The sequence below is a fragment of the Moschus berezovskii genome, chromosome 15, assembly GCF_049115385.1.
Source record: "Moschus berezovskii isolate FMDL1 chromosome 15, NW_MosBer_1.0, whole genome shotgun sequence".
Taxonomy (NCBI): Eukaryota; Metazoa; Chordata; class Mammalia; order Artiodactyla; family Moschidae; genus Moschus; species Moschus berezovskii.
Genome location: NC_142474.1, coordinates 20,472,152 through 20,732,266, shown reverse-complemented (window position 1 = coordinate 20,732,266; position 260,115 = coordinate 20,472,152). Strand labels below are relative to the sequence as shown.

At 43.6% G+C, this 260,115-nt stretch overlaps 6 protein-coding genes and 2 pseudogenes across 12 annotated transcripts; 4 read left to right on the top strand and 4 right to left on the bottom strand.

Moving 5' to 3' along the window:
- Positions 1-35,129: 35,129 nt before the first annotated feature.
- CBFA2T2 (CBFA2/RUNX1 partner transcriptional co-repressor 2) lies at positions 35,130-188,500 on the top strand. Of its 5 annotated transcripts, none has more exons than XM_055435610.2 (11): positions 35,130-35,310; positions 141,604-141,747; positions 145,625-145,839; positions 160,020-160,109; positions 165,277-165,458; positions 166,348-166,601; positions 169,300-169,385; positions 170,355-170,550; positions 174,125-174,193; positions 178,014-178,204; positions 181,659-188,500. In XM_055435610.2, the coding sequence occupies exons 1-11, from the start codon at positions 35,277-35,279 to the stop codon at positions 181,956-181,958; spliced, it is 1,761 nt and encodes a 586-aa protein (XP_055291585.2). In that variant the 5' UTR covers positions 35,130-35,276; the 3' UTR covers positions 181,959-188,500. The 5 variants fall into 5 exon arrangements, with proteins under 5 accessions (XP_055291585.2, XP_055291568.2, XP_055291558.2 ...); XM_055435593.2 differs by having other exon boundaries at positions 145,625-145,866; positions 178,017-178,204; XM_055435583.2 differs by having other exon boundaries at positions 145,625-145,866.
- Positions 52,248-53,089, bottom strand: LOC129562487 (small ribosomal subunit protein uS5 pseudogene; annotated as a pseudogene).
- LOC148775360 (ATP synthase peripheral stalk subunit OSCP, mitochondrial pseudogene) lies at positions 184,757-189,087 on the top strand (annotated as a pseudogene).
- Positions 189,088-194,366: 5,279 nt separating this feature from the next.
- On the bottom strand, positions 194,367-213,075 carry NECAB3 (N-terminal EF-hand calcium binding protein 3). Of its 2 annotated transcripts, XM_088843845.1 has the most exons (14): positions 212,853-213,075; positions 210,811-210,835; positions 209,197-209,305; positions 208,851-208,946; positions 208,219-208,244; positions 207,950-208,047; positions 197,416-197,552; positions 197,012-197,130; positions 196,811-196,890; positions 196,654-196,707; positions 196,029-196,141; positions 195,778-195,855; positions 195,217-195,308; positions 194,367-195,138 (listed from the first exon to the last, which is right to left on the bottom strand). In XM_088843845.1, the coding sequence occupies exons 1-14, from the start codon at positions 212,967-212,969 to the stop codon at positions 195,110-195,112; spliced, it is 1,173 nt and encodes a 390-aa protein (XP_088699971.1). In that variant the 5' UTR covers positions 212,970-213,075; the 3' UTR covers positions 194,367-195,109. The 2 variants fall into 2 exon arrangements, with proteins under 2 accessions (XP_088699971.1, XP_055291621.2); XM_055435646.2 differs by lacking the exon at positions 208,851-208,946.
- On the top strand, positions 201,027-202,448 carry C15H20orf144 (chromosome 15 C20orf144 homolog). The gene is made up of 2 exons (XM_088844366.1): positions 201,027-201,155; positions 202,041-202,448. Exons 1-2 carry the CDS (start codon positions 201,027-201,029, stop codon positions 202,446-202,448), a joined length of 537 nt encoding a protein of 178 aa, XP_088700492.1.
- On the top strand, positions 205,558-206,857 carry ACTL10 (actin like 10). Its single transcript, XM_055435656.2, has one exon. The coding sequence runs from the start codon at positions 205,602-205,604 to the stop codon at positions 206,739-206,741; it is 1,140 nt and encodes a 379-aa protein (XP_055291631.1). The 5' UTR covers positions 205,558-205,601; the 3' UTR covers positions 206,742-206,857.
- An 89-nt stretch (positions 213,076-213,164) lies between the features above and the next one.
- On the bottom strand, positions 213,165-223,872 carry E2F1 (E2F transcription factor 1). Its single transcript, XM_088843844.1, has 8 exons — positions 223,461-223,872; positions 218,727-218,817; positions 218,124-218,343; positions 217,171-217,323; positions 216,151-216,265; positions 215,830-216,055; positions 215,525-215,710; positions 213,165-215,057 (listed from the first exon to the last, which is right to left on the bottom strand). Exons 1-8 carry the CDS (start codon positions 223,719-223,721, stop codon positions 214,939-214,941), a joined length of 1,371 nt encoding a protein of 456 aa, XP_088699970.1. The 5' UTR covers positions 223,722-223,872; the 3' UTR covers positions 213,165-214,938.
- A 4,928-nt stretch (positions 223,873-228,800) lies between these two features.
- PXMP4 (peroxisomal membrane protein 4) lies at positions 228,801-251,893 on the bottom strand. Of its 2 annotated transcripts, none has more exons than XM_055435689.2 (4): positions 251,542-251,893; positions 246,271-246,333; positions 242,912-243,110; positions 228,801-238,916 (listed from the first exon to the last, which is right to left on the bottom strand). In XM_055435689.2, exons 1-4 carry the CDS (start codon positions 251,652-251,654, stop codon positions 238,653-238,655), a joined length of 639 nt encoding a protein of 212 aa, XP_055291664.2. In that variant the 5' UTR covers positions 251,655-251,893; the 3' UTR covers positions 228,801-238,652. The 2 variants fall into 2 exon arrangements, with proteins under 2 accessions (XP_055291664.2, XP_055291654.2); XM_055435679.2 differs by lacking the exon at positions 251,542-251,893 and adding an exon at positions 251,333-251,528.
- Positions 251,894-260,115: the final 8,222 nt, after the last annotated feature.

The following is a 260,115-nucleotide window of genomic DNA, read 5'->3' as shown; positions in this document are numbered from 1 at the left end:
GCAATGAAAGCACCAAGTCCTAACCACTGAATCACCAGGGAATTCCCTATTTTTTAAACATCTTACAAATGGACATTTCTCCTTCTATTATTTAGAAGTTATATCCTCTAACTGTATTCACTCCATCTCTGATCTTCAGTTACTCTCTTTCAAATTATTTGCTGTGTTTTTCTAGTGTTTTAATGCTCATTCTTTCTTAATCCCACAGATTACATATCATGGTCACTTTATACAGTCAGTGTCTAATCAGCAGTACCTACATGTTCACCATTTTCTTTGCTCTTCACTCTTTCTTGCATCAAAATTTTCTTTTGAGACTATTTTCCTTTTTTCCCAATTCCAAAGAAAATCTTTGAGAATTTCCCTTAGTGAGAGAGAGAGAGTATGCTAATGGTAAACTCCCTGTTTTCCTTTACCTGAAAATATTTTTATTTTATGTTTTTATTGAAAGAGAGCCTCACTGAGTAGAAATTCTAGGTTGGCAGGTTTTCCCCCAGCATTAAGGATACTCTGTCCCTGTCTTCTGGCTTCCACTGAAGCTATTGAGAAGTCAGCTATCAATCAAATACTTCTTTCTGTAGATAATCTGTCTTTGGGGCTTCCTTTCAAAAACCAGCAACCCAAATATAATCATGAGGAAAACATCAGACAAATCCCTACGGAGAGACATTCAACAAAATAGCTGACCAGTTCTCAAAACTGTCAAGGTCATCAAAAATAAGGAGAGTCTGAGAAACTGTCAAGAGGCAGGGGTCAAGACGATCCCCAAAGAAAAGAAATGCAAAAAGGCAAGATGGTTGTCTGAGGAAACCTTACAAATAGCTGTGAATAGAAGAGAAGTGAAAGGCAAAGGAAAAAAGGAAAGATATCCTGGATGTTCATTGGAAGGACTGATGCTAAAGCTGAAACTGCAATACTTCGGCCACCTCATGCAACGAGTTGACTCACTGGAAAAGACTCTGATGCTGGGAAAGGTTGGGGGCGGGAGAAGGGGACGACCGAGAATGAGATGGCTGGATGGCATCACCGACTCTGTGGACATGAGTTTGAGTGTACTCCGGGAGTTGGTGATGGACAGGGAGGCCTGGTGTGCTGTGATTCATGGGGTCGCGGAGAGTCGGACACGACTGAGCGACTGAACTGAACTGAACTGAACTGATACCCATTTGAATGCAGAGTTTCAAAGAATAGCAAGGAGAGATAAGAAAGCCTTCCTCAACGATCAATGCAAAGAAATAGAGGGAAATGATAGAATGGGAAAGTCTAGAGATATCTTCAAGAAAATTAGAGATACCAAGGGAACATTTCATGCAAAGATGGGCTCAATAAAGGACAGAAATGGTATGGACCTAATAGAAGTAGAAGATATTAAGAAGAGGTGGCAAGAATACACAGAAGAACTGTACAAAAAAGATCTTCACGACCCAGATAATCACGATGGTGTGATCACCAGCCTAGAGCCAGACATCCTGGAGTGTGAAGTCAAGTGGGCCTTAGGAAGCATCACTACGAGTTATTTCAAATCCTAAAAGATGATGCTGTGAAAGTGCTGCACTCAATATGCCAGCAAATTTAGAAAACTCAGCAGTGGCCACAGGACTGGAAAAGGTCAGTTTTCACTCCAATCCCAAAGAAAGGCAATGCCGAAGAATGCTCAAACTCCCGCACAATTGCATTCATCTCACACACTAGTAAAGTAATGCTCAAAATTATCCAAGCCAGGCTTCAACAGTATGTAAACTATGAACTTTCAGATGTTCAAGCTGGATTTTGAAAAGGCAGAGGAACCAGACAGAGATCAAATTGCCAACATCCGTTGGAGTATAGAAAAAGCAAGAGAGTTTCAGAAAAACATCTACTTCTACTTTACTGACTATGCCAAAGCCTTTGACTGTGTGGACCACAACAAACCATGGAAAATTCTTCAAGAGATGGGAATACCAGACCACCTGACCTGCCTCTTGAGAAATCTGTACACAGGTCACGAAGCAACAGAAACGGACATGGAACAACAGGTTGGAGTTGTTCCAGAGTACATCAAGGTCGTATATTGTCACCCTGCTTATTTAACTTATATGCAGAGTACATCACGAGAAACGCTGGGCTGGATGAAGCACAAACTGGACTCAAGATTGCCAGGAGAAATATCAATAACCTCAGATATGCAGATGATACCACCCTTACAACAGAAAGCCAAGAGGAACTAAAGAGCCTCTTGATGAAAGTGAAAGAGGAGAGTGAAAAAGTTGACTTAAAACTCAATATTCAGAAACTAAGATCATGGCACCTGATCCCATTTCTTCATAGCAAATAAATGGGGAAACAGTGACAGACTTTATTTTTTTGGGCTCCAAAATCACTGCAGATGGTGACAGCAGCCTTGAAATTAAAAGACGCTTACTCCTTGGAAGGAAAGTTATGACCAACCTAGATAGTATATTAAAAATCAGAGACATTACTTTGCCAACAAAGGTCCATCTAGTCAAAGCTACGGTTTTTCCAGTAGTCATGTATGGATGTGAGAGTTGGACTATAAAGAAAACTGAATCCCGAAGAATTGATGCTTTTGAACTATGGTGTTGGAGAAGACTCTTGAGAGTCCCTTGGACTGCAAAGAGATCCAAGCAGTCCATCCTAAAGGAAATCAGTCTTGAATATTCAATGGAAGGACTGATGCTAAAGCTGAAACTCCAATACTTTGGCCACCTGATGTGAAGAACTGACTCATTTGAAAAGACCCTGATACTGGGAAAGATTGAAAGCAGGAGGAGAAGGGGATGACAGAGGATGAGATGGCTGGACGGCATCACTGACTCAATGGACATGCGTTTGGGTAAATTCTGGGAGTTGGAGATGGACAGGGAAGCCTGGCGTGCTACAGTCCATGGGGTCACAGAGTCAGACACAACTGAGCAACTGATCTGAACTGAACTGAGAAATTGTCAGAGCTGAGAGGAGCCTAAGAAGACCGGACATCTAAAGGAAATGTGGCGTCCTGGATGGGATCCTGGAACAGAAAAAGGACATTAGGCAATAAAAACAAAAAAATTTTTTAATTAAAAAAAAACAAACAAACACGGACTTCCCTAGTTGTCCAGTGGTTAACACTAGGCTCCCAATGTAGGGGGCACAGGTTTAATCCCTGTTCAGGGAACTAAGATCATGCCATGAGGCAGGGTCAAAAAAGAAAACAAAAACCAAAAACAACTGGGCTTCCCTGGTGGCTCAGTGGTAAAGAATCCACCTCCCAATGCAGGAGACACGGGCTCAATCCCTGATCCAGATCCCACACACCTCAGAGCAACTAAGCCCATGTGCCACAACTATGGAGCCACTGCTGTCGAGCCCAGGAACCACAAGTACTGAGTCACCACACTGAAACTCCTAAAGCCCGTGGGCCCTAGAGACGGTACTCTGAAACAAGAGAAGCCACTGCGATGAAAAGCCCACACACTGCAACTAGAATAGCCCCTGCTTGCCTCAACTAGAGAAAGCCCAGGCACAGCAAAGATGACTCGGCACTGCCAAAAACAAGCAAATAAAATTATGAAAAAATAAAAATCAAGAAAACCTCTAGCCTATGTCAACATCAAACAAAACAGTCAATGTCTCCAATAAATATGTGTGAAGGTCTACTCTTAATTGGTCAAGGAACTGCACCCTCAGACCACAAGACAGAAAAAGGTAAAACCTATATTTAAAAAAAAATTAAGCGGTTGTTTAACAAAATAATTCCCGGGACTTCCCTGGTGGTCCAGTGGTTAAGAGCATGCCTGCTAACGCAGGGAATATGGGTTCGATCCCTCTAGGAAGATCCCACATGCCGAGGGTCAACTAAGCCCATGCACCACAGTTACTGAGCCCACATGCTACAACTACTGAAGCCCGTGCACCCTAGAGTCCATGCTCTGCAACAAGAAAAGCCACTGCGGTGAGAAGCCCAGGCAGCACAGCTAGAGTAGCCCTTGCTTCAAAGAGAGAAAGCCACTGGCAACAACGAAGACCAAGTGCAGCCCAAAGTAAATTAAATAAATAAATATAAAAAAATAATAGCAATTTCAGTTTTAGAGTTAGGCAGTTCCTTAAATGTTATAAAGCATAGTTATCATATGATCCAGCAATTCTATTCTTAGGTATATGCCTGAGAGACATGAAATCAACTGCTGAGTGGATAAACAATGTGATATATTTATGCAGTAGGTTACTATCAAGCAATAAAACAGGAAGAACGAGGTGCTGATACAGGCTACAACAAGAAAGAACCTCAAAAACATTGTACTAAGTGAAAGTCTTTCAGTCGTGTCCGACTCTTTGCGACCCCATGGACTATACAGTCCATGAAATCCTCCAGGCCAGAATACTGGAGTCGGTAGCCTTTCCCTTCTCCAGGGGATCTTCCCAACCCAGGGATCGAACCCAGGTTTCCCATATTTCAGGCGGTTTCTTTACAAGCTGAGTCATAAGGGAAGTCCAAGAATACTGGAGTGAGTAGCCTATCTCTTCTCCAGGGGATCTTCCCAACCCAGGGATCGAACCCAGGTTTCCCATATTTCAGGTGGTTTCTTTACAAGCTGAGTCATAAGGGAAGCCCAAGAATACTGGAGTGAGTAGCCTATCCCTTCTCCAGGGGATCTTCCTGACTCAGGAATCAAATCAAAGACCCTGCGTTGCAAGGTTTCCTGCAATGCAGGCAGATTCTTTACCAACTGAGCTACCAGGGAAACCCAAGTGAAAGAAGCCAGTCACAAAAGACCACATACTGAATGATTCTATTTATGTGGAAGGAATAGGCAAATCTATATCACTAGGGAAATTTTTAGAGACTGAAAATAGATGGGCAGCTGCCTAGGCTGGGATTGGAAGGATGAAGAGTCTATCCGGGGTGAAAGGTTTCTTTCTTTCTTTAATTGGGATATAGTTGCTTTACAAAGTTGTGTTAGATTCTGCTGTGCAATGAAGTGAATCGGCTGTATGTATACATATATCCCCTCCCTCTTGGACCCCTCCCCTCCCCACCCCCGCCCAATCCCACCCATCTAGGTCACCAGAGAGCACTGACCTGAGCTCCCTGTGCTATACAGCAGCTTCCCACTAGCCATTTTACACATGGCAGTGTGCACACATCAATTCAGATCTCCCAGTTCATCCCACCCACTCCCCATCCTTGTGTCCATGTCCGTCCTCTAGTCTGTCTCTATTCCTGCTCTGCAAATTGGGTCATCCGTACTGTATTAGTAGATTCCACGTATAACGTGTCAATATACGTTATCTGTTTTTCTCTTTCTGACTTACCTCACTTGGTATGACAGACTCTAGGTCCATCCATGTCTCTACACATGATCCAGCTTCATTCCTTTTTATAGCTAAGAAGCACAAGCTGGAATCAAGATTGCTGGGAGAAATATCAATAACCTCAGATATGCAGATGACACTACCCTTATGGCAGAAAGTGAAGAGGAACTCAAAAGCCTCTTGATGAAAGTGAAAGAGGAGAGTGAAAAGGTTGGCTTGAAGCTCAACATTCAGAAAACAAAGATCATGTCATCTGGCCCCATCACTTCATGGGAAATAGATGGAAAAACAGTGGAAACAGTGTCAGACTTTGTTTTTTTGGGCTCCAAAATCACTGCAGATGCTGATTGCAGCCATGAAATTAAAAGACGCTTGCTCCTTGGAAGGAAAGTTATGACCAACCTAGATAGTATATTAAAAAGCAGAGAAATTACTTTGCCAACCAAGGTCCGTCTAGTCAAGGCAATGGTTTTTCCCGTGGTCATGTATGGATGTGAGAGTTGGACTGTGAAGAAGGCTGATGGCCGAAGAGTCGATGCTTTTGAACTGTGGTGTTGGAGAAGACTCTTGAGAGTCCCTTATACTGCAAGGAGATCCAACCAGTCCATTTTAAAGGAGATCAATCCTGGATGTTCATTGGAGGGACTGATGCTAAAGCTGAAACTGCAATACTTTGGCCACCTCATGTGACGAGTTGACTCACTGGAAAAGACTCTGATGCTGGGAAAGGTTGGGGGCGGGAGGAGAAGGGGACGACGGAGAATGAGATGGCTAGATGGCATCACCGACTCTGTGGACATGAGTTTGAGTGAACTCCGGGAGTTGGTGATGGACAGGGAGGCCTGGCGTGCTGTGATTCATGGGGTCGCGGAGAGTCGGACACGACTGAGCGACTGAACTGAACTGAACTGAACACTTTAGGCGATAAAAATGTAATGAAAATCCATTTAGAGTATGGTGATTGTCACACAACTCTGTAAATATAATAAAAATGATTGAGTTACACATGAGTGAACTTTATGGTAGATGAATTGTATCTTGGGCTTTCCAGGTGGTGCTAATGGTAAAGAACCCACCTGTCAATGCAGGAGATGGATGAGACATAGATTCGATCCCTGGGTCGGGAAGATCCCCTGGAGAAGGGCATGGCAATCCATTCCTATATTCTTGCCTGGAGAATCTCATGGACAGAGGAGCCTGGCGGGCTACATCCATGGGGTCCCAAAGAGTTGGGCATGACTGAAGTGACTTAGCATGCATGCAGATTGTGTCTCAGTCAAACTGTATATCTATATTATTTCAGTTTAACTACAATTAAAAATTTACAATTTTCAGAACCAAAGATTCCACTGTCATACTTGACTCATGTTCTCCAATATGATAGAAAAGGTCTAAAATGGATGATACAATAACTCTTTCAAAAAATCTTTGAGATTTACATGTAACAATCCTTCATGAGTTGATTTATTTTCATAAGTTGTATGACTCAGATGTTGCAGAATACTTGTGTATGAAAATAGTTTTTGCTCTATCCCTTTCATTCTTAGCTGCTCATAGTGTATTTTTAGGTTTTATCCAGCACTTTTAGATTTTTTTGAGCAAAAGAGTTGTTCAGAAAAGAGTTGTTCAGAGTTATCTAACCCACTAAATTGCTGACTGATTTATGCTTTTAAAATAACTCTCTGGCCACCAAATAGAATATGGACAATATGGGAGGGGTGCATTTGAAGTAAGGAGAGTATTTCAGGAGGGAGGCCCTAGAGAGCCTCAGTAGCCCTGTTTCCAGAGCCCAGTATGGGTCACTCACAAAGAACACTGTCAATAAGCAGGAGACGAAAAAAAAAAAAAATAAGCAGGAGACGGGCTGATGTTGGGGGTCATACGGATTCCACAGCCTAGTGCCACATCTGTCAGGTGCCAGCAGAGGGCAGCAGAGAGCCAGGGCTGCAGAGTCCCGGGCAGGCTGGCCATCCAGCTCTGGCACAAGAAAGATGGAAATCTAGAAGAGGGTGGGAAACAGGCATCCTTGAGATTGCCACTTCTGAAGCATTTTCTTCTCTTCCACAGATCAGAATTACAAATTCACTTCACATATGGTGATAATTATTATTGTAACCATATTGTAACCAGTCACCATTTGTTGAATCCAACCCATCTGCACACTCTCAACCCCCAGTCACAGACCCCGCCCCCCCCAGTGGAAAGAGAACCCATTTGGGTGTCAGACTGACTTGGCCTCAACCCTGGCTCTTCCATTAACATCGAATGTGCATGTTAAGTCGCTTTGGTCATGTTCCACTCTTTGCAACCCTATGGACTGTGGGCTCCTCTGCCCATGGTATTCTCCAAGCAAGAATACTGGAGTGGGTGGCCATGCCCTCCTCCAGGGGATCTAACTGACCCAGGGATCGAACTTGCATCTCATAACGTCTCCTGCATTGGCAGTCGAGTTCTTTACCACTGGTGCCACCTGGGAAGGCCCCACTAACATCATATGACCTCTAATAGCTTTCTCTTTGAGTCTACTTTCCTTGTCTATAAAATGGAGATAATAAAACAAAAGGTTGGAGGGCTCTGAGAGAATTAAATGGGCCCTGTGTAAGGTGCCTAGCACATGGGAGGAACTCCATAAATTTCAGTCCCTTCTTCTGGCTTCTATAGATTGTTTTATTTAGATGAATGTTATTGATGTCACTCAATGGACATTCACTTGGTGCATACTCCATGCCTAGATCTATCCTAGGTGCTTGGGGACACATGGGTGGATCTCCCAGATTGGCAGAAGCCAGGAAAGCACCCACGAAGACTATCTGGATTAAAAGTCAGGGTTCCAAATACCTGTTGCCTTGCATTAAATTTATGTTGCACCCCTCAGTTTATGACCTTGGGCAGGCGATCCTGTCTCTCTGAGCCTCAGTTGTATCATCTATAAAATGCGGATAGTTGCAGTACCTAGAGAATCAAGGTGACAATTAAATGTACAATGTACAACAAATGCACAAAGTAAGTGCTCAGCAAATTTAAAAACAAAACAGTGTCAGGAATTCCCTGGTGATCCAGTGGTCAGGACCCAGTACTTTCACTTCTGGTGGCCTGGGTTTGATCTTTGCTTGGGGAACTAAGATCCCTCAAGCTGTGGGAAAAGAAGCAAAAACAAAAATTAAAAAACAGAGTTAGCCTCCCTTAAAGTTACCTCTCCTTTTACTGCTCACTTTGGCCACCAAACACCTCCTCAGATTTACCAAAGCAGGATGGCACAAGAGAGGGAACAAAAACCCAGCATCTGAAGGCTCATTCTATCACTTACCCACTGTGTGACCTTGCACATTCATTCGGCCTCTCTGTTCTTCAGTTTCCCATCCAAAAATTGGGGTTATAATAGTAGATACCCGTTAGGGTTTTTGTGAGGGTTCCTGCTGCTGCTGCTCATAAGTCACGTCAGTCGTGTCCGACTCTGTGTGACCCCATAGACGGCAGCCCACTAGGCTCTTCTGTCCCTGGGATTCTCCAGGCAAGAACACTGGAGTGGGTTGCCATTTCCTTCTCCAATGCATTAAAGTGAAAAGTGAAAGTGAAGGCGCTCAGTTGTGCCCAACTCTTAGCGACCCCATGGACTGCAGCCTACCAGGTTCCTCCATCCATGAGATTGTCCAGGCAAGAGTACTCGAGTGTGGTGCCATTGCCTTCTCCGTTGTGAGGGTTAAATGAAGATAATGCTTAGAAATTCTTAACACAGTGTCAGACAGAGTAAGTACACAATACATGTTCAGTTGCTAGTATTATTATTATCAATATTATTATTGTTACTATTACTATACTACCATGCATCTTCCACATCCACTCTGACATCAATTCCTATGGTTCAGCTTCCTCAAAGCCTCTCAAAGCAGTCTCCATCCTCAATTCCTAAGCCTAGCCCTGTCTATCATTTCAGGCCTCTATTAGGGGCTTGTTAAAACACCGATTGCCGAGCCCCATTCAGCCATTAATAAACCCAGAGTTTTGATTCAGTGGGTCTGCCATAGACTCATTTGCATTTTTAGCAAGTTCCCAGACGACAATGATGCTGTGGTCCAAGATTTATCCTTTGACGACCTTGACTTCTGAGCTTTTCTCAGCTTCTCTGACTCAGGAGTCTCCCACCTAACCCTTCTCTGGCTGGTGGTCCCAGAACTGGGGTGACTTGGGGGTGGAGATCTTTCAATGAGTCAGAGGTTACAGACTAGGGTATGAAAAGGGGATTGGCCTCTGGTTCCCCCGCTTGTTCTTCACCCAGCCCCCTCCCCAACACACACACACACATGCACACACACACACGCAGCTCTTCTCTCCCCCTCCTGAGGAATACGTACACATACAGCTCTTCCTCACCCACTCCAGGAAGAGTCCCAAGCTGTGGAGGGAGCGCCCCTGGGCTCGGAGCTCACCCGTCCTCATGCTGTGTCCAGAATAACCCTTCCTTCCTCTCTGCACAGATGTTTCTTTCACCCTCTTCTCTGATCTGAAATTCCCTCAAAAGCACTCACTAGTAATTTTTCCAAATCACAGTAATTACCTCATTACTTTGATATTAATAGACTTCACTTGGCATCAAGGAGCCAGTTGAAACATGCCCAGACCCTGTGTGGGAAGATGGATTCCTGGAGGGAGGACCGCAGGAGGGCCGGCCTGGACTGCAGCCCCATGGCTCAGCTTTGCTTACCTCCCTCCCCACTGCCTTCTCCCTTCATGCTCTTGCCCACATCAGAGATATTCTGGAACCACAGACTCCTGAGAAACAGCAGAGGCCAAACCATCCATTCCCCAGAGGCCTAGAGTTTCCCAGCAAAATAGTGGTGTATCCAGAGGAAATCCAGGGCTCTTGACCATCCAGGGCAGCTTTGTTCCCTTCCTTCCCTCAGCGACACCCAAGATCTGACCTGGAGACCCTCTGAAACCCAGCCTGGGTGAGGAGGCAGGGGTGACTCCTAACCTCCTAACAGTAATGAATACTTACTGAATATGGTTCATAAACCCTCCAGGTGATAGCTTATTTCATCCTCATAGCCTCCTAGGAGATAACAGTTCTCATTTAACCCATTTTACAGATAAAGAAACTGAGTTACAGCCAAGAAAAAGGTTGTACAATTGTAATTGGGGGCGTCCTTGGGGAGAACTCCAGTACTGAATCAATCACCTACAGATGCTCTGGGATCCTCCTCTCCCCACCCTGAAGCTTTCTTGTCTCTAGCAGCACCTTCAACCTCTTCCTCATCTCCAGGGACATAGTGAGATTTAGTTCATATGTACTGAGGGCTAACTCTGTACCAGGTGCTTTCCTTGCCTTGTCTTCCCTCTCCCTCAGGACTATTCTCTATGATAAAGATTTAATTAGCCCCATTTTGGATGAGGAATGAGAGTTTAGGTGATCTGCCCAAGGACTCACTCTCAATAATAGATCTGGATTAATTCAGGTGGGCCTGACTCCCAAGCTTATTCTTCTATCCATGAGACTCTCCTGCAACCACCCTCCTCTGTAGGCTTCAGCTTCCCCATCTGCAGTAATCAGAGGGACCATCAGTGAGGGCTCCCTGAGGGCCAGGCACTGGTTTGCCACAATCCCTACATGGCCCGTTGCACTTGATCTTCTTAGTGCATTTGATTTGGTGACCAGTTATAAAAACAGAGCCATACTCAGTCACATCTCCCCACCCTCAGATGGATGGTAAGTGGGTTTCCAAGTTCAAGTCTCTCCAGGAACACTGCTTGGAAAACTTCCTCCACAAATAGCACAGGGGGGAGGGACAGTTTCAGCAGAAAAGCTATGCAGGGCAAGGCAGGCCAAGGCTGAGAATGACTGGGCAGCCGGAGACTAGACTAGCCAAGCTGGTCAGGGCGGGGGGCGGCGGGGGGGCATTATAGAGGATCCTTTGTCAGACCAGAAGCTACAAGGCTGCCCCATCCCCACCATCTGGCTCCAGCTCCAACCCAGTGATGCATGATGAGGGAAATGGGGATGGGGTGCTGGGGGCTGCCCACCTGCTCTGCCTCCTGGGATAAACCCAACCCAAGACCTCCCAGGCCCATCTGGCCAACATATCCCCGAGCCCTGACTACCCCTGGGGACTCCTTTCGACAGGCTGGAATTGGCCGGGAGTGTGGCCAGCCTGTCAGGGTCACAGGTCACTGTTAATCTGCTAGAACAAGGGAGGGCAGGCAGGCAGGTGGGCAGGCAGCCAGTGTGGGCAAAGCCCTGGCAGTTCCTGCCTTCTGCTCTGGTGGTCTCTGAGGGAGATTTTCCTTTTCTGGAGTCAGGAAGGTGGGTTAGAAAGAACACAGACTCTAGGAAAGTTGCGAACGCTCATATCTGGCTACCTAGCAATTCCTCTTCTAGGTAAGGACTCCAGAGAAACTCTCACCTGTATGCTCAAGATATTGCAACACCACGTGCAATAGCTGAACACTGGCAATAACCCAAACACCCATCAATAGGTTCTGGTAAGTCCCCTACATATGAACCTTCAAGTTTCGAACTTTCAAAGATACAAATGTGCATCGCATCAACGTCAGGCGTCAGTCACTCTTCTTGCCTGCTCACTCGATGCTAGCCCCTATATGCCAGCTGTTGTTCTGTACTACTGTACTTTTCAAGGTACGGTACTGTAAGATTTTAAATGTTTGTTTTTTTGTGTGTGTTGGTTTGTTATGTATTATTTGCGTATTATAAACCTATTACAGAGTAGTGCTATGTAACCAATGGTGTTAGTTGGGTACCTAGGCTGACTTTGTTGGACTGACAAATTGGACTCATGAATGCGCTTTCTGAAAGGAATGTGTTCTTAGGTAGGAGACTTACTGTATAAGAACCTAGACCATTTCCTCGCTGTTACTCAGTTATTGGGTCTGAGAACTGAGGTCCCCCTATGTCAACAGGACTTTACCATTTGTTCCAGGAAATTCTTGCCCAGAAAGATAAGACTGTAAACCAGTAAATAACTTTGCTATTTGCCTCAGGAAATTCTTGCTAACCAGTTTGTTTGGGCAAACAGTTTGCTCACCTTGGCAAATACCTCTCTTATCAGACATCAGTTCATTTGTCAAAGTTTCAAGAACCTTTTCTCAGGTGTCCACCAATTCCAAACTGTTTTATCACAAACTTTGCACAATCGCAGTCAGTTTTCTGCTTTAAAAGACTTCTACTTGGGAATTCCCTGGTGGTCCAATGGTTAGGACTCCTTACTCTCACTGCTGAGGGCCGAGATTCAATCCCTGGTCAGGAAACTAAATCCCACAGGCTATAAATAACCCTATAAGTATTATTCCCTGATCGCCCTTTTTTGAGGCACTGCTAAGACTCCCTGGAGATACTGCTCCCCCTTATTGTTTAGTCACTAAGTCATGTTCGGCTCTTTTGCAACCCCATGGACTGTAGACCGCCAGGATCCTCTGTCCATGGGATTTTCCAGGCAAGAATACTGCGGTGGGTTACCATTTCCTTCTCCAGGAGATCTTCCAACCCAGGGACCAAACCTGAGTCTCCTGCATTGGCAGGCATATTCTTTACTGCTGAGCCACAAGGGAAACCCACTGTTTGCCCCTGCTGCAACAGATTTCATTAACTCAGCTTTACCTAAGAGCAATAGATTTTCCTGGTGGTCTTTCTGGAGAAGTTGGCAATAGACAAATAAAATATGGTCTGTTTATATGACAAAATTACAACAGGTAAAGAAAATGAACTAGAAATTGATGGATCTTGAAAAACGTAAGGTGAAAAATTCAAGTTGCAGCAAGATGTGGGGAACAATATGACAAATTATGTAACACTTTCAGAACACACAAATAATATTATGTATGATTTTAGGACAACTCATAAAAAGGAGTACAAGTATAAACTATGCATGGTGTTCATGGAAATCCAAACTCAAGGCATTTATGAAAACTAAACTCCCCTGTGGGGGGCAGGAAGAGCAGTGGTATAGAGGAGGAGAGGAATGCAATGGAATGGAAGCTCTACTGTTTTATCACTTCTGTAAAAACCGAAAATAAAAAATGATTTGAAAAAACTTGTTTAAAACGGTAGTATTTGATTATTGGGGGAAGTAGGTACCCATGTGATCTTTTTATTTCCAAAAATTGGTTTGTTTTTTTTTTAAACTGTCTACTGGTCAAAAGCTTACTCTTTAAAAAAAATTCTAGTAAAATATATAAAACATGAAATTTACCAATTTAATAATTTTCAAGTGTAGAGGTGTGTGGCTTTTTTTTTTTCTTTTTTGAGAACAATTGCTTTACAATGTCGTGTCATTTTCTGCTGTACAATGAAGTGAATCAGTTATGTGTATACACATATCCCCTCCCTCTTGGACCTTTCTCCCACTCCCCCCATCTCCCATCCCACCCATCTAAGTCATCACAGAGCACCAAGCTGAGCTTCCTGTGCTATACAGGGGGTTCCCACTAGTTATCTATTTTACCCATGGTAGTGTATATATGTCAATCCTAATCTCCCAATATGTCCCAACCTCCCCTTCCCCTGCTGTGTTCACATGTCTGTTCTGTAGCTCTGCTTCTCTATTCCAGTTCATTCACATTGTTTTGCAACCAGCACCACTATCCATCTCCAGAACTTTTTCATCTTTCCAAACTGCAACTCCATACCTATTAAACAATAACTTCCTGTTCTTCCCTCCCCCATCCCCTGGCAACCACCATTCTACTTTCCGTCTCTATGAATTTGATTACTCTAGGGACCTCATATAAGTGATATCATACCATATTCGTCCTTTTGTGACTGGCTTATTTCACGTTGCATAATGTCTTCAAGATTCATCCATGTTGTGGCATGTGCCAGAATTTCCTTCCTTTCCAAGGCTGAATAATCAGTTCAGTTCCATTGCTCAGTCACGTCTGACTATTTATGACCCCATGGACTACAGCATGCCAGGCTTCCCTGTCCATCACATACTCCCGGAGCTTGTTCAAACTCATGTCCATTGAGTTGGTGATGCACTCCATTGTATGTATAGCCCACATTGTGTTTACACATTCATCCATCAATGGACACTCAGCTTGCTTCCACTTTTTCGCTATACTGAATGATGCTGCTATGAACATGGGTGTACAAATACTGTTTGAGATCTTGTTTTCAGTACTTTTAGGTATATACCCAGAAGTGAAATTGCTGTATCATTGGTAATTCTATGTTTGATTTTTCAAGAAACTACCATGCCATTTTCCATGGCAGCTGCACCATTTTCCATTCCCACCAGCAGTAAGTGCACAAAGGTTTGAATTCCACATCCTCACCAGCTCTTGTTGTTTGCTGTTATTTAACAACACCCGTCTTAACGGGTGTCTGGGCTTCCCCAGTAGCTCAGTGGGTAAAGAATATGCCTGCAGTGCAGGAGATACAATAGACACAGATTCCATCCCTGGGTGGAGAAGAGTATTGCAACCCTCTCCAATATTCTTGCCTGGAGAATCCCGTGGACAGAGGAGCCTGGTGGGCTAAGTCTACAGGGTCGCAAAGAGTTGAACATGACTGAAGCGACTGAGCACAGCACAATGGGTGTCTGAAGTGGGCTTTTTTTTTAAAGTGCAAATAATCTTATATGCTTTTCTATATTGAAAAAACAAGGGTGGGGGGAAGGAAGGGAGTAAAAAGGAAAAAAGAAAAAAAGGAAAGAAAACATTTCCAAAGTTAAAGGAAGGAGGACAGGCTGGCTCAAATCCATAATCCAGTAGTTAGGTCTGTACAGCAATGAACAAACACCACTTCACCTCTCTGAGCCCCAATTCTGTTACCCAGGAAAATGGAGGACTAGTAATCCCACTTCTAGAATTAAGGAAGTAACAGTGGTGTGGATGTTCGTGCAAAGAAAGGAATCTGGCCAGAAAACCAGTACATCTCCCTGCAAAAGTCGGGAACCAGGATCTGCGTGAAGGAAATGGAGCCTCACTAGCCCTTTACTGAGGGCCAGGCACTTCCAAACTTTAAAGTTCTCCCCACTGTACAGAAAAGGAAGTGAAGGTGCAGAGTGTCCAGGGACCTGCCCACAGTCACACATGGCAGACCTGGGACCTGACCCCTGACTGAAACCCTCAGCCCCTGCTTTGCATGTGACCTGATCCTAATCCCAAGTGTTCACTGGAATAGGGCCCTGTAGATCAGAAAATTTGAGTACCTCCATAAAAGTAACTAATATTTAATGAGCACTAGTCCTGTGCCAGGGCTTCCCAGGTAGCTCAGCTGGTAAAGAATCCAGCCGCAATGCAGGAGAGCCCAGTTCAATTTCTGGGTCAGGAAGATCACCTAGAGAAGGAATAGACTACCCATTCCAGTATTCTTGGTCTTCTCTGGTGGCTCAGACGGTAAATAATCTGCCTGCAAAGCTGGAGACCTGGGTTCTATCCCCTGAGAGGGGCATGGCAATCCACTCTAGTATTCTTCCCTGGAGAATCCTCATGGACAGAGGAGCCTGGAGGGCTACGGTCCATGGGGTCAAAAAGAGTCAGACACGACTGAGCAATTAAACACAGCACAGCACAGTCCTATGCCAAGCATCACTCTAAGCTCTGAATCCTCACAATCACCTTGAGTAAGTATACTTCCTGCTCACTTATTTGGAAATGGAATCTCAGATAAGTCAGAAGATTTGCCCAAATTCACACAGCTAATAATAGTGTCTGGTCTATATGGCTATAAAGCCCCAACTGCCCCACTAAGTGGGATTCAAACTCAGAACACATCAGAACTCTAAGTCAGTGCACATTCTTGGTACCCTCTGTCTCCCAGGGAATGAAGTGGCCCCCCTTGCTCCCAATCCTGGGCAGAATGCGGGGAGAGGCTTCTCCTTCAACTTGGAGGCTGGACCTGCCATAGGTACTTGGGCGTAACTCTCAGAGCCATAATTTCTAGGCCGTCTCTGATCCTCAGTGGCACCTTTCCGGGTTGCAGATACTTCTGCAGCTGTGGGACTTTCATCCTGGTCTTCTTGCCTCCCAAAGCCTCTTCCCAGGCTCAGCTGGCCCTAAGCAAGTTAGGCTCCTGCTCAGCAACAGATGCCCATCTGGGGCCCAGAAAGAGCCAGGACTGCCCCCCCGCCCCCTCCCAGACACACACACAAGAAGTGGCCCTGGGTCATTGCCACCTCCAGATTCCCAGCTTCTACGCCTGTCCCTTGCCCCCTTATCAGCTCCTCCTTCAATAATCACTTTAGACTCCAAGGCCAGTTTATGTCTTAGACTTGGTGGCTCAGATGGTAAAGCAATGCAAGTAGAGCTGAGTTCGATCCCTGGGTCTGGAAGGTCTCCCAGAGAAAGGAATAGTCACCCACTCCCAAGTATTCTTGCCTGGAGAATCCCCTGGACAGAGGAGCCTGCCGGACGACAGTCCACGGTGTCACAAGGAGTTGGACACAACTGGGCAACTTTCACATTTTAGGCCACAAACCATTTTTTATTTTTTTGGCCACCCCATGTGGCTTGTGAGCTCTTACAGAGATCGAACCCACCTCCTCTGCAGTGGGAGTGCAGAGTCTTAACCATTGGATTGCCAGGGAAGTCCCAAGAAACCATTCTTTGAAAGCAGGGGAAAGAGTGCTAGGCTAGAATAATTATGAATACAGTCTACATAAGTAAATATTAAAATAAGGAGAAAACAACAATAATAGCTGACCTTGAGAAGTTATCTATGTACTAAGCACACTTAATCATTTAATTCTCTCAAGAATGCTATTGAGAAAAGAAAAAAAAAAAGAATGCTATGAGGTAAGGTTGATCTGTTTCCATTTTGAAGACGTAAAAACCAAGCTCAGAGCGGGTAGGTACCTTGTTTGAGATCACACAGATGTCAGGTGGTGAAGTCTAAAGAGGCCTGGTGACCTAAACCTTACCCTCCCTGATGCTTCCTGGGGGACACTGGGAAAGTTAAACCCACTCAGAGCCTCAGTTTGCCCAGATGCAGAGAGGGAGAAAAGACAGAGAGGACAGAACCAAAGAAGCATGGAGCTGCGCAGTTTGGTGGACTGGTACACAGGAAAGCAGTGTGCTGAAGACTGTAAGTGGAATCTAAGTAAGCCTAGAGGTGGGAACTTTTCTCAGTTGCATTTCACAGATGAGGACTCAGAGGCACGGAGAGGTTAAATAAATGCCCAATGCCACATAGCTACTGGACACAGATTTGTCAGACTCAAAAGGCCTCACTTTGGGACTGCTGGACCAGAAGTCTGTCAGCAGTTTCCTTATCCAAAACCAACGGCCTTCAATGCTGTCTGAGGTTTGGACTTTTTCTCTCAAGATCTGCACTATCCAGTACAGTAACCATTAGCCACATATGAAAGTGAAGGTGCTTGTCACTCAGTCGTGTCCGACACTGAAAAATGGGATTTTCCAGGCAAGAATACTGGATTGGGTTGCTATTTCCTTCTCCAGGGGCTTTTCCTGACCCAGGGATCGAACCCAGGTCTCCTGCATTGTGGGTAGGCTCTATACAGTCTGAGCCACCAGGGAAGCCTATATAAGCCACACGTCAGTTCAGTTCAGTTCAGTTCAGTCGCTCAGTCGTGTCCAACTCTTTGCGACCCCATGAATCACAGCAAGCCAGGCCTCCCTGTCCATCACCAACTCCCGAAGTTCACTCAAACTCATGTCCATCGAGTCGGTGATGCCATCCAGCCATCTCATTCTCTGTCGTCCCCTTCTCCTCCCAGCCCCAAACCTTCCCAGCATCAGAGACTTTTCCAGTGAGTCAACTCGTCACATGAGGTGGCCAAAGTATTGCAGTTTCAGGTTCAGCATCAGTCCTTCCAATGAACACCCAGGATTAATCGTACTTATCTGTAATTAAATAAAACTAACAATTCAGTTCCAGTGTTGCATTAGCCATGTTTCAGGTGCCCCATCTCCACATGTGGCTACTGACTATATAGACCATTCCCATTATCCCAGAAACCTCTGTTGCCAAGCGGTGATCTAGATGTTGGAGAGGGAAGGCATCAAACAGTAGCAGCAGCAGGAATGTCACCAGCGCAGGCCTTTGTGCTGCAACCATCACTAAGGAGTCAGGGAGGGAAACAGGTAGGTACCCAGGAGGTGACAGTGACCAGGTTATGGTGAAGAGCCTGAACCCAGATGGCAGCGGGGATAGAGAAGTGGAGTCCAGGAAGGAGCAGGGAAATATTCCCAAGAGTTCAGCTTTCCTGGAGTACCCTCCCTGCCCCTTGCTGTGTGGCTTTGGGCACTGTGTGCATGCCACTTCTCTGAGCCTCAGTTTCTTCAACTATAAAATGAAAATAATAAAAGTACAAACTGGGAATTCCCTGGCAATCCAGTGGTTGGGGCATCCCAGTTGGCTCAGTAGTAAAGAATCTGCCTGCCAATGCAAGAGGCACAGAACACATGGGTTCAGTCCCTGGGTTGGGAAGATCCCCTGAAGGAGGAAATGACAGCCCACTTGAGTATTCTTGCCTGGAGAATCCCATGGACAGAGGAGTCTGACGGGCTACAGTCCATGGGGTTGCAAAAGAGTCTGACATGGCTGAGTGACTGAGCACTCTCACACCAGTAGTTGGGACTCCACACATCCACTGCAGGGGGCAAAGTTTCGATCCCTGTTCAGGAAACTAAGATCCCTATGAGCCACATGGCACAGCAAAAAAAAAAAATGTACCAGCTGCACAAGGGTTGTTGTGAGTTTTGAATGCCTTGTGTGAATAAAACAGAGCTTTTCCTATCTGTGATAAGGGACCAGCTTACTGTTTCCAATCCACCCGTTGACTGACATTTTATAAAGTACAATGAAAATGAATTATTTGAAAAATAATCACATGCTCGAATGTCAGAGCAATGTCAAATTGCCATAAAACTTCTAGACATTCTTTTCTTACTCATTTTGCTGTAACAAACAGTTTAGGGACTTAAAGTAGCAGTGATTATAGATCACTTGGTTTCAGGACTGGCACGGTTAATGGCAGCCATTGCTATTATTAATAATAATACTGATGGAGCAATGAATAATAAATGTGGGGATGGGGAGAAGAAAGGGTCTTGGATGATACCCTATTGTGGATAATACTCACAAGGGGGAAGGGCAGGACTGAAGCCCAGATACAAGTCACTCCAGAGTTCTCTCATTCAATGCAGTAGGAAGAAGGCTACAGAGGCCACAGGACTGATTGCAGGTGTTGTTGTCTTGTCATTCAGTCGCTAAGTCATGTCTGACTCTTTGTGACCCCATGAACTACAGCATGCCAGGCTTCCCTGTCCTTCACTATCTCCTGGAGTTTGCTCAAACTCATGTCCATTGATTTGGTGATGCCATCCAACTGTCTCATTCTCTGTTGCCCCCTCCTCCTGCCCTCAATCTTTCTCAGTGTCAGGATCTTCTCCAATGGGTTGGCTCTTCATTTCAGATGGCCAGAGTATTAGAGCTTCAATTTCAGCATCAATCCTTAACAATGAATATTCAGGTTAGGTTTTGTTTAAGATTGACTTGTTGGATCTCCTTGCTGTCCAAGGAACTCTTTTTAAGAGTCTTCTCCAGCACCACAGTTCAAAAGCATCAATTCTTTGGTGTTCAGCCTTCTTTAAGGTCTGACTCTCACATCCATAGGTGACTACTGGAAAAACCACAGCTTTGACTATAGGACTTTTGTGAAGTGATGTCTCTGCTTTTTAATACATTGTCTAGGTTTGTCAGAGCTTTTCTTCCAAGGAGCAAGCATCTTTTAACTTTATGACTTCAGCCACCGTCTGCAGTGACTTTGGAGCCCAAGAAAATAAAATGTGGAATTGGGGCCTGGCTTATCCAGAGATGTACCTCTGGGCTTGTTATTTTTACCAGCCTTGCTGCAGATGAAACTCAGGTGTTATGACTCAAAGGTGGAGAAATGGATCCCTTTGCAATAGATTGTCTTTTCAATTGAATGCCTGGGTGAGGGGCAGGTTCCAGGTCCCAGCTTTTCCACCTTCCTTAGCACAGGACCTTGGTACATGCTGTGTGTCCCCTCCCCTGAGCATTCTTCCTCCCTTCACCTGGTTACTCACACTGATCACTAAGGTTTTGCCTAGCCCCCTCCATAGCTGCTTTTGCAGGGAGGTTTCCCAATTGATAAGAATTTCACAGATCAGAATTCTATGAGTTAGAATTTCACAACCAGAGAATTTTATTGACTGGAATTTTATGGCACCAGAAAAGTATTGATTGGCATTCCATGGTCCCAGAATTCTATTACTTGGAATTTCATGACTTGAGAATGCCATTGATTCAAATTTCATGCTTAGTGTTCCGGTAATGAATACTTCCCCCAGATACCAACACAGACTGCTCAGCCCTCTGCTCAAACTGTCACCTGTCGCCTTCTCAGGAGGGGCCTTCCTTCACCTCCTTATTTCAGATTGTCTGTCTGCCACTTGCTCTGTTTTATTTTTCTGTATGGTGGTTCAACAGACCAAATTCGTTACTTACTGCCATTCTGTAACAGAATGTGAGAAGATCCACTGGACAGGGATTTTGATCTGTCTGGTTCACTGCAGTATTCCCAGGGCTTAGAACAGTGCCTGATGCCCAGTAAATGCTCAATTAATATTTGTTGAATGTTTATAAATGGATCAACTGCAGAATTAATAAACTTTTAATTATTACACAGTTATCATAGAATGATTTTTAAAAGAGTGACTGCCCATTTATCCACCTTCCTCCTCCAGCATGCTGCCTTTCACTCATTGCCTCAACTTACAATGGAGGGAATGCCTCTCCTTTATGTGTCTCACTGCCTAAGACAGGATTCTCATTTGAGTCAAGATCTATAGGCTTCAAGGAGAGGGGAAGGAACTGAAATGAAGGACAGACAGAGATGAGTCAAAAAGGAGATATCCTAACATCAGGAACCACTAATTTTTAGGCCTCAAATGTCATCATCACCTCCTCCAGGAAGTTCTCCCTGATGGCCAGATTATCTTGGCTCACCTGTCAAATGCTCTTCAACTTTCACGCACCTTGTCCACAGCACTCTGTACTATTTATATTTAGAGATGTGCTGTGTGATTGATATCTGCAGATAAGGACCACGTCTGTTTTGTACCTCATGCGAGGACCAGTGCATAGCACACAGAAGGTGCTTCAGCCTACTTGTGAAATGAATGTATGAACACCACGTCACACTCCTGCTGGCAGCATGGAAAGTGACATGTTAGGGTCAATTGCTGTCAAGGGTCAGGGAATGTCAGAGGAAGAAAGACCCTCAGGAGACCAAACCTCCTTCTGGAGTTATCTCTAGGGTTAAGGGGAGGATAGAATATCCCAGGGATGGGGGAGCCTGGTGGGCTTCCGTCTATGGGGTCACACAGAGTCGGACACGACTGAAGTGACTTAGCAGCAGCAGCAGCAGCAGCAGGGTAAGCAAAATTTTCATATGTCAATGGACAGATAGTAAAACATAGCCTCCCTGCTGTTGTAGCAATCAGCCATAAACAATATGTAAACAATAAGCATGGATGTGTTTCCAAAAACTTTACTTAGGGATGCTATTATATAATATATAATAGAATTTATGAACTTCATATAAGTCTCAAGTGTTAAAGTAACATTCAGACTTTGGTCTGTTCAACAGTTAAAAGGTATAACCAGTACAATACATTAAGCAGCTATAACCTGCAAAACTCCAAAGAAGTTTTAAGTGGAAAGGGTGGGAGATGGAAGTGAAGAAGGGGCGTTTTTGTTTAAATTTGTAAGGCTGAGCAAGTCACTTAACCACTTGCAGCCTCCTTCTCCTCCTTTGGAAAGGGTGATAATGAAGTCCTTGGTTCCCAAAGCAGTCCTGAGGATTAACTGAGATAAGGCCTTCAACCCAGCCAAGCGGGCTCAGCATGAGTCACTGGGTTGCTATTGTTAATAATAATCATTATTATTATTACCAGGGGGACTTCGGGAGGAGCCAACGGAAGGACATATGCAAATCCCACAGCACAAAATCTGGCACCCAGGAGACCTGCATAGAAGATCCTAACCTCCCCTGGCCTCCACCCCGCCTCCACCCAGCCTAGGTCACTGGAGATAGACCTCCCCAGCATCCTCCACTAGCCTCCTAGGCTCTCCTGCTCCCCACAGGCAGCTTTGGAGACAGAGAAGGTGCCCATGGCAGCTGGCAGGGTGCAGGGAGGAGGGTTCTGACTAGGCCCCCCGCGTATTGTCTGAGCCCGCCAGCCAGCTGATGTCCTGAGTCCCGACACCAGCTGGCCCGCCCCACCCCCATCCAGCACGCCTTCCTCCCAGGTCCCTCCTTGTCACTCAGCCTCCATCTCCACCCACCCGCAGCCTAGAGTCAGGGTGTGACCAGAGGGTCTGGGCTTTTGTCCCCCAACCATAGGCTGATTTGCATTCCTGTAGCAATTTGCACACCCCATTCATTTGTAGAGGCTAGACAACTGCAAAGCCAGCAGGGTCCTTGGGTTTATTTTATTTGCAAGGGGTTTTGAGAGGTGACTTTGGGTGTTCCCTTTCAGCCTTTAGCACTTTCTCATTCTGGGACCTTGGCCACTCAGATCCTTAGTTTCCTCATCTATAAAATGGGTACAATAACGCCTTTCCTATTGAGTGGTTGTGGGGAGTAAATAGGGGCTTTCCAGGTGGCTCAGTGGTAAAGAATCCTCCTGCCACACAGAAGAGGCAGGTTCAATCCCTGGGTCTGGAAGAGAAGGAAATGGCAGCGCAGTCCAGTATCCCATGACAGAGGAACCTGGCAGGCTATCATCCACGGGGTTGCAAAAGAGTCAGGCACGACTGAGAAACTAAACAGAAGAGGCGTAAGTAAGGGAACGCATGCAGTATATCTGGCATAAAGTATGCGCTCAACAGATGACAGTTACTATTTTTTAAAATATTTATTTATTTGGCTGCATCGAGTTTTAGTTGCTGCCTGTGTTAGGATGCATGGACACTCTAGTTGTGGCACATGGGCTTCTGAGTGCACAGGCTCTGTGGCACATGGGATTTTAGTTCCCCAACCAGGGGTTGAACCTACATCTCCTGCACTATAGGGTGGATCCTTTCCCTGGTGGGATCACCCGGGAAGTCCCAACTGTTACTACTTAAACAGAGTAGCACCCTCATGTCTACCAGAGCCAACCGTTAAAACTGGTGCCGTTCCATAAGACAGTCACTAGGCATGTGTGGCTATTGAAAGTTAAAAGAGCGGTAAAGAATCTACCTGCATTGCAGGAGACATAAGAGATGCTGGTTCGATCCCTGGGTCAGGAAGATCCTCTGGAGAAGGGAATGGCAACCCACTCCAGTATTCTTGCCTGGAGAATGCCATGGATAGAGGAGCCTGACAGGCTACAGTCCATGTGGTCCCAAAGAGTCAGACACGCCTCAGCAACTAACACAATTAAATTACAATTACAAGTAAATTGAAGGCCAGAGGAAAAGGGGACAACAGAGGATGAGACGGTTGGATGGTATCTCCGATTCAATGGCCATGACTTTGAACAAACTTCGGGAGATTGTAAAGGACAGGGAAGCCTGACGTGCTGCAGTTCATGAGGTCGTAAAGAGTTGGACACGACTGAGCAACTGAACAACAATTAAATTAAATTAAATTGGAACTTTAGCTCCTCAGTCTCACTAGTCACGTGTTCTGGTGGCTGTTGTCTTGAGCAGCACAGATATTAAACATCCCCATTAGCAAAGAAAGTTAGATTAGACTGCGCTGATTCAGGCCCTCTAACTCCCCTGAGCTTTTCCCCAAGAGGGCTTTCTCTTCTGAAGTCTTTCTCCCTGCCCCCATCAAGGTAATGACCTTGGTGAGTGGGTGTTCTATTGTTCTCAGCACCTGGGCTAGAGGGTGGAGAACAGGTGTGGAGCTGTGCCCTGCAGCATCGAGGGGGTGGGCGCAAATTGTCCTTGTGGTAAAGCAAACAGCTGCACCCAGCTCTGAGCCGGCCATCAGCAGGAGCCTCCACGAGCCCGGATGTCGATGAGGGAGGGAAGGTTCCGGGTTTCCATCCTGACCATCTCCCAGAGGTGGTTTAAGGTCACACAACAGATCAGAGCTTCGGATGAGCAGTTTCCAGCACAGCTGACACCTGAGGAAGGTGTGCCAGATGGGAGGCCTGGAGTGCAGGGGGAGGGGAAGATTAGCAACCTCTCCATGTCACAGCTCAGCTGCACCAGAGACTGAAAGGCGTAAATAGGTCACATTCAGACTATTTCAAACTAGGCGCATCCGTTGTGGTCCCTGGTGGTTAACAACCATAGCAAGAAATATATTGGGTTGGCCCAAAAGTTCGTGCGGGTTGCCATCCCAGCTTACTGAAAAACCCAAACGAACTTCTGGGCCAGCCTGATAAATCTTGATGTGACTGTCAGTTGTCATCTCCAAATCAACATCCCTAAAACTGAACTTGCTTTTGTCTCCAGGATGTGTCTGTTCATTTTATAGCTGTCTCCAGCTTAGGCAACGGCTGCCCCATCCTTTCAGCTGTCTCAGCCCAAAACTTCAAATCAACTTTGATCCTTCTCTTTCTGCCACCCTACAAAGGAGACCTGGCTTCTCAGGTGGCGCAAGTGGTGAAGAATCTGCCTGCAATGCAGGAGACACCAGAGATGATCCCTGGGTTGGGAAAATCCCCTGAGAAGTGGCAACCCACTCCAGCATTCTTGCCTGAGAAATCCCATGAACAGAGGAAACTGGTGGGCTACAGTACATGGGATCGCAAAAGAGTCGAACACAACTGACTGACTAATCACATCCACAAAGAAGCCATCAGCAAATACTGTTGGCTGTACCTTCAAAATATACCTTGAATCTGACTCCTTCTCACCTTCTCTGTCTTCTTCACTGCAGTAACCCCAGTGCTCAGGACAATGCTTGGCACAAAGTCAATGTTCAGTGAACAAAAGAAGGAAACACAGGCTCTGGGCAAGAAACCATGCTAATGCAGTGTGCATTTCTGTAGGTATGATGCAGTTCATAATAAAATGTCTAAAAAGAGACAAAAATAAATAAAGAAGTGATGAAAGGACTTTCCTGGTGGTCCAGTGATTAAGAATCCACCCACCAGTGCAGGGAATGTGTGTTCAAGCCCTGGTCCAGGAAGATGCCGCGTGCAGCAGGACAATTAAGACACAACTACTGAGCCTGACTGAGCTCTGGAGCCCTTAAGCCACAAGAGAAGCATGGCAATGAGAAGTCCATACACAGCAATGAAAACCCAGCACAACCAAAAGTAAATAATAAAAACTTTAAAAAAAAAAGTTCTCCACTGTCCACCCTGGACAGTGGAAGCAAGTATCAAGAGGAAAGAATGGACTCAGGGGCATTTACTGGTAATGTCAATGGGATGGTGATTGGTTGTGGACGTTGACACAAGGAGCAAGCCTTTCTCTCACTGCCTGCAGGGCAGGAGGTGCACTGGTTTGGGGTAGCATCTACTTCTATTGGGCACTTCTGAGTCTTGGGGATTTACTCACTCTTGGGAATGGATATTGGCCTTTAGCAATCGATTGCAGTTTCATCTACAAATTTGGAAATGCTGTAAAATAACTATAATACCCATTATTAGATGAGCATGCTCAAACTCTACTGGTGGAAAAAATGATTTGGTAAAATCGAAAATCTTGTTCTTATTTGATCCAATAATTCCACTCTGAAAGACCTACTTTAAGAATCAAAAAAGAGGAAAACTTAATGCACAGTGGAGTTCAATAAGGCATAATTTGTCATTCAAAAAATTGGATTCTACCACAAGAAGAATATTATGAGACCATCAAAGAATGTTAATGAGTAGTTTCTAGTGACATGAAAAAATATAGATAGAAAAAAAAAGATAATAGTGAAAAAAGGCTGGATGCAGAACACATTAACAGCATGGTCTGAGAAGACTGTACAGTGAAATGGTGAGAACAATTTAATTCTCAGTGTTGAGAATTGAGTGGTTTTCCTTTTCTTCCTGACCGTGTTATGTAGTATTCAAATTCCTTACCTTGAGTTTGCTCACTTCCTCCTCAATCATAAGTAATAGTGAATTTTAATGATATAACTTGCCTCGTTCATCTCTTCCTCAGGGAACTTTTGGGCTCTTCAGCCTCCAATGGAGAAAAAACTTTGCTTATTAGAAAACTCCCAGGCGTGCCAGGTATTTCTCTGGTGTATAGATAGGCTTTCTAAAGCACCATGAGCATTTCAGACTCCTGTTTACCCAACAAGGATCATACACCTTTAAATTGCTTCCCCTCGTTGACTGTCATCTGGCCAGGCCTTGTGTTTATCCTATGTTAGTGGAAGGGCATGGTCAGGGCAGATGGCAGGCAGGGAATACTTCTCTCTGCCAACCATCTTCATCTTCCTTGTCACCAATTAAAGAAGAATAATTCATTTGGTTTGGACAAGAAACAGTCAGGGTCCCCAGCAATTCTTTAGGTCTATGATTCCTTTTGAAGGTTGTGAAAGTCAGAATTCAAACCTGTCACTTGAGACTTAGCTTCTGACTCAGGCAAATGTTATGGTAAGTCTCTTAACCTCTGTAAGTCTCAGTTCTCTTGGCTGGAAAATGGAGCTCTTGCAAACTGAGCTGAAATTCAGTTTCTAAAACTTCTTTCAGCCTCTTAAGACGTTAATGTTCTTGACCCTGTGTTAAATCACTTGAGTTGTGTCCAGCGCTTTGTGACCCTTTGAACTGTAACCCACCAGGCTCTCTGTCCATGGGATTCTCCAGGCAAGAATACTGGAGTGGGTTGCCATGCCCTCCTCCAGGGAATCTTCCCGACCCAAGGATTGAACCCCCATTTCTTATGTCTCTGTAGGCCTTAGGTAACAGAAGAATGCCAATGTTTCATGTCTCTGATCTGTTCAAAGAAGGCCTCTCTTCTCAACCTTCAACATACATACACACTAAACCCTGAACTAAGCAAGAATGATCTATAAAACCAAACAGAGCTTAAGGAATCTATATGTTCAAAGCCAGAGCTACCCAGGTCTTCAGTAAGTTTTATTTTCAAAAATGGTAGATTGTAGTGACACAACACAGATGAATCTCATAATTATAATGTTGTGTGAAAGAAGTCAGACAGGAGAGTACGTGCTCTGTACATGAGTTCATTCACATGCAATTCTAGAAAATGTAAACAATTGCATAGTGACAGAAAGCAGACAGATAGTTCCCTGGGCCCATGTGCAGATGGAAGGATCAATTGCAGAGGAAAACGAGGAACCGTAGAGGGGTGATAAAAGTGTTCTGTACCTTGATAGTACCAGTGATTTCACGGGTATGTACAACTGTCAAAATTCATCAAATTGGGCCCTTGAAATTGATGTGGTTCGTTGTACATAAACAAAAGGCAAAGGAGAAAAGGAAAGATATGCCTATCTGAATGCAGAGTTCCAAAGAACAGCAAGGAGAGATAAAAAACCCTTCCTAATAAGTGATCAATGCAAAGAAATAGAGGAAACAATAGAATGGGAAAGACTAGAGATATCTTCAAGAAAATTGGAGGTACCAAGGGAATATTTCATGCAAAGATGAGCACAATAAAGGATTTAAACGGTGTGGACCTAACAGAAGCAGAAGATACTAAGAAGAGGTGGCAAGAATACAAAGAAAAACTATACAAAAAAGATCTTCATGACCCCCCTAACCAGGATGGTGTGATTACTCACTTAGAGCCAGACATCCTGGAGTGCAAAGCTAAGTGAGCCTTAGGAAGTATCACTAGGAACAAAGCTAGTGGAGGTGATAGAATTCCAGTGGAGCTATTTCAAATCCTGAAAGATGATGCTGTGAAAGTGTTGCACTCAATATGCCAGCAAATTTGGAAAACTCAGCAGTGGCCCCAGGACCGGAAAAGGTCAGTTTTCATTCCAATCCCAAAGAAGGGCAATGTCAAAGAATGTTCAAACTACCACACAATTGCCCTCATCTCACACACTAGCAAAGTAATGCTCAAAATTCTCCAAGCCAGGCTTCAACAGTATGAGAACCATGAAATTCCAGATGTTCAAGCTGGATTTTGAAAAGGCAGAGGAACCAGAGATCAAACTGCCAAAATTTGTTGGATCATCGAAAAAGCAGAGTTCCAGAAAAGCACCTATTTCTGCTTTATTGACTATGCCAAAGCCTTTGACTGGATGGATCACAACAAACTCTGGAAAATTCTTCAAGAGATGGGAATACCAGACGACCTGACCTGCCTCCTGAGAAATCTGTATGTAGGTCAAGAAGCAACAGTTAGAACCAGACATGGAACAACAGACTGGTTCTAAATCGGGAAAGGAGTACATCAAGGCTATATGTTGTCACTCTGCTTATTTAACTTATATGCAGAGTACATCATGTGAAATGATGGGCTGGATGAAGCATAAGCTGGAATCAAGATTTCTGGAAGAAATATCAATAACCTCAGATATGCAGATGATACCACCCTTATGGCCAAAAGCCAAGAGGAACTAAAGAGCTTCTAGATGAAAGTGAAAGAGGAGAGTGAAAAAGCTGGCTTAAAACTCAACATTCAGAAAACTAAGATCGTGGCATCCAGTCCCATCACTTCACGGCAAATAGATGGGAAAAAATGGAAACAGTGACAGACTTTATTTTCTTGGGATCCAAAATCACTGCAGATGATGACTGCAGCCGTGAAATTAAAAGACGCTTGTTCCTTGGAAGAAAAGCTAAAGCTATGACCAAGCTAGATAGCATATTAAAAAGCAGAGACATTACTTTTCTGACAAAGGTCCATCAAGTCAAAGCTATGGTTTTCTGCAGTAGTCATGTATGGATGTGAGAGTTGGACTATAAAGAAATCTGAGCACTGAAGAATTGATGTTTTTGAACAATGGTGTTGGAGAAGACTCTTGAGAGTCACTTGGATTGCAAGGAGATTCAACCACGAAATTTTGTTCTCATGATCTTAGTTCCCTGGCCAGGGATTGGACTCCTGCACCCTGAAATGGAGGCAGAGTCTTAACCACTGAACAACCAGAGAAGTCCCAGAAAGTTGGTTTTTTTTTTTTAAATTCATTTTGCTGTGGCAGGTCTTAGTTACAGTATATGGGATCTTCATTGTCTTTCGTGGGATCTCTCCTTGCTGCTCATGGGTTCTCTAGTTGCAGCTTGCAGGCTTAGTTACTCAGCAGCATGTGGAATCTTAGTTCCTGATCAGTGATTGAACCTGTGTCCCCTTCATTGCAAGGCAGATTCTAGACACTGGACCACCAGGGAAGTCCCCCAGAAAGTTGATTTTTTAAAAGAGCAATCATAAGAGCTGGACAGTGCAGGATGGGAAGTGACTGCTATTAAGTATGGGGGCATAGCTCTTTGAGGTGATGAAAATGTTCAAAGTTAGGTTCTGGTGATGGTTGTACAACTCTGTAAATATACTGAAACCATTGAAATATGCCCTTTAAGTGGGTGAATGTATGGTATATGAATCATATCTCTTTAATAAAGCTGTTAAAAAACAATCATAGAGCTAAAGTGATAGAATAGTGATGACCTCTGGGTGGAGTATTAACTGAAAAAGGACATTACAGAGCCTTCTAGGGAGGTAGAAATGAACTTTATCTTGATATAAGTGATGGTTACAGGGTGTTGATGATAAACGTGTATGCTTGAGATTTGTGCATATTGCTGTGTATGTACTTTGCACTTCAATGGTTTCACTTTTATTTTTTAACATTTATTTATTTGGCTGTGCCAGGCCTTTGTTTCAGCACAGGGAATCTTAGATCTTCAATCTTTTTTGCAGCATACAGAATCTTAGTTCCCCAACCAGGGATGGAATTTGTGACCCCCTGAAGTGGAAACGTGGATCACTGGAACACCAGGGAAGTCCCTATACAATTATTTTATATTCTTTTCCATTATGGTTTATCACAGAATATTGAATATAGTTCCCTGTACTATATAGTAAGACTTTGTTTTTCCATTCTATATATAAAAGTTTGCATCTACTAACCCTGAACACTCAGTCCATCCCTCCACTACCTCCTCCCCGCATTCACACTGTTGTGCCTACCAGAAATGTGCTCCTTTTTAATACTGAATAATGTTAGCTTGAATGATGATTGTACCATAGTTTATCCATTCACTAGGTGAGGAACACTTAGATTTCCAGTTTTTAGTAATTTTGAATAAAGCTGCTATTGACAGCCATGCACAAGTTTTTGTGTAAACATAAGTTTTTAAATCAGCTTGGAATTTCCAGGATAATTCCAATTTGACAATGATATATTATCCTTTTAGCATATTGTAGAAAAATCCTTGTTGAGGATTTTTTGCATTGTAAATACTAATTTTCCTGTGACTTCTTTGACCCACTGGTTATTTAGAAGTACTATATATTTTAGTTTTCAAGTGGTTGGGAATTTTCCAGATGTCTTCTTTTTTATAAATATTTATTTAGTGAATGCATTGATTCTCTCCTTTCCTGACGATGCTTCTATGACTCCCAAGGGCATGAGTTGGGGAAGGGTGTCAAGGGGGTTGACTAGAAAGACTCTTTGTACTCTCACAGATGCCTGTGCCTACCTACACTTTAATATTTCCCTTATTTATTTAACAGGTATTTACAGTGGGCCATCTCTGTCCCAGACGCTGGAGACATAGTGGAAAACAACAAAAAGGAAATTTTTATGGAGCTTGAGGTCCATAGAGGAAGACAGATAGTAAACCAAGAATGGGAAAAATAAATGCAAACTGACAAATGGGTTCTGTGCTATGAAGAAGAGATGCATAGTACGACAGGAGTGGACACTAGGAGGTCTGACAGGTCTGGAGGGTTTCTCTGAGGAAGTACCAGATGAGCTGATACCTAACGGGTGTATAGGAGTAAAGTGGGGGTTGGTAGTGTGGAGGGAGGAAGGGGCCTCCCAGAGGTGAGGTGACGCTAGAGACCTGGTACAAAATGGGACTCACATTCTGTCTGACCAGCCTGAGAGCAATGGAGAAGCTGTAATAGAAGTAAGCCAGATTTGACTTGGCAATGACAGACAAGACTTTGGGAAGAGTTGAAAGTTGCTCAGTCGTGTCTGACTCTTTGTGACCCCATGGACTGTACAGTCCATGGAATTCTCCAGGCCAGAATACCGGAGTGGGTAGCCTTTCTCTTCTTCAGGGGATCTTCCCAACCCAGGGATGGAACCCAGGTCTCCCGCATTGCAGGTGGATTCTTTACCAGCTGAACCACAAGGGAAGCCCAAGAATACTGGAATGGGTAGACTTGGAAAGAAGCGGAAGCTTCTTTCGTTTCCTTCTACCTCTGAAGGGGAGCTCTTGTGGTGCCAGACCTGGGGGCCTTCCTGATCAGCAGGGCCTGTGAGTATGTGTTTCTAAATCAGTTTCTCATTTCCAAATGATTTTGACAGTAGCCCACTTTGAGTACCACTGAGTTACGGGCTAGTTTCTCACTACATGTTTAATAAATAAATTCATACTTATCAGGTTGAATGTGATATTGTGGCAGAAAATTCTGTTTAGTCTCTTTGACCAGGCAACCGCTTCATAGTATATGGTCTTTAGTTCAGTTCAGTTCTGTCGCTCAGTCGTGTCCGACTCTTTGCGATCCCATGAATCACAGCACGCCAGGCCTCCCTGTCCATCACCAACTCCCGGAGCTCACTCAAACTCATGTCTGTCGAGTTGGTGATGCCATCCAGCCATCTCATTCTCTGTCGTCCCCTTCTCCTCCCAGCCCCAATCCTTCCCAGCATCAGAGTCTTTTCCAGTGAGTCAACTCGTTGCATGAGGTGGCCAAAGTATTGCAGTTTCAGCTTTAGCATCAGTCCTTCCAATGAACACCCAGGATTGATCTCCTTTAGAATGGACTGGTTGGATCTCCTTGCAGTCCAAGGGACTCTCAAGAGTCTTCTCCAGCACCACAGTTCAAAAGCATCAATTCTTCGGCGATCAGCTTTCTTCACAGTCCAACTCTCACATCCATACATGACCACGGGAAAAACCATAGCCTTGACTAGACGGACCTTGGTTGGCAAAGTAATGTCTCTGCTTTTTAATATGCTATCTAGGTTGGTCATAACTTTCCTTCCAAGGAGTAAGCGTCTTTTAATTTCATGGCTGCAGTCAACATCTGCAGTGACTTTGGAGCCCCAAAATATAAAGTCTGACACTGTTTCCACTGTTTCCCCATCTATTTCCCATGAAGTGATGGGACCAGATGCCATGATCTTTGTTTTCTGAATGTTGAGCTTCAAGCCAACCTTTTCACTCTCCTCTTTCACTTTCATCAAGAGGATTTTGAGTTCCTCTTCACTTTCTGCCATAAGGGTAATGTCATCTGCATATCTGAGGTTGTTGATATTTCTCCCGGTAATCTTGATTCCAGCTTGTGCTTCTTCCAGCCCAGCGTTCCTCATGATGTACTCTGCATATAAGTCAAATAAGCAGGGTGACAATATACAGCCTTGACGTACTCCTTTCCCTATTTGGAACCAGTCTGTTATTCCATGTACAGTTCTAACTGTTTCTTCCTGACCTGCATACAGGTTTCTCAAGAGGCAGGTCAGGTGGTCTGGTAGTCCCATCTCTTTCAGAATTTTCTACAGTCTATTGTGATCCACATAGTCAAAGGCTTTGGCATAGTCAATGAAGCAGAAATAGATGTTTTTCTGGAACTCTCTTGCTTTCTCCATGATCCAGCGGATGTTGGCAATTTGATCTCTGGTTCCTCTGCCTTTTCTAAAACTTGCTTGAACATCTGGAAGTTCATGGTTCATATATTGCTGAAGCCTGGCTTGGAGAACTTTGAGCATGACTTTACTAGCATGTGAGATGAGTGCAATTGTGCGGTAGTTTGAGCATTCTTTGGCATTGCCTTTCTTTGGAATTGGAATGAAGACTGACCTTTTCCAGTCCTGTGGCCACTGCTGAGTTTTCCAAATTTGCTGGCATATTGAGTGCAGCACTTTCACAGCATCATCTTTCAGGATTTGAAATAGCTCAACTGGAATTCCATCACCTCCACTAGTCTTAGGCAGGTTAATTATTGTCCCTACTTCTTTCCTTCCTTCCTTTTGCTGAATTTTCCTTCAATTCAGCAAAAATTTCTTAAATATCTACATCACAAAAATACTTCAAATGTTGCTCAATTATTATATTCCAAATAGCTAAGTGCCAAGACAAGGCAAGGCAGTATATGGCAGGACTCAAATGGTAATAGAATGCATTAGCAAGACTTTTTTTGAGCACCTACTTTGTGTTAACAACTTCCAGGCAGGAAGGTTAGAGGCTCAGTACTGGGAGGGAAAAGAGATTAACAACAACAACAGCAAAAAGTACATATAATAATAAGTATAACATTTAAAAAATGTACCAGGCATTGCACTTTTCATGCAATCATCTTTCAAGCTAGGTACTATTGTGAACTACTTGCCTAGGCTTAGAAATGTAGGATGACTTGTCCAGGTCTGTATAGCTGGTAAATATGGAGCTATAATTTATATCCACTTTGTTTGGCTCTGGCATGTGGGCTTAGATTTAGCACAATTTTAGAGTGTACATAGCATGTAGGTATTAAGAAAAATTATCCAATTATCCAAAACTTGGAAGTAAAGCAAAAGAATAACTATATGGAACTTGAATTTGCTTTTTCAGTTAACAAGTATGTCTTGGCAACCCTTTATTACAAGTAGATCTACCTACTTTTTAAATGTTGCATATTATTCTCCATAGTTTGTTTTACAAGTTTTCCACATTGGCCATTCTAGTCAATTCCACTTTTTGTTGTCGTAAATAATTCTGACATAACCTTTCCTACACAACTTTTTGTGCACATGAGCTAGTATTTCTTTGGGATGGAGGTCCACAGTGCAATTTACAATCTAATGCATGAAATACGGCAACTCATTGTTTGGCGTTGTCCTGATTATTAGAAAGACTGAGCATCTTTTAAAAATGTTTATTACCTATTCAGGTTTTCTTTTCTGTGCATTGTTTATTTATTCTTTGTCCATTTATCTATTAAATTATCTTACTTTTCTTATTGGTTTTAAGGAGCTCTTTATTTTGAATATTGATTTTTTGTTGAGCATGTTGCAACAATTTTATCTCAGTCTTTTGCTTGCAAAAGACAAGTATAGTTAAGAGAACTTTGCTTTTGGTATCTTTGTACATAGAGGAGTTTGGAAATTTTATTCTCTTGTTTTAGTTTAGAGAATTTGGGAGGCAGAATACTTCAGAGTAGTTCAAAGTACTGGGTCTGAAGTCACAAGTTCCTAGCTTCCAATCCCATCTCTGCTATTTGTTAACTGTACCCAGTGAGCAAGCTGGTTGGTGGGAAAGCCCTATCCGTATGTACAGAAAAAGGGGAATAATAATACTTCTCTTGCTCATTGTAAAGATTAACGGGATGGTGTGTATAAAAATAGCTCGATAATAATAATGACAGCTAACAGTCATAATGACAGTTATTAACATTGTGATCATGACATTTTAGATACTTGGAACACTGTCGGGAGAAGTGAGTTGCCTAAAGACAGGCGCAAAAGCGAAAGGACCTTAACCTGGAGAACTCAGGTGGGGCATTGCGCCCTCCCCCTCTAAGCTCCGCCCCCTAGGGCTCCGCCTCTGGGTTCTGGCAGTTGCCTTGGCCACAGCTGGGATCCCTAAGCCTGAAGAGTGGACCTTGCACGTGATGGGCGCGCGTGACGCAAGGGGGACGGGACTGAGAAGCAGGGTGCGCCGGGATAGGGTAGTAGGTTCGCGCGGAAGGGGCGGAGCAGGTCAGGAGGCGGGGTTTAGTGGGAGTCGGTCTAGGGGCCAGGCTTCCGCGTGCGTTGGTCTGGCGGGCGAGAACGCGCGGCGGGGGCGTGCCCGGCCGGCGAGGCGGGGCCAATTGGGGGGCGGGGAGGTGCGCGGCCTAACGGCAGCGGCAGCGGCGGCGGCGGCAGCAGAGACTCTGGGGTCGGCGAGCTTGGCGGCTACAGGTCCCGCAGCAGTGTCTGCGGGGGATCCGGGCCGCGAGTGGAGGCGGAGGTGCGCGGCAGCGGCGCTGGGCGATGGTGGGCGTCCCTGGAGCGGCCGCCTTCCAGCGTAAGAGGGGCGGGAAAGCGGGAGGCTGAGGGGGGCGTGTGAAGGCCTGCGGCTCCACAGGCGCGAGCTCTCGGGAGGCCCCCGGCTCGAGGCCAGGCTGGTAAACTGAGGCCCCAAGAAGGGCGGCAGATCCAAGGTCACCCGGCGGGCCGGGCCTTCTCGGGCTCCCAGCGCCGCCCAGGCGCCTCCTGCACCGCTCGAGAGCTCGGAGCTCGTGGGGTGCGCGAGTCTCTGGGCACCGCGGCCTCGGAGCCCCGGCCGGGCCGCCGTCCATCTAACTTGCCGGCGGACAAGGATTGTTTTGTTCTCCTGGCGCCGGGGCCACTAAGTCCGGCCCTGGAGAAATATTACACACATCCAGTTTCGAGGGGTGTGTGGCGGATGGTGGAAGAGGCGAGGATGGCCCCTCCGAGGGGCCTGTTGAGTGTAGGCTCAGGGGTCTGACTCCCGGGGGGTTCACATTGCGGCTCCTCCGCTTTCAGGCGGTGACCTTGGGTCTCTCTGAGCCTCATTTCCCCCTTCTGCAAAATGAAGGCGAGAAGAACATCTCCAGCCCTTCCCCACCCGGGTTCAGGGTTTTGTGAGGCCAAATAGGAGGCTTGACACGGACTCTGGCACACACAGGCGTGAAAACTGTCATTATTGTAATCGCTGTTAAACCTCATCCAGGGTGAACCTCACTCGGGAAAGCTTGAAATTCGGCTCTGATTGTGTATTTATTTGAGATTTTAATTTTATTTTAGGTTAGTCCTGCTTTATGATTCACTTGTTTTTCTTACCTCCATTTCTTCTTTCAGCATTTATCAACTGTACCTCCTAGAAATGTGAGTTCTTTGGAAGAGGTGTGGGTCTCTTAACAATAAAATTTTCATTGTTTCTTGTTAGCAATAATAGCCATAATAGCCAACATTTTTTGAGCAGCAGGAATTTTGCATTCTATTCATTTAGTATTTATTAAATCATTTGTTAAATAAAAAGAACCATTTTGGCCCTGGGAATATAGCAGCAAACTAGATAAACCAGAATCAAGCTTTGAGTTTTAGTTGGGGGAAGGGAGAGAGACACGTTCAATGAGGAAACAGATAAATCCATTTTGCCTGTTTTCTCTCATTTAATCCTGGTTACATAGATAAGAGTTAAGTATTTGTGTATGCCCATTGTGCAGAGGATGAAGCTGAGGACAGGAGGAACCTTGTGGATTTAGCCTCAGAGCCCAGGTTCTTCCACCCATAAAAGGGGGGCTTTACACAGCCTCTCTTCTTTGTTTGATGCCCATTAAATGTTGGGTTGAAGAAATGCAGAGTAGGTAGGTGGACCCAGCTAATGCCTCTTCATAGTCAAGTCTGCAGTTGCTGCTTTGGAAAGTTTAATTTATTCTTCTTGGAGTTTAACTCAGCAGAGACTAACAGAGGTGACCTTTAGGTCTGACAAAGTTATACTATCTCTGTATATTGAAAGGGCCTTTAATATTAACTTAGATTTTTTTTTTTAATGCCCAGATGTCTTTTATGCAGTTTTCTGTTTAAGTTCTAAAGTACAATTTTTTGGTTCTACTTTGTAACTCAGGTTTGTTTTTTGTTTGTTTGTTTATAGTCGTCCTAAGAGAATTCTATATAACATTTCTAGGCAATGTGCTTAGTATGTTGTTTTTTTTTTTAATCTGGAAGTATTTATAAGTTGCATTAAAATAATGAGAGACTTTTTTTTCCTGAAGAGAATTTTTTTAAATGAGGTTCTCATGATACAGTTAGGTTCAACATTGACCATCTGCTAAGCACCCGTCCTTGTGCTGATGTTTAACTAAAGTACTAGGCAGAGAATGGAGGAACTGAGTCCCTGGGGGAAATAGTCTAGAATAGTGGCCTCAAATGGTTTTAATGGTCTTTGTATCAGTAAATATGGTTGAGTATGCACACACATTATGTGAGTGTTTAAGTTACAATGTTGACTGTACTATTATGTACATTTTATAACGTGCAAAAATAGACATTTTACAAAAGGATGAACTGAAACAAATATAAGTAGAAGTTCCAATATTTGGCTTTCCACACCCCAGTGTGTGAATAATAACTGTGCTGGAGACCACTGATCTTGTAGTCCGACCTTCCCCTCAACCCATGATGTCTATTGAAATTCAGTTCTGAAGTTGTGCCTAGATTGAAATCCTGGGGTCCAGTCCTTACTATCTTTGAGACTTTCAGCACTACTTAACCTTTCTGTGCACTTAATTTTCCTCACTTGTAAAATTGAGAAGAGAGTTCTTGTCATCTTCTTTTCAATTTTACTGTGATGACTTACTGTAATGTACATATTAGTAGAATGTATATGTTAATATATGTAGAATACTTACACTGGACCTGACATACTATTTTGAGTGCTGTTAGTGGCTAAGGCGGAGAAGGCAATGGCAAGCCACTCCAGTACTCTTGCCTAGAAAATCCCATGGATGGAGGAGCCTGGTAGGCTGCAGTCCGTGGGTTGCTAAGGGTCGGACACGACTGAGCAACTTCACTTTCACTTTTCACTTTCACACATTGGAGAAGGAAATGGCAACCCACTCCAGTGTTCTTGCCTGGAGAATCCCAGGGACGGGGGAGCCTGGTGGGCTTCCGTCTATGGGGTCACACAGAGTCGGACACGACTGAAGCGACTTAGCAGCAGCAGCAGCAGCAATGGCTAAGGATACAGATGACTTGGAATCTCACAACCTAGTAGAAGTGAAGTGAAGTGAAAGTCGCTCAGTCATGGCTGACTCTTTGCGACCCCATGGACTGTATCAGTTCAGTTCAGTTCAGTCGCTCAGTCGTGTCCGACTCTCCGCGACCCCATGAATCACAGCACGCCAGGCCTCCCTGTCCATCACCAACTCCCGGAGTACACTCAAACTCATGTCCACAGAGTCGGTGATGCCATCCAGCCATCTCATTCTCCGTCGTCCCCTTCTCCTCCCGCCCCCAACCTTTCCCAGCATCAGACTCTTTTCCAGTGAGTCAACTCGTCGCATGAGGTGGCCAAAGTATTGCAGTTTCAGCTTTAGCATCAGTCCCTCCAGTGTACAGTCCATGGAATTCTCCAGGCCAGAATACTGGAGTGGGTAGCCTTTCCCTTTTCCAGGGGATCTTCCCAACCCAGGGATTGAACCCAGGTCTCCCACAATGCAGGCGGATTCTTTACTGTCTGAGCCACCAGGGAAGCCCCAATCTAGTAGAGGTCCCGCACAAATACATGGATAATGATAAAGTGCTTTAAGTTCTCAAAGTAAAGGCTTTGGGAATGCAGAGTAGGCACACTGTAATTGTTCTTTGAGGGTCCAAGTAAGGTTCAGGTAAGGAGGTGACATTTGGAAGGAGAGGGACTTTTCCAGGAGGTTGAGGCATGAACCTTATTGGCTGAGGGTGTAGAGTGGAAACTGGGGGCTGTTGAGGGCTTGGTGAGTGGTTCTCCAGATCTGGACCTGTGGGAAACCTTGTTAATAGATAACAGTGAGTTCTGGCTGAAGTTATGCCTGCCGGGGACTAGATGGCAACGAAACCTGTCCTAGAACTTTTCACAGCACAACAGCTCTTTCCTCTCTGGTGGGACTCATTCTGTCTTCTTAAGATATCTTAAGATATGAGTGCAGACTCATATTAAGTTCCTTGAGGGTTGTGATAGTATTTGCATTATTGTGATTTAATTTGCCTAGTAGGTAAGTGCAAAATCCACAAATATGGAGAAAGATACGTAAATTCTTGAACCTAAAAGATTTCTGAACAGTTACAAGTGGGATGATAAATGACCATACTCAATTGGTGAAAAACTCACCCATAAATATTTTATGGTAGATAAGCATTACTCTTCAAAAGGGGTGAGAACTGTTACATTCAGTAACTCTTTCCTTATCTGGCACTTAGCCATTAAGATGAAAGAAGAGATGTGAAAGTGCACCAGGAAGATTTCTCTGAGGTAGAATTAGGTCCCTTCTTTTGGCTCCTCTAGGTCCACTCTCCATCCTTTCCCACCCTGGGAAGCTGACTTACTTAGACCCCATCAGCTGGCTTTCTTCCCATCTGAGGATATGGAATTTAATTATCCTGCTCCCTTCCTATGAGTGTTGTCTCTTAGCTGTGTCCCTTGTTATTCTTCTGAAGGTAATTCTCCCTACATGCATGACTCGCGCCTTCTGGTTTGGAAAGTTTGTATTTCCTTTGTTCTTCAGGCTTAGAGGTACTCTCACTAGTCCTAGGGTACTTATCCGAGCCCAGATCATAGCAGATTTAAAAGCAGCAAATGCACTTGGAGAGGAGAGAGGCTACTCCAGGTAAGGATACTGACAAGGAGAAACTGGGTCTTGTCTTTTCCCCTGGTCATCACCTGCTGTGGCACACTAGTGTGTTCAGTCAGTTTTCCTCCCTAACTATTAGGATATGAAAAAGAAAAAATGGAATAAGATTAAAAACACCCATAACCTGTGACCACACAATAGTTCTTCAGTTCAGTTCAGTCGCTCAGTCGTGTCCGACTCTCCGCGACCCCATGAATCACAGCACGCCAGGCCTCCCTGTCCATCACCAACTCCCGGAGTTCACTCAGACTCATGTCCACAGAGTCGGTGATGCCATCCAGCCATCTCATTCTCGGTCATCCCCTTCTCCTCCCGCCCCCAACCTTTCCCAGCATCAGAGTCTTTTCCAGTGAGTCAACTCGTCGCATGAGGTGGCCAAAGTATTGCAGTTTCAGCTTTAGCATCAGTCCTTCCAATGAACACCCAGGATCGATCTCCCGTAGAATGGACTGGTTGGATCTCCTTGCGGTACAAAGGACTCTCAAGAGTCTTCTCCAACACCACAGTTCAAAAGCATCAATTCTTCGGCGATCAGCTTTCTTCACAGTCCAACTCTCACATCCATACATGACCGCGGGAAAGACCATAGCCTTGACTAGACGGACCTTTGTTGGCAAAGTAATGTCTCTGCTTTTTAATATATTATCAAGGTTGGTCATAATTTTCCTTCCAAGGAGTAAGCGTCTTTTAATTTCATGGCTGCAATCAGCATCTGCAGTGATTTTGGAGCCCAAAAAAATAAAGTCTGACACTGTTTCCACTGTTTCCCCATCTATTTCCCATGAAGTGATGGGACCAGATGCCATGATCTTCATTTTCTGAATGTTGAGCTTCAAGCCAACCTTTTCACTCTCCTCTTTCACTTTCATCAAGAGGCTTTTGAGTTCCTCTTCACTTTCTGCCATAAGGGTAGTGTCATCTGCATATCTGAGGTTATTGATATTTCTCCCAGCAATCTTGATTCCAGCTTGTGCTTCTTCCAGCCCAGCGTTTCTCATGATGTACTCTGCATATAAGTTAAATAAGCAAGGTGACAATATACAGCCTTGACACACTCCTTTTCCTATTTGGAACCAGTCGGTTGTTCCATGTACAGTTCTGACTGTTGCTTCCTGACCTGCATACAGGTTTCTCAAGAGGCAGGTCAGGTGGTCTGGGATTCCCATCTCTTTCAGAATGTTCCACAGTTTATTGTGATCCACACAGTCAAAGGCTTTGGCATAATCAATGAAGCAGAAATAGATGTTTTTCTGGAACTCTCTTGCTTTCTCCATGATCCAGCGGATGTTGGCAATTTGATCTCTGGTTGCAGTTAGTAGCCTGTTTAAAACGACAGGGATGGACCTGAGATAGGGCTTCCCTGAGAGCTCACTTGGTGAAGAATTTCGCCTGCAATGCTGGAGACCCTGGTTTGATTCCTGGGTTGGGAAGATCTGCTGGAGAAGGGATAGACTACCCACTACATTATTCTGGGGCTTCCCTTGTAGCTCAGCTGGTAAAGAATCTGCTTGCAATGTGGGAGACCTGGGTTCAACCCCTGGGTTGGGAAGATGCCCTGGAGAAGGCTACCCACTCCAGAATTTGGGCCTGGAGAATTCCATGGACTGTATAGGCCATGGGGTCCCAAACAGTTGGACACACTGAGTGACTTTCACTTTCATACATGAGATAGGTTGTTTGGCGTAATGGAAAAAGCAGAATTTGGAGGCAGACTTAGGGTTTGAGGTTCCGTTCTACTGGGAAGTTATTCTACCTCTAAGACTCAGTTGTTTGTTTATTTGATCTATAAATGAGGTTAACTCTTGCCTAATAATAATGATGACTAATATGGAATGTTTATTTTGGGCCACGTTTTGCCTTTTAATCCTTTACTTTTAGTTATATATCCTCTTTTACAAACTAGGAAATTGACTCAGATCTCACCTGTGCATGCTAAGTTTATTCAGTCATGCCTGACTCTGTGCAGCCCCATGAACTAGCCTGCCAAACTCCTCTGTCCATGGGATTCTCTAGGCAAGAATATTGGAGTGGGTTGCTGTTTCCTCCTCCAGGGGATCATCCTTACCCAGAGATCGAACCCGCGTCCCTTGTATCTACCTGCATTGGCGGATGGGTTCTTTACCACTAGTGCCACCTGGAAATACATAGAGCTAATAAATGAACAGTTTAAAATCTAGATCTTTTGTGACTACAGAGCCTGACTTCTTAACGTTAAGGTAGCTGCTGAAAGCTTTTAAACCTGAAAGGTGGTTTAAATAAGAGTACAGTGGCTGCATGTAGCACTAGGATAAAGATGAGTTAATTCCCTGAGTTCGAGGAAAGATGGGGAAGTAAGATTTCTTACCTGCTGGTTTTAGCCTCAATTCTTTTTTTTTTTTTTTTTATTTTTATTTATTTTTTATTTCTAAAAAAGAATTTTATTAAAAAAGCACAAATGCAAAGAAATGAACAGAGGAAAATTTATGCGTCGAACCTGGACTGGTCACTTATGATAATATACATGCTACAATTCCATTCTCCCCAATCATTCCACCTTCACCCTCTCTCACAGAGTCCCAAAGACTGTTCTAAATGCCTATGTCTCTTTTGCAGTCTCTTATACAGGGTTCAATTCTTAATTTTAGAGTGTTGTTTTGAACTTCATAAAAAGTGATCAATTGTAAAGATTTATTTAAAATCCCTGAAAATTTAAAGGCTGAGGGAGAATCTCCCATAGTTATCATTTCTGCTTTAGTAAAATTACAAAGAGGAGGGGCCTTTCTGGTGCTGTATTGACTGGCCCCATGTGCAATATGAGCTAGTATATTTACATGTGACAGAGTCTGTCTCTGGGTTTTATTATGGCTGGTTAAGTAACTTTTGCCTCTGTCTCTGGTTTTTGTCTCAGGCCTCTCCCAGGACTTGAGGCCATCTGAAATTATAGCAGTTAGGGTATCATAAATTAAACTTGTAAAATGAGTCTATAGCAGATATGTCAACTGAATCTGACTTTAAGTCCAGTTGACTTCTTTAAAAAAAAAAAGTCTTTGCCAGATTTTCTGCTGGGCACTTTTCATGTATGTTGTACTCAGTTGTGTCCAACTCTTTTTGAACCCATGGACTGCAGCCCACCAGACTCCTCTGTCCGTGGAATATTCTATGGCACGAATACTAGAGCCGGTTGCCATTTCCTACTCCAGGTGATTTTCCCAACACAGGATCAAACCCAAGCCACCTATGTCACCTGCATTGTCAGGCCAATCTTTACCACTATGCCACCTGGGAAGCCCCTTTCATGTATGTTATCTCATGTAATTCTTAAAATATCCTTGAGAGGGAGTTAGTATCTCTGTTTTACAGATGGGAAAATAAGTCTCAGAGAAGTTAAATTCCTCTAGGTCACACAGTTAACAGTAGCAGACACACTATTCACACTTAGTTCAGCCCTGATACTGAATTCACTGAGATCTGAGTCCAAAACCCACATTTTTCACTCTCTACCATGTGGCTTCTTCTTTTCACTAGCTAAACTATAGGTTTTTAGACATATGTTCCCAAGGATTCCAGTGTTCCCTGGAGATACTTGATTTCCCATCATTTTTCTTCAACACCTTTCTTTCCCTAACATCTTTCCTTATTTAAAAATATCCTGGGAATGGATATGGTTTAAAGAGTGCTGTATTAGATCTTGGTCTTGTTTAGAGGTATTCTGAATTGGCCTTAGCCATGAATTGAAAACAGAAAACAAAAAGGCAGCAGAAATTCTCAGCAGCCTTTACCAATTCATCCCATATGTTTCCTGATTTTAGCAGTGAAGCACATGATGGCAGTGAACATCAAAAGCCCAAGAAATGTCCATGCTAATTTTGCATGGCCCTGTGAGAAGCTGTCAAATATGGATCATCAAATATAGTATATGGACTATGCAGTGAACCTTTACTTTGGAATGTGGCTCTTTAAAATATGGTTCTGCCCCTCTATTTTGTATTCCTGTAATGAAATGCAGAAATCAAAGTAAAACTCAGAGGTACTCGGAGCTAGGTATCCTTCTGTCTGAATTGATAGCTTTGGAGTTGGCTAGACCTTTCAATTAAATTAGCTGATGGCGACAAATATGTAATCTGACCTCTCGAGCAACTCAAGTGAAATGTTAATACCAGGCATAGCAGAGTTCCCTTGACACACTGCTTTGACCTTTTCCTCTCATACAGATGTTTCCCTTTTTCCTTTGTTAACTTAGCCATCTCAATGCAGAGGTCCTGCCTGCTTTTAATTTTTTGAAGCCACATGAGAACAGACATTCAAATAGCACAGATTTATTCATTGTTACCTTATATCCCTAGAGGTTCACTAATCAAAACCACCATTTCCTCTATTTCACATAGTTTTTAGCTGGTTTACTGTCTCCTTACCACTATCCTCTCCCTCTCCCATCCCCCATAGAAGTTAAAACACTAGTGATATTTTTTTCCACCAAAAATGTGGCAGTATTTCTTTGTCCTTAATATTGAGAAAGTGATTATGATTCATTTTGTTTCTCTTGAGAAGTCGCATCAACCTTACAGGGCAGAAGCTGGCAGAAAGCAAGTCTTAATGTCCTAAATTAAAAGTAGCAGTGGCTTAGAAGAGGCAGATTCTGAGAGGTGGGGAAGAGGAGATGATGGTCTTAGCTCTTCTGACATTCATTCACTAGGTGCCTGGAGCCACTAGGAGCTTAGGAGCTCAAGTTTTCATAAGCTCCTCCTTAAGGGCTTCTCTTTAGTTGTGGCCCGTGGTCTCAGCAGTTGCACCTTGGGGGCTTAGTGGCCCCAAAGAATGCAGGATCTTAGTTCTCTCACCAGGCATTGAACCAGCATCCCCTGCACTGAAAGCTGGATTCTTAACCACTGGACCACCAGGGAGGTCCTTGTATTCTTTTTATATATGCATATTAATTTTTAAAACTAGAGTAAGTTACAAATATGATACTTCTTTATGCTAAATACGATAATGTGTATTTTCAGTAAACTAAGACATTCTCTTAGGTAACCACAACAGTGTTCTTTCCAAAATCAGGAAATACAGATTGGTTATAATATTATTATCTAATATACTGACTTTATTCAGATTTTTCCATTTATCTCAATGTTTTTTATAGGGAAAATTTTTTATAATCTAGGATCCAATCCAGGATCTGCATAAAATATTTGTTTAATCTCCAGTCTCCTTCAGTTTGAAAGAACCCTTCAGCCTTATCTTTCATGATCTTGTCTTTTTTGAATGGTGTGGGCCATTTATTTCATAGAGTGTCTCTCAATTTGAATTTGCCTTCCTTATGAATAGATTCAGATTATGCATTTTGATGGGAATATTGCAGAGTAATGTTAGATCCTTCTCATTGCATCATATCAGGAAGCATTTGATATCCATTTGTTCAGTACTGATGATGTTAACTTTGATCACTTATTTAAGATGATGTCTGTCAGGTTTTTCCACTATAGAGTTTAATGTTTTCCTTTTTAATTAATAATGTTATGGGAGATACTGAGTCCATGTAAATACCTTGTTTTCATCAAACTTTTATCCAGTAATTGTAGCATCTATTGATGATGTTTGCCTGAGTCAGTTATTACTAAGATAGTTGTGCTTTCATATTAGAGAAATGTGCTATCAGTTTTTATTTTTTGCTTATCAATTTTATTCTTTTCAGCTTATCAGTTTTATTCTTTGCTTATTGGTTAATATTCTGCTGGAGAGCATTTTCTTACCTTTATTTGTATGTATTAATATGGATTCTTATTTTATGCAGTAGGTCATAATCTGTTACTGTCATTTTTTTTTGTGGTTTTCACATTGTCCCAGATTCAGCAGTGGGAACCCCTTCAAACTAGCTTTTGACAAGTTCCTAACATTCTTGAACCACTTCCTTTTTGGCACAAAAAAAATGTTCCACACTTATCTTCCTACCTGAACTTTGGAATCAGCTATTTCTCTAAGATGTTTCTCTCTTAATTTCTGTTAGTGGAGAAAATTATTTAGAAATCAAGATCTAGTTGCTATGTATGCTCATTGCTATGGGTTGTCATTGCTTTCAGATCCTTTCAATGGGCAGACCTAAGAAATCTATGTGTATATATACACACATATCTAAGTTTATTTCTATTTTTATCTAAATATAATAAAAATTGAAACTGATCAAAGGGCTCCTGTGCCCGCAGTACTGAAAGCCAAACTCTGACAACGGGAGTTTGCAGCAAAGTAAGGATTTCAAACCCACCTGGTCTTTGAGTTAGGGTTATGTTTTAGAGGAAGAACAAAGAGGCTGGGACTAATTGTCTTGTGACGTTACTGTGACATTTCTTATTTGTAGTTTTGGGAAGTCAGGATGTCTCTGGTTTATGATTCTCCAGCCAAAGTGGTCCATGGCTCTGGGACCACTCATCTTGTGGTGGAGAAGCAACCTGAGTTTGTTAATGATGATGTCCATAATAGCAATTTTAGTTGCTTAATGATGTTGTCAGCAATAACAGTTTTAGTCATCTGACTCTTGTTGATTAGTGTTCAGTTAGCACAGGCTTGAGGTCAGAGTGTACAAGAGAGGGAATAAAGTTTTGGATAGAGAGATTGATCATAAACTTGATAAGGGAACTTGGTTTCAGAATTGTGTGTTCAGACCAACACCTCCAATACCACAAAGTTTATTTAGCCTTTATCTTATTTTTCCTGTATCTTTAAGCCCCTTCTCTTACCTAGGGATTGGAAACCCGACTCACATAATCCATCATATATTTATTTGTCCAAATCTAGAATATACTGAAAATAGCTCCAAGATTGCTAACCCATGTTACTATGAAATTCAGTTTATAAACCTCTTTGTTTATAGTTTTTTTGTCTTTAGTCTGAGGGTATGTGGTCAATATATTGTACTCAGAAGTTACTTTGGGATAACTTCTCCATGATTTAAGAGCATTGAAACATGGATATTATCATATGTGAAACAGATTACCAGTCCAGGTTCGATGCATGAGACAGAGTGCTCAGGGCTGGTGCACTGGGATGACCCAGAGGGATGGGATGGGGAGGGAGGTGGGAGGAGGGTTCAAGATGGGGAACAGATGTACACCCGTGGCTGATTCATGTCAACGTATGGCAAAAACCACTACAATATTGTAAAGTAATTAGCCTCCAATTAAAATAAATTTTAAAAAAATAAAAATGAAATGTAACATACTAAAAAGATATAACTCAATTGACAGAAATTTGATGTATATGTGTGTATATATATATGACTGGTTGGTTTTGGCACATAGTGAAATTTTAAATATTTTTTTCTTGTGAAAAAGGCAGAGTGATTTGCTACTGAGTGGTTTGCCTTTGAAATTCCAACTAAGGAATTTAAGTGTGCTCATTTCTCAGATGTATTTGTAGGTGAGAACTGTCGGTTGCCTTTTTTGGAGTTTTGGAATGGGGAGAGCATTGGAAGGAAGTAGGTGGTAATGAATGAAAGTCAAGTAGTAGTGACTACTGGAGTGAGCACTGTCAAAATAATTAAACTAATGATTAAAGAGAGAGAATGGTTACTCTGAAAACAGGGTATCCTTGTAAAACCTCCTCAGAGAGGTTTAACCCAGCAGTTGTTAGGTGGTTTAGCTAAAATTTCTTAAGCAAATACTGAACCAAACTGAGCATAAATATTGTGATAATTAACTATTGCTTTTCCCCCCAGATGTGTAAGTGGAGTAGTTTAGTTTTTCTTTATCTTTTAGTCATGTTTTTGAGGTATAATTTACATATAGTAAACTTTATTCTTTTTTAAGGGTACAGTTCTGTCAGTTTTGTAGTCATCACACCACCCAAGATATAGATTATTTCCATCATCCCCAGTAGTTACCTCGTGGTCCTTTCCCTTCATTTAGCAGCCCCTGCTAACTACTATACTAGTTTTTGCCCCTCTAGTGGTTTCTGTCTCTCTAGTTTTTTGCCTTTTCCATGTCATATGAATGAAACTGTACGATATGTAGCCTTTGAAACTGTACAATATGTAGCCTTTGTAACTGTACAATATGTAGCCTTTGTATCTAGTATCTTTCACGTACTATAATTGTTTTGATAATCATCCATGTTGTATATATCTGTAGTTCCCTTTTATTGCTGAGTATCATTCCACTGTATGGATGTACTGTAATTTTTTAAATCAGTCTGTCTACTAGTTAATGGACATTTTGGTTGTTTCCTGTTTCGATGATATGAATGAAACTCTAAACATTTATGTCTTTTGCGCACATGTCTTCATTTCTCTTGGGTAAATACTTAGGAGTGGGTTCACTGGGTTCTAGGTAATTTCATGTTTAACTTCTTAAGAAACGCCCAAAGTATTTTTTGAAGTGGCTGCACTGTACCATTTTGCATTTTTACCAGTAATGTATGAGAGTTCCATTTGCTTGTTGTGTGTTTTACTTTGTTTTAGAATTAGTTGTTAAGGAAACAGTGTATTTGGGTAAAATCAATTTTGGTTTTCTTGTTTAAACTTATTCTTTTTTTTTTTTTTTCTTGTTTAAACTTAAAGGCATACTTACTCTTTTATAATATAGAGTCTGTCTTCTGTTGGAGTCAACACAGTCATTTCTTATTTACATATCATTAATAGAAATAATAGAAATTACCACTTAAATGTCAGAATAGTTTTCACACATCTGATTTTTACAGCAATTAGTAGTAGTATTCTCATCCTCTTATTTCATGTAAAGTTCAGGAGTCAGGTGATTTGGTCACACACAGGTAGAATGCAAGGGTGTAGGTTTTTGGGAGTTGAATCTGAGGGGACATTCTTTTCTTTTTGGTTAGATGTGTAATAAGTGAAAACATGGGTATCATCCTAGTGCTTCCTTTTACCATCAGCTCACAAGCAGTGCAACCTTGGACAATTCATATTTGGATTTTGAATGGCTTTTATCATCTGTGAAAAGGGGACAGCCATACCGTCCCTGTCTACCTGACAAGATGAGAATCAATTGAGGAATTGTAAAAGCGTGTTCTAGACACTCTTTGTTATTACATCAGTGATTTTGTAATGCGTGAATATATTTTAGATATTTAAACAATACAGATAAAGTAAAAATCCCCTTTATAGTATTAAGTGAAGCTGTTCATTTAACAACTATATTGTGGAGCCGTTAGTCGCAGGGATGGTTCTAGGTGCTGAGGGGCTTCCCAGGTGGATAAAATTCAGTCCCTGTCCTCAAAGATCTTCCAGTTTGTCTTGCCCTGTATGTTCTAACATAGATTTTTGTTGATTGCTCTTGTAGTGAAAGCTTTGACAACTGGGTTTTAATTAAGTTTGGACAGTGATTGTCCATCGTTTCCTCTTATAATTGATGCTGTTGGGGAGAGTTGTATTGAGAAATAGTGAAACAAAGATTCTGGTTCAGTTGATGGAGGTAGTGAACTTCCTGGGGAGGAGATGGGATGCCAGACATGCCTCCCAGACACTGAGCACATAACTGTAGTCGTGGATACCAGTGCTTGACTTGTTCTGAGCGTGCTGTAGGTCTCCAAATAGTCCATGCTAATTTTGTGGCTGTTGGACTCTAAGGAATGATTAGGTAAATAAGGAGAGTTTCCGTTAAAGCCATGGTTTTTAAATAGTAATTTGAAATCCTAGAATTAATTGTTGATTATCTTTTTCTTGAGTCTCTTGGTTCTCTTTATTCTGCTAATTAAGTTCAATAAATCATTTATTTGAAGGGCCTAATAACTGTATTCTACTGTGACCCAAGTTAATTATACTAGAAGGTGAACTTTTTTTAAAAAGATATTTTGTTTATTTAGTGGTGGCATGTGGAATCTAGTTCCCTGACCAGGGGAACATTTATTAAGCCCCTAGTACAGGATGCTGGCAGATATAAAGAGAATTCTAAGGTGCCAGAGACGTTTAAAAGTTGTTTAATGGTGGAGGGAGGAACAGATTGATGTTTCATTATCAATGGTAAGCAGTAATAATAGTATGATACGAACCACCACTGACAGGCATCTGACCTAACATATGTGCATGTAAGTATGGGTGTGTTTCAGAAAAGGCTTCTCCAACAACTGTTTAAAAAAAAAAAATCAGTTTTTGGACTGGTATTTACATTATTCAACAATTAAAAGGTGCAAAGGTTATTTAGTGAACTGTCTCCCTCACCTCTGTGCTCCAGCCAACACTTGCCTTCCTTGGAGGCAGCTAGCATTACCAGTTTCTACTGTATCCTTGCAGATATATTCCTGTAGGCTGTATAATAACATAGATAAAAGAACTTCCTCATTCTGCATTGTGTTTCATTGTATGGATGCATAATACTTTTTTTTCTACAGTCCACGACTGATGAACGTTTTACATGCCAATGTTTTGCTGTTACAAACAATGCTGCATAGCTTTGTAAAAAATGCCATTTCATAAATCTGCTGACTAGATTCCTAGAAGTAAAACTGCTTGGACAAAGGATACAATTTGTATAATTTTGATAGATGTTACCAAATTACTCTCCAGAGATGATGTATCAATTTTTTTTTTAAATTTCTAACAACAAAGTGTGTGACCCAAGTAAAGAAAGGGTTCAGTTCAGTTCAGTTGCTCAGTCGTGTCTGAGTCTCCGCGACCCCATGAATCACAGCACGCCAGGCCTCCCTGTCCATCACCAACTCCCGGAGTTCACTCAAACTCATGTCCACAGAGTCGTGATGCCATCAAAGAGATGGGAAAGCTGAGTCTGGACCAGGTTTGGGGGGAGGGATTGAAAGTAAATATGTTATTAAAAAGTATAAAGTGCTAGGTCAAGAAGGGTAGGAGATGAGACTAGAGAACCAGGCAGGGAACAGGTTTATGCTTGGATTTTATTCCATAGCTAATGGAGAGCAACAGAAAGGATGAGGGAATGACATCATTACGATTGTATTCTAAATAGAGCACCCTAGTGGCTCTGTGAAGATGCATTTGAACGGGCAAGATGGAAGCAGCAAAATTATTTTCCTTAATGCAATAGCTTTGTCAGACCATGTGTTTCAGTTTTGGGTTTGGAAACTAGAAGGGATACAGTGTGCTAAGGGAGATAGAGGATATGGATTTAAAAGAGGAAGAGTGAATCTCACTGAAAGCCAGAAAGGCTTCATTGAATATTACTTAGTTGCATTTTGATGGATGGTTCCATCTTGGATTGGTAAATACAGAGAGGGAGAAATGGAATAAAGAAAATCATGCCAGGGCCTGATACTGGAATAAGCCAGCAATAGGCAAACTTTTTCTGTAAAGAGCTTAATAGTAGATATTTTAGGCTTTATGGAACATATAATGGATTCTGTCACATATTCTCCTCTTTTTTTTTTTTAAACAACTCTTTAAAAATATAGAAATTGCTAGCCTATAGCCATTACTGAAATAGGCCATGGGCAAGGTTTGTACAGGAGTGGGATGGGAAGTGCCCTTAGTTACTAACTCTTGGTCTGGAAGGTACGGGATGTACTAGTAAAAACAAGAGTAAAGGCAGATTGAGGTGGAACTGTGGGACACTTTGAATATCAGGCTAAAGAATTTGTTCCTAGGTTAGACTCATTGAGGAGTTATCTATCATATTGACTCTAAGATGGTGACATTTTGCCTAGTACTGTAAACTTACTGTATTATCAGCTATAAAAAGCCTGGCTGGGAGAACTGTCTTGTGTAGACATTAGTATTGCATGCATATACTGCTGATAGATTGCCCGATATTAGCATGAAATACTGAGTGAGGTCTTACCCACTTACTGGTGGCTTAGTGGTAAAGAATCTCTCTGCTAATGCAGGAGACATGGGTTCAATTCCTGGGTCAGGAAGATCCCCCGGAGAAGGAAATGGTAACCCACTCCAGTCTTCTTGCCTGGGAAATCCCATGAACAGAGGAGCCTGGTGGGCTCCAGTCCATGGGGGGCGGTCACAAAGAGTTGGATATGACTCAGTGACTAAACAACAACATCTCATTTTATGAAACTGCTTTTATCAGCACAAAGACCAAGAATAGATACTCTGCTCTTGCTGCCTCTAAGTCCTTGAACTCATTTTGAGCACCTTATGTGTACACAGTGGGTGTGCAGGGTTTTGTTGAGGCAAAATAATGCTCTAAATATAGGAAAGTCAAAAGATAAAGGATCTCTGAGGTTCTTCTCATTCCATAGTCTGTGTGTCCATGAATTCTGTTCTGTTCTGTTCAGTCACTCAGTCATGTCCGACTCTTTGCGACCCCGTGGACTGTAGCCTACCAGACTTCTCCATCCATGGGATTCTCCAGGCAAGAATACTGGAGTGGGTTACCATTTCCTTCTCCAGGGGATCTTCCCGACCCAGGGATCAAACCCAGGTCTCCCGCATTGGAGGCAGACACGTTAACCTCTGAGCCACCAGGGAAGTCCATGAATTAAAAGGCAATAAATCCTGAGGAAACCCTCAAGATAAAATCCTCAGACCATCCACCAGACATGGTATCTGACAACCTTTAACAACTGCTTCTTTATTCCTTTTGGTGGCCAAAGTGAATAGGATAACTATGCAGACTATTAGGACATGCAGAGTTTGGAGACAACAATTTATCAGTCATCTTTTTTTTCCCCCCTCTAGCTTCATTCACTTTATTTTTCTCATATAAAATTATGTGGTAGCTACAGCTGGAGTCTGGGTCCTCTGCACAGAGACTCTGATGTGGGTCTTTATAAGATGGTCAGTGAATTCTGATACAGAGATTTAGTGAATACTGTCTCTTTCCAAAGGTCAGGGATGAGATAACTATGAGTCTTGGAAATGGTGTCAAAAATGGCCTTGGTGAAGTTGCCCAAGGTGGCAGTGCAGCCCCTGGCAGAGGTGAAGCAGTCGTCAATGCCAGCCATCATCAGGAGCTTCATGAGCACAGGGGCTGAGACGATACCAGTGCCCCTGGGGGCAGGGATGAGTCACACCAGCACGGAGCCACAGTGGCTAGTCACCCTGCAAGGGACCATGTGGGGCTCCAGTCTTGTTCCCCCAGTAGCTGTCTCATCACACAGGGATGATGGGGAGCTTGGCCAGGATGATGGCCCCACGGATGGCAGTGGCTGCTTCCATAGAGCACTTGATGCCCAAACTGACATGCCCCGTTGTAACTCCCGACGGTGACAGATGCCTTGAACCTGGTGTGCTGGTCAGCACAGGTCTGCTTAATTAAGGGATGCTCCCAGGAAAAAGTGAGTGATCTCAGATTCCTTGATAGCAGAGAAGAGATAGATCTCCTCCAGGGACTTGCTCTTCATGTCTTTGACCAGGCAGCCCAACTTGATAATGGGGAGCCACTTGTCCTCTTGGCCTTGTCTCTGTGAGGTCCATGACCTCTGCCTTGGCCTCAACCCTGGCCCCAGATGCCGCTGCCAAAGCCTCCACAGAAGGTACCATGGCCTCCCATTCCAGGGCCCCCGGGGGCCTCCTCCAGGCCCTCCCACAGCACCAGCGTCATCTGCCATTTGGTGTTTTTACAGAGAAGTGATATATTTTCTAATTAAGGCTGTTATTTCCATTTTGAAGCAATTGAAATTTCCCAGTTTTTTAAAGCACATGTTGGTTGTGGCAGTGAAAGCTGTAAATGCAGTAATCAAAGCTTTTTTGATTGTAGCACATTTTCAGAGAAGCAGATTTGGAACTAAGTCTAACAGGATTATCTGGATGGTTGATAAAGATTATAAACTTAGAGGGATCTATTAAGACTTCTTTCAGAAATAAGAAATTGGGATCCCATTAGGGCTTAATTGGTTTCACTTCAGTTTTTTAGCTTGGAGGCTGCTGAAGAGTTAATTTATTGTGTAAGGGTTTGGCCATGTGTGGAGCACAGATTTATTTTAAGGAAAGGATCTCTTTGTATGTTTATGCATTTGTGAGATCAGTCCTGTTTACATGTGAACCCGCTTCTCAATTATAGGGAAAACAGGCAGACAGTTGATGCCAATTAAATATTAGAACATGATGCTGATTTTGGTCCTACAGATTAAGGGGGAAAACAGGGCTAAAGATTTTATTAAACTTACCCTGAATGCTGACATTCGAAAATAGAAACCATTGGGGAAAGGTCTATCAGTAACAGATGAGTAAATTTTTCTCATTTGAATAGGTCCTTGTATCTAGTTAGATATTAACAGTATTGTGTAGTGAGAAAGGCTCTTTAGGTTGATTTTCTTAACACTTGGATTCCAGTTTGTAGTTCAATGAAAATGTGGCTTTAACTAATCACCTAGTCTTGAGTTACGTTTTAAATGAAAATAAATTTGCTTTCACTTTCACACATTGAAGAAGGAAATGGCAACCTACTCCAGTGTTCTTGCCTGGAGAATCCCAGGGACGGGGGAGCCTGGTGGGCTTCCGTCTGTGGGGTCACACAGAGTCGGACACGACTGAAGTGACTCAGCAGCAGCAGCAGCATTACCAAAAAGATGTTTAAAAGATAAGTGGAGGGAATTCCCTGGAGGACTCTGTGCTTCCACTGCAGCAGATATGGGTTTGATCCCCAACGGGGAACTGAGATTCCCATAAGCCTCATGCTGCAACCAAACAAAGGTGGGGAAAAAAAAATAAATGGAATCATTAACTGTTTGGAAGATAGCTTAATAGTGTTTCTTTTTTCTTGTAGCTTTCCCTTTTTTGGTAAACTATTTTATTAAAAAATTCACAAATCATAAATGTACAAATCAATAAATTTTCATAAAGTGATCATACTTGTGCTTTCCAGATCGAAAAATAGAATATTAAGAGCAACTACTTCAGAAACCTACCTCTCACCTGCCAGATAATATCCCTCCCTCCCTCCCAGGGTAACCAGTATCCTGACCTCTATTACCATTCATCAGTTTTGTCTTCTTTTTTTAATAAAAAAAAGGAACGTTATATAAATAAGAGTCATATATTGTGTATTCTGTCTGGCTTCTTTTGTTCAACAGTAATGACCCATGTTCTTGTGTCAGTAGTTTTTTCTTATTGCTGTATAGAATTCCACTATAAAAATACAGTGCAGTGTATCCACTCTGTTGTTGATGGACATTTGATTATTTCCAGTTTTTGGCTGTTAGGAATAATGCTCCAAAGAATATTCTTCTATGTCTTTGGGTATATGTGTGTATGGCTTTTTGTTGGGTACATACCTGGGAATGGAATTGGAAGCTCATTGAGTGTGTATACTGCCAAAAGGTTTTCCAGAGATGTGGCACCATTTATACTTGTGTCAGCAATCTATGTGAATTTCATTTTTTTTTACATCCTCACCAGTCTTTTAACATTTGCTGAGTCCTACTTTGTACAGGTGTCAGGGATACAGTAGTGAACAAAAGGAAGTCCTCTCAAAGAGTTTGATGAAAAATATATTTATATATGCATGTAAAATTTTACGTATTTAATTGGCCATGCTAGGTCTTTGTTGCTACATGGACTTCTCTCTGTTATGGAGTGTGGGCTTCTCATTTCAGTGGATTCTTCTGTTGCTAAGCACAGGCTCTTAGGGCGTGCAGGCTTCAGTAGTTGCTATTCCCGGGCTCTAGAGCACAAGCTCCGTAGTTGTGGCACTCAGGCTTAGGTGCTCTGAGGCATGTGGGATCTTCCCGGACCAGGGATCAAACCTGTGTCTCCTGCATTGGCAGGTGGGTTCTTACCACTTGAGCCACCAGGGAAGCCCCAACACAATGTTTAATATATTCAGTTCAGTTAAGTTCAGTCGCTAAGTCATGTCTGACTCTTTGTGACCCCATGGACTGCAGCACACCGGGCTTCCCTGTCCATTACCAACTCCTGGAGCTTACTCAAACTCGTGTCCATCGAGTTGGTAATGCCATCCAACCATCTCATCCTCTGTCGTCCCCTTCTCCTCCTCCCTTCAGTCTTTCCCAGCATTAGGGTCTTTTCAAATGAGTCAGTTCTTTGCATCAGGTGGCCAAAGTACTGGAGTTTCAGCTTCAGCATCAGTCCTTCCAGTGAATATTCAGGACTGATTTCCTTTAGGATTGACTGGTTGAATCTCTTTGCAGTCCAAGGGACTCTCAAGAGTCTTCTCCAACACCACAGTTCAAAAGCATCAATTCTTCAGCACTTGGCTTTCTTCATAGTCCAACTCTCACATCCATACATGACTACTGGAAAAACCATAGATTTGACTAGACAGATCTTTGTTGGCAAAGTAAGTCTCTGCTTTTTAATAGGCTGTCTAGTTTGATCATAGCTTTTCTTCCAAGGAGCAAGCATCTTTTAATTTCATGGCTGCAGCCATCATTTGCAATGATTTTTGGAGCCCCCCCAAGATAAAACCTGTCACTGTTTCCATTGTTTCCCCATCTATTTGCCACAAAGTGATGGGACTGGATACCATGATTTTAGTTTTCTGAATGTTGAGTTTTAAGCTAACTTTTTCACTCTGCTCTTTCACTTTCATCAAGAGGCTCTTTAGTTCTTCTTTGCTTTCTTCCATAAGTGTGGTGTTATATGCATATCTGAGGTTATTGGTATTTCTCCCAGCAATCTTGATTCCAACTTGTGCTTCAATCAGCCTGGCATTTCTCATGATCTATTCTGCATAGAAGGATAAGCAGGGTGACAATATACAGCCTTGATGTACTCCTTTCCCGATTTGGAACCAGTCTGTTGTTCCACGTCCAATTCTAACTGTTGCTTCTTGACCTGCATACAGATTTCTCAGGAGTCAGGTCAGGTAGTCTGGTATTCCCATCTCTTGAAGAATTTTCCACAGTTTGTTGTGATCCACCCAATCAAAGGCTTTGGTGTAGTCAATAAAACAGAAGTAGATGTTTTTTTGGAACTTTCTTGCTTTTTCTTTAATACAACAGATGTTGGCAATTCTATCTCTGGTCCTCTGCCTTTACAAAATCCAGCTTGAACATCTAGAAGTTCACGGTTCATGTTGAAGCCTGGCTTGGAGAATTTTGAGCATTACTTTGCTAGCGTGTGAGATGAGGGCAATTGTGTGGTAGTTTGAACATTCTTTAGCATTGCCTTTCTTTGGGATTGGAATGAAAACTGACCTTTTCCGGTCCTGTGGCCACTGCTGAGTTTTCTAAATTTGCTGGCATATTGAGTGCAGCACTTTCACAGCATCATCTTTTAGGATTTGAAATAGCTCCACTGGAACTCCATCACCCTCACTAGCTTTGTTCATAGTGATGCTTCCCAAGGCCCACTTGACTTCACGTTCCAGGAAGTCTGGTCCTAGGTAAATGATCACACCATCGTGGTTATCTGGGTCATGAAGATCTTTTTTATATAGTTCTTCTGTGTATTCTTGCCACCTCTTCTTAGTATCTTCTGCTTCTGTTAGATCCATACCATTTCTGCCCTTTATTGTGCCCATCTTTGCATGAAATGTTCCCTTGGTGTCTCTAATTTTCTTGAAGAGATCTGTAGTCTTTCCCATTCTATTGTTTTCCTCTATTTCTTTGTGTTGATCACTGATTAATTGATTAATATATTCAGGTGTGTTAGCTAGCGAGAGGAGGGTGGTGGGGAGTGCAGTTAGATGCAATGGTTAGGAAAGACTTCTGTGATCAAATGCTATTTGATCAAAGACCTGGAGAAAATAGGCTGGCCATGTGGATATCTGGAAGAGGAGCAGTCAGATAAAGGGAAGGAAGTGTCAAAGCTCTGAGGAGGGAGCATGCTTGATAAGTTCATGAAACAGCAAGTTTGCCCAGCAAACTGAAAACATTGTAAGGGCAGTAGTAGTAGAATATCAGAAGGTAAACAGGGACCAGAGTATGTGGGATCTTAAGAGTCAAGGGAAGGATTTTGGATTTTCTAAATGAGGTGGGATACTGTTGAAGGGTTTTGAGCAGGGGGAGACTTGATCTCCTTTATCTTTTAAAGAGGTCATTCTGCTCTTGGAGAAAATACTAATGGCAATGGTAGAAGCAGGAATGTAAATTCAGAAACTATTATAAATAAAAATAAGAACAAAAAAAGTTACTGCTGTGGGCCAAGAGAGGGAAGTTAATTTGGATCAGAATATTTATTAATGGGGGAGATAAGGAGAAATAGTTGAATTCAGGATATTTTGAAGGTGCAGCTGATAAAATTTACCCCAGTGGCTTGGCTTGAATTTGACTCAGTGAGTGGTTGTGTGTCAAGGATGACTCCAAGATTATTGACTTAAACTGCATCTTTACTGATTTGAGAAAGACTGGGGAGATGGTAGAAGCCCCCAGGTAGGTTTAAGCTGGGATGGGAAACCAAGAATTTGAAATGGGATATTTTGTATACGGAGAAGGCAATGGCAACCCACTCCAGTACTCTTGCCTGGAAAATCCCATGGATGGAGGAGCCTGGTAGGCTGCCGTCTATGGGGTCACACAGAGTCGGACACGACTGAACGACTTCACTTTCACTTTTCACTCTCATGCATTGGAGAAGGAAATGGCAACCCACTCCAGTATTCTTGCCTGGAGAATCCCAGGGACGGGGGAGCCTGGTGGGCTGCCGTCTATGGAGTCGCACAGAGTCGGACACTGAAGCGACTTAGCAGCAGCAGCAGCATTTAGTATATGAAGTATCTGTTAAATATCCAGCTGGAGATGTTGAGTTAGACAGCAGGATATGTGAATAAGATGGTGGGGAATTCCCTGGCAGTCTAGTGGCTAGGACTCTGTGCTTTTACTGCCCGGGCCAGGTTCATTCCCTGGTTGGAGAACTAAGATCCTGCAAGCCACACAGCTCAGCTTAAAAAAAAATGGTGAATGAAAATAGAGACTGGACCTAACAAGACCTTTGTAGTGAACAGATGAATTTTCTGTATCATATGAATGTTTGTAAAGCTCATTATTTGGAATTTAGATTATGCAGAATTTTCTGGTATTTTTGTGAGAGCTATTTGACAGTGAAGTAATATATTAGGAATTTATTGAGAAAGTTCTTGGGTTCTTCTTTGCAAAATCTGTGGCCAAAATTTATTAGACTTTGTATATATTTAATTGGCACTTCCCAAGTGGCGTCAGTGGGAAAGAATCCATCTGCCATTGCAGGAGACGCAAGAGATACGGAGTTGATCCCTAGGTCTGGAAAATCATCTGGAGGAGAAAATGACAACCCATTCCAGTGTTCTTGCCTGGAAAATTACATGGACAGAGGAGCCTGGCGGGCTACAGTTCATAAGATCACAAAGAGTTGGATACATCTGAGCACGGACTCATTGTAGATTTAATCTACTCTACCATAGTTTATATTGTCTGTTATTCTGTGTAAAATGATCATAGTGACCTTAGAAGATCTGTATGACTATTAAGTATATTGTGAATTATTTGAAGAAAGAAAGCTTTAACCACTATTTTATGTTTTATCTCATATTTGTAATTTGTACCTACATTGAAAAATAGTGGTTTACATGAGGATTTCATATAGATTATTTTATTCAGTGCTCACAACAGGCTGTGATTTGTACTATTGCCATATCCCACTTTACAGTTGAGAAAACAGAGGCTGCATGGATAATGAACTGACACTCAGGGCATGTCTCTCTGTTTAGGTAGAGACAGGACCTGAACTCCTCAGAATTATATAGACTAACTCTGTTAGCTACCATGTTCCATTTCTCTGCTATGCTGAATCTGTGATAATTTATTATAATAAGTTATATAATTTTTGAAAGTTTACAAAAGTAACTTGACATATTCTCATAAAAAATTTATAGCAAATTGCAATCAAAAGTAAAAATTCCCTTTCACCTCATCACTGAAAGTTTGTATTTCCAGACTTTTTGGAATACCTTTACAGACATCTGTAATACATACAAATGTATAATTTTTTTTATAAATGGAATCATAATATTTTGCGGAGTCTTTCTAATTTCCAGTCAGATGAGCAGTCCACAAAACCATTCTGTCAGACCTTTGCTTTAAACAAGAGCAAAGACATTTATCTCTCTGCTATCTTAAGTACTTGGAACATATTTTTATGAATGACTGCAGCTTTCAGTATTGATTTGTTTAGTGTTAGTAGTGAGATGCCTTTAAAGTGATCACACCTTTCATCTCAGAGAACTTTCCAAATGCTCTGTAGAAAGCAAATATATGATCAGTTGCTTGTTGAAGTTGCCAAGAACCATTCGAATCCTTTCCCCTTTCTCAGAAAGTGCAGGCTCGTCCATTTTGGCTCTTGCAGGTGCACCTGTTACCTGTAGTTGTAGGAGATGATGTCTCTGCATGTGTCTGGTAGTAGAAAAAGGAATTAATGAACCTGTAACTAAATAGAACAGTGCTGGAAGTGAAAATAGGTCCTTTCTGCTATTGATGACATAGAGAAGGAAAGCTTCAGGTGGATCAAACTCTCCAGGCCTGTCATAGGAATCTTGCCATTTTTAGCACATTAATGCCATAAAGGTATTTTGGTGATTATTTTCACCAGTGTAAACTAATACATATGACAGATTATGCATTTTGCTCTTTATTTACTTTTTTTTTTAAATTGAAATATAGTTGATTTACAATGTGTTAATTTCTTACGTAAAGTGATTCAGCTACACATATATTCTTTTTCATTATAATTTTTTACAAGATATTGAATATAGTTTCCTATGCTGACAGTACGACCTTGTTGTTTATCTATATAGTAGTTTGTATCTGCTGATCCAAACTCCTGATTTATCCTGCTGCCACCCCCAACCCCTTTAAGGCATTCCAGGTGGAGCTAATGGTAAAGAACCCAACTGCCAATGCAGGAGACATCAGAGACAGGGGTTTGATCCCTGGGTTGGGAAGATCCCCTGGATGGAGGGCATAGCAACCCACTCTGGTATTCTTGCCTGGAGAATCCCATGGGTAGAGGAGCCTGGTGGGCTACAGTCCATAGGGCTGCAAAGAGTTGGACACGATTGAAACTGTTGTAGGAAAGGGGACCCCTTCCAGGGCCCGAAACTGGGCTCTTGTCTAACACTTGGAAATGAATTGTCCGAGGAGACACATGTGCTGACAAAGCAAGAGATTTTATTGGGAAAGGGCGCCCGGGCAGAGAGCAGGAGGGTACGGGAAGCCAGGAGAACTGCTCTGTCACATGCCTTGCAGTCTCGGGTTTTATGGTGATGGGATTAGTAACCCTTAGCCAATCATTCTGACTGTCCTTCCTGGTGGTGCACGCATTGTTCAGCCAAGATGGATGCGAGAGAGAAGGATTCTGGGAAGTGGTCGGACAGATGGTGTCTCCTTTTGACCTTTCCTGAACTCTTATGGTTCAGTTCAATTCAGTTCAGTCGCTCAGTCGTGTCCGACTCTTTGCGACCCCATGAATCACAGCACGCCAGGCCTCCCTGTCCATCACCAACTCCCGGAGTTTACTCACACTCATGCCCATTGAGTCGGTGATGCCATCCAACCATCTCATCCTCTCTTGTCCCCTTCTCCTCCTGCCTTCTATCTTTCCTAGTATCAGGGTCTTTTCAGATGAGTCAGTTCTTCGCTTCAGGTGGTCAAAGTATTGGAGTTTCAGCTTCAGCATCAGCCCTTCCAATGAATCATGGTATCTGCCCCCAAATAAACATATCAGTTCAGTTCAGTTCAGTTCAGTCGCTCAGTCGTGTCCGACTCTCCGCGACCCCATGAATCACAGCACGCCAGGCCTCCCTGTCCATCACCAACTCCCGGAGTACACTCAAACTCATGTCCACAGAGTCGGTGATGCCATCCAGCCATCTCATTCTCCGTCGTCCCCTTCTCCTCCCGCCCCCAACATCAGAGTCTTTTCCAGTGAATCAACTCGTCGCATGAGGTGGCCAAAGTATTGCAGTTTCAGCTTTAGCATCAGTCCCTCCAATGAACACCCAGGATTGATCTCCTTTAGAATGGACTGGTTGGATCTCCTTGCAGTGCAAGGGACTCTCAAGAGTCTTCTCCAACACCACAGTTCAAAAGCATCGATTCTTCGGCGATCAGCTTTCTTCACAGTCCAACTCTCACATCCATACATGACCACTAGAAAAACCATTGCCTTGACTAGACGGACCTTGGTTGGCAAAGTAATGTCTCTGCTTTTTAATATACTTTCAAGGTTGGTCATAACTTTCCTTCCAAGGAGCAAGCATCTTTTAATTTCATGGCTGCAATCAGCGTCTGCAGTGATTTTGGAGCCCAAAAAAATAAAGTCTGACACTGTTTCCACTGTTTTTCCATCTATTTCCCATGAAGTGATGGGACCAGATGCCATGATCTCTGTTTTCTGAATGTTGAGCTTCAAGCCAACCTTTTCACTCTCCTCTTTCACTTTCATCAAGAGGCTTTTGAGTTCCTCTTCACTTTCTGCCATAAGGGTAGTGTCATCTGCATATCTGAGGTTATTGATATTTCTCCCAGCAATCTTGATTCCAGCTTGTGCTTCTTCCAGCCCAGCGTTCCTCATGATGTACTCTGCATATAAGTTAAATAAGCAAGGTGACAATATACAACCTTGACGTACACCATTTCCTATTTGGAACCAGTCTGTTGTTCCATGTCCAGTTCTAACTGTTGCTTCCTGACCTGCATACAGGTTTCTCAAGAGGCAGGTCAGGTGGTCTGGGATTCCCATCTCTTTCAGAATGTTCCACAGTTTATTGTGATCGACACAGTCAAAGGCTTTGGCATAGTCAATGAAGCAGAAATAGATGTTTTTCTGAAACTCTCTTGCTTTCTCCATGATCCAGCGGATGTTGGCAATTTGATCTCTGGTGCCTCTGCCTTTTCTAAAACCTGCTTGAACATCTGGGAGTTCACGGTTTACATACTGCTGAAGCCTGGCTTGGAGAATTTTGAGCATGACTTTACTAGCGTGTGAGATGAGTGCAATTGTGCGGTAGTTTGAGCATTCTTTGGCATTCCCTTTCTTTGGGATTGGAATGAAGACTGACCTCTTCCAGTCCTGTGGCCACTGCTGAGTTTTCCAAATCTGCTGGCATATTGAGTGCAGCACTTTCACAGCATCATCTTTCAAGACTTGAAATAGCTCAACTGGAATTCCATCACCTCCACTAGCTTTGTTCGTAGTGATGCTTTCTAAGGCCCACTTGACTTCACATTCCAAGATGTCTGGCTCTAGGTCAGTGATCACGTTATCGTGACTATCTTGGTCGTGAAGATCTTTTTTGTACAGTTCTTCTGTGTATTCCTGCCACCTCTTCTTAATATCTTCTGCTTCTGTTAGGTCCATACCATTTCTGTCCTTTATCAAGCCCATCTTTGCATGAAATGTTCCCTTGGAATCTCAATTTTCTTGAAGAGGTCTGTTGTTTTTCTCTATTTCTTTGCATTACCGAAGTTAACCGAAGTTAATCGGTTCTATGAAGACCTACAAGACCTTTTAGAACTAACACCCAAAAAAGATATCCTTTTCATTATAGGGGACTGGAATGCAAAAGTAGGAAGTCAAGAAACACCTGGAGTAACTGGCAAATTTGGCCTTGGAGCACGGAATGAAGCAGGGCAAAGGCTAATAGAGTTTTGTCAAGAGAAAGCACTGGTCATAGCAAACACCCTCTTCCAACAACACAAGAGAAGACTCTACACATGGACATCACCAGATGGTCAACACCGAAATCAGATTGATTATATTCTTTGCAACCAAAGATGGAGAAGCTGTATACAGTTAGTGAAAACAAGACCAGGAGCTGACTGTGGCTCAGATCATGAACTCCTTATTGCGAAATTCAGACTTGAAGAAAGTAGGGAAAACCACTAGACCATTCAGATATGACCTCAATCAAATCCCTTATGATTATACAGTGGAAGTGAGAAATAGATTTAAGGGACTAGATCTGATTGATAGAGTGCCTGATGTTCGTGATATTGTACAGGAGACAGGGACCAAGGCCATCCCCATGGAAAAGAAATGCAAAAGAGCGAAATGGCTGTCTGAGGAGGCCTTACAAATAGCTGTGAAAACAAGAGAGGCGAAAAGCAAAGGAGAAAAGGAAAGATATAAGCATCTGAATGCAGAGTTCCAAAGAATAGCAAGGAGAGATAAGAAAGACTTCCTCAGTGATCAATGCAAAGAAATAGAGAAAACATATCAAGTAACTAGTAAATATAGGCTTATTAAAATAATGATTAAGGAGCAAAAAAAACTACATGCCACGTATGCTTTGGTGTGCATCCCAGGCATCTGGGAAGCTTGTTAAATGCAGCTTCTGGGACTTCACCTCCCAGAAATTTAAGTTCCAGAATTTGGGATCAGGTCAAGAATCTGCGTTTTTTCATCAAGCTTTCTAAATAATTATCTTTTAGGTGGTCTAAAGTCTACTTTCAGAAATACTGATTTAAAGTATCTAAACCTGATAAAGACCGTCCAAATCTAAATGGAGAAAGCATCAGGGGGAGGAAAAATTATTTTGATATAGGACATTGTGGTAAAGTGAAAGTCTGCTCAGCTGTGTCTGACTCTTTGCAACCCATGAACTATACAGTCCGGTTACAGTCCGTGGAATCACAGAGTCGGAAATGACTGAGTGACTGAGCATATACACACCTAAGTTAATTTAAAGTCCCATGGGGAGAATAAAAAAATCCCAATTGTAAAGTTTCTTAAGTGTAAAACTGGGAAGAAATTCTCATTTTTCACATGTTTATTTGGCGTTATTTCTTAATTGAGTACATTTACTAGTATTGAAACTGCCATTCTTAATATAACACATTAACTGCTGGGAGATAATGATCTCATTTTACTGGGATTATCTTCCTTTAAATGCTCTGAATTAAGTAGTTTGGGAAGTGGTTAATGATAACCAAATTTGTAATCTAGGATTTCACACTTTATAACAGTTCTTTAGCATTATTGCTCTAACTTCTTTGACATTATTGTATTTGTGTTTTGGATATGAAAAATATATTTTAACATACTATAGTTAAGAATGACGTTGGTCTTTAATTTTGGCAAGAAGATGAAAATGCTGTTGTGGGCTTGCCTGATTGGTAACTAGGGTTGTTCTAGCAAGCTGCATGGAATGGGTGTACAGAACCAGGTGTTTCACTTTAACTGCAGCTGTGCCATCTGTGGGAGCAGGTGGACAGATTCTGTGTCATCAGGAAAACACAGCTGGTGAGACTTATGAGAAGAGGTAATTGACTGCTTTTCCTCAGCTATAGCTGTCTCCAGTCACGTACATTTAAGCACAGCTTTTACCTGTGCACAGGTGTTGCCTTTGGTCCGGAAGACAGCAACAACCCAAGTGAACAAAAAAGTGTACATTTGGCTGCTTTTTGGGATTGGTACTGAGAAGGATAATTTAAGGTTTTTTTAGTTTTTATTTTTGTTTTTACTTACTTGAGGATATTTCCAGTTCATCATATTAACTTCTCAGAGTTCCTTGTAAGGATAGTTAAATATAGTAATGTCTATATATAGTTTATGCAGGCCCCTTTCTCTGGAGAACTGGGAAGTAAGCAAAATAAAGCAAAATGTCACAGATCTCAAGCACTAAAGATTGGAAGGGAAATAAAAACTCTAGAGTCATAGATTCTTAGAATAGACTTACAAGGTATTATATCTATTTCACAGATAATAAAACTATGACTTAGAGAAAATAATTCCTCAGTACCAGAGCCTGATTCCTTGGAGAACTGGATTAAAATTCAAAGTAACATGTAATTCTGAAAAAGTGGATCAAATCCAGTGGTATTTTACAAAGAAATAGCACGCTGAATACAGGGAGCAACTAGTTATGTACATAATTTCAGTTCATCTGAGACTGCAGTCTAAAAATGAGCCTGTATTGGTGTTGTTTCAGAAAGAATCATGCCACTGGGTTGCATGAAGGGAGCCAGGAGTTTGCTCCTTCCTACCTAAGGAGAACGCAGTGGCAAGCCACTCCAGTACTCTTGCCTAGAAAATCCCATGGATGGAGGAGCCTGGTAGGCTGCAGTCCGTGGGGTCGCTAAGGGTCGGACACGACTGAGCGACTTCACTTTCACTTTTCACTTTCACACCTTGGAAAAGGAAATGGCAACCCACTCCAGTGTTCTTGCCTGGAGAATCCCAGGGACGGGGGAGCCTGGTGGGCTTCCGTCTGTGGGGTCACACGACGTCTGTGGAGTCGGACACGACTGAAGTGACTTAGCAGCAGCAGCACCTAAGGTTTAACTTAATATTTATGTACCTCAGTTTAAGAGATCTATATGAACAGCGTTTGAGAGATTCAAAGAGGATCCTTAAATGTGATTAAGAAAAAGAAACTCCAGTTGATGAAGAGCATGCATGGTGGATTGATAGGCCTTTTGCAGAAGCTGGCTGTTTGTATGCCTCTTTACTTTAGAAAAGAGTGGTCAGGCAACATCAACTTTACCTTAGCCTTGAGAAAAGTAAATACACATTGTCTGTGCTGAGGCTAGCAGCAGCATTGTCACCTGGGAGCTTTTTAAAAATGTAGACTCTCAGGCTGTGTCACAGATCTAGTGAATTTGCATTTTAATAAAATTTCCCCAAGTGATTCGTATGTACTTAAATATTTGAGATGTACTGGGTTAAACCAGTGTGGAATCGAGGTAGACAAAGTGACTTTCAGATGACTTTTTAAAAATGTTCCTTCTTTTGTTCTCCTTTTCATAATACTGTGACTTGCTGGAATTCAGAATCAAGGTTTGAACAGAGAAGTGAGTTACTCACTCTGTTGCTTATGTTAGGCACCTACATGGATTGGCTTTGGAATATCTAAGGGGTTTTCAGACTGAGTTCTTGAGCAATTGGTAACATTTCTCTCCCTTTGTTGTTTCTTCTGGAACTTGTTTTAGATGGATGTGCTACAAACATGCAAATGTTCTCATTTTCAAATAAAAAAACTTTTGTTGCAAACTCATTTTTAGGTTTTTTTTTCCTCATCCACAGGCAATGGCCAAAAAAAAAAAAGAGAACAAACAAAAATACCCCAAGGCTCTATCTTAATAGGAAAGAAGTGTGTGCTTAGAGAAGGACCAGTTTTAGGCTTGCTTTGCTAGAAGTGAACTGGTTAAGTTATACCCAAGTAATTGTATGATAAGGCACAATTTTTCTTTTGGTATTAATTTGAAAAGCAGGTCATAAGCATATTGCTATGCATAAGTCAAAATAATGTAGGAAATAGTGTTTTATCATTAACAGCTTTATAATAGATATAATTCACATACTATACTCTTTTAAGGTGTACAATTTAATGAATTTTAGTATATATACAAGGTTGTGCAACTATTGCCATTGTATAGCGGGACATTTTCATAATCCCCAGAAGAAACTCCATACCCATTAACAATCACTCTGCATTTTCCCCCTTTCTCATCCCTTAATCTATTTTCTGTCACTGGATTTGCCTATGTGAACATTGCATATATAAAGTGTTAGAAACATTCTTTGGCTTGCATTATAACTCTTTTCTGAATTACTTGTCAATATTTAAGGTTGGGAAAAATACAGTATTTTGTGACTCTGTCAGTTTTTTGCGACTGACTTCTTTCACTTAGCATGATGTTTTTGGTTTTTCCATGTTGTAGTGCATATTAGCACTTCATTCCTTTTTATGACTGAATAATATTCATTGTGTGATACACAGTTAGTCCTCATCGATCACAGATCCTATATGTGTGAAACTGTATACTTGATAAAATGTTTGTATCCAAAAATCAATATAAGGTGGTCATGTTTGGACATGAACAGTGAAAATTTTCAGTTGCCCAGCACTCACATTCCCAGTTGAAGTTGAACATGCATGATAACACTCTGCCTTCTTTCTTGCTTTAGTTCTCATACTGCCAACAAGTTGTTTTTTTTTTTCCAAACAAGTTCTTTTTGTGGTCTGTTTAGTGCCACATTTTTCACATTTTTCTGCTGTTGGTAATTTTTCTGTTTAAAATGGCCCCCGAGTGTAGCACTGAAGTGCTGTCTTGTGTTCCTAAGGAAAAGAAGACTGTGATATGCCTTAAGGGAAATATATGTATGTTAAATAAGTTTTGTTCAGGCATGAGCTACATTGCTGTTTGGAATGAGTTCAGTGTTAGTGAATCAACAATGTATTAAATCAGGTGGCTTTAAACAGAAACAAAGAAAACAAGGCTACATATTGATCCATTGATGGAAATGTTTTGACCAGAGACTTGAAGGAACCTAACCCTGTGTTTATTTCCCTTAGGAGCCGTGGTTTGGTATTTGCTAATTCAATGTTTGCAGTAGCTTTACAGAACACTACTACTGTGAATAATGAGTATATGCTGTGCCTCATTTTTACTTAAATGTTTATCAGTTGATGGAATTTGGCTTGTTTCAACTTTCTGGCTATTAAGATTGAGTTGCTTTAAACATTTGTATATGAGTTTTTATATGGACACACATTCTCTGTTCTTTTGGGTATATACCTAGGAGTGAAATTACTGGGTTATATGGTAATTCTGTGTTTAACTTTTTGAGGAACTGCCAGGTCCCTTTGGAAGAGTAGCCAACTATTTTACATTCCCTTTAGCAGTATATTTGGATTCCAGTTTCTCCACATCCTCCCCAATACTTGTTATTATCTGTCTTTTTTATTATTATAGCCATCTAGTTGGACACGACTGAAGCGACTTAGCAGCAGCAGCAGCAGTGGGTTGGAAGTGGTGTCACATTGTCATTTTCACTTGCATTTCTCTAATGGCTAACAATGTTGAGCATCCTTTCATGTGTTTTTATTGTCCATTCATATATCTTCTTCGAAGAAGTTTCTAGTCTTTGCCCCAAAGATAGCTTTTTTGGGGGAGGGGGAATACCCAGGATTCTTGCCTGGAGAATTCCGTGGACAGAGAAGCCTGGCGGGCTACAGCTCATGAGGTTGTAAAGAGTCGGACACGACTGAGCGACTAACACACACACAAAATATATATATATTATATATATATATATATAATATATATATATATATATTTGGTTGTGCCGACACAGCTTGCAGGATCTCAGTTCCCCAACCAGGGATCAAACCCAGGCCAATGCAGTGACAGTGCTGAATCCTAACCTCTAGGCCACCTGGGACTCCTAAAGATAGCTTTTTAATGAAATCAAAACATCTATTTGATGAATAAATTTATTTTATATCAAAACTGAAACTTTTAAATTGTCAACAACCCAGAGTTATAAATTAGCTTTTTGCAGGATATTGATAGATTATTGATTAAAAATTTCAAATTGATTGTAATATAGGAAGTATACCTCTTAAAGCCATATTTCCATGTGAAAGAGGACTGTGTTTTCAGTACGGTTTTGAGAGGAATTTAGCTCAGTCTGCTTCTTTGTGGTTGGAAGACTTAGAAAGTTCTCCATTTTGCTCATCTAGCTTGCACTGCAATATTTAGGGTTAGAGTTGGGCCACAGAGCCACATACTCAAGTGAGTATAGGTGTGTATTTGAGTGGTACACAACTCCACACTTGAAAAAGGCAGATTTCCACACTTGCCATTATCTGAGTGTGTGATCCTCCCAGCGTTTCCTAATTTTGTAGGATCAGTTGGTAGTAAGCTGCTTTCTTGTTCAAGTCTTCAGCTGTGTTATTATTACAAGACTTATGGGACCTTGTTGAGCCACTACCTCTTTGTATGTATATTTGGTAAAGTTTGCTAAATCCAGGAGCCTTTTGAAATTGTTCTCCTTTATCTCCTACCTACAGTTATTATAGATCATTTACTTTGTATATGTTTTATAATAAGTGTGTATTTACTGGTTATTTAAATTTTATTCCTGAGTTTGGAATATTTGTGATTTGTCCAGATTTTAAAAAGCAAACAAAATATATTTAGCATAGTTTTCATGAAAGGCAGAGAGCTAGGAGTTCTTCAGAAGACAAGTTTTTCAGGTCTTAAGAAACTTGATACCTTGTGAGAGGTGTATGGCCTGTGCACGTAAGTACATAAGTAAGACAGGTTCAGATAAGGACACATGAATGGAATAAAAGAGATAATCAGTAAAAGTTGCATGTGGAAGATGTCATCTGAATCAGGTCTTGAAGGATAGCTTTCAAAGGGAGATCATGAGTGGAATCCAGGCTTTTTGATTGGTTTGATTTGTTCAGTTGGCTGCTTTTCCTTTTGCTTTGAATCAAGAGGATTCCCCGATGAGGCCTTTATCAACCTTTGACGCAAGTGTAAGTTTTATTTTTGCCCCCAATACTTGTGTGTAGAATTAGGACTTTATGACTTACAAGTTGCTTCTTAAGTGGTTCTTATACCTTTTTGCCAGAATTTTGTATATAACTAAGTTCAGTCTTCCTTAACATGTCTACTCTTGAGGAATTTGCTCAAGAACCAAACTTAATTAGCCTGTTCCATCCAATACCAAGGTATTATCCATATCTAGGCTCATAGTGCCACCAGTCAACACCAATTGACTGGTGTGAGGAAGTGTTTTAATCTCCCCCGCTCCACCCCGCTGCCAACTTGCACTGCCCACGGCCTAGTTATTTTCACATTATAACATTTCTCTCACATTCATGTTCTTTTTAGTAATCTTCCATTCCTCTGGAAACTCTAGTTTTATTACTGTAGGACATCTTCCCATCTCCCCTGTTTACTTTGTTCTTGTTGTGAGTTAAGGAAAAGTAAAAGAAAAAAACTAGGCATAACATTACTCCCACTGTCTGTGTCAAGAAAGAAGAAAGCAGTTATATTAAGGGAGAATGTTAGCAAAGGCTCAGAGGTGGGAAAGCACAAAATATGCATACAGAATGACAAGCTCTAATTTAGGCCAACATGTATCTCATATACTACACATATTGTTACTGTATAGCCTCCTGATCTTGTGTCTGGGGATTTCGAAAATGCATTTTCGTTGGATTATTGCCCCACTAGGAAAAAATTTCAGTCTGTTGCAGTTCCACATTTGAACTGCTTCATTCTGGATTCCTCATCCTTGGACCTTTCTAATAATTTCTGTGGTCACACTGGATCTGATCTGTTCCTGTGCTAAGTGAAAGCACACAAACTGTGTAGGCATAAATGAGAGGCATATGGGAGTGGTGTAAAAGGAACTCTAGGAGTCTTCTTATGCCTGGGTGGGCAGGCTAAACTAATAGCTCCCAGCAGTTCTTCTGAATCAGACATTGTGGAGCCAAGAGTCTAGCATTTGGAATTCCACTGCTTGTGCAAAGGGTCTGTCTTTTATCCTCCAAACCAACATTTGTTAAATGGCTAATGACCCAGTGGACCTGTTGACAACAGAGGAAGGAGGCTGGCAAAGATCATATTTAAAGGAAAAAAGAAAGGAAAGTTCAAAGGTTCGAAAGTAAGAGCAAAAAGGATTTGATCCTATCTTCACCTACTCTTTATTATTATTTTTTAGCAATTTATTGTGCAGAATTTTGAACATCATAAAGTAGACAGAACATCCATGTACCTTTCCCCTCAGCCCCAGTAAGCTGCAATTACCACACTTAACGAAGGGAAACCAGAAAGAACTCTGCTGAGCCTTGGGTTTGGTTTTCAGGCCTCTTTAGGTCTTCTTGTCACCTTTAGCCTTAAGCCATCAAACTCCTCTTTTATCTGTTTTAGCACCTACTCTGTATAGAACACTGAGGAATAGGGCAGTTCTTAATCTTTAATAGCTCAAGGAACTAAGTACTGTTGTTTAAGTATAGTTATGAGGGCAGAAAAGTGTAATTAATTTTGTCAAGGGAGGACACTGTGGAGAGGGCTTCGAAAGGCTTTATTGAGAAGGTGGCATTTTGAATTTACTGTAGAAGGTTGGGGCATGGGAGTATGGACTGGATTCCTGATCCAGAGAGCAGTGTAAGCAGTGTATTAGTTCTTTTCACTGGACTGTTCAGAACATGACATTTTTGTTACATTTCTAACACAAGATATATTTTAGATGAGCTTTTCCTCCTGCTTTAAGCAATTTAGAAATAGAAGTCATTTTCAGATATTTTTTTGTTAAACTGTCTGTCTCCTTGAATTCATATTGGGATGAATTATTTAAGGTATGTTAGATTCTTTTGAGAAATACCATTCAAAGCAAGCTGAGCCAAGTTGATTGTCTGGACAGGGCTTGTGAGAGGATGTGGGCTTTGTCGGGATCTCTTGTTTCAGTTGTATTTATCAGTGAAATAAGCCAGGAGAGCAGTCTGACTTTTGCATTTTGAAAAGCTGACAGGCCAAGGGGAATGCACCGTAAATAGTGTGTTATAGATTAATGAGGTATTGAGCTAGCCCAGCACCTTCTGCTTTGTGCTCTGTGTTCTGTTGTTTCTCAAGGAATGATTCCTCTGTGTTTCATATCCATGTTTCTCTCTGCCTGCAGAAGATGTTTGGCTCTGTCTTCTCGTATCCAGCTGTTTCTAACTGCATGGAATCCTCAGGGATCTACTGCTCACTCCTCCTGAACAAACAGTGCTTCTTCCTGACTCTTTTTAAAACTTTTTATTGCTTTTTTCCTTCAGTTCAGTTCAGTCGCTCAGTCGTGTCCGACTCTTTGTGACCCCATGGACTTTTTTTCTTACATATACCTTGTTTTGGTCTTTTACTTTTTAGTGGAGGTATAATGGACATACAATCAACTATACATGGTTAAAGTGTACAGTTTGAATTTTCTTATGGTTATACCTGTGAAACCATCACCACAATCAAGATAGTGGACATATCAATCACTGTCAAAAGTTTTCTTGTTCCTCTTTGTTGAAGAGTACCTCCCCCTCCAGGCAAATCTGCTTATAGATTAGTTCTCATTTTCTAGAATTTTACATATATATTTATATTTTATATAAATGAAATAATACTGAGTATATTCTCTCCCTCCCTCCTTTTCCTTTCTTCCTTGTCTGGCTTCATTCATTCAGCATAACTATCTTAAGATATTGTTGTGTGTATCAGTAGTTTATTTCTTTTTATTGTTGTAGTATTCGCTTGTATGGATATATCATTTGTTTATTTATTCACCTCTTAATAGATGCTTGAATTGTTTCCAGTTTTTGGCTATTGTAAGTAAGTAAGGCTGCCTTGTGAATACATAGGAGTGGCATGGCTGGATCATATGATAGTTGTATAACTATTCAAGAAATTGCCAAACTGTTTTTTCAAAATATTTTCATGTACGTTTCCCATCCGTATTTTTTCCATGGTGAAACGTCTGTTTGAATCTTTTACCCATCTTAATGGATGGAGTTGCGTATTTCCTACTGCGTTTTGCAGGCTCTTATGTATGCTGAGTGTTGGGCCTTTACCAGGCGCGTGGTTGCAGGCGCTCTCCCGCCCTGTGGCTCCTCTGCGTGCTCTCTTGGTAGTGGTGTTCAGCTGCTAGGCAGTGTTCCCTCTTTACAGCCCCGTAGACTGTAGCCCTCCAGGCTGCTCTGTCCCCGGGATCTTCCAGCGAAGATGAGTGGAGCGGGTTGCTCTTCACTTCCCCACATTCCTGGAGATCTTCCTGACCCAGGGATTGAACCCAAGTCTGTGCCTTGGCATGCAGATTCTTCACCACTGAGCCATCAGGGAAGCCCTTTGCTGGCTTAGTAATTTTTTTTTTTTTTTGGAAGAGTAGAAGCTTAGAAATTTTTTTTTAAGCATACCTGATATTTAAGGATAATGCATGTATACATTTCATAAATACACTTATTGTGAGTGCTGCTGCTGCTGCTAAGTCGCTTCAATCGTGTTCAACTCTGTGCGACCCCATAGACGGCAGCCCACCAGGCTCCACCGTCCCTGGGATTCTCCAGGCAAGAACACTGGAGTGGGTTGCCATTTCCTTCTCCAATGCATGAAAGTGAAAAGTGAAAGTGAAGTTGCTCAGTCGTGTCCGACTCCTGCGATCCCATGGACTGCAGCCCACCAGGCTCCTCCATCCATGGGATTTTCCAGGTAAGAGTACTGGAGTGGGGTGCCATTGCCTTCTCTGTAAGCTTAGAAATTTTTTGAAGTGCTGTTTGTCAATTTTTTTCTTTTATGGACTGGGGAATGCTTTTGTTGTCATATTTAAGAAATATTTGCCTAACCCACGATTGCAAAGATTTTCTTTTATGCTTTCTCCTAGCAGTTGTGTAGTTTTGGTTTTACATTTGGGTTTGTTGGCTTCCCTGGTCGCTCAGAGGTTAAAGCATCTGCCTTCAATGCGGGAGACCTGGGTTCGATTCTTGGGTTGGGAAGATTCCTGGGGAAGGAAATGGCAACCCACTCCAGTACTCTTGTCTGGAGAATCCCATGGACGGAGGAGCCTGGTAGGCTACTGTCCACGGGGTCGCAAAGAGTCGGACACGACTGAGCGACTTCACTTCACTTTTGGGTCTGTTAATCCTTTTTTAGCTCATTTTTCAAATGGTGTGAGGTATACATCAAAGGTCAGTTTTTTGCAGCGAATGTGTAGTTTCAGTGGCAGTTTTGTGAAAAGGCTGAACTTGCTCTGCTGGATTGCCCTTAAACTTTCGTCAAAAATTAGTTGTCCAGGGACTTCCCTGGTGGTCCAGTGGTTAAGACTCCATGCTCCCAGTGATCAGTTGTCCGTGTATGTGTGGGTCTGTTTCTGGACTCTAGTCTATTTATTTATTTATGGCTGCCCTGAGTCTTTGTTGCTGTGCATGGGCTTCTTTTAGTTACAGAGTTCAGGGGCTTCTCATTGTGGTGGCTTCTCTTGTTGCAGAGCACAAGACTATAGGGCATGTGGACTTCAGTAGCTGCAGCTCTCATGCTCTAGAGTGCTGGTTCAGTAGTTATGGTCCAGGGGTTTAGTTGCTCTGCAGCATGTGGAATCTTCCCAGACTAGGGATAGAACCCATGTCCCCCTGCTGTGTAGGCAAATTCTTAACCACTGGATCCACCAAGGAAGTCCTCTGTTCTGTTCTGTTGATATGCTTGTCTTTATGCCTCTTCAACGGGATTTGATTTACCATAATTTAAAATCAGGTAGTGTTAGTTCTCCAACTGTATTTTTCTTTTTCAGAATTGTTTTGGCTGTTCTAGGTCCTTTGCATTTCCAAATAAATTTTAGGACCAATGTGTCAGTTTCTTAAAAAAAAGCATGCTGGGATTTTGCTTAGGACTACATTGAATTTTTGGGTGGGGAGGGAGGAGGATTGATGTCTTAACAATACTGAATCTTCTCATCTGTGAACATAGTATTTAGGTTCTTTTATTTAGGTCTTTGTTAATTTTTCTTAGCAATGTTTTGAAATTTCGAAGTATAGGTCTTCCACATCTTTGTCATTTATTGAGTATTTTACAATTTTTGAGACCATTTTTAAAATTTCCACTTTTGATTGCTCATTGCTGCTATGCAGAAATAATTGATTTTTGTATATTGATCTTACATCCTACAACTTTAATAAATAAATTCACTTACTATAATAGCTTTTTTTTGTAGATTTCATTGGCTTGTCTATACCATCTGCAGCTAAAGAGTTTTGTCTCTTAAGTATCATTTATTTTACGCATTACCAATATTTCTGTTGTCACTGTCTCAGAGTCTGTTGTAAGCTCTCGTTACCTTTTTCTTTCTAGCCATTATCATACATCTTTTTTTCTTTTTTAAATCACTTAGTAACAGATTGCTCTAATACCAGAAATTCATCTCTCAACATCTATCTTGCTTTTGGCTATGAAAACTTATTCTCAGGAAACAATGGTTTCATTCTGTTCAAGGCCATATGTATCACTTACATGAAGTCCTAAAACTTACTTATCCCTCCACATTGGAATCGTTCCCTTACTGATAATTATTGACATCTGTGTTCACCCGTCTGACTTACTCTAGTCCATTTCCCACCTAAAATAGTAGATGAAGGGAGTGAGCATCAGAGTTGAGGTTGAGAGCTTTGGTTTGAATCCTTGCATTGCCGCTTACTATCCATGTAATCTTGGGCATGTTTCCTTGTATACTGTGTGCTCATCTTGGAAGAGAATTAACAGAAGAAGGCCCTAACAGTGTGTTGTGAGGTCTGAAAGAGCAGAGTAATCCTAGCTGTGTGCCTGGAACACAGTGTGGGTAGTCCATAAATATTTCAGTTCAGTTCAGTTCAGTCGCTCAGTCGTGTCCGACCATAAATATTTAGGCTGGCACTAATGTGAGCACTGAGTGAATGATTGCTTGACTGCTTACTTGATTGTCCTGTTCTGTACTGTTGTTAATGCTGTTCTCCCATCTCAGGATACACCTATAGGTTTTCAGGTCCTCTGAATCCTTCCTCATTTTTCAGGGTCAATTAAGTTGGCTATGGCTTTTCCAGTGGTCATGTATGGATATGAGAGTTGGACTGTGAAGAAAGCTGATCGCCGAAGAATTGATGCTTTTGAACTGAGGTGCTGGGGAAGACTCTTGAGAGTCCCTTGGACTGCAAGGAGATCCAGCCAGTCCATTCTAAAGGAGATCAATCCTGGGTGTTCATTGGAAGGACTGATGCTAAAGCTGAAACTCCAATACTTTGGCCACCTCATGTGAAGAGTTGACTCACTGGAAAAGACTCTGATGCTGGGAGGGATTGGGGGCAGGAGGAGAAGGGGACCACCGAGAATGAGATGGCTGGATGGCATCACCAACTCGATGGACATGAGTTTGACTTGGTGATAGACAGGGAGGCCTGGCGTGCTGTGATTCATGGGGTCTCAAAGAGTCGGACACGACTGAGCAACTGAACTGAACTGAGTTACTCATTTCCCTCTGTTGTTTACATCCCTGTTGACTTCTTCCTGAACTTAAGGACTGGGACTCTTTTTGAGCATCTTTGTATTCCTCAAAATGCCTTGCTCAGATGGTAAAATAATTAGTTGATTATATGGTTAATTCAAGAGCAGTGCAACAAAATACTTTGTAAAGTTTGTTGATTTGGAAGGCAGGTATGAGGTTCAAGTTTCAGGGGGAAATAAATTGAATTTTATATGATATATTGGAAATGATAGAAATACTTTTATCTGATTAAAGGTAGCTTTCAAAGAATAGTAATTAACTTTTTTCTTTTCAATTTTAACTTTGTCCATCAAATAGGGTCATTCATGTAACAGTGGAAGTTTGGATAGCAAAACCATTTTTCTCTCTGTGCCACTTTATAAATATTTTTAAAAAACCGCATTGATGAGCTGAAGTAAACTGTTTAGTACTTCTTCAAGGGTAGTGTGTGTGTGTGTGTGTGTGTGTGTGTGTGTGTGTGTGTATACAGGATAAAAATGATAATTGATTAGTATGCATGGAGAAACTACCCTTATAACATACACTATTTGAAAAATAGCTTAATACTTGCAGATTTCATTAAGAAGTTCAGTGATAAAATTATGCTTATCAGAAAAAGATTTCTTGGGCTATTTAACATTTTAATTTTAAGATTAAAGGGCTTCAAAACCAGGAGATGTTATTTTTTCATGCTAAATATCCACAGTAGTCATTCTAAGCCATTAGACCTTTCCTTAGTGCTTTGTGTGTTAATAAGTCTTAGTGTGCAGAATACTTGTTGAAACCTGGAACTGGAATACGGCCAGCCAGTAACTCCTGGTCATTACTCATCTTGTATCCTGGAGTTGTGCTCTAGGGGGTGCTATTCACATGAAATATAATGTAAAAAGAAACCCCCTAGAGTTGTGCACATAGAAGGTATTATGTTAATGCCTTTGGCTCTATTAAGTGAAGAAAACGATTTAAACATTGCTATGAGGTAGAATTTAAGATGCACTGTGGGACACTAGAAAGAGTAATTTGCTGGCAGCCAGGAAATCTGGGCTCTGGACCTGGTCACCAACTGACACCTAGCCTTCCCTGTGGTACCACAAAGAACTTTGATTAGGTATCTTTAGTGGCAAATATTTTGGATTTTGGTGATAGGTTGAACTCGGGAATGAGATCCAGCACTGAGATTACTAAAGATAGCAGAGACATGTGATTGTTGAGAAGTGATTAGAAACAGTTCAGGGCAAAGTTAGGCTTATGATTTTGGTGTAGAATGTGAATGGAAATCCATACATCTGCTCCATGTTAATTGACTGGAGATAGGTCATCATCATTCTTAGATTGTACTACAGTTATATGAAAGAAAAAAAGAGAAGCAGGGCTCAGTTACCTTAGGTTTAGGCCTTCCTAAGGCTGATGATGGGTTTCTGCTCCTGCCCGTTGCTCAAATAGTGATTTGACTGGTAGACAGTATGGCCTGTACATTCTAGTGTAGGCTTATGCCCAATCATTTTGATATATTCACTGCATGAAACCTCCGGTTTTCCCCTTGCCTTAGTTTTTTCCACTCCCCTTGGTTATAGATGCATTTCTTCCTACTCATCTGGACTCAGGACCCATCTTTCGTCTCCATGAAGCATTTCTTGTTTTTTGCTTAGTTGGAAGAGACTTTTCTTGTCATTTTTGGTAATTTTTATTTTATATCTCAGATTATTATATCTGGTGCTATATGTATATTTATCCCCTGCTGTCTTACAGTCATATTGAAGGCAGGGACTTGGTGTTAACTATTTTTGCGTCTCTTAGTGCCATGATTTTCTCAAATTTTAATGTATAGAAAAATCATCTTGAGAACTTACTAAAGTTTGGATTCTTGACCTCCTATTCCCCATTCTGATTCATTGGATTTAATGTGGGCCTGGGAACATGCATATTAACAGGCTCCTTGAGAGAGTTTCGTTAGGCAGGTGGGCTAGGGTCCCATATGGTTTACAGCATCTATCTAGCTCAGTACCTTGTCTTGCTCTTCAGAGCATATAATATGATCTGTTGATTGAGTAACTAAATCAGTGGTCAGTCAAAACCAATAATGTACTCATTGGTATGTCTACTAGAAGTGATCTTAAAATCTGTCAAGATTTATTTTATTCCTGGCTACCTAATATTCTATAGATTTTTGTGAATTGTATGAACTCTTTGGACCCTCAGTTTAAAGTGCCCTTTGACTTATTTTTTAAAATTTATGAATTGTCACTCAATTGTCCTATGCAGAAAGCTGATTGTAGACATATATGCATTTGACTTTTGTTTTTGATCTATGTCTTCTAAAAATAAGCTGTCTATAGCATAGCTTTCTTACAGAAAGCAATACTTTCAGACTTTGTAGGAGCTAATAGAAGTCTTTCTAATTCTTAACTTGCCCAATTGAGTAATTTCTATGGATACAATGTGGTATTAGTTATTGGAAAACAAGTATAATTTAAGATTTTTCTGGTGCACTGTGGGTACTTAAGGTAAACACAGAAATTGGCAAAGGGAACACGTAAGGCAATATGTGATGTGGGACCAAATCAATTGTCCATGTATAATAGAGGTAAGTAATTGGCGTTCAGAGAAGAGAGAGAACCTGGAATGAGACTTGAGAACCTGAGAAGTCTCCAAGGGAGAAGGTAACAGGAGCTGAACCTGAATAATTTTGGAATTTGATCAGAGGAGGAGGGCATCCTAAGAGGAAAAAAACATACAAAGATTCATTTTTTAGATGAAAAATTGGAGGCCCAGAAAAGGAAGTGTCAGGTGAGGTACTGATCCCCCCACCCCACCCCCGCTCGTTCTCTTTGTTCAGCATTGGGATGTTTCCAGTGTTACCAAATAAAAGATAGTGTTACGGTAACCATGTGTCAAAGCACTGATAATTCCCAACTTTAATTGTGATAATCTGAAAGTTTTAAAACCAAATTTTTTTGTAAAAGGATTATTAATTTGACAGAGTTGATGTTCCATTAGTACATATTTAGTTAGATGCATTTTCAACAGTACATTTTCAGAAGTAAAAGAGAAGTTGAAATAATAATTAAATATAATAATTTTGTATTGTATATTCCTTGAAAACATATTTATTGTGATGAGTACATGTCTGAGGATATCTCGTAGTCAATTCTTAGTTCTTATCTTACTAGAAGAATTGACTCAATTCATCACACTATTTGTTTAGTTTCTAGAGTACCACCATACTGTTATTTTTCCTTCTATCTCACTGGGAGACTATTTCTTCTCAGTTTCCCTTGATGGTTCCTTTTCTTCCTGATCTTTTTATGGGCTCCTAGAACCAAGTGTTCAGTCCTTGAATTTCATGTCTTTATCTGTACTTATTCCCTTCGTGAACTCATGGCTTTAAATACTATGCTGACAATTCCAAGATTTATATCTTAAGCCCAGATCCCTTCCCAGACCTCTTGATTGGTTTGTCCACTTGTCTTCATGACATCTCTACTTGAATATCTTATAGCTATCTCAAACTAAAAAATGTCTAAATCTGAACTTCTGACCTTCCTCCTCAAATCACATCTTCCTTCCATTTTCCCTGGCCTTTAATCAGAAACCTTGGAGTTATCCCTGAGAGTCCCTTGTACAGCAGGGAGATCAAATCAGTCAATCTTAAAGAAAATCAGTCCCAAATGTTCATTGGAAGGACTGCTGCTGAAGCTGATGCTCCAATATTTTGGCCACTTGATGTGAAGAGCTCACTCATTGGAAAAGACCCTGATGCTGGGAAAGATTGAAGGCAAAAGGAGAAGGGGGCAGTAGAGGATGATATGGTTATATACCATCACCAACTCAATGGGCATGAATTTGAGTCAACTCTGGAAGATAATAGAGGACAGAGGAGCCTGGCATGCTGCAGTCTATGGGGTCGCAGACTTAGTGACTAAACAACAACAGCAATAATTGCTTTACAATGATGTATTAGTTTCTGCTGTTTAACAACATGAATCAGCTAAAAGTATACATATATCCCCTCCCTCCCCCTCATCCCACCATCTTAAGCATTTATAAGTTCGATGTATTAAATGCTTTCACATTGTTGGGGTGCAGTCATCACCATCCAGCCACATAACACTTTTCATCTTGTAAACTGAAACTCTATACCTTTTAGCAGTAACTTCCCATTCTCTCCATCCCCAAATTCCTGGCAACTACAATTATACATTTTGTCTCTAATTTTAACTACTGTTAAGTACCCCATATAAGTGAAATGCATAGTATTTGTCTTTTTGTGAGTTGCTTATTTCTCTTAGCACAAATTCCTTAAGGTTCTTCCATGTTGTAGCATATCACAGAATTTTCTTCCTTTTAAGGGCTGAATGATATTCCATTGCATGGGTATACCACATTTTGCTTATCCATTCGTCAGTGGACATGTGGATTGATTCTGTGTTTTTTAGCTATTGTGAATAATGCTATGATCACTGCAGATCCTGATTGCAGCCATGAAATTAAGAGATGCTTACTCCTTGGAAGGAAAGTTATGACCAACCTTGATAATAGATTAAAAAGCAGAGATATTACTTTGCCAACAAAGGTCCGTCTAGTCAAGGCTATGGTTTTTCCCGTGGTCATGTATGGATGTGAGAGTTGGACTGTGAAGAAAGCTGAGCGCCAAAGAATTGATGCTTTTGAACTGTGGTGTTGGAGAAGACTCTTGAGAGTCCCTTGGACTGCAAGGATATCCAACCAGTCCATTCTAAGGGAGCTCGATCCTGGATGTTCATTGGAGGGACTGATGCTGAAGCTGAAACTGCAATACTTTGGCCACCTCATGTGACGAGTTGACTCACTGGAAAAGACTCTGATGCTGGGAAAGGTTGGGGGCAGGAGGAGAAGGGGACGACCGAGAATGAGATGGCTGGATGGCATCACCAACTCTGTGGACATGAGTTTGAGTGAGCTTCGGGAGTTGGTGATGGACAGGGAGGCCTGGCGTGCTGTGATTCATGGGGTCGCGGAGAGTCGGACACGACTGAGCGACTGAACTGAACTGAACTGAACTGAAATATAGGATATACGGATCTTTTCAAGACTCTGCTTTCAATTCTTTTGGGTATATACTCCAAAATGGAATTAATTGTGGGCTCAAATGATAATTCTCTTTAATTTTTTAGGAACCTTTACTGTTCTCCACAGTACCATTTCACATTCCCGTCCACAGTATATCCTTTTTGGAGACATGTCAGTTCAGGTCCTTTGCCCATTTTTCAATTGGGTCATTTGTTTTGTTGTTGTTGAGTGTTAGGAGTCCTATATATTAATCTGGGTAGTAATCTCTTATCACATATATAATTTGCATTCTCCCATGCTGTGGGTTGCTTTTTTACTCTGTGGATAGTGTTCAGTTCAGTCGCTCAGTCGTGTCCGACTCTCTGCGACCCCATGAATCACAGCACGCCAGGCCTCCCTGTCCATCACCAACTCCCAGAGTTTACTCAAACTCATGTCCACAGAGTCGGTGATGCCATCTAGCCATCTCATTCTCTGTCGTCCCCTTCTCCTCCCACCCCCAACCTTTCCCAGCATCAGAGTCTTTTCCAGGGAGTCAACTCGTCGCATGAGGTGGCCAGAGTATTGCAGTTTCAGCTTCAGCATCAGTCCTTCCAATGAACACCCAGGATTGATCTCCTTTAGAATGAACTGGTTGGATCTCCTTGCAGTACAAGGGATAGTGTATTATGTACAAAATTTTTAATTTTTTATGAAGTCACTTTGTTTTTTATTTTGTTACCTAGCTTTTAAACAAAAACCATTCAATTTTCTGTAACTTTTATTTTCATTACACACACGGACTCAGGAGATCATGTTTGCTTCACCTTGAGAATATATGCAGAATCTAAATAACAACTTCAGTCCTCCCATTCTGGTCCAAACTACAAACACATCTGACTTGGCTTAGTAGAGTTGCATGCTAGTTGTTTTCCCTGCTTCCATTCTTGCCCCTCAGTATGTTTTGAACATGGTAGCCAGAGTGATTCAATTTAGTCAGGTCTTCTAAATTCTCTTAGACCCCTGTTAATGACTCCAATTTTACTCAAAATAAAATAAGAGTTTTAAAAAAGACTTTCAAGGGCTTCCCTGATGGTCCAGTGGTTACGACTCAGTGCATCTACTCCAGGGGACATGGGTTCAGTCTGTGCTTGGGAAACTAAGATCCCACATGCTGTATGGTGTGGCCAAAAATAGAGACTTTAAAGTTTTCTGTGTTCTACACCCATATGTTACTCCCCCTTGATCTCTGGACTCGTATCCTACTATTGATACTTTTCCAGCTGTAGCCACAGATCTTCTTGCAGTTCCTTTTGAATACTGTAGTCCTTGTCTTGTGTCAGGACCTTTACTTAGTTGCATTTTGTTCACCTGTCCTGTGGTTCATTTCTTCACTTCCATTCTCAATGAGGCCAACCAGACTACCCTATTTTAAATTGTATGTCCTTCCCCATTGCTAGCTTATCACCTTCTAACATAGTATGTATTTTACTTATTTTGTTTATTGTCTGTTTCCTCTTTCTAGAAAGTAAGTTCCAGAGAGGACAGGGATTTTTGTCTGTTTTATTTATTGATGTATTTCCATTGCCTAGAACATTGTCAGGCACATGGGAGATGTTCAGTAAATATTTGTTGAATGAATGAATGAAAGAGGAAGCAAAGTAGCCATGTGATCCTTGCTTTCATGCAGTTTTCAGTTTGTGGTTTGCTTTCTCTAAATGAAGTTGATTACATTTTCCTCATTTTTTTTTGTTTGGCTTCAGTTCAGTTCAGTTCAGTCCAGTCGCTCATTTGTGTCCGACTCTTTGCGACCCCATGAACCACAGCATGCCAGGCCTCCCTGTCCATCACCAACTCCCGGAGTTCACTCAAATTCATGTCCATCGAGTCGGTGATGCCATCCAGCCATCTCATTCTTTGTCGTCCCCGTCTCCTCCCACCCCTAATCCCTCCTAGCATCAGACTCTTTTCCAGTGAGTCAGCTCTTCACATGAGGTGACCAAAGTATTGGAGTTTCAGCTTTAGCATCAGTCCTTCCAATGAACACCCAGGATTGATCTCCTTTAGAATGGACTGGTTGGATCTCCTTGCAGTCCAAGGGACTCTCAAGAGTCTTCTCCAACACCACAGTTCAAAAGCATCAATTCTTCGGCGCTCAGCTTTCTTCACAGTCCAACTCGCACATCCATACATGACCATGGGAAAAACCATAACTTGACTAGACGGACCTTTGTTGGCAAAGTAATGTCTCTGCTTTTTAATATGCTATCTAGGCTGGTCATAACTTTCCTTCCAAGGAGTAAGCGTCTTTTAATTTCCTGGCTGCAATCATCATCTGCAGTGATTTTGGAGCCCAAAAAAATAAAGTCTGACACTGTTTCCACTGTTTCCCCATCTATTTCCCATGAAGTGATGGGACCAGATGCCATGATCTTTGTTTTCTGAATGTTGAGCTTCAAGCCAAACTTTTCACTCTCCTCTTTCACTTGTTTGGCTTAAGTATGTGTAATTCAGAATCTTTGTGAAATTATAGGCATTTAAGCTTTGGGAAGCAGTGTTTGTTAAAAATAATGCTATCTTGAGTTACGTTTTGAATGAAAGGAAAACTGTAAAATATTAAAATAAAGTCATGTGCATGCCTGTGCCAGGAAAGGTGATGATATGACCAGTTTTTGAAGAATACTGTTAGGTCACTTTGGGTCTTAAATCATTTTGCTGTGGAACTCTTTAATTACATAATGTTTCATTTCCTTGCAATAAAAAGCAAATTCTTTGACTTATAAAGTGGACTCACAAACCAGATTATTTTAGCTCTCATTAAGATTATCTTTTTGTAATCTACCATAAAAAATCTTAAATTTCATTGAAACCCAAAATTCTGTGGTAGAAATCACATATGAAACACTTTTGAACAAATATCCAGTGTTGAAGCAAACGTAAATAGTAGATATCATATTGATGCCAACTGAGGGAATATGATTAGACTTAGTCAATAAATAAATCTGTTAACATAATCTGCCATGTGCCAAATGAAATAATGGAAGTATTACTGTAGGAGGATGTTTTGTTAAATGTCCTACAAAGGCCTGTGTATTCTCTGCAAGCCTACCATGTGATAAACACTAAATAATAATTGGGAAATAATAATAAGACCAAATTCTCCATCACTTAAATTGCTTATCTTAGGGAGGGGGTATTTACTTGTACATCACACTTTAATAAGACGGCTGATATATTTTCTCTGTTAGTGACTGACACTTTTTCTTTTCTTTTTCCTGAATATTTGCACTGATTCCATAATAGAACATTTATATTTTGATGGTTTTTTTACTTAAAACTTTAGAAGAAATAGCCATACACTAAAGGAAAATGAATTTTCAGTTGATATGAATTTTGCATTTCTCTTGGTTTACTCTAGAAAACTAGCTCGTTGATATATTTTCTTTACAATTAAAAGTTTACCACTTGTAATAGCAGAGGAAAATAAGTTTACATTATCTCTCTTTAGTTTCATTTCAGAGCTAGAATTTGTTAAAGATATGAAATACTAGGCCTTATTAAGAGAGTTTTCAGGGAATGTGATAAAAGTAAAATTTTCCATGAAAATGAAAGAGAAAAATGGAATGAACTGAAGAATTTATAAGGTTTTTCAGCAGGATATATGAATTATATATTTATCTGTAGATTCTGTAGTTACTTTATAAAAGTAGAAAGCTATCATTAACCTTAGTATTTTGTGTCTCCAACTGAAATATTGATTGTGTGCTTGAAATACTGAATGATTTAAGTTTCATGCTTCCTAAGTTATCAAAAGTTAGAAAATAAAAACGACTACCTGGCAGAAATTCAACTTAGGTGTATATAAAAATCTGTTATGGTCACTCCCACACTTGGGTGAAAGAATTTGAACAGAACTAGTTGTAAAAAATTTCTCTGAAGTGAATATTTTCTGACTCACTTTTGGTATAAAACCAGAAACACTTTCCTGAAGGGTAAAAAGAGGTAATCCCAATGTATCAAATGGGAAATCATAAGGAAAGTAGCATCTTTGTATTATTCCAGTTGTTGTATAAATGCTAGACCAGTTGTGAGTTTTAATCTTTACCTTATATTCGCTTTTACCTTGAGAACTGGGAATTTAGATCTCTTTAACTGCTTCTGTGGGTTTTGGACATTAGTTTCCTCTCGGTAATAATAGCGGAGAAGGCAGTGGCACCCCACTCCAGTACTCTTGCCTGGAAAATCCCATGGACGGAGGTGCCTGGTAGGCTGCAGTCCATGGGGTCGCGAAGAGTCAGACACGACTGAGCACCTTCACTTTCACTTTTCACTTTAATGCATTGGAGAGGAAATGGCAACCCACTCCAGTGTTCTTGCCTGGAGAATCCCAGGGACGGGGGGAACCTGGTGGGTTTCTGTCTCTGGGGTCGCACAGAGTCAGACACGACTGAAGCGATTTAGCAGCAGCAGCAGGTAATAATAGGGGCTTCCCTGGTGATGGTAGTTGTAAAGAAGCCACCTGCCAATGTAGGAGACATAGAGATATGGGTTCAGTCCCTGGGTTGGAAGATCCCCTGGAGGCGGGCATGGCAGCCCACTCCAGTATTCTTTCCTGGAGAATCCCAGGGACAGAGGAGCGTGGCGGGCTATAGTCCATGGGGTTGCAAAGAGTCAGACATGACTAAAGCGGCTTAGTACATGTACAGGTAATAATAGGCTTCAGCAATAGGTACTTGTCTTAATACTAATAAAACTCATATTTTAGGCTTTTCAACCTCAAATCTGAGTACCTGAAGAATATATAGATGTATTTTTTAAAATCTTTCTAAGTGAAGTGAAAGTTGCTCAGTCGTGTCCACAATGGACTCTACAGTCACAAAGAGTGATTCCATGGAATTCTCCAGGCCAGAATATTGGGGTGGGTAGCTTTTCCCTTCTCCAGGGGATCTTACCAACCCAGGACTCAAACCATGTCTCCCACATTAAACATGACATCAAATCAGGCAAACTTCTTGTAAGAGCATAATCGTCTCAAAATAATCAAGATAAATTACCATTATATATTTAAAAAACTTGTTTAGGGTGAAACTTCCTGAATTGTGGAGTAAGGAAAATTCCTTACTTGGCAAATTCCTTCCTCTCAAATTTTTGCAGTTAAAACTGGGCAGAATTGTTAAAAGCAACCGTTCTAAAACTTGTCCTGCCTTGTTCCCAGCAGCAGTACTCAACAACCAAAAGCTGGAAATAGTCCAAATATCTGTCAGCTAGTAAATATAAAGAATGTGGTACATCCACCAATAGAATACTACTCTGCAGTAAAAAGGAATGAATATTGATACTTGGATGAACCTCAGAAGCATTGTACTTGAGTTAACGGTAGTCGGATACAAAAGGCAACATATTATGATTCCATTCATTTGAAATGTCCAGGAATGCTTCATTTATAGGAGCAGAGTAAGCAGATTAGTGGTTTCCTAGAACTGTGGGTATAAATGGGATTTCGTGTAAAGGACCATAAAGGATCTCTGGGGAACAGTTGAAATGTTCTAAAAGGAGATTGTGATGATGGTTATACAGCTCTATAAATTTACTAAAAATCATTGAATTATACATTTAAAAGAGGTAAATTTTATGGTATGTATTCTATGCCTTGGACTTCCCAGATGGTGCAGTGGTAAAGAATTCACCTGTCAGGCAGGAGACTCTGGTTTGATCCCTGGGTCGGGAAGATCCTCTGGAGAAAGAAATGGCAACCCACTCTAGTATTCTTGCCTGGGAAATCCCAGGGACAAAGGAGCCTGGTGGGCTGCCGTCCATGGGATGGCAGTGTCAAACTCAACTTAGCAACTCAGCAGCAGCAGCATGCAATGTATACCGCAGTAAAACTCTTACATTGGGTTCCCCCCACCTCCACCATTCTAAAGGAGTGGCCCAATATAGCACATTTCTGCAGATGGGTTTACTTAAATGGCTTTTTTCGGCCTATTTAATTCAGGTATTCTGAGAGCTTGAGGCCAGCAGGAGATAGAGCACTGGCTTTGTTTGATATTAGGCACATCAATGACACTAACCTTGTATGTTTTTAAATTTATAAAATAGGATTCAATAAATACCCAACTTTAAAAAGCCTGACAAGAATTTGGACATTGAGTTTTGTCATTCACGTAAGTCTTCTGAAAGATAGAGCTGTAGATCGTAGTAACTTGACAGCTCTTCTACCTTCTTGCAAATAGGTATGCACCCTGGGATGAATGATACCTTATCTGGGACAAGGCAGGGGTAGCAAAAATGGTCAAAATGTTTGGGGAGACCAATTCTAAGCTAGTAATTTTTCATAGTTATTAACAAAATAGTCTTGAAATTATTAAAAGTTCTTTGCCATTTCAAAACAGTAGCTTTCCCATAACAATTCTTGGAGAGAACATAACTTGATTTGACCACAGCATATTTAATAAAAATTTAATCCAACTTTTCAGAACTTATCCTGTCCTTGCTCTATTTTTTATAACTTTTTTTTTAAAATTAATTTTTGGCTTTGCTGGTCTTCATTGCTCCAGGAGCTTTCTCTAGTTGCAGCAAGTGAGGCTAACTCTTCGTTGCAGTGGACAGGTTTCTCATTGCAGTGGCTTCTCTTGTTAGGGAGCACAGGCTCTAGGCATGCGGGCTTCAGTAGTTGTGGCACACGGGCTCAGTAGTTTTGGCTCTTGGGAACCCATGTCCCCTCTGTTAACATGTGGTTTCTTATCCACTGCACCACCAGGGAGTCGCCCTTGCTCTATTTTAGTTAAATGAACGAGTTGGTTTTTTGTTTTGTTTTGCTATTTCTTCTTAGCCACATCATGCAGCTTGTGGGATCTTAGTTCCGGGGATTGAACCCAGGCCCACAGCAGTGAAAGCACCACGTCCTTACCACCAGACCACGCAGGGACTCCCAAAGTGGGAGTTGAATTAGATTCTTTCTAAAGTTTATATTCTGTGGTTCAATCCTGTTAAATTATTTTGAAGCAATTGGGAAATTTCAGTTTATCTAACAAACATTGAGTATGTTGATGAAAACATACCAGTTGTCCTCAGAGAATAGTAATAGAGACTCAGGTCAACAAAAAACTGAACATCTTAAGTGTCAAATGGGCCTTAGAAAGCATCACTATGAACAAAGCTAGTGGTGGTGATGGAATTCCAGTTGAGCTATTTCAGATTCTGAAAGATGATGCTGTGAAAGTGCTGCACTCAATATGCCAGCAAATTTGGAAAACTCAGCAGTGGCCACAGGACTGGAAAAGGTCAGTCTTCATTCCAATCCCAAAAAAAGGGAATGCCAAAGAATGCTCAAACTACCGCACAATTGCACTCATCTCACATGCTAGTAAAGTCATGCTCAAAATTCTTCAAGCCAGGCTTCAGCAATATGTGAACCGTGAACTCCCAGATGTTCATGAAAGTTTTAGAAAAGGCAGAGGCACCAGAGATCAAATTGCCAACATCCACTGGATCATGGAGAAAGCAAGAGAGTTCCAGAAGAGCATCTATTTCTTGCTTCATTGACTATGCCAAAGCCTTTGACTGTGTGGATCACAATAAACTGTGAAAAATTCTGAAAGAGATGGGAATACCAGACCACCTGACCTGCCTCTTGAGAAACCTGTATGCAGGTCAGGAAGCAACAGTCAGAACTATACATGGAACAACAGACTGGCTCCAAATAGGAAAAGGAGTGCGTCAAGGCTGTATATTGTCACCTTGCTTATTTAACTTATATGCAGAGTACATCATGAGGAACGCTGGGCTGGAAGAAGCACAAGCTGGAATCAAGATTACCGGGAGAAATATCAATAACCTCAGATATGCAGATGACACTACCCTTATGGCAGAAAGTGAAGAGGAACTCAAAATCCTCTTGACGAAATTGAAAGAGGAGAGTGAAAAGTTTGGCTTGAAGCTCAACATTCAGTAAACGAAGATCGTGGCATCTGGTCCCATCACTTCATGGGAAATAGATGGAAAAACAGTGGAAACAGTGTCAGACTTTATTTTTTTGGGCTCCAGAATCACTGCAGATGCTGATTGCAGCCATGAAATTAAAAGATGCTTACTCCTTGGAAGGAAAGTTATGACCAATCTTGGTAATATATTAAAAAGCAGAGACATTACTTTGCCAACAAAGGTCTGTCTAGTCAAGGCTATGGTTTTCCCGTGGTCATGTATGGATGTGAGAGTTGGACTGTGAAGAAAGCTGATTGCTGAAGAATTGATGCTTTTGAACTGTGGTGTTGGAGAAGACTCTTGAGAGTCCCTTGGACTGCAAGGAGATCCAACCAGTCCACTCTAAAGGAGATCAATCCTGGGTGTTCATTGGAAGGACTGATGCTAAAGCTGAAACTCCAGTACTTTGGCCACCTCGGGCGATGAGTTGACTCACTGGAAAAGACTCTGATGCTGGAAAGGTTGGGGGCGGGAGGAGAAGGGGATGACCGAGAATGAGATGGCTGGATGGCATCACCGACTCTGTGGACATGAGTTTGAGTGAACTCCGGGAGTTGGTGATGGACAGGGAGGCCTGGCGTGCTGTGATTCATGGGGTTGTGGAGAGCCGGACACGACTGAGCGACTGAACTGAACTGAACTGAACTGAGTGTGATATGTCAGGCTTCTTGGACAGCACTGTGAGGGGCCAATTGTCAACTCTGTTTGCTTTGAGAGTCATCTCTTCTTAAGGGAAGGCCTCTAAGATGTAAGTCTTTAAAAGATAAATCCTTTCACAGGTGTAGAGAAGAGCTGATTTGAAGTACTCATAGTGAAGGAAAATGGTTGATTCTCTATTTAAGTAGAATACCTGCGTATCATCCCTCATGCCTTAAAATACAGGGTAATGTGTTGGTTTATTCTAGCAAATGAAAATTCCTGCTTCATTTATTTTCTGTTCCTCTGATCCATCAACTTTAAAAAAATCTGCTATCACGATCAAATTGAATTCTTGATTTTAAATAATGATCCACAGCTGTTGCAGTCTGATTTGGTCCCATAAGGGTCGATGACTCAAACATCAAGAGAATTGTTTCAGCTTTGTTTTCAAGATCACTGGTGAATTGGATTGCTTCTCTGCTTTTTCTGTTAAAGTTGACACAAAATTCTTATCAGCTTTGTAATGGTAACTGTAAAGCAAATAATCAGGAAATTATGAAGTTTTTAATAATAGTAAAACAGGAACTTATACGTAGTCACATAAACTGGAAAGCTAGAATATCTTGTTTCTGGAGAGCCTCCAAACATCTCTTTCATTTTCAGGCTATTTTCAGGTTACTAGACTACATGACGGAGAAGGCAATGGCAAGCCACTCCAGTACTCTTGCCTAGAAAATCCCATGGATGGAGGAGCCTGGTAGGCTGCAGTCCGTGGGGTCGCTAAGGGTCGGACACGACTGAGCGACTTCACTTTCACTTTTCACTTTCCACTTTCACACATTGGAGAAGGAAATGGCAACCCACTCCAGTGTTCTTGCCTGGAGAATCCCAGGGACGGGGGAGCCTGGTGGGCTTCCGTCTATGGGGTCACACAGACTCGGACACGACTGAAGTGACTTAGCAGCAGCAGCAGCAGCAGCAGACTACATGAAAGATAAATTTAAATAAGACATAGAAACAAAGAAGTTTAAGCAAGAAGCAAAGCTAAAGAGACCTCCTAACACCTAGTTTGATATCTGATTTGACAGATGGAGAGGGTTAAAGATTTAGATAATATACTTAGTAGTTGAATTGGCACAGGTACTCCAGGCTATTTTTATAGAATTGTGAGAGAAAGTTCCGTTCCATTCTGTCGCTCAGTCGTGTCCGACTCTTTGCGACCCCGTAGACTGTAGCCTAACCAGGCTTCTTCATCCATGGGATTCTCCAGGCAAGAATACTGGAGTGGGTTACCATTTCCTTCTCCAGGGGATCTTCCCGACCCAGGGATCGAACCTGGGTCTCCTGCATTGGAGGCAGACGCATTAACCTCTGAGCCACCAGGGAAGCCCGAGAGAAAATTAGTATCTCTTAAAATGGTTGCTGTAAATAACCTAAAAGAGAGGACACTCCATAGTCAGATCAGCTGTATATTTCAAACTTTAAACATCTGTTGTCTTGCCCCATGGAACTGAAGATGAGTGAGATAGTTTTTGTCCATTGAGGTTTTTGCAGGATTGTCTGCCATGGAGAAGCTGAGACAAACTGGCCTATGTTATCTTCTTACTACTCCCAGTGAAGCTCTGTGTGGTCTAACCCCTTGCTTGCCACAAAACTTCAGCCTCCTCCTGCAGGTTTAATGCTGTTTAGTCATGCCAGCCTGCTTCCACTTCTTCAAACTAGCCATGCATTGAGTTCAGTTCAGTCGCTCAGTCGTGTCCAACTCTTTACGACCCCATGGACTGCAACACACCAGGCTTCCCTGTCCATCACCAACTCCTGGAGCTTACTCAAACTGATGTCCATCGAGTCGGTGATGCCATCCAACCATCTCATCCTCTGTAGTCCCCTTCTCCTCCTTCCTTGAATCTTGCCCAGCATCAGGGTCTTTTCAAATGAGTCAGTTCTTCACATCAGGTGGCCAAAGTATTGGAGTTTCAGCTTCAGCATCAGTTCCTTCCAGTGAATATTCAGGGTTGATTTCCTTTAGGATTGACTGGTTTTATCTCCTTGCAGTCCAAGGGACCCTCAAGAGTCTTCTCCAACACCACAGTTCATAAGCATCAATTCTTCAGTGCTCAGCTTTCTTTATAGTCCAACTCTCACATCCATCCATGACCACTGGAAAAACTATAGCTTTGACTAGACGGACCTTTGTTGGCAAACTAATATCTCTGTTTTTTAATGTGCTTTCTTCCAAAGAGCAAGCATCTTTTAATTTCATGGCTGTAGTCACCATCTGCAGTGATTTTGGAGCCCCCCAAAATTAAGTCTGTCATTGTTTCCATTGTTTCCCCCTCTATTTGCCATGAAGTGATGGGACCAGATGCCATGATCTTAGTTTTCTGAATGTTGAGTTTTAAGCCAGCTTTTTCACTCTCCTCTTTCACTTTCATCAAGAGGCTCTTTAGTTCATTGCATTCTACCATAAGTGTGGTGTCATCTACATATCTGAGGTTATTGATATTTCTCCCAGCAGTCTTGATTCCAGCTTGTGCTTCATCCAGCCTGGCATTTCACATGATGTACTCTGCATAGAAGTTAAATAAGCTGGCTGACAATATATAGACTTGATGTACTCCTTTCCCGATTTGGAACCAGTCTGTTGTTCCATGTCTGGTTCTAACTGTTGCTTCTTGACCTACATACAGATTTCTCAGGAGGCAGGTCAGGTAGTCTGGTATTCCCATTTCTTGAGGAATTTTCCAGAGTTTGTTGTGATCCACCCAGTCAAAGGCTTTGGCCTAGTCAATAAAGCAGAAGTAGGTGCTTTTCGGGAACTCTGCTTTTTCGATGATCCAACAAATTTTGGCAGTTTGATCTCTGGTTCCTCTCCCTTTTCAAAATCCAGCTTGAACATCTGGAAGTTCGTGGTTCTCGTACTGTTGAAGCCTGGCTTGGAGAATTTTGAGCATTACTTTGCTAGTGTGTGAGATGAGGGCAATTGTGTGGTAGTTTGAACATTCTTTGACATTGCTCTTCTTTGGGATTGGAATGAAAACTGACCTTTTCCGGTCCTGGGGCCATTGCTGAGTTTTCCAAATTTGCTGGCATATTGAGTGCAACACTTTCACAGCATCATCTTTCAGGATTTGAAATAGCTCCACTGGAATTCCATCATCCTCACTAGCTTTGTTCATTGTGATGCTTCCTAAGGCCCACTTGACTTCGCATTCCAGGATGTCTGGCTCTAGGTGAGTGATCATACCGTCGTGATTATCTGGGTCGTGAAGATCTTTTTTGTATAGTTCTTTTGTGTTCTTGCCACCTCTTCTTAATATCTTCTGCTTCTGTTAGGTCCCTACCATTTCTGTCCTTTGTTGAGCCCGTTTTCGCATGAAATGTTCCCTTGGTATCTCTAATTTTCTTGAAGCGATCTCTAGTCTTACCCATTCTTTTCTTTTCCTCTATTTCTTTGCATTGATTGCTGAGAAAGGCTTTCTTACCTCTCCTTGCTATTTGGAACTCTGCATTCAAATGGGTATATCTTTCCTTTTCTCCTTTGCCTTTTGCTTCTCTTCTTTTCTCAGCTATTTGTAAGGCCTCCTCAGACAGCCATTTTGCCTTTGTGCATTTCTTTTTCTTGGGGATGGTCTTGATCACTGCCTCCTATATGGTGTCATGAACCTCCCTCCGTAGTTCTTGAGGTACTCTATCATGGCATGCATGCTTCTTGGCATATATCCCATCCCCTCTGCCTGAAATACTTGAAATACTCTTCATCTCCTTTTGAAAAAGAAGCCTAGTTCACGTCTTATCTTTTAATTATTCACTTTATCAGAGAATTCTCACTTCCCTCACTAACTCTAACTTCACCCCCTGATGGGAGGTCCATAGTTCTAATCTTTTTCTAATTTTTTTTCCCTTTATGTTAATAACAGTGGTTTGCAACCTTTTTTTGCACCAGGGATAAGTTTTATGAGACAGTTTGTCCATGAGTTGGGAGATGCTTAGGATGATTTAGGTATATTACATTTGTTGATCAACACCACATCAGCTCTACCTCAGATCATCAGGCATTAGATTCTCGTAAGGACCATGCTATCTATATCCCAGTGCTGCTGCTGATCTGACAGGAGGTGGAGCTCAGGCAGTAATGAGAGCAATGGCTGTAAAGACAGAAGAAGCTTCTCTTGTTCACCGCTCATCTCCTGCTCAGTGGCCTGGTACCTATAGGCCATGGACTGGTCCTGACCCATGGCCCAGGGGTTGGGGCTCCTGCTTTATTTACTGTTTATTATATATTTATGTGTATGATATTTAGAATACTTTTCTCTCCAACAGACTGCAAGCTCTTTGTGGACAGAGACTATATTTTTGTTCACTGTTAATGCCTGGCCCAAGTAGGTGTCTGAGACTTTCTAAATCTGCTCTGTTGCAGTGAAACCATAGAAGCATAGTTTTATGTATAGAGCCAGATAGTAAACATTTTTGGCTTTATGGGCTAATATAATCTCTGCCTCAATTCTGTCGTTGTCATGGAAAGCCAGTTATAGATCGACAATATGTAGACAAATGGCTATATAAGTTTTAGTAAAACTTTATTTACCAAAAGAATAAAAAATTTACCAAAACTATAGCCTGCTGATCATTTCCTAAATCATTTTTGTGGACCTGAAAGTTCTCTCATTATGCAGTCTTTCAAACTTTCCCTAAAGGTTTTTTAGATGATTTCATTTTTGTATAGTAGATGTTAAAGCGGTGATTTTTTAAAAGACTGGTGTTAAAATATTTTTCCTTTCAAAATATAATCAAGATTTGTATTTTCTTATTATTTACTTGTATTATATTTTTTTGCTTTCCCCAATTTAGCAAGTATACTTGTACATTTAATTTTACACTTCAGTTTAAGTAAAACATTATTCTTTATATTAATTAAAAAATGAAAAGCTGGGGGGACTTCCTTGACAATTCAGTAGTTAGAACTCTGCTTGTGCTTTAGGGGCACAGGTTTGAACCCTGGTCAGGGAACTAAGATCTCACATGCTGTGCAGCAAAGTATAATAAAATATTTGGTTTTGGGGTAAAGCGCAGTTTGAAATTTTATAATGTGTTAAATTTAGAAAAATATAATCTGATGTTTGAGATGAAATATAATATTATTTTTAAATGACTAATTAAAGAAGATTCCAAATATGCAAGTAAATATGATCCACGGTGGGGAATTCCCTGACAGTCTAGTGGATAAGGACTCCATGCTTTCACTGCTAATCCCTGCTCAGGGAAATAAAATTCCACAAACTTCATGGTATGGCCAAAAAAAAAAAAAAAGAAGACCATCCACAATGAAAATGTAGTTGACTGTAAGCATCAGTATTTATTGCTATTTTTTGACACCATTGTTTTGAGGATCGAGAGCCATCTTTATGTGCTGGATGAGAGATAGTTTTAATCTGATGAATCCAACTCAAAGGTCTGGATTACAAGCATATTTGTAGTATCATTTTTAGGCTTCTCAATTTTATGTTATATATTTTTTAAAAATAATTTTTAAAATTTATTTATTTTTGTCTGTGCTGGCTCTTCATTGTTGTGCGGCTGTCTCTAGTTGTGGCAAGCAGGGCTACTCTAATTGCGGTATGTTGACTTCTCATTGCGGTGGCTTGTCTTGTTGCAGAGCTGGGGCTCTAGAGCACAGATTTCAGTAGTTGTCACAGGGACTTTGTTGCACCTCAGCAAGCGGGATCCTCCCAGACCAGGAATTGAACCCATGTCCCCTGCATTAGCAAGCAGACTCCTAACCACTGGACCATTTGGGAAATCCCTACTTTGTCTTTCAGCAGTGGCCCATTGTAGGTATGACATGAACATTATTACAGATACATCACTAAAAATAACAATTTAAAATAAGTTACTGTTCAGTACCGCCACCATGGCAGTAGTTGTGATCATCAGAGTTAAGAAACCAAAGGAGAGACTGTTATGAGCATCTTCAATAGAACCCCATGGACTGCTGCACATGTTCACTTAATACCCCAGAGTTTTCAAACTGTTTTGTTGTGAGTGGGGACTTTTTTCCTTTTTGATAAGTGCTTATTTGGTGTTATAGAACATTTATAGGAAGTTGCAAGAATCATAAAACAGACCCTTGTTCATCACTTGTTAACATTTTGTTCCATTTGCTTTATTACATTGTGTGTATATTAGGTATATATAATTTTTAAAACCACTCTGAGAATACATGAAACAATGTCCCTCTTGCCTCCAAATACTGAAATGAGACAATGTCTAGAAAATCCTGTTTTTCATCAAGTTTCTGTTCACTCATTTACCATGGTGATTTTCTGCTCCCATCATCCTTTCTGTTTTTATAGGTTGACATCTACTAGAAGGGATAGCTTTGTTTTCTTCCTTATATATTGATGGATTTTTAAAATTCAATTTAAAAAAAGTTCAATTTTTATTTCACGTGTTATGCTTTAATCTATTATTGCCATTTATTTTGATGCTCAGATTGTCTCACAGTTGACCACAGTAGTCTTTTCTAACTGGCATCAGTATCTTTTTGACATGCCCTCATCATTTCTGAGTAGTCTTTTATTTTCTAATATAAGATGTTGCCTGCTTATTTTGTATTTTCATGCCCTATCCTGGATCAGCCATTTCTCCAGGGAGCTCTGGTTTTACTAGAAAATGTGGTTTAGATATCAGGATCTGGATATAAGATGTGTTCATCACTACAAGGTGTCATTGCTTCTAGACTCTGAGTAAACAGGTAGGAAGTATATGTATGAATGTGTTTGTTTGTATATTCCTATGTCTATATGTTTTTATTATAAAAACTTATAATACAGTATCATATATAATATAATAGCCATGTGTTCATATTGATACCTCTAATTCAAATCTAGTATCCAGGGGCATATTCTAATTTTCCTATAGGAGGACATTAAAAAAAAATGTTCCTTCCCAAGTTTTTGACTGCCCTGCGTGACATTCAGGATCTTAGTTTCCACCACCCACCAGGGATTGAACCCATGTACCCTGTAGTGGAAGTACAGTGTGTTAACCATGGTAGTCTTGGGAGGACATTAAAAAAAAAAAAACAAAAACCCTTTATAAATTTCATTGTAAAGCAACCAACTAGCACCTGTGTTCTCTATTCTTGATAGATTGCACTATCATCCTTTATTTTTAAAAGTTGATGATATATCAACTCGATGTAGTCAGTAAAATAAATGAATATGTTAGAACCACGTTAAACCTCATGTCAGACTTCAATTCGTTTCATCTGAGTTGCTTTAAAAAACTGTCTCTTGACACAGATACCGAGGGGGAAAGTCGGGGGAAAGTAGGATAGGATGAATTGGGAGATGGGGATTGACATACATACACTGTTGATACTAAGTATAAAATAGATAACTAATGAGAACCTACTGTATAGTACAGGGAACTCTACTTACTGCTCTGTGGTGACCTAAATGGGAAGGAATTTTTTAAAAATAGGGATATCTGTATACATATAGCTGATTCACTTTGCCGTACAGTAGAAACTAACACAACATTGTGAAGCAAGTATACTCCAGGATAACGATTCAAATCAGCCTGCCAATTTCACCCATAGTTTGGTACACTGAAAAAAAAAAATGCTGTCTTTATTTTTTACTTTGTGTTATGGAAAGTATCAAACAGACCTAAAAATGGACCCTCATGTAAGTAAACACCATGCTGCAGTAGTCACCAACTCACCTTCTCTTGAAGGAAATCTTAGATAGCATATAAGTTTATCAATAACAATTTCTGTGTATCTCTTAAGAAATAAAGACTTTTCTTAAAAATATAAATATTAAAAATTTTAAAACAATTCCTTAGTATAATTAAATGTCAAGTGAGTCTTACAAATTTCCCAGTCATAGGTTATTTTTTGTGGTTCGTTCAAGTCAGAATCCACATAAAGTCCATATACTGCGTTTAAGTCTTTTATTTCTCTTTATTTATAGGTTCTTCTCCAGTTCCCTTCCTCTATCTCACCCTTTTTTCTATAAATCTAGGTTGTTTACACTATAGATTTCTTCACATTCTGGACTTTGCTAATTGTACTTCCATGCTGTCATTAATACGTTCCTATATTCTCTCAATGTCCAGTAAATCTGTTGTTAGATCCAAAGGCTTAATCAGATTCAGACTTACTTTTTTTCTCTTGGCTGCGCTGGGTCTTCATTGTTGCATGCAAGCTTTCTTTAGTTGTGGCAAGTGGGGGCTACTCTAGCTGTGGTGTGTTTTCTTCTCGTTCCAGTGGCTTTTCTTCTTGTGGAGCACAGGCTCTAGGCTGGGTGGGCTTCAGTAATTGTGGTGCACAGGCTTCTTTGCTCCATGGCATGTGGGATCTTCTTAGACCATCTATCAATCAGCCCATGTCCTTGGCATTGGCAGGTGGGTTCTTAACCACTGAACCACTAGGGAAGTCCCCATATTTACTTTTTTTTTTAAATCATGAATGCTTCACAGGTGATGGTATACTTCCTCTAGGAAGCTCATTAATGTCCATATATCTCTCATCTCATATAGTGGCAGTTGATTTATTACCTAGATTAATTTTTTTCATCAGGGATTTGCAAAATGATTGTATTGTAAGTGCATACGTACCTCAGAGATAATTTCGGGTTCGGTTCCAGACCACTGCCATGAAGTGAGTGTCACAATAAAGTGAGCCACATGAATTTTTTAGTTCCTCAGTGCATATTAATATTATGTTTACACTAAACTGTAGTCTATTTAAAGTGTGGAGTAGCAGGCCTAAAAAATATACATACCTTAATTAAAAAAAGAGTAGTATATGTAAAGTGCAATAAAATGAGTTATGCCTGTATATAATTTTTTCATTTTAGTTGGATTATTTCAGTAGGGATCAGTTTTCACCAAGTATTTGTTTTCCTAGAGGTACAGCTCGTATAGGAAAGCAGGTAAAATGCTTGATGTATCCTGGTCTCAGAAAAATGAATTGGTTCCCTAGTATCCTCGAAAAGGTGAAAATCAATTTTTTTCTAAGTTCCATTTTAAAGTCATGAATGTAAACATTTTGTTGTGTTTCAATCCATTGCAGTTATTATTACTATTTTACTGATGCCCAAATTATCACATTTTAGTTAGTGGGAGTCTCTTCAGGTTGACTTCTAAGTCCCTTGGACCTAACTCCAAAAGACTTGGATAGCTTAATTGATTTCTGATATGACAAATTTTGTACATTTCCTGCCCTATACCTGGAGTCAACAGTTTTTCTAAAGAGCTCTGCTTCCTTTTAGTGGGAAATGATATTTAGAAACTGTAGTCTGGGTGCTAGAAGTGAAAGAACCATCTTTTTTTCCTTTTTAAAATAATACTGGATTTATTTATTCTCTCCTGCACTTCCTATTTGCCTAGAAAATCCCATGGATGGAGGAGCCTGGTAGGCTGCAGTCTGTGGGGTCACTAAGGGTCGGACACGACTGAGCGACTTCACTTTCACTTTTCACTTTCACACATTGGAGAAGGAAATGGCAACCCACTCCAGTGTTCTTGCCTGGAGAATCCCAGGGACGGGGGAGCCTGGTGGGCTTCCGTCTATGGGGTCACACAGAGTCGGACACGACTGAAGTGACTTAGCAGCAGCAGCAGCAGCACTTCCTATAGGTCAAAATTCTAAGGTATTTTAATTGGGTGATTGTGGTTAGTTATGTGAACAAGTTAATGCTGGCACTGGCAAGAGATTTCAGTTCTTTACCATATAGACATCTTAGGGCTGCTGAAGTTTTTATGACATCGTGGCTGGCTTCTCCCAGAGCTAGTGATCCAAGACAGCCAGTGGCATCTTTTGATTCATTTTTCTACTAGGCAATAGGCTATAGTTTTCTGACTGTGAATCCAGACTACTTGGTGCTGACACTCGCTTTGTGGGTTAAATAACCAAGTTATGTAACTCTTTGTGCCTTATTTTCCTTAGCTATAACTTTGCAATAATGATAATTTTTAGAAACCTTATAATATAGGGTCTTTGTGAAGATTCAGACAATTAAAACTGTCTCTGGCATTTAATACGCATGGTAAGCACTCAGCCGGCTGCTGTTGCTTCTATTACCGCCCCCACTGGATGGAACTACAGACATGAAACCTAGTCAGTAAATTGCCCTTGACAGAAATAGTCTTTCTTCTTATTTGCCCAAAATTGCCATGACTGAAAAATTGTTTACAGATTCCAGATACTCCAAGTATGATAGAAAAGGGTTAGAGAATCATAGCCACACCTGTTTTATGTACATGGAGGATCTTTCATTCTTAATCTGTGTTCATGGAGACTTTAGTGCAGATATGTGTTGATGTAATGTGACCAGGAATCAGCCAGACACTCCCCCTGATAACTTTTTGTTTTAAAATACTGATTTTCAGGCAGTTTTTAAAAAATGAAAAGGCGGTCCAGTGGACCTTTCACCCAGTTTACCTCAATAGTAGTATTTTGTGTGTCAAATACAATGTCAGTTTTTGATGATCAATTTTCATTTAGCAGAAATTGACTAAGCAGCTGTTACATGCTAAGTATTTGGAAGTATAAGTGATTAAACTCTGACCTTGAGCAGCTCAGTCCTTCTCTTTAGGTTCTCATTGTTAATATTTCTAAATGTGTATTTTGTTTCTTCATTGTTGAAGCTTGCATTAGCAGCTTCTTAATGTTAAGCATTATGTTATTTCTCACATTCATATTTGCCTTGTTTTAAAACAATTTTTTGAATTGTGTCTCCATCTTTCATTTATAATCTTTACAGCATCAGAACCATGTTGCCTGCATTGTCTTATTTTAGTCACGTGCCAGTTTTGCAGTGCTACCAAGTCTGGATCTGAGAGGTGGCTTGTGTGATTCATTTACATGTATTTCTGTTAATATAGTTCCCCAAATTAATTTTCAACTTTGCATTTTACATCCAATTACATGTTTGTTTTTAATCATTCATTTTAAGAAGGAATTTTTCATATGTAGAATTTTAAAACTGGTTCAAAGAGCAGAAGCTATTAAACAATAGCAGAAACCAGACAATATGCAGGACTTTAAATAGTAATTGTTAAACATTTGAATGTTCCCAAAAATATGAGTCTCTGTGTCAGTGTGTGTTTCTTCATGTTATTCCACTAGGGACTTGCACAGATAGGTTTTGCATAATATCCTTGCTGTTATTGTCAGCCATAAACAAATTACACGTATTTAACAAGTTAATGTCAGATTGGCCAGGAGCCACTGGGAGGTGTGTACTTAGTGACATCAGCTGGCAAAGAGCCCTGGTAACAGGGAGGGTTGGAAGGGTAGTGGAGGGAGAGGAAGCAAGAGGGAGGGAGAAGAGGAGAGAGACAGAGAGACTGACTGTATCTGGGGATTCTGGCAAGGTGAAGAGCTGGTCTGTTTGGCAGGACCTTCCCATCTGGGATCCATCTGTGTTTCCCTGGAATGGGACAAGCAGCTCTAGTCAGTGAGAAATCGCAGATGTGAGAGAGCTGACACATGTCCAGCTAATGAAAGAAGGAAGAAGGCTGGTCTCACATTGGGCTTTGAAGATTAGGAGGAGAAAAAGAGGAGCTTTTCTTTATCTATCTCAAAGAAATTTGGTATATTTTAAGACTCTGGATTGTTATAACCTGGGCATTTGGGGTAAGTACACTTTAGTTTTGGGGGCTAACATGGGCAGTTATTTATTTCAGAGTACGATGATATGAATCTTTTGATGTTTGATGACAGTTTAGCCTTTAGCTACTCAGTGTTATTTTGATGCTTCATTTAGTTCTTATTTTTACTGTATCATTTTTCACTTCTACCTTTATATTTGAATGCCATGCTTTCTTGAATGGAAACTTTAATCAGATGTTACATATGCATTCTATGGCTAGGAAAGTAGTCCCACAAATATTTCTTTAAGGTATTCGACATTGAGTCTTTCTGTGATATTTTGAGGGAAATTTTTTTCTTCTTTAGTATGCATAATACGAATAGTGTTAAAAAAGATGACTTATAAGATACTCTTTCTTATTGTCACATTCTATTTCAACATATTTGAGTGAAATAAAACTAAATGATAATTTTAATGTATTTAGCTCTTTTTATTTCTCTCATAATTTCTTCCTATCTGTTTTCTTCTGCTTACTTCCTACATGCAAAATAAATAACATCGACAAACCTGATTTGAATTGTAAGTTTGGAGTAATTTGTGATGCAGTAAATTCATGTGTGATTAGCTACTGTGTTCTGTAGTCCTTTTTAGTTTGTGATCCATAATTTAATTTTTTTTTTTTTTTGGCTATTTCTGTACATTGTATTCATGTTTTTCCAGGCCCCCTAATTTGGACAACTATGAGAAGAGCATGGGTTTGGGAATTAGACATACTGTACAGCTCTTATTTGCTAGTTCTCTAATCTCAAGGAAGCTACTTACTCTATTTGAGTCTGTTTTCTGAAATTCCTGCCTTATGTCATTATTGGCGAAATTTGTCTGGCACATAGAAGGCATACAAGTTAGTTTCAGAACTTTCTAGATGTTCATTATTTTGCTGTGATTGTCTCCTAAATCTTCTGCATTTTTAACTTCAGGCTCTTAGACTAAGAATGGAACTTATCTGTGTAGTTTTCAGGGTACTTTCCTCTCACTGTACCTACCTCCCAGATCATTTGTTTCTGTTACAAATGTTGTATGCCATCTTTTTGTCTCACTGTGATTATAACTGATTTGGAAAGTATTCTAAATATTGTAATGCAAATGAACCTGTTTTATTATATCAGAACAGAACTTTAAGTTGTATTTCTTTCCTTTCAAAATGCAAATAGGAACTTTAAAAAGTACTTTATTCCTTAAAAATTCTTCAGTCTTCACTTACATCATTTGGGTAATTATTTTAAGAGCACAGAATTAGTGCAGTACTGTTCATTTTCTGCTTTCAGTTTTGCAGTCAGATTTCTTTAGCTGGGGGGAGACTTTGAACTTTTAAAATGCATATTCTCTTACACCCAGTTGATTAAATGATTTAGTAACAAATTTCGAGTTTCTTTTTTTGATAGGTTCCAGTGTTCAGAATCTTTGGAGACTTGTTTGAATATTTGAGAGGGTATAGGATTTATATTTAATTTAATTGATACTCTTTCAGTGAGCAAGCTCTTTTCATTGTACTCTAAATGACGTGCTTCTAGGTTGAGTGGAGAGAAAAAGACTTAATGCTGAAGTGTAGTACAGGTTAGGGTCTACTGTGAAGTCATTCTCATACTGTTCATGTCCTTACCAGGAATACTTTTGATGCTAGAGTTTCAAGAAGCATATGAAATGATAAATAATATGCATTTTAATATGTGGAGTTACCCTGACTGCAAATAAAGGTGGCTTATTAAATGTCCTGCTAGGGCCAACACAGTTCAGGAGGATAGCTGTTTATTACTAAGGCAATAACCAATATTTTTGACTTGAATATTAGAGAAAATTGTAGTATTGGGTTGGCCAAAAAGCTCATTTGGGTTTTTCAGTAACATCTTATGGAAGATGTTTGTGTTTCTGAAGACTGAAAGCTTTCGAGAAACTTTCCTACTGTAAAAAGAGGAAACCTCCTAAATTGGCTTCCAGGAATGACCCAACGAAGGCTTATTTCATAGCAAGGGGCCATGTTGGGTTGAAGGTATTTACTACAATAATGTCAGTAAATTAGAGAAGAAGATAATGACATTTGAATTGCATCTTTGGAACATAAAGGAAGAGTGCTTTTAAGTTTGAATGAACATACTTTATATGAAACTAGAAAAATAAAGTTGATCTGAAAGACTAGTAGGATCATGCATTGAAGGTTTTTTAAGGCCACTAACGTTCATAAGTCCCCAGTGATAGCCTATTGAAAATGTTAGGACTGAAAAGGATATTAAGGATAATCTAGTCAGTTGCATTATTTTATAGATAAAGAAAGTTGAGGAAGGGTGATAGAGTGGTAAAAAGTCAGCCTGGCCCAGCATTTATTACCCTAGTTGGTAACTGAGCTTGGACTGGAATCATATCCTGAGTTTCCAGGACATTGATTTTACAGCTTTTCATTGCCCATTGTGTGTGATAAGATGGTAAGGGATAAAAAATCTTTTAGAGGCAGTAAAATGAACTCAAATGCATAAGTCCTGGAAATTACTGCCGACTCAGGCAATCACAAGAATCTTCAAGAAGAGTTAGCATTTGATTAGAATTTAGAAGGAAAGGAAGAATTTGGGCTCTTTGTTTTTTTTTGGAAGAAGCACAGTGGATAGATGAAAAAGTTCACCTTTTATTAGCTCCAACTGCATTAATTCAGACTTTGTCAGATACATAACTACACAGTGTTAATTTCTACTATGTTTTCAATTTGCCTAGCTGTTGTTGCTGCCTTTCCAAATCCAAGAGTAATTGTTTGTTTCTGAGATAATTACCTATATACATGATACCCCCTACCCCCTTTTTAAAGTTAAGATTTATACCAGGAACTCTATAATTTAAAAGGTTTCTACTTAGATGGACTGTGTGAATTGTTTAATTTTCCCTCCAAGTTCAAGTCAATAAATACAGGAATTAGGAGTGGCTGTGTCTTGGAGAAAAACAATTCACTATAACTGGGTTTTTATATTCTCACTGGTTGATGGGCTTTCCAAACAGTGTTTAACTTTTAAGATCTATGTGGCGTCATATTTATGCTGGGAAACTTAAAATTCATATGGATTTACTTTTCTCAAGCATGCCAAAACTTGCAAAAGCCACTCTTTGTGCTTTGTTTAAAGCAACGGCTAGCAGAAATCCTGTTATCATTCAGTCTTGAGCAGCTTGTTAGAGATGCCTGGCAAGGTGGAGTGCAGTTCTGTATGGAATATATATGTGCATATGTCTGCAGTTGCTTCTCATGTCTGAAGTTCTGGAGTAATTAGGATATGTATTTTCATTTGGTTATGCTAGTTAGGACAGGTGGGGGAAAGTCAGTGAAAAGATTAAATGTAGGCTTTGGCATTAGACTGTGTAACCATGAGCAAATTTAACCATCACACTCTTACTCCTTGGAAGCAAAGTTATGACCAACCTAGATAGTATATTAAAAAGCAGAGACATTACTTTGCCAACAAAGGTCCATCTAGTCAAGGCTATGGTGTTTCCAGTGGTCATGTATGGATGCGAGAGTTGGACCGTGAAGAAAGCTGTTCGTCGAAGAATTGATGCTTTTGAACTGTGGTGCTGGAGAAGACTCTTGAGAGTCCCTTGCATTGCAAGGAGATCCAACCAGTCCATTCTAAAGGAGATCGATCCTAGGTGTTCATTGGAGGGACTGATGCTAAAGCTGAAACTCCAATACTTTGGCCACCTCATACGACGAGTTGACTCACTGGAAAAGACTCTGATGCTGGGAGGGATTGTGGGTGGGAGAAGAAGGGGACGACAGAGAATGAGATGGCTGGATAGCATCACTGACTTGATGGACATGAGTTTGAGTGAACTCTGGGAGTTGGTGATGGACAGGGAGGCCTGGCGTGCTGTGATTCATGGGGTCACAAAGAGTTGGACACGACTGAGTGACTGAACTGAACTGAACTAACCCCCAGTTTTTTCACCTGTAAAATGGGAATAAAGATAGCTATTATTGTGGGTTGTAAGAATTAAGTTAGAAAGTAGCAAGCATGATACTAGCAGCATAAATAATCAGATTTACCTTACCGTGTGATTTTTCTCAGTCCCCCTAACGTCAAAGTCGCAGTTAAAATGTGTTTCTTGCATTTTTAATAAGCCTTTCTTCAAGCTGACAGGGAGCCAACCCTGCTTCCTTAACTAATTCTTAGTCATGGGAGAAGGGTGTGGAGAGAGAATGCATCAGCCTTAACTCAAACCTGTTGCTGTGTGGCAAGCTGTTAGTGTTTAGGGACCTTGGTTACTTGCTCTGCTGGAAGAGCTGGGGGATGGGCCTCTTTGAGGGTGACAGATGTGCCCTCTGCTGCCGGCGGGCGCGTGCCGGCTCTGTCCCTCTGCTCCCAGCACCAGGTGCAGCCATTGTTCTGACTGGTCTCTCTTCATCCGGCCTCGTCTGTTACTCTGCTCTTTCTAGCTCATTGTTTCTGTAGGAAATTAGCATTAAAAACCCATCTGAAACCCCCATGTCCCTCAACTGCAGGTGACTGTTATTGGCCCCAGCTGCCACCCTTGCGCTTGATTACTTCCATATGGGTCTGTGCAAAGATGTAGTAGCCATTTATTGATTTCCACCACAACCCCCACCTCTATTACTCAAAGTGTAATACCCTGAAATCTATTAGACCCCCAATAGGCTGTATAGCTCAGTTGGCACTACAACTGTGATGAACGTTTTACAAGCAAAACTAATTATGCCCTCTTTATGCCCTTTACCACCTCCTACCTAAATTTTAAATGTAAAAAACCAGTGTCATAGTGGAATAGTAAATCTTTTAAATGTCTGGAGATGAATCTTTCTGAGTAGGAAAGCTTTTAGATTTTGGATGGGCTTTTATGGAAAATTTTAGTCATTGCTTTAAATATTTCATACCACACCCATAACATTCAAGCAAACCATGGCCCAGTAGGCCCCTAGGGTGGGGGTGGGGGGACACAAACATTTTGGTCATCTGTTCTTTGGTTTATTAAATTTAGTCAGGGCAGGCAGAATGTTAGTAAAGGGACCTAGTTTTGTGGAAAACTGTACACATTTAGAACTAGCTAAGTCCTCTGATTTTGTATTATTTTGTTGTTTGCCCCACTGTGTTTGCACAAATGGATATTCCAGTTTATTTACTCCAATAAATATCACAGAGGGGAGATTGGCTTCCTAGACTTTTTCTTCCTTCATTAATAAATTAAGTGTTCTATTTTGGTTATTGGACTAAATCAAGACCAGACTTAAAACCCTAAATCAAAATTGTTACGTAGACAAAGTCACTACCCTTATCAGTAAAGAGAGTCTGGTCCTGGTGGCCTTTACAATCAAACAACTCTGAAAAATCAAGGCAGGGATAATTGACTAAGGTATTTTGGTTGCTGATTATTTAGATGTGTCAACTCAGTCTTACAGTAAACTCTTGAGCTTATAATATTTCAAATTAAGTTATTTAATAATTCTGATATATAAAGTAACAATTTCAGTGCTTCAAATTTAGCTTTGTGGTGCTTATAACATAAATAATTACAGAACATAAGGCCATTTCTGTTGGAGAAGTGTCCTTTTGCATTTTTTCCTTTTTTTCTTTTCCTTTCTCTTCGGGAATTTAGAGTTTGAAAAGTTCCTGGAGACCCTGGCAGCCAACATTTTACCAGATAGCCCCTTTGGAGGCAAGGCTCCAAGTAAAGCTATATGATTATGTTTAGAATGGTTTACAATTTATCATTTTTGAAGAGTTTCTGGAGCACTTTTAGATTTGTCCCTCACTTAAGTAATGAAGAAATGGAAGATTAGAGAGCTCAAGAAAGGAGAGAATTGAGATTTGAAACTGAGTCGTCTGACTCCAAATTAGGTGTGGGGCTAGTAAAAGTTAGGGTTGATTGTAAGCATGGCAGATGTTACTGTCTTGAGGTGTGTGCGTGTATTCTTAGTTTTTCTTCCTTTTTTATTAGTTTTTCTTCTTGATGCTCTTGAAGAACAGAATTTTCCTTTAGTGGCCTTTCTGAAGACAGAAATATGATTCTTCTTTTACTCTGTCTTAGAGAAAGAGATTTGCAACCATATGTAAAATAGCCAACTGGAATTTGCTATATCGCTCAGGAAACTCAAACAGGAGCTCTGTGTCAACCTGGAGGGGTGGGATGGGGAGGGAGATGGGAGGGAGTTTCAAAAGGGAGGGGATATATGTATACCTATGGCTGATTCATGTTGAGGTTTACAGAAAACAACAAAATTCTGCAAAACAATTATCCTTCAATAAAAAAATAAAAAGAGATTTGCAATCTAGTATGAGATATATTTTCTCTTCATCCCTTTTGATGATGTAAATTGTCCAATACCATTCACGGGTCCAGTGCCATGATGAAGTTGGCACTGGCTTTGTTTTTGAATGAGAACTGTGATTTCAAAAGCAGTGTTCTTGGGTTGCCCCAGGTAGAAAAGCTTGGCAAATGACCATGTATGCTTTTATTGCTCAGATCACATTTATGATAGAGATTCTTCAACAGGACTGGGATTGGGGTAAGGCAACTGAGATGCCTTGGTGAAAAATGTGAGGCACTCTCTAAGGGAGGCACTCAGCTAAGGGAACAATCTCTTACACCTAATTTTTTTAAAATGCATCAGGGACTTCCTGGTGGTACAGTGGATAGGAATACACCTGCCAATGCAGGAGACATGGGTTCAATCCCTGGTGCAGGAATATTCCACATGCCACGGAACAACTCGACCCATGTGCCACAACTACTGAGCCCAAGTTCTGCAACTATTGAAGCCTGTGCTGCCTAGAGCCTGTGCTTGGCAACAAGAGAAGCCACTGCAATGAGAAGCCTGTGCATCAAAGTGAAGAGTAGCCTCTGCTTGCCACAGCTAGAGAAAGCCTGCCCACAGCAATGAAAATCAGTGCAACCAAAGTCTTTTTTTAAAAAAAAGGTGTATCTGGAAGAGGGGCAAGAGAACCTGTGATTGGCCTTGGGAACTTTACCCACTCCAGTATTCTTGCCTGGAGAATCCCATGGACGGAGGAGCCTGGTAGGCTACAGTCCACGGGGTCGCAAAGAGTCGGACACAACTGAGCGACTTCACTTTCACTTTAAACACTTTAGTACACGTTTTTGAAGGTCGTTCAGCTTTCTTGGTTTGTTACTTTTTAATGTACCAGTTAATTTTTTTTCTCATATTTTGCATTCACAAATCAATATATACACTTAATAGGATAACTGAAATTAGTGGGCAGTGTGAGGACAGATACTAGAGAATATTCCACACTGCATATTTCTGCCTTTTTGAGGGTGATTGTTTAATATCCTTTAACTGCATCCTTCTGTGTCATCTTCCTGTAGCTTTACTCATATCTATATGCTGATGATTCCTAAAGTTATACTTTAAGTCATATTTGTCTTTTGAACTCCAGAATCATCTTATCTCACTGCCTAATTAATGAATGTTTTCACATGTCAGACTTGTTGATTGTGTTGTTCAAGTATACTGCAGCTATAGTAATTTCCCAGTTTTATTAGTTTTTAGAAAAGATGTGTTAAAACTTTCCACTGTGTCTTCAGATTCTCTTTGCAATTCTATCAGATTTTGTCTTTGAACCTATGTTGTTGGGTCCATACTTTGTCCAGTATTATTTTCCTAAGGAATCATTTCTTTATCATTTAGATAATGATCCTTTTTGTCCCCAATAGTGCTTTGTTATTAAAACCTGTTTTCTCCAGTATTAATATTGCTAATCCATATGTCTTTTTTTAATGATTTTTTTCTTAACCTTTCAGTATTATTATAGTTTTAACATGACTCTTATGAATATCAAATATGCAGATTTTGTTTGAATTCAATCTACAAATATTCTTTTACTTAGTAACATTGTTGTTCAGTTGCTCAGTTGTGTCTGACTCTTTGGGACCCCATGGACTGCAATACACCAGGCTTCCTTGTCCTTCACTATCTCCTGAAGTTTGCTCAAACTGATGTCCATTGAATTGGTGATGCTCTCCAACCATCTCATCTTCTGTCATCCCCTTCTCCCCCTACCTTCAATCTTTCACCAGCATCAGGGTGTTTTCCAGTGAGTTAACTCTTAGTGAATGAGTTTGATACATTCAAAGAGTAGAAAAATGGCCAGTGTAGTTAAAATGGAGTAGATGATAAGAAGGGCTTCCCTAGATGACTCAGCAATAAAGAATCTGCCTGCATTGCAAGAGACACATGAGACATGGGTTCGGTTCCCAAGTTGGGAAGACCCGCTGGAGAAGGAAATGACAACCTACTTCGGCATTCTTGCCTGAAAAATCCCATGGACACAGGAGCCCAGCGGGCTGTAGTCCATAGGGTTGCAAAGAGTCGGACACAACTGAGCTACTTACTGAGGATGCACGCACAGATGAAGAGAAAAGGATAAAGAAGTTAGAGAAATAGGGAGACAGCTCCTGTAGAACCTTCTAAATCAGGGTGAGGAATTTGGATTTTGTTCTTAATAGTGAAAGGACTATCAATGGGGTTTGATTTATACTTTATGAGGATTACTTTTCCTGTGATAAGGAGAAGGAATTATATGGCGGGGGGGGAGATGACTGAAAGCAACAAGGCCGGAAATAAAAAATAAGTTTGGATTATGTTCATGACTTGGGAGATAGACAGGAGATGATTTATGATTTGGATGTAGATTTTCTGAATTTGTCAATGTATTGAATATTGAGAGCAGAAGAGTGCTTTCAAATAATTGTCATATTTGTTCTCATTGTTATTCATCCATTCATTTAAATATTAAGTACCCATCGTGTGCCCAGGGACTCTTCTAGGCATTAAAGTTATATCAGTGAATAAAGCAAAGAACCTGCCCTTGTGGAGATTAAATTCTACTGGGAGAGACAAATGGTAAAGTTGTTTAATAAGTAATATTTGTGACCTCAACTATATATGTTGTATATATTTAAAATGTCTGAAATATATGTTACAAAAATGGGAAGTGCTAAGGAATAAGGAAAAGAGTTAAGAAGATCTAGGCTAAGTTGAGGCAGGTGTGTGTGTGTGTGAAGGGTAGTTAAGGAGAGTGTGTGTGGGTGTGTGTGTAAAGGGTAGATAAGGAAGTTCCCTACTGAAAAGGTAATGGTTTTGAGAATGGAAAGGTAATAAATATAAAAGTTCAGCACTTTTTTGCAGCACATCGTGCCTCTCACTTTTTTGAGTACTTATTATTATGAAGATTGAAGATGATAGTTGTTTATGGGGTACAGCCTTAACTCTGAAGTTGTGTTCATCTTTTTGAGCATAGGCAAGGACTCACCAAATGAGAGCCTAAAGTATTTGGAGTGAGGCTTTAAGAAGTATAGGTCTTGGTGCATGTGAAACATTCATAAATAGTTGGGGAGTAATTTAATAACAAAAATATACTCTTCTTTAGAAACAACTTGCAAGGTCTTTTTGCTTTGACATTGATGTGTATCCAAATGGGGTTTGAGGTGGCATACAATAAAAGATTAAAAAGAAGGCAGATTAAGAGCCAAGGATTTTGGACAAGTATCCTAAGTGGAATTAAGTTCTTGCCACTCAGCCCTGCATTAAACTTTTAGCTAATACTTTAGCTAAAGGAAAACCCCTAGGTGTTTACCTTATTCTTATCATCTGGATAGAGGATACATACTTAGGAGAGCCTTTTATCTTAGCTTAGTGAATTCAGGAAGGTGTGTCATGAAAAGATGATACCCAGGTCAGTGCTTTTGGAAAAGGTGAAGAGTCCCAGTAAACTTTGAGGTCAGAAGTATAATAAGACTGATGTCTAGATTATACAACATGATCTGCAGAAAATAAGATTAAGATTCCTTTAAAAAGTTTTTAAAACAGGAAAGTATAACTTGTTTGTCATTTTTGATGATGGAGACTTCTGGGCAAAAGGTGAATTTCAAGAGGGTAGTCTTAGGGTTGAGAAGACCGTTTTGAGACGATGGGTGTAGTCTAGGCAAGAGATGATGAAGGTCTGTATTTTGTTTGTTGTAGATGGAGTAGAGAAGGCCAGAGGATTTGAACTTGGCAGGGAGTGGGTGGAGGATGCAAAGTAATGATTGGTTTTAAAATATAAATGAAAAGACTGAGCTGATCAGTTGTTTTAAATGCAGCCTATGAAGGGTTTTGTGAAAAAGGGAGGTTTAAAAGGGTGAGTAAAGTTTCGGTATTGTATATATTTTGTTAGATATTTGGGGGTGGCAAAATAATTTCTAAATATTTTTTTTTTTCCTGCAAGATGAAAAAGTAAATCCTAGGGTTCTTTTTGATTGAATTAGCAGACCATATGTTGTTTCCACAGATTGACTGCTACACGAGGTAGCTGTTATTTTTCTCTTTCAGGATATAATACTTTACCTGATGCCAATGTTCTGAAACATTTATTTTCTAGTGAACAGTATGTGAAGCAATTATTCTAGTCATTGTATTTTTTCTTGATGTCTCAGTTGATGTTTCTCTTTGTATAGTGTTTAACCCTACTTGTTTATTTAATCTTTTTAAGAATTAAATCTTTAATACAGGTCTGTATAGTGCTTTCTAACCTTTTCACATCATAGCACACAGAGAAACTGATAAATTCTGATTGGCCATCCCAGGCTGAAAACCATCTCTCAGTACACTCATAACCATTTGCACCTCTCCAGTGTGCCTTGCCACACAGCTGGGGAAACTGCCTTATAGAAAGATTCCTATACTGCTTTTCTTTCTTTTTGTTTTTTGGCTGCTCTGTGTGGCTTGCAGGATCTCAGTTCCCCAACCAGGAATTAAACCCAGGCTATCCCATGGCAGTGAAAACCCAGGATCCTAGACACTAGACCACCAGGGAACCCCTCTATGCTGCGTTTTAGTTAACTGAAATTAGGAAAGAGTTACGGTCTATAGCGTGTATCAGATACACTAGGTAGATGCTGTGGTTATCACAATGAAGAGAGAGCTCAAAGAAGTCACGTGGGCTAGTGGAGAGAGATGGGCACAGAAAAAAAAGCTAGGTGGTACAGTATGACAAATGACATCCTATCAGTGTTTATAAGGGGTCGTGAGAGTGCAGCTGTGGGAGAGTTTAATTCTCTTAAGTTGCAGTTGAGGAGTACCTGGGAGGACCAAGTTCCTGAGAACAGTGAAGGCAGGGCAGTTTAGGGAGAGGGGACAGCCTGTTTGCAGGCTTTATGCACCTTTAATTTCTGTCAGAGATCTTGCTCCTCTTACTGTATAAGAAAATATTGAAACTTAAGAAGTTTGCTCTAATGGCAAATACAGTTATCTGCCCTGCCAAAATGCCCATTTACTTTCCATTTATGTTGTTTGGATTCAGTCCCCACTCTAATCCAGACTTATATTTGTGTTGTGCTTTTAATTTTCAAAGCTTTTTATCCCCATAACAGCTCCCCAGGGGCAGGAAATAAAAAACAGGTGGTAGTCTTTTTATTTTTATGGAGGAGAAAACTGAGACATCATCATCATATCAGCATTTTTGTTTTCCAGGTCATTAAGAAGCAGGAATAGAATCTTGAAGAGAAATCCCTCTGTGATGACTGCCAGTTCCTAGATACAGTTTTTGTTCTTTGCTTAATTACAGAGGGCGCTGTCCAAGAGGAAGAACCTCTCGGCACAGCTGGAGTGCTGACTGCTAGGGCAGTGACCAGGAGGGAGTCAGCAAAGCAGACAGCCTGGTTGCTGATCTGAGAGCTAACAATCCAATATCTGCAAGCTGCAGCTCTAGTCATTGGTCACAGCGTATTTATATACCTGCTCACACTTGGTGAGGAATCACTGAGTCTGGAGGAGAAATGAGACTATATAAGAATATACAAGAATATGTCACTAGGACTTCTATTCTGTATTGGGTAGAGTTGTCCATGAGATTCCATAGTTGGTAGTTGTCCCAGTTCATTTATTGCTATGTTTATTCCATCTTCCTTGTACCAATTTTAGTTTAATGCCAGAATAAGATTAAGCTATCTTAACAGATGAATTGAGTAGGTGCTAATTTCATCACTGTGTTACTTGACAAAGAGATTTTGTTTTCTAGTTGGTTTTGATCTGTTCTATCCTTCAGGCTCTCTTGGAAAACAGAATACCTGATTGTATTTTAGGGTGTCATTGTTAAAAGAGTTAGAGTTTTGAAAGCCCAGAATCCTAACCACTAGGCCAGCAGGGAACTCCCAAGCTGTCACTTCCTAACTACTGTATATGGCATTGAGCATAGTGTAACTTCCCCAGAGCCTTAGTTTCTGTTGAGCAATGTGGTAATGATGATGGGTTTTCCTGTCATTTTGGTGGTGTTTCATAAAGAAAATATAGAGTGCTCAGTACCATTCTTTGCACATAATAAATATTATGTTATTATTTACAAATGAAAATAGAGGGTAATGGGAGATATTATTGTTGCCAAAAATTGCTTCCTGACTTCTCCTTTCAAGCAAGAAAGTCTTGCTGAACTCAATATATTGGGTAAATTGGAAACCTGATTCCTTATCAGTATGAATTAAATGGGCATCTGAAGAAAAGCTTTTAAATCAGTTTTCCTTTGTTATCATTTGCTTACATTTATAGTCATTGTTAAAGTGGATGGCTGCATGATACAAGTAACATCAAAATATCACAAGTTAATGTAAGAATAATGCAAACTGTTACAGAAAAAACAAGTACATGACCTCTCTCCTGCCCCACTCCTTTCCTTTATAGCTGACTACTTTGGTGTTTGTACACCTAATTCAGGTTTTTCCACACCTCTAAAACTGTAATGTTTTCAAAGCAGTTGATTGAATTTACATAAGAGTATTACTTTCCTTGGAAATATTAGTTTTTAAAAATAGATCCCAGAAAAGTAGTAAAGAATTGAGAAGTCACATCTAAGAATAGAGAACTGGGGCCTAAGTTGAATATGGACCATTGCCTTCTCCAATGAGATAAACAACAACTATTTATTTGTTAAAAGAACCATGGTCAGGGGAATTTTGTTAAATGAACTTCTGCGTGCACCCATTTGTTAGTTTCCCTTTGAGCTTTCAGCACTATCCATATTGCAAGGCTGTGGAGTTGCTATATTCTGCAGCATCACAAGGCTGGCATAGCAACTCTCTGCTTGCGTTGCCTACAGCTATCATCCAAAGGGGCCAAACACATGGCATTGTAGTGTTATTTCCAGATGTCATTTGCTCTATTTTGATGACTTGGAGTTTAAAGAAAGGTATTTGCTCTTGAATGGGAGAAAAAGTTGTTATACTTGGGCATAAGGTCTACCTTGGCACCTTTCCCACATCTGTTATTGATTAGGAGTGAATGCTGGTCAGTCAGAATGCTAGAGTGGCAGCGTATTATCAGGCTCACTCTTCAGGGTAACATATTTAAGGAAATCGCAAGGGTGGCATAAGCTGGCTGAGCAAAAGATGTGAAAGACCCTCTGATAGATATACAGAGACTTGATGTACAGAGACAGTCTGAATGGTTTCCACATGCCAAGAAGATATCATAACATCAGCTTGCAGAACCTGTCCTTAGAGGGGGCAGTGGAATTGTTTGTGGGATCCTTTCTTGCTGATTTTAAAATAGATTTAATTAACATAAAATGTGCAGATACTGTGTTCAGTCCATTGAGTTTTTATTTATTTTTTTTTATTTTTATTTTTTTAGTTTTCCTTCATTTTATTTTTTTTGTTTGTTTTAATTTTATTTATTTATTTATTTTTTTGCATTACAACAGTTTAATATGAACAATCAGAACTAATTAGCAGTATAACAATATTTTACAACTGAAATAATTAAACTATAAAATTACTACATAAAACAGGTCTGATCTAGCTTATTTACTTTCTATAATCTCTTCAGTGCTGCAAAACCATTTATTTCTTTTTTTTTTTTTCATGTTTTAATAAACACTTCGTCTTTTTGTATTGCTTTTTTTTTTCATCACAATAATAGAAATATAACATCATATATCACTGTAAAACACATTTCCACATAAATGCTGATAAGCACAAAATATTTTTCATCATTTACATTTTAACTGTAATAATATATGGCAGAATTAAAGCTGCATCCATCATGTGTCTAACTCACCTTGCTGTAATGAATTTTTAAATGTAATGGTTTCTGTCGCAAAGTAAAATTGTACATAATGTCTAGTGACACAGTACGCTGGTGGATGGGTGGATTTGGAAAATGGAAATGCAACTTCATTTTTAATTAGATTTATAAACTTCACCACCTCCACCTCCAGCCAGCTTCCCAACCCTCCCTCCCACCACCATTATTTATTTATTTATTTATTTTTTTAAAATGAGACTTTTAATTAATGTTTGACAGAGCTGATTCAGGTTGAATAGACTAAATTTCTTTAAACAAACTTACTTATACTCCAGAGTCCTTTAAAAACTTAATAGCATTTATACATTGAAGGTATTTGATTTTCTTGTAACTAGCACTTCAAATGCAACAAGCATTTGAAGCAACAAGCATTTGACCCAACAAGTAAAACTTTCTACAGTTCATAACTTTTATAAATAAAATAAATTAAATGTACAGTGAATAAGTTCTCTGAAATATTTCAATATTTCTGCAGGTTTAGTAACATCGTAAAATACATTTCAACTAAAATTCACAAATCTAAAAATCTGTTAGGCATTTTTAGGCGTTTTAAGTTGGAAATGAAGACCAATGTTACATCGTAACATTTAATAGTTGTCTACTCTTGTGTAACTATGCTGCTGCTGCTAAGTCACTTCAGTTGTGTCCAACTCTGTGCGACCCCATAGACAGCAGCCCATCAGGCTCCTCTGTCCCTGGGATTCTCCAGGCAAGAATACTGGAGTGGGTTGCCATTTCCTTCTCCTTTGTGGAACTATAGTCTTCAATTTTAGAACATTTTAATTTATCAGAAAATTTCTATGTATCTCCTATAACCAGTATCTCATTTTTTCTCTTGTATTTCCATTTCATGTAAATGGAGTTGTGCAGCGTGTATTCTTCTATGTCTGATTTTTCTGGTTTTGAGTTTCATACATGTAATTGCATAAATCAATGGATCCTTTGTTTTTAATGTTTAATGTAGTATTCTGTTGGGTATATTTCAATTAGTTACTTATTGATGGACATTTGAGTTGTCTCCAGTTTTGGCTGCTATAAATGTCTATATAATTTTGTAAATATACTCTTGGGCTGGAATTTTTCAGTGATTGAGTAGATGTATGTTTGTTTGTTGTTGTTTAGTCGCTAAGTCCTGTCTGACTCTTTTGTGACCTCGTGGACTGTAGCCCACAAGGCTCCTCTGTCCATGGGGTTTTCCAGGTGAGAATAGTGGAATGGGTTGCCATTTCCTCTTGCAGGGGATCTTCCCTACTCAGGGATCTAACCTGCATTGCAGGCAGATTCTTTACCACTGAGCCATCAGGGAAGTCCATTTAACATTATAGGAAACAGCTAAATAGTTCTCTAGTAGTCCTAAGTGGTTGTACCATTTACACTTCTACCAGCAATTTGTGAGAGATTCATATGCTTCATATCCTTAACATTTCATCTTTTTTATTTTAGCAATTTTAGTGAGTTTATTTTTGGTAGCTTCTTGTGCTTTTAATGTGCTTTTCCTTGATGATTAATGATTTTGGCCACATGTATATATTGGACATTGCTACGTCTCCTTTTGTGAAGATATATTAATCTATTCCGTTTGTACAATCTATGTTCAAATCTCATTGTCAAAATGTAGATTATTTGTGTCTTTATTGTTAATTTGTCAGATTTCTGTGTGCATTCTAGATATGAGTCCCTTGTTAGATATGTGAGCTTTAAATAATTTGTGTTATGCATGGCCCGTCTGTCCATTATCTTAATGATGTCTTTTTAAAAAATTCCCTGTTTTTGGTGGTGCTAGGCCTTTGTTGCTGCATGTTGACTTTCTCTAGTTGCGGTGCATGGGCTTCAGTAGTTGTCCGTCACTCAGCATGTGGCATCTTCCGGGATTGAATCGGTGTCCCCTGCATTGCAAGGCAAGTTCTTAACCACTGGACCACCAGCGAAACCCTTAATGATATCTTTTGATGAATAGAAAACTTTGATTTCATAAAGTCTAATTTATCAATTAAAGATTTTTTAATAGTTTTTTTTTTATAGTTAGTGCTTTTTTTCTTTTGTGACCGGCCCAAGGATTCTTTGCTTACCGTATGGTCATGGAGATATTCTTTTTTTTTTCTAGGAACTTTGTGATCCTGGGTGTTGGTCTGAGCTCCATGTTGCACTTGTGTTTGTGAATGGACTGACATAAAATTGAGATTTTTTTTTTTTCCTACTTTGGTGTCCCCCACTGAATTGATTTGGTACCTTTTCTAACAGCCACTTGCCTTTGAGTAGTTTGTCCACTAACCTTTTTTTTTTTTCTTGAGGTTGTTTTGACTGTTCTATGTGCTTAACATACCATGTAAATAAGTTCTTAGTGTCTCTCTCTCTTGTCTTTCTGTTTTTTAATGCAGAGATATTCTTGAATTTCTAAAACTTATAAAATTGAGAATATACTTTTTTGTGGTTGTAATGAAAAGTTGTAGAATAATGAATGCTGTTGCACAGTAAAATCTCTTTTGTGCTTAAAATATAAAGGCATAAGACAAATTATTTTAAAATAGAAGATTGTTTTGAGTTATCTCCCATTATAAGCAAAGCTAACATTTACCTTGTTTTTATTTGGATTTAAATCCAAGTTGAAAAGTTTGGGTTCTAATTTCCCATCCTGATTTTCTTTTAACCTAATTGTTCCATTATTAGGAAAATTCAATAATTCTGTGTAACCCACTACCAAATGCCTGAGAGTTGACTTAAACAAGTTTTTAAAAGTTAAATAAGCAAGTGTGTACTCGACTGGGAATATAGCAGTAATTGAGACAGTCATGGGCCCCAACTTTCAAGGGGCTTACTGTACAAGAGACAGAGGCTGGCCTCTTCTGGGGGGGAAAAAAAGACAAATTATGCATTTGGGGACCTTGTGACTGTGAACAGAAGTTTTTTGATGTTCTTTATTTCAAGCAGCTGATAGAAGCATCAAAACCATCACCTAAGGAGATGATTTTTTTTTTCCATCTGGGTAGAACAATATCCAGCATAGATAACATTGCAGTGTTTTTGTTTTGTTTTTTAATGAAAATAAGGCCTGAAGCCATGGTATACAGCATGAACATTGGAATGAGTGGGTATGTAAGTCTACAATTTTCTTTGTCTATTATGTAGTTACTTAGTGTTTATACTGTGATTGGTATTGTATCTCAGGTTCTTTGTTTTTGTTTTTTTTTTCATTTTGCTTTTGTTTTGTTTTAATCCAGAGGAACCAGAGGTGTTAGCCTATGTTTTAAAACTCACATTTGATAGTAGTGCAAACAGCTGTCACACTGAATAATTGTCAAGTCATTCTGAGGGTTTCTTTTGCTCACTAATCTGTAGGTATAAATCTGGGTTTTAACCACATGTGATTGGTAAAAATTAGTTCTTGGGAGAGTTTATGCTGTGTGAGCCATCTGTTCCCTGTTCTCAAACACTGAATGAAGTTAGCCTTAAAATTTTCAAACCATTGAAGTAAGATGTATATTAGGAAGGTAGGCTGAATGAAATCTCTAGAAGAGACACTTTTAATTTGGGATCTATATGGGGACACCACTGGATTTGGTTGTAGAAGCATTAATACATGTGAATATACTCTTCATTTGGTGGACAGAAGTCTTCATTTTTAGCTGTTTCTCAGTGGTGACCATGAGCCAAAACAGGATCTTAAGCTGATAGTACAATATGATTTGTTTTTATAAGATTCAGCTAAATCTTCCTTTTTGTGTACATCCCCACTCTCTCTTGGACTTCCCTGGTAGCTCAGTCGGTAAAGAATCTGCCTGCAGTGCAGGAGACCCAGGTTTGATCCCTGGGTCAGGAAGATCCCCTGGAGAAGGGAGTGGCAACTCATTCAGTATTCTTGCTTGGAAAATCCTTGGACAGAGGACCCTTTGGGCTGTAGTCCAAAGGGTCGCAAACAGTCCAACGTGCCTTAGTAACTAAACCACCACCCACTCTCTTTCTGCTTGAGGTTCCCTCCTTTGATTCTTGTCATCCATGTACACATGGACTCTTTCTGGGTTAGAACTGCGGCTTCATTTTTGTATTCTGAGCACTTAGTACAATACTTGGGTCATGCTAGCCTTTAGCAACGATGGATAAGATGAATCATCATGGTAACCTCTTGCTTTAAAAATGGCAGTATTACCTTACCTTTTTATTAAAAACAAGTTCTGTTTTTCCACATTTTCTTCCAGTTTTTGCCTACAATTGTATTTACATTTTATATGTTATTTCCATAAATACATTATATATTCTCTTTACCTTAAGGCCTTAATATAGTGTCACTATTTCAGTAGAAATGTATACTCAGAATGTGCATTGTTTTTATGACATATCATTCAGTTCAGTTCAGTTCAGTTCAGTCGCTTAGTCGTGTCTGACTCTCCGCGACCCCATGAATCACAGCACGCCAGGCCTCCCTGTCCAGCACCAACTCCCGGAGTTCACTCAAACTCATGTCCACAGAGTCGGTGATGCCATCCAGCCATCTCATTCTCGGTCGTCCCCTTCTCCTCCCGCCCCCAACCCCTCCCAGCATCAGAGTCTTTTCTAGTGAGTCAACTCGTCGCATGAGGTGGCCAAAGTATTGCAGTTTCAGCTGTAGCATCAGTCCTTCCAATAAACATCATTATTTCCATGAAATCTTGTTGCCATTTACTAGTCCTTTATACAAGAACACTATTGTATTAATTTGAGAACTCATTTGTTTCAGTTTAGTCATTACTATAAAGTTGTTCTAGGCACATGGTAATGGGCTTTTCCCAGGATCAGAGCCACAAGTTCCAAAATCTTGTCTGGGTCTCATTTTCTTTGTCTTCATATTTTATGTTTCGTAAAACATAGGAAATATTTTAAAATCACCTTGTTTCTAAAAAAAGGTAAAATTACATATAATTAAGAGTCAGACACAACTGAGCGACTGAACTGAACTGAAGAATGAATTATTTGTTGGATTTAAATAATGAATCATAGAGGGATGTTGATTGGATATATTTAAAGCCCTAAGTCACCTTCTTTGAATTTAGGTGGCAACCAAGTCTCCACCAGCAATGCCTTTTGAAACCATTTCATCAGGTATGTTCTTTCTGCAGGGAGTTCTGCTATAGTATGCATTTATTTCCACCTGCAGAGGACAACTGTGAAAAATGCTATAAGCACTTTCCTGTACTCCGCTCTTACACCAACCATACCATGCATTTAGTTATGAACTTTCTATTTCCCCTTCTTGATTGTGCACTCTGCTGCTGCGCTGCTGCTAAGTCACTTCAGTCGTGTCCGACTCTGTATGACCCCATAGACGGCAGCCCATCAGGCTCCCCCGTCCCTGGGATTCTCCAGGCAAGAACACTGGAGTGGGTTGCCATTTCCTTCTCCAATGTGTAGTCTTAGTTTTTTTGTTTTTTTGTTTTTTTTTGAGAGGAGAGATGTTTAAGTATCATTTTTGGATTAGAAGATTTCTTCTCCCATTAGGTAAACTGTAGCCAGCTTCTTCAGCTGGCTTCTTGGTGGGAACAGTAGAGTTAGTAACAACAATGATAGTGGATGATATTGATGATGGCAATGTTTGTGTTTTTGTAAAATGGTTTGCAATTTGGAGCAGGACTGCTAACTTCATTTCCTGATGATAAAACAGGTTGGAGAGAGGGGCGGACTTCACTGTCGGTTTTACGTAGACAGTGAACCACTCTTAGGTGTGCTTGTTTGTTTAAGCAGTTACTATGTACGGAAGAATGATACCCTGTAAACTTGCAGTGACGTTTTGACAGGTTAACTGGCATGCCTTTGGTCATACAGCCAAATTACTGGGATTATATCCTAGGGCAGGTCATGTATGGTTGTGAGAGTTGGACTGTGAAGAAAGCTGATCGTCGAAGAATTGATGCTTTTGAACTGTGGTGCTGGTCTGAATTAAGAACCTATTTTTACCCATCTGTGCTGCTCATGTAGAGAAGGACTGGGATCTAGGGCTTCTGACTTTGAAGTCTTGGTTTTCCTGTCATGTTTCCTATTTCAGGTAATCTGTCCCATTGTTCCCTGACCCTAAGTATTTGTCAAAATTTTGGTTTCAGTAATTAGGTCACTGTAACTAGATCATACTGCTTGTGTGTAAAGGAAGACTTAATATGTTAGGAATGCTTGGCAACTCAGTGGATATCTTATGATTCCTCTGTAGAAAAGAAAATCTAGTGAGGAGAGTAAATGAAAATATTTCATAAGCAGTGTTCCAAAAGAATTCAAGAAATTGTTATTTACTTGCTATGCCCACTATATTCTCTATTTCATTTTCATGCTCCTTTACATACTCTGTGTCCATGTGTATCAATTTTTAAAATAAATAATTGTAATCATACTGTGTATATAACTATTGGAGGCTTCTCCCTCCATAGTTTTTTTTGTATGCATGTTCCAAGTGTTGAATGATCTTTATAATTTGTGATGCCTTCATAATTCACATTGACATTCAGTTCCACCATTTAATTAACTATTCCTCTGTGGCATAGATTGTTTTATCCCTTGAGTTATTTTCTTAAGAACAAATTCCCAGGAGTGAGGTCACACAATCAAGTGGTATGAACATTTTTGTGGCAAAGAAATCATTTTTTAACCCCAGTAGCTGAGGTAGTACTTGGAAATATATTTATTTCTGTGTTTTTTCTTTCTAGTACATTACTAATCAGATACTGGAACTAATAGAAGATAACAAGCATATAGATAGTCCAGAAAGCCTTACAGTTTGAGTTGGAAGTACATCAGTATTTTCTCCCAGAGTTCACTAGCCATTTTCTTATACTTTGGCAGAGTGATGGAGGACTGACTGACTGAGGAAATGTGGAAAATTGATACTAAAACCTTGCCCATGGCAAACTGAAAGTTAACTTTAGAAGAAAGTTTTAACAATAGAAGAAAGGCATGATTGCTCTTTATGGTTAATTGTGCAATATAGATTTAATTATTTTGACCTTTGTTGCATGTAAGACTCTATTTGACTATGCCCCGTTTCCCTAAAAAGGTAAATATTAATGGGTATCTTACTTTACCATGTGCAGACAGATTGCAGGTATATACTCATGTAACCCTATCAACAGTGCAATTAATTATTATTATTTTTATCCATATTTTAGAGTAAATTGAGGTTCCTATTGGTATTGATTCTTTGCCCAAAACAATGAAAAAATGCTCATCATATCTTTCTCTGAAGGTTTTAAGTAGACACTGGACTCATGAAAGTCCTTCATATCTTACAGCAGATCCTTGCATTGGGCATGGATTCAAAATTGATAAAATCTTAAGATCCTTCATAGTCAGGAGTTTCTAAAATCAAAAGTACTTTGCCATAGGTACTGATATAGAGAAGGAGAAATAGATGATCTGAGTCAGGAAAAAGTCCCCAGAGTCCTCTCCTGTCCCCACAATGGTATGTTTTTTGACTCTTTAAAGTTTTCTTTTCCTTAGAATATTCATAATTAGAGCACAGAAATTTAGGATTATCTCAGTTTGGAAGCTGTGTACTTGATTGCTAGCTTCCTAAAAGTATATGGGATAGTCTCATAGAATTGTCTCTACCTAAGTCTAAATTTCCGGAGAAGGCAATGGCAAGCCACTCCAGTGTTCTTGCCTGGAGAATCCCGGGGACGGGGGACCCTGGTGGGCTTCTGTCTATGGGGTCACACAGAGTCGGACACGACTGAAGTGACGCAGCAGCAGCAGCAGCAAGTCTAAATTTCACTACTAAACTGTGATTAATACTGTTTGCCTTTGTTGACTGGAATTAGTTTTAATTACATTCTTTCTCTTAAGTGGAACTTGTATGGAAAACATCTTAGATGTTTCCAAGACCTAAAGTTGAATTGTTTTACATGTATTTCATTTTAACTTGTTATGTCTGGGCTGTTTTGACATTTAAAGCCATTAATCTTAGCATTTGTATCCCAAGGCAAATGAGAGGCAGATGCTCACATCTGGACCATTTGTTCCAAACACTGTTTCATTCATGTAGGTTAAATTACAGTAGAAATTTTTATAGTGATGAAGTTAGGAATTTAGAGTGAACCATTTTCCCATTGAAAGGGAGTGTTGTCTGTAATTTCAATAGAAATCTAGCTGTGAATAAACAGATACACACATATTTTTAAAAAATTACCATTGTCATTCAGCTCATATTTCTTTATTGTTCCTTTTTTTCTGGCCTGTTTGAAAGGCTTATATTACATGATCTTTTTCTTCATTCCTCGGTTTATTATAAAGAACAACACTGTATTTAAGAGTAATAATAGTACACCCTAATCAAGCAAAGTGATTCCATTATGCAGGGAAGGTTCGACATTAAGGCCTTCAAGGAGGAAAAACAATTTTCTATAAATAGATCCCTTCCCCACATAAAAAAAGTGTTTAATTAAACTGAAGACCTATTTCTAATAGAAACAAATAAAGAGCAAGTTTGTTGTTGATTGAAACTTAAAAGATGTAAATACATAATGTATGGCTTTAATTAGAGCTGAAACTTAATGAACGTGAAGACAAACAGAGGACAGTTTGGGGCTGTGGGAAACGCACAAATGAATAAATCTGATATAAAAACTTCAGGGTTAGAAGTCAAATGCCCGGACACAAAGATCACGAGGAGGCTGAGGAAACACCCCCTTTAGTCTTTATCCATTGTGGGGCTATTAGTCTTGATTCTGTTTCTGCCAGATGTGTTGTAATAAAGCATCTTGTTTACATATATATCTTATTATATTTTTTTAAGATTTAGGCCCATAAAATGATCAGTTTATAAATTCTCTTTATTTTGAGCTTAAAGGAACTAAGAAGGAACAATAAATCAAAACTATCCCCCCTGCTTTTTTTTTTTTTTGGCCATGCTATGTGACATGCAGGCTGGAATTGTAGTTCTCCAACCAGGATTGAACCAGGGAATTCCCAAAACTATCCTGCCCTTAATTGATAAGCCCAAACAGTGCTAGGTCCTTGTTGTCCAGATTTCTCTCTAATTGAGTTTCTTTTTGTGGAATGCGGTTTGTGCTAGATTTTTCTATTTTCATTTCATTCGCTTGTCAACAGCAGCCCCAGCAGTTGGACAGTATTGACAGCATTTTATAAACAAGGAAACTGAGACTTTTCAGGAAGAACTATCCCTACTATTAAAGAGTTAGAAAAGTAGAACCTCAGTTTGAATATGAATCTGTCTGAATCCAGAGACCATGTTTTTGTTTTCTTGGTGTGTCATATTTCTACATCAGAGCTGTCCAGTTGAATTATAATGCACTCCATGTAGGCTTATAATAGGGGCACAAACTTTTCTAGTAACTTCATTAAAAAAACATTAAATTTATTTTTTTATTTTCATTTTTTCTTTTTTAAATTATGAGAGTATGATAACACATTTACAGGAGACTTGGAAAGTACAGAACAATGTTCATGTAGTTCTATATATTACAATTATTTTTTAAGTAGATAAATTCAGATTTTTAGTTGGAGCTTCAATATCAAACTCTCAAAAATTTATAGAATGAGTATACAGAGAAGTAGAAGGATATAGTAGACCTGAAGAGCACTGTGAACCAATTTAGCATTATTAAGATTTATATAATTTTCATGCAACAGTAGGATACAAGTTCTATTCAAATTCTCATAGACTATAAACTCAGAGACACTAGAACATACTCAGGGACATAAAACAAGGTGCAAAAATTTCCTGGTCTAAAAGTATTAAAATCATTAAGTGTCTGTTCTCATATCACTGTGGGATTATATTAGAAATCAATATCAAAATATATTTGAACATAACCCACATACTTGCAAGTGCGATGTGACATTTACCAAGAGAGATCTTTGACTTAGCCAATTCGAAAGCATCAATTCCACAGCACTCAGCTTTCTTTACGGTCCAACTCTCACATCCGTACGTGATTACTGGAAAAACCAGAGCTTTGATTAGATGGACCTTTGTTGGCAAAGTGATGTCTCTGCTTTTTAATATACTGTCTAGATTTGTCATAGCTTTTCTTCCAAGGAGAAAGTGTCTTTTAATTTCATGGCTGCAGTCACTGTCCATAGTGATTTTGGAGCCCAGGAAAGTAAAGTCTGTCACTTTTTCCATTTTTTTCCCATCTGTTTGCCATGAAGTGATGGGACTGGATGCCATGATCTAAGCTTTTTGAATATTGAGTTTTAAGCCAGCCTTTTCACTGTCCTCTTTCACCTTCATCAAGATGCTCTTTAGTTCCTCTTTGCTTTCTTCCATTCGGGTGGTGTCATCTGCATATCTGAGGTTATTAAAATTTCTCCCAAGCAATCTTGATTCCAGCTTGAGAGGTTGAGGTTTAGATTGTATATAGTCGGGGTAACCTTCACCTCAAGGCACGATGCTGATCAAATGTAATTTTAAGTCATTCTGTTCATGTGAAAAATATTAACTTGGTGGAGACTTGAAACAGATGGTGTGCCATTGGAATAGATAACTTTATTATTCCAAATAAACATTTGTTGAAGCTGAGAAGCAACAATCCATATTTCACTTTTCCCTATTTACATTTTCAAGTCAGCTGTGTTGCTGCTACTTTTAACTTGCATTAAGGTTATCAACACAGTTTTGATGTTGACAGGCAATTATCCTTAAAATTTTTAAATCATTAGCATTGGAAGAGACCCTTCAGTTACTTTCAACATGTAGTGGTATAATGATTGTTAATACATTCCTGATGGATAGTTGTCTAATATCTTATACGAGTCATGTAATAGCACTTTCTTAGTTGTTACTTCTTTGGCTTTTCAACACCTCCCTCCCATGTTACAGATGAGGAAAACTGGATTCTGGTGTGAATTGTACAAGGTCCCACAGCTGATAAATTGGCAAAACAATTAGGATTCAAAGTCACATCTTGTAGTTTCACGCCCAGTCTTTCTGCTACAATAGCTTGCTTTTGACTCTGCTGCTGCTGCTGTGTCGCTTCAGCCGTGTCCGACTCTATGCAACCCCATAGACAGCAGCCCACCAGGCTCCCGTCCCTGGGATTCTCCAGGCAAGAACACTGGAGTGGGTTGCCATTTCCTTCTCCGATGCATGAAAGCGAAAAGTGAAAGTGAAGTCGCTCGGTCGTGTCCAACTCTTAGCGACCCCATGGACTGCAGCCTACCAGGCTCCTCCATCCATGGGATTTTTCAGGCAAGAGTACTGGAGTGGGGTGCCATCGCCTTCTCCATGCTTTTGACTCTACAAAGACTTAAATCTCCAGCTGGTTTGGAATTTGGTCCGTTTGTCAGACTGTCCTTTTCTTCTTACCTTTGCTGCAAACTAGCCTTTTTGTCTTTGTTATATATTCTGATTAAACTAAGAGTCTTAATTTGGGAGAGGAAGGAAGATTATATATTAACTGTTTGATCTGGCCTAAAGCATTGACCATTGTGCTTGACTTGTTCCAGTTAAGTTTTGGAATGAGATTTATGTACAGTCTCTTAAATGCCTTTGTATCTTTGCTACAAATAATATATTTGTTCTAGGAGTCTTCGTAATTTTTTCTTCTTTGTTGATGGTTTGACAAAAGGCGAAGTTTTAAAATACTTGGTTTTGAAAGGTGTTTTCTTTTTTTAATTTATTTTTTAAGTATATTTGAATTATAATGTATTAATTACTGCTGTACAGCCAAGTGGCATGTTGATATATACATTCTTTTTCATATTTTCCCATTATGGTTTATCACAGGATATTGACTATAGTTCCCTGTACTATATAGTAGGACCTGATTGTTTATCTATTCTGTACCAGTTTGAATCTGCCAATCCCAAACTCCTGATCCAAACCTCTCCCACACCCCTTCCTCTTGGCAACCACCAGTCTGTTCTTTATGTCCCCATTTCTATTTCTTAGATTCCACATTTAAGTGATATTGTTTAGTACTTGTCTTTCTCTTTGTGACTTAACTTCACTTTAGTATGATAGTCTCTAGTTGCATCCTTGTTGCTGTGAATGGCATTATTTGGTTCTTTTTTATGGCTGAGAAGGCAATGGCAACCCACTCCAGTACTCTTGCCTAGAAAATCCCATGGACAGAGGAGCCTGGTAGGCTGCAGTCCATGGGGTCGTTAAGAGTCGGGCATGACCAAGCGACTTCACTTTCACTTTTCACTTTCATGCATTGGAGAAGGAAATGGCAACCCACTCCAGTGTTCTTGCCTGGAGAATCCCAGGGACGGGGGAGCCTGGTGGGCTGCCGTCTATGGGGTGGCATAGAGTCGGACATGACTGAAGGGACTTTGCAGTATTCCATTGTATATATATATACCACATCTTCTTTATCCATTCATCTATCAATGAACATTTAGGTTGTTTCCTTGCTTCAGTGGACATAGAGGTGCATGTATCTTTTTGAATTATAGTTTCGTTTGGATATATGCCCAGGAATGGGATTGCTGTATCATATGGTAATTCTGCTTTTAGTTTTCTGAGGAAGCTCCATACTGTTTTTCCACAGCAGCTTACATTTGAACCTACATTCCCACTAACAATGTCGGATTCCCTTTTCTCTACACCCTCTCCAGCATTTGTTATTTGTAGACTTTTTAATGAGGGCTCTCTGACTGGAGTGAGGTGATGCCTCATTGTAGTTGTGACTTGCATTTCTCTCATAATTAGTTGAGCATCTTTTCATGTGCCTATTGTCCATCTATATTTCTTCTTTGGAGAAATGTCTCTGTAGGTCTTCTGCCCATTTTTCAATTAGGTTGTTCTTTTGTTGTCAGATTGTATGAACTGTCTGTATAATTTTGAAATTAATCCCTTATCAGTTGCATTGTTTGCAAATATTTTCTCCCATTCTTTGGTTGTCTTTTCAGTTTGCTTAAGTTTTCCTTTGCTATGTATGAGTTTTTAAGTTTGATTAGGTCCCTTTTGTTTATTAAAAGGATATATTCCTACATGAGTATTTGTATATTTAATTTTGAAACTCACAGTGTCTACAGTTTGGAAGATTATAGTCTTTATTTGGCTTCTGTTTTTTTCCCACTTCCCTGGCTGCTCTTTTTTTTTTTTTTCTTAATTTTCTTTTCATTTTTATTGAAATATAATCAACATGCAGAACTGTATCAATTTAAGGTGTTCTGCAAAATGACAGCACAATGCTGCTCATTTTCTATCTCCTTTTTTAGTTTCTTCTCATCTTGCATGATCCCCAAAATTAGAATACCTAAAAATCAGTCCTTGAACCTCTGTTCTTTACTCACTCACTCTAATGTTTCAGGCTTTAAATAGCATCTGTGTATCATCAATTGACAACATTTAATCACGAGCTCACACTTTCCCACCTCATCTTCAGACTTTTATATACACCTGCCTATACAGCATCCCCATTTGAATATCTACTAGGCATGTCTAAGTTAGTTATGATCTCAAACTTTATCTCCCACCCTGTCTTCTTTTCACATTTTCCCCCTTCTCAGAAAATAGCAACTCCATTCTTCCAGTTGCACAGGCTAAAAATCTCAAAATTGTTCCTTGAGCTCTGTCCTCAGCAGTAGGATACTTTGTGGATACTCACCTATTTTCAAATGAATGAATGAGAGAACATTAAAATTCAGTTCAGGAAAAGTTGCTCAACCTCCTCCACTATTAAAGGGCTGAACTGTAAAAATGTATTTGTTGGAGTCCAGACCCCGAGTACTTCAGAACATGACTGAATTTGGAGGTCGGGTCTTTAAGAGGTAATTGAGTTAAAATGAGACTATTAAGGTTGGCCCTAATCCAGTGTGACCGCTCTTATAAGAAGGGAATTCGGAAACACAGATGTCTTCAGAAAGACTGTGTGAAGACACATGGAGAAGAAAGATACAAAGGAGGGGGACTTCAGAAAAAAACAACCCTGACAAAACCTCAAACTTCTGGCTTCCTGAATTGTGCGACAAGAAAAATCTCCCTTGTTAAAGCTACCCAGTCTGTGATACTTTGTTATGACAGCCAAAGTAACATGCCAGAAAGAACAGTTCCATAAAAATCAGCTATACACTTTTTTTAGGGTCGCACAGAGCCAGATACAACTGAAGTGGCTTAACACACATGCATACACTTTTTTTTTTAATATTCCAATGTAGGGAAGTAATACCTTTCTTACCATGTCCTTTTTTCTGCCCTCCTTTGTTGTCTTATTCATATTTTCCCTGAGAATGGATTTGCCCTAAAAAGGCTCTGGTAAATAGAAGATGGACATGGGTGACTGATCCTGGCTATCCAGAAGTGGGAGCTGAAAATATCACCAGAGAAATGCAAAGTAGAATGTTCTGTGAAGCAGTATGGACAAATTGCAGAACGTGGAAAATGGTGAGAGTGAGGAGCTTGTAAACATGCTATAAATCTTTGACTTTATGATTAATCCAAAGAAACTGATTAGTAACTTGAAGAAGAGGATGTGAGTAAACTATTAAAGTATGAACGAGTATTTAGTGTATAAATAGTCACTATCCTGTTTTTAAATTTATTTTGCACTGAAGTATAGGTGATTTATAGTGTTGTGTTAGTTTCTGCTATATAGCAGAATGATTCAGTTTTACACATAAATATTTTTTCATATTCTTTTCCATTATAGCTTATTACAGGATATTGAATATAGTTCCCTGTACTGCATACAGTAAGACCTTGTTGTTGATCCTTTCTCTGTGCAATAGTTTGCCAAACTCCCAATCCATCCCTCTCTCTTAGCCACCACAAGTCTGTTCACTATGTCTGTGAGTCTGTTTCTGTTTCATAGATAAGTTCATTTGTGTCATATTTTAGATTCTACATATAAGTGCTGTCATATGATATTTGTCTAAACAATCAACAGATCTTATTTATTGTAACTCTAAATATTTTTGAAATCTATCCCCATTTTTCCATTCCTACTGCTACTCCCATCCAAGGCCACAGTCGTCTCCCACTATAATAACCTTGTAAGTTAAGTTAGTCTCTTCCTGTATTATGATCTCACCATTTCCCCAACTGTAGCTAGTGATCTTTCTTTTCTTAGGACATATTTCAGGTTTACAAAATAGGAAAAAACATAGTATAACAAACACCCGTGTACCCACTGTTTGTCAGATTTTAATGTTTTGTTTTATAATTTGCTTCAGATCTTTTAAAGAAGTGAAATGTTAGAACTACAGTTTGTGACTGTACCTGATTCCATTCCTTTCCTCCCTTTGCAGTAGTCGTTATCTTGAATTTGATGTTTATTATTTCCTTGCTTAAAAAAGTACTTTACTACATATACATATGTAAATGTAAATCAGTCCCTTATCACATAATTTTAAATGGTTTTTATAGAAGTATCCTACTGTCCCTATTTTTCGTACAACATACTCTTTAGCAAGTAAGGCTACACTGTTTGGGGATTTAGCTTTTCAATACACAGAGCTTTAATTAGTTCACTTATTTTAACAGTCTTCACTGTTTTTTATGAATAAGCCACAATTGTCTATTCTCTGTTGCTGGACATTTATGTATGTAAATTTTGTAAATTTTAGTAATTGCCTGTCAGGTTACACCAAAAGTCTTCCTGGCATGTAATAAGATTTACGTTGAATTTATTCATTAAAATGAAGAGAAAATATTAGTGATAGTGAGTTTTCCATCCATAAGTATGACAGATCTTTCCAATTATTTGTCTCCTTTCATGTCTTTCAGTCTACTTATATTCTTTATAAAGATTTTATGTATCTTGAGTTATGTTTATTTCTAGGTGGTTCATAATTTTTGTTGTGTATTCATATCTTTTTGAAATTACTGTTTATTTGCTGGTGTATAGGAATGTAATTTTTAAAACTATTTATTTTTGGCTATTCTGGGTCATCTTTGCTACGTAGTTTTCTCTAGTTGGAGTGAGCAGGGGCTACTCTTAGTTACAGTGCAAAGGCTTCTCTTGTTGCAGACTATAGGTTCTAGGGCACACTAGCTTTTGGTGTTTGCAGCATGTGGGCGCAGTAGCTGCGATTCCCAGGCTCCCAAGCACAGGCTCAACAGTTGTAGCATACGGGCTTGGTTGCTCTGTTGCACGTGGGATCTTCCTGGACCAGGGATCAAACCTGTGTCTCTTGCATTGGCAGGTGGATTCTTTACCACTGAGCCACCAGGGAAGCTCAGGAATGCAATTAATTTTTAAAATATTGGGCCTTTATATAGCACCCTTGCTAAACCTGCATGTTTTTTTCTAATACTGGGTGGTAGAGTCTCTTGGGTTGTGTGTGTGCAAAAGGATCATTTCATTTCTTTCTTCCCAATGCTTATACCTGTTAGGGTTGGCTGACAGTCCTGCTGCCATGGCTTGTGGTGGTGGTGTTTTAGTCACTAAGTCATGTATGACTCTTGTGAACCCATGGACTGTAGGCTGCCAGGCTCCTCTATCCATGAGATTTCCCATGCAAGAATACTAGAGTGGATTACCATTTCCTTTTCCAAAGGATCTTCCTGACCCTGGAATAGAACCCACTTCTCCTGCATGGCAGGTGGCCTCCTGCATTGCAAGTGGATTCTTTACTGCGGAGCCACCAGGGATTCCTACTATGGCTTAACTCTTGAGTAAATATTGAAAAGAAGCATTGATAATGGACATCTTTTTCTTTCAGAGTTGAAAGGCAATGCTTATATTTCACTAATAAGTATATGGGTTTTTAGAGAAGACCCTTTATCAAGTTAAGGAATTGATCTTCTATTTCTAGTTCTATTCAATTTATAAATAGAATTGGATTTAATTGAGTGCTTTTCTGTAATTATAGAGTGATCTTAAGGTGGGTTTAGTGGAATTTTTTTAAATTAATTTTTATTGGAGTATAGTTGATGTACACAGTTGTGTTAGTTTCTACTATACAGCAGAGTGAATCAGTTACATTTATACATCCACTCTTTTTTAGATTCGTTTCCCATCTAGGTTATTACGGAGTATTGAGTAGAGTTCACTGTGCTATACTGTAGGTTCTTATTAGTCATCTGTTTTATGTTTAGTAGTGTGTATATGTCAATTCCAATATCCCAATTTATCCCATTCCCCCTTGGATACCATAAGTTTGTTTTCTATATCAGTGACTATTTCTATTTTGTAAATAAGATCATTTGTGTCATTTTTTAGATTCCACGTATAAGTGATATCATATTTGTCTTTGACTTCAGTACTGTGACAATCTCTAGGTCTATCCATGTCACTGCAGTTGCATTATTTCATTCTTCCTAAGGTGTTTTTCAAAAATCTGTTAATATGGTGAATTATTGGACTTTCTAATGTTAAATTATCCTTACATTCTTAGATAAACTCAGCTTGATTGTAATTTAAAAGAAATACGTTACTGGATTTGGTTTGCTAATTTTCTTAGCTTTATTGTCAGATAATTTTTATATAATAAAATACACCCATTTAATGTAAAAAAATTTGAGTTTTAGCTGTTGTATGTAGTTATTTTAACATCGTTGCAATCAAGATATGGAATATTTCCATCACCATAGAAAGGTTTATCATGCCTCCTAAAGTTCCCCTTTGTGGTCAATTTCCTCCCATCAGTACCAGGCACTGATCTGTTTTTTGTCACTAATTCTGTCTTGTCTAAAGTTTCATATAAATAGGATACTACAGTATATAGTTTTGTGTGTCTGGCATCTTTCACTTAGCCTAATGCTTCTGGTATTCATCCATGTTGTTGGATGGTAGTATGTTCCTTTTCGTTGATGTGTTACAATTTGTCTTTCTTTGATGGCTAGTATGTCTTACACCTTTTTATGTCCTCACCAGCCATTTATGTATCTTCTTTGAGAATCATTCCTTCAAATCTTTTTGTGCATTCTTAAAATTGGGTTATTTGTTATCATAAAGTTGTTAGAGTTATTTATATATTCTGGGTTATCTTTGTTTCTGGTGTCAAAGGGCACTAGTTGAAGACAGAGAAAGGAGAGATGACTAAGAAGGGAATAAGCATAATCATGAAGCAGGTGGTCCTTCACAGGTATGCTGGTCATCTTTGAGGTTCTCCATTTAGGTCTGTCTGAATTTTGGAAGAACATCAGATAACTAGCCTCCTTTTTGCAGCTCTTCGGCTTCGTGTTGCTAGTGTTCTGTCTTTAAATAACTTTTTTTTTTTAAAGTAATTTATATATGTTATTTTCTTTCACTGTCAATAGTAGAAGTTTCTTTACATCCAGGCTTTAGCAAATAAAACATTGTTCAGATGAGCCACTTTGTTGGATATGGTTTTTTACAAAAAGTTTTATAGGCATAGAAATAAAAAATAAACTAAGAATTAGGCTTTTTTTTAAATTGACTTATAGTATAGTTGACTTACAGTGTGTGTTTCTGTTGTACAGCAAAGTGAATCAGTTATACCTATACTTATATATAGTCCTTTTTAGATTCTGTTCCCATATAGGTCATATTGGGTAGAGTTCTTTGTGCTATATGTAGTAGTTTCTTATTATTTATACAGTATATATTTATACTGCTGCTGCTGCTGCTAAGTCACTTCAGTCGTGTCCGACTCTCTGTGACCCCATAGGTGGAAGCCCACCAGGCTCCCCCGTCCCTGGGATTCTCCAGGCAAGAACACTGGAGTGGGTTGCCATTTCCTTCTCCAAGGTGTGAAAGTGAAAAGTGAAAGTGAAGTTGCTCAGTCGTGTCCGACCCTTAGCAACCCCACGGACTGCAGCCTACCAGGCTCCTCCATCCATGGGATTTTCCAGGCAAGAGTACTGGAGTGGCTTGCCATTGGCTATGTATATTTACTACATACTATAAATATTTAAATATGTATGTTTTTATATAGTAGCGTGTATATGTCAATCCCAATTTCCTAGTTTATCCCTCCCCCACCCATCATTAGTTTATTTTTTTAAAAAGTTGTGGAATTAGGACTTTCAGGACATACTATTAAATTATAAAATGAAACAAAAAAACAAGGAGCAATACAGTTTGTGTGTGGTATAGATCAGTTGCCTGTTGGTTTATTGTTACAACAAACCATGCTAAAACTTAGTGACTTATAAATCTATAAGACAGGAGGTTCTGTTCTTGCTTGTGCTCATTTATTCATATGTTTGCAAGCAGTTAACTACAGATCATACTCATTAAGTTAGGCTCTTACATGTTTGGGGATCAGCTCATTTGTAGAGAGAAAGAATGGGTGGATATACAAGAAACAGATTTAAGTGGTTTTGGGTGAGGTGTGGGGTATATAGGGACAGGAGCAGGGAATATTTCTTTTTATATCATATATTAAGTTTTGAAACATATAAATATATGCTTATACATACAAAAAAGAAAATTATCTACCTAACCTCTGCCCACCCCCCACCCCCCAAATAGTTCTGTTTAAACTATGACAGTCGTTTCTTAGTTAGGAATCTGATTAGTTTTAAAGAACTGGTAATGACTTCCTTGGTTCACCCTGTTTGGAATAATCAGTATTCCTGTGCTAGTCATCTGAAAGATCTATCATATCAGTTCAGTTCAGTTCAGTTCAGTCACTCAGTCGTGTCCAACTCTTTGCCACTCCATGGACTGCAACATGCCAGGCCTCCCTGTCCATCACCAAACTTATGTCCACTGAGTCGGTGATGGCCTCCAACCATCTCATCCTCTGTCGTCCCCTTCTCCCACCTTCAATCATTCCTAGCATCAGGGTCTTTTCAAATGAGTCAGTTCTTCGCATCAGGTGGCCAAAGTATTGGAGTTTCAGCTTTAGCATCTGTCCTTCCAATGAATATTCAGAACTGATTTCCTTTAGGATGGACTGGTTGGATCTCCTTGCAGTCCAAGGGACTCTCAAGAGGCTTCTCCAGCACCACAGTTCAAAAGCATCAATTCTTTGGCACTCAGCTTTCTTTATAGTAAGAAAGTATAACTATAGTATAGTAAGATCTATATTCAGCTTATTTTTCTCAGAGATGATAATCAGGAGCACTTGACCATATCTTCTTCTCTCCAGAACTTAGCATAGATAAACATCTCAATGGCCAAGTAAAATCATTAACAGGGTTTTTGGGAGGGGATATAGGCCTGGCGTGCTGTGATTCATGGGGTCGCAAAGAGTCGGACACGACTGAGCGACTGAACTGAACTGATGTCATAGAAACCATAGTCACACAGCAAGTAAGTGATCAAGCATCCTTCCCATCAAACTCACCTTTCACCTAAATTCCGTTCCCCTTTGCAGCTCTGGGATTTTCACCTCTTTCCAGTCGTTTGTTGGCACTCCTTCCCCTCACATAGTTGCATTTGTCTTCTCTCTTATTTATACTTCTTGTATTTATTGCTCTTTTGTCAACCTCAAAATAATTTTTTAAAAACTGTAATTAAAAAAAAACCTAATGGAATAGCAGTTTATAATGACTTGTAAATGCCCTCATTTGTGGGCAGTTTATCATACAAGATTCTTCTCAAGTAGGACTTAGTTACACAGGATGTTTGTTTGTGTTTAACATTACTTTCTCTTAAAGCTACAGAATAATTCTACCCTTTAGTTTCATGTTTGATTCTTCAACTTCTTATGCAGGGGGAAAAATATCACAGTATCCTCATACTGAGAACTGTTTATTATTTGTTCTCTTTTGTCAGTTTTCTGTTTTTGTAACTTCCTTAGCATCTTTCACAATGGAGGGGTAAAATCATTACCGAGACATATTTTCCCGTGTTTGTCCTTCTTTAGCTCAAGTTGTTTGGCTTTATGTTGTTAGGTGGTGAAGCCTCAGTGATTTTGCAAATTCATGTGGTCACATTTCCAATATATCCAGATATTTTACATAAAGCGCAAACTTATAGAGTGACTGAATAATTATGTTGAACTTTAGAATCTGTGTTTAAGATCTAGTTGAGCCTTTCTGATAAAACTAAGGGTTAATTTAATTTTCTGGGGCTGAATACTTTGTCTCTTTAATGGTTCAGGCAGTGGTGTTTATGGGCTAAAGTCACACTTAAGAAATAGAATTTCTTCTGTTTGAACTTTAAGGTTCTCTGGAATTGAAAAGAGCTCAAAATATGGTTGATTCTTTCAAGGGATCCAGCTAGATGTTTTATAAAACATCATTTTTTAAAAAATTCAGAAATGATGTCACTCTAAAAGTGATTAGCCACCAAGCAGAGGGTTAAAATGCCTACTTTGGAATATACTCCTTATCCGCCATCTGAACAACTGCTGGATTTATCAGATTGTGAAGCAAGATAGAGCTCTCATATTATCAAGTGCAGTCTTGCTGCCCAACTTCGAACACAATATCGTCTTACATTATATGTGGCACTATTGCAACTGTTAATTCTTAGATTTTTTCCATACATTATCACTGAGGTCACATGGACTGTTGATCGTATACTCATTTTCTGTGGGGAACAAATGTCAGTATTAACTTGGACATAGTCACAAGGCGAGTTAAATAATAAAATCAGGCACTAGTCTTCATGTTTTCTAATCATCATTAGTATTCTTTCTTAAAGTACCTTCTTTATATCGCACTAGCATTGTCTCTAATCCTTACAACAGAATGAGGCCCAGAAAAGTGAAGTGATTTAATAAAATTCATGCAGGCTGTTAGAATGACAGTTCACACCAAACCTTTCCATCTCTGTACCCATCCTCTTCCTACTAGACAGTGTCATTGCTTGAAACCTGAGGCATATCACTAGTGTTGCAGGTTTGTGAGTAGTGATGTGAATAAAGGATAGGTAGTTTTAACCTCGGAGAAGGCAATGGCAAGCCACTCCAGTACTCTTGCCTGGAAAATCCCATGGATGGAGGAGCCTGGTAGGCTGCAGTCCGTGGGGTCGCTAAGGGTCGGACACGACTGAGCGACTTCACTTTCACTTTTCACTTTCACACATTGGAGAAGGAAATGGCAACCCACTCCAGTGTTCTTGCCTGGAGAATCCCAGGGACGGGGGAGCCTGGTGGGCTTCCATCTATGGGGTCACAGAGAGTCGGACACGACTGAAGTGACTTAGCAGCAGCAGCAGCAGCAGTTTTAACCTATAAGCGATGCTCTGGAGTCTGGGTTTTTCCCATTTTCTAAACTTTCACTTGGTATATAATTCAGTGTTCTGCAGTTGGGCTGCTCTGAGTTTTTCATTCTGCCAAGTGCTTAGTGCTAAAACACATCTCACTGCTGAGCCCTCCTCGGGCCTTTGGCACCCTTGCTGTAAAGGCAGGTGGTCTGAAGAAAGGCTCCCTCTAGGTTGTTGCACATTGTACACAACACAAAACAGTGCGAGACAACTGTCAGCTCCTTCCTTCTTTCCTCCCCTCACCCTCCAGAAAGCTGGGCCCAGATGGAAGAGCTGGAAGCATGTCAGCTGTGCTCTGAAGGGCATTGAGAAAACACTGTCAAGAAGAAAAAGGCAAACGTGATAGCTAATTAGTCCACTACCAGGACTACCATCAATTTTATCGTGAAAATGTCCCGGACAGAGAGATGGAAGGGCTGGCAGAGTGTTGCCCACATGGCTCTCAAAGAGCTACACATTTTTATCAGGGGATTTGTAACTTGGGATTGCTACCCTGATTGACTTTACGTATTCATTTTCTCTCTCCCCAAAATGTGGCCACTGCAAACTAAAGTAGAAAAATTCTTTGGGGGTATATTTTCCTCATGAGAAAGTGCCCTTCATTGTACAAATATTTGCCTTTTTGCCAGTGTCATGAATGCTTTTAGATGTATTGTATTTATAACTATGATCTCAGTGAAGGAAAACTTTGATGTAACATTCTCATTTCTCTATTTCTTGTACTTTGAATTTAGCAGTTAATGGAGAATAAGTGCATGGTACTTAAGTGAAAAGCTTGAAATTGCTGAGAGGAACATAGCTCAACTTAAAGTTTATTATAGCCCTGACCCTATTTTTAACCAAGTAGGTAACAAGTTTCCTTTAATGGGAAAAATAACTCTCTGAAGGTATTAGAACATTACTTTTCAAGTCCTATTCATATTAGCTCAGACCTAATTCTAATCTCAAGTTTAATCTACCCAATCTAATTTTCTGGTATTTGTTGCTATCGAGTATTGTCAAACAGCTATAAATTGTCCTTGTGGATGAAGTAGACTATGTTTAGGGCCACTTTTATTTTATTTTTTGGACACTCATCATAAAAGACATGCCTGGCATCAGAGATGTTGTCTCCACTCTTTTTTCTTACTTAGAATAGTTGATATATATAAACATGTATTTCATCATCCATAGTAATTTATATACAGCTGGCTGTGATTCCGTTTCCATGCCATGGAGTTGATGTTCACTTGTCTGGATAGTCCCACATTAGCTACCCACCCCCCACTACTTTGATCAATTTATAAGAAGTCAAGAAAGAATGCAGTTGAGATAAGATGAATTCATAACCTGGTTTCTTTCTTTCCCAGCCACTGTTCTCACTGTTAACCCTTGAGTCATATAATCCCTTGAGCTTGCTGCCTTGTTTTAGGATTGCCATAACAAAGTACCACAAACTGAGTGACTTAAAACACTATTCTCTCACAGTTCAAGAGGCCAGATGTCCAAAATCAAGGTATCAGCAGGGTTGATTCGTTCTTGGCCTCAGAGAAAGAATTTTTTTTATCCTTGTCTTCTAATTTCAGGTAGTTACTGACAATTCTTGGCATTCCTTAGCTTGCAGATGGCACTATTCCAATCTCTGCCTCTGTTGTTACATGGCGTTCTCTCTGTGGGCCTAGGTCTGTCTTCAGGTAGACTTCCCTCTGTCTTTTCCCTCCTCTTCAGAGGTTAAAGCGTCTGCCTCCAATGCGGGAGACCCGGGTTCGATCCTTGGGTCAGGAATATCCCCTGGAGAAGGAAATGGTAACCCACTCCAGTATTCTTGCCTGGAGAATCCCATGGATGGAGAAGCCTGGTAGGCTACAGTCCACGGGGTCGCAAAGAGTCGGACACGACTGAGTGACTGAACGGAACGGATAAGGACATCATCCTCGTATAAGGACATCATATTGGATTTAGAAACTACTCAGATAATCCAGGATAATCTCCTTCTCTCAAGATCCTTAATTACATCTTCAAGGACCTTTTTTTCCAAATAAGGAAACATTAACAGTTCAAGGAATTAAGAGGTGGACAGATTTTGGGCAACCACCATTCAGCCTATTATACTAAGTAATCATCTTCATAACTTCTCAGTCCTCTAGGTAGATATGTTGGTATTCAGTTCAGTTCAGTTCAGTCGCTCAGTCATGTCCGACTCTTTGCGATCCCGTGAATCATAGCACGCCAGGCCTCCCTGTCCATCACCAACTCCCGGAGTTCACTCAGACTCATGTCCATCAAGTCTGTGATGCCATCCAGCCATCTCATTTTCTGTTGTCCCCGTCTCCTCCTACCCCCAATCCCTCCCAGCATCAGACTCTTTTCCAGTGAGTCAACTCGTCACATGAGGTGGCCAAAGTATTGGAGTTTCAGCTTTAGCATCAGTCCTTCCAATGAACACCCAGGATTGATCTCCTTTAGAATGGACAGGTTGGATCTCCTTGCAGTCCAAGGGACTCACAAGAGTCTTCTCCAGCACCACAGTTCAAAAGCATCAATTCTTCGGCGATCAGCTTTCTTCACAGTCCAACTCTCACATCCATACATGACCACGGGAAAAACCATAGCCTTGACTAGATGGACCTTTGTTGGCAAAGTAATGTCTCTGCTTTTTAATATGCTATCTAGGCTGGTCATAACTTTCCTTCCAAGGAGTAAGCGTCTTTTAATTTCATGGCTGCAATCAGCATCTGCAGTTGGTATTAGGTTGCCACAAAAGTAATTACAGATTCAGAACGTGAATTTTAAATTATTGTAACCAGGCTCAAACACATCTTTATTAATCAAAATAGGAACCATTACAATCAACACATATTTGCCAAAGAGAAATAAGTTTGTTTACTCCTGTAGCATAAAAATCTGTGCTTCGGGATTCAACCAACTCTTGGAAAGCATTTTCTGCCTCCTGCTGATTTTGAAAGCATTTTCCCTGCAAAAAGCTGTCGATGCTTGAAGTGGTAGTTGGTTGGCAGGAGGTCAGTGGAGGATGAGGCAAAGCTTTATACCCCAATTCATTCAACTTTTGAAGCATTGGTTGTCCAAGGTGCAGTCGGATCTTGTGGAGAAGAATTGGGCCCTTTCTGTTGACCAATGCCAGCTGTAGGCATTGCAGTTTTCAGTGCATCTCATCGATTTACTAAGCATACTTCTTAGGTGTAATGGTTTGGCTGGGATTCAGGAAGCTGTAATGGATCAGACAGGCAGCAGACCACCAAACAGTGACCATGACATTTTTTGGTGCAAGTTTGGCTTTGAGAAGTGCTTTGGAGCTTCTCGGTCCAACCACTGAGCTGCTCATCACCAGTTGTCATATAAAATCCACTTTTCGTCACATGTCATAATCCAATCAAGAAACGGTTCATTGTTATTGTGTGGAATAAGAGAAGACAACACTTCAAAAAATGAGAATTTTTTTGGACTTGCAATCAGCTCATTAGGAACCTACTTATCAGGCTTTTTCACCTTTCCAATTTGCTTCAAATGCCAAATGACCAATAGAATGGTCGACATTGAGTTCTTGGGCAACTTCTCATGTAATTGTAAGAGGATCAGCTTCGCTGATTGCTCTCAGTTGTCGTTGTCAGCTTCCAGTGGCTGGCCACTGCACTCCTCATCTGCAAAGCTCTCATCTCCTTTGCAAAACTTGATCCACCACTGCACTGTGTGTTCATTAGTAGTTCCTGGGTCAAATGCATTGTTGATGTTGTGAGTTGTCTCTGCTGCTTTATGACCCATTTTGAACTCAGATAAGAAAATCACTCACTTGAATTTACTTTTTGTCTAACATCGTTTTCCTGTTCTAAAGTAAGTATAAAATAAATGGCAAGTGATGTCATTAGCAAAAAAAAAAAAGAAATGTGCATATAATATAACCACATTTAAGAATGTATTCCACTATCAAACAGCAAATTTCAACAGTGCAAAAATGGCAATTACATTTGCACCAATGTAATATTTCAGATTGTTGTCACTATTTTTATTATCTTATAGAAAATTCTGACTTCCATTTCTTTTATTCTTTACAGTTGGTGCTGACAAAAGGGTGCCAGCGATGCCTGGATCTCCTGTGGAAGTGAAGATACAGTCAAGATCCTCACCTCCCACCATGCCACCCCTTCCACCAATAAATCCCGGAGGACCCAGACCCGTGTCATTCACTCCTACAGCATGTGAGACCTCTTAGTTACTTGGGTTTGTGGTTTACAGTGACATTTGGATCTAAATGAATGTCGTTAAATCTTTTTATACACTACTCAGCATTTTCTTAATGGCTTTTAACATACACACATACATTTGGTTGTTTCTTTTTCACTCAGAATAGTACATAACTCTTTCAGGTACTTGGAAATTTAGTAGTATAAATATTTTGTTTTCATATTTTTGACTAAAAAGTATCTATTTTAATTTCTTTGACTCTAAAAGGATGAGTTTTCAATTATTATACTGATCCATAAATTTTATAAAATTATTTAACTACTCCACGACTGTCATGGTAAGGATTTTTTACAAAAGGAAATGATTGTTTTAGTAGTTTATTAGGGCTGCTTTAACAAAATTCCAAAGACTGGGTGATTTAAACGACAGAAACTTATTTTTTCACAGGTCAGGAAGTTAGAAGTCTAAGATCAAGATGTCAGCAGATTGATTTTTTCAGAGGCTGTCTCTCTGTCTTGAAGTGAGCTGCCTTCTTGCCCTGTCCTCTCATAGCCTTTCCTTGTGCATGTGCATCCTTGATGCTTCTTCCTCTTATAAGTACAATAGTCATATTGGATTACGACCTAGGTTCATGACCTCATTTACCTTTAAGGGCCCTGTCTCCAAATACAGTCACGTTCTAAGGTACTCTGGGGGTTAGAACGTTAATATAGGAATTTGAGAGGGGTATATAATTTAGTCCATAACAATCCTATTAGACAATGAATGTATAATAAGTTGCTCAGCCTTATTAGTCAAAAAGGAACTAAAACCAATGTAGTACTGTGTACACCCACAAGAATGTTCAGAATGAAATAGAACATCAAGTCTTGGTGAGAGTATGTGTGGAGCAACTTGAACAATACATTGTTTATAAGAATGTTTTTTGGTACTATCTATTAAAGCTGAATTTCCCCAAACCCTGTAACTTATAAAATTTAGCCCTAAAATCTCAATTTTAAAAAGAAGGTTTAATTATTTATGGTCCCAAAACATCAAGGTCCGTCTAGTCAAGGCTATGGTTTTTCCAGTGGTCATGTATGGATGTGAGAGTTGGACTGTGAAGAAAGCTAATCACTAAAGAATTGATGCTTTTGAACTGTGGTGCTGGAGAAGACTCTTGAGAGTCCCTTGGACTGCAAGGAGATCCAACTAGTCCATTCTAAAGGAGATCGATCCTGGGTGTTCATTGGAAGGACTGATGCTAAAGCTGAAACTCCAATACTTTGGCCACCTCATGCGACGAGTTGACTCACTGGAAAAGAGTCTGATGCTAGGAGGGATTGGGGGCGGGAGGAGAAGGGGACGACCGAGAATGAGATGGCTGGATGGCATCACCGACTCGATGGACATGAGTTTGAGTGAACTCCGGGAGTTGGTATTGGACAGGGAGGCCTGGTGTTCTATGATTCATGGGGTCACAAAGAGTCAGACATGACTGAGCGACTGGACTGAACTGAACTGAACTGGCAACTGGAACAATTTGATCCGAATTTTTGATACAAAGCTTGGTATCTTTTCCCCATGAAGTGAAACAGATTTAAATCTAGACTGTCATTCAGATTTCAAGATACACACTGTAGAATTATATGTGTATCTGTATGTGTAACTAAGCCCTTTTGACCTCCATATTTGACTGTTTAGGGGTGAATATGTGTTATTTCAGAAAATGTGATCACATACTTTTTCATTGAAGAAACTGTAAAACAGCCCAAGTGAGTGTCAGAGTGGCCAAAAGCATGGTAATGTATTATATTTATGGGTTGCTTCAAAAGAGGGCAGCTCTCCAGTGGCAGTGGTCCTTTCTGTGAAAACCTTTGCAGCTAATTTTCTGAATTGCTGAGGTTGAGTGTTGAGCCTTCCTTTCTAATAGTAGCTCTAATGTCCTTTCCTGGAAGACAGTAGAAAGATCACCATCTTTTTTCTCAGTCTGTTAACCTTTTATGCAGTGAGCCTTTTAGCAACATTTTAATGAACACTTTGATAGCTAATTGAAATATACACAGATGTATATTTATCAAGAAGTGGACAGTCTTTCAAGGCAGTACAAATATAGAAAGAACTAAGTGAGAGACTGAACTGAACTGAAGTATAATTTGGCAAGTAAAATAAGGGGCACATGTACATAGCACAGAGAAAAGTTATGAAATCTAGTAGGAGCAACATGCATGCATACTGAGTCGCTTCTGTTGTGTCCAACTCTTTGCGACCTCATGGACTGTAGCCTGCCAGGCTTCTCTGTCTGTCAAATAATGCTTCTTAATACAGGTGATATGTTTTTAGACCTTGTTTTATTTTGCTAAATTTTCAGGCCTGGAAATCATTAAATAAATCTATTGACACTTCAGTTCAGTTCAGTGGCTCAGTTGTGTCTGACTCTTTGCGACCCCATGAATCACAGCACGCCAGGCCTCCCTGTCCATCACCAACTCCCGGAGTTCACTCAAACCCACCTCCGTCGAGTCAGTGATGCCATCCAGCCATCTCATTCTCTGTCGTCCCCTTCTCCTCCTGCCCCCAATCCCTCCCAGCATCAGAGTCTTTTCCAGTGAGTCAACTCTCTGCATGAGGTGGCCAAAGTATTGGAGTTTCAGCTTTAGCATCAGTCCTTCCAATGAACACCCAGGATCGATCTCCTTTAGAATGGACTGGTTGGATCTCCTTGCAGTCCAAAGGACTCTCAAGAGTCTTCTCCAGCACCACAGTTCAAAAGCATCAATTCTTCGGCGATCAGCTTTCTTCACAGTCCAACTCTCACATCCATACATGACCACTGGAAACACCATAGCCTTGACTAGATGAACCTTTGTTGGCAAAGTAATGTCTCTTCTTTTTAATAGGCTGGTCATAACTTTCCTTCCAAGGAGTAAGCGTCTTTTAATTTCATGGCTGCAATCAGCATCCGCAGTGAATTTGGAGCCCAAAAAAATAAAGTCTGACACTGTTTCCACTGTTCCCGTCTGTTTCCCATGAAGTGATGGGACCAGATGCCATGATCTTAGTTTTCTGAATGTTGAGCTTCAAGCCAGCTTTTTCACTCTCCTCTTTCACTTTCAGTGCCTATTGACACTTAGGCATATTTATTTCATTCATCAGAGAAGAAGGGACTTTGCCTCGAAGACAAAGTCTTGAGTCTAGAGTTGTGTTCCAGATTAAAACTACAAAAACTACAGGAAAGCAGTGGTCAGAAAAATGGGCAAATAGGAAAACTGTAATCACATATATTATCATTAAAGCAGAATATAGAATGGAAGTGTCGCATATGGTATCTCAAAAACGCTTGGCACTATCAAGGCAGAGAAAAACAGATTTTGATGAACGTGAATATTCTGAATGGTCAAAGAGCTACATATATCATTGTAGGAATAAGTCAATAAATGTATGGAATAGAAAAAAAATTCTCATATTAACGCAGCTCTCTGCTTTCTGATAATCTTGTTCAAATGCTATATATTTAATTGACAGCTTTGCTTCTTTGGGAGTCTGAAGTTGGGGTCAGACTGTTGGAGATAGGATTCTACCAGATTCCGCTCATGCAACCCATTGCGGGAAGTCTTAAAAGCTACCCTTCCTCCCCACCCCCGACACCTGCAGAAGTTAGATGTTCCTTCTCTTTACTCTTGTGGCTCTCACAGTCTTCCCTCTTAACATGTGTATATTACTTTGTTACTGTTTTTTATCTGGCAGTCTGTCTCACTGTAAAGCAGTGTTGTTGAGGGCTGAATCAGAGTCTTGTATACGCTTTTATCATGGGATTTACAAAATTCAAATCAATAAATGAAAGAGAATGCAAAAAAGAAGAAATTAACAGAGATCATTGTGATTTGCACTTAAACCAAGTTTTTCTTTTAGTGAGCAATGGCATCAACCATTCTCCTCCTACCCTTAATGGCGCCCCATCACCACCACAAAGATTCAGCAACGGTCCTGCCTCTTCCACATCATCTGCACTAACTAACCAACAGTTGCCAGCCACTTGTGGTGCTCGGCAGCTCAGCAAGTTGAAACGCTTCCTCACCACTCTGCAGCAGTTTGGCAATGACATCTCACCTGAGATCGGGGAGAAGGTGCGGACTCTTGTTCTAGCGCTGGTGGTAAGTACGCCATCACTGTCAGGGACTGCTCTGAGTGTGTGGCTCAGAGCGGAAGCCGGCAGAGCAACTGTGCACTTCCCCTCGTTACTGAACTTGCAGCAGTGTGGTAAACTCTACAGCCTAGATTAGATTAGTTTGTAGAGTATTGTTGAGTCATGGATTTCAGTTGTGGATAATGTTTATCAATTTAATTCCTTTAAGCAACTTTGAATTTGTCTTAAAACTGAGTTTCAACAGATCCACTGAGGTTCCACTAAGTTTTGTTACTTAATAATATATTCTGTGCCTGGTGCATTGTTTCCTCATACAAATACAATTTTTTTAGGATTTTCAAGGTACACATAATTTGTTTTCCTATACTGAGGTGCGAATCCATGCTATAAATTAGAGATTTTCTTACATTGACACCTGGGCGGGTTCAACTCTCAGTATATGTAAGAGAAGAGCTGCTGCTGCTGCTGCTAAGTCACTTCAGTCGTGTCCGACTCTGTGTGACCCCATAGATGGCAGCCCACCAGGCTCCCCCGTCCCTGGGATTCTCCAGGCAAGAACACTGCAGTGGGTTGCCATTTCCTTCTCCAAAGAGAAGAGCTACCAGTTCTTAATGTTTGTAAATTGAATTCCTCAAGATTTACCACAACTAAAAGCACACTTTGCTCCTGCATATTAGCCTCTTATGTGATGAAGATGATTCATACAACTTGGCAGTTCTCAAAGTGTACTTAGTAACCCCTTGGATTTCTCAAGACCCTTTCAGGAAGCCCAGGAGGTCAAAAGCATTTTCATAATAATATTGAAGTATTACTTACGTTTCGACTCTTAATTCTCTCATGACTGTTGAATGAAGTTTTCTAGAGATTATATGACATAGGATATTGCAATACATTAAATGCAGAAGAATCCAGCTCTCTTTTATTGAGTTACAGAGCAGAGAGATTTGCAAAAGAGGGGCTTCCCTGGTGGCTCAGATGGTAAAGAATCTGCCTGCAATGTGGGAGACCTGGGTTTGATCCCTGGGTTGGGAAGGTCCCCTGGAGAAGGGAATGGCAACCCACTCCAGTATTCTTGCCTGGAGAATTCCATGGAGCCTGGCAGGCTACAGTCCATGAGGTCCCAAAGAGTCAGACAGGACTGAGGGACTAACACTTTCACTTTAAGTTACAGTGTTGTGTTAGTTTCAGGTGTACTGCAAAGTGCTTCAGTTATATTCTTTTTCAGATTTTTTTCCATTATAGGTTTTTACTAAGTATTGAATATAGTTCCATGTGCTATACAGCAGGTCCTTTTTATATATCTGTATTATACATAGTAGTGTGTATCTGTAAACCCCAAATTCTTAATCTGTCCCTCTCCCACTTTCCCCTTTGGTAGACAGTTTTTATCGTAAACAGATATTGAATTTTATCAGAAACTTTTTCTGTGTCTATTGAGATGATAATATGGTTTTTATTCTTCAGTTTGTTAATGTCATGTATTACATTGATTGATTTATGGTATTGATGGTGTTCAGTTCAGTCGCTCAGTCATGTCCGACTCTTTGCAATCTCATGAATCACAGCACGCCAGGCCTCCCTGTTCATCACCAACTCCTGGAGTTCACTCAAACTCATGTCCATCGAGTTGGTGATGCCATCCAGCCATCTCATTCTCTGTCGTCCCCTTCTTCTCCCGCCCCCAATCCTTCCCAGAATCAGTCTTTTCCAGTAAGTCAACTCGTCGTATGAGGTGGCCAAAGTATTGGAGTTTCAGCTTTAGCATCAATCCTTCCAGTGAACACCCAGGATTGATCTCCTTTAGAATGGACTAGTTGGATCTCCTTGAGTCTAAGGGACCCTCAAGAGTCTTCTCCGGCACCACAGTTCAAAGCATCAATTCTTCCACGATCAGCTTTCTTCACAGTCCAACTCTCACATCCATACATGACCACTGGAAACACCATAGCCTTGACTAGACGGACCTTTGTTGGCAAAGTAATGTCTCTACTTTTTAATATACTATCTATGTTGGTCATAACTTTCCTACCAAGGAGTAAGTGTCTTTTAATTTCATGGCTGCAATCAGCATCTGCAGTGATTTTGGAGCTCAAAAAAATAAAGTCTGACACTGTTTCCACTGTTTCCCTATCTATTTCCCATGAAGTGATGGGACTAGATGCCATGATCTTAGTTTTCTGAATGTTGAGCTTCATGCCAACCTTTTCACTCTCCTCTTTCACTTTCCTCAAGAGGCTTTTTAGTTCCTCTTCACTTTCTGCCATAAGGGTGGTGTCATCTGCATATCTAAGGTTATTGATATTTCTCCCGGCAATCTTGATTCCACCTTGTGCTTCTTCCAGCCCAGCATTCCTCATGATGTACTCTGCATATAAGTTAAATTAGCAGGGTGACAATATATCAACCTTGACGTACTCCTTTTCCTATTTGGAACCAGTCTGTTGTTCATGGTGTATAATCCTTTTAAAGTATTGTTTGAGTTAGTTTGCTAGTATTGGTTTGTTTTTTTTTTTTGCACACTGATCAGGACTTTATTTAAAAATTCGCAAACAATACTGTAAGTTTGCTAGTATTGTTGAGGATTTTTCCATCTATGTTCATCAGTGGTATTAACCTATAGTTTTCTTTTTTTGTAATGTCTTTATCAGGGTGATTGTCACCTATTAGAATGAGTTTGGAAGTGTTCGCCCCTCTGCAAGTTTTTTGAACAGTTTCAGGAGGATATGTGTTAACTCTTCTCTAAATGTTTGGTATAATTCACCTGTGAAGCCACCTGGTCTTGAACTTTTGTTTGTTGGGAGTTTTTTAATTACTTATTTAATTTCATTACTGGTATTTGGCCCACTCATATTTTCTATTTCTTCATAGTTCAGTCTTGGCAGATTGTATGTTTCTAAAAGTTTGTCCATTGCTTCTAGGTTGTCCCTTTTGTTGGCATATAGTTGCTCTTAACAGTCTTACAGTCTTTCGTTTTTCTGTGGTATTGGTTGTAACTTCTGCTTTTTCATTTATTATTTTACTGATTTGGGCCGTCTCTCTTTTTTTATTAGTCTGAGTATAGGTTTATCAGTTTTGTTTATCTTTTCAAAGAACCAGTTTTTCAAGTCATTGATCATTTTTTAAAATCTCCACTTCATTTATTTCTGCTCTGATATTTATGCTATTTTCCTTCTGCCTACTTTGGGATTTGTTTTTTCTTCATTCTCTAGCTGCTTTAGGTATAAGCTTAGGTTGTTTATTTGAGATTTTTCATATTACCTGAGGTAAAGTAGTATCACTGTAAACTTCCGTCTTAGAACTGCTTTTGCTGCAACCCATAGGTTTTGGGGTGTGATATTTTTATTTGTCTCTAGGTACTTTTTTTTTAGTTTTCTCTTCTATTTCTTCAGTTATCCATTGGTTGTTTAGTAGGATATTGTTTAACCTCTGTGTGTTTGTGTTTTAAAACATGCTTGATATGATTTCACTTTTCTTATATTTACCAAGGCTTGCTTTATTGCCCAGCATGTGATCTGTCCTGAAGAATGTTCCATTAGCACTTGAAAAGAGTGAGTATCCTGCTGCTTTCAGATGGAATGCCCTATAAATATCAATTAAGTCCATCTGGTACAATTTGTCACTTAAGACCTGTATTTCCTTATTGATTTTCTGTCTGAGTGATGTGTTCATTGATTAAGTAGAGTATTAAGGTTCTTTGTGTCTGTTAACATTTGCCTTGTATATATTGCTCCTGTGTTGGGTGCATATATATATTACAATTGTTCTATCTTCTTCTTGGGTTGATCCTTTGCTCATTATATTTGGTTTTTGGTGGTTTTTTTTGGTGGAGAGGGAGCTTTGGCCACACCACCCAGCTTGTGGGATCTTAGTTCCTCTACCAGAAACTGAAGCCGGGCCCTCGACAGTGGGAGCATGGTGTCCTAAACACTGACCACCAGGGAATTCCCAGTCACAGTCTTTAAAGTCTATTTTGTCTGATGTGAGAACTGCCACTCTGACTTTCTTTTGATTTCTATTTGCCTGGAATACCTTTTCCCATCTCCTCTCTTTCAATCTATATATGTGTCTCAAGATCTGACACATACCTCGTGCTCAGTCACTTAGTCCTATCTGACTGTACACGACCCTTTGGACTGTAGCCCGCCAGGCTTAGGCAGCATATATATGGGTCCTGTTTTTGTATACGTTCGGCCAGTCTGTTTTGGTTGGAGCATTTAGTATATATGCTCATATTGCCATTTTGTTCATTGTTTTTTGGATTTGTTTTTTAGGTTCTTTTTTGCCTTTCTTCTTTTGTTCTCTTCTGTGATTGGATGACTATCTTTGGTGTTGTGTTTGAATTCCTTTTTTGTGTGTGGATATATATTACAGATTTTTGTTTTGCAGTTACCATTAAGTTTTTATATAGTGATCTCTCTCTATATATATATGGAGAAGGCAATGGCAACCCACTCCAGCACTCTTGCCTAGAAAACCTCATGGATGGAAGAGCCTGGTAGGCTGCAGTCCATTGGGTCACTAAGAGTCGGACACGGTTGAATGACTTCACTTTCACTTTTTCACTTTCATGCATTGGAGAAGGACATGGCAACCCACTCCAGTGCTCTTGCCTTGAGAATCCCAGGGACGGGGGAGCCTGGTGGGCTGCCCTCTATGGGGTCACACAGGGTCGGACATGACTGAAGCGACTTAGCAACAGCAGCAGCATTTTGTACTCTGTTCCCCTCATGATTACTGTTTTTGGTTTTATATTTTACATCTAATTGTTTTATGTGTCCCTTAACTGCTTATTGTGGATTCAGAAATGTTGCTGCTTTTCTCTACCCCATCCTCCAGTAGCTTTGTGTATGGATGATTTCCTACCTTTATTTTATATTTGCCTTTACCAGTAAGCTTTTCCATTTCCTAATTTTTTTCATCACTTTAAGTGTATTGTGCCACTCCTCTTTTTTTAGCAGTTTCTGCTAAAAAATCAGCTGATAGTCTTATAGGAATTCCTTTGTATGTTATTTGTTTCTTTTCCCTTATTGCTTTTAATATTCCCTGTTTAATTTTTGTCATCTTGTTTACAAATGTGTCTTGGTGTGTTTCCTGTATAGGAAGGACTGTGCTTCCTGGGCTTAGGTGACTGTTTCCTTTCCCAGGTTAAGGAATTTTTCAGCTATCATCTCTTAATATATTTTCTCACACCCTTTCTTTCTTCTCTTTCTGTGTCCCCTATAATGCGAACATTAGCGCACTTGATGTTCTAGAGGTCTCTTACACTGTCTTCATTTCTGTTCATTCTTTTTTCTGTTTGGTGGCAGTGATTTCTATACTTTGTCATTCAGCTCATTTATCAATAATTCTACCTCATTTAGTCTAAATTGATTCCTTTTAGTGACTTTTTCATTTCAGTTATTGTATTCTTCACCTCTTTTTGGTTGTTTTTTATTATTTTCTAATTGTTTCTTGAAAAGTTCTGGTTTATTGCTCTGTGTATCCGTTTTCCTCCCAAATTCTTTGATCATCTTTACGATCATTACTCTGAACTCTTTCTTGGGTGGATTGCCTATCTCTACATCACCTGTTCTCCTGGGGTTTTATTTTGTTTCTTTGTCTGAAACATTCCTCTGTTGCCTCATTTTGTCTACGTTTCTATTTGGTTTTTTATGTATGTGGTAGGTTAGTTACATTTCCTGATTCTGGAGAAGTAGCTCTCTGTAGGAAATATCCTATGCATCCCAGGAATGCACTCCCCTCTGTCATCCAAGGAACAGGGGCCAACTGTTCCTACGGTAGTGTCTGGCATGCATTTGCAGACTTGGTTTTTATTTCCTTACAAAAGCTTGTATCCATCACAAGTGTTTTTAATTCTCGGTTTTATTTTCAGATATAGTGATTCCTAATAGATGTAACCCACAATAATTAGAGGGATTACGAGACTAAAAAGTTTATGAACTGCTGCTTTAAAACGTTACTCAGTATTGTGTAGAAGAAACCACTTTCATACAAGGCAAAATGTAATAAATGACTTTATCATGAGAGATTCTATCCCTGTTGTTTTGTATAACTCTAGGTGGTTCATTATCATTACTGTATAATGTTTCATTGTAGAAATACACCATAATTTATACTGTTTAAAAATATTTACTTTGGGCTGTGTCAGGTTGTCGTTACTGCACAAGGAATTTCTTTAGTTTCAGCAGGTGGAGACTACTCTCTATCTGCGATTCATGGGCTTCTTATGCTTTGACTTCTCTTGGTGCAGAGCATGGGGTCTAGAGCAAGGGTTTTAGCAGTTGTGGTGCACAGGCTTAGTTGCTCTGCAGCATGTAGAATCTTCCTGGACCATGAATCGAACCTGTGTTCCCTGCATTGGCAGCTGAATTCTTAAACACAGTTTATACTTTTCAATGGACATTTGAGTTTCTTACATTTTGAGGCATCATCATAGGTCCCCCAACACCACTCCCACCCCTTGAGATTTGCTAGAATTCTTGGGACTTGGCATATTATTTTGCCCAGAGCTGAGATTTAATACAGAAGTATAATAAGGATACACGGCTGGATCAGAAAGGTGAGACACAGTCAGGATCTGGAGGAATCCACGTGTAGGCTTCCTTTTTCCCCTGTGTGAGTGGTCAGAGAGAGTTCACTCTTCTCCCATCTGTGAAGACAACAGCAGCATATGTGTGATGTTTCTACCCAAGGAACCCCATTAGACACTCACTGCCTGGGCAAATAGGCACTCTGTACAGCATGTATGAAATTCCAGACTCCTAGAAGGAAAGTTAGTGTTTAGCATAAATCAGAGCTTGTAAAAATAGTACTGTCATCCATTGAGGGAAGTTGTTTTTGTTTCTTTGTTTGGGGTGAGGGGAGTCTGTTTATTGGTCAGATTTTAGAGTACCATGGAAAAGTCTTTCTGACTCTAGACTAATAAAATTTACCTTAAATGTCAAAACGAGTTTGAACATAATTGGAAGCAAAGTAGACATCAGAATTTGTCTGATGCCATTTCCAGCAGCAAATTACTTTAAGTAGGATCTGCTTAATTTCAAGAGTAAAAAGAAAAAATGACAGCTCATTTGCACGTGCATGCACACACAAAACTAATTTTTTTCTAGCTATGAAAATATACTTTTTTTGTTGTTTGGAGTCTCTGTCTCAAGGACAGCAGAGAAGACTTCAAGAGAAAACATCTTGAGCATCCAGTGGAGTGGTTTGCTAGTCCTTGAAGTGTTAGTTGCTCAGTCATGTCCAAATTTGCGAATCCATGAACTGTAGCCTGCTAAGCTCCTCTGTCCATGGGATTCTCCAGGCAAGAATACTGGAGTAGGGTGCCATTCCCTTCTCTAGGGGATCTTCCCGACCCAGGGATCAAAACTAGGTCTCCTGAATTGCGGGTGGATTCTTTACCATCTGAGCCAAACGTAGACGTAGCCAATTGTCTCTCTTAAATGGCTGTGCTTGGGTTAAGATTTTGTTTTCTCTTTCAGATTTTTTAATTGTTTAATCATGAGGTGGGTAAGATACACATAGCACAGAATTTACCACCTTAACTATTTTTTTCATCTTAACCATTTTTAAGTGCACAGTTCATTGGTATTAAATATAGTCATTGTGCAACATCAACAACCATCTACCTTCAGAATTTTGTTTATCTTTCGGAACTGTAACTTATGCCCTTAAGCAATGTTTCCCCATTTCCTTCTTTCCTCAGCTCTGTCAGCCATCATTCTACTTGACTACTCTAGGTACCTCGTATTATAAAATCACAGTATTTATCTTTTTGTGACTGGCTTATTTCACTTATATAATATTGTCAAGGTTTACCCTATTAGTCTAGAGTCATGTTGTACCATGTCTTACAATTTTCTCCCTTTTTAAAGATGAGTTAATACTTCATTGTACACACACTCACACACATACACACTATGTTTTGCTTATGCATTCATCCATTGATGAATACTTGAGATGCTTTCACTTTTTCAATTTATGAAAATTTTTGTATCAGTGTAGGAAATTATTAGTTCCTAGATGCAGTCTGTGGGGTCGCTAAGGGTCAGACATGACTGAGCGACTTCGCTTTCACTTTTCACTTTCACACATTGGAGAAGGAGATGGCAACCCACTCCAGTGTTCTTGCCTGGAGAATCCCAGGGACGGGGGAGCCTGGTGGACTTCTGTCTATGGGGTCACACAGAGTCGGACACGACTGAAGTGACTTAGCAGCAGCAGCAGCAGATACCAGTCAGTGCCCCAAGCTTGCAAGCAGGCTTTCCTAAGGTTAGCAGTTGTTGACCAACTATATTGTCTATTCTGTACAAAGGCCATTATAAATAATGAGCATTTTTATGTATAGTACATGTATGCAGGCATTGCACTGAACAATGGAATTGTGATTTCATAGGGTATACATTTATATAAATTGAGTATATAAGGCCAAATTGTTTTTCCAAGTTTATGCCAGTTTATATTCTCACATATTAAGATTTTCATTGAGATCAACATCTTGGGGCTTCCCTGGTGGCTCAGTGGTAAAGAATCCACCTGCCCAGTGCAGGAGAGTCGGGTTCAATCCCTGATCTGGGAAGACCCCACATACTGCAGAGCAATTAAGCCCATGTGTCACAACTGTTGCACATATGCGTTGGAGCCTGGGTGCCACAACTACTGAGCCCACGTGCCACAGCAGCTGAAGCTGGTGCATCCTAGAGCCTGTGCTCCACAGGAGAAGCCACTGCCGTGAGAAGCCTGTGTACTGCAACTGGAGAATAGCCCCCACTCACTGCAACCAGAATAAAGCCCATACAGCAATGAAGACCCAGAACAGCCAAAACTAAATAAGTGAAGTGAAGACACTCAGTCCTGTCCGACTCTTTGCGACCCCATGGACTGTAGCCTACTATGCTCCTCCATCCATGGGATTTTCCAGGCAAGAATACTGGAGTGGGTTGCCATTTCCTCTCCAGAGGATCTTCCTGACCCAGGGATTGAACCCAGGTCTCCCGCACTGTAGGCAGACGCTTTACCGTCTGAGCCACCAGGGAAGTAGGGGCATTAGCCAATTCAAAATTCACATCACCAGGATGGCTCAAGTCCCTCCTCGTTCAGGGATCAGAAGATTTATCTCCTGCCTGTTTTGGAATACAGTCCCTACCAAGCTGTGTTGGCTCTTTAGAGCCAAAACTAAATAGATAGATAAATAAAAATAAATAAGCTTATTAAAAAAAAAAGAAGATCAGCATTTTATGCAGACATAGACAAATGGATTTGTGGACACAGCGGGGGAAGAAGAGGGTGGGACAAATTTAGTAGCATCGAAATACATACATTACCACGTGCAAAATAGATAGCTAGTGGGAAATTGCTGTATAACACAGGGTGCTCAGACTGGTGCTCTGAGCAAACCAGAGGGATAGGATGGCAGGGGTGGGGAGAGAGCCTCAAGGGGTAGAGGATATATATCTACTTACGGCTGATTGACATTATCGTACGTTAGAAACCAACACAACATTGTAATGCAGTTATCCTCTAATTAAAATAGATTTTTTAAAAGATCAGTGTCTTAGTCCTTTTAGGCTCTTAGAATAGAATATTAAAGAGTAGGTGGCTTATAAACAATAAATATTCATTTCTCACAGCTCTCAAGGTTGGTAAGTTCAAGATCAAAGTTCAGCATATTAGGTGTTTGGTGAGAGCCCACTTCCTGGTTCATAGATGGTCATCTCACTGAGCAGAAGGGGCAAGAGAGCTTCCTGGGATCTTTTTAATAAGAGCTCTGATGCCATTCATTAGGGTCCTGACCTAGTCATCTCCCAAAGGCTGTGCTTCCAAATATTGAAAATGAAGCTTCAGTGTAGAAATTTTGAGGACTTACAGAAACATGTAATCTATAGTAATTGGTATTGAAACTATATTTGGAGACAAGTGTTTGTTAAGTTTAATATCTATTTGTTGTTAAAAAATGCACACCTAGCAGGAATTTCCTTAATCTGATGACAATTGTATGTATGAACAGAAAACCTTCAGCAGACCTCTGCTTAATGGTGAAATTTCAAAAGCTTTCCCTCAGATAATAGGAACCAGATAGAAAGTCTATTCTCTGTAAACCTGAACATTATAGCCTAGTAAATAAGATATAAGGATTGGAAAAAGATAAATAAAACTGTCATTATTTGTAGATAAAATGATTGTCTTAATGCGTATTGCATTTGAGCTTACCAGTCTGTTCTTTTTCCTATCTTTTTTTTTCCTTTTTCCCTTTTCTTTTTCTTTACTCTCTTGGTGAAAACTTTGTCTAATTTGGAAGAAAACACCTTTAGATTATTATATTTCCCAATCCGTAAAAGCCTTATTTGATCTATTTACGTAAGGAATGGTTAAGATTTTGGCGAGCATGTATAAATGCACAATCCTTCCATGTGGAGAAAGCTTGCTTAGCAAAGTCAGAAAATGTCACATAGGTAGCATAGCCAGAGTTTAGTTCACCTGTGTGCATTCAGTATTTCTATTGTGTAGAAGGGAAGGGAAGGTCCTGGTTGTCCTTAACTATACCTGGAAACAAGGGTGGCAATTTCCACTGCACAGTAAAGATAAATGTTTTCTGCTCTGGCTACTTATCTGGAAAATACACATTCTAGAAGGTAGTTTATGCCTTAAACTAGACAGTTCCTTTGAGTTTCCAGTATTTCTCCTCGACGTTCATCCTAAGAAAATGATAACCAATGTACACTAACAGTATTTATAAGGCCAAAAAAAATTTGAACCACTTAAATGTTCTATAAATGCCTGAGTAAATGACAGTACCTCAGTTTAATGGATCAGTTTAATGATATGGTCATGTCCAGTCTGATTCCGTGATGTAACAAAAAGATGTGTGTAAGTCACTCTGGTTGAATCCGACTCTTTGTGAGTTGGACCTGGCTACTCTGTCCAAGGAATTCTCCAGACAAGAACACTGGAGTAGGTTGTCATTTCCTTCTCCAAGGCATCTTCCCAACTCAGGGATCAAACCAAGGTCTCCCACATTGCAGGCAGATTCTTTACCATCTGAGCCACCAGGGAAGCTCCAACAGAGAGATATACTTCTTCCTATTCCTCCTGACAAATACAGCAAAAAAAAAAAAAAACGGTTACATAAAGCAAAATTAAGACTCTTGAAAGATAGAAGAAAGCAGATTGGCTAGTGACCTCGAGACCCAAGGAAGTTGAGTGAGTTCCCTTGGTTTTATGCTTTCATTAAATATCCTGGACTGTGGTCTGGAGAAATCAGTAACAAGGAAACACTAATGAGCACAGGCAAATGCAAACCAAAAACCTCAACAACAACAAACCCACCTCTTTCTAGCCAAAGAACTAGGAAAGGAGCGTCCAAGTAAGGTAGAAAACTTTTAGACAAAAATCACTCTATTGTAGTCCACCAGCTCAGGAAAAAAAAAAATAATGTACAACCTTCCCTCTCCCGTAAGAGACCTAGTGGGGAGTCTGAGCTCCCACCATCAGTAAGGAACCCCCCCTTCCTCTTCAGATCAACAGAGGTTGAGTGAGAAGCTTGGGGTTATACCGCAGCTGACAGCTTCAAAGATTCTCCTGTTCTCAACGGCACAGTGATGGAGGATGCCTCAAAAACAGAATATGTAGATAAAATCTGTAGTCTTAGAACCCAAAACATTCAGTATACTGCAGAAAGTTGCTTATACCAAGACGTGACCATCTTGAGTGTAAAGAGAAAATGTAACCAAGAGACATCAGTCAAGATGACCCAGATATTTGAAATATGTGACAGGGGTTTTGAGTCAGCCATCATAAAAATACTTCAGTGAGCAATTACACAAATGAAGAAATACAAAGGTCTCAGCAAGGACATAGAAGGTATAAAGTAGAACTAAATGCAAATTGGAGAACTGACAAATATAATAACAAAATTATAAAAACTCAGTGATAGACTCAACAATAGACTGGAAAGAATCAGTAAACTTGAAGCTAGAGCACTTGAAAAAACTACCCAGTCTGTACAACATAGAGAAGTTAAAAAAGCATAACAGAACCTTGGGGATTTGAAAGAGATCTGAGTCATAGTAGGAGGAAAGAAAGAGTGTGGGGCTAAAATAAAGGCGGAAAATATAACAAAAGACCTGTATCTATAGATTAAACAGCTGAGCAGACCTCAAACAAGACATCACATCTGAGGAATTCCCTGGTGGTCCAGTGGTTAGGACTCCATGCTGTCACTGCTGAGCACCCTGGTTCAGTTCCTGGTTGGGGAACTGGAATACCCCACAAGCTGCGTGTCCTATTCTTTGTGCCCCATGGACTGTAGCCCGCCAGGCTGCTCTGTCCATGGAATTCTCCAGGCAAGAATACTGGAGTGGGTTGCCATTTCCACGGGATCCACAGGATCTTCCTGACCCAGGGATTGAACATGGGTCTCACATATTGCAAGCAGATTCTTTACTGTCTGAGCCACCGGAGAAGCCCCTTCTCTTATACTTACTTTTTATTCCCTGATTGTCAGTAGATTTGGTTGCATTATATACCTGTCATTTACTAAATCAGGCACTCAGGTTTAAAAGGAATTTTTTGATATGAAATGGGATAAGCTGTTCAAACATTTTCATTTAACATGGTTAAATTTGATACATTCTTTTTTCCTAAAGAAATATTTTAGTTTTTACTCAATATTGTATGCTATATTTGGAAAATCAAACATAATTTCACATCTAGAAATAACTATTGTTGTAATTTTCCTTCCAGATGCTTAAAATACTATATAAATGTTTTTGTGTTATTTTCAAAAATGTATTATTGGAATATACTTCTATGTTACTGGTTTTTCACTTAGTATATTATATGTATCTTTCTTCATTTATGCATACAAATCTACCACCCTAAGTGTTCTATGTATTATACATTATAATAATGCATTATGATTAATAATAATAAATAATCAGTTCAGTTCAGTCGCTCAGTCGTGTCCGACTCTCCGCGACCCCATGAATCACAGCACGCCAGGCCTCCCTGTCCATCACCAACTCCCGGAGTACACTCAAACTCATGTCCACAGAGTCGGTGATGGCATCCAGCCATCTCATTCTCCGTCATCCCCTTCTCCTTCCGCCCCCAACCTTTCCCAGCATCAGAGTCTTTTCCAGTGAGTCAACTCGTCGCATGAGGTGGCCAGAGTATTGCAGTTTCAGCTTTAGCATCAGTCCCTCCAATGAACACCCAGGATTGTTATAATTTTTAATGCAGTTTTGTGTTGGTGGATCTATATATTATCCATTTCTTTTTAAGAAGTAATACTTTGCTGATGAATAATTTGTGTGGTACATGTTACATCTTTGAACACTTGATGATTTTATGAAAATAAATCCTAGAAGTCATCGTTGTTCTTTTAGGCAAGCAAGAATTCAGATTAATGTTTTGTTTTTAACTTAATATGCTGTGTTTTAAGGAACTGAGGTAAAAATAAAAATTGTTTGTGAACTTCGAAGAAAATATTTGTATTGTTATATTCCTCTTAGAGAAGCTGAGAATCCTAGCTTAAAGAAAGACTTGAACAAATACTGGGGAAATGCTGAAAACTTCCCTGGGAATACTAAAATCTAACTAGTGGAAGTCCACTCACTTGGAGGTACTCTGATTTGTAAACAGACCCCCTATTTTTGGAAGAGCACCTATTTTTGTTACTAACTTCCAGCTTAGAAGATTTAGGGAACTGATGCTAGGAGGTAGGCAGAACCAGTGAAGAAATGAACTGAAGAAATGAGGCTCCAAAGTCATTAAGTTGATATCCTGGACTAATTTGGAAACTGTTCAACTGGAAACACTGTACTCTTGGTTACTTGTACCTAAGGTGACTTGTGATCAACCCCTCAAGACAGGGGACCTCAGTGCCACTCTTCATGGGAGGAATGCAATGCCCTATTTTGCCCAGCCTGCTGAGCATTATAGGGAACTTACTAGATTTGGGACAGTTGAGAAGAAAATCAAAGAGGCTGGATTTCTTTCATAAAGGAAACAGAATCTGGTTAACTTTTGAGAGGGATCTGGGTTCACAATACTGCTTTTGGAATTATTCTCATTATTTCAAAGGGCTCAGCGCTGTCAGATTTATGTTAGGAGAACACTGTCCAGTTTTTGAAGTTGAACAGTGTTATTTTATCTTTTCAGAACTCAACAGTAACAATTGAAGAATTCCATTGCAAGCTCCAGGAGGCTACAAACTTTCCTCTTCGTCCTTTTGTTATTCCATTCCTCAAGGTAATTTTTATAGCTACTGATTGTAAATTATCTTCAGCATTTCTTCAAAACTGCTACTGATCCCTCTTCTATGATCTACATCAGGGCAACTTGCCACATTTTCATATCTCTATTTTATTTGAGTCTGCTAGAGAAAATGTGAGTGCAGTTTTCAGATAAGGTTTATGTTTGGTGAGATGAGAGTTTCAAAAGCCTTGAGTTGTGGTTTATATGCAGACACTGCTGATGACACACAGAAGGAGCAGGTGGGAGGTGGGGAACAGGAGTGGGGGTGGGCTTGAGGTGTGTGCATGACATGATGGTTGGGCTCTTAGCAGAACTAACTGGACACTGTTGGTTGTGGCCAGCGGGTAAAGAGTGTGTGTTATCAATGGAGACTGTCAAAACAGAGGTCTTTGCAATTAGGACTAAGAAGAGCATGTGGGAAGTCATTGTTTGCTTCTCTCCTCCCCCCATTTAGTTTAGTTTCTAATTACATCCTCTGGAATTAATTGTCCTCTGGAAAATAACTTTTGGGGATGTTGGTTAAAATTATTGTGTGTCCCTGATACGCGAGTCTGGGTTAAATTTACATACAAAAGAAAGACAATTTTATTTTGAATTAATTTCATGTTCACAAAAAAGTTTTAAGATGGTACAGTAAAATTCAGATTCTCTGAATGTTAATATTTTATCACATCTGCATTATTATTCTCTTCCTATTTTTTTTTCACAGAAATGTTTTAGAATAAGCTGCAGGCATGATACATATGAAGACTTTAGTATAATTATCAAATCTAGAAATTAACATTGATACAGTATTATCTATAGATCTTATTCATATTCACCAGTTGTCACACAAGTGTCCTTTTTAGCAAAATGTCCTGATTTTTTGGTCCCGCATCTAATTCAGGATCACATGTTGGATTACATTGTCATGTCTCCCTTCAGTTCATTTTAATCAGGAACAGCTTCTCAGTCTCTTAAGATCTGGATTTTAAAGAGTGTGTGATACTTATTTTATAGCATATACTTCAATTTGGATTTTCTGATGCTGTTTTATGATGACAATGAGGTTATGCATTTATCACTGCCTGCTTTCAGGAGACATAGATGTTAATTTGTCTCATAATTGGTAATGTTGACTTTGATTAGTTGGTAAAGGTGATGTGGCAATGGTGCTATTTTTCCCTATTAAACAGTAGTTTTTAAAAACAAGAGACACATTAATGCACAGATATGTGTTGATGAACCTGTTTGTAGGGAGGGAATGGAGGTGTACACATAGAGAACAGACTTTTGGACACAGTGGGGAAGGAGAGAGTGGGACAAATGGGAAGAGTAGCGTTGACATATATACACTATCATGTTTAAAACAGATTGGCGAGAAGTTGCTGTATAACACAGGGTGCCGAGCCCAATGGTCTGTGATAACCTAGAGTTACAGCTGATTTGAGTGGCTATATAGCAGAAACCAGTACAACATGGTAAAGCAGTTTTCTTCCAATTAAATAATAAATTAAAAAAAATGATATTATAACTCGTTAAGATGTTTTGCACTCATCTCACACGCTAGTAAAGTCATGCTCAAAATTCTCCAAGCCAGGCTTCAGCAATATGTGAACCGTGAGCTTCCAGATGTTCAAGCAGGTTTTAGAAAAGGCAGAGGCACCAGAGATCAAATTGCCAACATCCACTGGATCATGGAGAAAGCAAGAGAGTTCCAGAAAAACATCTATTTCTGCTTCATTGACTATGCCAAAGCCTTTGACTGTGTGGATCACAACAAACTGGAAAATTCTGAAAGAGATGGGAATACCAGACCACCTGACGTGCCTCTTGAGAAACCTGTATGCAGGTCAGGAAGCAGCAGTTAGAACTGGACATGGAACAACAGACTGGTTCCAAATAGGAAAAGGAGTACGTCAAGGTTGTATATTGTCACCCTGCTTATTTAACTTATATGCAGAGTACATCATGAGGAACTCTGGCCTGGAAGAAGCACAAGCTGGAATCAAGATTGCTGGGAGAAATATCAATAACCTCAGATATGCAGATGACACCACCCTTATGGCAGAAAGTGAAGAGGAACTAAAAAGCCTCTTGATGAAAGTGAACGAGGAGAGTGAAAAGTTTGGCTTGAAGCTCAACATTCAGAAAGCAAAGTTCATGGCATCTGGTCCCATCACTTCATGGGAAATAGATGGGGAAGCAGTGGAAACAGTGTCAGACTTTATTTCTTGGGGCTCCAAAATCACTGCAGATGCTGATTGCAGCCATGAAATTAAAAGACACTTACTCCTTGGTAGGAAAGTTATGACCAACCTAGATAGCATATTAAAAAGCAGAGACATTACTTTGCCAACAAAGGTCCATCTAGTCAAGGCTATGGTTTTTCCCGTGGTCACGTATGGAAGTGAGAGTTGGACTGTGAAGGAAGCTGATCACCGAAGAATTGATGCTTTTGAACTGTGGTGCTGGAGAAGACTCTTGAGAGTCCCCTGGACTGCAAGGAGATCCAACCAGTCCATTCTAAAGGAGATCAATCTTGGGTGTTCATTGGAAGGACTGATGCTGAAGCTTAAACTCCAATACTTTGGCCACCTCAAGCGTCGAGTTGACTCACTGGAAAAGAGTCTGATATTAGGAAGAATTGGGGGTGGGAGGAGACGGGGACGACAGAGAATGAGATGGCTGGATGGCATCACCGACTTGTGGACATGAGTTTGAGTGAACTCCGGGAGTTGGTGATGGACAGGGAGGCCTGGCGTGCTGTGATTCATGGGGTCGCAAAGAGTCAGACATGACTGAGCGACTGAACTGAACTGAAAGATGTTTTAAAACTGAACCTGTGTGTGTGACACAATTTGAATTGTATTTAATTCAATTCATTATTAATGAGGGAATCTATGAAGTGTTATAACCTGTTCAGGAGAGAAGGCAAAGAATATACATTTTAGATCAGGATTGTTGCTAAAAAAATGCAAACAGGGAATTCCCTGGCAGTCCAGTGGTTAGAGCGCTGCGCTTCCACACTGCAGAGGGCACAGTTTCGATCCCTGGTCCAGAAATTATGATTCTGCATGCTACAAGGTTTGACCAAAATAAAAATATGCAAACAAAAGTAAAATTGACTGTTTCTACAGTGGAGCAAGGGAAAAGTCGCTAGAACCTTTGCTGCATGTAATTTTATGCACATTCACAGACAGCAGGTTTTTTGCATTGCCGTCGAAAGGTTAAGTTGCAGTGTTATAAAATAGGTCAAAAGCAATGCTAGAGTCAGACACCATTGTATTCTAGACCAAACACAGTTTGGAAACTTACGACTGAGCCCACTACATGGTTTTACCAAGTGCTGGAGAGAATGATTTTTACAGATGAACATTGGGATCAATTTGGTGATAGGAAATACTTATTTTCAACCCCAGATAAACTAAAAATGTTACCCTCAGTCCATCCCTAGCAAACGAATTTCATTCTTTTCATTAATAGTAGACTATTACCAAAAAAGAAAGCAACTCAAATTTTTTATATTTTGACTTTTGTCAATACAATATTTGTGGAAATTTAATTTCTCTCCTTTATCACAGTGTGAGTACTCACATAATATCAGTTTTTGTCTTGACAAAATAAATGTGCCCCTATACCTTCTTTATTTCCTAAGAAAATGTAATAGCATCAAAAGGTTGAGTCATCTTACTGAAGTACTGATTCTGGTGTTTGGGTTTTTTTTTTAATGAGAGCATTAGAGACACACAAGGAAATGCACAGGTGTCCATGCACAGCCTGTGTTGGGCTCTGTTCTGATGGCATTGACGCCTTGGCCTCTCAGAGCTGTCTGGGATGCCTTTTCCAGCCTTGAAACAGCTGTGTGAATTCTATCTTGGTCTCTTTCCTGTATATCAGAGCCAGTAGATAATTATTTCCCCCAATATTCCAGAATCAGATTTGGGAAATTTGTGTTAATAGGAAACAATTAGCATTTTAAAAAATTCATCAAAAGGCACATGTCACAAGCGTAGAGACCTAACATTGTATTTTTTCCAATTAAGTTTTTACAGTTGCTACAAGATTGAAGTTATAAAATAGAAAAAGTGTTTTATAGCATCAAATTCTCTATTCTTAACTCTTGTTATTTTGGAAAACAGCATGAGGTAGGTTGTTCTGGCAGCTTTTTGGCTAGCATTTGAGTTTTTGTCAATTTATTTCTGCTTTAAAACAGTCACTAATTATGGTGCTTGCTAAATTAACTGTTGGTAAAGGGTTGAGTACTTGCATATATTAAACTCTCCTTTCACTTGCTAGTCTGTTTCCCTTGGGATAAAGACTTATTATGAGCTCAGTCTGAAGCTGTTTTCAAATGTGAGGGAAAATATAATTATTTTTTTAATAAATAAATATGGGGAAAGTATATTTTAAATATGAAGGACTTAACAATTAAGTTTAAAGGTACACAGGGGTTTTTGTATGATTTGTCTCATTAGAAGTTTTAAGTTTGAGGAGAAGGAAAAATAATCAGTACATAATTAATTATCCTTTTGTAAAATAAGGGAATTTGGCACCACAGTAAGAAATAGATTCTGCCTGTGGGATACCTGTGTATACTCAGATACTAAACTAGTCTAAGGCTTGTTGCCCCGTTCCTGTCACTCCTGTTACTTTTTTCAAACCCCATGTTCCAACTAAGCCAGAATAATTGCTGTTTCCAGAATTCCATGGCAGCTCTAAGAGAGAACAGGAAGGCAAGGTTTTTGTGCTATCAGAATGTCCTAGGATTCAGAAAAGAGAACCAGGACTTAAAATGAGAAAGGAAAGAGTGAATGTCTCCCACTCCCATGTAGGCATTACTAATTCTCTAAACTGATCAAAGTCTTCAAAAATGTTTAAGTTTTGAAACTATTGTATTCAACAAACCTTTATAGAGCTTTGACTCTGTACTGGGGCCACAAATGTAAATAAAGCACAGTTTATTGCTTAAAGGGATTTAGATCTTGTGGGGATAGTAGACAAGTTAACAATAATTTAAGCTCAGTATAATGGATGTCATATGAAAATTGGACTGACAAAGAAGAGAAGGGCTTTTGTTTTGTGTCACCCTGTTTGTGAAAGCCTTTGGAGGTGCTGAGCCCTGTGTGTAGGGCCCAACACTGGGAAAACTGCCTTCCAGCCCCTGCCTCTTCTTTTCAAGGCCAACCTGCCTCTGCTGCAGCGAGAACTGCTGCACTGCGCTCGGGCCGCCAAGCAGACCCCATCCCAGTACCTGGCTCAGCATGAACACCTTCTGCTCAACACAAGTATTGCGTCCCCTGCTGACTCTTCTGAGCTGCTCATGGAAGTGCATGGAAATGGAAAAAGGCCCAGTCCAGAGAGGTGAGCCGAGAAGAGCTGCTTTGTCCTTGATTTTCTGGAACCTCTCTGAGCTTTCCCTTTCTTGTGAAAGAAAAAGAACTGGATGACTGTGTTTATATATAGGTATGGATCAGAATTTCTAAGGCTAGTTTTGCTTTGTCACAGCATCAGGCAGCAGAATGCTTTTCAACTCTTCAAATGACTCTGTACACCCCTACTGATAAATTCTGCCCTCAAGTATTCTGTGGGTCCACTGCTCCAAAACCATAGAAAATATAATCTGTTTAAGGCATTTTTTTTCTGATGTGAAGTCTTATAAACGTGTAATGACTTTACTTTGAAAATTGAAATTAATTTATCCTGGAATTTATGTATGAGTATCTAACACTATTTTCTATGGTTTGTTGAGGAAGCAGCATTTTAATAGCAGTGGAAAATTTGCTACAATTGAAGCAAATGACTAGAAATCCTACCAAATCACAAGTATATTAATTATGTGAGCCTTTTTCCTCCTATGTGGAGAATTGTCTCTTTCCAGTACTGACCTTCATAGTAGCAAATTTGACACTGAACAGCATTTCTAAACATAGTTGAACCCATAATCTTCCATAGTCCTGTCAAGTAAGAAAATGTGTCATCTCCTTAATTTCTCCTTTGCTTCATGAGGTTGAGATGTTTCTGCTTGGTGTGGATGGGTTTGGCCTCTCCTCATGCGCTGGGATAAATCAGTGGTTTCTTTTATCTGCCAGGCCCCTGAAGACATTTCAGTTCATGCCTCATCTCAAACTCTTTCTTAACATCTTCCTGTTGGTGAAAATGCACAGTACATAGCACACAGTAGGTGCCCAGGAAATTTTTGCACCAACACTTGCTGACAGGTTCAGACATGTACTTGCCCATTCTTCTACAGGCGGGAAGAGAGCAGTTTTGAAAGAGACGCAATTGCTCCTGAGCCTCCTGCCAAAAGAGTGTGTACCATTAGCCCTGCTCCCCGGCACAGTCCTGCCCTCACTGTACCCCTCATGAATCCTGGGGGCCAGTTCCATCCTACTCCTCCGCCTCTTCAGCACTACACCTTAGAAGATATCGCAACTTCCCACCTATATCGTGAGCCCAGCAAGATGATAGAACATCGAGAAGTTCGTGATAGACACCACAATCTTAGTAAGTGGCATAAACAGCACGGTAATAATTTAAATTCAGATTGAATTTGTGGTTTTCTTTCCTTCTTAGTGATAAAGCAAAATACTATCATCATTGCTTTTTCCCCACTGATAAAACAATATCATATATGAAAAGAATGTTAGAATTATAGTATTCTCATTTGAAACTGATCTCAATTCATATTTTGTTTCTATTATCATTGTAGAGTGGAAGTGGGCTAAACATATTTTAGGAAATATGCAGTGAAAAGCATTTAAAAATAAAGGGATATTATTTATTCTAGTATGCTTCAGAAGAGAAATGGAGAATGGCAAAGTGAGATAAAATTACTCATATTTAGGAGATCTGGGTGAAGGGTAAATGAGAATTCTTTATTCTTGCAACATTTCTGTAAGTCTGAGTTTATTTCAGAGTGAAATGTTTTAGAAGGTTAAGCAACAGAGATGTAAAACGTGGTGAAAGGTGCAGAGACATTTAGGTCAGAGGTGAGGCATACCTGAAATTAAATCTTGATTCTGCATTATAACTAGCTGTGTGGTCTAATGCAAGTTGCGTAGGCTTTCTGTGCCTCGGCTTACTTATTTCTGTGGAGAGAAAACCACCCCCTCTGCTGGGTCATTGTCATGTGCCAGGAATGCCTGGTATATGCATCCTCAGCAACCATTAAATTTAAGAAAAAACAAAAAGTCCCCTAGCAAACCTCACCTGAGATCAGTTTGTTTTTTTAATTAAAATTTTTTTCAATTATGAAAGTAGGATAACACATTTACAAGAGATTCAGAAATTGCAGAGTGAGATCAGTTTTGAACAAATCTCTTTGTCATGTACTCATGTAACTACTGCAGAAGGTTCTTTGCAGTTGTTCTGCTGAGATATGTCAGAGCAGAGAACCAGAGGGCTACTAGCTTCCAGGATTGCCCATACATTTCCATTTGTGGATTGCCCTGTGGAGTAAAATGTTGCAAAACATTTGCCTCTTCCCCTTCTGACTTAGACTCACTGTCATCTTTCAGAGACTTGAACCACAGTAGGTCTCTGGCTTCATGCAGTGGTAGCTGAATGGTGAGGGCCGTGGCAGCAGTGATGTTCTCAGCCGCCAGCATTTACTGAGTCTTAAGTACTTAGATTGTGGTATATGTCGGTTGTCTCATTTAATCCTCACACATGGGGCTCCAAGGAGTTTACATCTTTTTATACATGAAAATAGACAGAACTGTGGCCAGAATCACATAGCTCAGAAGTGGCAAAAACAACATTCTGACCCCAGTTGTCTGATGCTGAGAGCTTGGCTGTATTCCCGGTATGCTATGATGCCTCCCTTAGCAGCTGTTCTGTATGTTTCATTTTATGTTAAAAATGAGACTTCCTATTGATTTCTTCTATATTCATGCAAGTTTTTTTGCCAGTTGAATCCATTAGAAAGAAGCATGCCACAAACTAGCTATAACTGCATTTTGGTCAGGTTTTCCTTGTATTTATACCAGTTTTAGAAAGAGGTTTTTTTTTCATCTTGAAGTGTTCTGCTCGAAAGATCTTTACTCCTCTACCTTGATGGTTCTATTTTACAATCAACCATTTGTCTTCCAATCTGGATATAGATTCTGTAATTTTCTCCAGTCCTCTTTTGAAAACATATGCTTTAATAAAATAGTTCTTACCTAATCATTTCCACCCCTCATTTTTAAACAAATAAACTGTAACACTTCCCTAATTTATTCTCCTAAAATGAAATTTATGGATACTATTCTTTGGACAGAGGAGCCTAGCAGGCTACAGTCCATGGGGTAGCAAGAGTCAGACACAACTGCACCACTACTACTGCATAGCCTGCCTTAGTGCCATAATTTAAGGATCAATGTTCTAAAGTAGGATATTAATATATAACAAAGTATTTTATAATATGTTAGTGCTCAGGCATGACTACACAAAAAGATAGGATGAAGTAAGCAGATGGTTGCACAAATACAGATTCACTATGAACACAACGCCTATAAATTCAGACCGATGACAGGTCACAAAGAGTTGGGCACAGCTGAAGTGACTTAGCACACACGCCATTGTGTTACATTGATGATTCAGATACCAGGAGTAGTGGTGACATATATGACATGATTTTTCAAAATAGTGGATAATTCAGTATACGCTTGATTCACAGAGTCATTACATTCTTACAGATTTCAATAATATGTATCAAAACCATGCAACAAATAATACTTTGGGAATGCTGAATTGTTTACCAGTGCTTGTACAGCACCAACTCTCTTTATGGTGATTAAGTCTTTGTATTGTGCTGCAACATTGCCAACACTTAGTATGAATGACAGTTTAATTTTTTCCAATATATAGATGTCAAATTATCTTCATGAACATTTTATTTACACTGTGTGACTACTTATAAGTTTGAATATCTTTTCATATGTTTATAAATCATCTCTGCTCTTTTTGTCTGAAAGGTAACCATTTATTTCTTTTACCTACTTTTCTTTTGGCCTGTTTGTCCTTCATAATTGATTTGTAGGAGTTTTTAATACATTCTGTATAGTGATTTCTTGTTGGTTTTATGGTTTGTGGTTTTAAGTCATTGTGAATCATTGGCCTTAACAGTGTGCTCATAGCTAATATGAATGAATGTGTATTTACTTGGTAGAATTCTGATTACTGTATTCTTCCCTTTATCTTCAAATTTAATTTCTAATAGGTCTAAATGGAGGCTATCAAGATGAGTTGGTAGACCACCGTTTGACAGAAAGGGAATGGGCTGATGAATGGAAACATCTTGATCATGTAAGAATTTTACAGTGTATAATTTTCCTAACTACTTATTACTTTTCATCCTAAATATTACTGAGGGTAAGAGTGTATATGCTTGAAGTGAACGTAACCAGAGCTACAATGTCTTTGCGATTATAGCTGATGTATCTCCTACTCCCCAAGCTAGAGTGTGAAGAGTTAAGTCGCAAATCTTTGTGGTGGGGTTTTCATTTTAGGTCATAACCAAGTGAAACTCTGTAGTATAATGGTTAAAAACATAGGCTTATGAGTTTTACGTCCCAGCTTTGCCACATCCTACCTTTGCAGTGGTAGGAAGATAGAAAAATTTAGAGTAAAAATGGTGAAGGAACTTGCCCATTACCATTTTTAGGCTTAATTTTTATATGTTAAAAAAACTAATGCTATATTTGAATTTACAGGGGGAGTTAGAGTGATATACAAGGTGCTTGTCACAGGGCCTGGTATAATAAATGGAGCTTCTGTAAATACAAATGGAAATTAGTACACTGGCACAGAATGTAAACTTAAGTTCTCTGCCCCACTGGGAAAGAGAGTTTCCCCTCTCACTTAAAAGTGAGGAGAAGATGTAATAGCTCCTTAAAATACACACGCAGTAGCTTTTCCTTTTTGAGTGATGTTGTCTCTGAACATAATTTCTCTGATTGCATTCTTGCATAAACCTGCTCTGGGCAGAGATTATACTGTGCTTTCACCATACTCTGAAGAATCATATTATAATGAGACTGGCTGCTTCAACCTTGAAGAATCCAACAAATATTAGTTTGAAATCTTAAAAAAAGAAAAGTATGTGTATATATTAAAGAGAAACAATAAGGTAGGCTTTTAAATGTAAACTCTATTGCTAAATCCGTAAGATTCTTAAGCCTTTACTCTGTGTATTTTGTTTATCTCTCCTCGATGTTCATTGTTGATTGTCTGAATGTCCTTATCCTGTGGCTCTGCCTGACCTGCCTGGCGTAGGCCCTCAACTGCATTATGGAAATGGTAGAGAAAACAAGGCGCTCCATGGCAGTCCTGCGGCGCTGTCAAGAATCAGACCGTGAAGAGCTCAACTACTGGAAAAGACGATTCAACGAAAACACAGAGATGAGGAAAACAGGGAGTGAGTTGGTCTCCAGGCAGCACAGTCCTGGGAGTGGAGATTCTCTCAGCAATGGTAAGGGGAGAGTCTCTTTAGTTGGCAAGGGAGGCTTTTTATATATCTTTTGTTCCTGTTGTTATTTTTTATATTTGAGGCTTTTTATATTTTCCTTTAAGAGGAAGATGGTATTTGATTGTGGAATTATAAAGACCTTGGGAATTATGAACAGTAAATAGCAAAATATGTCAAGAACTTGGTCAGTATCTGATATGTTCAAGAAATGTTGTCTTCCCCACATAGAATGAGAATGTTTGTCATTTTGTTGTTTTCAACTCTATACTGTATATAAGTATGGGGTGATGTTCAGAGAGTGTTTGAATGTTCAATTAAGCCTGGCTGAATGTATTTGGGACATCTCATGTACATCACATTCATTCATTCCTTATAGTAGCCCTCAAAATATTCACCTCAGCTTCCCTCCGCTTTTCCCCACTCTCTGTTTAGAAAAATACCATTTATCAACCTCTGCCTGGACAAAAAACCAAATAGTTTTACTGTACCAAGCGGGGTCATCCCTTCCTGCCTTTTCCCATCCTGAAGCAGTAGAGATGAAAATTGTTGAACTCTCAATCCAGGATATATCCAGGACACCATCTGAAACTGTGTTCCCTTACATTCACCTAGTGGCTGAAACAGTGCCCTGTCCAAAGGCATGGCTAAATGAGGGGCCACCTGTGATCAGACTGTTTCACCTAGAATTCTAACAAAACAATTGTTAGATTAATAACTGACAGTTTAGGGGGGAAAAATCACCTCCCATCTGCCTTTGTTGTGTTATCTACCACATTTGGGTAGGATGTGTCCTGACACAGGAAATAAACCATAAAGTGGAAAGACATGGAGGAAGGGAATCCCTGGGATACTTGGGAGGATCTCAAACAACAGTGGGACTTTCCAGGCTGAAATAGTCTGGAAGGTAGCCAGTTCAGATTTGAATAGCCCAGAGGCTGGCTGGAGATTTCTTCAAGAAAAGGAAATTTATAATGTATTGACACCACAGGGATAAAGTTTGAGAGTGAATTTGAAATTATTATAAATTCAGTTGTAATTATTGATTAATTATTGATGTAACAGAATTTGAGTATATTTATTTGGGGGAAAGGAAGAAGGAAATTTTTATTGTCTGGTGTGCTGAAAAAAGAAAGAAATTCTTTCCCACTGAAAAGCCTAGTCAATTAAATGCCTGCAACTGAAAGATCAAGGTGTACCAATATTGAAAGAATCAGCTGAAAAGGACTTTACCATTGTTACAGCAGAAAGTATATATATGTGTACATATATGACCTACAGAGAGGTGATGGGAGACCTTAACTGTGAACAGTCGGTTCTAAGTCAGGCATTTTTCTTCAGTCATTAATCCTGGATGCCCCTCAGAACCCATCTAAGGACCTTTGGAAAACTCCTGGTGCCATGGCCCCAGCTCCAGAGGTTCTGATTAATTTGTCTGAGATGGGACCTGGTCTCCCACAGTAGAGAACCATTTCTTTTTGTTTGGAGCAACCTCATGAAGTTTTTTTTTAACAGTCAAACTGTATGGCTCATTGTAGAAAATACAGAAACATATAAAGAATTTACTAGTTCATCATCCCACACGGAAGAGCTTTGGAATGTATCTGAGAATTCTGTATTACAACTTTTTGTTGATTTCTTTGAAAATATAACTGCGTATTAAACATGTTTCTCACATTATTGAAGATTTTATAAACAAGATTTTAATAACTACTACAGTATTCCACCATGTAAATATACTAGTTTTTTTTAAGCCATTCTTATTGTTGAACTAAAGGTTTTTTGCTTATTTTTTGTTTTATGGTAAGTGATATAATATATAAAATCTTTATTGTTGGGGATTTTTCCTTTAGGATACCCTTAGCAGTAAATTAATGAGTTATGGATACAGGCATTTTTGTTCACTTGATCTTATTTGGTTTTAATGAATGAGATAGTTGATTTGGGGTCAAATCTAACATTTTATTTGTAGTTTTTCCTTGACTTTGATCCCTTACCAGGGCACAATAAATTTCATCTATATTCAAGTTTTATGTGTTTGCATATTAGCTATCCAACTTTAAATTGTCCAAATAGTTTAAATTTTCCTACCGTCAATTGATACCCATCCTTTACCTGTTAAAATGAAGTAATTATCATATGCTAATTTTGTTAATACTTAAATATTATAGTCTTAAGTATTATAATCTTTCTGACTATTAGTTATCACTTTTGGTAATAATAGCTGTGTGGACTGTTACAGTGTTCCTGCCAATGCTAATAAGCCTTTTACATGTGTTTTCAGGCCTGCCTATGGAGATAATAGGAACTACCATTAGATTCATCTACAGATGGCAAAACTGAGTCTTAAATAAGTTAGAAACTTGGCATAAGTAGTCCTACAGCTTATTAAGTTTATTCCAGAACCAGCATACATGCTTAGCAATTAGGATAGCTTCCCAATATAATATCAAACTTAATTATGATAGCTTCAGAATGTGTTTTAATATCTGATAATATTGGATCCCCTTCATTTTCTTGGGTATTTCATTTCTTTTTTTTTTCGAATGGAATTTTAAAAAATGAACTGCATTACAAAAATGTTAAGTAGTACAGAAACATAGATTTTTGAACATCGTCCCTATCCCACTTTTTACCTCTTCCATTCCTGGGCTCACTTACTAGCAAATTAGTGTTCCTAAGAAATTTTGTATGCCTATACTTAAAGATAAGTTTTTTTCTCAGTTTTTTGTTTTTTAAACACATAGAAGTACTAAAAAAGCAGCAGCACAGTGACCTGTCATGTGCCCTGTGCCTCAATTCACTGTTTTTTCACGTTTGCCACATTGGCTTTCTCGAGTGTTTCATTCTATTTTTCCTGAGAACTAGAGCATCCTCTTACAGAACCACAGTTCTTTCTGTCCCCCACTTCTGATCCAAATACTTGCATTCTCTGTCAGACCTTTAATTAATAGCCTCTGAAACTCTAGTTTTCTTAGTAAATGAGCTGAAAATTTTGACTTCTGGAAATACCATGAAGATACCACATCCATTCATATGTTGATGGACACTTAGGTTGCTTCCATATCTTGGCTATTGTAAATAATGCTGCTATGAACATTGGGGTTCTTGTATCTTTTTGAATTACTATATTTATTTTCTTCAGATATATACCCAGGCATGGAGTAGCTGGATCATATGGTAGTTTTTAGTTTTTTGAGGAACTGCCATACTGTTTCCTATAACGTCTGTACCAATTTACATTCCCCCCAACAGTGTACAAGGTTTCCCTTTTCTCCACACCTTCATTAACATTTGTTATTTGTGGTCTTTTTGATGATAGCCATTCTGATAGGTGTGAGGCGACATCTCATGGTTTTGATTTGCTTTCCTCCAATGATTAGCAAGTGAGCATCTAAAATTTAAGTGTACTATTATAATCAGATTTTATTTCTTGTCAGAATATTTTTTCCAGTAAGTGAATGTATATGTTTGAATCTTTCTAAGTGGTGAATGAGAGATCGGATAAGTTTTTCACAAAAGTAAAACATGCCAATTATAGACAGTTCTGCCCTATGCTGTTTCTCTTCTCTCTCTGTAGATTCTCAGCGGGAATTCAACAGTAGGCCAGGAACAGGATATGTACCTGTGGAGTTTTGGAAAAAGACTGGTATGTCTGTCTGCTTGGGGGTCACATATACTCACTGATTTGAGTGTAGAGTACATATTTGTGGAAAGGTGATTTTCTCATAACTTCCTCTTCAAAAAATTCTAGGCCCCTGCTTTTCCCCCTTTAGCTGTCCGCACTTCTGGACTGCCTGTTGTGTTCCTTGCTGGTTGAGAATTTGTAGTGACTCTGTACAGTCCGTCCAAGTCCTTTTCACCCGTTTCTACTGGGAGGCATTAAGTAACCGACTCTTCTCTATTTATATGCCCCGTTTCTGGAAGTATAGCTTAATTCATTTCTGCCTGTTCTCATCACTGTATTCTCACACTCCCACATTGGTTCAGTCTGCTCTTCCTTTCACCTTCACTGTCTCTAGCTTCATCAGGACTCTTCTTGCTAGGTGTCATTTTCTACAAGAATATTGTGGTAAAACAGGGATTATGCTAACCTCATATTACCTTATCCAAATACTAGTCTTTTTTTCCTTCTTGCCTCCCTGAATTAATAGTTTTGGGGTTTCTTCCTAAGAAAAAATTTATTTCTACAGAAAAATTAATACCCACTTAATTTCAAGACCGTAATATAAACAAATGGACAGACACATCATATTATGAGAAATACAGATAACCCTATTGCAAAATGTTTATTTTCACTGACAGTCAGGAAGGTACAAGATAATGCAACCCTGACCAATTAGCCCCCAACATCTTTAATGCCTAATTATTGACAAAATTTTAGAGGACCCTGTTAATTTCACTAAATAATTATTAATGGATTAATAATTGATTAATAATACTTAATGAATTATCAAGTATTACCACCTGTGAACACATGGGTATTTTGAAATCATTTCTCACTTGCATGCTTTTGAATCTTTCCTTTTAGAAGGGAATGATCCAGGGACTTCCCTGGTGGTCCAGTGGTTAAGACTCCGAGCTGCCTGTGCAGGGAGAACAGATTTGATCCCTAGTTGGGGAACTAAGATTGCACATGCCACATGGCACAGCCAAAAGAATTCAAACAAACTTAAAAATTATAGTAAAAAGTAGACTTACTTGGTGGTTTAGCAGTTCAGAAGCTGCCTACCAGTCCAAGAGACGTGGGTCTGATCCCTGGTCTAGGAAGGTTCCACATGAGGTGGGGGCAGCTAAGTCCGCAGATGGCAACTACTGAGCCCATGCACCCCTGAGCCCATGCTCCACAGCAAGAGAAGTCACTGCAGTTAGAGGCCTACCCACCACAACTGGAGAAAGCCCATGCACAGCAGCAAAGACCTAGTGCAACCAGAGATAAATAAATAAATTTTTAAATAACTGTAATAATTTGGAATGACTCCCTACAATCCATGATTGTAAGGAATGATCCAGATTTAGACTCACAAATTGTTAAAGAAGCAGTGATATAAAAAAAGGACTACACCAAAGCCTTTGACTGTGTGGATCACAACAAACTGTGGGAAATTCTTAAAGAGATGGGAATACCAGACCACTTGCCCTGCCTCCTGTGAAATCTGTATGCAGGTCAAGAAGCAACAGTTAGAACTGGAGATGGAACAACAGATTGGTTCCAAATAGGAAAAGGAGTACGTTGAGGCTGTATATGGTCACCCTGCTTATTTAACTTATATGCAGATTACGTCATGTGAAATGCCGGGCTGAATGAAGCACAAGCTGGAATTAAGATTGCTGGGAGAAATATCAATAACCTCAGGTTTGCAGATGACACCACCCTTATGGCAGAAAGCAAAGGAGAACTTGATGAAAGTAAAGGAGAACTTCATGAAAGTGAAAAAGGAGAGTGAAAAAGTTGACTTAAAACTCAGCATTCAGAAAACTAAGATCAGGGCATCTGATCCCGTCACTTCTTAGATGGGGAAACAATGGAAACAGTGAGAGAATTTTTTGGGCTCTAAAATCACTGCAGATGGTGACAGCAGCCTTGAAATTAAAAGACGCTTGCTCCTTGGAAGAAAAGCTATGACCAACCTAGACAGTATATTAAAAAGCAGAGACATTACTTTTCCAACAAAGTCCGTCTAGTCAAATCTATGGTTTTTCCAGTAGTCATGTATGGGTATGAGAGTTGGACTATAAAGAAAGCTGAGCACCAAAGAATTGATGCTTTTGAACTGTGGTGTTGGAGAAGAGTCTTAAGAGTCCCTTGGACTGCAAGGAGATCCAAGCAGTCCATCTTAAAGGAAATCAGTCCTGAATATTCATTGGAAGGACTAATGCTGAAGCTGAAACTAATACTTCGATCACCTGACGCAAAGAACCAACTCATTGGAAAAGACCCTGATGTTGGGAAAGATTGAAAGCAAGAGGAGAAGGGGACCACAGAGGATAAAATGGTTGGATGGCATCACCAACGCAATGGACGTGAGTTTGAGTAGGCTCCAGGAGTTGGTGATGGACAGGGAAGCCTGGCATGCTGCAGTCCATGGGGTCGCAAAGAGCTGGACATGACTGAGCAACTGAACCGAACTGGAGCAAGGGAAAGGCAACCCAGGATATGCCCACATATCAATGAATGGTTATGTGAATTTACATTGTGGCACCACAGAATATTATCTTACTGTTAAAACTAATTTGGAAAACTACATAGCACTTCAGAAAAATCTTTGCATATATTACCAAGAGGTAAAGTAGAATTATGGGAAATTAAAATAGTTATCAACATCACCCTTGACATTTGGGGTGAAAACTTTTCTTGGCTGGAGCAATATGATGGAAAGTTCTAGGTTGGCAGCCTAGAACACTGTGTGTGAACCCCCTTTGAGCCTCGGCCATGTGCAGGAACCAAGCAATAAGGGAGTTTCCTTAAGCTTCAGGGTTGTCCAGTCTTGTGGACTCAGAAGGAATGTCATTCACGCTGGGACCTAGGACTGAGACTCAGGTGCATACCGTATGTCACCTGGAATATACATCCTGTGGAAACTAAGCAGGGTTTGGTGGGAAGAACTGATCACGATCCAAGTGGGGTAACGGCAGCTGGGGTTTTTGTAGCCCAGAGCACCTACCAAGCTTCCCAGAACTGTATCTTCAGGCAACATTTCTCCACTGAGTTCAGTCTTCTGTACTAAACTGCCTGCTGACGATTTGTACCTGGATGCGCCTCAGCCTTCTTGCTCACCTCCACGCCAGCACTGTGCTCATTGTCTGTTTCAGTGCACAGCACTTCCATTCTCCGCCTCCGCCTCCAGACCCTTAGGTGCACCAGCCTCTTTCTGTCTCATCCGCTCCTCTGTGTTGCTTGCTCTTACCTACATTCAGAATCTCTATTTATCAGTCAGATCATTGACCAGCCTCTCAGTTGGTGTCTCTGCCCTCAATCTTTTCATTGTGCATAGACCCCTTTAGGGTTTCACATTTTCTTTAGAAGAAGGGCCAAATTCCTTAGTGTGGAATGCAAGACTAGAAGATTCCTTTCCACCTAGCATCTCAACCAAGACACATTTTCCTGATCCTCCTCTGCCACTTACAGACCTAACCACCTTTCCCCTTGGAATGCTTGACCCTGATAATGACAAGTATCATGTCCCCTCAGCCACGCTTATACTTGATCACAGTTGTGAAGATATGTTACATCTTAGTTGCCGAGGTCTCCTCAGCCCCTTGCACAGTACTGACAACTGATTGGGTCTGCAGACCCAACAAATGATCGCACGAATAGACAAATGAAGATAAGAATAAAAGTGAATGCCATTGTCATAAGTATTTTTAGAAGAAAAATCATATTTCACCTCTGTCCCTTCTTTGAAATGATGTGGAGTAGGAGGGGAGAGATTTCTCGGCCAGTTGATTTTACTGTCACTTTCTTCCAGAAGAAGCTGTGAATAAGGTGAAAATTCAGGCCATGTCAGAAGTACAGAAAGCTGTTGCTGAGGCAGAGCAAAAAGCCTTTGAAGTGATTGCAACCGAGCGAGCTCGAATGGAGCAGACAATAGCGGACGTCAAACGGCAGGCTGCAGAGGATGCCTTTCTTGTCATAAACGAGCAGGAAGAGTCAACGGAGGTCAGAGCACTAGGGGCTGGGGCTGGGGCTGGGGGGACCGAGCCCACTGCTTTCCTCTCAGGTGCTGGGCAGTAAGAGCCAACAACTAGATAATTATAATTTTTCTTCAGTTCCAGAGAGGTTTGTTACTCAATTATTATATTCTTACATATTGGCTCATTATATTGGTTTAAGTTTTGAGAAGTCTCCCTAAAGTTTGTGGAGCTACATGACAGCAATGACCACCAGTTGCCTGAGTGGGCTTACTGGCACACACTGGGCCACAAGACAGAGCTCAGTGTGTTTGTGGTCTTTGTGATCCTCACAATGGGATGTGGGTGTTGTTGGAATCCAACTTTACCAATGAGGAAACTGTGATTTCGGGAATTTAACTGACCTAATCCCTCATCACTGAAGCCAGAGAGTAGGAGAAAGGCAGTGCAGGGTCCTGCAGTATCCAGTCTGTTTACAAAGAGGCTAGTTATTTCATGGATTGAGGGGATAGATCCGGCAGGCCTGCCTGACTGCCCTGGGACATAGTGGTGCTTCTGGACCACTATGAGGGAAAAAATAATTAAAAGAAAAGGCACATGACAGAAACATCCTAACAGCCCTTTCAAATGTAATGAAATTTTTCTGTAACTTTGATTTCAGTTACTTTTCCGGTTTAAGACGAACTTTTAAGTCCTGAAACAAGCCTGTTTCTATAAGTAGGGAAATCCCATTGTACTCTCTAGGATATTCATAAGGTTATAAAGAACTGAACTTTGTTGTTGGTCGTTTATTTTTTTAAACGACAGATATTTTGTTTTCTCATCCTCAAATCTTTTTCAAAGAACAGTGTTAAACATGATGATGTGAAGATGAGCATCCCTATCATGTGGCCATTGAAAGAGGGTGTGGGCAAGTCCTGTTGTAGCCTTTCCAGCTGAATTGGAAGAAAATCGTTCCTCTGACTCTCCCCATTTCCTTCTCCTCTATTTGTTTCTGTTGTGTATAGGGTTCATTATAGCCACCCATGTCAATATCTGTATTTAAGGCACAAAGTGACTTGCAGGTGAGGCGCACACTAGCATCCATCCCTGCAAACTTTCCTTCCAAAACAACGCAGGATAATAGCAGGGCGTATGCTCTGAGTGAGTTTGTGTTGGACCAAGAGGGCTGGTTTCCTCCAGTTCACTCAGAAAGTTCTGCTTGATATCTAGCGGTACCCCTGGAGTTTTTTGTTCATCCTGCAAGAGGTAGTTCAGTAGAGCGGAAGGAGCCCAGGAGCCCTAAGCACTCGCCCCAGTTCCCCTCACACTGTCAGCACGCCCTTCAGGGGTCAGCTCCTTCTCCGTATAGTGGGTGAGCAGCAGCCCCTGTCCTGCTGGTCTCATACTCTTTAAGGAAGATACAGTTAGATTACAGTTGTGGAAGTGTTTTTAAACTGCAGTGCACTTTTCAGACAGAAAGGATTTTCGTACGTTGTTAACAACATAGGTGTGGCAGCTCCTACTCTTGCAGAGCAGCTCCTACTCTTGCAGAGCAGCTGCCTCCTCTGAGGCCAGACCCAAGCATCTGCCTTGGAATGACACCTCAGGTAGAGATCCCATTCTGTCCCCAGCCTAGATTTCCTGGCAAACGTGATGGGCTAGCCCTTGATTATAAGATAGGAATCGTTTCTCCTTTGAGCCAGGTTTGAAGTAAGGTCGGGAAACTTTGGGATGGACTCTGGGTCATTCTGATACAGGTGTTCCCCGGGCCACACCTGGAGTAGTAACTGACATAAACTGATGGCCCCTGCTTGTCAAAGGATATTCTGGAATACCATCTCCGACTTCCCTGACTGGTAGCTCAGAAGATTTATAACCTTCCCCCATAAAATACTTGGCCATGTGCTTTGCATTCTTTGAGGAATGCTGATTTGAAGGGTGATGACCTCAGTAAACCTTTCATCATGTTTCTTGGCAAAGCCTTTTGGTAAAGTCAGGGCAAAGCCACAGAGACAGGGAATGCAAATTGTCCTTTTCACCCTGGCTTCTCAATGGTGGTCAAGGTGAAAGCACTGTTGCTTTTATCCTCTGGCCCAGTTTGAGATGTTCTTGCAGACTTGGACAGAGGAAGTAGAGGCCTATGTTTCCACAGCAGCTCCATGAAGCACATTCCCCACAAGCAATACTGTTTGACCAAAGCATTGTCTGGAGTCAACCTACCAGAGAGTGAAATTTTCTGGAATACAGCTTGCTTGAGGATCTGTGAAGATCCTAAGAATGACATCTGTCCCTGATTCCGGTTCTCCAGTGTTGGTATTGGCAAGGTTGGGGAAGTCCCTGGAGTGTATTTCCTGAGAAGACTCTAGCGTTGGAAGGGATCTTCAGTCCTTTCTGATGCTCTTTGAAATTAAGTGTGTCCCTTGAGAACAGTAGAGACCGGAGGCCCAGGTTCCAGGCTTTGCATAGGTACGTCATCATTTTATAAGCTCAGACAAGTCCTGCCTGCTGGCCCTCAGTGTCCTATCTGTGCAGTGTAAGAGGTGGGTGAGGGGGCCTCAAGGTCCTTTTTTGCTCTTATCAGTTGTTTGCTTTTGCTGTGGTTGTTGTTGCTGTTTATTAGTTGTTTTTACACTTGGGCAAGAGACAGCATCTTTCTTCCTTGATCATCAGTCCAGGCCTCATAATTGGCTTCTGCCATTCTGCAGAGCCTGCAGGGGAGGGCACAGCTGGCTGATCAAATCCATAAGTGGGTCGTAGAGACCTTAGGTGTAAAGCACTCATGTGTCAGGGAGGAGAGTACCAAGGGGCAGGTGTGGGAGCAAAAAATAGGAAGAAAACTCCCTTACATAGACCTTGGGGCTTCAGGTTCTGAGGTATTACAGGGTCTCTCCTGTAAACAGCCCGGCGGTAGTCCTGTGATCCCCAGCCCACCTCTGATGGATGTTTCACTGAACGGAGAATGGGCACAGAGCGAGTGGCACAGCTTCCCACACTACGGTCACCCAGCCCAGTTCCCTCGCAGGTGACTTTTTTTTTTTTAAGATTTCAGGTGTTATCAGTGAACACAGTCAAGATCATTTCTGCATTGCAAAGGGTAAGAAAGAAAACTGTCTAGGCACATTTGTAGTCTTGGAATAGATAGCTATGATGTGAGAGCCTGATTTGGTTTGGTTTGGTCATTGAGGATTAAAATATGAGTCAAAACGAGGAGTTGTTGCCCTCAGCAGGACTTGCTCCTGCCCTGCAGTGTTGTGTGCATATGTCTTCACATTCCCTCATGTTGCTGTCCCCGCAGTCCAGGGTAGGTAGTTTTCCTGTAACACAGAAGAAGTAAACAGAAACCAACAGCAGCAGGGCAGGCAGTACAGGCACAGGTGTGCAGCTCCAGAGCCCACACTCTGCCCACACGGCCCCACTGCCTCTTCTGCAGAGCAGCTGGCATGTGATGACAAGCGTGCCCCCCAGGATCCCAGCAGCTGACCGATGCCTGTGTCTTGCAGAACTGCTGGAACTGTGGCCGCAAAGCCAGTGAAACCTGCAGTGGCTGCAACATCGCACGATACTGCGGCTCTTTCTGCCAGCATAAGGATTGGGAGCGGCACCACCGCCTCTGTGGCCAGAACCTGCACGGCCAGAGTCCCCACAGCCAGAGCCGGCCCCTGCTTCCTGGAGGGAGGGGCTCCTCAGCCCGGTCCGCCGACTGCAGCGTCCCCAGTCCAGCCCTGGACAAGACCTCGGCAGCCACCTCACGCTCCTCCACACCGGCCTCTGTGACAGCCATCGACACCAACGGACTCTGAGCCCCAGACTCCCTTCCCCCGGCAACCTCACAGCACGACAAAACTCTGCACGGAAGGCTGGCTGTGTGAAGCAGTGCAAGTCGCTGTTGGGTCATCATCCAGAAGAGAAGCAGAGGCAGGAAGACTTCAAGCCCCAGCCTGTTCACACACTTGTCCATTTCCCACCTGTGTGACATGGCCGCTGGCTGGAGCTGCCTGCTCCGTGGCTTCCAAGTTTGTTCTCCCAGCTAAAACTGGCATGGCCAGCCACTTTTCCATGTAGACCACCAGCTCCTCCCTGCCTTGTGAGAGAGCCGACTGTCAAGTGTGCCCAGCCATGCTGGAAGCAGCTCGCCCCTTCACTGTCTCCTGCTCCAGCATCCTCCCGCGACAGAGACCTGGGGACTGATAGCAAGCCGCGACGGAGGGCTCTCTCTCTCACAGGTAGTGGCTCCTCTTGCCCCTGAACAGTTCCCTGAGCCCATTTCCACCCTCAGCAGGTGCCACTGATGAGTCCCTGGAGACTTGGGCAGGCAGAAAGCAGCACTCAGGACACCGTTGTCGGCCCTGCCGTTCAGACGTAAGATTTTCAGAAACCACAGGAAGAAGTCACCATTTCAGTAAAAGCACCCATAATAAAAAATAAAACTTCCACCAAGCATCACAGACCATGTTGGACAAGATTTTCCAGCCTGGCTGGCTATTTTAGTTTGGGACCCATTTTTTTCCTCTCTTTTTTGATTTTGCTTATGCAGAAAATAGTTTTCAGCGCATGGATTGGTCTGAGGGAGAATGAGACTCAATTATGGATTGTCTGTTCTCTCTGAGCATGTTGGCCAAACTAGTGTCATCACGTTATTGAATGGATCATCTGTTGGAAATGCAGAAACTTTTGTCACCACTTGGCTCTTTGCACAGTCGTCTTCTTCTATGTCCTTTTATCTCAGACCACGCATGTCCAGATCACTGGGTGGATCTTCTTCCCATGGTCTCTGTTTGGCACCTCTGAAGCCATAGTTGACCCATAGGATGTGATGTGGTGTGGCTATGACTTGCCTCACCAGTCAAGGCCTGGTCACTTCTGAGCGACCCTTTTGGACCTGAAAGAATTCTTCAGACTTTGTTGTTATGTGTCCTATGTCAATTTATTACTGGGCATACAATCCTGTTTCCCTTCTCTGATTTTGTTGATACCTACCCACTTTGAGCTAAGAAAAGTTCCCTGAAATGTGACAACCATTTGTGAGAGCCTGACCAGTTTTTTTTCCTGTCTTCAGGGAGTTTTTCCAGCTGCTTACCTGATTCTCCAAACATGACATCACCTATATTCCCTTTAAAATTAGGAATTGCCACACACGTTCTTCCTTGCCATTCAAGTTTTATTGGGAGCCCAAGGACCCTGACCCTCCCGCTCTCCAACTCCAAGCCTCTAGCACCCTCTTGCACCAAGGAATGAGTTGGTTGGCCCTGCTCCTGCTGACCCTTGAAAGCTCAGCTTTAGACAGCCATTTTCTGCACATTGACCAGAGTGAATTGAAAGCTCCCAGTAAGGTATCAGCATAGGTGGCGTTATCCTTACATATCTTACTTTAAAAACTAAGTCCCAGGACCTCCCTAGTGGTTCAGTGGCTATGTTTCTGTGCTCCCAATGCAGAGGGCCAGGGTTCAATCACTGGTCAGGGAACTTGATCCCACAAGCTACAACTGAGACCCAGAGCAGCCAAGTAAATAAATAAATAAAAACTGTAAGTCCCTAATTTACCTTACTCAAGGATTTTCTGTCTTAAACTCAGTATGCGGCACCATTAAAATACCCAGACTTCTCCTATGTAAAGTAAGGAATACCCAGAGAAAGAATAACAGAACAGTGCTTTATTGTTCAGCTTTCCTTTAGTTGCAGCAGTTGAGGTATCCTGTCTAACAGAGATGAGATCAGAACCCCAGACAGGAGTTGCCTGCATTTCCCTGAGAAAAGATGTCCCATGAGAGGCGGTCACTGAGCCTGTACATCTGGTGGCAGCAAGAGGGTGTCTCACGTCCACTGGGTCTGACCTCAGCTTCCTTTTTCATCAGCAAGTTGGATGAACACCTAGGTGTGTCCTGTAAGTCTTCAGTGGCCAAGCCAGGGTAGCTCAGGTTTTTTGGGTTGGAATAAAGAGCCAAAGCCAACCAAGTACCGTTCGTCAGACTCGATGTCAGTCTCTGGAGCTAAGGTTTAGGTTTAGTGTGCAGGTAGGTGCTAGCTGACTTTTGTGGACTGTGGATCCAATGACAGCTTAATTTTCAGAATTTCTGTGATGCTATTCTAAACTGCTTTGCTCACGTGCCACCCAGAGGCCAAGCTAAAGATTTTAGCAGTGTTCCACACTGCGGTTCAGATCTCAGGCCTGGTGCTGTATTCATTTGGTCAGTTTCACACATCGGTTGCTAGGGCATCTGTCCAGAACTTCCTATTTTTATATGTAAAGAATCCCTTTCTCCAGCTCCCTCTCTTCTGAAAGTGTCAGCTCTCTGGTTGGAGTTCGGAGAAGGGACACTATCTTGGAATGGGGTGATGGGACTGGAGGGGCAGGGGTGAGTCCAGGTTCCCCACTTGGTTTCCTGTGTCTTCTGATAACAGATTGATGGTGCAAATTCAGGCTCCCCCCTTTCACCTAGTTAGATTTAAAGTATCTTAATATAATCAGACTGCTTAGAGGACCAACCTTTATAGTTTAAGGGGACAAAGAAAAGATATAGTGGTGGTACTGAAGGTATTGTCACAACGGTCCTGGACTCTTCAGTGTTATTCTAGGGATCAAAAGCAAGTGTGACAAGCAATGGCACATCATTGTCCTCTGCTCAGTGAGGAATGGTTGCAGGAGCCAGAGAAGACCGGAAGTAGCCAGCATGGGAGCTGTTTTAAATGTTCTGAAGGAAGCTTTAGGAACGGATCCTCAGAGCTTCAATCATCCTTGAGGGGGCCCCACTGCCTGCTCCACCCAGTGGTGAAAACAGACTCAGGTTCGTTCCACATGCTCGGAAATGAGCAGCCCTCCTCCTGAGTGTGAGAGCTTCACCTGGGGGCATCCTTGCTGCTCTCAGGTTGGGGCTCAGTCATGCCACCCTGAGGTCACAGAGCAAATGCACCTTCTCTTGGACAGTGTTGAGTCCTGTGTGTGTCTCAGTGGATTTTAGTCCAGAAACGAGACCCGTCACCCTGGCAAAGGTCCATGCCTTCCGGTGGCTGCTGCGGGCCCTCTGCCGTGTAGATGACTTTTGCACATCTGGGCCAGTAGCTCCACCTGGAGCTCCTCACTTCTTGGTGTCAACGTGAGCATCTTCAGCTTCTAGACAGAAAATCTACACTTTGTACAGCCTTGTCCCAAAGTCAGATGGATCCCCAGTGCTGTCGCCTGCTTGCAAAGGGCAGACCTTGTGTGCGGTTCCAGAAGAGATCTCAGCAAGTGGGCTTGAAGTTTCAACAACACAATTAAAATTGTGTGGTCGTGAGTTCTTCAGCATGAAAGCATGAATAGTGACCACATGGCTGTCCTGGAAACTGTAGATGAGATTATGGATTGAGTAAATCATTTAAAATAGAACTCATCTTCAAGGCTTTCTTCAGAACTGGTTTCCAGGCTCCCGGGACAATAGACCAAGCCAGCTTTCTTAGATTTTTTTTTTTCCTTAAGCAATTTACAGAGAACTGGGTGGTAGCAGTAAGAAAAACCAAATGTAAGAAAAACCAGAGAGAAATGGACTGTTCCAGCATAGGCCAAGCAGCCAGCTGTTGGGACCCGTCCTGGGGTGGGGGTGGGTGGGGTTACTGGGCAAGCTATTGAATAGGGCCCTTTCCAACTCTGAGTGTCTGTAGTTCTTGTGAAACCAAAATGTCGACTACCTGCCTCTTTGCCCACGTGCACTGACATGCTCAATTCCAAAGATGATGGTGCAGGCAACCTTTTCCATCATGAGCAGGAGAAGGCTGAGGCCCAAGGGCGGCCTTCGCCTCCATAGCCCCAGAGATGGCGCTTCCTCTGCTAGCCCATCTGGTCAGACCCATAACTGCCCAGTGTACACTCATTGATGCTTATACCAAATAGGGCATGTGCGGCTGGTGGCTGGCAGGGACATTCCCGGGCCTGAGTTGGAGTTGGCAGAGAGAAGCAGCAATAAGCATTAGGCGGATGGCTGAAAGTGCTGTTTGGCTCAGAGGCCTTCAGTCCACTTTCACAGCTTTCCAAGTTCATGATGAGGCTACAAAAGCTCCATCCACAGAGAAAGCCAATAATGTAAATAAATCCAAAACTAAGCTTCCAAGCGTGGTTTTTTTAAGGGGGATGATGAATGTGAAACCACCCACAGGATGCAGTAGAGTTGATTTTTTTCTGTGCTTTGTCATTTTACTCTGATAGGAACTTTTGTTACTTAACTCTGCATAACTTATTTAATGTACTGTATAAATGAACCAAAACTGTTAAATATGTATTTAGTTTGTTCTACTTCAAGTAGTCAATAAAAAGGCTATATTCCTTTTCTGACTCAAGCTGGAATGGGACTAGGAGGGAAGGTGGTGCGTAGACTTGTGTAAGACATCCTGCCAGCAGGCTTCCACATCCCCTCTGCCTTGTTCCTCGATCTACTAAGAGGTGGTTCCGGCTGCTGGAACTCTGGGAAGCCAAGTGCCAACAACAGCATACAGATGCTCCCAGCTCTGTGTTAGCTCTTCACCATTAAGTGATCTTTTAACGAGGAAAATAACCACAGAAAGTTTGAAGAATAGGGTAGTGGCTCTGTAGGTCCTTTTTCTTTTCCAATAACTTATTTATTTCCTTAAACATTTTTTCACATACCTGGATTTGGGAATGTTCATTCATTTCCTTTTTACAGTGATGTTAAGTCATAAATAAGTTCACTGTTGCCTTCATGTTTATTTGCTTGCTAGTTGTATGATCTCATCAAGGCCGTGTTTTTGTTTGTCTGATTTGGCCACACCATGTGGCTCGCGGAGGATCCAAGTTCTTCTACCCGGGATTGAACCCCGGTGCTCATCAGTGAGCCTGGAGTCCTAACCCCTGGACTGCCAGAGAGTTCCCTCAAGGCCATGATTTTCCTTAACTCCTCCCTCCTGTTGGGCAGTTGGATTGTTTTCAGGTTTTCCCTCATGTACAGAAGTGAACATCTTCCTAAGCATGATTTCCTTCTTTGGGGTAATTTTCCAGTGGGATTTCTGGAACTGGACATGTCTTAGGTCCTTGACTCTGTGTCCCCCTGAAAGCCCACCAGCTTGCTGTGCCTCCAGCAGGACCCACGTAGTACTTCCATGGCTCTGAGATGGCCTGACCAGCTGAGCCATGACAGGTTGCTGCAGGCACACCTGTACATGTGAGGCCTTGGGCTGTCCAGTTTCCTGACCATAGACCATTTCCCATGGGCCCGACTGGCGCCAGCCTCACTCCTGTCACCCAGATAGCATTTCTGGAAAATAAGTAGCCCTAGAACTACTACTGCGCAGACTTGCCCTAGAGGCTTGTTGGCACCATCAGCTTCACGGGCCCCCAAAATGCAAAGGGAGGAGTTGGTTACTAGATCTCAGGGTTGGGAAAAGGATCGCCTTGGCCCTAGAAGGCAAGATGGGGGCTTAACTGTATGATCTTTCATGCAGATGGTGCCAACTGCCAATCTTTCTCAACAGCTGCCCAGCACTGCACTCCACCACCCAGGGGATCTGAAGCCTGTGACTAAGTAACTGCTCCTTGAGGGCAAGAGAAATTCCAAGAAGTCAGAAGTTTAAGGGACCGTGGCATGAGCTTTGAGTCTGTACAAAATGAAACAAAATCACCAGGACCTCTCCATGAAGCCAGGGCACTGGCTTTGGCCTCTGAGAAGGCAAGCAGGGGAAACTGAACAAAGCCTCTAACGTCTACTCTCTCCTGGGGATAAGGTCAGATTCTCCTTTTTCCAGAGGTCAAAGAATACCTAGACTGAGGGATTAAGATGATTCCAGGTTTGTATTTCCTGGCATCTGGCAGAAGCAAAAATGCAAATCCTCCAGAGAAAAATATGAAAACAGCAATCATATTATTACATATCAACCAAGTGTAAGTTGTCCATGAACTAAAGTTAGTATCCAAGCAAATGATCCATTATGAGCAACGGCAGCAGGAACAATAAGCTGATTTAGCACTCACCCTAGGTGGTGCTAGTGGTAAAAATAACCACCTGCCAATGTAGGAGATGGAGACGTCGGTTCAATCTCTGGGTTGGGAAGATCCCCTGGAGGAGGGCATGCCAACCCACTCCAGTATTCCTGCCTGGAGAATCCCATGGACAGAGGAGCCTGGTGGGCTACAGCCCATGGGGTTGCAAAGAGTCGGACATGACAAGCAAGAGCACACACGCACACAACTTGGGTTTGACCCAGAGGTGCCCAGGAGAGGGCAGCCACCCCAGCAGTGCCTGGACTCTACTGGCAGGTGCAATGCTCCAGGACATCTGTGTTGAGGCCATTCATCAAGCTTGTGAGGCCACCTGTTTAGATATATGGTATTGAAGGTCACTATGCCACTGCTGTTTATTCTGCTGCATCTAAACAGAATAAAATGGAGTGAGTAGCAAAAGAATTGTTGAGATCGTCACAAATCTTGAAGGAACCTGAAAAGGCTGCTTCTATTATGAATACTTATGTAAAGCGTTACATTAAGGTGAAAAGCCTAAGTGACGCTACAGCAAAAAAGGTTTTCTCCCCTCTCAACCAGTTGGATCAACTTGCTTGCAGTAAAGAATGGCTTGAACAATCCTCCCTGGAGCCATTGCTACTATGATGAGTCTCCACTGCAGAGAAGTTCCTTGTACAGTTTCCACTGCAACTCCTTTAGATGAAGCTACTCTTACTGAATTAACACCTGTCCTAGGGACTTCCCTAGTGGTCCAGTGTCTAGGAATCCCTGCCAATGCAGGGGACATGGGTTCCATCCCTAGTTTGGGAAGATTCCTCACGCTTCGGTGAAACTAGGCACGTGAACCACAACTACTGAACTGCAGCCCCTGAAGCCTGCTCACCACCCTCTGCAATGAGAGAAGCCACCGCAGTGAGAAGCCTGCTCACCACAACTAGAGAGTAGCCCCTGCTCGCTGCAACTAGAGAAAGCCCACGCACAGCAATGAAGACCCAACATAGCCTAAATTTAAAAAAAAACGAAGGAAAGGTCCTAAAGAGTTTTCTAAGTAAAGGCCAAGTATTGAAACTGGAAGTTAAGACTGATGCATCAATCATGGGTGGAATGATTGGGGAGAAATATGTCTGCAAAAATCAACATTCAGAAGTTGAGCAAAGCAATGCAGATTTTCAAAGTGTCGATTTTCTGTCAGTGGAAATTCTTTTTTTTTTTTTTTAATTCTTAATCTTGGAGAAACAATAAAGTGCTTCCTGAACAGAAAAAAAAAATATTTAGACCCCTGGGACTTCAGATACTGTTATTATCAGATACAGAATATAAAATAACTATAGAACCTCAAGATAGTGCTGGAAAAAAATAGCAGAAAGAGACTGATTAGGTAGATTTGAAGATAGGGGAATACAATCATTGAAATAAATACTCTGTGCACTATTGAACAGCAGATTAAATGAATCATAATGAGTGAAGCATTGCTGTACGGGTCCTTGACAGAGAGAGACAAGGAGATGGAAAAAAGAGTTGCACTTTTTTGGAAGGTAGGTTTCAAGGAAAGATCCCTTCCAAATTTTACCAAGAATGCAGTCAAGAACCCTACTGATAAAGGGAAATAACTGGCCTGAGATGATCCAGCCTCAGAATGAGCAGACATGCATTGATCTAAACCATCCTGCCCATCTGTGCTTGTTCCTGATGCTGGAATTTCATGGTAGTGAGTTGGGTGTATCCCCTTCTCCACATCCGCCCTCCGAAGACCGTTGGGGAACCAGCTACAAACCACCCCCACCTTCTCCGGAGCTGCTTCATTGCCTGGTGCCAGGCGCCCCCTTGTGGCCAGAGTCATATCTGCCTCCTTCCACAAGCCAGCTTCCTGTCCAGGGAGCGGACCCCTGCACCCTTTCCATTCGCGTTCGCCCCGGCCTTTTCTGAGGCTGCCTATCTGCCCCATGAATTCAGCTGACTTTCTCTGAGCACCGCCTAGAGTTCCAGAAATGATCAGGACTTGGCACCCCCACCTTCCAAGGGCTGAGCTCTGAAAAACCCACATCAGATCCCCCCTCCAGCTCGCGATACGCTTCCGTGGATCTTGCTGTCTCCTCTGCTATCCTGCAGCCCCAGGGCTTGGCCTTGCTCCCTTGTCGAAGCTGCCGCTGTCCTCCAGCCCTAGCCTGGTTTCCTTTACCAGAGAGAGTGGGAGCTTTTGCTCAGCTCAGCGATGTTCACGTTTGACAGCAAGCAGCTTTCGGTGCCAGGGAGCAGACCCAGCTGTGTGACTCACAGCAGGCACTTGCTTGCTGAGCTTCTGGCTCTTCCCATGTAAATCCGGGAAGCTAATGGCACCTTCGCCACCAGGCTGTTGTGAGGTGAAATGTGATCAAATGGGAGTCACCCCCAGCTCTCGAAGCTCAAGTCAGTAAAGAATCTGCAATGCAGGAGACCTGGGTTCTATTTCTGGGTTGGGAAGATCCCTTGGAGAAGGAAATGGCAACCCACTCCAGCATTCTTGCCTGGAGAATTCCATGGACAGAGGAGTCCACCAGGCTACCATCCATGGAGTCACAAGTCAGACACAATTTAGCAACTAAGCCATCACAACCTGCTCTGCCAATATGTGACATCCTTGAGGATTCACCTTTGTCCCAGTATCCCTCTTGAAGGCTGATGTCTTCCTCAAGTAGTATTCATTTCGAGGATAACATTTTTTGGCCACACCTCGAGGCATGCAAAGAAATCTTAGTTCCTTGACCAGAGATGGAACCCATGCCCCCTGCAGTGGAAGCACAGAGTCCGAACCACTGGACAGCCAGAGGATTCCTTCCTGAAGGCCTTCTGTTGTGAGCCATCCGAGTCTGTGTTGAGGGGACTTGGTGTGCGTGTTTCTCTCTGAAAGCTGGAGGGGAATGGAAGCCACCTAGACTGCTGCTGTCTCGCCAGCACCTGGCCTGGCACCGAGCCAGGCCCCCGGTTGTGATGGGCGCAGGTGGGAGGAAGGTGAGGAGGCAGGCGCAGGGAGTGGGTGAAAGGGTGGGTGTGGCCGCCGGCGGGAGGAGCTGGGATCGCTTAGCTCTACTATAGAGAAGGCAATGGCAAGCCACTCCGTACTCTTGCCTAGAAAATCCCATGGATGGAGGAGCCTGGTAGGCTCCAGTCGTGGGGTCGCTAAGGGTCGGACACGACTGAGCGACTTCACTTTCACTTTTCACTTTCACACATTGGAGAAGGAAATGGCAACCCACTCCAGTGTTCCTGCCTGGAGAATCCCAGGGACGGGGGAGCCTGGTGGGCTTCCGCCTATGGGGTCACACAGAGTCGGACACGACTGAAGTGACGCAGCAGCAGCTCTACTATGCTGCTTGCTCTTGACCCGGGTGCCGTCACCAGCCTCGGACATTTCACCATCCCCAAAGCAGGGGCCGAGTGGTTGTTGAAATGAGCTGAAGAGCCAACAAGAGTGGGGCACTGAGGGCCAGGAGTGGGAAAGCAGGTCAGACCTGCTGGCTTTGACCTGCTGCTTGAAGGCTAAGGAGGCAGTGGATGGGGTAGGGCAGTGGGAGGAAACAAAGGCCTCAAGGGCAGTGACCGAGGTTGCAGATAGCCCAGCTCAGCTGGAGTGTTTTAGGGAGAGGAAGCTGCACATAATGGGAGTGGGTATTGATTGCTAAGAGCCTTGAATGCCAAGTCGAGATATCAGACTTGATCTTGATGCTAAAAGCACTGGAAGGTCTTAGCCAGAAGGGTGTGGTCACCATGGCAATGTCTGAAAACGCTCCCCCCCTCACCTCTGTCTGTTCCTTTCTGGGGAATGGACTGCAGAAGGGAGACCCAGCGAAAACCCGCCCACAGTCACCCCAGCCAGAGATGAGGGTGTCGAGACCTGGGGGCCTGGAGGGCGGGCGGGATGGACACGAATGTGGCCTTTCGAGAGCTCAGCAGACACACGCCTGGGGCCCTCCGTGCCCCCACAGCCCCAGCTCAGAACTTCCTTCTCCCTGTAGCTGGAATTCCAGACTCCTCCTGTCCCGCTCCACACCTGCCCACAGCACTCCCCTGTCTGGTGATGCCCAGCTCCCTGTTCCCTGAGAGACCGATCATTCGGAGTCCCCCCAACCTGGTCTCCCTGCCCCCCTCCCATCCCCCAACCTGGTCTCCCTGCCCCCCTCCCATCCCCCAACCTGGTCTCCCTGCCCCCCTCCCATCCCCCAACCTGGTCTCCCTGCCCCCCTCCCATCCCCCAACCTGGTCTCCCTGCCCCCCTCCCATCCCCACTAATCTGGTCTCCCTGCCCCCCTCTCATCCCCCAACCTGGTCTCTCTGCCCCCTCCCATCCCCCAACCTGGTCTCCCTGCCCCCCTCCCATCCCCACTAACCTGGTCTCCCTGCCCCCCTCCCATCCCCCAACCTGGTCTCCCTGCCCCCTCCCATCCCCCAACCTGGTCTCCCTGCCCCCCTCCCATCCCCACTAACCTGGTCTCCCTGCCCCCCTCCCATCCCCCAACCTGGTCTCTCTGCCCCCTCCCATCCCCCAACCTGGTCTCCCTGCCCCCCTCCCATCCCCACTAACCTGGTCTCCCTGCCCCCCTCCCATCCCCCAACCTGGTCTCCCTGCCCCCTCCCATCCCCCAACCTGGTCTCCCTGCCCCCCTCCCATCCCTTGCACTCCACTGTTCCTCCTCCTGCTCCCTTTGTCCGGAACATTCTCCCTGCCTGTCTACCCCTCACCTCTGTCTGGAGACCCGCACTCATCTTTCACAGCTCTAACCCAACATCACCATTTCCAAGCAGCCTTCTCAGACCCTGCAGGACTGACCCTCCCCTCCCCCGCAGGACCCTCCCCGCTCCAAATGTTCAGCCAGGGAGGAAGGATGCAACCCATCTTTTTTTAAAAAAAATTAAAAAGATGTTAACTTCAGAACTCCATCACAGGGTGAAGCAGGGACCCACTTGAGAGAGGTCACCCTGAGCTGAAGAGTTTCAGCATTCTGGTTCAAAGGCAATGGGAAGTTTTTTAGTGTTGAGGGTTTGCTGTTGGTGCTGTTTCCGTGGAGGAAACAGAAGGAATCAGAACCAGGCAGACAGACAGATTACTTCCTCCTAGATAGGCTTCTCTAACAAGATAGACCCTGACCCTCCTCCAGCCACCCAGACCTGAGTGACTCAGGTGCTGGCAGCACTTTCTAGGAACTGCCAGGAGTCCAGGAAATGTGGTAGCCTGCTGGCCAGGGGGCCCCAGAGACCCCTGTGCTGGTTCCTGGCCTGGGCAGCCAGGCCAGTGGGAGCAGCTATCTGTCCCTGCAAGTCTGAACTCCTACAGGGATCCCCAGGGAGAAACCTCCCACCCTAGGGCATCTATCCTGAGCTGGCACTGTCCGAACTGCCTTCCTGGCCATGCCCCAGGGCTCAGCCACGACTGGCACCAGCGTGGCAGCCAGATGCCTTGGTGAAATGGCACTCAGCCCACTGGCCAGCCACCTCTTAAAGCCTACCGCAGCTTCCGCAAGATGCAGTGCTTTCGAGGCCTGGCTGCCTCCCTGCCTTGGCCTTGACCTCAGCCCACCTCTGGGCTCCCTTCCGTTCAGTGAGGCAAGCTCTCCCCACTCTCAGAGCCTCAACTTGCACATTTCTTCTGCCCAAATGCTCCTGACCCCACACCCTCCAGACCAGGTCAAGAGGCCAGTCTGTGCTCTTGTGCGGACATGTGCCTGCCCGCTAGAGCCCACGACCTGGGCAGCCCTCTCCCACCCCCTTCATGTCAGTCACGTCCCTCCATGCCCCAAGTCCCTTCCCTCAGGACGTCTCGAAGGAGGTCCACATAGCTGGGAGGACTGACTCATCCAGTATTCTCCCAGAACTTCCCTCTGGCACTGTCAGGCAAGCAGGGCTGGTGACAAGTCCAGCCGGGAAGGGTAGGAGAGGGTCTGTCTGGGGGCAGGTCTTCTCACAGGGGTCAGCCATGCTCGCTGGGCCTTGAGAAGGCGCTGTGGTCTGCCCCCACCTTCATGCCACACCTTGCTGGTGAAGGAAGCGGGTGAAGCTAGAACCCCCAGGATTTTAGGAGGGTTATAGCAGAGCCCATGTCCACTCTCCTTTCCCAGGAAAGACTTCAGAACCAGGCTCTATGGAGTGAGAAGATCCTGAATTGAGGGAACCTGGATTGGCCATGATTAAGTTCCCACCATCCACAGGCACGGGGACCAGGCCTTCTTGCTGAGAGAGAGAGAATGGAAGCGATGCCAGAGGTGACCACTGCCTTTATTGCCTCTGGGCTGGGGTTCAGAGGTATCTGGGGGCAGCAGGTGACTCTGGGCCCAAATTATTGCTACCTAACAAGGTCACCCTGGGGCTTCCCATAGTGCCCTGAGTATGGGTGGGAATGAGCATGCAAATAATATGCAAATAACATGCAAACCAATCCAGGATCCTCCGGAGGGCTCTGGTGCAGCCATGGGTGCTGAAAGCGTCAGGAGCCTGCCCGCCCAGGAAGGGGGTGGGGACCCCAAGGTCCTTTGCCCACACAACAGACTGATCCAGCCCAGTCTTGGGGATCGAGGTCGGGGGTGGGTTGGAGGACAGTTCCTGAGCATCAGCCCTGGCTCTGCTGCTGGCTGGGGAAGAGCTGAAGCCTGGTCCCAAGACAGCAAGAAGAAAGCAGGCACCCACTAGGTAGCCAGATAGCCCAAGGCCAACTCAGAGAGGGAAGGGACCTGCCCTGGTCACACAGCAAGGCAGGGGCAGAGGGGACCAGAATCCAGGCCTCCTGAGGCCAGACAAATACCAGAGTATCTCAGAGGCCGAAGCTATAAGCAATAAAACACACTGTTAGAGAAAGAGGAAGCAAGCAGCCCAGTCTCTGATCCCTGGGCTGTGAGACTCTCCACCAGCTGACTCTGGGAGGCTCTGAGAGCCAAGCCCCAATTACGGAGGTGGCAGCATCCTGGTCTTGAGCTGAGTGGAGCTGACCAGTCCAGAAGCTCCAGGAGGAGGCAGGCAGGGGTCCTTGGCTTGTGCAGATCAGGCTCAGTTATTATTCATAATCCACCAGGAGGCTGCAGGTCAGAGGTTGGGAGTCAGAGACCATCAGGTGCCCACTGCCCTTCCTCAGAGGGTTGGTAGCCACTGCCCACCTGGGAAGAACACAGTGGTGAGGGTGTCTGGAGCCCGCAGATGGTCAATGAGGATGCGCTGGAAGGCCTTACTGCAGGCGGACTGCTGGTGCCTAGGGAGGGCCGCAGAGTGGACCGAGGCCGGAGCTGGTCCCCAGTGACCAGGACACATGGGTAAAAGCTCCCCACTCCCGCCCGATCCTGCGGCCTGGTTTCAGATCTCAGTCCTTCCTCATTTTCCCCTCCGTGAAATGTGGTGCAGTGTCCACTTCACGGACACCATGAGGATTACATGCAGTCACACACAAGGCACGTGGCATGGGGTGTGGCGTGGTGGTAGCTGTGTGTATTCACCGAGCACCTACCTGGTACCTGGCACTGTGTTCAGTTCTTTACATGTCATCTTGTAAGGGTGACAAGAGGATGGACTTAGCATCGCTCCCATTTTGAAAAGGAGGCCACTGGGGCTCAGAAGGGTTAGGTAACTCTCCTGACGTCACAGAGCCAGTAACTAGGAGATGATTTGAACCCAGGTTTGGTTCACTCGAGGTCCCACAATAAACGTCAGACCACCGCTCCTACCTTCTCCAGGAAGCCTCGTCCTGCCAGAACTCGTACAGGGTGAAGGAAGCCTTGTCCAGCATCTTCTGGGCAGACACACTGCAGGGCCAAAGAGACGGCCAGGCCAGGCCAGGCCAGGCCTGGGCTGCCACCACCCCTGCCCACCTCACCAGGGGTGTCTAATGAGAGCCCTGGCCCAGGACCCCCAGCCCAGTGTTCCTCCCCACCATCCACCCCCGCCTTGACTGGCCATCACCCAGCTGAGGACTCACTGCAGGCAGTGGCTCTGGGACCCCGTGAAGTCCACGTAGCAGCACAGGGCATGGTGGAAGTCCTGCAGGGCTTCCTCTGCCACCTGCACCTGCCTCTGGGCCACAAGGATGTGCTGGCAAGAGAAGCAGCCTGGTCAGCCGGGGCAGGGCAGGGCAGCGGGTGAGGGCCTGCCGTGGCCTTCAGGAGGGCCCTGCCCTTCCTGGCTTGCACCAGCCCCAGCCGGCCCTGAGGTCGGGCTCCTGCCCCCACGCGGCCCCCAGCATTCCTGGCTCCATCCTCCTCCTCCTGTTGCCAAGGTTACTGCCTCGCTCCAGCCACTGGCCGGCTCTCCTGCAGCACCGCACCGCTTCTGACCGCCCCCTTCACTTTCTGTCCACAGTGCTTACACACCCAGCTTTCAGGACTGTAGGCAAGGGACACTGATGCCCATGGAGGGACAGCGCGCTGCAGAGTCACGAAGCAACGACCAGAACCCCGCACCTGCCCACCAGGCCTGGGGAACCAAGCCTAGAGAAGGGGGTGTATGTACAAGACGAGGCCAGGGGGAGCTAGCCCCGTGAGCCTCCTCACTTCACAGCCTCCTCCCGGCCCCATGCCAGCTGCCTGCCCCTCTCCCAGACTCACCGAGCTGGGCCCCTTGGTCAGCTCCTCTTCATGCAGGGGTTCCAGCCGGGGGGCCTGTGAGGGATACAGAGCGTGGGCCGGGTCCCCAGTGTGGGCCTGCCTTGCGAGGGCTCCAGACAGTTCCCCTGGCACAGGGCGGTGGCCGCACGGCACTCACCTTGCACTCCAGCTGATCGATGAGCTCCTGGAGGCGGTTGATCTGGAGCCGCCACTGCATCTCGGCCTCAGAGCTCTGCCCTGGGGGTCGGGCACGGGCCCCTCAGGCTGGGGGCTTATCGGGATGAATTGAGGGCGAGTGGAGGAGCAAACGCTGGGGCCCCGGGGGATGCCATGCCCTCCCACCCCGCCGCAGACACACCTGTGTTGGAGGAGCCAGGAGACCAGGTGGACGACCGACTGACGCTCCGCAGGGCCCTGCGCCCTGCCCGCCGGCTGCCTCGGGGCCGGCTCGGCACCTCCACCCTCTCTTCATCTGACCTGAGGGGAGTGGAGGGTCAGTCACTGCTCCCAGACCCACAGGGCCAAGCACTGGGGCCCCAGAACAGGCCTGGCCCCAAGCTTCAGGACATTGAGGTCCAGCTGCAAAGCCAGCCACACCTTCTTGCCCTCTCCTGACCTCCCTGCCTAAGAACAAGAATTTGGGCTCCGGGATGCCAGAAGTGTGGAATGTGACAGGAGCTGAGGGACCTGACACACGGAGATAACGGGCATTCATGAACTGGACCTGCGGGTCCAGCGCAGGTGGCCGAGCGCCTCACGTACCGCGGGCCATGGGCCTGGGCCTCCAAAGTGTCTGACGCCCCCTCCAGCGAGCTCTGCAGGGCCTGGAGCTGGCTCACCGTCTCCCGCAGTAGGAAGCGTGTCACAAACTGGTCCACTTTGGAGGCCCGCTCATACTCCTGGGGAAGAGGGGGACATGGTTGGCATTTCCCAACTCCAAGTATGTATTTCTGAATGGGGAGCTGCCTCCCTGCGCCCCACCCCCTACCCATCAGGGCACCAGCGGCAGTGTAAAGAGAAGAGGGCCTGCAGACTTGGCATAAACAGGAGGACACTGAGACTCCGGGGGGGCAAGCAACCCCAGACCCCGTCCTTGTCTGGGCCCGGCCCCTCACTGGGAGGGATGAGGCCAACACCCAGAGGAGCGTGTCCCATTCTCTGGACCTCAAGGCCCCTTCCCTGTTGGGGCCACCACTTTCAGCCAGTAAGGCCCCAGGCATAGCTAGACTGGGTGTGGGTAGGGGCTGGGGCAGGGCAGTTTTGACACGAGGCAAAACGGTGTGATGCGGCCCCACGCTCGCCAGCTGGCCCCAGTCTCACAATCTTGGCATTCATTCACTCACCCACGCGCCCCACATTTACTGAGCACTTCTTACTAGAAGCTCTAGCTACAAGACAGCGCGCCACACACCCCAGCGCTGATCCCTGTCCGCACTGCCATTTCCCCCTAGCCTTTGCCAAGGTAGGCAGAGACAAGGAGGCCAACCATTGCCAGGCCCTGTGCTGCCCACTCAGAACGCCCAGACTCCCCAGCTACCTTCATCTCCTTGTGCCTGTCTCCTCGCCTATAAAACAGGGGCGGTAAAGCCATCTCACTGAGCTGCTGAGAGGCTCCAAGGTGTTATTTCCTACATGGGTCTCGGCCTACTATCTGGTACGTAAGTTCTCAATAAAGAACTGCTGTCACATGACTTCCCTGGTGGTCCAGTGATTAAGACTCCGTGCTCCCAGTGCAGGGGGCCCGGGTTCAACCCCTCGTCAGTCGGGGAACTAAGATCCCACATGCCACAGTGCCATTGTTTTTAGCCAAACATACTACTAACAAGAAACCTGCCCACTTGTACATCTAACAGTTTTCCTGAGGGTCTCCTCACCAACACCTCCCTCAGCCCCAGATACACACTCGGTCCAGGGTGGGAGTCCCAGGGAGCTGAGGTGACCCCTCCCCAAGGGGCCTCAGAGGCAGCGCACGTCGAGGGCTCTGTCTCCCGCCCGTGACCGCCTCAGTTCAGCCAGCAGACGGGCAGAGACAGAGTGGCGGCTGGGGCCCCTCACTCTCACACAGGCCAGTGGTTTCTCCAAGCCATTGGACTTCCTGGCCATTTTGTGAGCTTCCTGAAATTCATCCAATAAATTCCTTTTCTAGTGCTGAAGGTGACTGATCAGCTTCTGCTGCTTACAAAGAACCTGGCTGACACTAGCACGCACTGCTTGCCAGGCCCTGTTTCTAAGCAGTTTCAGTTAATCCTCATAGCAATTTACAGGAACCATCACTGACTCCAGCTTGCATATGAGAAGACTGAGGCCTCCAGAAATGGATTACCCTGGCCAAGGTCACACGAGTGTCAGAGTCACAACACAACTCAGGTCACAGAAATTCCTCTCTCCTCACCACGAAGCCTTTTCATACTGTTCACGGGGTTCTCAAAGGGAGAATACTAGAGCGGCTTGCCCTTCTCCAGTGGACCATGCTTTGTCACAGATTTATTGAGTTACGTAAGCCCCTTTGCCACGGCAAGGCTGTGATCCATGTGATCATTTTAGTTGGCTTTCTGTGATTGTGGTTTTCGTCCTGGAGGCAGTGGGACTGTAGCTCTTGCTGCTTCTGTCTGCCAGACATCCTGGAGTGTGAAGTCAAGTGGGCCTTAGGAAGCATTAGTACAAACGAACCTTGTGGAGGTGATGGAATTCCAGCTGAGCTAGTTCAAATCCTAAAAGATGATAATGTTAAAGAGTTGCTGCACTCAACATGCCAACAAATTTGTAAAACTCGGCAGTGGCCACAGGACTGGAAGAGGTCCAGTTTTCATTCCAATCCCAAAGAAAAGCAATGCCAAAGAATGTTCAAACTACCATACAACTGCACTCATTTCACATGCTAGCAAGGTGAAGCTCAAAATCCTTCAAGCTAGGCTTCAACAGTAGATGAGCCAAGAACTTCCAGATGCTGGATTTAGAAAGGGCAGAGGAATCAGAGATCAAATTGCCAACATCCGTTGGGTCATGGAAAAACCAAGAGAATTCCAGAAAAACTTCTGCTTCATTGACTACACTAAAGCCTTTGACTGTATAGATCACAACAAACTGGAAAATTCTTAAAGAGATGGGAATCCAGACCACCTTACCTGTCTCTTGAGAAACCTGTATGCAGGTCAAGAAGCAACAGTTAGAACCAGACATGGAACAACAGACTGGTTCAAAACTGGAAAAGGAGTATGACAAGGCTGTATATTATCACCCTGCTTATTTAACTTATATACAGAATACATCATGTGAAATGCTGGACTGGATGATTCTCAAGCTGGAATCAAGATTGCTGGGAGAAATATCAATAACCTCAGATATGCAGATTATACCAGTCTAATGGCAGAAAGTGAAGAAGAACTAATGAGCCTCTTGATGAGGGTGAAAGAGGAGTGTGAAAAAGCTGGCTTAAAACTCAACATTCAAAAAACTAAGATCATGGCATCAGGTCCCATCACTTCGTGGCAAATAGATGGGGAAACAGTGGAAACAGTGACAGATTTTATTTTGATTCCAAATCACTGTGGACAGTGACTGCAGCCATGAAATTAAAAGATGCTTGCCCCTTGGAAGAAAAGCTATGACCAACACAGAGAGCACATTAAAAATGAGAGACATCACTTTGCCGACAAAGGTCTGTATAGTCAAAGCTATGGTTTTTTCCAATAGTCATGTATAGATATAAGAGTTGGACCATAAAGAAGGCTGAGAACCAAAGAACTGATGTTTAGAATTGTGGTGCTGGAGAAGACTCTTGAGAGTCCCTTCGACAGCAAGGAGATCAAACTAGTCACTCCTAAAGGAAATCAACCCTGAATATTCATAGGAACAACAGATGCTGAAGCTCCAATACTCTGGCCACCTGATGCGAAAAACTTACTCATTGGAAAAGACCCTGATGCTGGGAAAGATTGAAGGCGGGAGAGAAGGGGGAGACAGAGGATGAGATGGTTGGATGGCATCACCGACTCGATGGACATGAGTTTGAGCAAGTTCTGGGAGATAGTGATGGACAGGGAAGCCTGGCGTGCTGCAGTCCATGGAGCCACAAAGAGTCAGACAGCACTGAGTGGCTGACCACCACCATCACTAAGCACCTTACAAGCCATCACCTCACTAATCTTTAGCCCAGTTTTACACTGAGAAACCAAGGCCAGAAGTCACAGAGTAAATGGAGTCAAGATTCATCTGTGGGTTCTGGCAGGAGCAGCTCAGAGCCTGGAGCTGATGAGGTCAACCCGTGAGGTCACAATATGGTCCCTGGCACAGAGCCAGGGCAAGGGGCCCCCAGCCAGAGAGCAGGGCAGAAGCAGCATGGGCTGGGGTCCCCAGTGGTGACCAGGCCTGCCATGGGAAACAGCAGTTCCCACAAGAGAGCCAAAGTGCCCAAGCAGGCCCACAAGGAGAAGCCGCCTGACATGGACAAGGCCCGGCGCAAACGGCAGTTCTTCAACCACATCAAGTGGAAGAAGCCCAGTGTGAGTTCAGGGAACAAGGGGCAGATGGGGTTTGGCGGACCTGGACACGTGGGCAGGAGCCAGTGCTGGGGGTCTAGGCCACGTAGGCAATGGAAGGGGTTGCGTGTGTGCGCCAAGCAGCTTCAGTTGTGTCCGACTGGTTGCAACCCCATGGACTGTAGCCCACTAGACTCCTCTGACCATGAGATTTCTTCCCAACCCAGGGTTGGAACCCACATCTCTTCTGTCTCCTGCATTGGCAGGCAGGTTCTTTACCACTAGCGCCACCTGGGAAGCCCCTATGGAAGGCATTAGAGAACCCCTGTTGAGGCCAAGGGTCTCAGGAACCCACGTGGGTGTGGACTGGGGTCCTAATAACCCAGAAGGGAGAGCAGGTATCCCAGAAACCAGGAGGTGGGTGAGACTTGGGAGCCTAGGAGGGTGTGCAGGAGACGGTTCTCCCAACCCGGAACAGGTGGGTGGAAGTCCCGGCACGGTGAATCAGCCCAAGTGGCTGCCACCAGGGCTATGGTCACAGGGAGCTCCCTTATCCCCCCACCCCCTTTCCATTCCCCAGCTTCAAACGTGTTACTTTCCCCTCTCTTCAACTAGGCATGAGGCCCTGGGCCGGGACCGGGGTGGGTGAAGGGTCCCAGCTTCAAGGCTAGAAGGGCAGACAGGGGAATCTCATAAACTTGATTGGAGCCGGGTCTCAGTGGGGGAGGGTTCACAGTGGGGGAGGCAGGGGTCTTGGGAGATGGAGAAGGGTGCCTGCCTCCTCCACCTCCCCCTACCCAGGCTGGGAGGAGAGGGCGGGCTTCTGGGAGGCAGGCCCCGGGTGGGTGAGGGTCCTGGGGAGGCAGGCGGGCGGAGCTCGCTCCCCTCACGCCCCTGCCCTACCCCCAGACCAAGGTCGTGCTGCTCTTCCCCCTGGACAAGCGGCAGCAACTAGCCGAGGCGACGGCGGGCCCCGGAGCGCGGCCCGAGCGGGCGAGCGAGCCTGCGGCGGACACCCCCGCGGCGCCCCCGGCGGCCGCACCCATGCTGCGAGGAGCTGGCGACGGCGCTGAGCGGGGCGACAGCGCGCGCGCGCGCGACATGAAGAAGATCCTCGTCCTGCTGCTGCTGCTGGACGCGCGGCTGCAGGAGGAGCGGCGCCGCGAGGCGGGCGGCCCCGGGGGCTGGGCCAAGGCGGCGCAGGGCTGGCAGCGGCTCTATGAGCGCCTGCTGACCGAGAGCGAGGCCGACGGCGAGGCCGAGGCCGCCGAGGAGCAGCCGCGCAAGCGGCGCCGCTGTCCCCGCCCGCGGCCCTGAGTGCCTGGCCCGGACCCCCGGACCCTGGTCCGGCCCAATAAAGAGCGCATAGCAACGCTGGCGTCTGCAGCCCGGTCTGAGGCGTCGGGGCCTGGAGACAGGGTGGGGGAAACTGAGGCCCAGAGCAAGACAGGGAAGAACAGGCGAATGGGGGGCGGGGTGGGGTGGGGGACAGAGCCATGGCCGTGGCCTGGGGCCAAGGCTGGTTTTGCTTTCTTCTTTCTTCCGACCCAAGTGTCAGAACCCCTGTGCCGCACTTGAGAGGGGGCAACCTACCACAGTGGAGGGAGGGTTCTCCTCTCCCTGCGACTCCTGGCCGGGGTCAGATCCCGCCACCAGGTCTGCAGACCCGACGGAAGAGAGCTTGGGCAAAGGCAGGCTTGGCCACGCTAGGAGGAGGAGGGACCTGCTTCCAGCAGAGGCCAGCAAGTCCAAGAGTCCAGCACTCAACAAGTCTTTCCTGAGGGAAAGTCCCAGGCAAAAAGCCACCACCGTGGGGAAGAACTGAGACGGTCCACAGTCAGCATAGTTTGAGCCTTAGACTCACATCCTGCCTGTGAGAGCACCCAGGAGGAGAGACTGGGGTCCCTGGTCCTCTGACCCCTCAATCCTACCCCACTGTACTTGATGACCCCCAAGGCACCTCAGTCACCATCTCCCCACCTACACCACCCCATCCTCTTCCCCACACTGCAGCCAAAGAGGCTTCTTCGGGCAGTTCACACTTCTGCTCATAAGCTCACACTGGCTCTCCACTGCCCACAGGGAAACACCCAAACTTATTATTGGAATGTGCAGGCCCGGATCCCCAGCCTCAGTCTCCCCCTGGGGCTTCTTAGTGACTTCCATTCTCACTCCTGCTCTGGCCATACAGCCACTTGTGATCAAGGTTCACCTCCCTAGTTCATCCACAAGAGGCCCGGCACACTTTTTGTGGGCAGGGACCCGGCTGCTTCTCATGCTCCCGGGTCCCCAACCCAGCACCAGACCCTAGTCATTCTTGTCCCCTCCAGCCATGCCAAACCTGCAGCCTGCTTTCCGCTGGCAACAAATCTCAAAATGCCCCTTTGCGGAGGGAAGGCGCGATGCAGAGGGGTGAAGTTCCCAGCTCACTAAAACCACAGGTACAACTTCTCCTGAAGGTACACTTTTGTCAGTGTCAATAGCACACTGCCTGCATCAGGCTGGAGGTTGCACTACCCGTCACATCTCCCCCACTGCTTTGTGAGAACTGACCCTTTCCTACCATCCACATGGTTGCAATCAAGGTAACCACCTTCTTCAATGTGGCCATATCTCCTGGCATAAGCAACTGGCCCAAGCCCAGTTCTATCAGCTCCTTCCCTGGGTCTGTAATTCAAGAACTGTTGTTCAGTCGCTCAGTCATGTCTGACTCTTTGGAACCTCATGGACTGCAGCACGCCAGGCTTCCCTGTCCTTCACTATCTCCTGGAGTTTGCTCAAACCAAGGATGCCATCCAACCATCTCACCCTCTGTTGTCCCCTTCTCCTCCTCAGGAACTGTAGGAGACAGTGTTTTCTACGGGAACATGCACAGGCTGAAACCAGTCTTGAGAAGAATATAAACACAATGCAGAGCCCAATGCATCTCTTGAGTCTTCCACAGCCTGGCAGCCAGACCCTGCTTCCAGTCTTTTCCTAAAACCTGTTTTCACTCTTGCCCTTAGTATATATAAAACATACAAGGCTCTCGTGATAAAATCCGTATCTTAGCTTAAGCTCACCTGAATAGGTCTTCAACTTGCAACCATAATGCTCCTAAAGAGAAAAAAGAGACTCTGCAGAGACATGACGTGGCCTGTTTCCTGTGTGGGGGGATGACCGCCTTTTGGAGGAAGTAACTGAGCCCGGGGTGAGATTCAGACTCACTCAGTACACAGTGAAGGCAGCCTCAGAACTGAGTCACAAACTCAGGCCCGTGTTTGTAAGCCCCTGAAGGTAGGATCCCTTTGTGGGCTACCTGGGCCCTTGAAAGCTAAGCTCGGAGAGATCTTCAGGGTGGCTGGAGAGCCATGATTAAGAGCTTTCTCTTCAGCGTTGAGAGGAGAGAGGCTGCACGTTTGTCCAGAGGTCATCAAAGTGGTTTGGGGAAGCAATTAAATTGGTTGTGCTGGCCCCAGGTGGCTCAGGGGTAAAGTATCCGCCTGAGAAGACTGGAGACGCAAGAGATGCAGGTTTGATCCCTGGGTTTGGAAGATCCCCTGGAGTAGGAAATGGCAACCCACTCCAGTATTCTTCCATGGAAAATTCCATGGACACAAGGGCTTGGCAGGCTACAGTCCATGAGGTCGCAAAGAGCCGGACACGTCGGAGCGACTGATAAACACTGACCACAGCTGGGCGGCTGAGGCCACATCCCTGGATGTCAAAATCATTACCATTGGCCCTGTCCCAGGAGACAGGCTGGGTCTGGGCGTTTTCATCTGGGTAGAGGCTATGGAAGCACAGCAGATGCTGAGAACTGAGGTCACAATGAATCCAATCCAAGTTCTTTTCCTTGCTTCTTTGACCACCCCCTCCCACCTCCACTAGGAACCACAGTACTTCGGTCATGCCCAGTTGAGAAGTGCCTCGAGACCGCTGGAGGCTCAAGGGTCGGGCTGGACTCCTGGATCCCCAAGGGTAACAGATGTCTGGATAATATTGCCACAAAGGCCTTATATTCCCAGAGGTGCTCCTGGAGGCCTCTCAGTGTCTTCAAGGATTTGGCCCGCCCCTCTCATCATCCATCTAAGCAAGAGCTTAGGGGGGCGGAGCCTCACCGCTGAGGAGGGTCCTCAGAGAGAGGGTGGGGCCTTGAGCCGGAAGAGGGGGAAGACGGCCCGAGGCCGCTAGGGCCCAGCGAGGGCGGAACCTGACTCTTGAACCAGAGGCCGGGCCTCAGGCCCAGGGGCGGAGCCAAGTGAAGGGCTGAAGAGACCTTTACTCAGGCCGGAAGAGTGGGACCTCGGGACCAGAGGGCGCGGCCCAAGAACTGAGCCCAGGAAGGCGGGGAACGTGGGCCCAGGAGGTAGAGCTGCGAGCTGAAAGGCGGGTCTCCCTCGAGGCCAGCTGAGACGCGGTTCTCAGGCCGAGGGCGGGGCCGAGCCTTCGGAGGCCGAGGTTTTCACCGCAGGGCTTGCCGGCCCGAAGATGGCTTCGCTGTCCAGTAGTCGCCGGGCCTCTTTGGGCCACGTCGCGGTGGTCGTGGACCAGGGCTCCGGCTTCACCAAGGCGGGCTTCGCGGGAGAGGAGCAGCCGCGCCTGGTACTCAAGAGCTCCAGCCTGGTGCCCAGCTGGGACCGGCCCGTGCTGCCCGGGGCGCCGGGCTGCGAGCTGGCGGGCGGCGTGGCGCGGGCACACCCCATCAAGCACGGCGAGGTGGTGGACTGGGAGGCGCTGGAGGGGTTGTGGGAGCGCCTGCTGGTGGGCGGCCTGCGGGTGTGCCCGGAGGAGTGGCCGGTGCTCGTGAGCGACTCCCCGTCGGCGCCGCCCGTGGGCCGCGAGAGGGTGGCCGAGCTGCTGTTCGAGGCCCTGGCAGTGCCCGCGTGCCACCTGGCCAGCACCGCCTTGTTGGCGCTCTGCTCCGTCGGCGCGTTCAGCGGACTGGCCTTGGAGGCAGGCGCGGGCGTGTGCCATGCCACGCCTGTCTATGCGGGCCACTCATGGCACAAGGCCACCTTCCGGCTGGATGTGGCTGGCAGCACCCTGTCGCGCTACCTGCGGGACCTGCTGGTGGCAGCAGGGCCTGATCACCGACTGCAGGCCCTGCCCCACAAGGTCATCACACAGCTCAAGAAGCGCTGCTGCTACGTGTCGCTAGACTTTGAGGGTGACCTCTGTAATCCTGCCCGCCACCACCCGGTCAGTTTCTACTTAGGCAGTGGGTGCTCTGTCTGCCTTGGCAGCGAGCGCTTCTGCTGCCCAGAACCCCTCTTCCAGCCGGGTCTGCTAGGCCAGGCTGAGCCGGGACTGCCCATCCTGGCCTTCCGGGCACTGCAGAGGGTGCCCGCGACACTACGGACACGGCTGGCCAACACCGTGGTGCTGGCCGGTGGCTCTACGCTTTTTCCTGGCTTCCCTGAGCGCCTGGAGCTGGAGCTGGAGGCCCAATGCCGGTGGCACGGCTGTGGGACGCTGCAGCCGCGCCTGGTGGCCAAGCCTGGGCGCGGGACAGCGGTGTGGACGGGCGGCTCCATGGTAGGCTCGCTGCGCACCTTCCAGTCCCGCTGGATGACCCGGGCCATGTACCAGGAATGTGGCCCCAGGCTGGTGCACGAAGTGTTCCACTGAGTCCTGCTGGACTGGACGGTGTGGTGCCACAAGGGGGCGCTGCAGAGGCAGACGCTCGGCAGGCTGAGCGCAGCTGTCAGAGGCATTCAGTGCCAGATAAAAGCTCAGTGATTACAGCTGGCAGAGTCGTGTGGTAATGGGTCACCTTCTACCCGTTTGTGGGCGAAGAGGGGGTGACCAGGAACCCTGGGGCTCTTACTTTGAGCTGCAGTGTGAATTCCCGCTAACCAGTGCCAGTTCAGAGAATGCCAGTAGAGCTGCCCACCCCCAGGCCCTGTTTCCATGGCAACAAGGAAGGTGCTGCCCCTACTGGTGTCCAGGCCACAGATATGGAAGTCATCATAGCATACCAACCCCTCATCATGTAGCATTCGGATCCCCATCCCGTACCAGGCCCCAAAGGTGACCCTTAGAAGAGCCACTAGACCCTATGTGAAAGCAACCAGAGGGGAAGCCCTGTCCTCAGCTGATCTTTAATTCACAGAAAGCCTCAGTTTCTCCTTCTGTAAAAATGAGGTCAGGCACAATCCCAAGCCTGCTCCCTCCTCGCCCCCTCACTCAGAGTTATGGAACAAAGAGAGGTGGAGACATCTCTTACAAGGAACACAGAAAGGAAAGGGTAGCTTTCGGTGTTTTTAAAAATACCATCCAAGGGCCTGGAGCCCTGGCTGTGAGCACTGCTGATGCTGTGCGCACGTGTCCATACTATACACAAACACAAGGGTGCACGCATGCCTGTCTACTCACACACGTCCTCGGGCTGTCCCCTACCCCCCACCACCAAGCTCTACACACCAGCACGGGCCTGTGGATGTGTGTGAGCATGCCCTACCCCCAGCCCATCCCTGCTGGGAGCTGGGCTTGATGCCCCACAACAATCAGGTCTGGTCAGCAATAAAAGCAGCAGCAGCTCCACGTATGAAGTGGCTATTGTCAGCCAGGCAGAGAGAGAGCAAGACAGACAAAACTCTCTGCCTTCATTCTCCTTTAATTGTCACAAGGAATGTCTGGAGGTAGGTTCTATTAATATGCCCAGTTTACAGATGAGGAAACTTAGACCCAGAGAGATAAAGATGCACAGCCAGAAAGTGGAAGCCAGGCCCCTAGCCCCACAGCCCTGAGTCCGATGATGGAGGCTCCCACAGCACAGCAGATACCCCCAGCCCTCATCCTGCCAGCCCCCTGCAACCATCAGCCCCTCCACTCACCAGCTTGGTGGTGTCCATGGCAGTGAGCACAGCACAGTTGAGCGACTCCAGTGCCGCCAGCACAGGCCGGTAGACGCCCAGGTGTTCAGAGAAGTAGTCTGAGAGCAGAGGAGATACTCAAAGGTTCCTGGGTACATCCCCCCATTTACAACCTAGAATTACCCAGCAGCCAACCAGGCCTTATGCCCTGAGCCCAGCCCAGCCTGCTCCATCAGACCATCAGCAACACCCACCTGCCCAGGAGACAAACACCCCATGGGCCCACTCACCGCACAGTTTCTCCGTCTCCAAGTTGCTGCAGGGAAAAGAGAAGGCGTCCTTCAAACCCTCCTGGTAAACTAGGACTGACTTGGAAGCCAGCACTCCTTTCCTCTCCCTGCCCAGCTCAGCCTGACACGGAGGCGACTTCTGACTCCACCCCACGTTACGCTGCTCAGTGGACAGAGATGGGGTACTACCACCCCACCAAACAGTGTCTAAGGGGAAAAATTCAGTCCCGCTCTCAACCTCCAAGGGGATTTCAGGCTGGGGGAGACAGATTTGAACACAGGCCAGAGAGGAGTGGTTAGAGCTGGGAAGAAGTGAGGTCTGTGGAAGCACAGAAAAGGCATGGAGTATCTGTAGGTCAGGGAGGGCTTCCTGGAGGAGAGGCTCACTAAGCTAGGCTTTGAAGGACGAGGAATTTGACTGGTGTATCTGGTGGTGGTAAGGTAGCAGCAGTGCAGACAAAGGTCTAGCCCAAGCCTCAGAAAATGGGAGGGCATGGGAGCCTAGAATTTCTTTTAAGGAGAGGGGAGTAGGGGGAAGTGAGAGGCAGGGATAACTGTGCACACGTGCACCCACATGAGGAAGCAGGAGTAGGCAAGCAAATTCACACAAAGGCCTGGAGATACGGGAGCACCTGCATCCATGGGAGGAGCAGGCAGGGCCCAGCTGTCCCCAGGCATCCGCTGGTCGCTCAGCAGGAAGCGGGAGTGTTGGGGGGGGCACCTGTGGGCTGAACCATAGGTGGTGACTCAGGCCTGGCTATTTCAGGGTTCCCGCTGGAAGCAGTGTGATGGGCAGGGCTGGAGCCGGGGAAGGGGTAGGTAGGCGTGTAAAGCTGGCACTTAGCCCTGGCACTCCTTTCCCCGTGCCCCCCCCCCAATCCTCCCTAAGGAACCCAAGCAAGCAGGGGACACAGTGGGGTAGGGACAGCCTGGGCTCACATCTGCACACGGCGCGTGCACCCCAACCCCCATACTCACTCAGCAGGATGCCCATCAACACCACTGAACAGCTCTCGCAGCTCCCCAGGGCTGAGAACCCCATCGGCAAAGTAATTCTGGAATTCTTCAAATGAGAGCTTCCCGTCATCTGGGGGGTGGGGGTGGGCACAGGGAGCAGAGTCAGTATCTCTGAGCCCTGGCTGCGCCCCTGACACCTGATGGAGGCCCCCTGAAGGCTTCGCAGCATCTCATAACCACCCAGACAAGTGAAATGGGATTCTGAGCTGGAAGGGAGGCCTGGCCGTTGGAGACCTAAGAGTTGGGGCCCCCAGAGGTGCCCACTTCAAGCAACAGGACCCACTCTGCAGGCACCCAAGGGACAAGGCAGTGAATACGTGGCACTTGGAAGGAACTCAACGTTTGCCAAATGGAGAAATAAATGAACAAAAGCCTGGGGCACAGTCAGATCAGGGCCTAGATGTCACTTGGAGGAACCAAGGCTGGGTCTCTGCCCACAGGGCTTCCGGGTGGAGGGCACCTCTGTGCTCTGGACCCAGGCCCTTCACAGAGAAGCCGCAGGGAGTCAGATGAGATCTTCCTAAGAGCAGGGCCCCAGTAAGAAGCAGCAGACTGACTCAGGAGGGAAAGACCTCCCCATCACAGAGGCTGCCTCCCCATCACAGAGGCTGAGAGCACACGAGCACTGGCCAGAGGCACCGGGGATTTGGCCTGTGAGGTCTCTAAGCAGATGGGGTGAGAGAATGGAGATGGGGAGGACCTGAACCTCCTCCCCAGACGGAATGCTATAATCCAAATGAGACCACGTGCCCTGATCAACTGGCTGAAACAAATTTGAGGAGACCCAGGGAGAAGGGGCAAGGGGTGGGGACCCAGTCCTCTCTCAAGGAGGCCAGGTGAAGGTGAGGTCAAAGCCGACGGGTGGTCTCAGACCCTCCACTGGTCCATCAGGGCACCGTGGGCTGCTTTGAGTCATCCGTGGGCAGCAACCTGCCTGCAAGGTCCCCTGATGGCTCCTGCTTTAGCTTTCCAGATTTTGCCAGGCCAGCATCTGAGACTTCCCAGGACTCAGGGCACCTGGGGAGCTGACTCCCTGGACCTAGCTCTGTCCGCCCACGCCCTCCCTGCATCCAGGTGGTTGGTAATATGGAAAGTTACTGAGCTCTCTAAGAATCTATGATAAAATCCCCCACGGCCCTGGCTCCAGGACCACACCCTTCCAAGCCCCTCACAGAGGGAGCCTGGAATAGACCTGGGTTCAAGGCCCAGCACCTCAGGCAGCCTGCTGTACCTCTCTGGGCCTCAGCTCCTTTGTCTGTGAAATGGGGTGAAGACTTCAGCAGTAGTGAGGAAACAGGAGGTCACCTACAGGAAGTAGCCCCCACCGGGCCAGGACACTGCGTGAAAGTCAGCCCCCACCTCCAGCCTCTGGCTAAACCACATTTCCTCCACTCTCCCTCCTGCCAAACTGGATTCAAAACAAAAATTTCCTCCGAGAAGGACACCTGGGTTGATTCTTTTGATTTGGGTCCTCTCAAGATTTCTCTCCATTCTCAACTGTGGCCCAAACCCTCCCTGGAGCCTCTCTGATGCCCCTCAACCCCCAGCATGGGACTCAGGGGAAGCCACACTCACCATTCTTGTCTGCTCGGCGGAAAACCTAGAGGACAAAAGGGCAGGGGTGGGAGCTGGGAGGCCAGAACCACCCCCCAACTCCACAGAGCCCCAGCTGACCGGCCTGCCCCCTGCATCTCCCTTCCTCCTGCCCAGCTTGGTCCCAGTCCCCTGCCCAGCTCAGCCCTCCAGGCCCTTTTCCAACAAGGGGAAGAGCGCACAGCGGCCCCACGGCTTGCTCCCTTCTCCCGCAGGGCCTGGCCTTGTGGGGGGTGCTCCAAGCTGGCTCTCCGCATCTTCACCTCCCACACCCCAGAGTTGATCCTGAGTTATTTCTCATGCATCAGCCCTTGGAACGGTCCCAGCTTGAGGCAGGTAGGGAGACGGGCCAAGATGCAGCCGGAAGATCCCGGGCACCCATCCCAGACCTGAACCCCAACTCTGCTGTGTGGCCTTGGTTCGTCCCAGACTCTGCCCACTCCAGGCTGTTTCTCTGTCACCTTCTTGAGACCCTAGCCCTTCCTTTGTGGGTGCCTGTTTACTCAGTATCATACCAGGGAACAGCCCAGGGTTAACCCTTCCAGGGCTGGGTCTTCCTATGAGGCTGACTCAGTACGAGGGTCTTGGGCAGGCCCGTGTGCATCTGTGTGTGCTGTACGTGCAGAGGGAGTAAGAAGCACAGAAAGCAAGGGTGGACAGATGGTATTTACGGAGAAACAGACAGGAAGGACAACAGAGGTAGCAAAAGTGGAGTCCAGACATGGTCCCTGCCTTCCCTAGGGACTAAAGACTCCCTGGTCACCCAAAACAACCCAGCAAAGAGGGCACCAGCAGGTCTGGCAAGGAGGGGCAGGCCAAAGCCTGGACAGCTCCAGATTCAGAGTGCCCCTCCCCTCGGGCTGCTTTTTTGGGGATGAATGTACTCCCTGGCCTGAAGCCTGACTCACAGAAGGCTGCCACTGGCTCATCGGGGTCACAGAGCCACCCAGGGTGGCCTGGCCAGAACAGACAGACATACTGGTGGGGGGGGGGGCACTGAGAGAGGGGGAGGGGTTCTAAGCTGTGAACACTGAGGACATCAAGGGCCACACCCTAGTGCACCCCTGCCTCCATGTGTGAGCTGGAACACAACCCTAACCCTCCAGGCCTTGGTTTTTCCATCTGGGAAATGGAAGGGTCAGGTCCCTTCCGGCTGAGAGGGCTCTGGCCAAGGTGCTGAGTCACTAGGGACAGTGGGGAGGGGGCAGGAGAACAGCCTTTCCCACCCGAAAGGGACCTCTGGGAAGGGGGACGCAAGAGGAACAGGACAGGCTGTGCAGAGGGGTGAAGGGTGGGGAAGGGGTGGAGGTGACTGACCCCGGCCAGGCCAGGCAGCTCCAGGTAGGTGCTCACAGGGGTTACAGGGCCACCTGCCGGCAAGGGGAGGGTGCACAGACCACAAAGGGTGAATGTGGGCAGCGCCAAGCAACTCTGGGATCCCACACCCCTTGGGTGGGATCTGAGGGGGCCCGGGGTCAGCACTAGGTCAGGAGTCAGGGGTGGGGGGGGCGGTGGTGCTGCTTCCTCTCCCAGGTCCCCTTGCCTGGGCCAGCCCAGCCTGGGGCTGCCAGAGAGGGGCACCGTGGCGGCTCCCGGGACCAACAGTTGACAGCCCCCGCCCGGCCAGACACATACATGGGGTGGTTTGGGGTCGGGGGTGCCGCGGGGGCAGTGACACTGAACCAGAGGCAAGGAAAGATAAGCAGAGAAAGAGTGAGAGGCAACGACGGGACACAAAGGCGGCGAGATAAAGATAAGGGAGACACACGGAAACAGAGAAATCGTGAGAGGCCGAGGCCGAGGCCGAGCCCACAGCAAGCCTGGAGGGAGACACATGGACATAGGGACGGGGAAAATCCGAACGAGCGAGGGCAATCGCTTCTCGGCCTTTCGGCTAAGATCAAGTGCAGAATGAGCGAGGGCAAAGAGACAGTGAGAGGCGGTCCAGAGACCGGGAGCGACCCCGCGAGGCTGACCACCCCCAGGGCCACAGCGCCGGCACCCCCGGCCCGCTCCCCACTCACGTCCTGGAAGAGCGCGTGTCCGGCGGGCCCGGCGGCGGGCGCGGGCGCGGGGGGTCGCGGGGGCTCGGGCGCGGGTGGCCGGATCAGGCACACGGTGAGCAGCCCCGCGCACGCCATGGTGCCGCCACCCGCTCGGCTCCGCTCGGCTGTGGCTCCGGGCTCTGGACGCCGCCGCCGCCGCCGCCGCGGACTTCGGGGGACGCACAGTGGGGGCGCCCGCCCATCGGCGCCGGCGCGGAGGCTGAGGGCCCCGCCCCCCGCAGCTCCGCCCCCGCCGGGCGGGCCGCCGAGGCCCCCTCCCCGCCCAGCCCAGAGCTCGGCCGCCCGCGCGCTCCCAGCCTCCCCGTCTGGAAAAGGGGAGCAAACTCCAGCCTTTAGGGCGGCAAGAGCCGCGCGATGCAGAACCCCAACACCATGCACCTCTGCGACTCCCCATTCTCCGGGGGTGGAGGCCACTGGGGAGAAGTCACCCAAGGGGTCATTCCCTCCTGAGGACGGGCTGAGCGAATGACGGTCGGTGTGGAATACTACACAGCCAGGAACAGGACAGGAAGGGGCTGTGCGTGCCCGCGGAGGACGGGTCCCCGCATCTTTACAGGGTCCAGTGAACTGCGGGAGCACAGGCGCGCCACCTGGTGGACAAAACCCGCAAGCACCCTCCCGAGTGTTCCTTCTGCAAAATTGGAGTAAGGGAAGACATGATTGTTGTGGGGACTGACAGTGAGGGCTTAAAATAGGGGTTGGCTCAGAGAAAGCCCACCTAAGGGTATGCTAAATAGATCCGTGTGGACAGTCTGCCAGTCACCCTCCACTCTCAAGCTCAACTCAGACTTCCCTCCCCCACCATGGATCCCCCTCTTCAATCTATCATCCTCCGCTGCAGCCAGAGGAAGCTTTTGAAATATAAAAAGGGAGCATCACTCCTCTCAGACTCACCAGTTGTTTCCCCCTGAATAAAGCCCAAGACTTGAATGTCTCCCCACTCTGGCCCTCACCTCAGGGCTCCAGCCACCCTGGTTTCTCTCAGGTCCTAGGCCCATATTGCCTTCCCCTGCTTGGTGTATTCTTCCTTTTCCTTCTCAGTTAATTTCTACTATCCTACAGCTTTAGGTCAGGCACCTTTTCCAGGAAGCCCTCCCTGATTTTCTCATTTATTTGAGTTTCCTCCAGCAGATTCTGAGAGCTCCACGAAGGGAGGGAACACGTGTCCCCAGAACCTGACACAGAATCAGCTGGTTGTAATTATCTGCTGCCTGTTTACAAATGTACAGAAACATCTGGAAGGAGCATAGCCAACTGATCAGGGTGGCCTCTCTGTGGCTGGAAAAAAGGGAATTCATTGCTTACTTTATTGGACCAGTTTTTAAATTAGGATTTTTTAAAAAAAAGGTGATGAAACCATCATTCTTGGGGCTGTGAGGCTCAAATAAAATGAAGCCAGGCAGGGACAGGGAAACGGAAAGTAGGGAACGGTCATCACACCAGCAACATTGACCTCTCCCACCCACAGACCTGCTCCCAGTACACAGTCCCCAAACTGGGCCCAAACACCATCAATATATTTATTAAAACCAAAGCAGAGGGAACAGAGCTGTTAGGAAGGCAAATCAAAGTGCAGATTGGAGGGTGGGGCAGAGCAAGAAGTGGGGTAGAGGGGGCACTTCAAATGCCACAGGAACGGCCCCTGTGGTCTGGGCTCGGGGGGGGAGGCCCTTCACCCCACCCCTCCCACCCACCCTGTCAATGAAGGTCCCCCACTCACCTCTCCCATCTCACATCCATCCTGGGGGCAGCTGGGGCCCTGCAGTGACCCCGTGGGGAGGGGCCACCCCCTCGATCCACCCATGGCTGTCAGTCAGTCAGTCTGTGTCTCCCTCCCTCGCTTTCCAAATAAATAAACCACTCAGGCCTCAGCTCCTTCGGAGTGGGGCAAAGAACAGCTCAGGGACCCCTGCCCTCGCTCAGGCGGTAAGGGAGTTGCGGCACCAGTCCCACATCCCTCCTACCCTTTGCTGATGCCCCAAGCTTGCCAAAAAGGCCTTGATAAATAAATAACGCTCCATTAAAGCTTCAATCAGAAAAACCTTTAAGACGATAGAAGTGCTCTCGGTGTCCTGCCAACAAACAGGCCAAGGCCTCGCCACCTGGCCTGGTCAACACACAGGATTCTGGGGGCAGGTGGCCACCCTGGGCCTCGTGGGGCCCCTGGAGCAAGAAGACCAAAAGTGCAGTTAGAGCCCCCACCACGCGCACACATGGACTCATGCACACACACGTGGACACACTGGGGCGTGTTTTCAGTGCACGCACAGATGTGTTCACCTTCATTCCCCGGGACATGCACACACACATGCTCACACACCATTCACCACGTGGAGACACACGTTGGGGTTGGGTGCATGCACAAACACACCACAAACAGAATTCTTCCCTTCCTGGCTTGCTCAGCCTCCTGGCAGGAGCCAGACTCCAGGGCTAGAAACCTCTGGAGGTAGGAGAGAGGGGCATAAATTAAACGTTTCCAATTAGGCTAGGACGGCCAGGGCGGGGGCTCCAAGGCTGCAGAGATGGGGTGGGCACCTCAGAAGGCCCTGGTCCCCCTGAGCCCCGTCAGAAATCCAGGGGAGTGAGGTCCCCAAAGTCACAGTCGAAGAGGTCTCTGATGCCCTCACCCTCCTCAAGGCCAAAGTGGTAGTCGAGGGCCTCGTGCGGGGGGGACAGGCTGATGAACTCCTCTGGGAGGAGGCCGGAGAAGTCCTCCTTCACGTGCTCCAGGAGTGAGTCGGCCGCCACGAGCGGGGACAGGCGGTCCTCATCCACGGGGGCCCGCAGGCCACCCATCCGGGAAAGCAGAGGTTCTGGGGAGACGGGGGAGCATCACAGGCCAGGGACACCCCCGGTGGGGAGGGGCTGACATGCCTGCCCACCCACCTGCGAGAGGGGCCCGGCCCACCCTGCCCACCCAGCCTTCACCAACCTTGCTCCAGGCTGAGCAGGGACTGACTGGGATCCGTGGCAGGGGTTGAGGGGGGTGATGATGGTGGTGGCGGCACCGCGGTGGCAAGGTCAGCTGCCCTGTCCTCCTCCCCCGAAGCTGCCCCCTGGGACGGGGTCTTTCCAGGGCTGGTTCCGCCCACACTCTCCTCAGGGCACAGGAAAACGTCGATGGGACCTTGTTTGCTCTTAAGGGAGATCTGAAAGTTCTGGGTGGAGGTAGCAGGCAGAGTGAACTGAGGCTCAGCTGGACTACCAGCCCAGCCCAGCCCAGCCTGGTCTGATCTGGCCTCCCAGGTCTCACCTCCGAGGAGTCCACGGCTTGGAGCTGGGTCTCGGGGGGAGCCTTGATCACCATGACCATCTGCTCGGCAGGGTCTGCGATGCTGCGAAGGTCCTGGCAGGTCACGTAGGCCAGAGTTGGTGGAGTCAAGGACCACATGGTCTTTGGCCTTTAGGGGCCACCCACCCAGACGGCTTAGAAGGCAGAGCCCATCCCTGCCTTGTCACTCCTGTCCTCTGCGTCACCCACTCCAGGGCCTGGCACATAGTTGGTGCTCAAGCAGATCTCATGCCCTTGAGCCTGCTTCTATATCCATACAATGAGATCACTCTACCTATTGAATCTCAAGGTAATGACGGCTGCCTATAATTATTTCATAAAAATTACTTAAATCCAGGCATAGTCCTAAGAATTTATTCTGACCCATGACCTTGATGTCAATTAGTGTGTGTGTGTGTGTGAGTGTTAAGTTGCTCAGTCATGTCCGACTCTGTGACCCCACGGACTATAGCCCACCAGGCTCTTCTCTCCATGGAATTCTCCAGGCAAGAATACTGGAATGGGTTGCCATTCTCTTCTCCAGGGGATCCTCCTGACCCAGGGATCGAACCCGGTCTCCCACACTGCAGGCAGATTCCAAAATGTATAAACATAACTTCTTTCAAAATAACGTTTCTATTTTTGTAAATAAAAGCAACTCTAACCTTAAAGCTACAACCAGGTATTGAATCCCTGTATTAAATAAATGTTTTAAATAACATTTATTTAAATAAATGTTATCCCTGTGTTAAATAAATCAGTTATTACTGATACTAGCTTTTCTGGTTTTAATCTTTGAAATAGCATTGGTTTTCCCCTTTTCCAGAGGAAGCTGAGACTCAGAGAGGTTAAGTAACTTGTCCAGTGTCGCACCGTGAGTGAATGCTGAGCCAGGACTGGTATCCAAAGCCAGAACCCTCTCCTGAATCCAGGGCCCAGGGTAAGGCTCTCCACTCCCACTTGGATGGGGCCCTGGTCACCCTCCAGGCAGTTCAAGGATATCGCTGGCTGTCAGCATCCTCAGAGAGCAGACGCAGCTGTGTGGTACAGATGTGGAGAAGGTGATCCAGTTGCCGCTCGCTCTCCTGCAGTCGCTGGAGGTCCTGGGTCAATCCTTCAAGCCGCCTGCCGATCCCCACCGCTGCATGGCTGCCTCTGCCGGGAGGCAATGGGAGGGGTCAGCAGCTCCCAGCCCCTCTTCCCTGGAGCTGTGACCCTCAGCAACCAGTCTGCTGCTGCCCCCTGCCCCTCACGGCCTGGCTCCTCAGCCGGGCTTCCAAGGCAGACTGGCTGGGTTCAGAGTCGGGCCTGAATGTCTGTGAACACCCACGTGGCCCTTGTAGGGGGCTGGATAAGCACACGGGGGTAGACATGCCATGGAACACTCTGTAGTTGTATAAAAAGACATGAATCCATTAGATGCAAAAATGGTAGCATTTGTAAGACATATCAAGTGAAAAGAAAATAAATCGATGTAGAATGGAATATTTACCCACAACTGAAAATGAAAATGTGTCGGAGTGGAGTAAGATGACCGGGGAAAGAGGTGAAAACGGGGGAAAAAAAACCTAAGAATTAACCAGAGTAAAACAGCTGTGTTAGCCAAGCTCAGTGGCAACAGAAGCCAGAACAGTGGTCACCTGGGTGGTATGAGGAAGGGACAGTGTCTGGGAAGGGGCACAGGGGAAGTTTCTGGCGTGCTGGAAATGTTCCTTATCCTTATCCAGATGGTGGTTACCCAGGTGAAGAAATGGAAAGTTGTGCTGAGCTAGACATGTAAGGTTTGTGTTCCTTCCTGCATCCATCACCTCACAGAAGCCAGCTCTCCTCTCTAAACCTCGGTTTGCCCAGCTGTTAGGATAGGGACGCGGGCAGCCACAGCAGGTATGGCTCTCAGCTCCTCTGGCCGGCCCGCCCTGGGCCTCCGCCTACCCTCCTGTCCGACTGGTACCTACAGCCACTGGATGTGGTTCTTGGACTTCTTGGCAATGAGCTGGATGCCCTCCAGGACGTTGGTGATGTCGTAGATGCGCCGTTTCTGCACCTTCAGCACCTCGGCCGCCCAGTTCAGGTCGACCACCCCGTCAGCCGAGCGGCTCAGTAACTCCAAGAAGCGTTTGGTGGTCAGGTTCAACGATGTTTCGTAGCGTGACTTCTCCCCTGGGGACTTCACACCTGGGGGCCAGGCAGGACAAGGTCCCTCAGCACCACCCCCAGCCACACTGGGCTCCCTGGCAACGGCAGGGCAGGAGGATGGCAGGGTAGGGGTGGGAGGGGGCCGATGGTTCCTTCCCTTTGGTGAGGCCAAGCAGGAAGGCCCCATGACTGCTGCCTGCCAACCACAGCATTCCTCTGCCGGCTGGGGAACTTCCCACCCCCTAGGGCTTGGGGAAGCCATGCCAGGTGGCCACTCCAGCTGCCCCTTGGGGCCCCCCGAGGGCTGGATCAGACCCAGGCCTGATAGACCAGAGCTGACTCTGCAAGCACGCCTGTCTGTCCACGCCCCCTCAATGTGGGTCTGGCCAGGGGGCCTGCCTGAGCCCAAGCCCTGGGGGTACCTTTTCCTGGGTGGCGGCCTCTGCCCCGAGCTGGCCCACTGCTCTCAGCCAGGTATTGATGGTCAGTTTCCAGGTCTAGCCTCCGCTTCACCTATGGCAAAAACAATGGGAGGATGCCCAGTAACCAGGAGAGTGGGGCCACAAGAGACCTGGCTGAGGACCGGGTACTCCTGGGCCGCCCCCTACCCCAGGACGCGGCATGATCCTACCCCACAGGACAGAACACTCAACTGGAAGGCAGAAGTTCAAGCCCCAGTTCCACCACTACCTCCCTGGGGGACCTGTGGTAGTTTGCAAATTTTTTGCTTCTCCTCTTTTCAACAGATGGAGTCTAATGTTCCTGTAAGTATGGGCCCAATCTGGTAACTCACTTCTAATGAACAGAATATGGTGGAAGTGACGGTGTGTCACTTCTGAGACAGGGTCATACAGGCACTGAGGCCTCCCCCTTGTCCTTTATTTGAGCCCTCCCTCGTGGCTGGAGCTAGCGGCCACGTCGCGCAGGCATTAGGTAGTCCTAAGGAGGCCCAAGTGGCAAGAAACTAAAGCCCCGCCCCCAGCAGCAACACGGGCAGGCTTAGAAGCACATCCTCCAACCCTGGTCATGCTTTCTGATGACTACAGCCGGGCCAACACTTTGGCACTAACCTCAGAAGAGGTCCTCAGCCAGAAGCACCCAGCCAAGTCACCGCTTAATTTCCCACCCTCCGAAACCGCATGATAACAAATGATGTTTTAAGCCATTGGGATACTGATCCCCTGAGTGAGTCACTACCTCTCTCTGGTTTCTGATTTGTCTGTGAATACGGCAGCACAATCACGGCCCTACTTTACAGGTAGGACAACCGAAGCCCAGAAAGACTCAAGGTGATACAGGCAGGAAGTGCCAGAGCCAGGATTCCTGCACGAGGATGGAGGCTGCCCCAGAGATTTCACAGGCATCTCCCTCATATCCTGACCCAAACCAGCTATACCTCCCCCTCCGCCACCCACAGGGTTTCCTGAGCTAGAACCTGGTTCAGGCCCACCCATTGCCCTCATCGCATCTCGCTGCCAAAAATCCCGTCACCACAGCCACTGGCACCTCCTATCTGGACCACCCAGCTGTCTTCCCACTGGTCTCCCTGCCTCCATCTGTCCCCTCCACCTTAGTGTCCTCACCTGCCACCACTTCTCCCACAGGAACTTCTGCGGAGCTTCTGAGTTTCTCCACAGACCTGCACCTCCAAGCCTTAGCCCATGCTGGTCCCTCCCTGGCTGGCCCTCGCCTCCCTTCCAGTTCACACCAACGCTTCCCCCTCCAGAGAGGCACCTTATCCATCACCTGTCTTTCCAATCAACTGCGCAATAGAAACTGAGCCTCTTCTCCCTCAGGACCGCTGCAAACCCCTTTCCCACATGCTCTCTCGCCACAAATTTCTGCAGGTGTATCTGTCTCACCCAGAAGCCCGGGAGCCCCTCAGAGGCGGGCACTGGGTCTGAATGATCTCTGCACGAAAGGTCTGGGCATCAGCACGTTTGCTGAATGAACTGCCCCACATGCTGCTGGACTCAGACACTCCCTCTCACGCAGGCACTCGTGGATTTCCTCGGCATCTGCCAATACCAGAGCCAATGCATGCTGAGTGCTTCCTGTGTCCTGAGCACTGCTAGGTAACTGCTCCACCTGCGTGTGATCACCCACAACCTCCGGCCGCCTTGCAGCAGGGGTTCTGATGACTTCCATTTCCTGAGGAGTCTGCACCTCGCAGAGGTCACACAGTGGGAGGTGGAGTCAGGATTCGAACCTTAGTGGGCTGGGCAGAGGCTCATCCGGAAGCCAGGCTCCCGCAAGCCAAACCACAATGTACCCGCTCTCCAGCCTCGCCCCAAAGCCCTGAACCCTAGCATGCTCCAGCCAACCGCACCCTTTGCCTCCTTCCTGCCCCTCAAAAGGGTGCCCGAGCTGAAGATGAATCCATGCCACACTCAGGCAGACGGATGCCCATCTCTGCCGCTGTTCTCCAGAGATGCAGGGACAGGGACCCAAAAAGAAATCCGGATGACTCAAATACCTATCCATGGGAGAGGCCACAAAAACTGGTTCATCCAGCCCTTGGAATACCACACTGTCAAGAAGGAAGGGGGCAGGTTGATACAAAACTCTCCCAAAGACATATTGACAAGAAAAACATGGTTATAAAGCAATGCATTTATGTGATCCCTTTGGGGGATTAAAAAGCTCATGAAACCATTTTCTCTGCTTCAGTTTGTATTATTATAGAATCCATTTCAGGAGCAACCTTGGTATCAGGGCAAGGATCATGAGGAATTGCTGTCTTGTCTCTAAAGTGGGGATGATGTACTATTGGAACACAGAAGTAAAGGAAAAACTTCAATTTCTAAAACTTTAGAAAGATGCCATAGCCACCTTAAAAAAAGGAAAAAAGCAGACTCTGGAAGAGTAAAAAGGAAAAATGGTGGGGCTGGGGATCATGTCCCCCTCAACTTTCTCATCTCTTCTTCTATAGTAAATATGTATTATATTCAGTTTGTTTTTTAAGAGCCATGACAACAGGGGAGATGTGGACAGGAAGAGCCAGGAGGAATGGCTGAATTGCACAGAGCCTTGTAGGCAGGAGGTACTCAATGAATGCTCACTTGTGCAGAAGCTGAGCCTGTAGCTTGTTTCAAGGACTGCCCCCAAACAAATGCTAGTGCAGAGGGTGAATGGAGGCCACAGCTCAGATAGCCAGTGGCTACTCACAGGTACAGTGTTAGGGGGAGTTGGGCAGTAAAAGCTGGGCCCATGTTTCTGGACTACAGCAGTAAGGTGGTACCGGGGTCCTACCCCTGCTCACAGCAGAAAACCTTTAACTTAAAGTGTACTAGTACACTAGGCTAGTGTACTAGCCTTTAAGTACTGTGATGGCAGAGGCTCTTTACTTGCCTCTGTGCCTAGAACCTCAGAGGCACGAATGAATGGAATGCTCAGACCCAATGAGGCTGCCCCTGACACCCCAGGCGTGGAGCAGACGGCAAACCTCCTGATCCCAGTCCCTGGCTGTCCCTCTAAGCCTGAAGCTCCATTGCCCAAGGGCAAGACAGCTCTAGGCCTAAGCACCTGTCAGTCAACTAAATGGAGGCTACTCATTCAGGCTCCAAGCTGGTACCTGCAGGGACAGGTTGCTGGGTATAGGAGACCAATCAGGGGACCCACCCTGTGCAACTTCCCTCCCTCTCACTCATTAGGAGGAAGGGACCCTGGGCTTCCTTCAATCTCTATTAGCATCTCCAGGAAATTAAGGCATGCCAGCAGTTAACCACTCAGGAAATCTGGACTGGTCCCACCACTCATGAGCTGACTCACCAGGGAAGGTTCTAACATCTCTAAGCCTCAGCTTCCCTATCTGTAAAACGGGAAAGTTGTTGACAGGGTTAAACGAGTTAATTGGGTAAAGTGCTTGGCACATTGCCTAACTCACAAAACAGTCTCAAAACAATGATGCCTCCTATTGTTATTATTAGCATCTCAGTGATTCCGGAAGGAAGGATGTACTGGGCAGGGGGCCAAAGGGGTCGGGGGAACCTTGTTGGGATGTCTCAGGGACCAGCTGCTACCCAGGCCTCTGTCAGCAGTTGGGCTTCCACCTCCTTGCCCTGGGCCCTACCTCCCCGCCTCAACTTGCTCAGCCAACTATGCTGAGACCCCATCATGCCTGCCCATCCATGCCCTGACTCTACCCACAGGCTGCACCAGTCAAACTGGTCTCCACGCCCTGTCCTGCAGCCCACAGGACCAAGCTCTAGGCCTCCGCCCCCCCTTCCCCCCACCCCCTAATTCAGACACCTCTCTGGGCCCCCTAGTCTCAACTGTCTTTAGCCTCTTGCTGTGCAGGGAGCACTTTATCAAGGGATCTCCCTGGGGCATTTACTCTCTCCTGGCACTGGGGGCCTCCTCTCCAGCTCCCAGAGGCCTAGCCCACCCAGGACTTCCACTGGGGCCCGGGGGTCTGCTTGCCTGATTAATGAGGTTCCATGGCAACCAGGGCCTGGGAGGGTGGAGGGTGGCAGATGGAAGGACAGGCAGAGGGAGGGGATCAGCAGCTGGCCCAGTCACCCCCGCCCCTGCAGAGAAGGCCTCCCAGCCAGGCAGCCTGTCCCCAGAGGCCCGGAGAGCCAGGCCTGCACCTGGCAGTCCCAGAGGCAGGAAGGAGGGTCTCCTCAATGGCTCTTCTACGGTCTGGTCCCAGAACACCCCACTTTGACCTCTCCAAGTAGCCATGCCCACCACCCAGCCACAAGTTCTGGTCTGAAGCCAGCAGGCCTCAGTTTAAATCCACTTGCAGCCTTGTGACCAGGGGGCAAGCCACTTCCCCTCTCTGGGCACAGTTCAGATGGGCACAGTGACAACACCGAGCTCTCAGCATGTATGTGAGTTTTAGCTGCCTTGATGTCAGCCAGAGGCCTGGCATGCAGTCAGCAGCAGCTGAATACACGTGGACCATTATTATCATTGAGTCTGCTCCCGCGAGGAAGATGAAGCACAGAGCAGCAAACAAGGACTGGCCCGAGGTCACCCCGCACCCCAGGGCGGAGCCCCGAGGCCCAACCCAGGCTCGGCACCGCCCAGCCTGGGCGCCTCAGCCCACCCTCCCCCGCCCCCGCCCCCGCCGAGCCAAACATCGCGCCCCGCCCGGATCTGCGCGGGGGTCCAAGGCAGCGCACTCGGCCCAGTGTCCCTGGTGTCCGTACCGGCGGGCGGCCGAGCGCGGGGCGCGGCGCGCTGGGTGTGGGCCGGGGCGCCTGCGGCGTGGCGAAGAGCAGCAGGTCAGGGTCCCGGGGGCCGGCGGCGGGTGCGGCGGGGCCGGCGGGGGCCGGCGGGGCGCTGGCGTCCTGCGCGGTGGAGATGATGACGATCTGCGAGGAGTCGAGCAGCCGCAGCGCGCCGGCCCCGAGCAGGGCCTCCAGCGCCGGCGCGCAAGGGCCGCCCGCGGGGGCCCCGGCCACGGCCATGGCGCTCACGGCCCGCGCGGCCCGGGTGGCAGTCGGCGGCGGCGGCGCGGGCCCATGGCTGCAGGCCGAGGCGAGGGCTAGATCCCGCTCCGGATCCCGCTCCGCCCCCGGCCGCCGCTGCCTGCAAAGTCCCGGCCACTTTTACGCGCCAAATCCTTTTTGCCGCGAAAGAGCCACGAGCCGCCGAGCGCTACTACCATTGGCTGGCCGGACTGTGACGGAGGCGACGGCGACGGCGCCCATTGGCTGCAGCTCGCCGGGCCGGCGGCGGGGGGCGGGAGGGGGCGGCGGCGCGAGGTGGCACGGCCAATCGGGGGTCGGGGCGCGCGCAGGCTTTGTCGGGGCGGTGCCAGGCGCGTTCGCACTCCCCGCCCTCAGAGGGGACGGGCCCTGTCCGAGGAGTTGTGGCCCCACCCTCTCCCCGACGCACGCCCATCTGGCCGGTGCCTCTAAGTGGAGACATTGAGGAGAGAATGTCCTTTAAGCATATCTCAACGTCAGCAGACCCCACGTGACCCCGAGAACTCTCACCTGTGGCCCCAACACCCTCGGCCAGATCTCTAGAAACTGCCTCTCCTCTCTTCTGGGTTCTCAGGCCCACCTCCAAGCTCCGGCCACATCTCCCTCAACTTTCCTCACCAAAGCCGTTCACTTTCAAATCGTGTGCCCAACCAATTCCTCTCACCCAGAGCCCAAGCAGAAGGGAGCTGTCAGAAAATGGGGAGGGATGTCTGGCCCAATACAGCTCTGGGCTTTTCCTATAGCTGGAAACTTTTCAGTACCCAATGCACAACTTCTGCTTGAACTGATTCACTCATTCAACAAACGTTTTGAGAGCCGGCTCTAAGCCCCATTCTTGACTCCTGGCACTAAGGAACTCACAGTTTAGTGAAAAAGGGAAGAGGGAAACAGGTAATGCATTTACAACATGATGTGGAATTTTCACTATTAATTCTATGTTAGATCTCACAAAGGGAGGAGGTGAGTATGCTGAGCATGAAAATGCATTTAATCCGGAGGCCCTGGGACCTCTCCATCAGCCTTTTCTCATTGCTCAGATCAGCTGATTTGAGCAATACTGTCCTCTTCTCTATGCCAGGCTCTGTGCCAGCACTGAGGGCAGAGATGTAAAAAGCTTGATGATTTCTATGAACTTGCCTGCCATCTGGTGGGGACTGACCCATCAGGGGAAAAGAAAAAAGCTAAGACGCAATCAAGAATGAGATCGCTAGTTCAGTTCAGTTCAGTTCAGTCACACAGTCGTGTCCGACTCTCCGCGACCCCATGAATCACAGCACGCCAGGCCTCCCTGTCCATCACCAACTCCCGGAGTTCACTCAAACTCATGTCCATCGAGTCGGTGATGCCATCCAGCCATCTCATTCTCCGTCGTCCCCTTCTCCTCCCGCCTCCAACCTTTCCCAGCATCAGAGTCTTTTCCAATGAGTCAACTCGTCGCATGAGGTGGCCAAAGTATTGCAGTTTCAGCTTTAGCATCAGTCCTTCCAATGAACACCCAGGAATGATCTCCTTTAGAATGGACTGGTTAGATCTCCTTGCAGTACAAGGTACTCTCAAGAGTCTTCTCCAACACCACAGTTCAAAAGCATCAATTCTTCAGCGATCAGCTTTCTTCACAGTCCAACTCTCAAATCCATACATGACCACGGGAAAAACCATAGCCTTGACTAGACGGACCTTTGTTGGCAAAGTAATGTCTCTGCTTTTTAATATACTATCAAAGATTGCTGGGAGAAATATCAATAACCTCAGATATGCAGATGACACTACCCTTATGGCAGAAAGTGAAGAGGAACTCAAAAGCCTCTTGATGAAAGTGAAAGAGGAGAGTGAAAAGGTTGGCTTGAAGCTCAACATTCAGAAAACAAAGATCATGGCATCTGGTCCCATCACTTCATGGGAAATAGATGGAAAAACAGTGGAAACAGTGTCAGACTTTATTTTTTTGGGCTCCAAAATCACTGCAGACGCTGATTGCAGCCATGAAATTAAAAGACGCTTGCTCCTTGGAAGGAAAGTTATGACCAACCTTGATAGTATATTAAAAAGCAGAGACATTACTTTGCCAACCAAGGTCCGTCTAGTCAAGGCAATGGTTTTTCCCGTGGTCATGTATGGATGTGAGAGTTGGACTGTGAAGAAAGCTGATCACCGAAGAATCGATGCTTTTGAACTGTGGTGTTGGAGAAGACTCTTGAGAGTCCCTTATACTGCAAGGAGATCCAACCAGTCCATTCTAAAGGAGATCAATCCTGGATGTTCATTGGAGGGACTGATGCTAAAGCTGAAGCTGCAATACTTTGGCCACCTCATGCGACGAGTTGACTCACTGGAAAAGACTCTGATGCTGGGAAAGGTTGGGGGGTGGGAGGAGAAGGGGACGACGGAGAATGAGATGGCTGGATGGCATCACCGACTCTGTGGACATGAGTTTGAGTGAACTCCGGGAGTTGGTGATGGACAGGGAGGCCTGGCGTGCTGTGATTCATGGGGTCGCGGAGAGTCGGACACAACTGAGCGACTCAACTGAACTGAACTGAACTGAATGTTGGTCATAACTTTCCTTCCAAGGAGTAAGCGTCTTTTAATTTCATGGCTGCAATCAGCATCTGCAGTGATTTTGGAGCCCAAAAAAATAAAGTCTGACACTGTTTCCACTGTTTTTCCATCTATTTCCCATGAAGTGATGGGACCAGATGCCATGATCTTTGTTTTCTGAATGTTGAGCTTCAAGCCAACCTTTTCACTCTCCTCTTTCACTTTCATCAAGAGGCTTTTGAGTTCCTCTTCACTTTCTGCCATAAGGGTAGTGTCATCTGCATATCTGAGGTTATTGATATTTCTCCCAGCAATCTTGATTCCAGCTTGTGCTTCTTCCAGCCCAGCGTTCCTCATGATGTACTCTGCATATAAGTTAAATAAGCAAGGCCCCCTATAAATATCACTTCTTCCAGGGAGCACTCAGGTATTGAAGTTACTCACTTCCTCCATTGTCCACCCCCACCTCTGTTCCAGCACTGAGCGCACACTGGATTTCTTTATCTGCCTTCCTTATCAGACTGGGAGCTCCAATAGGGCCTCTTCTCAACACTGGCCTGGTCCACAGTAGGTGCTGAGAAGGGCTGTAAAAAGAAACAGGCTCATACTGGAGGCTACCTGGAATGTCCCAGGTTTCAGGATCACCTGGGTGCTTGTTAACTATGGGCCCACCCCATCCCTGCCAATTTAGAATCTAAGTGCCCAGGAATCATTTTCACAAGCAAACCCCTACACTCATGCCAGGTGATTTTCATGTATGTTCACGCTGGAGAACAAATCAGTTACTTGTATAACAAAAATGTGTGGGGCAGCTTCAAATTACAGCACCTTGCAGACACTTCATAGCCTCAGTTTCCTCATCTGTAAAATGGGCTCACTGCCATTCCCCCACCGCACCTTCTAGGGTTGCCATGTGGATGAAAAGTATAAGGGATCTGAAATTGTCTCAGAAACTATTACGATGAGGTGGTTTAGGAACACACCAGGAGTTTCCTAAGCAGTTTGTGAAATTACTTATCGCAAATCCCAGACTATATGAGCACTAGAAGGAACCAGAGAGACTAAATAAGCTTCTTACAGTACAGAAGGGAAAACTGAAGCCCACTCAGGAGTGAACCAGCCAGTGACACAATCTGGCAGGCAATGGATTCCCAGCCCCGGGGTTGGCCTGTCACCCTCCTCCCTCCCCAGTTCTAGAAGCTCCCACTAGAATGGTAGGTCTCATTCTAAATAGCAAGCCAGATCCTGACAAGAGGGTGAGAGAAGTCAGCAACATTCCCACTCCAGAAGGAATTTCCTTCCTTCACACATTCCCAAAGGGGCTCAACAACAGTAGCATTCATTCTGTGAAGCCCTCTCATGCCCATCAGTCATTCAGCAAACATTTATCAGGCACCTATTACATACCAAGCACTGTGCTGGTTGCTGGTGAAGGAAGACAGATACCATTATTATTGCTCCGTTTTAGGATGAGGAAACTGAGACCTAAAGGGCGTGAGCTTACCTCGCCAATGAAAAAGCTTATTATTCAGACTTGATAAGACCGAAGCCTGGGGATTTTCAACGCCCTGCCCTCCCTAAAGTATTCCAGTACACAAGCTCCTAGGTCAAAGCAAGTGCCCTCCTTCCCACAAGCTCTCCTGTCCTCCTGTAGCAGAAAGGAGTGAAGAGCAGAATTTCCAGTGTGAACTCAGAGATAAGGGCCTTCTGCATCTATTAATACTCACTTGAAAGCAGCAAAGGCTTTCTAAGATAGAGCCTCTTAGCCCCAAGCCCGAGGCATCCTGATAAGCCTGTTCTCAACATTTCTCAGGCTTCAAAAAAAAAATCCACAATTACTGGGCAGCCATTTCCACTGATGATCTCCTTTTGACCTGATAAAGAAGTGAAGCTCATTTATCTACATGGCGCAGGAAGGAGGCTCAGAGAGGGGCACTTGCCGCTCAAGGTCACACAGCAGAATAGAAGTCTTCCACTGTAAAACCCAGGGCCTGCCCTTCGTGTACAACCCCCTCTGTAAATACCCCAGGGTCAGCCTCAGAGCTGTTAAGAGTACAATGTGAGGTTTCCAAAAGGTATTATGTGGATAGTGGCTTAATTAACAGGGGCTCACTGTCCATCTCCACCTCCCTCAAGTCCTAACTCAAGAGGAGTCCAAAGGGGTGGAAGCTCCTGGCACCACGATCCTTTGCCTAAAGACCTCTTTCCAAGAGGCAGGCTGGTGGAGGAGTAATAGCGTGGGCTTCTAAATCAGGTGGATGTAAAGGAGAATCCGAGTCTGTGACCTTGGACAAGTCAATTCACTTCCTCTGAGCCTCACTCATTCAATCCACTCCCCAGTCTCCATTCAATATTTACTGAGCCCCTACTATGTATCCAACATTGTGCCAGGTGCTTGGGGGACAGCTGAAAGCAAACCACTCATCTCTGACTCCTGGAGCTCACCCTCCAATGGGAGAGTCAGAATTATTTCTATGTATCTGCACAATATGCTCATTAAGAAGTTTGACAAGCGACACAAATAGTTCAAAGCTATTTATTCCACATGCACCAACTCCCCTAAACGTACATTCATAGCTTTAAAAAAAAAATCTCCAAACATGAACATCCCATTATTATAAGGAATACATAATTGGGAGAAATGATTCTGTGGGGACTTCATTTTATTAAGAGGCACAGAGACATCCATTGTTGAGTTCTGGCAGAAGGAGGTGGGGAGTTTTAAGTCTGCAACATTACATTCATCTCGAATGATCCCTTGTCACTACACTGAGTGGTTTGACTGACGGTTTACTGTCTCTGGAGACGTTCTGTCACGGTGCCAGTCCTGGCTGTGTCTGAACACAGGCCTCTCACCCATTCGGGAGGCTGTCTCACATAGGAGCAAGACTTGGGAGTCGGGCAGACCCCCACTGTGTGGCTTGACCAGATGGGTAAGTGATTTACCCCCTTGAAGAGCTCTGCTTGCCTCCTTCGTAGAACAAGGGGCAGGGGCTCCTCAACAGAATGGGTGTCAGGGTTCAATGAGAAAACAAGACAAGCAGATTTTGCAAACTGGTCCGCGGCCCGGATTTAATTTGCTCAGGGTATTCTTCCCCTGAATTATGAATTAGTTTTTAAAACAAATTTTAAATTGGGACATGCTAGAAAAATTTAAGTATCTGGATTTTTAAAAATTTTGGCCATGTTGCATGGCTTGTAGGATCTTAATTCCCTGACACCTGGAATCCTAACCATTCGGTTACAAGGGAACGCCCAAATGTCTGGCTTTAAAAAAAGTAGTATCTGGCAATGCCAGGTAGGCCATCAGGGTACTAAGCAAGTGCTGTCCCCCATTTAGCCAGAGCCTTGACCCTCCAGGCAACCAGTGTCCCTGACTGGCTTGCCTCACGTGATGACCTTACTTGCCCTGCCACTCTGAGTTTGCAATCCCTAATGCCTGCGCCTGGCACTGCGTAAGCATCCAATAAATGTTAACCACTCTTAGTGACATTACTAGAGCACCAGCACGGCTCCTCTTTGTGGAAGATGCAGATGTGGAAGGGAAGGGAAGTGGGTGTCCATGGGGCTTAGTGCCAGCCAGCAGCTGCCTGACTGTGTGGCCTTGGCTAAGTCTTTGGTCATCAGCCAGTCCAAATGTCCAGCCGGAGGGTCCAAGGTCAGTGGAAGTGGATAGGCCTCTAGTCCATAAGCAAGCCTCCCTTCACTTGCACCCCCATTATTCCATGAGCTCAAGCTCTGGGGATTCCCTCTCCTCTCCAAGGCTCACCCAGTGCCTCTTCCTTTCTCTGATCACTCCAGCCTCTGCAGTGGGATTATGCTTTTCCAAGCGGAGGGTAGAAAACCTGACACAGTGGCCATGCCTGCCCCAAGCAGGGCTGCAGTGAGAGGGTGGGGAGTCCTTAAAGCAGAAGGGCTCTGTTTTCTCACCTGTAAAATGGGGATGGTAATAATAAAGATCACAGTGTTCACCTTATAGGCCTGTTGGGACATTAACTGAGTTATGAAAGTGCTTAGGGCAGTAGTTGGCATGTAGAGAGCCCTCAATAAATGTCAGCAGTTACTAAGAATGAAGGCTGAATTACTGGAGCAGCTTGCCTACATCTCCTCCCAAGTTTTCCAAATGAAAAAAGAAAAAAACTTGTTAGGCTGCAGAACGAGTTTTCAAGCAGCAATCCGTGCACTGCTTCCCAAACTTTATTAGGCTCAGAGACAAGGAGAAAAACACATTTGGATGGCAATGAAGTGTGTAGATGAGACAATCCTATATTCCACTGATTCTCAGACCATTTTCTAAAAATTGATTATTTTTTGGCTGCACTAGGAGGCAAGTGGGAATCTTAGTTCCCTGACCAGGGATTGAACCCATGCCTCCTGCAATGGAAGCACAGAGTCTTAACCCCTGGACCACCAGGGAAGTCCTCTCTCAAACTTTCTTTTTTTGTATTTAACAGCTCTGAAAGTGAGGTGCATCATACAATCAATGGCATGCCCATTTTAGTCAGCAGCCCTTCTCTTTCCTAGGGGCTCAAGATAAAACGTTGTGTTTCATTTTGGAGGGTGTCTTGGAAGTCGGAGATAAGGTGGCTGAAAAGCATGGGGCCCCGGGGCCTGCCCCCTCAGAGGCCTCGTTGTTCTCATCACCTCCAGCCTCACCAGCACGTTTGAGGCTGGCCACGGCGGAGCGAGTCGCTTTTCTTTCATTTTGCTCGTTTTCTTTCTGACACCTGCTGACCTGCATTTGGTCCCGGGGTTGACAGGCACATGGCAAACGCGGTCAGGGAGGGGAGTAGCAAGAGCTCATGAAGAGAAGAGAAAGGCTTTTCATAATATATTAAGATATTCAGAAAGGAGGAGCCTGAGATATTCTCCCTCCCTCTCCTTCCTTTTTTTTTTTTTTTGAACAACAAAAAAAATCCCTGCTGGAAGCCAGAGTTATATATATGCCAAACAGGCCAGGAAACCCAGCAGGCCTCCTGGAGCTGGCAATGAACCGAAACAGGGGCATTGTGTCCAGGCCACTGGCTGGCTGAGGGGCATTGTTAGGGCCTGGCCTCGTCTGGGGAGAGGGGGGCGCAGCGGGCAGGGGGAGTGTGTTCCCATGACTCCCTGGGGAGTGACAACAATCAAGGCCAGCTGGGAAGCTCGAATGCCAGGGGCCCGTGGGCGGGTGGCTGGCCCCAGAGGGGCCATGGAGGGCTGCAGGGGGCTGAAGAGGCGAGGGGAGGGGGCAAGGTCCAGGTCTGTTTCTCAGCTGGGCTGGGGGGTGGGAGGGTCATTTGCTATACCCGTCTCTCTCATCCCCACTTCCAAAAAGTCCTGGGCCACTGAGCCACTTTGCAAATGATACCCCAGATCTGCCCACTTCTCTCCACCCCGAGGCCCCAGCCTGGTCCAGTCTGTCATGATCTCACTGGGACCCCTGCCTGGCTTCCTCATCGGGTCTTGCTGCCAGTCTGGCTCTCTACGTTCTGTTCCCCACACACAGCTAGAAGGATCTTTCCAAAATGTAAATCACATCACAGCCACATCACTCTCCTGCTTAAACCTGCCAAAGGCTGCCTGTCAAACTGAGAAGAAAACCCAAACCCCTCACTCTGGACCACAAAGCCGGCTTGATGGGCCCAGCCAGCCTCTGGGACTCCATCTCCGACACACTCCAGGAAGCCCCCACCTGCCACTCTGTCCCAGTCTTGCGGACCTCCTGCAGGCCCTGGAATGCTGTCAGCTGTTCCCCTTAGGGCCTGTTGCAGCTCCTATGCCAGTAACACCCTTCCTCTACCTCTCAGCATGGCTCGATCCCAGAGCCAACAACACCTCCTCAGAGAAGCCTTCCCTGGAAAACAGACCTTGCTGTTCTCTACTACACCGCCTTCCTGGCACCTACCACTCTGAACTGTATATTTGTTGGTCTTCCCTCCCTGGGTGGTAAACCCCCGGTGAGCAAGAACTGGTTTTTTCATTGCTAAACCCTAACCTCCCATCTCACAGGTACCTAGTACCTAGCAAGAACTCAGCCAATATTGATTGTTGTTCAGTCGCTAAGTTGTATCCAAGTCTTTGTGACCCCATGGACTGCAGCATGCCAGGCTTCCCTGTTCTTCACCATCTCCCAGAGTTTGCTCAGATTGATGTCCATTGAGTCGGTGATGCTATCCAACCATCTCATCCTCTGTCACCCTCTTCTCTTATCCTCAGTCTTTCCCAGCATCAGGGTCTTTTCCAATGAGTCAGCTTTTCGCATCGGGTGGCAAAGTATTGAAGCTTTAGCATCAGTCCTTCCAATGAATATTCAGAGTTGCTTCCCTTTAGGATTGACTGGTTGGATCTACTTGCAGTTTAAGGGAATCTTAAGAGTCTTCTCCAGCACTACAGTTCGAAAGCATCAATTCTTCAGCGCTCAGCTTTCTTTATGGTCCAGTTCTCACACCGGTACATGACTACTGGAAAAACCATAGCTTTGTCTATACTGACCTTTGTCGGCAAAGTGATGTCTCTGCTTTTTAATACGTTGTCTAGGTTTGTCATAGCTTTTCAGCCACCCTCAAGCAGTTCTGAAACTGTGATCCATGAACCCAAGTTCCATGAACTTGGGCAGGAAAAAAAATTACACCTATATTTTCATTAGTCTAACTGAAATGTAACATTTCCTTCCATTTTAAATGTAGGCAACAATCCAGAGGCCAATTAGCAGCAACTTGGGACTTTATCACCAAGAGAAATCACAGCTATTTCCTTATCACAGCTGCCCCAGGGATTCTAAGATACTGTTCATGCTTATGACACCTGTGACATCCTGGTAGTTTTGGACCTGCCACTTGATCTTTTTATCTGATGTGTTTAAAAAAGAACACACAGGGCTTCCCTGGTGCCCTGTACTCTTTCAGTAGCAAAGAGTCCACCTGCCAATGCAGGAGACACCAGTTGGATCCCTGAACTAGGAATATCCCACATAACTCAGAGCAACCAAGCTCATGTGCCACAATTATTGAGCCTGTGCTCTAGAGTCTGGGAGCCGCAACTACTGAGCCCATGTGCTGCAACTACTGAAGCCCACGCACCCTAGAGCCCATGTGCTGCAACAAGAGAAGCCACCACAATGAGAAACCTGCACACCGCAACTAGAGAGTAGCCCCCGCTTGCCACAGCTAGAGAAAAGTCCGAGCAGCAATGAAGACCCAGCACAGCCATAAAAAATATTACTAAGTCACAATATAAAAAATATTGATTATTATTTCAATATTCAATATAATTGTTGTCTTTTGTAATCCTATTTATGGTTTAAAAAACAGCATTCTTTAAAAAAAAAAAGGCAGAATTCTTGAGAAGGGTCTATAGGCTTCACCAGATGCCAAAAGGGTTCATGACACACATAAAAAAGACACTCTAAAAATGAGTGTCCTGAAAGAGGAGATGTAGGGAGTTCCCTGGCAGTCCAGTGGTTAGGACTCTAATCTTCCGCTGCAGGGGGCCCAGGTTCAACCCCTTGTTGGGCAACTAAGATCCCACAAGCTGGGGAGCGTGGGCAAAAAAAAAAAAGAGCTGATGAGGTATGACTTTGATCTCTCTCAGCTGACATCCAGCCCATGAGAAGCTGAAGGGAGAGCTCAGAAAAGCAGGAGAGCAAGGCTTCCAACAGGAACCTCATGACCTGCATTTCACTGCTGCCTGGTCTTGTTTTGTTCATGAAATCATGAGCACACAGGCCTGCAACAGAAAGCAGGGAGCCCTCTTGAAAATCAGTATTCATAGGGGAGCCCAGCTTTCCCTCTGTCCTCTAGCTGGGCCCCTGTGGCTGCCAGTCCCAAGAGTTAGTCCTGCAGGAGGCCTCTGGTTAAACTTAACATACTCTCATCCAAAATGTGGGCTTTCCCCATGGCTCAGTGGTAAAAAAACCACCTGCAACGCAGGAGCCACAGGTTCAATCCCTGGGTCAGGAAGATTCCCTGGAGGAGGGCATGGCAAACCACTCCAGTATTCTTGCCTAGAGAATCCCATGGAGAGAGAAGCCTGGCAGGCTACAGCCCATAGGGTCACACAGAGTTGGACATGACTCAGCACACACGCACCCAAAATGCTTTTCAAGACTGAAAGAGGACCCTCTCTATCCCCATGAATCTGCAACAAGATAAGGGAAGGAAAAAAAAACATAATATTTCTTTTTATAAATACCCTCATAGAAAGCAACCCACCTGCAGTCACAGATAGACTATTGGTTCCAAGAGGTGGACACAGCACGATGTGCTGGTTTAGGAGGGTGTCAGGTTTAAAACCTGATTGTCACAAACCCAACACACACTCATGGGAGTGGGAGAAGTGAACAGTGTGGACAGAAACACCATCTCCAGGATCCTTTCTGGAGTCTGCCGTGAGGAAGGCGGCAGTCGTGAGAAGCAGAGGAGGCAGCTTCTTGGAGCCTGGGTTTGTGAATCATCACTCTCACATGGGTTCCCCGAACAACCTCTAATTTGGGAGAGGAGCAGCAGAAGGGCCTCAAATTCACTTCAACTTTGTCCTTGCCATTTCAGTTGGAGTTCCGTGGGCATTCATGTCGGGTGTCATCTACGAGACTCAGGACATCTAGGATAATTCATCTTCATGCTGATCTGCCCGAGATATTTGGGGACTTGGGGGTGAGGTTGAGGGGGATAGGAACTGGCTCAAAGAAAGGACTCCCTTTTTTTAAAAAAATAATACTAACACTGACTTGTTTTTTTGGTCACACCCCACGGCTTGCAGGATCTTAGGTTTCTGACTAGGGGTTGAACCGGTGCCCTTGGCAATGAAAGTGCGAAGCCTTAAACTACTGGACTGCTAGGGAATTCCAGGACTCACTTTTATATCAGATTATTGATCAAAGAGAAACCAAACATGCAGAGAACAAGGAAGGAGTGTTCAAGAGTTCTTGAGATGACAGTGCAATGTAAAAGCTTCTTAGAGGACAGAGATGGGTGGTTGTGCAGAGAATTTCTCAGGAATGGTGCACTAGAATGTATGGATGGGGGCGCCCCTGGCTGGGGCGGTGGCAGGTAGGTGGATCTGAGGTTCAGGGGGAACTTGACTCTTCCTTATTATACACTTCGTGTACCCATTTACGTTTTATGCTATTGTGTATGCATTATTGCTTAAAAATTTTTGTTTACAGCTTTGCAAGTCAGAGACCTGATAGGAAAGTAGCAGGTGCTTAATTGAAACATGTTAAAACTGCTATTTCAGGAACTAGCATTTATGGAGGGCCTACTGTGGGCCAAGGGCCTCTGGCAATCCCGGTTTTCCAGGTCTTACAGACACGGAGGCTGGGCCAGGAGGGAGCTGAGTGGGAACTCCTCCCAGGAGCCGGGGCTCTAGTCCTGCATGAGGACCACACTGCCTCCCTCCCTGGAGTGAGCAGTTGGAGGCACCAGATGCTTTGGCAGGATCCAGAGAGATGCCATCTGTGAGGGGAACCTATTCTTAGAGAGCAGAGACAGTGGGTGGGGGAGCCGGCCAACCCCCAGCGGCAGTGGGGGGACGTTGGGAGGAATGGAGGGCAGGCAGCCAAGGCTTTTACCTTCAGTTGAGGGGCGGGGCGGGCCAGGTTGAAAGCAGAGTGTCCGTAGTCCTTGGGGCCAAGCTTCCTTTTACATTTGGATGATACATTGGAAATAGCAATAGGCATTTATCAAGTGCTTACTTTATATGCTGTCATATCATTTAACTCTCCAGACCACCCTCCAAGGCGTGTCCCATGAGAATGGCTGTTTAACAGATGACAAGACGGAGGCCCTGAATAGTTAAGTCACTTACAAGGAACCAGCGGGGCCAGAACTGAGCCCAGACACTCTGGGTTCCAAAGCTGATAGCCTTAACCACCATGCTCTGCTGCCCCTCAACTCGCTGCACCGAGGGCCAGTTTTAGTTTGGGTTCCCCCAAGAGCAGACCCCGAGATGAGGATGTTGAGTGCAAGCAGTTTCTGTGGGAAGTGGTCCCGGGAAGCAGTGGTAGGGGCACAAGGAAGGGAGACAAGGGAGGAGGTGTTGTCACACGAGTGACCGCTCTGGGCGGCGGAGCTCAGTCCGGCTGGGTGCTCTGGGAGCCAGTGTAGAGCAGGCACCTGGGAGTTATCCCACCCAGTGGCAATCGGAGTGCAGGTGTGGGGGTCGCCACCAGTCCCTGGTTGACAGCTGCTCTCAGGATGTATTCATCTCCAGCACTGCAGGTCTGCCGCAGGCTGACAGACCAGGTGCCGAGAGCAAGGGAGGAGCCCTCAGGCAGAAAGACTCAGGGTGGCAGTAGGGTGGCTGCTATGCACTGAAGTGGTAAGTTAGACAGGATATGGGTGGGGCACTCCAGCATCTGCTTTAAAACCCACTTGCTTGTGGCTACCCGCTCCCCTTCCCATAACCTCAGGACCTCATTCAGCCTCCACAGAGTGAACTAAGGAAACTTCAAGACTACCTTCTCTAAGCTGGTCGTACAACATCGTGCCTGAGAACACACTGTTTAGACTCAGACCCAGTCCCACCTTCATGACCTAACAGCTCTGTGACATAGCTTCCTCCTTCGTCACATGGGCTACTGGCTGGCCCCCGTCATTCCCTACTACCTTGTTACTCAAGCTCAGAACAGCAGCAGCCATCACCCAGGAGCTGTGAGAAACCCAGAATCTCAGGCCCCACCCCAAACCCACTGAATCAGAATCTGCATTTTAATAAGATCTCCAGTGACTCATGTGGATATTTCTACTAGTAATTTTCAAAATATAGAAAAAGACTGAAGTATGCCTACTCCAATTGATGGCCCACGGACCAAATCTCCTGGAGATGTGTTTGATTTGTTCAGCTTGGTGGTTTAAAAAAAAAAAATTAGTCTGGCGCACACACAAGTCTCCCGTTCACCAGGTCTCCATCCCTCCCAACTGCATAGCACCCAAAACATCATCATTTATGCCACTTCCCAGGCCCCTATAGGCATTTGAGTGTGCACCCCAATAACTAGCTAACTTTGCATAACATAGTTTAGGTTTCTAAATTTAAGGCACTGAAAAAAAGCTTTGAAATCACATAGATCTGGGTTTAAACCCTGGTTTGGCTGTCACACTAGTTGTATTGCCTTTGGCAAGTTACTTCTCCGATCCTCAGTTTCTACATCTGTGAAATGGAGATAAAAATATGTACCTGCGAGGTCATTGTAAGGGTTAAAAATATGTGCAAAGCACCCAGGAAGGAGGAAGTAGGAGTTCACTAGGTGGATGTCAGTAGTAGTAGAAGCAGCCATCGGAGTTACACAAGTCCAGTGTAGACACCAGGTATTACTATGATTATCCTCACTTTAGTAGAAACTGAGCCTCTGAGAAGAACCTTCCCCAAGGTTACACAGCAGTCCAGTGGGGACTCAGGCCTTTCAGCTCTGTATCTGCACTGTCCACTAGAATTTTCTGCGAGGATAGAATGTTCTGATCTGCGCTGTCCAATACAGCAGCCATTAGCCACATGTGGCTCCTGAGCACTTGAAATGTGACAGGTCCAAATTGAGAAATGCTGAAAGTGTAAAACACACACCTGATTCTGATGACTTAGTACAAGAAAAAAATAATCTAAAATATCTTATTAATTTTTATATTTAACATTCATTAAAATGATAACATTTGAGAAATACTGGGTTCAAAGACATAATTAAGATTAATCTCCTCTGCTTCTTTCCCCACATTTTTTTTTTTTTTTTGGCCACACCTCATGGCATGTGGGATCTTAGCTCCCAACCAGGGATAGAACCCATGCCCTTGGCAGTGACAGCGGAGTCCTAACCACTGGACCACTAGGAATTCCCTCCACTTTTTAAAAACTGTGGCTGCTAAAAAAAGCTCAGTCACATATGTCTCTCACTGTGTTTCTGTTAGACAGTGGAAACGCTGGAGCTTCTACAATAGAACACCCAAGGCAAGGAACTGAGTATTGTCTAAAAATGCATTTTTGCAACCTACTGCCCATCAGCCAGAAGCCCTCTGTTACAGAAGAATGGTCAGAGAACATACCCACCAGAAAGAGACTTCAGTACCCTCGTCCGGGCTCGATGATCCCTGAGGCCCAGGGTGGGGCGGGACCTTCCCTGGTCTCTCAAGAGTCAGCAGCCATGACCATGCCCAAGGCTCCTCAGCCTGATTCGGTGGCTCATTCCACTATTCAAGAGTACCTAATAAGAACTGACAATCAGTGCTTCCATTTCGCCAAATGGAACCCTGGGCTAATAAAAGTTAGAGTCTGAGACCCCAGATCTTGAAGAGGTAGGATCCTCTGGGATAGTTAGCAGATGGAGTCAATCTCGAACCGTGGCTGGACACCTCCGTCACCTGACTTGGGTGCAGGAGCCTTGCTGAGCACGTGGGGGCACTGTTACTTGGAGGGTTGGCTCTTGTTGTAGATAAGGAAGTCCGAGAGGTCATGCCACACGTTGCTGTCCTCGTACAGGTAGGTCATGGACGACTGCAGCGAGGGCTGCAGGGTGGCCCGGTGGTACTCGAAGAGCCACAGCACCAGCCCCCACACCAGCCCCGTGAACAACGGAAACGGGTCCAACTTGGGTTTGGGGATGAAACCCTTCTCCACGCCCAGGCGGCACAGGGCAAACAGGACGCGGGATAGTAGGTACATGCTGATCTGTGGGAGGGAAGGACGGGGTTACAAGTGGGCCCAGCCACTGGGAACCTTCGACCAACCCCACCCCACCTCATCCCTCCCCCATTTCCCCCCATTCCCTTCCCCGACCCTGCCCCACCCTGGAGTGCTGCCTGTGCACTGGATCAGGGTTTTGCAGAGTGTGAGCAAGGTGATTTGAAGTGGTTTCCAGCAGGCATTTGAATATTACTGTTTATGTCTTTTTAGCAGTATTGCATGGCAAAAGAGATCTTAGGTCTTCAACCAGGGATTCAAACCATATCCCTTGAAATAAAAGCACCCAGTTTAAACCTCTGGACCGCCAGGGAAGTCCCACTACTTATGTCTTTTAATTTATTATTCTTTTTAATAAAAAATTTTGAAAAATGAATATATTTACATGGCTCAAAACTAAAAGGTAGCTTGAAGACAAAAAACAGTCCACAAATGAAAAAAAAATTAATAAACTGGATTTCATCAAAATGCAAAATTCTTCAGTTGTGAAAGTCCATGTGAAGAGGTTGAAAAGAAAAGCTACAGACTGAGAGAAAATATTTACAAACTCATATCTGACAAAGACTCATGTCTGGAAAATATTTTTAGAAACTCTCAAAACACAACAGTGAAAAAAAGAGGCGATCCAGTTAGAAAATAGGCAAAAGACACAAACAGATATTTCACTGAAGAGGTTACACAAAAAGAAAATAGACACTTGTAAAAAGGTTCAGCTTCATTAGCCATTAGGGAAATGCAAATTAAAACCACAATGAGAGGGACTTCCCTGACAGCCAGTGGTTAAGACTCTAATCATCCAATGCAGGGGGCCCAGGTTCCATGCCTGGTTGGGAAACTAGATCCTGCATGGCACAGCTAAGACCTGGTAGAGTTAAATAAATAAAAAACTTTTTAAAAGCCACAATCTGCACTACACACCTATCAAAATGTCAAAAATCTGAAATGTAACAAACCACATGCCAGCTTGAAGGTAAAGAAACTGGATCACACATATATTCCTGATAGGAATGTAAAATAGGACAATCACTCTGGAAAATACTTTGTCAGTCTCCTCTAAAACTGTGTATATGTTCCATGTGTGTGTGCTCAGACCCTGAGTCGTGTCTGACCCTTTACAACCCTTTGGACTGTAGCCCGCCAGGCTCCTCTGTCCATGAGATTCTCCAGACAAGAATACAGTGGGTAGCCATTTCCTCCACTAGGGGATCTTCCCAACCCAGGGATCAAACCCATGTCTCCTACATTGCAGGCAGATTCTTTATCTCTTGAGACATCGGGAAAACCCTTTATGTACCATATGACCCAGGAATTGCACTCCAGGTATTTATCACAGAAGTGAAAACTTATGTTCACCAAATACATGTACAAGAAAGTTCTGAGCAGCTGAAGACTAGAACCAAGATGTCCTTCAATAGGTACATCCATGCCATGGAACACTACTCAGCAGTGAAAAGGAATGAACAGCTGATACAATAACTTGGAAGAATTGCCAGGAAATTATGCTGAGTGAAAAAAGCCAACCCTCAAAGATTACAAACTATAATGACTCCATTTATATAATATTTTTAAAAATTGAAGTGTAGTTATTTACAATATTGTGCTTCAGGTGTACAGCAAAGTGATTAAGCTATACACACACATATGTGTATGTATATTCTTTTTCAGATTATAAAAAATTTTATTTTATAAAATATCGAATATACTTCCCTGACTAATTGTTGTTTATCTATTTTATATATAGTAGTAAGTGTTAATTCCAAACTCCTAATTTATGCCACCCCCGCTTTGGTAACCATAAGTTTGTTTTCTATGTCTGTGAGTCTGTTTCTGTTACATAAATAAGTTCATTTGTATCATCTTTTCTAGATTCCACATGTAAGTGATATATTTGCCTTTTTCTGTCTGATTTCACTTAGTATGATAATTTCTAGGTCCATCCATGTTGCTGCAAATGGCATTATTTCATTCCCTTTTCTGGTTGAATAATATTCCAGTGTGTGTGTGTGTGTGTGTACACACTACATCATCTTTAGCTATTCATCTGTCAATGGTTGCATCCATGCTTGTAAACAGTGCTGCTATGAACACTGGGGTATATGTATCTTTTTGAATTAAGAGTTTTCATCTTTTCCATATATATGCCCAGGACTGGGATTGCTGGATCGTATAATGACTCTAGTTTTAGTTTTTTAAGGAATCTCAATACTGTTCTCCACAGTGACTGCACCAATTTACATTCCCACTAAAGTGTTCCGTTTTCTCCACACCCACTCCAGTATTATTTGTAGACTTTTTGATGATGGCCTTTCTGACTGGTGTGAGGTGATATTTCACTATAGTTTTGATTTGCATTTCTCTAACAATTAGTGAAACTGACCATCTTTTCATGTTCCTTTTCCTGTACCTGTTGGCCATCTGTATGTCCATCATGTAACATTTTTGAATGGAGGTCAGAGCAGCTGTTGCCAGGGGTCATGGAAAGGAGGGAAGGGGGAAGGAAATGGGTGTATCCAGGATTCCTAGAACTTGGAAGTTCATAGACAAATTAAATTTCTATCAAAAAAAAAAAAAAAAGCTGGGTAAACTTTCCCAAAATACAAAATGCTCATATCCATAGACTCTACAACTCCATGTCTAGGAACTTACAGACAGACTGACACAAGTGCAGGAAGATGTCTGAACAAAGATGTAGACTACAGTGTATGTGTGAGGTCAAACGCTAAAGAGCCCCTAAATGTCCATCCAGAGGAGACTGTGAAATCAAGGCTGGTCTATCCCATCAGTAGAGAGCTCTGCTCATGTTACAAAGAATGAGGGACTGACAAGAGACGCCTCCAAGGTACACTATTATAGGAAAAAAAAAAAGTACTATGATCTCGTTGGTGGAAAACTCCTGCTATGAACACTAATACAAGCACAGACAAGTTCTGAAAAGCTACACAAGACACAGTTAAAATGACCATCTATATACATGTATAAATGATTCACTTTGCTGCACAGCAGAAACCTACACAACATTGTAAATCAACTATACTCCAATTGTGTATATGTGTGTGTGCGTGCTCAGTCATGTCCAGCTCTTTTCGACCCTATGGACTGTAGCCCTCCAGGCTCCTCCATCCATGGGATCTTTAGGCAAGAATACTGGAGTGGGTTGCCATGCCATCCTCCAGGGAATCTTCCTGACTCAGGGATCAAACCCACATCTCCTGCACTTTCCTGAACTGGCAGGCAGATTCTTTACCACTGAGCCACCTGGGAAGCCCAATACTCCAATAAAAATTTTTAAAAAAAGTGTTTCTGGACAGTGGCTGGACAGTTAGAGGGGGAGAGAGACTTTCTTTTCAATTTATTTTCTAATTTCATCATGATGTATCCTAAGCATCCAGAAGTGTGCCAGGCACATAATGGGTGCTTAGTTTGCATTACTTAAAATGTGAAAATAAAACAAGTATTTTTATAATTTAAGAATATTTAAGAAATTTGAGGGAGGCAAATTAGAAACACTGCCAACTTTTCATATAGCCCAAGCAGGATGCTAAAACAGCAGCAGCAGCAACAGTTAGCATTTTGTTTTATCATTATCTTGTTAAAAAATGGAATTTTTAACCAAGAAAAAGGGCAAGTTGCAGAATAAGAGATAATTCTTCGAATGTAGTAAGTTTCGTTTTATGAAAATCTTACTCATTTTTTTCTTCTCATTTCACTGCAGAGTAGTGTTTGGGGCGTGTTTTGTTTTACTTTTTAAATCTTTGCCCCAGAGAGCTGCATGGAACTCCAACAAGGTACCTGGTTAACAGAGGGGGAAATTGAGGGGGAAGTGACCTTCCCAAGGTCACACAGGGACTGATGAACTAACAGACCCTCAGACATGGCAGGGAGCCAAGAGCTCGTCTTCTTTGACTCCCATCCCCAACTCTATACCTGAATCCTGCCCTACCCCCCAGTCCCCTCCCCGGTCCCCGTTCTGGGAGGACCTTTACCTGGCTGTTGATGTTGCTGTTGTTTCCAAACACCAGCAAGCCCCCGATGAAGGCAGACACGAATGAGTGTGCCTGGTAGGTCTCACCCTGGACGTGGGACTGCAGGGCGCAGAGTCCCTTGTAGAAAAACACAAACCTGGCCAGGTTCCAGGAGTGGGTGTACGTGGCCTGCAAGATGGCCCGCAGCTTCTCCCGGAGGCTGCATAGACACAGGGAGCCACCGTGAGTGCAGGCCCAGCCGCCCCAGGGGTATCCACCCACCTGGCATGCAAAACCCGCCCAGGCAAGGAGCCCAGGGCCAGCGCTCATTCAACCCCGCGCCTCTGCCCTCCATGCCCTTAGGGCTGCTCCCTCCCTGAATACATGCTTTGACTTCACGCCATCTCCTCGAAGAGGTCTTCTCTGACTACCCCACCACCTTCTTCAAGAGGTCTTCCCTGACTACCCCACGTATAAGAATGCCCATTGTATTCTGTTCCCTTATCCAATTTTTCTTTTCTTTCAGAGCTCGTATCACCACCTGACATTTACATACTTGTTTATTATCTCCCCCCACTCCCACCCCATCCCAGCGGAAGCTACCAGAGAGTGGTATCTATACCTCCCTCATTCATCCTCAGTGCCCAGAGCAAGGCCTGGCGCACAGCAGATGCTCAATACATTTGTTTCTGGAGTGAACATGTGAAGAAATGAATGAGTGAATGATGGAGTACGTACTATGTGCTGGATCTGAGGATATGATTCTGAGAAAAAACAGATCTGCTTGCTGCCCTCACAAGGTTTATGATCTAGTGGGAGAGGGAATTATGAAATGAATAATCACAAAACAAAGGTCACACTTTGACCCTGACAAGCAATGATGCCAGGACGTGAAGGATGAGGAGTCCAAGAGGTCAACAGGGGAGAGGAGTTGTACTGGGATCAATACGAGCAGAGGTCCCGAGGAGGGACAGGGTGTGGGGAGTAAAGGAACAAAGAGAGGTCATTAAGGCCTGAGCAGAAAATGTGTGAGGCAAAGGCTGTGAGGGAGAGGTGGGACCATGGTAAGATGCGTTTTTAAAAAATATATATTTATTTATTTTTGGCTGGACTGGGTCTTCGTTGCTGCTCGAGGGCTTTCTCTAGTTGCAGAGAGCCAGGGCTGCTCTCTAGCTGCAGTGGCTTCTCTTGTTGGGGAGCACGCGCTTTAGGTGTGTGGTAGTTCCTGCACACGGGCTTAGTTGCTCCAAGGCATGTGGAGTCTTCCCAGAGCAGGGACTGAACCCATGCCCCCACCATTGGCAGGCAAATTCTTAAACACTGGGCCACCAGGGAAGTCCTAAACTTTGTCTTTATCTTGAGAGAAGTGAACCTTTAAGGCACGTGGTTTGACTTATCTTTTCACAATCGCTAGGGGGCAGTGAGGAGAACCAAGGAGAGGAACCGCATGCGCCCTGGGAGATCAATTCAGGCCCAGCAACAGCAAGTGCCCTTGAGGCTGGAGGAGGGCCTTGAAGTGTGTCAGCTGGGACCTGGGAAGTCTGCCAGGTGAGGGGGGACAGCTAGGAGTCAGCGAGCTCTCACCCCACAGGAACACGGGCCTACCACTGCCAGTTCTAAGGCAAGCTGCATTTCCCACTCTCCAAGCATAGGCACTAATACTGCCTTGAAAATGTTTCTAGAATCTGAACACTTCTCACCTCTATGCCACCATCAAGGTCTGGACCACCAGAGTTGCTCAGTTGGATTATTGCCTCTGCCTCCTACTTTACACCTATTTCTGCCCTTGATCCCTAGCAGCAAACACTTCACTTTCTCACTATTAAATTTAAGTCAAATAGTGGCATGTCCCTATACAGATTCTTACAACAATTTCCTGTTCCATTTAGAGGAAAAGCCAGGGGGGTGGGAAGAAGGTTCAAGAGAGAGGGGAGATATATATATATATATATATATACATACACACACACACACACATATATATATACACACACACATATATATAGTATATGCTCAATAAATCTAAGTATATATACATATATATACACTTATGGCTAATTAGCATTGTTGTGTGGCAGAAACCACCACAACATTGTAAACCAATTATCTTCCAATTAAAAATTTAGAAAATTAAACAAAAAGAAGAGGAAAAGCCAAACTCTTCTCTTTGACCTAATGCTGAATAGGATGGGCCCCGGTTACCCCCTTAATATTCCTCTCTTTGTTCTCTCCCCTGCAATCCCTCTGCTCCAGCCTCCTCAAACTCACCACGTACGGTCACCCCTCAGGGCCTTTGCATGGGCTGTCCCCTTGGTATGAAACACTCTTTCCCTTGTTACCCATGTGGCCAACTCTTCCATCTCCTTCAAGTCTCTACTTAAAATGTCACTTTCTCAATGAGCCCTTCCCTATTTAGCTCTGCAGCCTGCCCTTTCCCCAGCACTCTGGATCCCCTTTCCCTGCTCTACATTTTCTTTCCTACAGCCCAAATAATATTCTAACATACCACATACTTTTTAAATTTATTATGTTTATTTTCTGCTATGCCTTGCTAAAATGTCCACTGTAAGAGGGAAGGGATCATTCTCTGTTTTATTCACTGCTGTATCCCCAGCACCTAAAGACAGTGTCTGGCACATATTAGATGCTCAATAAATATTTACTGAAGGAATGAATGAGTTTAATTAAAAAAAAATAATTTGGAGGGCAAAAACAAAAATAAATTAAAAAAAGAAAAATACATAAAGAAAGAAATCTTCACGACCTGGATTTGAGCAGCAGGCAGTCCATGTATGATTCTTACAAACTCCAGGTGAAGCTAGATACATTAAAAACTAAAACACAAGGTGATTTCTGAGAAGCACCTTGAGGGAAGTTATGGAAGATCAGAGAAAAGCCAAGAAGTTTGAACAAGAAAAGAAAGTAGGTCATGGAGAGTTTTCCTGAGAAAGTGATCCTCAGAGAACTGGTATGGGTTGCTAGGAAGGAATAAAGATGGGGTAGAAGAGGAAAGGGGATTCCTGGTGTGTGTGTGGTGGGTACTGCCTGAGAAATGTAAAGAGGTGGAACCACCTGTTGCACATGAATGAATGGCAGCGAGTCTTGGTGCCAAGGGCTCCCCACGGTAGGTGTTGGAGAGAAGGGGGAATGTCCCTGAGGTCAGAGTACAGGGGGCCTTGGATGCCACACCTGGAAGCTGGCTTCTCTGGAGAACAGCAAGGAGCCAGGAGTTGGTGAATCTTCAAGATGGGATAAAAGAATTGGACTTTTGCTTTAGGAAACGGTGGTGCGGGCAGGTTGGACCCAACCCGGAGGCTACTGCACCAATAGTCCTGACGCGATCTTGCCCAGTATGAGGGGTGTGCAGAGGGGACAGGTACCTGCCACTCCGGAAAAGAAAGGTCATGACCAGCGCGTGAGGAGCCCGGATTTTGACTCCATAGCTGTAGAAACAAAAGAAAATGGCTATTAAGGCACCATTGCACCACTGTTTCTTTCTGAGCTCTCTCTTCAACTCCCTGTGCCCCCTCCTCCCCCTCCCAAATCCTAATATCATTTTGGGAGGGAAACGAACGCTGGCTTTTGAGTTAGATCTGGGTTCCAAATGGGTCATACAAAGTAAATAGTAGCTGGTACCAAAGCCTTGCCCTGTTTTGCTCTGTGCTGCTGCTCCTAAGTCGCTTCAGTCATGTCCGATTCTGTGTGATCCCATAGACGGCAGCCCACCAGGCTGCCCCATCCCTGGGATTCTCCAGGCAAGAACACTGGAGTGAGTTGCCATTTCCTTCTCCAATGCATGAAAGTGAAAAGTGAAAGTGAAGTCGCTCAGTCATGTCCGACTCTCAGCGACCCCATGGACTATAGCCCACTAGGCTCCTCCATCCAAGGGATTTTCCAGGCAAGAGTACTGGAGTGGGATGCTATTGTCTTCTCTGGTTTTGCTCTATAAACTTGGGTAAATCACTGAATGTCTCTGAGTCTCCCTTCTCCCTTCAGTAAAAAGTATTGCCTGTTTCAGAGTTGTTTCTGACAGTTAAGGACCTAGCACATGTAAAAGTTCCTCATTCAACGAGTACTAATGTCACTACATTTCTTTTTCTTCTTTATTGGACTTGCCCTCGCTCCACCAAGTTCTCCAGCTGTCTGGCCCTGACCTCTCCAGGCTACAAGGTCTAACAATCTTTGACAGTCTCCCTCAGACAATGGTCATGAGCCCCATATTGTTGTCATATGAGTATTTGTGAGGCATGTTTTTTTTTTTTTTTCCAAAAATTTATTTATGTTTGTCTTCATTTTGGCTGCACTGGGTTGTAGTTGTGGCATGTGGAGTCTAGTTCCCAGACCAGGGGTCAAATCCGGGCCCCCTGCATTGGGAGCATGCAGTCTTAGCCACTGGACTGCTAGGCAGGTCTTTGTGAGGCTTGTTTGAAGCAGCAAAAGACTGGGAGCAAACCTGTGTCCATCCACAGGGGGCTACTAGGTAAACACATAATGGACCCATGGCAACCAGTGGAATACACAGAGCTGTACATGAACCAGGCAGCTCTAGATATGCTGTAGGCTTGGTTAGAGCAAGGTGTGTAAACTTCTAAAAAGCTCTAACTTTTTATGCCTTTTGTGAATATGCTACCTAATTTTTTAAAAAATCAAATAAAAAGTGTGATCAACTGACAGCAGTGTTATTGTATGTGGTAGCCAGGCTGAATGGCTTATTTTCCCTCTGCCTAGCAGTGGGTGGGCAGGACCCTCATGTGGCCCCCAGCAAGCTCTCTGCCCCACCTCCTCCAAAGGCATGTCTTCTTACCCTGAATAAAGAGGCCGTTGGCCTCCTCCAGCTGGCCAAAGTGAACAGGACCCTGCCTTATACCTCAGACACAAATGGAACAATGCCCTCAACTGCCTACATGTGCCTGGCCCCCTTCCCAAACTACTCAGACTCTGGTGGGAGCCAGTTACTGCCACACACAAGATCTCTCTGTGTCCTGAAACATGGAATGCTCTGGATTAAAAAGGACTGAAAGAACATGACAGGGACTTCCCCAGCGGTCCAGTGGTTAAGACTCTGTGCTTCCACTGTAGGAGGTGAGGGTTCGATCCCTGGTTGGAGAACTAAGATCACATGTGCCATGTGATGTGGCAAAAACAAAATCGTCATGACCAAGGAAACTTCAGAGCAGCTCTGAATGCAGACCTTCAGTCCTCTTCCATATAAGAGAGAAATTAAATAAATAAAGGACCATGACAGATGCAGTATGATATCCTGGAAGATCCTTATCTAGACTATCTTGCTATAGAGGACATTTAGGGGACAACTGGGACAATCTGTCTATTGACTAGACAGCAATCAACATTATAAGATTATGATTAATTTCTTTTTTAATTAAAAAAAATTTATACATCTACATTTTTGTTGTTTTAAAAAATTTTTTTTAAATTTATTTTTGGCTGTGCTGGGTCTTTGTTGCTGCGTGGGCTTCTCATTGCAGTGGCTTCTCCTGTTGCAGAGCACGAGCTTTTGGGCATGTGGGCTCAGTAGTTGCATTTCCTGGCTCTAGAACACAGGCTCAATGGTTGTGGCTCACGGGCTTAGTTGCTCCACAACGTGTGGGATCTTCCCGGACCAGGAATCAAACCTGTGTCTGCTGCATTGGCAGGTGGATTCGTTACCACTGAGCTATGAATTTCCCTCTCTGAGCCACAGTCTTCTCATCCAGAAAATGGGTACAATGGCAATTCCTCCCTTACACACTTATTCATTCGGTTAATATTTAAGAGCCTACTTTTACTAAGGAACAAAACAGATAAAAATTTCTGTCCCTATGAAGCTCATTTTCTAGTGAGAGACAGAGTAGAAAAACGGGATGCGTAAGTGAAGACTTAAGTGTCAGGTGGTGATAAGGACTATGGAGGAAAAGTCAGTAGGGAAGGAGGTGGAAGTTCAGAGATAGCCTCATTGAGGAGGTGACAATCAGAAGCCTGAGGAAGGTGAGGGAGTAAGCCAGGCAGACATTCATGCAACTACAACAATGATTACAGCAGCCAACAGTTATATACATATCAGGCACTGTGCGGAGCATTTCACACATATTGACTCAATTCTCTCGACAGTATGATGAAAGTCAAAGTGTTCGTTGTTCAGTCTGTCCAATTCTGTGACCCCATAGACTGTAGCCCTCCAGGCTCCTCTGTCCATGGTATTATCCAGGCAACAATAATGAAGTGGGTTGCCATTTCCTTCTCCAGGGGATATTCCCAACCCAGGGATCGCACCTGGGTCTCCTGCATTGCAGGCAGATTCTTTACCTTCTGAGCCACCAGGAAAGCCAGAGAGTATGATATTGAGAGGGTAACAGGCAGGAAGGCCAGGGATCTCCAAACGGAGGAAATAGACTACAAGTGTCAGACAATTTTTATCTCTCTCTTAAGCGGCAGGAAGAAACAAACGTTAGATTTTTTTCCCCTTCTCTATACAAATTTAAAAAGAGGTTTCTTTTAAAATTCTGTGTTGCCATGACAACACCTGGTTCCACCAGAACTTAACTTTTCTCAAACCTTGATCTAACCAATACATTTTTCTTATGCAAATGTTTGTCTTATGCTATGTTAATGAACTATGTATTTACCCTAGACTCTGTCTTCCTTGGAGAAGGAAATGGCAACCCACTCCAGTATTCTTGCCTGGAGAATCCCGTGGACAGAAGAGCCTGGTGGGCTGCTGTCCATGAGGTCACACAGAGTCGGGCACGACTGAAGTGACTTAGCATGCATGCATGCACTGGAGAAGGAAATGGCAACCCACTCCAGTGTTCTTGCCTGGAGAATCCCAGGGACAGAGGAGCCTGGTGGGCTGCCGTCTCTGGGGTCCCACAGAGTCAGACTCAACTGAAGGAACTTAGCAGCTGCAGCAGCACCTGTCTTCCTAGGTTCTGAGTCTTAGATGGAACTGACTTGACAAACCAGTATGTTTTACTCACGCAAATGTTCTCGTAAGCTATATTAATGAGACTGTATTTGCTTAGAAATCTGCCTTTCTTGAAGATTCATGTCAACTCACCTTGTACCAATGTTATCTCAAAATGCATGTTGTGGGTGAGGGGCCTGGTGCCAGTCTCTGAGTTTTGAGACATTTCCTTTCTCTAATTAGCAGACTGCTAGTAGCTACATAACATACAACTAAAGACTAGCAGGGGGGCACTCTTTCTGCTGATGTCTATGTCAGAAGCTTTCTCTAATTCTTTTATACTTTAATAAAACTTTATCACACAAAAGCTCTGAATGATCAAGCCTCGTCACTGGCCCGGGATTGAGTTCCTCTCCTCCAAAGGCCAAGAATCCTGGTGTCTTTCATGGTTTAGCAGCAACCTTACAATATAAGTACTATTATCAGCCCCATTTTATGAAAATTGAGGCTTCAGTTCAGTTCAGTTCAGTTCAGTCGCTCAGTCGTGTCCGACTCTCCGCGACCCCATGAATCACAGCACGCCAGGCCTCCCTGTCCATCACCAACTCCTGGAGTACACTCAAACTCATGTCCACAGAGTCGGTGATGCCATCCAGCCATCTCATTCTCCGTCGTCCCCTTCTCCTCCCGCCCCCAACCTTTCCCAGCATCAGAGTCTTTTCCAGTGAGCCAACTCGCCGCATGAGGTGGCCAAAGTATTGCAGTTTCAGCTTTAGCATCAGTCCCTCGAGAGCCTAAATGAGTTGCACAAGATCATGCAAGTAAGGGGTACCAGTACTCAAACTGAAGTGATCACAGCCACACCACCATGCCATGCTGCCACTAAAATGCCAACTCCAAGAACATGCAGACTTTTGTTCCCTTTGTTCTTTGATGCTTTCCCAGTTCTGGCACTGTAGGCTCTCAATAAGTGACAGCACTTATGCATAAAGTTTTGGAGAAGGAAATGGCAACCCACTCCAATATTCTTGCCTGGAGAATCCCATGGGCAGAGGAGCCTGGTAGGCTACAGGTCACAAAGAGTCGGACACGACTGAGCGACTTCACTTTCACTTTCAATGCATAAAGTTTAAAGGAAACTGAGCTCCCGTCCTGGCGCCAGCCAGAAGAAATGACCTCCTCTTCCGCAGGTCTGATGGCCAAATTGTAATCAAGGTGCCTGGCAGATATTTGCAGCTTCAGTTACACTGGTCATGCCTGCTGCTTATCAGAAGAGGACTTTGCAGTAGAATCTTACAAAAGAATGAGAAGCGGGACGGAAGGCCAGGGCAGTTTAATGGGGGGAGCATAGCGAGGCAGAGCCGCAGGCTTGCTAGAAGGCAGAGTCCAACTTCCCACTGTGCAGATGGAGCCACGGAAGCCAGATAGGCCCAAGGGCACACAGCAGCAAGAGGGGGGAAACTGGACCCAAATGAAGGGATACAGGGGCTGGCATGGGAAATAGTCAAGGCAATAGGGCCAGGCTGCAAAGCACGGAGTACCTAGAAACAGCGTAGTTAGAGCCCCGGCTCAGAAGGCGCACGGAACCCAAAATCCAGCGCCCACTGCGCCGACAGTGGACACCGAGACCGCGAGACACACTAGGGCTGTTCAAGGGCGCAGAGCGCAGCGGCGCCGGTCCCAGAGTCCGCTTCTCCAACCCCATCAGACCGATCCTTCACCCCCTGCCCAGCCCGATGACCCCACTCACACTGCCCCGTTCCGGAAGCCCTTAAGCATGGCCAGTGCTGCGTGGTAGCGGCGCTTGCGCAATAGTGCGTTGACGGCAAAGAGCAGAGTCCGCAGTTGCGGTGGGGCGGCCATAATGCAGGCGTCGCTGGGGGTGGTGGGCACGGAGCAGGACTCAAGCCCTGACAGCCGGGGTGGCTATTGCACGACCCTCAGTAGGGCAGGAGGTGCCGGACGGTGCAGGACTTTGCAGCCGCGTCTTTGAGCCCATAGGATGTGTCTGCTGTCACTCATACGTGCAGGGCCGATCACAGAGCTCATTCAAGCCACCAGGGGAATGGGACGCAAGCACTCTCCCGAAGAGCGGTCTGATTGGAAGAGAGGGAAAGCTCGTAGCCAGTTACAATGGGCTCCGTCCAGTTCGACCGCAAAAAGGTTAGAAACGTGTTCCTGGATTTGTCCAATCAGAGAGCAGTTTCCCTGGGACTTAGAAGAGGTGTGTCACTTGTGAGCTTGGAAGTTTTTTGAAACAGAAGCTGCCCTCGGGAGAGTAGGGATGGTGACACAGGGAGGAGCCAGGCCTTAACCCTACACAGGACAGTTGTGGTTGGTTAACATGGACCATACCGATCTTCTCAGACCGTAAATGACTTGGCACCTTTACCTTTTTGGTTTCCCTATGTTCTTAAAAAGCAAACTTTTTCTCATGGTCCGCAGAAGACTATGATCTGGCTGCTGTTTTCCTCTCTAATCTTACACTTCCACTCTCCCTTTGTCTCTCTCAGTCACTTCTCTTCAGCGAAACTAGCCTCCTTGCTGTTCCTTAAGCTTGACGCTCCTGCCTGAGCGCCTTTGCCTTTCTTTATCTCCCTGTTCCCTATGCATCACCCCAAGTTCTTCCCATAGCTAACTCCTTCTCAACCTTCAGGCTTCAGCTCAAATGCCATCTCCTCAGAGAGGTCTTCCTAGATATCTCAGAACATTGAGGGGTGACATTTATGTATGATGTCACTGTGTGGAGACGTCATTGGATAGCGGTTAAACACAGAGTGGTCGCTGTGACTTATGAGGGTGTCCCCTGGTACATGGGCCATCTGGTATTTATCTGTGACATTAAGTAGTGTCAGTGTCAGAGAATGATGCCAGAGGTCAGTGAGAAGGAACTATGCTGGCCCTGTTTTACCATTGGGGTTTCCCCTGTAGCTCAGCAGTAGAGAATCCGCCTGTAAAGCAGAGACACGGGCGATGCAGGTTCAATCAGGGAATGGCAACCCACTCCAGTATTCTTGCTGGAAAAATCCCATGGACAGAGGAGCCTGGAAGGCTTCAGTACATAGGGATGCAAAGAGTCAGACATGACTGAGCATGCATGCATGCATATTTTATCGCTACTACTGGAGTTTTTTTTTTTGGATGGGGGGGATGGTGGACTAATTTATTCAATTAATTTCCCTTTGAAAATAGCAACATTGGATAAAATATAAAAAATATGTTCTGAGAAACACCGAATCTTAAAAACCTGGGGGAACTCCTAGGCCAATTATTACGTGAAAGGTGGTAACCAGATATTTAACAGGGAGATTGGAATATTGGTGCACCAATGCTATTATGACTTGAGGGCTTTTGCCAGTGTTGAACCTGTGGATTTCAGTTCTCTAGCCACATAGGGCAAGAGGGACAAAAATAAAAGTCCAGGGCCTATCCGAAGTGCGGAGCCTAACAGAAGAATCTCCTCACATTAGGCTTAAGGGTTTCACCCTTGTGTTTAATGTGATATGAACCTGCTGCACATCCTACACAACCAACTTGAAGGGAGTTAAGAAAAGTTTCCCTTGATACTGAGCAGAACAGTTTTAATTTTTAATATTTATTATTTTCATTTTTGTTGGCTGTGTCAGGCTTACTTGCAGCACACAGGATCATCAGTTGTGTGTGCTTCACACTGCAATGCTTCATTGCAGCATGTGGAATCTTTTAGTTGTGACTTGCAGGATCTTTAGCAATTGCAGCATGCAAACTCTTGGTTATGGCATGTGGGAACTAGTCCCCAAAGACTGGGCCCCCCACAATAGGAGTGCAGAGTCTTAGCTACCAGACCACCAGAGAAGTTCCTGAGCAGAACAGTTGAAGGAAAAGGAGCAGGGACTATTATAAAAACCCTTCTTTAGGGGGTTTGAAACATTGATTAGTACTTTTGTGTCCCAGGTAATAGAGACTGGTAGCCCAAGAATTCTCAAGCCATGAACTGGGAACCCAGTTTGAAATGATAACTGGATTGCCCCTAATTATCACTGGAAGTGATTGGTAATGCCCCCAAACCTTGGATGAAAACAAATGGGAAGTCTTTCTGAAGAGGGCACATTTATCTCTGCCTTCAGGGAACCACCGCAAATAATTTTTCAAGGTGACACCAGCAAACAGTCAGAGATAACCAGGAACCCAAGACTTCATGAAGGAAAAACAAATACGACACATGGGAGGAACAGAACAACATAGACTTCAGGTATTATAATTCACAGACAGCTTTTAACAACTTTTGCACACAAGACTTAAAGTTAGATAATAGCTACAGGAAGCAGAAAATTAATTTTTTAAAAAACATAGAAAATTTGAAAAGGAACCAAACAGGACTTCTGGAACTATCACCTGCTACTCTCATGAAGAATCAGCTACTGATCTCTGGCACATGGCCCAGGAACAGGAGATGCTATTCAGTTGGCAAACTATTTGGTACAGCAAATAGACCTTTCTCACAGAGATGAGTAAGTTTCTGCTATCAAGGAGCCTGGGGTAAAGAGTGGCCATATGAGGACACTTATCATTGCCTGGTGACACTTTTTTGGTACGTAACTCTGAGTTCCTCAGGGTTTGGCCTATTTCTTTACCTTTGCCCTGTAAAATCGAACTTATTTATTTAATGAGCACGTACAGATTATCTGCTGTATGTCAGGAGTTATTTCCTAAGGGAATCATTAACCAAGTCATTCTCATCTAGTTATGAGAACTGAAACAGAGAAACGAAGTAACTTGCTTAAAATAATTTAGCTAATAAATAATTGGAATCCAGTCCCTTACTCCATTTTTTGATACTACCTGCTGTATTAGTTTGCTAGGGCTTCCATAACAAAATACCATGAACTGGTGACTTCAACAAGAGACATTTATTTTCTTACAAATTTGGAGGCTGCAAGTCCAAGATCAAGGTCTGTAGATTTCCTTTCTTTTGAGGCCTCTTTCCTTGACTGAATTCAGTATGCCAGAAAATTTGGAAAACTCAGCAGTGGCCACAAGACTGGAAAAGGTCAGTTTTCATTCCAATCCCAAAGAAAGGAAATGCAAAAGAATGTTCAAACTACTGCACAATTGCGCTCATCTCACACGATAGCAAAGTAATGCTCAAAATTCTTGTTGAAGCCGGGCTTCAACAGTACGTGAACCATGCACTTCAGATGTTCAAGCTGGGTTTAGAAAAGGCAGAGGAACCAGAGATCAAATTGCCAATATCCGTTGGATCATCAAAAAAGCAAGAGAATTCCAGAAAAAAATCTACTTCTGCTTTAACGATTATGCCAAAGCCTTTAACTGTGTAGATCACAACAAATTGTGGAAAATTCTTCAAGAGATGGGAATATCAGACCACCTTACTCTTGAGAAACCTGTATGCAGGTCAAGAAGCAACAGTTAGAACTGGTCATAGAACAACAGACTGGTTCCAAATAGGAAAAGGAGTACGGCAAGGCTGTATATTGTCACCCTGCTTATTTAACTTATATGCAGAGTACATCATGCGAAATGCTGGGCTGGATGAAGCACAAGCTGGAATCAAGATTGCCGGAAGAAATATCAATAACCTCAGATATGCAGATGACACCATCCTTATGGCAGAAAACGAAGAAGAACTAAAGAGCCTATTGATGAAAGTGAAAGAGGAGAGTGAAAAACCTGGCTTAAAATGCAACATTCAAAAAACTAAGATCATGGCATCCAGTCCCCATCACTTCATGGCAAATAGATGGGGAAACAATGGAAACAGTAAGAGACTATTTGGGGGGCTCCAAAATCACTGCAGATGGTGACTGCCATCATGAAATTAAAAGACACTTGCTCCTTGGAAGAAAAGCTATGACAACCTGGACAGCATATTAAAAAGCATAAACATTACATTGCTGACAAAGGTCCATCTAGTCAAAGCTATGGTTTTTCCAGTAGTCACATATGGATGTGAGAGTTGGACTATAAAGAGAGCTGAGCATCGAAGAATCGATGCTTTTGAACTATGGTGTTGGAGAAGACTTTTGAAAGTCCCTGGGACTTCAAGGAGCTCAAACCAGTCCATCCTAAAGGAAATCAGTCTTGAATATTCATTGGAAGGACTGATGCTGAAGCTGAAACTCCAATACTTTGGCCATCTGATGTAAAGAACTGACTCGTTGGAAAAGACCCTGATGCTGGGAAAGATTGAAGGCAGGAGGAAAAGGCAACAACAGAGGATGAGATGGTTGGATGACATCACCAGCTTGATGGACATGAGTTTGAGCACACTTCAGGAGTTGGTGATGCACAGGGAAGCCTGGCACGCTGCAGTCCATGGGGTCGCAAAGAGTCAGACTGAGTGACTGAACTGACCTGAAATGAACTCCTTGGCTTACAGGTGGTTGCCTTCTTACTGTTGTCACTTCTCAGTCTTTGTTTGCTGAGACACACAAAACTCCTCGTCTTTTAAGGACATCAGTTATATTGGATTAGGGTTCACCTATATGACCTGTGCATGCTCAGTCCCTAAGTCGTGTTCTCATTTAACCTTAATTACCTCTTCAAAGGCCCTATTTTCAAACAGGCTGTGTATGAGGGATTAAGATATCAAATTTGAATTGGGGTGGGGAAACACAGTTCATGCCATAACAACCACCATGCTTAGCTGCCTCTTACTTATACCAGGGAACCTAAACTGATGTCAGTGTCAAGCTTTGCTTTGTGTGTCCTTAGTTCCTTCCCCTTAAGTCTGGGAGTCTGGTTTAAGCTGCTTGTGATTTCTCCCCTCACCGAGGAGAAGTTATCTTTTCTGGGGCGGCTGGTGCACTTAGTGTGGAAGGGACTACTGGACGTTTCCCAGACTTTTCCTCCTTCCTGCTTGGCTCCATCCTTGGAATAGCTATGTTACTTAGCTCAGGAGTCTCTGAACTGTGACCGGATTCTGTTCAGAGGTAACCTGCTGCCCCTAAGGGAAGGTGACAGAGGACTGATAGATTTTGTTGGAGGAAGAGATGGAGGTGAGTGAGAAGTTTGAAGCAGGGGGAAACCTGACTGGAGAGCCTACTGGAGGTAGGGTTCTATATCCATGAAAGTGCAATCAGTTGTTCCATCAGTCAAGTAGTCAGTCAACAAGTATTTCCTAAGTTGCCTCTGTCCCAAGCTTTGATGTTTGCCTCCATCCACTTGGAATGACGAAGCATTCTGCTCAGAGGGCTCCCTGTTGAGGAGATACAGAAAAGGGGAACTTCCAGTGGCTGAAGAATATCACATGATGGAGTAGGGGTAGAGAACAGCATTTTAGTAAGAGAGAACCGCGTGTGCAAAGGCCTGAAGAGCAGATAAAAATGTGTATATGCACCTAGATGTATCGAAATACAGTCCTTCCTTGACTTGTAATGGGGTTGTTGTTGTTCAGTCACTCTGTCATGTCCGACTCTTTGCGACCCCATGGACTACAGCACACCAGGTTTCCCTGTCCTTCACCATCTCCCAGAGTTTGCTCAAACTCATGTCCATTGTGTTGGTGATGCCATCCAACCATGTCATCCTCTGTCATCCCCTCTCCTCCTGCCTTCAGTGTTTCGCAGCATCGGAATCTTTTCCAGTGGGTCGGCTCTGCAAGTTCAGTTCAGTTCAGTTCAGTCGCTCAGTCATATCCGACTCTTTGCGACCCCATGAATCACAGCACGCCAGGCCTCCCTGTCCATCACCAACTCCCGGAGTTCACTCAAACTCATGTCCATCAAGTCGGTGATGTCATCCAGCCATCTTATTCTCTGTCGTCCCCTTCTCCTCCCGCCCCCAATCCCCCCCAGCATCAGAGTCTTTTCCAGTGAGTCAACTCGTCGCATGAGGTGGCCAAAGTATTGGAGTTTCAGCTTTAGCATCAGTCCTTCCAATGAACACCCAGGATTGATTTCCCCCAGAATGGACTGGTTGGATCTCCTTGCAGTCCAGGGGACTTTCAAGAGTCTTCTCCAGTACCACAGTTCAAAAGCATCAATTCTTCGGCGATCAGCTTTCTTCACAGTCCAACTCTCACATCCATACATGACCACGGGAAAAACCATAGCCTTGACTAGACGGACGTTGGTTGGCAAAGTAATGTCTTTGCTTTTTAATATACTATCTAGGTTGGTCATAACTTTCCTTCCAAGGAGTAAGCGTCTTTTAATTTCCTGGCTGCAATCAGCATCCACAATGATTTTGGAGCCCCCCAAAATAAAGTCTGACACTGTTTCCACTGTTTCCCCATCTATTTCCCATGAAGTGATGGGACCAGATGCCATGATCTTTGTTTTCTGAATGTTGAGCTTCAAGCCAACCTTTTCACTCTCCTCTTTCACTTTCATCAAGAGGCTTTTGAGTTCCTCTTCACTTTCTGCCATAAGGGTGGTGTCATCTGCATATCTGAGGTTATTGATATTTCTCCCGGCAATCTTGATTCCAGCTTGTGCTTCTTCCAGCGCAGCGTTCCTCGTGATGTACTCTGCATATAAGTTAAATAAGCAGGGTGACAATATATAGCCTTGCCGTATTCCTTTTCCTATTTGGAACCAGTCTGTTGTTCCATGTCCGATTCTAACTATTGCTTCCTGAACTGCATATAGGTTTCTCAAGAGGCAGGTCAGGTGGTCTGGTATTCAGCGGTTGCAAAGTTTTCACAAGTAACCTGATGTAATTCTAAGACACATCATTTTGACTTATAATTGAATTAGAACATTACAACCAGAGAAATAAATTCTAGTTTAGCTTTAAAAGAAAAAAACAACCCCACGCCTCACAGCAACCTTCTCCATCTCGTCAACCTCGTCCTCCTGTATCCATGTATCATTTATCATCCTCAATTCTCCCTTTATAGTCCTTGCCTTCCTTTCATTTTGGCCTCAGTGCCTTTGCACTTGCCCAAGATGCTAAAGTTAATAAGCTCTGCCTTTTTGTTCCCTTTTCTACATCTGACTGCATCTCATTTCTCAGGTTCACCTCCCCAGGGAGGCCTTCCCTGACCACTCTGTCTAAAGTTGCTTCCCCCCAGACAGACATGACTCTCTCTTTTTTTCTTCCTTGCTTATAGCCCATCTCACCTGCTGGACTGGACTATGACTCCATGAAGGCAAGGATTTTGGTCTTTTCATTTATGATTGTGTCCCTCGCATCTAGAACAGTGTCTAGTCTACAATAGGTCCTCAATGCTATTTTTTTTTTTTTGGCCTTGCAGCATGTGGGATCTTAGTTCTTAGACCAGGGATCGAATCCAAGTCCCCTGCACTGGAAGCATGGAGTTTCAACCACTGGGCCATCAAGGAAGTCCCTCAATACATTTTTAAGCTAATTACATGAATGTGAATATATTAATTCATTACTTGAATAATTTAAAAAGAAAAAAACAAACAGTTATATTGAGAAACACGTTGAGGAGAGATGATGAAGATTTGTGGCCATTGGATCAAGGGGGATGTTAAAAGAAGACAGGGAGGAGGGAAGCCTGGCCTTACTTTTGACAGAGGCAATGAGAACGGGCGTTTAGGGCTTAATGTGGGCCCTGGGTCTCTAAGGTTCCCAGGAAAGAGGCGGGGCAAGGAGTTGCTGTGGGGACAGTTGCTCAGAGACAGCTGTGCAAGGAGGAAATAGGATGGGGAAGGGTGCTGGTGGTGGTGGGTGGGGAGCAGCGTTCAGAACGGGATGGGAAGTGCATGGTAGACATGGGCCTTTAGACAGAGGGTCTTTGAGGTAATTTATCAGGAACAGTAAAACAATGTCCTGTGACAGTGGCGCTTTGGACAGATTGTATATTTTTAATTTTAGGAGTTATATATTTAGTGATGAAGGTGAAAGAATAGAGTGAAAAGGCTGCTTAAAACTCAACATTCATAAAACTAAGATCATGGCATCCAGTCCCATCACTGTGCATGGTGACTGCAGCCATGAAATTAAAAGACGCTTGCTCCTTGGAAGGAAAGCTATGGTCCATCTAGTCAAAGCTATGGTTTTTCCAGTAGTCGGGTATAGATGTGAGAGTTGGACCATAAAGAAGGCTGAGCACCGAAGAACTAATGCTATCAAACTGTGGTGTTGGAGAAGACTCTTGAGGGTCCCTTGGACAACAAGGAGATCAAACCAATCCTAAAGGAAATCAACCCTGAATATTCATTGGAAGGATTGATACTGAAGCTGAAGCTTCTATACTTTGGCCACCTGACGCGAAGAGCTGACACATTGGAAAAGACCCTGAACCTGGGAAAGACTGAGGGCAGGAGAAGAAGGGGACGACAGAGGATGAGATGGTTGGATGGCATCACCGACTTAACGAACATGAGTTGAGCAAACTCCAGGAGATAGTGAA

Excerpts from the sequence above, each read along its gene's own strand:
- CBFA2T2 (XM_055435583.2), top strand. The coding sequence starts at position 35,277 with ATGGTGGGCGTCCCTGGAGCGGCCGCCTTCCAGC. Across the intron at positions 145,867-160,019 it reads CTCTTGTTCTAGCGCTGGTG|AACTCAACAGTAACAATTGA; the intron begins GTAAGTACGCCA and ends TTATCTTTTCAG. Across the intron at positions 166,602-169,299 it reads TGATAGACACCACAATCTTA|GTCTAAATGGAGGCTATCAA; the intron begins GTAAGTGGCATA and ends AATTTCTAATAG.
- C15H20orf144 (XM_088844366.1), top strand. The coding sequence starts at position 201,027 with ATGGGAAACAGCAGTTCCCACAAGAGAGCCAAAGTGCCCAAGCAGGCC. Across the intron at positions 201,156-202,040 it reads TCAAGTGGAAGAAGCCCAGT|ACCAAGGTCGTGCTGCTCTT; the intron begins GTGAGTTCAGGG and ends CCCTACCCCCAG.
- ACTL10 (XM_055435656.2), top strand. The coding sequence starts at position 205,602 with ATGGCTTCGCTGTCCAGTAGTCGCCGGGCCTCTTTGGGCCACGTCGCG.
- NECAB3 (XM_088843845.1), bottom strand. The coding sequence starts at position 212,969 with ATGGCGTGCGCGGGGCTGCTCACCGTGTGCCTGATCCGGCCACCCGCG. Across the intron at positions 208,245-208,850 it reads TGCTCCTCCCATGGATGCAG|CAACTTGGAGACGGAGAAAC; the intron begins GTGCTCCCGTAT and ends TTTTCCCTGCAG. Across the intron at positions 195,856-196,028 it reads TCCCAGAGCCACTGCCTGCA|TGTGTCTGCCCAGAAGATGC; the intron begins GTGAGTCCTCAG and ends TTGGCCCTGCAG.
- E2F1 (XM_088843844.1), bottom strand. The coding sequence starts at position 223,721 with ATGGCCGTGGCCGGGGCCCCCGCGGGCGGCCCTTGCGCGCCGGCGCTG. Across the intron at positions 218,344-218,726 it reads AGGCCGCCACCCAGGAAAAG|GTGTGAAGTCCCCAGGGGAG; the intron begins GTACCCCCAGGG and ends CCTGGCCCCCAG. Across the intron at positions 217,324-218,123 it reads AAGAACCACATCCAGTGGCT|AGGCAGCCATGCAGCGGTGG; the intron begins GTAGGTACCAGT and ends GCCTCCCGGCAG.
- PXMP4 (XM_055435679.2), bottom strand. The coding sequence starts at position 251,496 with ATGGGGTTGGAGAAGCGGACTCTGGGACCGGCGCCGCTGCGCTCTGCG. Across the intron at positions 246,334-251,332 it reads TCTAACTACGCTGTTTCTAG|CTATGGAGTCAAAATCCGGG; the intron begins GTACTCCGTGCT and ends TTGTTTCTACAG. Across the intron at positions 238,917-242,911 it reads ACAGCAACATCAACAGCCAG|ATCAGCATGTACCTACTATC; the intron begins GTAAAGGTCCTC and ends TCCCTCCCACAG.